At 42.9% G+C, this 288,358-nt stretch overlaps 1 protein-coding gene and 1 pseudogene across 1 annotated transcript; one reads left to right on the top strand and one right to left on the bottom strand.

Annotated features, from left to right (window-relative positions):
- The first annotated feature begins 21,154 nt into the window (after nucleotides 1–21,154).
- On the top strand, nucleotides 21,155–21,272 carry LOC126191828 (5S ribosomal RNA; annotated as a pseudogene).
- Nucleotides 21,273–34,917: 13,645 nt separating this feature from the next.
- LOC126262563 (arrestin domain-containing protein 17) lies at nucleotides 34,918–234,395 on the bottom strand. The gene is made up of 6 exons (XM_049959263.1): nucleotides 234,191–234,395; nucleotides 110,186–110,302; nucleotides 76,247–76,467; nucleotides 51,219–51,401; nucleotides 41,431–41,616; nucleotides 34,918–36,488 (listed from the first exon to the last, which is right to left on the bottom strand). Exons 1-6 carry the CDS (start codon nucleotides 234,309–234,311, stop codon nucleotides 36,315–36,317), a joined length of 1,002 nt encoding a protein of 333 aa, XP_049815220.1. The 5' UTR covers nucleotides 234,312–234,395; the 3' UTR covers nucleotides 34,918–36,314.
- Between the last annotated feature and the right edge of the window lie 53,963 nt (nucleotides 234,396–288,358).

A 288,358-nucleotide genomic window follows, 5' to 3' on the forward strand; every position in this document is an offset into this window, starting at 1 on the left:
GGTATGGACCATGGGAAGACAAAGGGTGGAATGACTGACCCAGGTCAGTGACATTTATACAATGCACTTTTAATACATACCATTTCATGTAATAGCATGTTTTGAAGCAAAATCATAGATAGCAAACAATTAGAAACAATCATTTTACAGGAAACAATGACCCACAGTTACAAAGCAGCATAACAGCAAAACAAATCTAAATTTCAATAACATGTGATGCTTATGTCATGTATTAGGCTGGGGTAAGAAGTGGGTACCATACTTGGAAATAACTTAACTTAGATTAAATTTGAAAAAAAAGGTGGCAAGTCTCTTAACAAAAAACCAGGGCAAGCTACACCGTACCAAAGTTTTATCTTCAAGTTATTTAATCTTCACGTTTCTTAAATCTGCTTTAGTTAAAAGATACAGTATCAGCCACTTGGCAGTTTAACCAAATTTAAAAAGTATATAACAGAACTGTAAACATTATTTCCCTCTCTCTGTACAGTCATATTTGATGTGACCCACCACCAATTTGTCTCCTGTGCCAAACTTTTCATCGCAGCATAGCACTTACAACCTATGTCCTCAATTATTTACTGGGTGTATTCCAATCTCTGTCTCCTGCTACAGTTTTTACTCTACATCTCCTTCTAATACCATGGAAGTTATTCCCTGATGTCTTAACACATTTTCAGTCATCCTGAGCCTCCTTCTTGTCAGTGTTTACCATATATTCCTTTCCTCACCTTTACTGTGCAGAACTTTCACATTCATTATCTTATCAGTCCACCTACTTTTCAACATTCTTCTTTAGGACAATATCTCAAATGCTTCAACTCTCTTCTGTTCTAGTTTTGTCACAATCCACGTTTCACTACCAAACAGTTCTCAGCTCATAACGCACAGTCACAAAAATTTCTTCCCCAAATTAAGGCCTTTGTTTGATACTAGGAGACTTCTCTTGGCCAGAAATGCCCTTTTTGCCTGTGTTAGTCTATTTTTTATATCCTCCATGTTCTGTCTATCATGGGTGATTTGGCTGCCTAGGTAGCAGAATTCCTTAAATTCATCTACTTCATGAACACCAGTTATGATAGGTTTCTTACTGTTCTCATTTCTGCTGCTTCTCATTACTTTTGCCTTCTTGGATTTACTCTGAATCCATATTCCATACTCATTAGACTGTTCACTCCATTCAGTCAATCCTGTAATTCTTTTTCACTTCCATTGAGGATTCCTATTTCATAAGCAAATCTTATCATTGATATTCTTTCTCTTAGAATTTTGATCTCACTCTTGAAGTTATTTCTGTCATTGCTTTTTTTTTATATATGACTGAATTCTAGGGGAAAGTGACTACATCCCTGCCCTACACCATTTTTAATCTGAGCACTCCATACCTTGTCTTCCACTCCTGTTGTTTTGTCTTGGTTGTCATAAATATTCCATATCACCTGTCTTTCCTTATAGTTTACCTCTATTTTTCTCAGAATTTCAAACATCTTGCACTTTTTTACTCTGTTGAAAGCTTTTATGAGGTCAACAAATCATGTGAACGTGTTTCAATACATATTATCAAATATCCAAGACAATTAGAAGCAGTCCCTTTCCTTATGTGTTAATTGGTTTGGGTCCCTGGTGACAAAAATGCGTGTATCATTTTTAGCAAAAACTGTGTAATATTGATGTTTAAAATCTTTAAATTACTTCTGTAACTCAAGTTAATTAATAATTCACACATGTTGTGGTTGGTAGGAGTCTTAGACTGTCATTGTCATTTAAATGACCTATTGTTTAATACTGTGGCTTTCATTAATGACCAAACTAAGTGAACTACAGCAGTGTACTTCTGTTTGGTGGATTACTACAAAACAGTACATAAAATGTGAAGTACTGAGTGAATGAGGACCTTGTTTCATGCCACACCTAATATTTTGTTAGTAACTTGTTATAACTACCAGTGATTATTGTGCTTCACTATCTTGTCTTTCAATAACCTTACAGTCTATGTGAGTAATTCCGCAACTGGTCTCTTGCTTACTGGTGAACACCAACCCATCCTAGGTGCTAAACAATTGTACAAAGTTGAAAAGCTGTTAACAGTCTGAACAATAAAACTTTGGCACTAATAAATGTTTGAGAAAGTGCAGACTAAATTGTGGCATTATGTACATTTCTTGAGCAAGCCTCACCAAACACTCAATAATATATACAGCTTCAAGGCAAAAGACTGCTGTGCTACTGAGGAAATGATGGAGACTACAGAAATCAGGTTGGTGTCCTTTACAATTTGGTGCCCTGTTGAGTGAGGAGTTGTCCCACCCTGTCACAATCAAAAAGAAGTCATGCATGGGAAGGACTGTTCCATCTTATCACAGTCAAAACAAACCTAGGCAGCACCAATTATAATCTGGTGGCCATGCTTTCGGAGCACTTCACAGTAGAAGCATTACGTATAAACATTCCAGTGACCATGGCAAAAATTATAAAATGATAGGCACTGAACTTAATATTAAAAGTAAACAGTTAGAGTTAACATTAAAAATAATTTGTGTGATACAAATGAAACAAGAATGTGAGTAGGACAGTGTATTTAATGTGAATGGCAAAAGTAAAATTAGTTAAGAGTCTGTGCAGTTAATAATAAATGGACATAGCATGGAGAGGATTTTACTCAATCTGGGAAAAGGCACCAATTTGGACTGAAAAGCAGTCAGTCAGAAGATGCAGCTTTGAATCCAGTAGTAAACACTAGACTGACACAGAAGTACAAACAAGCTGACATGGAAATTACTGGAGCAAATAAGCAGTCGACAAATATAGGGACAGTTTCAGGGAAAAATGTTTGTGTTATCAGGTGTTCATTAGAGACTGACAGAAAACATGAGGCAAGTTTGAAAGGAACCCATGACAGTCAGAAGAAAATTGTAATGTTTTAAATTCAGAAATGTACCATGTTTAACTGTTGTTGGTTCCTGTCAGTATGAGTTACCAGAAGAAGTTATGATCTTATAATGAGGGCAGTGGATTTATTTCTGACACAGAGCATGTAGATATTGATGATTTTTGGTATTGGCGAACATCAGCAAACTGTTAATGAAAATGTTGGTGGGTGTAATGGTGGTGAAGTAGTGTATGTTCAGTTGCTGAATGGTATTTCTGATAAAATGGAAAACAATGTCATTGAATGTCAATGTGCAAAAGAATGTGAAGTGTTAGTAGTTGATAGTGAGTTGGGTGATGTGCAAGCAACTGAATGTGGAATGAGTGAGTTTGAAACAACATGTGTACAGTAGTGAATGAAACTGTTGGTGAAATGGAGGATATTGTGAGGGACTGCAGTGTCAGTGCAGGATATGTCAATAATTAAAAATAATGTAAATAACCTGCAAATAATTGAATTGAAGAAAGCAAGATTGACCAATAATATACAGATTTATGTGAAACAGTGCATGAATATGATGTTAATATGAATGGTCTTGAAAGTAAGTGTGAAATTTCTGCAGTTAGTAAGAAAGTAAGTGTTCAGCAGTTAGTAAAAGTTAATGTAAATAGTGTCATAATGAAAGATATACATGTTGGAAAGACAAAGTTTGCTGAAACACAGAAGCCTTTTGCAAAGTTACCAGCAACTGCTATGTATGAATTATTAGAAGTTGACAAAGATGTAAACAGTGTGATGGGCATAAGTAAGTGTAATTTACTTACGGCATGGCCCCCAACTTGGAGGACCTAGTTTTGTATTAAGAGTTTGCTCCCCTAGGAAGGCTGGTTTCCCCATGCCTGAGAAGGCCTTCCTTCCCCACGGATGATATGATTAGAGAATGAAAATGAGACAGCCTCAAGCCTCGCAACTTGATAGCATCAGGGGTTGCCCCCGTGGGGTTCTACTCTCTTCTGGTCTCTCAATTATTTTTTGCAGAGTAAATTGGTTACACATTAGTGTGTTAGCATGTCAACCAAGTTTTACTGCTATATGATAATTATAGAGCACACTGGACTTCCATGAATGGCTGTACTTTAATTATAACCACCTAGCAGAAGTAATTACATAATTTATTGCAATATTGTAGCAAAAATTTCTTCTAATTGTTTTATTCCAGTTTTAGAAAAGACTGTACTATTTTTGTAATGTAAGCTATCTTGTGTATGCTTTTCAGTAACCAGTTCCCAAGCAAGAGTGCAACAACCCACACTGTCATTAGTGCATGAAGATGAATTCACCATTTGGAAGCTGTGAACTGAGATGTTAATGAAAGCGACAGGATTATGAGCAAGATTTGTAGTGAGTGATAGTTGTAAAAGTCCTGTTATTATTATCTATTATCTATTATCTATTATAATGAGAGCAGGGAGATGAGCATAAAATAATGACCCATGGAGTTGATTGATTGAGTATACAATACAAGATCCAATTTATTGGTCAAATTACACTATACCGACCCCAAGTATAAATAATTGATACAACTTAAGTTAATATAAGAATGACTAACAGGATAAAGCCTGTGGTGTCACCGCCAGACACCACACTTGCTAGGTGGTAGCCTTTAAATCGGCCACGGTTCGTTAGTATACGTCGGACCCGCGTGTCGCCACTATCAGTGATTGCATACCGAGTGCTGCCACACAGCAGATCTAGTCTAGACTCACTAGCACTTGCCCCAGTTGTACAGCCGACTTTGTTAGCGATGGTTCACAGTCTACATATGCTCTCATTTGCCGAGACGACAGTTTAGCATAGCCTTCAGCTACGTCATTTGCTACGACCTAGCAAGGCGCCATATTCTTCAAGAATGTATTCTGAACTGATAATATTGTGAATCATGTACCGTCAAGAGCGATGTTCATCATTAATGGACTAAAGTTAAGTATGAAACCAATTACGTCCGCTTTCTGAATACTCATTCCTTGTCATTTTCCAGACCTCACGTCAGTATAGTTCATCCCTCCTCACACCAGCCTGCGTGAGCTAAAATGTGTGCATTTCGGCCACCTCTAGTAACATGGTGTTGGCTCTTCTGCCAACACAAAAAAGCCATTAAAAATTGAATCGCTGCAGCAGTATCAGAAAACAGTATCCAACCATTATCTTCCGTAATATAGTTTCTGATAATTAAAGACTTAACAAGATCTTATTAAGGCAAGAATCTTTAAAAACAACAACTAAAAAGCCAAAATTATTACTTTTATAAAAGCAGAATACAGTCACCTTTATTTATCCCCTTTATCGAACAAACCATGATCATTGGACCCACTAGTCTTTTGATCCACATTACAACCCAGTATATGAACACCTTCTACAGCATCATGTACAGAAGTACAAAAATCTATAATGAATACAAAATGCTTCCCTTCAGTTGCAGCACCCCACAACAGCTGCCATTATCCTGTCCAGCAACCGAGCAGCATAGACTGTGTATATGGCATGTTTTCCTTTTACAGAAGCAACAATACATATATGGAGTTCATCAGCACAGACCGTGCCACCTCCTCCCCCCTCCCCCCCTCCCCCCTCCCCCCCCTCCACCCCTCCCCCCCCTCACCCCCCCTACACGCGCGCACACACACACACACACACACACACACACACACACACACACACACACACACACACACACACAGACTGGAAATGCCGGCCGGAGTGGCCGAGCAGTTCTAGGCGCTACAGTCAGGAACCGCGCGACCGCTATGGTTGCAGGTTTGAATCCTGCCTTGGGCATGGCTGTGTGTGATGTCAGGTTCATTAGGTTTAAGTAGTTCTAAGTTCTAGGTGACTGATGACCTCAGAAGTTAAGTCCCATAGTGCTCAGAGCCATTTTGAACACTGGAAACAACAACATTTCCCCAGCTTAACTAATAATATGCAAACACCCGTAATGCTTCAAAACTGTTAGAGAAACATGAGTCTATTACTCTGGTACCTTGTAAGGATGCCTTTAGTGTTCCTTTTAAAATACCATTGACACATTGCAAATGACTGACCACTATTAAATTCAGCATCCTGCCTCCAAACCACAAATAGTTGGTATTTCATAAGAGACAGACTATGACAACAATGTTGAACAGTTCTAAGAGGCTTCTTTCACAAACTCTCAGCAGAGACACAGTGCAACCATACCTTCATTCAAATGTCAGCTTCATCATGTTTGCATCACCACAAATGCAGTTATCACATTTTCTGATCGAACATTGATACTTTTGTAATAACACTGCTTGAGGGGGCCTGAGCACACAATTTGTTCCTGTCCAATACTCTTGGTCCACCAGCCACACCTTGCCACCACATTTCTGGCTTGCCTCACTCCAGTGAACAATGACCTCACGCGCAGCTAACTACTGCACCAAAGAACGAACAGTACTTCCTAGCCTGAAGAGAGAACAGTGCCCCTTGATGCAACTCTTGAAAAGTGTTGACATGGCACATACTCCCCACCCTCTATGCGGATTGTGGCTATCACTGCAGCACACATACTTGCCCTGAGGACCCAGTTTTATCTGAGAGAGGTAACCTCTAATTGTTCGCCAGTTCCAAGATCTGTTAAGTTCACCATAACAGTTGTAACAAATTCAGTGACCTCCAAGGATCCCTTGGAACACTGCAGAAATTTTTAGTGATCCTCTCTAATGCCATACTGACTCCTTTATAGGTCTTAATCAATGCACAGTTCTCAATTTGTTAAGTATTTAGCTGCCGCCTTTGATTATAGCATTTCTGTTCTCTTTCGCGGGCTTGCAAACTATTCCTTTTTGCTGGCCACCACTTTGCAGTCACCTGAGGAGAATCCATGTTCTCCAGTAACAAGTCCTCAGTGGACCACAAATTGCAGAGAGGGGTGGCTAATATATAACTCATCCTGAGATTGGCTAGAGCAGGCTTACAACTCTTGTGGCAAGCAGTATTGGAGGCCAGCATGAGCCATGGACATGAACAGTCCTGTCCACCTTGATTGGTACTATGGTAAGTTATTAACACAGATTTTAAATTGCAATTAAGTCCCTTTCTACACAAAGGGTTCGGTTAATAGGGGGTTTTATTAGGTGATGGATTTCCATACCAAGCCAAAATTGTTTGAACTTGGTCGACATAAAAGTGATGGCATTATCTGTCACCAACACTGGGGCAGGCCAAATGTTCCAAAAATGCCTTGTAAATTTGAATAACTATCTGGTTGTTAGCAATTTGGGTCATTAACAATGAAACAAATCACATAAATGCATCCACACACAATTTATTGCCACTAATTGACTGAGACAGAAGACCCACAGAGTCAATATAATATTTTTGTTGGAAAGATTTCTCCCCTACCTTGGACACCAAGAATCCCCCCTTAATATTCCAAGCTGACTTACTAAATGCACAGACATCACAGGCCTTGCAGATATTCTTATCCATGCCATTCCAGATAAACTGCTGCCTGATCTTTTCCTTGGTTTCCCAGATTCCCAAATTCCTGCCCACAGGTGCAATGGACACAGTTCCTTAGGAGCAACAACCCTCAATTTCTTTGAGCTGTGTCCTCTGCAACTCATGACTCTGCCCCTCACAGCATATGGTTTTACCACTTCACCCCTTTTCAACATTTCTTTAATCAGGCATAGATCGTGGTCCTGACCCTGAAACACTCTAATGTTCCTAAACAGAGACGGAATCTGAGTCAAAGTAGACATCAGAATAGGTCTCTCATTTCCATCTGCTGAACTCCATTCATTTGTTTGTTGTTTCTGTCTTTCAGCAAACATTTGGCTCAGGCCATCAGCAATCACGTTTGCCGACCCCTTAATATTATTCACATCAAATTTAAAACTCAAAATCCTAGTGGCCCACCTTGCAATGCATCCGGTTTTACAGGGCTTGCTAATACCCAACTGAGAACTTGGTTGCAGTTTCCAGCGAAAATTTATGATGTTCTAAATAGTTTTTAAACCTCTCAGTCCAAAATAACACCTCCAATGCCTCCAGTTCATAAAAAGAACATTGCTTCTTCAATTCATTCAATGCTGAGGAGGCACAGGTGATCTCTTTTCTACCCATTTCCTGCTCTTGCTACAAAACTGCCCCCAGCCCTAAAGCTGACACATCTGTTTGTAATACGTATAAACTCTATATTAAAATTGGGTAGTGCCATCAAAGGCAAAGTTTTTAAGTCTACCTTCACTGGCAAATACTGCCTGCTAATAGGGTCCCCAGCACAATTAGCACTGCAGTTTAAGAAGCTCACTCAGTGGCATAACCTTTCCAGCAAATCCACCAATGAATTTTCAAAAAAGAATTATTTTCCCGGGGAATTTCTCAATACCTCATATCCTTTTGGGATCAATACATAAACCTTCTCCCATTACAGTATGTCCTCAGAATTTCATAGGCAATCCAGCAAATACTATCTTTGTAGGATTGGTTGTTAACCAAGTCATTCTCAAACATTCAAATACCATACGTTCATGTTGAATATACTCTTTCATAAAACACCTGTAAATGACCAAGATCAAACAGATAATGGAACTTGTATTCAAACTTGATATCCAAAACTACCATCTCCATTAACTGGATAAGTACAGCTGCACCTGTTGCTAGGGTGAATGAGACTTGATGAAACTTGAATAAGTTCCAGTCAGTAACATAGGCTGTTACTGGCTTGGAAGTTTCATCCAATAGTATCTGATTATAGGCCTGGTTAAGGTAGAGCATGGTAAATATATGAGCTCTCACAAGGAATCCAAATGCCAAATGCAAGTCAGGAAGATGTACTGGCCATACATGACCTTTTTATTAAGCTACCAGTAGTCAACCATTGGCTACTGTTCACATTGGCATTTGCCACCAAAATATATGGGGAGCATAAGGTGATTTTGAGGAATGAATGACACCCTTCTGTAATATCTTATCCAGTTGCTACTTTAAATGCTTCATCCTAGGTGGAGATAATGCGTAATGTGGCTTCTTTACCAGTACTTGATGTGGTAATCCAATATGATACTCTAATAATCTGGCAATGCCTAATTCATCCATGAGAACATCCGAATACTTAGTGCACATTCCTTCAGTTTGTTCCCTTAATACCTCATCCATGTGAGCAAATTATTCTCCCAGTAGTTCAACCTCACTTCAACCCACATTTTCACCCTTCTGTGCCGTGGTAAACATGGTGGTCTTTTTCCATTGGGCAAAAGGAGAACATTCTTTTTGGATGTAATTTAATATAAAACTGGTCACTAGACCAATTATGAATTGATCCCACCCTAGCAAACCAATTGACTGCGAGGATACAACTGGCAGCTAAATTTTCTGTCACTGTCATATCCACCTTCACAGAAAATTCCCCAAAATTGGCTTTAATCTTAAACAACCCTTCTTAAATTTGTTTCAATTGACATCCAATACTCTCTGGATTCTGGACACAATTTCCTCATTTGCATATATGCATCTAGTCAACAAACCAAAATGACACTGCCTAAGTCTAGTGGCATGTACTCAGGCTCCTTGTTCAGCGCAGCACATATAAACAGCATCTGCTGACCCACCTTGTCATGAATTGCACTCATAATGCTTCCCTGACCATTAATTAATTACCATAATACTTGCATTCCTGAAGCACATTACTGTTATCTTGCAACTGCTGAAACTGAGTCTTATCTACCCTGGCCAAACCACTCATTCTGTGGTTGAAATGAGCCTGCAGCCTATCCATTTTATTGGCAATAATACCCCCTTGCCCCATAGAACTTCAATAATTGTTTCAAGTGCAGCAGAAATTGAGGGCCACTGAAAGTTACCACGTTGGTGTCAGAAATCTTACATAGAGGTGTGACTGTTTTGAAATAATCCTTCCATCACTTCCCTGACAGTACCTTCAACTTGAATATCCCTTCTTTGCAATTTATAGATGAGCTCATCCCACTGCAACCATACTGAAATAATAAAGGCAGATCAGCTGTCAACAACAAACAGTACAAGGAACAAATATATTACCGTAACTACACTAATTACACCTCGGTCAACCAATTATTCTCTGCTGCCAAAGTGTAATGGGAGCAGAGAGTTGTGCCTAAAATAATTACTTGTGGATTTGATTGATTGAGTATACAATATAAAGCTAAATTTATTGATCAAATTGCACAATAGTGGCCCCAAGTATAAATAGCATAATTAGTGCAATTTAAGTTAAGATAGGAATGACTAACAGGTTAAAGCTACTAAAAATTGAATTGTTGCAGCAATATCTTATCAGAAAACAGTTTCCAGCCTTTGACTTCCATAATATAGTTTCTGATGATTGAAGACTTAACAGGATGTTGTCTTCAAAAACAACAATTACAAATCTAAAATTGCTACTTTTATAAAACCATAATACAATCATCTTGATTTATCCCCATTATTGAACAAACCATAATCATGGGACCCAGTAGTCTTTTGATCCACGTTATAATCCAGTAGATGAGCACCTTTCACAGCATCATTTGCAGAAGTACAGAAATCTATAATGAATACAAAATAGTGCATCCCCTCTGTTGCAGCATACCTCAACAGCTGCTGTTTTCCTGTCTGGTAACTCAGCAGCATAGGATTTGTATATGGCATGTTTTCCTTTTACAGAAGCAACATTGCATAAAGTTCATCAGCACAGACTGTGCCCTCCTTTGTATGTAGACACACACAAACACACACACACACACACACACACACACACACACACACACACACACTGGAAACAACATTTCCCCAGCTTAACAAATAATATGCAAACACCTGTAATGAGGTCAGTACCATCAGACTGCTTCAAAAACTTTAGAGAAACACCAGTCTATTACTCCGGCACCTTACAAGGATGCCTTTAGTGTTCCTTTTAAAATTCCATTGACACCTTGCAAATAACAGACCACTATTTAACTTAGCGTCTTGTCTCCAAACCCCAAATAGTTGTTGGTACTTCACATGAGACAGACTGTGACAACAGCAGTGAACGATTGTAAGAGACTTCTTCCATAAACTTTCAGCAGAAGCACATACAACAATCCCTTAATTCAAATGTCAGCTTGATCATGCTTGCATCACTACAAATACAGTTGTCATATTTTCTGACTGAACACTGACACTTCTGCAATAACACTGCTCAAGCAGGGCACCGAGCACATCACTTGTTCCTGGCCAGTTCTTATGGCCAACCAGTTATACCTCACCCGCCATGCTTCCAGGTTGCTGCACTCCAGTGAACAACCACCTCACTCACAGCCTGTGGTACTTCCCAGCCTGAAGAGAGAACAGTACCCCTTGATGAGACTATCAATAAGTGCTGACATGACATGCTATTGCTGAAATTATGATTTTTTTTCTGTGTCTGTACCTATATAAAAGTAATGAAATATTCCTTGTGTATTTCTGTATGAAGGACAATGACCAGTAACAGTAACAGATTCCAGTTATACATTAATGTCTATTATTGTAAATTATGATTGTATGTAAATTTGATATTTGTCAAGATATTTGTATACAAATGCTGTACATTGGATTATGCAGACAGCTATTTATCAGTATCTGTCTGCATAATCCAATGTGGAGGTAATGTGACAAAGCAAGTGAGAACTATTCCATTTGTGATGATTGCACCCCAGAAGATTAATAATTTTTCTTCCCAGTAATTTTGCTATGAGGGTTGTTTGAAAAGTTCTCAGTATCACCATGCGAGGTCAGCACTAGCACAACGAGTTTTTCACATGTCAGGAATGACAACGAAATTGTGAGTCCCAATCAAAGACTGACTGTCCAAGAGATTGCAGAAGAATGTAACATTTCAGTTGGATCACATCATGAAATCCAGACACAGCTTCTTGGAATGCATCGTGTTGCTGCTGAGTTCATCCCACGGCTCATGAATCAGTACCAGAAAGGCCTCAACCTCACAGTCTGTGAAGAGCTCTTGGATTGTGCAAATGATAATGAGGTGTTTCTTAAGAGAATTGAAACTGGTGATGAGACTTGGGTCTATGGTTATGATGTTGAGACCAAGGTTCAATCTTCACAATGAGTCAGGAAAGGTTCTCCAAGACCAAAAAAAGCTCATCAGATCAGGTTAAATGTCAAAGCCATGCTGCAAGTTTTCTTTTACTTTGTAGGATTAGTTCATCGTGAATTCATGCCACAGGGACAAACTGTTAATCGCTGGTACTATCGGGACATGTTGCGACACCTGCAACAAAATGTGAGAAGCAAACTGCCTGAAATGTGGTGACACAATTCATGGTTCTTGCAACACAATAATGCACTTGCACATTCACCTCTCCTGGTGTGTGACTATTGCGCAAAAAACAAAATGCTCCATATTCTCCAAACCTGGGCCCAGCAGACTTTTTTATTTTCAAATTTTAAAACCACGTTGAAAGATTGAAAATTTGCAATGATAGGCAATATAAAAGAAAGTTCTGGCAAGAGGCATATAGAGACTGCTTCTGGAAGTGGAAACTGCAGTGGGAGTGGTGTATCAATTGTGAATGAGAGTATTTAGAAGGAGACCATGCACAATAAGTAAAAGGTAAGCATAGATTAATGTTGTGGATGAAGTTGCGGAATTTTTTGAACGGAACTTGTACACTTCACCGCAGGAGTAAACGATTTTATACACTCCTGTTGTGGCAAGCAGCAGGGATAGGCCCTTTGTTGTGTTTGAAATTTTGCGCACCTTTCTTATTGATTTAAACATGGAATCCGTACCATGTTTTCTGAGTGCTCCATTGAGGCAACCTGTGATAGTTTTCACAAATGGAAGGGAAACTTTCTCTTTAGTTGGGTCTTTTTCATTAGATGCCCTAGAGCTTTTAAGGTGTAGTGCCCTATTTATCACTTTGTCAGAACAGCTGTTTCTTCTGAAGGCAGTTCTCAAATGATTGAGATCGTCCTCCAAGTGCTGCAGTGCACAGACTCTTGTAGCCTTGTCCACCAATGTGTTTGATACTTTTCTGAACAATATAAATTCAGAAACAGAAGAAAATCAAAACATTTGAGAGGTGGTGCTACAGAAGAATGCGACAATTTGGTAGACTGATAAGGTAAGAAATGAGGAGGTTCTCTGCAGAATTGGTGAAGAAAGGAATGTATGGACAACATAGACAAGAAGAAGGGAAGGATGGTAGGACATGTGTTAAGGGATTAGGGAATAAATTCCATGGTATTGGAGGGAGTTGTAGAGGATAAAAGCAGTAGAGGAAGACAGATTGGAATACACACAACAAATGACACTGGTCCACAGTGAATTTTTGCAGAAACCAAAGTAGATGGTCTTTATAGATTTCGTTAAGCTGAACATGAATATCATGATTAAAACTGTCTCCTAGACAGATGGGACTTTATGTTTCATGTATATTGCTATCATAATCAAAAGGACATACATCAATTGAACTTACCTAGTTTATTCACTATGCTTTTTTGTCTTCCTCTTGTGGGTGATGTCTGGGCCATCACTCTGTAGCATCTAGCAGAAATCAGCCAACATAGCTGTCGTCCACCGTCCCGTGTACCATTGTTCCATGAGAGTAATGTCCTGGTGTAACCACTCATTGTGCTCATCACTGAATGCAACACAGTTCTCTGGGAATGCATCAAAGTGGGAGTAAAGGAAGTGTGTCTTCAGGGTCATGTTGGAGCGAGTGACCTCATAGGCATGAATGAGTTCATCCACAAAGCCCATGTAATTTTTGGCTCTCCTTTTCCCAAGAACCATGTTGTCACATTACAAAAACAATGCCACATGTACAGCTGATCAGCTGTTAGAGTGGACTCATACAGCTGGCTTAGCTGTGGACCAACAAAAATCCCCTCTGGAGATGGAAACTTCTTATGAGTTATGGAAACTTCTTACACAAACACTGAAATGTTGCTTCATTCATGTGCATAGCCTTAACAAATGCTGTCACAAGTTCCGACTTAATATGCAATGGTAGGAGAACAATTTTTTTTTAATTCACTGGAAGTTCTTCAGCAATATTTTTGACCCAGCCATCAGAGCAGCTCGTGGAGACCATTTTCTCTGTATGTGGTCCTTTTTTCTTCCTTGACTGTCTTCCTTGCAAACCTAAAAGCATCACAATGACTGCAATCTCCACATACCAGTCATTTATGATCACTGTAATTAACGCAGTTGAGAATTGTTTTCTACATGGTATAACGTTCTTTAGCTACGGCAGCTTAAGTAACAGGAATGGATGGACTTTCATTATTATTGTATAACAGTACTGCCTTCAGGCTCATATTTTAGCCATCTATAAAGGGTTCACACTCATCTGGTTTGTATGTAATGTTCAGGTCTTTCAACAAACTGTCAATGTCACTGCAGAATGTAATGTCACCTTCAGTACTGAAATGACACTTACATTTTCTCTGAAGCTCCTGGAACACATACACAGTTACTGTGTCAGTGAGAAGTCTCCATTGCTGCAGCCATGAGGCCAAAAGTTTGGCTTAGTGCCTTGGAGGATCTAAATCCGTAATTAGATAACTAAGGTCACACTGCCTAATGTTGTGTTGTTCTCCAGATTATGATGTCAGTGTAAATGTTGGGCCTGTGTCACTGGCAGATGAATTCAAGTTTTTGGCTGTATGCGTCAGTTCAGTATTATTGCTATCACTGCTCATTGGTGGTACATGTGGAGGAACAGGAACTGGCAATTCTTCACCATTAGCCGCAGGGCAGATGACAAATGGGATGTCAGGGTACTAAATATTCCTCTTCCTCTTGGTATTGACTCCTTTCCTCAAGGAAGGTACCATACAAAAATAACAATCCAATGGACAATTTGTGGGTTCATACCAAATAGCAGGTATGCAAAATGCTGTGGTGACATTTTTACAATGCATACAAGCATTCAGTGTAAATGAACACAAGGTGCAACACATGTGTGGAGCCCAAGATTTATCTTGGTTTCCAACATGACACCCAGAATACAAGACATATGCTTGTTTCGTTACTGTCGTAAATGGTTGCCTTCTTGAACCACAAATAACATGTGCTCGAATATATCAAAAGTTGTCAGGTTTGTTACTGCAAGTGTGGGGTACTTTTGTGAAAGCACACAAGTGCACACTAATACAATTCTTCAATTTCAACATTTCAGCTTACATACATTCACTGCCAACTGCCATGACACTTGTTTCAGTACCAAGAGAACTAACACAGCACAAGTGCATAAAGCTGTGACAGATGACAGTTAATATTGCGACTGGTTTCTACAATCAACAATGTTCATGTGACAGGATAGTGTGCACATGAGTCATGGTGTAAAGCAGTGTTGCCAAACTGTAATGGAAGCATCCACATCACTCAGTTACTACCCAGGAACCTTTGTCACAATGCCTTTGCATGTAGCTCTTATAATGTCCAGTAAGTGTGTCTGTGTAATGTAGGCACCTTATTTACCTGTAGCCCTGAGCTATAAGACAATTTTAACCTTGATATTCACGTTCAACAAGTCCAAATCTTCAAAGAACAGCTAATTTAATTTCTGCTAAAAATAAGTTCACTTCTGGAAAAGAGGTCAGATTTTATTCTGGGATGTACAGTTACCTAAAAAATCTGACAGAACATTAGGGCATAAAGTCTAAAGAAAATCTACTCGTGCACATAGATACCTTCACAGAAATTCCACCAACTAATGGTGGACAGGACTACAATAATCCATGAACCACAATACTTGGAGAATAAGCTTAATCATTTAAGAACTGTTTTCAGAAGAAATGACTGTGGATTCAGTGTTTAAACCAGCAAGAAAGTCGATGAATTTTGAATATTGCAGAGAACCTATTCCCGCCTCTTGCCACAGCAGGAGTACATACAGTCCCTTGCATTTGGAGTCAAGTGTACACAGAAACTACAAAAAGAAGCATTAACACCCACCTTAAGGAACACGAGAGCAATTTTTGCCTAGGCAAGATGGATATATCAGCAGTAGCAGATCAGGGAATCAATAAATTTGTTTCTCTGACACAGTGCTCTTATCAAGAACTAATCACTGCATGCAAGCTCTTCCCTATGACTGGCTGAATATAAGACTCTGATTATGGCTCAAGTGTACATGGATATTCCTGCCTTAAATTACTCTACTGGCCATTAAAATTGCTACACCAAGAAGAAATGCAGATGATAAACAGCTATTCATTGGACAAATACATTATACTAGAACTGACATATGATTACATTTTCACGCAACTTGGGTGCATAGATCCTGAAAAATCAGTACCCAGAACAACCACCTCTGGCCGTAATAACGGCCTTGATACGCCTGGGCATTCAGTCAAACAGAGCTTGGATGGCGTGTACAGGTACAGCTGCCCATGCAGCTTCAACATGATACCACAGTTCATCAAGAGTAGTGACTGGCATATTGTGACGAGCCAGTTGCTCGGCCACCATCGACCAGACGTTTTCAATTGGTGAGAGATCTGGAGAATGTGCTGCTGGCCAGGGCAGCAGTCGAACATTTTCTGTATCCAGAAAGGCCCGTACAGGACCTGCAACATGCGGCCGTGCATTATCCTGCTGAAATGTAGGGTTTCGCAGGGATCAAATTAAGGGTAGAGTCACGGATCGTAACACATCTGAAATGTAACGTCCACTGTTCAGAGTGCCATCAATGCGAACAAGAGGTGACCGAGATGTGTAACCAATGGCACCCCATACCATCATCCCGTGTGATATGCCAGTATGGCGTTGACGAATACACGCTTCCAATGTGCGTTCACCGCGATGTCGCCAAACACGGATGCGACTATCATGATGTAAACAGAACCTGGATTCATCCGAAAAAATGACGTTTTGCCATTCATGTACCCAGGTTCATCATTGAGTACACATTGCAGATGCTCCTGTCTGTGATGCAGTGTCAAGGGTAACCTAAGTCATGGTCTCCGAGCTAATAGTCCATGCTGCTGCAAATACCATTGAACTGTTCATGCAGATGGTTGGTGTCTTGCAAACGGCCCCATCTTGTGACTCAGGGATCGAGACATGGCTACACAATCCGTTACAGCCATGCGGATAAGATGCCTGTCATCTCGACTGCTAGTGATGCGACGCCACTGGGATCCAGCATGGCATTCCATATTACCCTACTGAACCCACCAATTCCATATTCTGCTAACAGTCATTGGATCTCGACAAATGCGAGCAGCACTGTCGCGATACGATAAACCACAATCAAGGTAGGCTACAATCCGACCTTTATCAAAGTCAGAAACGTGATGGTACGCATTTCTCCTCCTTACACGAGGCATCACAACAACATTTCACCAGGCAACGCCGGTCAACTGCTGTTTGTGTATGTCAGCACGTCAGCACGTTGTAGGTGTCGCCACCAGCGCCAACCTTAAGAGAATGCTCTGAAAAGCTAATCATTTGCATATCACAGCATCCTCTTCCTGTCGGTTACATTTCGTGTCTGTAGCACGTCATCTTCATGGTGTAGTAATTTTAATGGCCTGTAGTGTAAGAGGACTCTTTGCTGAATGTAGTCAAGAAATTCTGTTAGGTAAGAAGTGTCAGAAGATCTTACCAACAATGAAATAAACATGAGAATTGGCAAAGTGGTGATCAGGAAGCTTTGCACAAGAGTATGGCATAATAAAAACCTTACAGTGGCCACAAAAATGCTCATCCACCAAGAATGAGAGGAGAGCACCTTCTTGTATGATGCCGAGATCTAGACATCATATGCAAAACAATAATGTGAGCTCATCTATCATTTGTGGTGCTTACAAAACATTCATGGTGCAACATGGAGGGAACATGTGACAAGTGGGATCGTTCTGAATACAGCTAAGCTACTGAGCATTACTGCCACTCTCAGGGACCATCACATGTGTTGACTAGGACACCTACAACATATGGACCATTTCTGTCTTCCCAAATGTGCACTACTTAATGAGATAGCATTTTCCAAGAGACCCCCGGAACATCTGCATTGTATTTTAAAGATTGTATCAAGTGTGATATGAATGCATTTAATATTGACTGTGACAGGTGGGAGGAGCAGCATGCTGGACCTCCATAAATATGTAAGTACAGGATGCTTACATCTATTTGAAAAAGAAAGCACAGTTAGCCAAGGCATGTTGCAAGGATTATTTTAACGTAAGTGCTTGCAGTGCAGTGTGATATCTGTGTATGCGAAGGTGAGAATACGCAACATATCTAGGAATGCTGTAGCTATCAAGCATAGGGCTGAACTCCAGTGGATAAAGAGTGAAATAAGAGGAGTTTTTAATGAACAAGTTGTGGAAGCTGTAAACAATAAGTACAGAGACTTTTTTTTTTAAGTACAATAGTATAAGCAAGCATTTATGTGGAAAGAGTGCATTCAATAAAGATAATTCTATCACTCAGGTTACATCCCATTTGGAAATTGGATGCACTCAGCGATGTAAGTGACTTATGCTGTATCCTTAGTGGATAAGCAGAGCAAAAGTGTGGGTTCAATTTGAGGAAGCTTTCCAGGATGTGAGGATACGCAACACAAAGCAAACAATTAGTAATAACTTGTATTAAGAGAAATAAACAGATTACATAACTTCTGATATGTCGAGCAAAGCAAAGGTCAGGATACAGTGTTCATAGATAATTTGTTCTTCTCCACTGGCTAGCTGGTGTACGTCTGCTGTATGGCTCGTCGTCTTTTCAGCAGGAAGACTCAGTGCTCTTCTTCTATTGGCTGCCGTGTGGCGGGGCGCCCTCGTGGCGGCCCACAGCAACTTTGCTGCCAACCTGCGTTTCTTCTCGTGGCAGGCGCAGTATCACAGCTATCGATACTGCAACTTATAAATTATAGAGTGCAGCAATCGTTTATCCTTTTTAGATTTTATTACACAAATCCAGATTTCCGCTAGTAGCTAGCATTGAGAATGGCTAGCTACTAGCCGAAATCTGGATTTGTATAATAAAATCTAAGAAAGACGACTGATTGCTGCACTCTATAATTTGTAATTCTGTCAGTGTCAGAAAGGCCCATTCCTTTTCTGGTCAGATTGAAAAGTTGACCAACATATGCTTTACAAAGGAAGAGATGGCACTTCTAAACAAGGATTTTCTCCATATGCATCCCTTTCTGATGTTGGCATAGCTGAAGTCAAATCTAAGGTGAAGAAGTGTGTGCTTATGGCAAACTTAATAGTAGAGAGGAAGCAGAGGTAGTGAGTAAAGCACAGAAGCTTTTGTGTAGGGAACTGTTAAAAGAAGAGCAGAACAAGGATAAGAATGGTAAACTGCTGCTCATAGAGAGGATTAATTGTAAATTATGTAACCATAAGACAATGACAATTATGGCAAAGAAGGATAATGCCTCAGTGGTTATTTTTGAAATTGAATATAGGACCAAAGTGTTGCAGCATTTAGTGGATAACAATACAACATTCACAGATAAGGAAACACTACATTTTTTCAGGTAGCTCTCAAGAATAATGTGAAATGGACACATGTTTTGTTTTTCCCTTTTCAGAAAAGTAGTATGATCAGTATGAATCCTAGATTATCCCCTTTGATCACACAGATAAAACTGCATAAAGAAAACAAGAATATGTGTGTTATTGTGAATGGAAGAAATGCAGCCATGGTAGAATTGAATAAGTTACTTTTTAAAAAACTTAAAACATAAACATGTTTCAAACAGATTATTGTGTAGCGGACATCATAGTATTTGCCAGATTCAGCTCAATGAGGATATAGTACTTGATTTCATTTGATATTGTTAACCTTTACAAAAATATCCCTATTGAGGACATATTCAGGGTTAGTAAACAAAATCTAATATGTGACAACCACAGCTATTGGGGACGTAATTGTGTTCACGGACCTTCTGAAGTTCAGATTCGAACATAATTTCTTTGAACTAGACAAGAGTATTTGAACAGAAAGGGGGTTTGGCAATGGTCAGCTGCTTATTGGGTCTATTGGCAAATATTTTCAATAATGACTTGGTGTTGAAGATATTCATGAATAACACTTGGATAGCAGATAAAATCATTTTCATAGGTGCTACATTGATGATACCTTTCTTATAGTTAAGGGAGGGAATGGGCATGTAGCAGCCAATCACAACAAATACATACAGCAGCATATGAATATTAAATACACACTTGATAATGAGCTAGGTAATGAAATAAACTGTTTGGTTTAATGGTGACATAAAGTGGGAAGAGATAAGGTTTTTTCCATTTTTTGAAAGCCCACACACATGGATGTAATGATTCAAACTATCCTGTGCAACATAGGAAGGCCTTTTTTATGTGATGGTGATGTGCATTAACAGGCTCCCATTAGCCGAGAACCAGGTTCATAAAAAAACTTGACATACTTAGGCAAGTTGCAGTGACAAATGCCGGTAAGAGTAAATTAATCACATGGATGTATTAGAAACACAGATGGGTTAAGACTCCAAGTCCATAAAATAAAAAATTCTTGATAGTACAGTACCATGGACCAAAAACTATGAAACTGGAACAGCCTTTCCCAAAAGATTTCAGACGGCATTCCAGGCAGCATAGATCGAAACACTAATTGAGTAAGGAGGTACAACAGCATGGTACTGAGAAATTTGATGCATCTGCTATATATAAGTTAACATGCAATTTAAAATTTTAGAAAGCATTCTGTAATTGGAGCAAAGCAATGATTGGTATCAAATAAAAACAGTCTCAATCCTGTTTTTTGAAAGTCCCCCCCCCCCCCCCACACACACACAGAGATGAAATGATTCAAACTATCCTGTGTGACATAAAGGCCTTTTTCATTTGATGGTGATGTGCATTAACAGTCTCCCTTCAGATGAGAACCAGGCGCATGTAACAGGTAGTATACAGGAGATAATGCAAGTGCTACATGTCACCTCTAAAGACTTGCAGCTTGATATTTTAGAAGAACTAGAAATATATAAAAATAAAATCAAAGAACTGGATAAGGTACTCAATGAAAAAGTAGGCTTTAGTACAATGGGTTTTTTTGCCATGTTTAAGCAGGAACTTCAACTTGTCCAATACTTGGTCGATATGGATGCCAATCCCTTAGGTAGGTTGTTCATGCCAGGAGTACTAGTAAATGAGATAGCCTCATGGAAGTTTCACTCCAGGTACCAGTGATAGAATGTGTATATAAAGTTATGGAAGACATTATAATTTTATGACTGGCATAGTCTTCAGGGTGCCAACAGCATTGCCGCAGCGGTAACACCGGTTCCCGTCAGATCACCGAAGTTAAGTGCTGTTGGGATGGGCTAGCACTTGGATGGGTGACCATCCACTCTGCCGAGTGCTGTTGGCAAGTGGGGTGCACTCAGACCTTGTGAGGTAAACTGAGGAGCTACTTGATTGAGAAGTAGCAGCTCCGGTGACGTAAACTGACATAGGTCTGGGAGAGCAGTGTGCTGACCACCTGCCCCCCTATATCCACATCCAGTGACTCCTGTGGGCTGAGGATGACATGATGGCCGGTCGGTACCGTTGGGCCTTCGAAGGTCTGTTTGGACCATTTTGAATAGTCTTCAGGGCATGGAACTACTATATTATTAATCAAATATAATGCTGCAGTACAAGCCTGTAATTATATTCATATTTTTGGCATGTTGGTGTGTGCTTGCTATTGCTGTGATGGGCACACTGTATTTTTATACATTGGGACAGATGAAGTAGGCATGTTACACATGCCTCTTCTACATTTCTGTAATCACACATAGTTCTTGGCCATATAATGCCTACACCACTGTAAGAAGTTTTATTATCTGTAAATAAAGGCTCATTTTTGTACTTCTTAACCAAATTATATGTTATACCCCATTTGGATAATTTATAGATATTTCATCATTTTTAATAATAATATTTTATGTCATGATATTCTTTTATTAGATGACAAGAAATATACTGTCTGTAACTGTGGACATGTTTTTGTACAGTAGTTTGCTATGACTACATGTTATGCTGTCTATGATGCTGTAAGGTCTTTTATGAAAACTATGGAGATATTTGCATTTTATTTTTTATTCTGTACGGTAATTTTTTAAAATTGTACCTATAGACATGATTTTGTACAATATTTTATTAAGACTACATGTTACATCGTTTGTGATGCCATAGGGCCTTTTATGAATACTGTGGAGATTTATATTTTATTTGATTCTATATTGTAATTTTTAAAATTATTACTCTTGTTGGCAGTTTTCACTGTATCCTTGTTATGTAACTTGCAAATCACACCATATGTTGCATCATAATTTTACAAGGTTGTTATTATTTTAATGGTGTTTGAACCAATTAAGACCAAAATGTGGTTTTAATTTATTTCACTTCTCATTGTGTAATTTGTAATGTTATCATTACAATAGAACAACTGTTTGGATAATAATCAGTTTGGCCCTTTGTGCACAGCACTACTAGCAGCCTCTGGTTCTTTTACCTGGTAACTGGTGATGTTTTCGAACATCAGTGCCGTTAACCATAGTTTGTGTATTTTGTGCTGGACTATCTGTATTGCCATTCTGGACTATCTGCAGTGGCTGTCTCCAAGCATGCTTATTTGACTGTATTTTAATTATTTATGAAGACCATTTCTAACCTTTCATGTAACCTTGTACGTAACAGGAACTAATGCCTATAATCATACTTCAGTTGTATAATTATTGTTACATTTATTTGAACTTTGTTTTTGTAGGATACTTTGAAAATGGGCATAATGTCCAAAACTAGTCACCACCAATAAATAAAAGATAGATCTTACAGCAACTTTTAAAAGAATTCCAACCATTTATTTCAATAAAGGAAAGTTGCTGACCTAGGTCTGTAAAAACGGGAGGCACTTGCCAAAGACTGCAGTAGGTGGATGAAAGGGATGGCAGCAAATTCCATGACAGTGCCTGGCTCAACAACTTAGCTGAAAAACAAGCATGTAGACAAGCACTTAGGACAGACCACTCTTTTGGTGTGATACACGCTGCCCTACTTGTGGTTGCCAAGTGGGCTCTCACATTGGACTTCTGAGTCACTAACAAAAGATCCTGCACAATGCTAATCGAATCTTCCATTAGGAATTAGAGACCATGGACCTTGATGATGAGTCAGTACTATGTTATGATGTACAGAGAGACTGTAGAAAGTCAAAAAGCACAAAATCAGCTTTAACAGAAAATAAAAAGGGTTGGAATAACATATATTCAAAGATAAGTCGAGATCAGTATTGCCTCACATGCTTCTACTTTTCTCTGGAACCCAAACTTGCTATAAACCTGGATATGTGCCACATGTGTGGCTATTGGCACGGCAGACTCAAACAACCCCCATCAGCACCTGCACAGGCCAGCCACCAGAGGTTGCCGCAACTTGTGCACCCACCATGCCATCCACCAAAATTCTTCTCTGTAAAAGGACAGTGCAGCAAGTGCTCAACCTTGGTTGTTTTATACTATGCATTGTTCTGTTTCTGTGCTTGAGTGTACTTGTATGTGGATTAATAAACTCTGTTTGTGGCTACACTATTAACTGTGGATTACATTACAACACAGTTAGAGACAATTGTTGTTTTCCCTTCCATGTGTACGCCTATTTGGTTACTCCCCGAGTTCTTCCAGCCATGGAGACAGTGCTCAAACCTGTCCTTGGGAATCAGTGTTCTCTTACCATTGTTATCGTGAACTCATTGGCCACATTCACTACACCAGCTCCCACAACATAGGTGTACCGGCCGCCCTTTCCCCCTTACAATAACGCAGTTGAAGACTGGGAGGCTTTGACATGACTTCCTCACCTTTGCTGTCATTGATGTAGACCGGTGTAAGGCTTTGTTTCTTTCTTGGAAGTCTCCTCCAATCCACTAGTAGTTGTGTCAGTTAGCCCCACTCCAGGAACCCACGTCACATTCGTTCGACGACATGTGAAGGTTGTTGTCCAGTTATCACTGTAAATGCATGCATATCATTGCAGCACATGTTGAGTCCTGTCATTGTCATAAACTGCCCCACCAGTCCTATCAGGCTAGGGCAGCTGAACTCTACGGCCTCAGTTGGAAATTCAGTTAGTTATCAGAGCTCATTTCCGCACTGATGCTACGGTCCATGATGTCATCATTCAGTTGGCTCCTGACAAGGAGGTGGGTCAACGTGCACTACAGAGCAAAAATCCACATTTAGCTGAAGAGTTAAATATTGCCCATTCTTTCAAGGTGTCTTGTACTGTTGCTGATCAGATTGAGGCTCAGTGTACAGTCACCACAGTGGCCCCTGTTTCTGGTCGTTGGGGATCAGTTAGTTCTTAGGGGCAGGATGTTATGGCGATAGTACAAACACGGCCTCCATCCCACATTCGACAGTGACATGCCAAACAACAGCAACTACACAAGAGTGGCAGCACTTTGTGCTCACTGTGCTGCCCATGACCAACATGCTGGGTGACCTGCAACAGCTGCAGAAGAAAAGGACGTGTAGCATCTGTGTGTTATTCCTAGCCTTCTCCTGAAGTATGGACATGGATGTTAATTGTGTGTATCCAGTGCTTATGAATAATAACAAATTTTTATTGCAGTGTGACTGATGGACAATGTGCTCCATCTACAACTGGACGTTGGTGCACCTGAGACCTTGATAAAATCACAAACTTACGTAGACTTAGGATCTCTGGCATTTTTTCCTGTTATTTGATGGTTGGTGAGTTACAACAAGCAGCATATTCCAATTATAAGGCAATTTGCAGATCCTAGTGTGTATAAATTGGTGGTTCATTCCTTTACTTTTTCTGTAGTGGGTGATGCTGGCATGGATTGTTTGTTTGGTCTGGATGCTTTCAATGCTTTTGGTTTCTCTATTGTGTATGCAGTGCATCTCCTTTCTGACCAAGTCTCTTACCAAAAGTTACCATGGATTCTCTATGTTCAGAGTTCTTGTCTCTTTTTACAGATGGATTAGATTGTACCAATAATTTTATGGCCCACATTACTCTGAAACCTATGGCTTAGCCTATTTCTTCCATGCATGCTCTATTCCAGTGATCTTGGGTGATGAAGTGAAATCCAGATCGGACAGATTAATATTGTTGGGGTCATCCTGCCTATTACACAATGTGAGTGACCTCCCACCCTCATGATTGTTAAAAAAACTGAAAGATCAGCTTCACCTTTGTTTTGCTTATCTAAGCCTATATACAGGTTCCATTGGATGAGGATTTGAAAAGGCTCCTTCTGATTAACATGGGCTTCGGACTGTACCAACATCAGCACCTCCTGTTTGGTATGGCTAGAGCCCCTGCGATTTTCAAAGTTTCTTGGAACAATTGACAATGTCCGTTTTGGGGTGCACCAGCTACCTTGACGACATCGTCATGACAGGTGCATCCATGGATGCACACTTATGCAACTGACACTCATTTTTCAGTCTTTTAAACTGCTATGTTGAAGTGCAATGTGGTCAAGTCCACTTTTTCAGCCTTCAGCTGTGTATTTGGGGTTTGAAGTTTCTTGGGATGGTGTAACGCCTGTTCATCATCATGGGACAGCTGTCACAGCTCTGCCTCACCCTACAAAAGTCAAAGGACTCCAAGCACCTTTAGCAAAAATTGTTATCACAGATTTGTTACTGCTGCAGCAACACTGGCCTATCCTCTCCATGAGTTACATCACAAGGATGTTCTTTTCCAGTGACACTGGCCTGTGTGCACGAGTTCACACTTTTGGAATCTGAATTACATTCCACTCCTTGTTTGGCTACCTTCCATCCTGACCACCACCTGGTCTTGGCAATGGACACTTCCAGTATGGCCTGAGGGCCATTCTTGCAAATCACTATGAGGGTGGTTCCAAATGTCCAGTAGTTTATGTGTCAAATACACTTAACTCTGCTCAGGACTACTTGTAAGTTGAGAAGGAAGAGTTTCATGGTCTCTTGTGTGGGTGTAAATTCCACCTCATTATGGACCACAAACCTTTGGTTTTGTGGTTTAATCCTGCTTTTTTGCCTGACAAGGCATCACACATCTTCAGAGTTGGGCCTTGTTTATGTCTCACTAGAACTATGAAAAACATCTTCGGCCTAACACTTGCATGGATGCCGATGCTGAGGCACTGTCCAGGCTTCCAAGGGGGTCAGATCCCTGGTTTTGATCAGGATGAACTACTTTGTTTTCACTTATATGTGCGGCGCAGTGTACAGTGAAAGTGTTTTCTGTTACGGGCTCCAGGATCACAGCTGCTGTTGCTGATGATCCTGTTTTGCACCATGTTGTTCACTTTCTTCAGCATGATTGATCGGACAGGCCTCCAGGCAGGGCTTCTGACCCTTTACATAAGTATTTTGCTCTCCGTCACCCCTTTCAGTGTTTGAGGGTAGTGTTGTCTTAGCTACAGATCGGCTGTCACCCAGGGCTGTGATCCAAGCTGCATTGCAGCAGTATGTGCTTCAGCTCCTGCATCGAGGACACTGAGAAGTGCTGTGTGCCAAGTCATTGTGGCTCATTGGCACATGTTTAGTCCACCATCAGCAATGACATCAAGCATTTTGTTGCAGCTTTCTCTTCATGTGCCACACAGCAGGCAGCTGTGTCACTCACCCCATGGTCTACATTGCAGCATCCGTGGCAACGTGTCCATGCTGATTGTGCGGGACCCATCCTCACTTCATTGTTAATTATTAATGCCTTCTTTAAATTTCTATATGTTGTCCATTGTCCTGTGACATCATCCATGGCTACAGTTCAGACCCTTTATAAAAAATTTCTGTTGAAGAATTGCCATTTACATGTGTGAAAGGTGACAGTCTGCTGCGTGTGTCGCAGATCTTCCATGATTTCTGTGTCTGTCAAGGCATTCACCATGAAACAGCTTCTCCTATTCACCCCCAATCTAATGGTGAGGCAGAATGTCTCATTTGCATGTTTAAGGTTCAAATGAAGTAGTACCTAGAGGACTTTGCCACAGACAATGCACTGACACACTTCTTGAGTTCCTACAGGTTCACGCCAGTTGGGTATTGGAGTCCAGCTGAGGTGCTCCATGGTCGTCAACCCTACACCTTCATCCACCTGCTTATGCCATCTCACCAACATCCGCTGAAGTGGCCCTCGTCACGGTTCGCTCCCAGCTCAACAGTCTGGGTGTGGGAGTTTAGCTGCTGACCAAAATGGACTCCAACCACAGTCCACAGCTGTTACGGCCACTACCTCTTTATGGTGCATGGCAGTGATAGGCTAGTGGTGCACCATCATGATCAACTGTGTCTTAACACTGTGGTGAGTGCCATGTGCCCATTACCATTGCCATCACCTCTGCCTCCTCCCTCAGCAGGTCTCATTGGGCATTCCTGCAATGGGGGTGGACCTACCTTCCTTGTGAATATTTCCACCTCCTGCCACTCCTCTGGCGTCCAGCACCCTGATGCCTGCTGATGGCCCTACCCATGTGGCTGTGCTGCCGTCTGCACTTCCATTGCTGGCTGTGTTGGTGCCAGCAGGTCCCTCCATGATGGCATCCCTGGGGCATCCGCCCAAGCAGCCAGCATGTTTGCCATCAATACAGATCTGCTACATTGAGTTTCTGGATATCAAAATGCTTCCTGTGCCCTCATCATCCTCTCTTCTGGTATGTTGCAGGGGGCCAGCTGCCGCACATGTCCACAGCATGTCACTTCCACCCTTACTCACAAGTTCCAGCATGGAATGTCCTTCTGCCATCAGCGTCACCACCTGTGGTGCCCACCACAGATGACATGCATGTGTAAACAGTCATTCTGACATTTGCATCATAGGCGTGTCCTTTTCACAATGCAGAAGGGGTGCTATAACCCTGTGAATCATACGTGGATACACACTGCAGGCATGGCCACCAGCAAGCTAGATTCATACACTCTGCCATCAGCATCTGTGCTGGCTGGCCACCAGAGGCCATCTGTGACTTGTGTACATGATACTGCACCCGCCTCCCCATCTGTCGGCAGTCTTCCCTATATTAGGTGAGCACAGCAGGTGCTCCTCCTCAAATGCATTATACTATTCAATGTACCATTTTATGTGTGTGTGTAATTGTATGCAGATTAATAAACCCTTGTTCTTTGTGGCCACACTATTACCTGTGTCTTACATTACGACAAAACTGATCTTCCCTGAGGTTGGCCTCTACCAGTTTTTCTATTCTTGTGTAAATAATTCGCTGAAGTATTTTACAATCATGACTTATTTTAAACAGAGTTTGGTTATATTAATGTGTTATAAGTATTTTAATCCCCCCCATGAACCATGGACCTTGCCGTTGGTGGGGAGGCTTGCGTGCCTCAGCGATACAGATAGCCGTACCGTAGGTACAACCACAACGGAGGGGTATCTGTTGAGAGGCCAGACAAACGTGTGGTTCCTGAAGAGGGGCAGCAGCCTTTTCAGTAGTTGCAAGGGCAACAGTCTGGATGATTGACTGATCTGGCCTTGTAACAATAACCAAAACGGCCTTGCTGTGCTGGTACTGTGAACGGCTGAAAGCAAGGGGAAACTACAGCCGTAATTTTTCCCGAGGGCATGCACCTTTACTGTATGGTTAAATGATGATGGCGTTCTCTTGGGTAAAATATTCCGGAGGTAAAATAGTCCCCCATTCGGATCTCCGGGCGGGGACTACTCAAGAAGATGTCGTTATCAGGAGAAAGAAATCTGGCGTTCTACGGATCGGAGCGTGGAATGTCAGGTCAATTAATCGGGCAGGTAGGTTAGAAAATTTGAAAAGGGAAATGGATAGGTTAAAGTTAGATATAGTGGGAATTAGTGGAGTTCGGTGGCAGGAGGAACAAGACTTCTGGTCAGGTGACTACAGGGTTATAAACACAAAGTCAAATAGGGGTAATGCAGGAGTAGGTTTAATAATGAATAGGAAAATAGGAACGAGGGTAAGCTACTACAAACAGCTTAGTGAACGCATTATTGTGGCCAAGATAGATACCAAGCCCACACCTACTACAGTAGTACAAGTTTATATGCCAACTAGCTCTCCAGATGACGAAGAAATGGAAGAAATGTATAATGAAATAAAACAAATTATTCAGATAGTGAAGGGAGACGAAAATTTAATAGTCATGGGTGACTGGAATTCGAGTGTAGGAAAAGGGAGAGAAGGATATGTAGTAGGTGAATATGGACTGGGGCTAAGAAATGAAAGAGGAAGCCGCCTGGTACAATTTTGCACAGAGCACAACTTAATCATAGCTAACACTTGGTTTAAGAATCATGATAGAAGGTTGTATACATGGAAGAACCCTGGAGATACTAGAAGGTATCAGATAGATTATATAATGGTAAGACAGAGATTTAGGAACCAGGTTTTAAATTGTAAGACATTTCCAGGGGCAGATGTGGACTCTGACCACAATCTATTGGTTATGACCTGTAGATTAAAACTGAAGAAACTGCAAAAAGGTGGGAATTTAAGGAGATGGGACCTGGATAAACTGAAAGAACCAGAGGTTGTTCAGAGTTTCAGGGAGAGCATAAGGGAACAATTGACAGGAATGGGGGAAAGAAATACAGTAGAAGAAGAATGGGTAGCTTTGAGGGATGAAGTAGTGAAGGCAGCAGAGGATCAAGTAGGTAAAAAGACGAGGGCTAGTAGAAATCCTTGGGTAACAGAAGAAATATTGAATTTAATTGATGAAAGGAGAAAATATAAAAACTCAAAAATGAGATTGACAGGAAGTGCAAAATGGCTAAGCAGGGATGGATAGAGGACAAATGTAAGGATGTAGAGGCTTATCTCACTAGGGGTAAGATAGATACTGCCTACAGGGAAATTAAAGAGACCTTTGGAGATAAGAGAACCACTTGTATGAACATCAAGAGCTCAGATGGAAACCCAGTTCTAAGCAAAGAAGGGAAGGCAAAAAGGTGGAAGGAGTATATAGAGGGTCTATACAAGGGCGATGTACTTGAGGACAATATTATGGAAATGGAAGAGGATGTAGATGAAGATGAAATGGGAGATACGATACTGCGTGAAGAGTTTGACAGAGCACTGAAAGACCTGAGTCGAAACAAGGCCCCCGGAGTAGACAACATTCCATTGGAACTACTGACGGCCTTGGGAGAGCCAGTCCTGACAAAACTACCATCTGGTGAGCAAGATGTATGAAACAGGCGAAATACCCTCAGGCTTCAAGAAGACTATAATAATTCCAATCCCAAAGAAAGCAGATGTTGACAGATGTGAAAATTACCGAACTATCAGTTTAATAAGTCACAGCTGCAAAATACTAACACGAATTCTTTACAAACGAAAGGAAAAACTAGAAGCCGACCTCGGGGAAGATCAGTTTGGAATCCGTAGAAATGTTGGAACACTTGAGGCAATACTAACCTTACGACTTATCTTAGAAGAAAGATTAAGGAAAGGCAAACCTACGTTTCTAGCATTTGTAGACTTAGAGAAAATTTTGACAACGTTAACTGGAATACTCTCTTTCAAATTCTGAAGGTGGCAGGGGTAAAATACAGGGAGCGAAAGGCTATTTACAATTTGTACAGAAACCAGATGGCAGTTATAAGAGTCGAGGGACATGAAAGGGAAGCAGTGGTTGGGAAGGGAGTAAGACAGTGTTGTAGCCTCTCCCCGATGTTATTCAATCTGTATATTGAGCAAGCAGTAAAGGAAACAAAAGAAAAATTCGGAGTAGGTATTAAAATCCATGGAGAAGAAATAAAAACTTTGAGGTTCGCCGATGACATTGTAATTCTGTCAGAGACAACAAAGGACTTGGAAGAGCAGTTGAACGGAATGGATGGTGTCTTGAAGGGAGGATATAAGATGAACATCAACAAAAGCAAAACGAGGATAATGGAATGTAGTCGAATTAAGTCGGGTGATGTTGAGGGTATTAGATTAGGAAATGAGACACTTAAAGTAGTAAAGGAGTTTTGCTATTTGGGGAGCAAAATAACTGATGATGGTCGAAGTAGAGAGGATATAAAATGTAGACTGGCAATGGCAAGGAAAGCGTTTCTGAAGAAGAGAAATTTGTTAACATCGAGTATAGATTTAAGTGTCAGGAAGTCATTTCTGAAAGTATTTGTATGGAGTGTAGCCATGTATGGAAGTGAAACATGGACGGTAAATACTTTGAACAAGAAGAGAATAGAAGCTTTCGAAATGTGGTGCTACAGAAGAATGCTGAAGATTAGATGGGTAGATCACATAACTAATGAGGAGGTACTGAATAGGATTGGGGAGAAGAGGAGTTTGTGGCACAACTTGACCAGAAGAAGGGATCGGTTGGTAGGACATGTTCTGAGGCATCAAGGGATCACCAATTTAGTATTGGAGGGCAGCGTGGAGGGTAAAAATCGTAGGGGGAGACCAAGAGATGAATACACTAAGCAGATTCAGAAGGATGTAGGTTGCAGTAGGTACTGGGAGATGAAGAAGCTTGCACATGATAGAGTAGCATGGAGAGCTGCATCAAACCAGTCTCAGGACTGAAGACCACAACAACAACAACAAGTATTTTAATGAATAAAATAATTCTTCATTCCTTTAGCCAATGCTTCGAAAATGGCAGGTACTATTTGAGATATGGCTGGCTTTGAAATATGGATTAAATGTGCAAGCATTTGAAAGGAAGTGTAACAACTATTCTTTGTTTCACACTACTTTTCTAAAACTTCTATCTTTCTTTGAAACAAGTGGTTTTTTTATCTTTCCAAATTTGTTAAAATTTCAGAATCATACACAGTCTAGAAAAGTTATGAAAAACAGTGTTATTTTGCAAACTCAGCTGATGCACACAATGTGCATAATTCCTTGGGACCAAGCCGTGTAACAAGCTAACTTGGAGGTAATGTGTATCAGAACCAATGAACGAGTGTAGTTTAATGTACATTGCTCTCAGAATTTTTTCTCTCGGTGTTGACTTGAAGACCAGGGTGTTGGCCTACTTTATTTCTCCACACTCTTGACATGTTTCTTTTATCTTCTGTGACAAATCAGCTAAAGTAAACAGTAATTATTCAACAAATGTGTGTGGCATGAATACTGTGTGTAGTAGATAACATCACAACTTTGAGTATTTCCAAATATCCTATTGCAAATTAGCAATAGTTAATTAGTAATGCAGTTCCTAAAAAATGCTTCATTTTACTTTTCTGGTGTTCTTCTTCATGGCAGATTCTATGGAATGAGTTGAATTAATTTATCAATGTGTGATCTAATGATCAGGACTGCTGAAATATTAGTTCACACTAATGGTGATAGATTCTGAAAGACAAATAACTGACAAGATTAGATGAAAAGTAAAACAAAGGGAGTTATTAAGGAACATTATAATTTTTATTTAGAAATATTTCATAAAAATGTATTATCTACACACATATTTGGTAAAATCACAATGTCTTAACACTTTTTTAGTGATGTATTGCTCTTTAGATTATCATAGCCAAAAATTTATGTGGACTAGGTGTGTTCAGTATTGAACTGAACCACTTATTAGTGTTAACACATAGTGATGTGATGAGTGTGCACCTGTATAAACTTTCACAAGAAATAAGAAAAGCATTGTAGAACTTGGACTCTGCACCTATCACTTAAGCTACTGAAACATTAATTACATTGCACAAATTTTGGGATTAAAAATAGACATAGGTGACAGTGCTTATTGCAAGCATGCCTTCATTCATAAGGAGGGCCTACATTGACTAAACGCTAAACAGTACACACAGAAAAATAGTAGCTTTTCAAAGTAGTTGCTTTTATGCTAACCATATACATTTTCCATTAAAGTATTTTTTATTACAAGTCATTTGTAATCAGCTGAATAAAGAAACTTTATAAGTAACTTGTGGTGGCTGAATATGTACCTACAGCCTTTAATTTTCTCTTCCAAATTGGACCTACTGAATGAATTAATGGAACACTAGTACAAAGTTTCAGTTTGTCACTAATTCTTTTCTACAGTGACAAACTCCACTTTTAAAATACGAAAGACTTATTATTACATGGTCCTACACTAATATTTCTATATTTCTGTTATAGACGTAATATATGCTATCAATTGTTACTACATGTACATATTGATTATTCAAGAGAGTTACATTTCAGTACTGGTCATTTAAGAGCAAATCAAAGAAACAGTACAAAATCATTTTAATCCTGGTTAGAGTTGGGCTCACAAAGAAATGTAAGTTATTAAACTATTGGTACATTATATCTGGATTATACACTGGAACTTTATTTACACATATGAAATATTTATTTCATTATGCTGAGGGTAAAAGGAACAAATCATATAGCTGAGAGGAAAAAATTATTTTTACTAATACACTTACAAACTTCCATACTGAAAAACAATGAAGTCAGTCAGACAAAATGTGAAGTATGACTATTGCTGCCAATGAAGCTAAATTCAAATCAAATGAAACAAAAGCCACTATTTGCTGAGAAAGTGACTACTGTAGGAACTGGTTCTTGCCAAATAAAAGAAATGTGTGTATGTTTAAAAGTCTGAGTAATGTCCCTTCCTCTGATGGTAGAAAGGAAGACCCATGTGATATCCCATTTGCTCAGTTCATTACTTTTTATCTTGAAAGTCCTTGAAATTTTCATGAAAAAGCACCCTTAATATAATTAAATTACTTCTGATGATATTTCTGACTCCAGTTCACATACATTTGTTCTAAGAACAGTAAGTAAAAGTTGAACAATCACCGTATTATATGAAACATCTTCAGTTTTATCATCTCAACATTTTGAAAAAATTTGTTCTTTCTGACTGACTCACTCTACAGTTGCAGAAGGAGAGCAGAAAGACAGCAGGAAACATGTTGTAGGAACGTAAAGTCAGCACAGTACATACAGGGGAAAGTGAAATCTGCTTCGCTGACTGGTAAAGCTGTCCTTTTTCATCATCTGACAGAGTTCCATTCCCTCCAAAGCAAAGGCTTCCCGGTTCTCTCTTAATGCTCTTCTAAAATGAGCACTTTACAGCAATTCTAGGACTGCAGCTAACCTCTGCTTGTTGAAGCACCCATGTTATGACCACAAAATTTTGTGGTCTCTCTCTCTCTCTCATGAGTGAACTCACACGTTCAATTCATATTTTTCTTTTTTAGCATACACTATGGCTTTGTGGTTACCTCATTTGCCCCAGTCTCAGCCCCTCCCCAATTCATTTCTGTTAAGAAAATTTTAAGCAGTGTTGCTGGTGTTGCCAGACCAATTTTTGTAGTCAAAATATTTATAATTAATATATCAGCATTCACTGTCCTTTAACTTGTTTGTTGACTTCCCACACATTTTTCTGATATCTAATCAGAAATACTTTTCAGTTCAAGCTTTTCTTACTGCCATGACACCTCTTCTTTAATTTCTCGTAGTCAATATGCAGCTTTACTTTTTGATTATTTGTTAGCATCTCTTTTAATTCTGTGTCATTGTCAGTTCAAGAATAGTGCTAATATGTACACTCCTTCAAACCTCTTATGTACAAGACAAATCTCTGGATATTTTCCTGTAAAATTTACTCATTCCCCCATTTCTTGGAGAACAGAGGCACCAAATGCTCTCTAGTGATACTAATTCTCTCTCTGCTGTTGCATCCCATTTACAACTTCTTAGTTTACAACCTAAAATAAAATCCCATTTTTTACATATTCTACCTCAATTCATTTTTATCATGGCTTTTCCACCTGGATGTTGGTGCTCATAAAGCGTACTGTTTTTTAAGCAAGTACTTTTGTGGGTTCAATTTTGATTTACATGATGACATTTTCAAAATTCCTTTCTTTCTCCATGATTACGTTTTGCTTTTGATGGCATTCTTAGTACTCTAAGTAATACAGCTTTGCATCTCTGTCCCTTTCAGTTTATATACATTCATCATTGGTAATAACAAAAATGATAATGGTATACACAGAAATTTATCCCGGGCTGAGAAGGGTGTGTGTGTGTGGGGGGGGGGGGGGGGGGGGGAAGGACTCTAAAATTGTCATTTTGCATATAAATGATTTTGTCATTTCTAACATGTCACGTCACTAGAACTAAATCTTATAGGTGACACAAAAAAACTTATTATATCCCAGGGAATTGATGGTTATCCTCTCATCCAGCAGGGGGGAGTGGGACGGGAGGGGGGGGGGGTGGAGACAGTTCCCCCTCTTGTGGATGCCTGGGATAACCATAGTGGTTCATAGTTTTGTTCCTTGTTTGTGACTATTTCTGGATAAACAGACCACATAAACATTGTAATTCCTCCCACATACTCTTACTTACAAAATGAAAGTTACACATGGTTATGCCTTACAGTTGAAGAATCCCTTGGTAAATAATGGAAGAATTAAAGGTAACTACTCACGACACAGTTAAACTTTGGTGTTTTCAATTTGTCTGTGTACTTAATGACAGTTCAACACTTCAACTATACAGTAAGTGGCTACCTTCACTCCTCCTATTATTTATATTCCACTACAACTTTCTTTCACAGTTAGATTCCTTGATAATTCACAAAAATTTCTTTCAATATACATTTAATAATACTAATAATAATAATAATTTAGTAGCTGTAAAACAAATAGAATTAACTCTAGATATATTGATTCCTAACAATTGGCACATATGTACAGAAATATATAAAGTTTCTGAAACAATTTCTTTCCTGCCAGTTTTACATTTCTATCCACAATATTAGAATAAACACTTTCAACTGAAAAGTAGAATTCATGACTGAAGACTAGTTTATAAGTATTACAATGATATGATAGTTGTTACAGGTCAATATTACAGTTAATGACACTGTCCTATGATGCTAATAATATTGACAGATATACTAAATAAATGTGTCAAACTTTTTCCTTGATAAATGAATTGTTACTTTGTACAATAAATACTTTCACTTATTACATGTTTAGTTAGGATTAAGAACATAAATGTGGGTGTGTTTTTTTTAAGTATTAATTTACGGTGGTGTATTCACATGTACATGAGACAACAGACCTCACAAATGATAATGCTGTTCTGTTGGTATTGTTTTTAAAGCTAAACCACTAAATATTAGTTATTTATTTAAATAACTCTTGTTACATTGCTTAGTGTTTTTAACATTTGATGAATAATACTCAAACTGCCTTTGAAAAAACATTTCATGCACTCCAGTTGCTAATCAAAATGTGTCTAGTAAACTGATTACAAGAGATCATTTACTATGGGTAGAAACTTTCTAGCATTGCAAACAGTTAGTACAGTGACCTGCACTGTTTCAGACAGGCATATATCCTGGGTCTACATATCGGATCACAGCAATAAATGAAGGACTTCACAAGAAGTGCACTTGTTATTTATGACAAATTCGCAAGCACAGTCTTTACCAGTGCTATTTCAGTCAAATGTCTTCTCTTCAAGCCATGGTCGGAAAATGGGCAGTGTTGATGGATAGTGGGTGCCCTGTTTACGCTGCAGTGTGCCCTCTTGATTTCTAAATGGATATGTGGCAAGCATGATGGGTAGTTGCACCTTAATCTCCTTATCCAGGCTCTTTGGTTCTACGATGAACTGTAACAATTTAAGTATGTTAAATTGTAATTAAAAATACAGTTTCTACAAATTTGTATGAGAGCAGATCTGACAAATTAATATGGAAGACGATTTCACCCAATTAGAAGCCACAATGGCTGGAGTCTGAATAATATTTTATTTTCATGCACTCCAGTTGCTAATCAAAATCTGTCTAGTAAACTCATTACAAGAGATCATTTCCTACGGGTAGAAAGTGTCTAGCATTGCAAACAGTTAGTATAGTGACCTGCTCTGTTTCAGATGAACACATATCTTGGGTCTACGAATCAGATCACAGCAATAAATGAAGGACTTCACAAAAGATGATTTCAAACACACATCTGCATGTGTATGAATGCGTAAACAGTAAGTGTAAAGACTCATATTCCTAAAATCATACTAAAAAACTGGCTGTTATCTGTGGCTCATGCATGATTGCTTTAATAATCTAAGATCTTCTACCATATTGATATTATGGCTGCTGCACCTAAACTGAACAAATTATTTTTCTTAATTTAATATTAGGTGTAGTAATGGAATATCTTGGCTGGAAAACAAAACAACTGAACAAGTAAAGACAACTCACCGTAATCAAAAAGCATGGAGCACTCATGAGGAAGAAACAGAATACTTTAACTCACTTTTTGAACTTTCAACTTTTTGTATTTACATTCTTCTATAAAGTTAGACACATTCACGAATACGCACATGCATTTAAGTGCTTATTGGTTGTCATGGACAGAATGTGTCAAAATAACATGGAAAAAGGTAATGAGCAGGAAGAGTTACCGGTAGTGGTTACGGATATACAGGCAGAGATGACACAAACATGTCAAAAGAGGAAGCTCTCCTGGTTGCAGGTAAGGATTGTTGCATGTTGTGCATGGGGTTCAAACAAACAAACACACACACACACAGTGGGTATCTGCTCTTCTAAATGGGCAGTTCTTACTCATTCAGTGATTTAATAGAGAGTATTATAGTATATGTGTTGTATTGCATAAACAGACAATTCTCCTGCACCCCATATCCTAATTCTCCAATCACCACCACAAAGCAGCCACAAAGTAGGTCCCCACACACTACACATTATCAACTCAGAATGATGTAACCATAGCCTTTGCCACGATTTTGACCAGGTTTCATCATGTCCTGAAATGAAGAACATCCTTTCCATAATCCACAACAGTTGTCCACTTGAATGAGTGTATAATGTCAAACTATGGCTAAGAGCAATCTGTGCTCTCTCCCAATCCATTCACCCATTTCATCATGTGCCTCTCACAAGTTCCCCTGCCTGCACCAGGGTGGGCTCCCCAGTATCACATTCTGACCTCATTTCCTTGCTGCCTTTCCCTCTCAACCATCAGCCCCTCTTCACTCCACAGCTGTCTTCATTTTCCCACATCCTTGCTCCTCTAATCTGTTCACCTTATAAAACACTTCCTCCAAGGCCTTTTTCCTCTTTTATCACCAGTCAATTATTTGTTGGATATATTCCCATCTATGCTCTCATTATCCTGCAAGTAATTTTCCTTTATGTCCTAATACATGTCCTGTCATCCTACCCCTTTGTCTACTCACTGTTTTCCACATACACTTTTCCTCATTTTCTACCTTCTCAGTAGACTTAATTTTCAGCATTTTCTATAACATTTTCTCAAATACTTTGATTATCTTCTTTTCTGATTTTCCTACAGTCACTTTCACATGCTTACAATGCTGTATGCCAAACGTACATTCTCAGAAATTTCTTTCTCAAATTACGGCCTCTGTTTGATAGTAGACATCTTTTAGTGACACATGCTCTCTTTTGCTGTGGTTACCTGCATCTTATGCCTTCCTTACTTCATCTGTCATACACTACTACGCTTTCTTCACTTTGCCTACTACATGGTTCTCACTTTCAATGTTAAGTTTATTATTAGTCTCCTTTCTGCTATTTCTCATTACTTTCATCTGTCTTTGGTTTGCTCTCATACCATATTTTACTTTCATTTACTGTTCATTCCATTTAGAAGGCCCTGAAATTCTTCCTCACTTTCACTGAGGACAGCTACATCATCACACCCTTTCAAACTAAATTTTAATTTCACTTGAAGCTCTTTTTTTATTTCCATCACTGCTTCTTTGATGTATAGGTTGAAAAGTAGATGAGGAAGTCTGCATCTTAACCTTCCACCCTTTTTTGTCCAAGAACTTTGTTCTTGGTCTTCTTTTCTTATTTTTCCCTCTTGGTTGTTGTGTGCATTGTATATTACCACTCATTCCCAAAAGTTTATTTTTATTATCCTAAAAATTTCAAACATCATCTACCATTTGACATAATCAAAAACTTTTTCTAACACTATGAAAATGTTCTCATTTTTCCTAAGTCTAGCTTCCATTCTCAACATCCAAACAGTCTCTCTGATGCTTTTACCTGCCCTAATGCCAAACTAAATATCATCTAACAGAGCCTCAGTTTCCTTCTCCATCCTTCAGTATATTATACCTGTCTGCAGCTTGGATGCTTGAGATTTTAAGGTGATTGTGGGTTAATTCTCACTTTCAGGGCCATATCTGGGGGGGGGGGGGGGGGGGGGGAGGAGGAGAGTCAAACTTGACAACTATCCAACAAGTAGAAAGATTTATATGTTCAGTAAGCCAGATAAAGAAACAGTAGTGTCATGTCTCAATAAGGAACTTGAGAAACTTTTAGCTCTGGACAAGAGATTGTAGAAGAACTATGGCTGAAGTTTAAAAGAATATCCCGTAGTGCTCAGAGCCATTTGAACCATTTAAAAGAATAGTTGATTTTGCACTGGATAGAAATACATCCAGTAGAACAGTTCATGATGATACGGACCCTTGATGGTATGCGGCTGCTGTCAAGAAACTTCTAAGGGAATAGAGACTACTACATAACATATGTAAAACAAAGCATAGGGCTTCTGATGGAGAGATACTGAATGAAACACAGTTGACTGTCCTTGTGTGATGCCTACAATGACTACCATAGCAGATTACTGTTGAAAGGTCTTGCACAAAATCCAAAGAAATAGATGGATGACAACAGCAGTTGTGACACATCATATACTGGTTAGACTATCAGGACTGTGAAGAACAGGTGTATTGAGCATAAATGATAAACTAAGGTGCAACAGCCAAGCAAATATGCTATTGCAGAACATTGTCTTGACACCAGTCATCCTATGGAAATATAATAACACTGAGATTCTGGCATGCACTTCCAGCTATTGGGATAGTGTTACTAAGGAAGCAGTTGAAATTGAATTAGCATGTAACCTTGTAAGTAAAGATGGAGGTTTTTTGCTGTGCTTCTCAGGACCATGAAATGAATGGCATATGCCAGCAGACTAAGGCAAGACCCCACATTGCAATGCGCACCACAGATGCCTTTAGGGACATGCGGGTCCTGGACTAGTCTCCCAGGTCTCTTGATCTGTCACACACTGAGCACGTACAGGATGTGATGGAAAGACATATAATCCAACCAGCAATCTTTATAAGCTAACACAGGCATTGCAGTAAATTCCTCCAGATGTTATTTGCAGGCTATGAGTGTATTTGTGACCATGGATGTCAAACCTCATACTGATGTTGATAATGGGTACCAATGCTGAATGGAATCATTTAATTCTCATTATGTGACGAAAATTTCCATCACAGTGTAACAGTTTTCATGCCTCAGTGTACTTGCCATGTAGCTCACAGAACTTCCTTGCATTTGGGTAATTAGATCATTTGAAAAATGTATGGCTAATGAGGTATGTTTTTAATTTTCTTTGAATTGGGTTGGTTCCCCAAATTCTTCCTTTATATTACTATGGAAATTATTGAACACTTTTGTACTGGAGTCCATAAGTCCACTCTGAATAAGTAAATAGGTAAAGTTAACATGAACATTATATTGTATATTGATTGTGTAAAAAACAGCTCAGCTGAAACTTGCTTTTATTGTCCTCAACACAAATACATTCAAGAGTAAATATACTGGGAAGTGAGTTTGAGAATTATGAGATCCTTAAAGAGACCCATGCTATATGTGCATTTATTTACTTCATACATTATTCTCAGAAATTATTCAGCTCTATCCAGTACTTTAAGAGATTACTGCTGGCCAATAGCCATACAGTAAAAACCCATGAGAAAAGGACACAGACCTTCATTTTAAATAATTAGAAGAAATTATTAAGCCATCAAAGAGTGACTTAGAAGCAAATCAAAAAAGAATCAGAAAACCCTAAAAAGTATACATGCTCATATGGACACTCTACAATAAAACCCATCAACACAAAATTGAGACACTAAAACTCAGTGATACTTCCAGAAAGGCACAAAGAAATACACAACTGAAATAACACAAATTGGTGGACAATAGAAATTAGAGAAATAGGAGTATCAGGAACAGAAAAATCTTGAATAAAATTCAGACTAGTAAATAAAAAAAGACTCTGGATGAAGAGAGTAACATCAGAAGTATACAAACATAGAAACAAGAATAGAGATACATATAACAAAAGAAGAATCAAGTTTTACAGACACATTCACAAGATGAAAGAGAACAGAATAACAAAAAAATTCTCAAATTCATATATTCGGGCAAGGGAAAACTTAAGTGGATAAAGGAAGTTACGGATGGTCTCAAACAGCTACACGTGACAAAAGGCAACATGAAAGATCAAGAAAACTTCAGTAATACCATCAACATACAAGAACTAGAAACCACAAGACAAAAGAAGAACACAGGATCCAAGTCAACAAAAGAATGAAAACAAGAAATAACACTTGAAAAGAATTAGAGAAGAGAGAAAAAATAAAAAGAAATATTTATAAAAGTATTCCAGCACAGATACTCTAACAAATGATTTCTGAATAAACAATTATATGAGTAATATTACTGGGAAGAGTAAAGCACTGAGGAGAGACAACTCACATAGACATCATACTGGACGTTAATTAGGTGGCAACCACGCAGATTGGTGGGCGGCAGTGGCGGCACGTACAGCTGCTCCCCACGCCATTCGTCCGAGTCCCCGGGCCGCACCTTACCGCGACTCAGAGCTGCCAGCTCACGAGTTTCTGTCTGCACCACTTTATTGCGTGACACATACTGGATTGTCTGCGGGCAGCACACAAAGGCAATCAGGACACTGAAAGGATACAACTATTTGTTGTTGCAAGCTACATTATGAAGTGACTCAGCTTCCTCTTGTACGTAGGTACAACTTGTTTTGCATATTTCCACTACTTATTGTGTTGTTTTCTGATGTTAGGAGCAAATTTTTGACTGCACCAAAGCAAGCAGTGAGGATCATACGTTTGTTAACTGAGAGTCATCTCATGGGTGGATCATCAAAGAGCTAGGCATTATAACTACATCTTGAAAATCTACAGCTTACTTTCAGTACTAAAGTTCTTCATTAATAATTCATTGTAATTATAAAGAGGAAAAGCTATGTCCACAACTACAGCACTAGAAGGAAAATGAGCATTGTTACTTATTACCAAAGATATCAGTGTTCAGCAAAGATATCAGTATGCAACCACAGAAATGTCTGGTCATTTGTCCAATAACATAAAATATCTGGAAAGTATCAAAGCAAAATCTGATCTAAAATTACTTCTTCTGGGCAACCTCTACAATTTCATACTTCAATATTTAACTGAAGATGTGTAGTACATTAGTAAGTACCATTAATTTGTTGTTAAATCCATGTAAACATGCATACTTCTAATTCTCCCATCACCCCCATGAACAACATGCAAAGTGGCACATCCTTCATTGGCCAGTATTACCTCAAACAGTCACAGTTTAGCCACATCCTTTGCCAGGGCTTCAGCTACCTATCACCATGGCTAAGAATGAGGAACATCCTGCTCACAATCTTCCCACCTCTCCATACTTAACAATCATATACAACCATTCGCTCGATGAAAGAACCGTACCCAAAGACTGGAAAGTTGCACAGGTCACACCAATATTCAAGAAAGGTAGTAGGAGTAAACCACTAAATTACAGGCCCATATCATTAAAGTCGATATGCAGCAGGATTTTAGAACATATATTGTGTTCAAACATTATGAATTACCTCAAAGAAAACGGTCTATTGATATGCAGTCAACATGGGTTTAGAAAACATCTTTCCTGTGAAACACAGCTAGCTCTTTATTCACATGAAGTGTTGAGTGCTACTGACAAGGGATTTCAGATCAATTCCGTATTTCTGGATTTCCGGAAGGCTTTTGACACTCCACCACACAAGCGGCTCACAGTGAAACTGTGTGCTTATGGAATATCGTCTCAGTTATGTGACTGGTTTTGTGATTTCCTGTCAGAGAGGTCACAGTTCGTAGTAATTGACAGAAAGTCATCGAGTAAAACAGAAATGATTTCTGACGTTCCCCAAGGTAGTGTTATAGGCCCTTTGCTGTTCCTTATCTATATAAATGATTTTGGAGACAATCTGAGAAGTCGTCTTCGATTGTTTGTAGAAGACGCTGTTGTTTATGAACTAATAAAGTCATCAGAAGATCAAAACAAACTGCAAAATGATTTAGAAAAGATACATAAATGGTGCAAAAAGTGGCAGTTGACCCTAAATAACAAAAAGTGTGAGGTCATCCACATTAGTGCTAAAAGGAACTCGTTAAAACTTCGGTTACACAATAAATCAATCTAACTTAAAAGCTGTAAATTCAACTAAATACATAGGTATTACAATTACGGACAACTTAAATTGGAAGGAACACATAGAAACTGTTGTGGGGAAGGCTAACCAAAGACTGAGTTTTATTGGCAGGACACTTAGCAAATGTAACAGACTATGGAGACTGCCTACACTACGCTTGTAGGTGCTCTTTTAGAATACTGCTGCGCGGTGTGAGATCCTTACCAGGTGGGACTGACGGAGTACATAGAAAAAGTTCAAAGAAAGGCAGCATGTTTTGTATTATCATGAAATATGGGAGAGCGTGTCACAGAAATGATACAGGATTTGGGCTGGAAATCATTAAAAGAAAGGCATTTTTCGTTGCGTGGAATCTTCGCACGAAATTCCAATCACTAACTTTCTCCTCCAAATGTGAAAATATTTTGTTGGCACCGACCTACATTGGGAGGAATGATCACCATGATAAAATAAGGGAAATCAGAGCTCGTACAGAAAGATATAGGTGTTCATTCTTTCCGCTTGCTATACGAGACTGGGATAATAGATAATTGTGAAGGTGGTTCGATGAACCCTCTGCCAGGCACTTGAATGTGATTTGCAGAGTATACATATAGATGTAGATAGAACGTGGCACTGCATCACCCACGCCCATCCTTATGCAATACCTACTCCCATACCCTTGCCATATGGCTCGTATCCCAGTAGAAGACTTAAACTGAAGCCCTGCCCTATGCACCCTTCCAGCACATCCTATTTCAGTCCCGCCACAGGCGCATCCCACCCTATCCGAAACAAGGCCATCTGCGAATGCAGTCATGTTATATGACAGCTCTGTTATAACTGTTGCACAGCCTTTTACGTGAATATGAGCATCACGATATTAAAAGTAGAAAAAACTACTTCTAGCTTTTGGAACTGTTAGTTCCTTCATCAGGGAGGAAAGAGGGACCAGTTTGGAAACACTGGTAAAAGTCCCTATGAGGAATGAAGAACACAGTACAACATCCAGTCCCATTTTGTTACCAGTCCCAACTACTTGCAGTGATTTAGCTGTAAAACCAATGGTCAGTAGCTTATCTGACAATGATGACCAAATGTTAACAGCGCAATATACTGACCAGTTAGGTACAGATTACAGAGGAAAAGTATCACAGAATTGTAAAAAGTGACTTGATCATGGCATTTAGACAGAAATTTCAGGAAGAACACTGGGGAGCAACTTAACCTTTTCTCAAGCATACTCATGCACAACTTTGAGTCTTGTTTCCCCATACTACAAATATGGATAAAACTGCAAAGTAAAATACATCTAGAAAGCTGAAAGTAAACAAAGCATCTCTAATTACAAACCTTTTTCACTCTTCAAAAGCACATAAAGTTGCCCATAACAAAAAAACTGACTCATTTAACTGTGCAGAAATTGTTAACTGTTTCTCAGTTTCGCTTTCATAAGAGATTCTCCACAGAGAAAGCAATATGAGACTTCCCCAGTGAAGTCCTGCTAGAGCATTTTATCATGTGCATCACAAAAATCTACGTCACAAACTAAAGTGTTATGGCATTAATGGTCTCCCTCCTATGTGGACAGACTCTTACCTTCACATCAGAAAGCAGAGTGTCTTACTGACAGATTGTGTCACAGGTTTGCAACTAACCTCATAATGGGGGAACATAAGGTGGAGTACCGTAAGTACCAACTTGGCCTGCACTTGTTCTTAACCTATATATAAATGAGCTCCCAATCACTTTAAATGGTGTTTCAGAAAGAATGTTTGCTGATGACACAACAACAATAGCCTAGTTTATGACAGCTGAAGAGACCTATATGTGAAGCATGGGTAGCAGTTTAGGTCTTAATATAACAAAGCAAAACTGACCTTCTGGCACCAGAAGTTGGCATTAATGGTCACAGCTTATAAATTAAACAAACATATAGCAAGATAAAATGATGGGAGATGGACTTAACAGATTCTGTATTGGTTTTTCCCACAATAATGGAAGATAGCTAGATGACAAAAGGAAAAAGGAGGACAAACTTGGATGTGGAAATCTGAAGATTGTAATGTATGAATAATTTTGGAAGAAGCCTATTTCCAGCAGTAGATACTGAATGGCCATTGATTAGGATGATGATGGTGACTGACTCATTTCATATCTCTGAAGGTTCGTCTTCTTCATGGGACCTATGTAACACAATCAATGAATTAATTAATTACTTTGTATTTTAGATTTTTGATCATTTCTGCTTGTATCCTAAAGTTACAAACGAGGTCTGTTCAGAAAATTCTGTACCATTCACAATTTCGCACCGACGGTGTCTTGGAGCGAAATGCAGTTGGCGTGCCTGCGCACCCCTGTGTTTAATGTGTAACTGCTGGAAGTTTCATTTTTGTATATCTGTTAGTTATTGTTCAGTGCTGTATTGAGTAGAACAATGCACTGCACAATTCTCGAACTTCAAGATGGCAGAGTTAGAGGAGTAACGCGTCTGCATTAAATATTGCGTGAAACTCAAGAAACCCTCTACAGAGACTCACCAAATGTTGCAGGAAGCCTACGGCAATGGGTGCTTAAGCCGTACTCGGTGTTACAAATCAGCCAGATGGAAGTTAAAGATGATCCTTGGTCAGGACACTCTTCAGTGTTTACCGACAACGCTCACGTCAGGAACATCAATGAAAATGTGCGTGCCAATCAAAGACTGACAGTCTGAGAGATTGCAGAAGAATGTAATATTTCAGTTGGATCATATCATGAAATCCTGACACAGTAACTTGGAATGTATCATGTTGCTGCCAAGTTGGTCTCATGGCTCATGAGTCAACACCAGAATGACCTTCCCATCACAGTCTGTGAAGAGCTTTTGGATTGTGCAAATTAGAACAATATGCTCTGTCAGAGAATCATAACTGGTGATCAGAGGTGGGTCTACAGTTATGATGATAAGACACTGAAAGGACAAAAATTTTCAACGATAGATGAGATAAAGGAAAATTCAGAGATGGTGCTTCATGAGCGCGTGCGCACGCACGCGCACGCGCGTACACACACACACACACACACACACACACACACACACACACACACACACACAAAGAAAGAGCCACTGATATTGTCCTGTCTTTAATGCCTCTGTCTGCCACTATCAAGGGTTGTTTGATGATGTGATTGAAGAAGAAACAGGAGTCGACAGGGAACAGATAGGGCATCCATCACTAGATTCAGAATTTAAAAGAAGAGTGGATGAATTAAGATCAAATAAGGCAGAAAGGATAGATCAAAATGCCTGAGGGAAGTGACAACTAAATGATATGATGTATAGAATGTATGAGACTGGCAGCATACCATCAGACTTTCAGAAAAACATCATCCACACAATTCCAAAGATAGCAGGCACTGACAAGTGCGAGAATTATCACACAATCAGCTTAACAACTCATGCACCTAAGTTGCTGACAAGAATAATATAAATAAGAATGGACATGAAAAGTGAGAGTCTGTTAACTGACAATCAGTTTGGCTTTAGGAAAGGTAAAGGCTCCTCCAGGGAGGCAGTCCTGATGTGGTTGATAATGGAGGCAAGGATGAAGAAAAATCAACACTTATTCATAGGATATATTGACTTGGAAAAAGCATTTGAAACTGAAATCGTGCAAGAAGTTTGAAATTCTGAGAAAAATTTGGTTAAGTATAGGCAAAGGTGGGTAATATACAGTTCATACAACAACCAAAAAGAACGATAAGACTGGAAGACTAAGAATGAAGTCCTCACATTAAAAAGAGTGTAAGACAGGGATGTAGTCTTTTGACCCTATTGTTCAATCTGTACATTGAAGAAGCTATGACAGAAATAACAGGAAGTTTCAAGAGTGGGATTAAAATTCAAGGTGAAAGTATATCAATGATAAGATTTTCTGATTCTCAGTGAAAGTGAAGAATTTTTACAGGATCTGCTGAATGGAATGAACAGTCTAATGAATACAGAATATGAATTGACAGTAAATCGAAGAAAGACATAAGTAATGAGATGTAGCAGAAATGAGAACAGCGAGAAACTTAACGTCAGAACTGGGGATCACGACGCAGACAAAGTTTAGGAATTCTGCAACCTAGGCAGCAAAATAACATGTGATGGATAGAGCAAGGACATAAAAATCAGAGAAGCACTGACAATAATGTCATTTTTGTCCAAGAAACATAGGCCTTCATTTGAGGAAGAAATTTCTAACATTTGTAGCATAGCATTGTATGGTAGTGAAACATGGACTGTGTGAAAGCCAGAACAGAAAAAAATTGAAGCATTTACGAAGTGGTGTGAATGCTGAAAATTAGTTAAGTGATAAGGTAAGGAATGAGGAGGTTCTTCACAGAATCATTGTGGAAAGAACATATGGGAAACACTGACAAGATGAAGGAACAGGATGATAGCACGTATGCTGAGACATTAGGGAATAGCTTTCATGTTATTAACGGGAGTTGTAGAGTACTGCTGGGGCAGACAGAGATTGGAATACATACAGCAAATAATTGAAGACATAAGTTGCAGGTGCTACTCTGAAATGAAAATTTGAAACATGAATGAAACTCGTAATGGGTCACATCAAACCAGTCGGATGACTGATGACTCTCTGTGCAATTTACGGCACAAGGGACATGGTGATGAGAAGAGTGGTACTCAAGAACATACCCCAAAAAAACATGAAGTAAAGTTCTTACAATAAATATTCCATTTATGACATGGGTTAATGCATATTTGGGCAGTAATTTCTGAAATACTATGAACTATACAAAAAAACAACTTTGAAAAATATCACATTTTTATGTTGCACGGAGCTGAACTTTTAACATGATCAAGAAAACTACGAGGAAAAAGTATGCTATGGAATTTGTTTTTAAAAGTTGTTGGGATGAATGTGTCATCTTGTGCACAAACAATGTGAATTTATTACAACAAAACATAGCATTTAAAAAAATCAGAATTAAACCTGTCAGTGGTGAATATATTATACACATTACACTGTGAATAAATATCAAAGTGCACAAGGACTATCGTCAAACAAAAGTGTCAGTCAGTGTTTAATTGTTGTACTTTGCAAGACATTGGTGTACAGAAGTGTAGTGTGTGACAATATTCCACAGTTCTGATACCCTGGCCAGGTCTTCAATTTGCTTTGGTGAGTAATAGTCTCATTAACAGAAGACACCATATTACCAAAAAGAATGCAGGTGTACATTCATATGACACAAGAAATAAAGACCACACAGACAGAATTGTTTAAGCATATCTTCACTACTTAGACATACAACTATTAAAGCATCTGCTTGAGAATGTAACCAGTGGCTCAATAAAGTTTATGTATTTAACCAAAAAATTTGGTTTCAAGGTAAACTTCATGGAGTCACATAAGAAAATAAAAAATACATGAATCTGTACTGACAATATTTTAACAAATCATAAAGCTGATGACACAACGAAGACTTAGGATTTCAGACTGCTTTGCCTGTTTATTGAAATAATGCAAATGAACCAAGTACTATGAAAACTTATAGCAAACCACATTTTACCATTGAAAATTTAAAACTGTTCTGCTCTAAATTAGAAGATATGAAAGTGGCAAGCTGAAAATCATATTCCAATCTCTGTGAATTTTTACCTATTTTTAGAAAATGTGTTACATGTACTTAATGAATTTTTCCACTATTTTTTTCACAAATATTGGAGAGAGTTGTGGTAATGTAAATTAAAAAATTTATAGCCAAATCAAATATAATTTCAGATGATCAATATTGCTTTCAAACAGGCAAAAACACAATAAAGGCTATTAATGAGTTTGTGAAAAAAATCAGTTCTGCCTTAGACAAGTCAAGAAAAGTTTCAGGGTTATTCTGTGATGTCACAAAAGCATTTGATTGTATAAACCATCACTTGCTCCTGTATGAAATGGAAAGACATGGAACTGGGGGTTGTGCTTACTATTTAATGAAATTTTTCCACTTAGAGTATGCCACACAAAAGTGTCAAATAAGCTGAAATGGATCACTGCTAGAACAAATATCCAATGGGGGAAAAAAACAACTGCACAAACAACTTAAATATAATGAACACCCTGTTGCCATTAGTTATGTTAAATGGTATAAAATCTTCTTTAAGAGGGTAGTGAAATCAGTAAAGGATATGGCTTACAAAAACACGTCCTGGCCCATGGACACAAATCAGAGACTGCTTGGTTTGTCATAAAATCAGACCTGGGAATTAGAACTGACAGAAAAGATATTTCCAAAATTAAGGGGAGAAATAAAATTGAAACAAATGTTGGTCAGATATCAGAATAATTCAATAATTTTTTTAAAGAAAATGTATCAGATGTAGATGCTTATGCATAAAAAGTACATTTAGGCCAGCAGGCAGAAGAATACATCAATAAATTTGAGAAAACGTCAGCCAAAGATGTAGAGAATACTGCATTAAGCTAAAAAACAAAAATTCTGCTGGGAAGAGTGGCATACATATCAAAGCAGTTAAAGGAGCTGCCACGATAATAGCTCACCCCCTTTGCCTCTTTGCTCAATAATTAATAAATCACTTGAAGAAGGCCACTTTCCAGATGCCCTAAATTATGCAGGCATAAAACCTTTGCTTAAAAAATACTCACTAGAAGATCTGGGGAACTACTGCCCAGTCTCTATTCATCCAGTGTTTTCACAAATATTGGAGAGTGTGGTGCTTATGCATAGAAAAATTAAATACAATTTCGGATAATCAACATTGCTTGAGTTTGTGAAAAAAAAATCAGTTGCACCTTAGACAAGTCAAGAAAAGTAGCAGGATTATTCTGTGACCTCACAAAAGCATCTGACTGTGTAAACCAGCACTTGCTCCTGTATAAAGCAGAAAGACAGGTTACTGGGAGTTATGCTTTAGAATGGTTTATGTCATATCTCACGAACAGAAAACAATGGGTAGTTATGTCAACAAGCTAGGGAAATTCCTTCTCTGATCGGTTGATTATTTCATAAGGCCTTCCACAAGTTTCAATTCTGGGTCCAATTTTATTTCAACTTTATATAAAGACTTGCACCTAAACATAAATTCACACTCAGTTTTATTCGTTGATAATGCAATCCACATGTTTATTTATATATAAAAGCTGACTTAGGAATTTTCCCTTGTGCCAGACTGTGTGTACAAGATCGTGTGCTGATTTAAAGTTCTAGAGTAACATATTTTACTGTTCTCATCCCTTCTGCATGATCTGCATTGATTGTATCAATACTCATTTGTACTGTGAGATATTGTGATATTTTAACATTCGCAAGTGCTGCAGTAAATTCATACTGTTATCGTCAAGTTTTTGAGAACAATAGGACTGTCCTCGTTTAAAACAATCCTCCTTAATGATTATGTAGCCCAAAAGCAATATTACAATATAGAGCAGTATGTATGTAAATAATGGGGGATATTTTATTAATATTATGTATGTACTGTAGTTAGCTATGCGTGAAAATAATATTTATACCCAATTATAGAACACCAACCAAATGTAAATTATTGAAAGTATATATAATTTTTTGTGAGTTTGTACTGTAGCCATATGATTTCAAGATTATTTACATAACTTTAAGACATACATAGCCGGCCGGAGTGGCCGTGCGGTTAAAGGCGCTGCAGTCTGGAACCGCAAGACCGCTACGGTCGCAGGTTCGAATCCTGCCTCGGGCATGGTTGTTTGTGATGTCCTTAGGTTAGTTAGGTTTAACTAGTTCTAAGTTCTAGGGGACTAATGACCTCAGTAGTTGAGTCCCATAGTGCTCAGAGCCATTTGAACCATTTTGAAGACATACATATAAATACAAACGTAACTGAATGTACAAAATTAGTATGAAATTTGATAATTTTTTGCTTGAAGTGTAACATGTAGGTTAAATATTTTACGACGTTACATTTATCTGTCGTGTGCTATACGTAGTATGTATATAATGTCGTCAAATGGGACCAAACGGTAACCGGCCAGTGAACAGCTCAGCGGCTGTGCAGAGACGAGAAACGCACCTCGGTGAGGCAGGCCTTTGTGGAGCTGATGGTGACGCGGCTCCGGTTGTGCACGCTGGCCGAGATGCCGATGGTCTCGCCGGGCACGTAGCCGCCGCGGTCCAGCGAGACGCGGCAAACGACGGGCCCCGAGTTGAGGCAGCGCACGCCCAGCTGGTGCTCCACCTCGCACTGGAACGGCTCCTGCACACACACACACACAGCCGTCTCATTATCAAGCACCCACTAGGAACACTCAACAGGGCGTAATCACTGTATCCGATAAAACGCTTTTAGGAGAGCAACTTCATTGTCTGACATGACGACTCGCAACAAGCAGTTATACCACAGTCTAACGTAACAGTTGCGACACTTCGCCTCGATTTTGTTGCTTACCGCGCCAGCAGCGCCCCAAGCGGCCAATAGGTTAAATTGTGAGTTCGGCGCTATCGTGAGAGCGAGTAGTGGTTGTTTATTTTGATTTCTACAACTGTTTTTACAAGCGGGAGCGTTTGTAGCGCAATAAATTGCAGCAACAACAGGAAGAAGACACCACAGCCGTCTTTTTTTAGGTTTCCTAAGAATCCTGAGAGGTATATAACATCGAGTTATCGTCAGGATTCACTTACAAACTACATGTGTATTAATGTTTCGTTTTAGGAGCAGAAAATGAATAGTTAATAGCAGACGAGAAGGCCTTATGAAAAAAGACCCACTTTACCTGTATAATAATATTAGGTTTTGTTCGCTACATTTCGAATAAAACCAGTCCATGAACGAAGACAATAATAAACTCTTGTGGAATGCAGTACCCACACTGTTTGACATCCCAAATAAGCTACCTAAACTGACGATGAAGAGTAAATTGCCACAAAGATTCGACAATCCATCTAAAGCTATAAAACGGTCCTATGGCATAGAAGCAACCAGTTCAACTCTCCATGTATCAGTGCCAGATTCGTGTGAATCGTCAACACAGACCTGCTTTGGCGATGAAGTGGTTAGATCAAGTGTCTTACAAAATCGTATGAAGTGTCAGAATGTGCAGATCGCTAGACTTCGTGCAAAACTATTACAGGAAAGGGAAAGTGCCTACAGACAGCGACAGAAACTGTATCAGAAGGATCACATGAACAAGGACTAACGAATGTTGAAGTCTGTAGGTATGTATTTCATTCACGTCTGTTGTTAGTCACTTAATTTCCCTTGCTCCCTTCGTGTGATGACATTATTTTGCTAGCATTGTGTTCACTGGCAGATTGTTCGAAAATTATTCAAATATTTGGTTTTACGTGAAATGTAATGTTATCAGCTCATTATAAAGTTTTCAACATATTTCTCCCACTATTTGGCAGTTGCTTGTCCCACTTAGAATAATATAAATGTCGCACTTGTGGCAACAGGCGACAATGACAAACACAGTAGGCCTACAGAACGATAAATGAGCTGTCGATCGCTTTCGCATGTAGAAGTACATGTGTGAATCTGTGTGTTTATATTCTTTTGTTATCAACGAGGTAAGTCGCAATTCTATCCAACGTCACAAATATTTCTTCACGAATGTGTTGTAGCTTGTCACTCGATTAATGGTTTTAGTCCATACTTGTGCTTATTTTAGAATCTTTTTAGAAACATATATGCCTTCTGATACTACACAAACCGTTGGAGGCAAGAAAATAACTCAAATATTTCGTACATTACGTAGGAAATGGATGCAAAACAAACATTATGCTAACGACGCGTGTGACGTTCACCTTACACGCCGCTTAGAGCGCTAGTGTAGTTCCATCCATCAAACGGTAACAACTTTACAGCAATGAGTGTCGCGACTGTTATGTTGGACTGTGGTTATACTGCAGGCACCTGGCGTTTTATTCCTGTACTGAATCTTGCCTATCTCGAGTGGTCATTTTCGTTTATATGGTTCAAATGGCTCTGAGCACTATGCGACTTAACTTCTGAGGTTATCAGTCGCCTAGAACTTAGAACTAATTAAACCTAACTAACCTAAGGACATCACACACATCCATGCCCGAGGCAGGATTCGAACCTGCGACCGTAGCGGTCACGCGGTTCCAGACTGAAGCGCCTTTAACCGCACGGCCACACCGGCCGGCATTTTCGTTTATATGTCAGCGCTAAAATTGGGTGTGTTGTGAGAGCTGTCTGCTATGCAGGATGGTACTAGGAGTGTTGATATTTTTAAAAATATCGGGTATCCGATATACCAGTATTTAAAAGAACATTATTATCCACCCTCGACAGATCGAAAAAAGTATCCATATATCGATATACTGACGGTAAAGATATCGACGTAATGGGCTATAAAAATATCGGCTGCCCGTTCTAAATATACTGACAGTTTTAGAGTTATATGTATTTAAGTACTGATTTATTATTATACGAGGGGGGACCCGAAAGTAAGCGGAATCGTAATGCTGCACATCGTGTATTTGTAGTAGCAGGATGCGCCGTCAGAGGATTGTAGTAGGAGCTCTGCTGAGTCATTCTGCCACGCGGCGTCACCCAACAGTGAGAAGTGTTGTTTCTTTGACAGTTCTTTGAGTATGCGTACAGTGCAGACGTGACACAAGGAAATGGCTAGTTCTTACGAACAACGTGCGGCAGTGAAGTTTTGTTTCTTGCTCGGCAAGAACGCAGCAGAAACTGTTGCGATGATTCAGACAGCCTACAAAGACCATGCTCTTAATAAAAGACAAATGTATGAATGGTTTTCTCGGTTCAAAAAGGGAGAAATGTTGGTTGAAGATCAGCCCCGTTCCAGTCGACCTTCAACTGCTCGAAGCAAAGACAACATCGACAAAATGCGTGATCTCATCAGTGAAGATCGACGCAGGACAATCGACCAATTCAAGAACTTGTCTCGGTTATCCTGGAACTCAATTCAGCGCATCTTGACCATCGATTTTCGGATGCGAAGAGTGGCAGCAAAATTCGTGCCGAAGCTTCTTACCGGAGATCAAAGGGATCGTAGCGTTCAAGCTTGTCTCGAAATGAAGGACACATGCACAGATGATCCACATTTTTCCAACAAAATCATTACAGGTGATGAGTCATGGTGCTATGGGTACGATCCAGAAAGTAAACAACAGCCATCACAATGGAAGTCACCTGGTTCACCTTGACCAAAAAAAGCTCGACAAGTGAAACTGAATGTGAAAACGATGTTGATCAGTTTTTTTGACATCAAAGCGATTGTGCACTCTGAATTTGTCCCTGAAAACCAGACAGTAAACCAACAATTCTATTTGAAGGTTATGAAACAGCTTCGCAGAAGTTTGTCGCAAAAACGACCGGTTCTGTGGAATTCTGGCGTGGTTCCTGCATCACGGCAATGCTCCCGCACACACGGCTCTCAGCGTTCGAAAGTTTTTGGCATCAACAAAGACAACTACCTTGACCCACGCCCCTATTCGCCGGATTTAGCACCCTCAGACTTCTTCCTATTCCCGAGAATGAAAAGAGACTTGAGAGGGAAGCGTTTTGCGGATGTGGAAGATGTAAAACGCAATGTCATGTAAGTGCTAGCACGTATCAAAAAGGACGAATTTAAAAGGTGCTCCGAACAGTAGAATGAACGTTTGGACAAGTGTATTAATGCTAATGGAGCGTACTTCAAAGAAGATTAAGGTTGTATTTGAAAACAATAAAGTATATGCTTTCTAGAAAGAAAATCCAGTTATTTTTGGGTCCCCCCTAGTACAACCTCTGACAATAAATTTTGGTGAATGACATCAGAACAGTCGATTGGGCAGCACTGGCGACTTACAATGCTACACCTGCATAGTGGCCGGTGTTCACAACCTTCCCCCACCGTAGTTTCCTTGAGCATCGTGTGTATTCCGTGTTTGAGCTGTTGGGCGAAGTGCTTGTTATTGCGTTGATTCTGAACTCAGAACAGGACAATGAACGAGCAAAGGACCAATTTAAAGTTTTGTTTTAAGCTCGACAAGACACCGAAAGAAACGCATGCAATGCTGGTACGTGTTTATGGGGATCAAGCACTGTCCATGAAGTGTGTTTACGAGTGGTTCACCCATTTTTGAGGAGGTCGGGAAAGTGTATTTCTCACAATCCCCTGTAGCGGACGACCGGCGACCGCCGTCAGTGACGAAAACCTTGAAAAAGTGAGGACATTAATCACGAACGACCATCGATTAACTGTTGCACATGATAGCGGATGAACTCTAGATGAACCGTGAATCAGTGCGACAAATCCTTACCTAGGAGTTAGGGAAGAGTATAACGTGTTGATTTCTTGTGCCCCATCACTTGACTGACAATCAGAAGCAGGTACGTTTAGAGGCTTCACAGAATTATGTCCAAACCGTAGATGCGACACTCAATTTCTTGAATTGTATTGTCACTGAGGATGAAACCTGGTATCTGTGGTACGACCCTGAAACGAAACTGCAACGTGTGGAAAGGCGTTCTCCGACATCACCTCATCAGAGAAAGGTCAGAGCCGAAAAATCACGCAACAAAACGATGCTCAACATTTTTTCGGGGTATTATCCACAAGGAATTTCTACCTGAGGGAACGGCGTTGAAATTTTGAGCCGTTTCATGCAACGTCTACGAAGGGGACAACTGCAGTATGAACAACAAGGTTCCTGGTTTTTTTGTTCACGACATTGCACGCACACACAGCCAATATCTCAAACATTTCCTGGCAGAAAAGAGGATGGTGCAAATTGAACATCCACCATACTCGCCAGATCTCCACACATACCTTACATCCCGCCAACAGAGCATAATGATCGGAACAAAGAGGCCAGAATGGAACAATGTAGTATCATGGGTCCCACAAGGATCAGTACTGGACCCATTACTTTTCTCATTATACGTTAAACATGTGTCGAATCATCTCCCATTGCGAATCTCTTTTATGCGCTGACAATCTTCAGTTATACCTAAGTGCAAGCCCAACAAATGTGCGCACAACCATCCAGAACGTAAAAGCTGACGTACTTCCTTTGCTAGAATGTGTGCAGAACTTAATTTGAAACATAAACCATCTCTTCTTTTCTCTTTTACTAGTGCCTTGTCCCACAGTTTCGTATGGTAGGCACGGATTTGGCAAGGTTAGTTTTAAGGGGTGGACGGATGACCTTCCTGCTGCCACCCGTACCCCCGGGACATAATTAGTGTACCCCTGGTGTCTGCATCTAGTTTAATCCATGGAATACTGTGAACCTGTTCAGATGTCTGCGAGTCATGCAACTGAGGCGGAACGTGGGGACCAGCCGAGTATTCAGCTAGAGGGGTGTGGAAAACCGCCTAAAATCCACATCCAGGCTGGCCAGCACACCGGCCGACGTCGGTAATCTGCAAGGTGGATTCGATCCGGGGCCAGTGCGCCTACCCAAGTCCAGGAAGCAGTGGATTAGTGCTCTTGGCTAACCTGGCAGGTTGAAACATAATCCACCTAAAGCATAAGAAATCTTAGTCGCTCACAGAAGACTCCACACTCGGCAGTAGGCACAGTCATAGCCACCTAGGGTGGCTTTGGCACAGTCAACTAATTGCTTACGGCACCGACTGACTCACGATGAGGTTGATGGTTGATTACCTGTACGCACATGACGCGCACCCACAATGACTAATTGAGTTTGACCAGAGAGTCGTTCAAAAATGGCTCTGAGCACTATGGGACTTAACTGCTGAAGTCATCAATCCCCTAGAACATAGAACTACTTAAACCTATCTAACCTAAGGACATCACACACAGCCATGCCCGAGGCAGGATTCGAACCTGCGACCGTAGCGGTAGCGCGGTTCGAGAACCACTCAGCCACTCCGGCCGGCAGAGAGAGTCGTTCGTTTACAACGAAATGTACTGGTTCAAATCTGTAGTTGAGCTGGTAACGAAACAGCTTATGGTCGATTCGTACTTAAGGGATGGGAAAGGCAAAGCATCCCAAAAAAAGCATTTCAAATAACGACATTCATATAAGTCGTCAAAAATGATATTCATACAAGTCGTCAATGTTGACATTCACACAAGTCGGCAACGGAACGGGCTGTCAACGTCAAAGTCTCTTTACTATAAAGTTTTGACGATTACACTGTTTTTGAGGGGTGTCTAACAATGGCAGGGTAACCAACTCACGCCGCACTCACGTTTTAATAGTGGATTTCTTGCTTTTTTTCTTCTGATCCTCTATACATTTTGCTTTGTTTTCGTGACACTTGCACATGTTCCATGACGGCTTGCATAATTTTTCCATGAGTGTTCTTCCATAAGAGAGGCCAGATATCGGTAAGCGAAAAATGACCTATTTTTTACAATACCTGAAGAGAGGAAGATCTTATTCTATGCATAAATAAGAACATAAACGGTTGGAACAGTTTTCATCAAATAACCTATTTTTAAACAGTAGAAAAGTTGGCTATACTAAAGGGGATTCTTCCACCTAGGTTGTATTTATTTAGACTCATTCATTCCAAAGCTAGTTTTGGCGTTCTAGGCCATTATACAGTGAATAAGTACATGGCGAGTTCTTACTTCCTTTGTAATGCAATATACATTAACGCAGCGAAATAAGCACTTGTCTACATCTCACCTACGGAAGACTAAGTTATCGTACACTGTTTTTTTGTATATATATATATATATATATATATATATATATATATATATGTGTGTGTGTGTGTGTGTGTGTGTGTGTGTGTGTGTGTAACACCACAGCTCTAATGCTCTACTGATTTATTTTGCTTTTGTTTCATTTAATATTACATCATTAAGCTTCAGTAAATATTGTTTGATTGAACGAATACACAAAACTGTATACTCCTTTCTTTGTTAAAACTTTGATGTCATGATTTGATCCTATGCAATGTAGTATATCTGTCATTTAAATTCTTTATCCCATTTGGAATGAACAAAACTTACTCTATATAATTATAATTTCTGTGTGAATAATTTTTTGTAGAAATGTCAATATGTGCAAATGTTCTGTTTTATTGAATGAATTTGGTTGCTGTTATGTAAACTGCTGATCCTCACTTAGGGTTCTTAGTTAGTTTGTATGTAAAAGGTGTAGTGGTTCCCCTCGGGAACAGAACTGAGTAGCGCGCGCAAATTGTGGTTGGCCTAGGTAGAAAAGGTGGAACAAGAGTCAGTCGGGAACATGCACGAGTCGGTGACGAGCTACCAAACTGTGCACTGCCATGTAAAAGATGCATATTGTGCTGGTTCCGAGAGCGGCTTTTTCTGCTACTTTCCAATGCCTCGGATGGATGGATAAATAGCTGGAACTATTCTGGAATTTGTATCTATCATCGCCACCAAGAACTGACAGAGTCCAGCAATTCTACCTGCAATTCCATCCACCAACATGTAGATGCCACCACATTGCGCAATCATTGCATCGGAAAGCTACAATGATGTACAGTGAAGGATCAGCTTAATGGATGTGTTAGTGTGCCCAAATATAAGGTAATTTATATCTGAATTTATGTACCTACCTTGATTTTTCTCCTCATCATAACACCTCTCAGATTCCTCTCAGTTTGAACTAAAGTGATATCTGAGTGTCCTTACTGAAAGAACATTAGAGGCCAGTGTTTTGCTAATTGTTGCCTCTTGAACATAGTTAAAAGAAAGTTAAAGTTAATGTGGCAAGAGAGTGAGTTAAAGTTAATGATGCTTGATAAAAATAATTTTCCTAGTAAAACTGCTTATTAATGTGTTGTTGCCACTTCAAATTAAAAGTTCTTAAGACTGAGGCTTATAAAGTTTTGCTTAATAAATGATCACATTACTGCCTGTTGTAAATCGCAGGTGAGTCAGTTTCTTACATATATGTTAATTTTGTGCCGGCAGAAGTGGCCGTGCGGTTAAAGGCGCTGCAGTCTGGAACCGCAAGACCGCTACGGTCGCAGGTTCGAATCCTGCCTCGGGCATGGATGTTTGTGATGTCCTTGGGTTAGTTAGGTTTAACTAGTTCTAAGTTCTAGGGGACTAATGACCTCAGCAGTTGAGTCCCATAGTGCTCAGAGCCATTTAATTTTGTGTCTCACGGTAGTAAAAGTGGAAAACTGCAGTTGTGAAACGTTATATACTCATGTTTGCTAAGTGCTTGTCTCTCTTATGTATTAGAAGTGCATATTAATAGTATAACAGAATCCACAGTTTGTCTATTGTGTTAATGCTCGGTAACAAGTAACGGAAAGACCACTAATTAGGAAAACCATAATATCTTTATTCAAATGATAGTGAGAAGCAACCTGTTAGTGGATTCCAATTAACTTTCATTTTAAATAGTAAAGTATTTAACTGAGAGAGACTTAAACTATATCCAATTAATGATTCTGCATTGAATAGTAATAATAACGTTATAAAGACCATTCAGTTTGTATAAGCCCTGAAAGTAATAGTGTGTTTCGGTATCTGTTATAATTTTGCAAATAGTTTGTGCTGCTCTAACCGTTAGTTTCAACCTTACCGTAAACATATGTGTGTGTCAGAGTTCATTGCACTCGCGTGTGACAAAGTATAGGTTGTGTTTATCCGTTAAAATTACTAATAACTATTTTCTTGAACGATAATGTTAATCATTCTCTTGCCTAGTTAGGCTGGCGACCGTTTTCTTTATACGTTAAACAGTGCAGATAGAAAAAATTTTGTTTGCTACTGTTCAAATATTTACGTAATTCTGACTTTCATTTCCGATAAGCCACCTCCGTTAGGTACAACACGGTCAACATAACAAAATTCCTCTCAGAGGGTAACACTGCTCTGTTGCTTTATACCATAACTGCTTTAATAAGACAGTTTTATTTCACAACCTGCCTCCAGCTTCGAGGTTATGGTATAGCAGTAGCGGACAAGAGTGTTATATATATATATAGTGCGCTCACTCGAAGAGCAAGACGACTGCGGGAGGTGCTTTTTTGTCGGCTGAAGAACCGAAAGGTCGCCGCACTGAAATTGCTCGCATGTGCAACGCACGCGGAGCATTTGTTCAAGTGGGCCAATTGTGTACTTACTAGAGCGTGCCCTAACGGGTAAGATGAAGTCGACGTGACCTGCTGGTGACATGCTCCTTGTTGACAGTTCACTGTACTTCTCAGATGCCGAGCAGTGTTCTTCATTATATTTTGTGAATGTGTGAGGAGAAAAAATGTTATAAAGTACAGGAACAATAAAAAATTATTATTTGTCAGAATGTATCGTGGGCTCTCAAAGATTTTCAATACTGCATTAAAGTTAACACAGTATTTTGAATTTATTTTGTGCCCGACTTTTGTTAACTTGAATAGAATGTTCTTGGACCTGTCACCATATATATAGTCGTTTTATTAATCAGATGCACTGCCTGCAGGTAAATAACATTTATTGCTTATTCAGGGACCATGCTGATCAATTCGGATACTCTCTCTCTCTCTCTCTTTCTCTCTCTCTCTCTCTCTCTTTTTTCCAACGGAAACATCAGATTATTTTTGAACTCTCCGAACAATCGGTGTTGCAGTTCTGCGACAACTAACCAAAAAAACTGATTATTTCATGCACGACAATGCAAAAGCGCACACCCGATTGCGTCTGTGACACTATTACGACGTGTTTATGATGACAAAAACTATCCTAGACTGTGACAGACGCACCAGTAACTACCCACCCCTAATTCTTTAATGGATCTAATTCCACGCAAAAAAACAGCTTCAAACGTCTGATTACTTTACAAATGAGTCTATGTGTTCCACCTACCTTCAAGGCACTCATTATGAAACACTGGATGAGTAAAGTCTGGCTAATTCGCGTTCCGTTTTCAGAAAAGATTGTTTCTCACACATCTCGAAGTTTATGATGTCATATTTTATGAACTATTTCGTACAATGATATAATTTTGCAGGTACGTTCGTTGGTATATAAAACACTGTCACTACAAAATGCGTTACGAGAAGAGTTAGTAGTAAAGAAGTAATAAAGTAAATTTAAATATTTTCAACATTTTGCGGCCCTGTCAGCAACTGTATCAATATTAATTTTAATTTTAAAAATCAACAAAAAAATGGCTCTGAGCACTATGGGACTTAACATCTATGGTCATCAGTCCCCTAGAACTTAGAACTACTTAAACCTTACTAACCTAAGGACATCACACAACACCCAGTCATCACGAGGCAGAGAAAATCCCTGACCCCGCCGGAAATCGAACCCGGGAACCCGGGCGCAGGAAGCGAGAACGCTACCGCACGACCACGAGCTGCGGACTTAAAAATCAACAGAGACTGTTGATTTTTATAATTAAAATTAAGTAATAAAGTAAAACGTCATGCCAGATGCTGAGATTTTACTCCATGAAAAACTAAAATGTAGTGAGCGATAAGCTTAAATGGTTCAAATGGATCTGAGCACTATGGAACTTAACTTCTGAGGTCACCAGGCCCCTAGAACTTAGAACTACTTAAACCTAACTAACCTAAGGACGTCACACACATCATGCCCGAGGCAGGATTCGATAAGCTTATTTCCTTTCATTATTTCGTGGGATATTTCGACGACAGAAACTTCCGAAGAGATTCGAAATTACGTTGGAAGTCGCCTATGCGCTCACAATCTGAAATGCTGGATAAATATAGTGTGGGTAATTTGGGCGTCATTAATTAAGGTGCCTCATTATATATGACAGTTGCTGATTTTTTATACTTCGCTCACTATTTTAAATCTTTACCGCTAGATTATACTTCTTAATGAACAGATTATGAATGCATTTTAAGTTTTTAAATTCGGCCAGTAATAGTATGAAATAATGAAAATCAAGTTTGCGTTACCTCGGTAGGCGTTATATTCGCAACTTTCAGTATCTACTGACTGACGGTTAATATCGATTGGCAGTCTGTGCTTCGGCTGTGTCCCACACGAAATAACAGTAGGTACTTTCGCTGGTAGTTCCCTTTCTGGAAAAAAAGGTTGTAACTTAACTGTTCAGATACATATCAGAGGTTACGGTTTGGTGAAGAAAGTACGGTCCTCATTCGTGTTTCACTAATGGCACACCACAGTCTCGTTTTACATTATGTACAGGCTCTTTACGTAACTGACATGAGCGTCTGCAGAAATTTATCCGCGGGGAAGTGTATGTGTATATGTGTGTGTGTGTGTGTGTGTGTGTGTGTGTGTGTGTGTGTCTGTGTGCGCGTGTAGGGGAGGTGGAGGACGCGCAAGATTCAAATACACCCAAACGAATTTGCTGAACCACAGTATTATTTCGCTGCTATAGGCCAAGTAATACTACAAGTGGCTAAACGACATGTGTAGCAAAAGTCATGGGAAATCAGTTCAAGACTCTGTGCTCCAGATTCCAGGGAGGGAGGAGGCAGTTGCCCTCTCTTGACCCCCATCCACACCTCTGCAGTGACTGATGGGATTTTCATTACACTAACGTCGATAGATCTGCGAGTTCATGGACTCTGATAAACGCAGCAACGCTTCATCAAAGAAAAAACAATATCAGTTCTGGAGCACGTTGTCCTCAATGAACGGATTGCAATAAGCATCAGAGGCACTGACGTCGAGAAACGGTAACTGAATTGATCAGTTGACGCGCTGTCGTTAGTCCGTAACGTTTCAGTTTGAGTTTGTGCACAGTTCTTTTAGCTGATGCTACCGACACAACAGCCAGAAGCGCTAAATGCTGCAACGATTTTCCTGGGACTTCCTAGCAACGCTATTCACAATCCCCAAAAACCGATACACCACGTGCCAGAATCCGAGGAAAGGACCGTTCCCGCGAAATGCCGAACATTGGTTGCATCGTAAGAGAAATGAGTTATAAGCGAATGGCTGACGTAATTTAGCCTAAGAGAACTATAACAATGAACTGGAGGAGGGAGTTGTCACTAAACAAGCGTCCGCACAGTTCATGAGAAGAAGACGTCTCGGAGGGAGACTATATCTGGGTAAAGAATATTTCTCTGTACTCTAAATAAGTACCGTTTCGTTACTGCTTGAAACATTTCGTTACTTGCATGTCTCTTCCCCGCACGCAGTTCGTCGTACCGACTCGTTAGTTTCCGAATTCCTCCAATTTCTTATCAGCGTGCCGAGTCGGTAGTGACAAGGAGAACGAATACATTTTCTCATTCTTCATGTTTCCTTTCCCACCAACAGTTGCTTGTCGGGCTCGGACAAGGTCGCCAGAATTCGTAAACCTCCAATTCCTTACTGCCAGATACGTTTCGTTAGTCCCGTGAATACAAACGCATAAGATGGTGTGACTGAATTGTGCCGGAAACTGTGTATCTCGGACATCAATTACTTCGATCTACCCACGTTTCTTAAAAAGTTTTCAGTTCGATTGTACAACTTAAGTGTGATACGAGCTGAATTACGAGGTTAGTTCTATTTTACAACTCGTTATATAATTCATATAAGTTGGTTGTTGTTGTGGTCTTCAGTCCAGAGAGTGGTTTGATGCAGCTCTCCATGCTACTCTATCCTGTGCAAGCTTCTTCATCTCCCAGTACCTACTGCAACCTACATCCTTCTGAATCTGTTTAGTGTATTCATCTCTTTGTCTTCCTCTACGATTTTTACCCTCCACGCTGCCCTCCAAGACTAAATTGTTGATACCTTGATGCCTCAGAACATGTCCTACCAACCGGTCCCTTCTTCTAGTCAAGGTGTGCCACAACCTCCTCTTCTCCCTAATGCTATTCAATACCTCCTCATTAGTTATGTGATTTACCCATCTAATCTTCAGCATTCTTCTGTAGCACCACATTTCGAAAGCTTCTGTTCTCTTCTTGTCCAAACTATTTATCGTCCATGTTTCACTTCCATACATGGCTACACTCCATACAAATACTTTCAGAAACGACTTCCTGGCCCTTAAATCTATACTCGATGTTAACAAGTTTCTCTTCTCCAGAAACGCTTTCCTTGCCATTGCCAGTCTACATTTTTTATCCTCTCTACTTCAACCATCATCAGTTATTTTGCTCCCCAAATAGCAAACAAAGCTCCTTTACTACTTTAAGCCTCTCATTTCCTGATCTAATTCCCGCACCAACACCCGATTTAATTGGACTACACTCCATTATCCTCGTTTTGCTTCTGTTGATGTTCGTCTTATATCCTCCCTTCAAGACGCCATCCATTCCGTTCAACTGCTCTTCCAAGTCCTTTGCTGTCTCTGACAGAATTACAATGTCATCGGCGAACCTCAAAGTTTTTATTTCTGCTCCATGGATTTTAATTCCTGATTCGAATTTTTCTTTTGTTTGCTTTTCTGCTTGCTCAATATACAGATTGAATAACATCGGGGATATGCTACAATCCTGTCTCACTCCCTTCCCAACCACTGCTTCCCTTTCATGCCCCTCGACTCTTATAACTGCCATCTGGTTTCTGTACAAATTGTTAATTGCCTTTCGCTCCCTGTATTTTACCCCTGACACGGGTAGCAGGTTTATGCAGTGCTGCTCTTCTGGGGGAACGCTGGGAGATGCGTACCCCTAAACTTTTTCGTCGACAAAGTAATTTTTTTACGATGTTGAGAACTTGGAAGAGTGCCACAGATTTAATTCACGGACGTAAATTTTTTATTTCATTTTTTCGTGTTCGTAATTGCATAACGAACGATACGAGTGCTGTTTTTGGCGGGAAAATCGATGTCATTGGCTGTTTCAAGCATTTCGAAGCTGCGGCAACCGTTCCCGACAACTGAATCGCTGGCAGCCAGTTCGACACGCATGTAGTGCCTTCGCCCGCTAATAGTGGGCGATGGTAGTGCTAAACGGATATGCGTACACTTGTAAGTAGGCTGTTTAGGTTTTTTTATTGGTAACGCCATCTCTGTATGAAAATCACTGGCTGTGCTGTGTGCAGTCTGTGGCTGCTTTGCATTGTTGTAATACTCGCCATTGTAGTGTTAGGCAGCTGGCTGTGAACAGCGCGTAGCGTTGCGCAGTTGGAGGTGAGCCGCCAGCAGTGGTGGATGTGGGGAGAGAGATGGTGGAGTTTTGTAATTTGTCATGAACTGCTATATATATTATGACTATTAAGGTAAATACAGTGTTTGTTCTCTATTAATATCTTTCATTTGCTAACTATCCCTATCAGTAGTTAGTGCCTTCCATAGTTTGAATCTTTTATTTAGCTGGCAGTAGTGGCGCTTGCTGTATTGCAGTAGCTTGAGTAGCGAAGATTTTTGTGAGGTAAGTGATTTGTGAAAGGTATAGTTTAATGTTAGTCAGGGCCCATTCTTTTGCAGGGATTATTGAAAGTCAGATTGCGTTGCGCTAACAAAATATTGTGTGTCAGGTTAAGCACAGTCTTGTATAAATTTTTCTAAGGGGACATTTCATATGTCGACCCTTAGCCGAGGATACCTCACTGGAATCTTCTGATTTTTTTCTTGTAGTTTGTGTAATTAGTGTAACTATTGTTTATTGCTAGCGCGTAATTGTAGAGAGAATCTCCTTTGTAGTTGCAGTCTTTCATTGTTGTACAGTAAAACAGTTGTGGCATGCTTGTAGATTTGCAGCAAGTATTTCGCAGCTGCGCTTGCAATTAACTAGATATTATTTTCAGTGCTATGTTACTGTGTTCTCTTATTTTTGCTCTTCAAATTGTGCTTTTCTGTGTTATCGTGTGAAATATTGTGACAATAATGGCGTGTGAAAAACGTAACACTAGGCTCCAAAGTAAACTGAGAAATAATAGTGACGACGAGCGTAGCTTGCCAGCACCACTGTGTAATGAATTAACAGACATTCAAAGTAGTAATTTGGTAACTGTGCATAGGGAAATGGAGCGGGCGTCAAATAATGGCGTAGACAATGAAACAAGCAGTGAACAGGGAAGTATTATCGATCGATCGGTCGGCAATAGCTCGCCTCAGGAATCCGAAATGACACGACACGATCTCGCAAATACTGTAGATTCAAGTTTTGGATCCTCACCGTTTTCTCAAATAAGTCAAGACACATTTTCTGCTTGTCAAAATGTGAATGTTTCCGGTGCAAATTCACTGCCGAAAAGCACTGAGGAACATGTTCCAGACACCAGTGCATTGTTATTACAATTAATACAACAAATGGGACAAACACAACAAAAGCTTCAAAAGTTAGACACAATGGAACAAAATCTTCAAAAGTTAGACACAACGCTCGAACAAAATCAGAAACAAATGGGACAAAATCTTCAAAAGTTAGACACAATGGAACAACACCAGAGACAAACACAGCAACAGTTAGACGCAATGGAACAAAATCTTCAAAAGTTAGACTCATTGGAGCAAACTCTTGAACAAACACGTGAGGATTTAACTAATGAGTTACATCACATTGAATCGAAATGTCAAAAAGTCTGCAATGACGTAAAAACACAAATTTGTGAGCATTTTCAACCTATTTTTTCGCGGCATGAAAATGCATTACAGAATCACGAAGCAGCCATAAAAGAACTGCAAACCATTGTTCATGAAAATCATGAGACCTTGTGGGCTAAAATTGACTCAGTTGCATCTACCGATTCGGTTACGCAACTTGCAAAAACTCAGGAAAACTTGAAGGACACAGTAGATTCGATTTCAACACAAATGGACACTCTGAAACTTGGTTCAGAAAAACACACTGAGGAAATGTGTTCACTATCGGAGAAAGTAGCCGAACTTTCGGATCAGGTCACTAACTTATCTACAAAGGTAGATGATGATCTGAATGACACAAGACCTGTAGCCTTCACTGACACAGAAGAGTATGAACAAATTAGAAAATTCAAACAAAATCAAAATCAAATCAATACACAGTACAAAAGAGAAATCCGGGAAGTACAAGATCAGTTGACGCAGGTAATACAAGAATTACATATTTCAGAGGACACTCGCGCTCCAGTACGGGAAGAGGGACATAGAAATACGGAACAACCACAAAATAATAACACAGCGCATTTCGGAAATTATGAAAGAAATTGGCAAGGTGCACCGAATTTTGAAGTGGAACCGCCGAAACGACGTAACAATGACCGATATGCGACTCGCCGACATGATGACTTTATAAGCTGTTCATTACTACACGTAAATTCAAAACGTTTAAGAATTCTGCCAACGACATTCATCCACAAGCGTGGCTCCATCAATTCTCTCATTGTTTTCCTCCCAACTGGTCATTGGAGCACAGGTTAGAATTTATGTGTGGCTACTTGGAAAATGAACCAGCTGTAAGAATGCGATCGGTCATTCACGATTGTCACAATGAAGGAGATTTTTATCATGCCTTCCTCTCAGCGTATTGGTCTCAAGCTACACAAGACCGAGTAAAACATAGCATCATAATGATGAAACGTTTCGAACAATCTGAATTTTCCAGTCTTATGAAATATTTTGAAGACATGTTGCATAAGAATCAGTATCTTCCAAACCCATACAGCCCCTCAGAACTCATCCGCATTTGCTTAATCAAATTACCTGAACATTTACGACATATTATTTTAGCAGGACGTTGCAAAGAAGACATTGAGGCTTTTCAGGGACTGTTACAAGAACTGGAAATTGACACTGACAATCGCGGAACGCACGAGCACAACAATTACAGATCACATCCGTCGCAATTCCGTGATGACAGAAATAATAAATGGACACGACAAGGCTATTCTCACAACACAAATCGTGACCAAAACAGACACCACCCTTATGACAACCGTTGGCAGAGTAGTAATAATTACAGGGAAAGATCACCTCTCCGCGGTAATGACTATTACAGAGACAATCAGAGAAACAGACAATATGGGAACCAAAATAATTATTATTACGGGAGACAGAATAACTTTAGACGCAACGGTCCAGCGCGCAGTTACGATTCAGGGAGAAATTCTCCACCACTTAACCGACAAGAAAGAAACTACAGGAACTACCAACATGACGACAGACGATGTGATCGTAACGACAGACCTGAATTGCATCAGAACTGGCGGGATTTAAACAGGGCAGGGCCCTCTCGTCACGGTGAATTTGTAGAAGTTAGGTCTCCAAATCCCAATAATGGCGCGCTCCAACAAAGAGACAGACAATGACTCGCACAGCAGGCAGCTGCGTGCGCCAGCTGGCTCAGGGAAAAATAACATAGACGCTAACCTTGAGAAAAATTCCAGTATTCTTTACCGACGTATACCACATGATAATTGCGTTAAAGTTGAAACTCTGTGAACTAGGAAGAGCAAAGGTTTACACCACATTTCACATGTAAAACCATTTATTGAGAGATAATCTGCTTTTTAACTTAGTCTTTGCTATAAAATTTTTCACTTCACGTTACTAGTAGTCTTTTTCAATCTTAAGAAACTATTAACATGCAACAATGTTTGATGTTAAATATCCAGTCTAGAACCTAGGGAACATTTTTAAACAGAAATTACGAATGCATTGTTATAGTGAACAGACTACACAGTGTTGTATTTGTACATTCTTGCTTGTTAGTTGCACGATTACATAACGACTATCAGGCTTACATACTTAGGACACATACTGGTACTGCTAATGAGATTCTAATGCAACATTTTGGTTTACTTGAAAATACATTCTGGGTTTAAAGTACTTTCTGTGAGATGCCAGATGACACATAGGTTAGTTTATGTGACAGCTACACGACTTTATCACGACGCTACTAATGAGTGACAGTTTACAATGTTGCTTTTGCGCTGTTATCTGTTTTATATCTGCACAGTTTTTCTGTATTATTCTGAAAAGTAAAACATGTTTTAGTAGTAACTTTTGTGGTATAGCTACAATGAAACAGCCTTTTTCGTAGCACAACAATACGTTACATTATAGCACCTTCTTGATCACGGTAAGATACGTAATAACTACGATATCTATACTCGAAGCATTTCACTTTTGTTTATCATGAGGTAAGTACATTGACTTCTGCAGAACTTAGCTTTCGGAGGACGATAACTACGAGACTTCCACAGAGATTATCTTACAACATGACACACAGTTTAGCGCTACAGTACACGTATTTGAGTGATTAATTTCGCACTTAAAACATTTTTTTTTTAAAGATATATGAAGTGCAATGATACAAGGGTTTTCCGTGATACATTTCATTCCATTGCTGTAATCTGTAACACCTTGGGTATAATTACATTAATCCTCAGGGGGGTACACGCCTACTTTGTGTACCATGTGTTTGGCAAGCACAAGGAGCCCTAGCTAATATGGTATTTGCTTATACAACTTTACACATCGGTACCATATTTCTCTAACACACAAATTACACAGCTATCTGATCATTTAACTGAGAGACAAACATTTTTTTACTACGTCAGTGACAGATGTTTACGTAATTACACAGTTGGATAACTTCACACTTATGAAATTGTATTTTGTCTGTACTTTGTGAACTGTTCATATTTTTTTGGAACCATTGTGATGTATTTGGTATGACATTATGATTTTTAAAGTACGCTTGAGGTAGATGACACTATTGAAATGAGCAGAGAATTTGTTTAGGTATTGAAATTATTGGAGGAAGCTATGACGATTTTGAGAATTGACTGAGATGTTATGATATTATTACGAGGACGATGTATATTATGCTGTTGCGGTATGTTTATGATCAATAAGCTGATGCTATATGAGTTATTTGAGTATGCTATGTATCTGTTATCATAAAATATTGAAGAAGTGTCGACGAATAAGGTAAGGAATAATGAGTAGTGTTTAGGGACTCTGGTTTGTGAAAAAGGTTGTTGGAAACCAAGATTCGTACTTTAAGAGTTATGAAATGTGTGTATATGCATGAATGTATCACAATGCTGGCGAAAATTTTTTGGACGCTGTTATATTTACAGGATTTTGTTTCTACAGATTTGTAACACAAGTTCTCGATCTGTGAAATATTTTTATACGAGACTGCCACTGTAGCAGAAACTGTTGTCGTAAATATTTCAGTAAGAAAGGTAAGTGACCTTGACGTAATGCGTCTTGAGCGGCCACCTGTGCCAGCCGCCTGGAGAAAAAGCCATTAGGTGAAAAAAAAAGAGGCCATTAACCTCGCTTCTGACATTCCTTTGTAGAAAGCATCGCAAATACGACACGCTCATTACTTGGATACATATCGTACTTTGTGCTACTTACTGAAATGCTTATGAATTGATGGGAAATATTCTGACATCTGCAAACCTGATAATGACAAGTGTCTTTCTACGAGAGTTGAGAGCTACTGACTTACGAAATGCCACATAGCTATTGAATGATGTTTTTATGCTTTGGTTTGCGTAATTACTTATTTCATTTCATATCTGTTTTCCAGCTGTGTTGCAGCATTGGTTTTATAAAATAAACTTAAATGCATTTGCTAATGTAAAAACTTTCTGTCAACAGATCTATTAAATAATTATTTTATGATCCACATTCTTCGAGAAAAGGAGCTCTTGGAATGGAAAGAACAATAAGAAGGGACTAATAACAGTAACTGCATATATAATTTTCTTTTCAAGTACATGGTAATTTCTTTTGTAGAATAAATCGTGATGCATCACTCTAGTGTTAAGATGTGACATAGGTATTAGACATGGCCATTTTTAGTGTAATATTTTTTTCTGCTTGAGGTCTAAGTTTAAATTTTATTTGCTGCTGCTGTTTGCCAGGCATAGTGTTACTGAATTTAACTTTGTATTATTCTTTTAAGCCAGTTTTACTACTGATTTATTTTTCTTGTTTGCTGCTCATTGCCTTATATTAGTTGTAATTTATGCTGCTTGCTTTGCCTTTTGTATATTTTTGTCATTGCTATTTGTATTAATTGTTTTATGCTGCTGCATTGCCTCGTCCCTTAGTTTAGCATCTGAGCTCAGTAGATTTAAGTTAGCTTAAGAGGGGGTAGACTATAAGAGAATGAGTTGCGATGAATTTGAAGAAATGCACTGAGAGGCTATACGAGAAAAGTACAGAAAGCAGGTATAGATAGGACTTTTGGATATAATGAAGAACGAAGGGAGATCTCCGAGAAGTAAAGAAAGTTTTGTTTGCAAAATACTGCAGTAAAACAAACCCTGTCCTTTCCTTTTGTGTCATCCCTCTATGTGTTTGTGTACCCTTGTGTATTTGTGTTTTTCCTGTCTTTATGTGTTTAGCTAATAAGATTTATGTTGTAGAATTTTTCTAATACTATGTTATTTACTTTGTAAAAATGTTTAGACATTATTTATTCTGTTTTGTTGCTCATATGTGGAGGTGATGTTTCAAAAGTTATTCTGATCTTTATGTATGTACTTATGTCATTATTTTTGTAACACTGATGTATATGTTTATTTCTATTCTTTTGTAAAGCCTGTATTACTACAAATGTTATCTGTATTGTTATGTTCTTTAATGATGTATTTTGTACCTTTGTAATTGTATTCTTATGTTATAAAATTGTAATTGTCACCAGTTCATCATATTATTAACTTGTAAGTTACATTTCACTGCACACGTTTCTGTTGGTCATAGTATATGGACAATATGTGAGAAGTAGGGACTGATAGTGTTTGGACGTGTTTTAATAATTCAGCAAGGGACTCGTTAACAGCATTGCTGGTTCTAAGGACAATTAGAAAAAAACTTTGTGAGTGCACAAGTGGTGGTTTATGGACTTGCTATATTCTCCGCAAGACTCTTTGATGGTGATTGTGCACCTGCACAGTCGCAACAGATGGCTGCTGGCCGTCTCTACAAGGACTACAGTGGGTCTGCGTCTTTGATGGCCCACCAATACCATTATTTCTACAAGGACTGCAGTGGGTCTGCACCTCTGGTGGCCCACCAGTACCGTAATCTCTACCAGGACTACAGTGGGTCTGCTCTGTGATGACCTACCTACCAATATTCTTCAAAACGTCGACTGACTCTGCTGTGGGTTTACTCTGTTGTGGCCCATTACCTGTCTGCATGTCGAGTCAGCACTGTCTTTCCGTTGGAAGGACAACACTACTTCTTCAAGACTGCATGGAAATCCACTACTTCTGTGTGCAATTTCTTTTACTAATGAGACTTTGTGAAAAAAAACTGTAATTACTATTACGATGAATGATCAGGACTATCTTTATGGACTGTGAGAAAATTTTAGCTCTTGACCAACATTGTATCAATAAGTGTGTGCATTTGATTTCTTTGTTATTGTAATTGTGAAAAAAATTTTAACAAATATGTATTGGCCAGTGCCCAAAAAAATTTGTAAAATTTTTTGTGGGGACTATGGGGGCTATGTAAGTAGGCTGTTTAGGTTTTTTTATTGGTAACGCCATCTCTGTATGAAAATCACTGGCTGTGCTGTGTGCAGTCTGTGGCTGCTTTGCATTGTTGTAATACTCGCCATTGTAGTGTTAGGCAGCTGGCTGTGAACAGCGCGTAGCGTTGCGCAGTTGGAGGTGAGCCGCCAGCAGTGGTGGATGTGGGGAGAGAGATGGCGGAGTTTTGTAATTTGTCATGAACTGCTATATATATTATGACTATTAAGGTAAATACAGTGTTTGTTCTCTATTAATATCTTTCATTTGCTAACTATCCCTATCAGTAGTTAGTGCCTTCCATAGTTTGAATCTTTTATTTAGCTGGCAGTAGTGGCGCTTGCTGTATTGCAGTAGCTTGAGTAGCGAAGATTTTTGTGAGGTAAGTGATTTGTGAAAGGTATAGTTTAATGTTAGTCAGGGCCCATTCTTTTGTAGGGATTATTGAAAGTCAGATTGCGTTGCGCTAACAAAATATTGTGTGTCAGTTTAAGCACAGTCCTGTATAAATTGTTCAATGGGGACGTTTCACACTCAAATCGCATGCTTCATTTGAGGTGATGTAAACTGAAGTATTCGATACTACTTTCTCTTGTATGTTTGTGTGCTTCTCGGTATCGTCTGCTTCATTTGAGTCGTAAAGTCAACTGAAGAGTCCGATACCATTTTTTTTTAGTTCGGCATGTTGATGACGTCATGGCTAAAAGCAGATGGGTGGTATCCCATGCTTCAGTTGTAACTAAATTTCGCTGCATTGTATCCCATGTCGGAGTACCCTCAAACTTTTTTTTAGGAAAAAAGCACTGGGCCTATGTTCTTGTAAAAAAATAGGAGACCTTACTTTTGGGATTACCCTCGTAGAAGAAAACTGTGACCTTCGAACCGTGAATTTGCTTTAAAAAAATTTTTTTCTTAAAGAATTTATTTACTAGCGATTCATCAAAAACATTAACACATTTAATCACACTAGGTGACCGTGGAAGTAGTTGCCAGGAAGTAACTGGTGGAAAATGAAATTACTTTTAACAAATGTGAATTTTATTCCTAAAAGCCTTTTCAAAACAGATTTAAAATTATAAGCAGAAAAGCACCCTTGAAATATCAAGTTACAATTTTATTTAGATGCAGAAAGAATAATATTAACAGCATGAGCCTTCGGGCTGAGAAGCTTGCCTGCACCCTTTCAATACGGCCGTAGTCATGACCGCTCGCAACAACCTCTGAAAGAGTACAGTGGTGCAAACGTGCAACACACCAGATTACTTTAAACCAAAAAAAATTTTAACAATTCACACAAACACGTAAACTATGCACCGCGTAAGAGGGATGGAAATGGTACAACTCTCAAATTATTTGCAATTGGCTTTTTTTTTTTTGAGGACTCCTACGGTGGAAGGGTTGCAACTTTATAACCTAAAATGACTATTTAAATAAAACCCATAAAATGGGGACTTACATAAAATGTACAACATGCTGTAAATTACACATATACCACTTCGCAAGATAATAGGCAAGATAAAAACATGTTTCAAGAATTCGGCCTTTAAGCAATAAATTCGTTAACACCGAATCCGACAAACATGAGAGAGGCAGCTATTAACGTACGACAGACGGACCGACAGACAGACACTAACTGCAGAACAAATGCGGACGAGATACAGACGATAAAGCTGGGGACGAGAAACTGACCAAGAACACAAGTAGAATTTAACAAGTAAATGACACAACATATCACGAATCACTTAACTTCTAATAAACTGCGATTCCTGGCGAAGACCTGGCGCAGCACCCCCAAAACGCTCGCCCGAACCGTCCGCTGCCAGCCGCTTCAACGGACGCAGGAAGGCGCGCCGATCTCCCGCCTCACGGCGTCGCAGCTCGCCCCGGCCAGACCGATGTCGTGGGATGACTCCTGTTGCTCTCGTGTCGACCGCGAAGCCACTACCCCTGGCTATACGGCGCGGCCACTGGACTCACGTGGCGACCTCACATGCGCCGACGTTCCAGGCGGACAAGTCACCTTGTGTCCCAGTGCGCGACCGACCAATCGATCGATCCAACTGCCAATGCCCATTGCCTGAGCAAACTCGAGCAGACTGGCGGCCTAACACATACTAGCACTCCGGACGACCGACAGACACTAACCGCCTCACCAATGCGGACGAGAGACAGACCCAGACTAACTTGGCTGACCAACAGACCAGACTGGGCTAGACTGACAAACTGCCCTGGTAGACCAACTGCCTCCGACTCGCCGAGACTGACAGACTCACACTCACCCCTCTGCCGAGCTCATAGCGCCCCTTAAACGCACGTGAACAGGCAACTTTTCCCCATTCCCACCAGAGGGAGACACCAAAGCTGCGATTGCCACAGCGGCGCCACCGCCAGAAACGGAAGGCGACTGCTTTACACTAGGAGCTGCGGCGCGCTCTTCAAAAAAAATTTTTTTCCCCGGCTCAACCTTTTTTCCCTGAGAGGAGGTAATAAATAAAGTGATTTGTATCGATAATCGTGTACAGTCAGAGTACGGTAAACAACAAGTTTCAAAAAATCATTTTATGTAGTGACATGCAGTAACGAATAACTAAAGTGCGTGTCATTTACGACGGCGGCCGAGTTTAGGTTAGTTCTGCGCATCTGACGTCACAAAACACAGTCAGCCGATGAACAGAGAACGACGTTGCCAGAGCTTGACTGTAGTGCAGAGCACGGACGAGTGTCTACAGTTTTAGAAACGTTCAGTCATAAATAAAGTAATTGAACAAAAGCAATGTCTTGATAGCAGACTTTCTATAAAAGAAAGTTTGCAAAAAGCATTCTTTATACCAATTGCTTCATATAAACCAAACAAGCAATAAGCCTCCTAATTCAGGCGATAGCAAGGAAATTCATTCTCACTAACCGCTTTTTCGCAATAAAGAACAGCGGTAATTGTTTATTTCCTATTGTACTTCGACGAAACGTGAGTAATTCATAGTCATACCAACAGTGTTTGTCGGTATTTTGTGTGACTCTTTAAAATCCTCCAGGAATCCTATAGAATGACGAGCTGCGTTAGCGTAATGGTTAAGGTGTTTGGCTGCTAAGCAAAAGATTCTGAATTCAAACCTTGTTTGATGCTTAGTATTCTCTATTTAAAAATAATATCGAAGTGTCTTACTTCATGAATTTTATTCGTTTGAATGTAATTTTTTGAAATTTCTAGTGGCAACTAAAATCGACCATACGGAAAGTATACGCTGTGGACTTTTACCTCTGCAAACTCTTCAAAATTTCGTGCAATGGTTTACTACATTTAATGTTGCACAATAACTGCGTTGAACATCGAAAAGTCATTTATGGGGGGAAGGTATCAGTCAAGAAGATGTGTAAAAATCAAATTTTTGGACCAAATAGATTTTGTGAAATCGAATGATAAGTGTGTCAAAGCAGTCGGAACATCATGTGTCTGCACAGGCGAGCAGTGCAGTGATGACAAAATCGCGCACAGCGCGGAATGAGGGGAGCACGTCTCTGTAGCAGCGAAAGGGTTAATGCGGCCGTGGTTGCTTTACTTCATATACTGTGCGCTGCCCCCTAAACGTAGGTTTGCGAACTATACTATACTATGGCGCTGCTTCTCTTGGCGCGTGCAACTCGCAACGCAGCAATCTCCCGCGTCTGGGCGGGCACGCGCGAGACGCCAAGATAAAAGAATTGAACTATAATGTTTTGTAACAGGTATGCGCCTCGACAATACCGAGTACATACGGTACAAGATGCAGTCGTTACTTTTACAGCAGCTGCGTACAGTAGTGGTACTCACGGCGAGTGCGGCGGGCTCGAGGTTGAGGTCTATGGGGTTCATGACGATGAAGACCTGCTGGTTCTTGTGCGTGAGGCCGGAGGGCTGGCGCAGCGCCGCCTTGCAGAAGTACTGCACCCAGCCGTGCTGGCCCAGGAACGTCGAGGGCAGCCCCAGCGGCAGGCCCAGCTTGAACGGGAAGCTGTGGATGCCCGCAGACAGCATCACGGCGCCGCGCTGGCCTGCCCAACACAAACGCCAGACTCACAGAGCTGCAGCGACGCCCAAACTACACTCGTGCTCATAAATTAAGGATAATGCTGATCCATGGTGAAACAAGGCTCTGGTGGGCAGTTTGCGGGTTTAAATCACCTCGGGGTATCACCATGCGGTGCATTTGACCTGAGGTCGTCGCACGGTGGCGCTGGCAGCAGTCCGCATACGCAGAGGTGTGTTGGTGCATGTCACAGTACGGTGCAGGGAGTAAGGTTGCAGATGTTTTCAGACGTGCTAATGGTGGCGGTGTGTTGAAAATGGCTCAAAGAACACATATTGATGACGTTATGAGGGGTAGAATACTAGGGCGACTGGAGGCTGGTCAAACACAGCAGGTCGTAGCACGGGCCCTCCGTGTGCCACAAAGTGTGATCTCAAGATTATGACAACGATTCAAGCAGACAGGAAACGTGTCCAGGCGCTACAGTATGGGACGTCCACAGTGTAGAACATAACAAGAAGACCGAAATCTCACCATGAGTGCACGCAGACTGCCACGGAGTTACTGCAGGTAGCCTTGCTCGGGATCTTACCGCAGCCACTTGAACAGTTCTCTCCAGACACACAGTCTACAGACGGCTGAACAGACATGGAGAGCTGCAAGGTGCATTCCACTGACCTCTGGTCACAGGAGAGCCCGTAAAGCCTGGTGTCAAGAACACTGTACACTCTTTGACATAAAACTTGACCGGCGGCTGGCCGCTTCAGAGGCTAAGTCCGCGCCGATCGCGACATGGGACAAAAAAACTGGCCAACTCGCTAATTCTCTAAGTCCGGTTATCTGCACAATCTGGCACTTCCTGGAGGAAAACTTGTCCCATGATAGAGAAACTCTAGGCTGATTACGCCTGTGGTCTAGCGGTAGCGTGCGTTCTTTCTATTCATAATGTCAGTGGATCGAAAGCAGCTGGCATAAAATATTTTTATAGCCTCTTCTGTCTGAATGCTGAAGACGTGAATGTAATGGTAGCGCAGATTCAATCTATTTCGCTTTGTGACACACCGATATCAAAATTTTATCCAGTAACGATTTTGCGGCAGATTTCCTGCAGACTGTCCTCCTCTGGACGCCGTATGCGGCAAAGCTCCGGGATCCATTAGCTGGCTACTGGCAGCGGCCGTGGCGACAGCAGCGGCGCTGCACTCCCCCGTTCTTTATCGAAAGCGCCTGCTACCGCTCATCGCTTTTGATTATTTAAAACGCTTTATTATTAAATGTTGCTCCACAGAAAATTTCTACAATTTCCATTCACGCTCAAAAGCAACGGAGACAGACGCCCTGATTAGTAGGCGGGTATTATATTACATTAATCGGCAAGAGCTGAGTATGGCCCGAAATTAATTTTATAGACTGGGACGAAATTAAACCACCTCACTACATTCGATTAATTTATAAATGCTTCATACCTCGTTTCTTTTCCTTTCAAACTCAATTATTTGTGCAACTTTTGGTCAATGTTTGGATGTTTTCGTCAAGCCAGAGTGAGCGTCTGTGGTGTAAAGTGTATTACAGTTCTTGTTTCATTCCTTATGGTAAGTCTATGCGATGAACTGTGTGAATACCTTGCAATGCATGCTCTGTAGCAGTGCAGGAACACTGCACATTTGGAGTTCCATGTATGGGTTCATGAAGTATTTATTGTTGATCGGAAGTGATAGTTAAGGTCATCAGATTTAAACCAGAAAAATTTGTCGTTTTGAAGGTTTCAGAGAACGGAAAGGAATTGCTAACGCCGGTGTTAGAAAACGTCTACAGTTAAATGCTATTCCAAAAATTTAGAAGAAGGGAACTATATTAATGAACATGCGCACTTCATAAACAACCTTCTGACATGTTAGACCTATATGACGAACAAAGCTCAAATTTATATCGTTGACAGTCGGTTTGAATCTTTTCAGGGTATATTTTACAGTGAAGCACCTTGGAATTTGCAAAGCAGAAATCCATGATATTAACTTAATTTACTAAGTCGAAATCGGACGAAGATTGATGTTTAAAGGCATTCTTCAGACTTCGCATAAGAAATTTTTACTAGCAGTTTGCAACTCCATTAATTAAAATGGAAAATAAAAGGTTGTAGTCAGCGTCTTCTACCGTGATTCGAACTGCTATGTCTTATAGTACAAGCACTGCAACGCACAAGGGAACCTCTGAGCTAACGACACACCGGCGGCCAGAGGCGGAATATAGTCACTGCGATGTTGCCTGAGCCTCAAAACGCAACCTTAAACACACGAACAGAGGAGGTGGAGATTACTGTTTTAACGTCCCGTCGACAACGATGTCATTAGAGACGGAGCACAAGCTCGGATTAGGGAAGGATGGGGAAGGAAATCGGCCGTGCCCTTCGTAAGGAACCATCCCGGCATTTGCCTGAAGCGATTTAGTGAAATCATTGAAAACCTAAATCAGGATGGCCGGGCGCGGGATTGCACCGTCGTCCTCCCGAATGCACACACAAACAGGTGTTACTTATGTGAAGAACGCCGTTCTTGGAGTCCAGAAATTAAATATACTTTCTAATTGTGTCATCTTGCAGTGGATTATATCGTACGAGTCTACGATGTGGAAAACGAATGTCAAGTGAATTTAGCGAGGTAACGCTGACCTACACCCGGAAGTAAATGCACTATCAGAGTGTTGACAAATACCTGCTACGACGCTGCCATTTCTAGGCTCTCTGACGAGGCAGCTCTTCAGCGAAATGCTTGCCGTGATTCTCCGATACGGTTCTTCAGAGTGGAGACGCGCGCGCACGTTTGGTTTTTATGCGGCGTTCTCCCCTGATGGTTTCTGACGTCGCCTTGTGGGCTATGTATACATATGAGACATTCAATTATCATTAATCCAGAATCATACAAGTTTCAGCTTCCGACGTGGAAGAAGGCTGTTGACGCCGACATTATATCATTTCAACGTAGGGAAAGCAAAACGGATCATTCAATATTTCTCATTCAACATAAAGCATGTGAGATAATTTTCCGTAACGTTCATAATCATCTAAAAATACAAACGAAGTAAAAATACACCGGAAGCTTATTCGAATTGAATATAACGCTTTGCACCTCGATGTCGAATTTGTCCACTTGCAATCTTTTGCAGCATACACATAGAATGTCATGATTACCACGAGAATGAAGAAATATGTTGGTAAGGATGGAAGCAAGAAGAGACGCAGTCAACAAATATTCTATTCCTCATGGCATTCATTTCATTTGACACGTAAGAAGAGGTAAAGCGGGAATTTACTTTCGTTAACACGAAAGATATGCCGCACATATTGATAACGAGGAAGTCTGCGTCTTCATACGTTTCCTCCTTGAAATCTGTATGCTCTATTATATACTAAGTAGCCCGATCATTGTTTCAGTAATGTTACCCTCTTGTTTGACCCCGTAACGATGAACAGATTCCAAATGCATGTCTCCCTTCCTGGGTTGTTTTTTGTGTTTTATTGCTTGGAATTCCTGAAGCAGACCACTGTGCCTTCCCCCCTCGTGGGTTGGTCTCAAAACTAAACCGCTTTGTATCCAATGGCATAATTTATTCAGACAGCATCAGCATAAGACTATCAAACAAAGCCTTCCATTTACAGTTGCAGCACTCTAACCAGCACTGACCAAAGTGTAATCCACGGTCATGGTCCTAAATTACCAGCTGTCTGCTACTGTGGCAAAGTCCGTACTACACTTTCGATTCCGCAGCACCATTTTATCTGGTAACACTGTGTAGTTGCACAGTTGTGCTACCAGGTCTGTCCTCACACTGTCAACTTTATGTATCTCACTTCTCCTGTAGCGTAGATCACGAGGAGCCGAAGTAAATGAGTGTATTCTGCATGACGTAACATTCAGTATTCCCTTCTTTCATAGCCACTCTTCATGTGCATCGATACCAAATAGGAATGCGAAAACTCTTGCGAGTGAGAGAATGACAATAACAATCGTAACAAGAACAAGCAAATAATGAATTATGTTTATTCCAACGCAGAACGAGAATGGCTTTAAATATAAAAATCTGTATCTATATCTATATCCATATCTATTGATCTTTGAGTTGGCACAATGCAAATATATTCTTAGCATTTAGTTACTGAATTTAGTTCTGGATGTTTGCAGAGAAAAGGAAAAGTCGGTACTTCTCGCTAGTGTAATATAATGTGAACCAGCAACTACCCTTTCCTTAGAACACGACTCAAGCAGGTCCTCAAGTAGGTAGCAAGGCACTGCTGCATTCTGTTCCCTGACATTGCTCTGATGACGGTTAATGCAGATAGTTCCGATTATGAAATACAAAACGTATTGCAGGTTAGTTCCTAGGATAGTAACATTAAATTTGCGTTGTAGACGGCACATGAACGTGACGACTATCCATATTACTCATCAATATAAAAAGACAATATTTTGGGAATTTAGCAGGATTACTCAAAATGAACTCTGAAATTGGGTGACTGACTGCACAGGTGCTAAACGTCGTCAAGAGTATACGATGTCCTAATCGCATTAGGAATATGAAGATAGTCTTCGACAGCTCGCAACCTTCACATTGCTATCTCCACCCTACTCCAGACAGCCCTCGGTGGAGTTGCACTACGTTGCCGATGTTATGGAAGGCCTTCAAACCGACAACAGACCACATATTGAAAAATACAAGCGAATTCTCTTGCAGCGTAAGGTTATTGTAACTAATCTAAAAATTATTGGAGAGGAACATTGTCCTATTCAAAAAAAGTAAAATGTTACACACTGTTGACGTCAAACGGACATTATCTATGTCCTGTCTTGTGTCCTACTCATCTATAATATCAAGTGTACTATGAAAATGATTATATATAATGGATGATAGGGTAATGCATTGATACCAGATGGCGGGGGCCGGCCGGTGTGGCCGTGCGGTTCTAGGCGCTTCAGTCTGGAACCGCGTGACCGCTACGGTCGCAGGTTCGAATCCTGCCTCGGGCATGGATGTGAGTGATGTTCTTAGGTTAGTTAGGTTTAAGTAGTTCTAAGTTCTAGGGGACTGATGACCTTAGAAGTTAAGTCCCATAGTGCTCAGAGCCATTTGAACCATTTGAACTATTTAACACAAAATGACATTAAAAATTAAAGTTATTCACGAGCAGCTAGTTGAGAATATGTATGAACATTAAATGACACGACGAACTGAAATAATATGACGAAGAGTTCAGCGCTCACTGGGAATAGAGCCCCACACATATCGTTGTTGACTACACACAAAGAGACGTCAGCTACCGAATTTTTATCCACCAGCTGCTCAGAATAGCATCTTGAACTTACAATCATCTCGCAAATAGTTCAGTGTCTCACTGGGAGTTAAAAACGTCAGATATCGTTAGTGTTGACAACGAATGAAAATACATTAAAAATCAAAATTATTATCCACCAGCAGATAGGTGTTCTCATGATAGAGCTTGATAATATATAATTAAATCTTTAGTGCCGGGCCAGGATTCGATCCCATTCACGCGTAATATGTGAAGGTGTTGAGGAATCTGCAGTTTTGAACAAACAACAAATTGTAGCCGAGCTGTATTGCCACGAAGGGATCAAATTCCGCGTTAAGGGCGGTCTGAGTTGCATTCCCAGTTTAGAACCAATTTTATCGACATACAGAAGCTCAAATAAAAGATGGAATAAGTGTCCTGTGACCATACATAGCGTTTGTGTCGTCACTTGAAATAAATAACTAGTATAAGAAAGGTTACTGGTGATAGAGTTTCTACATGTCGCCACTCCAGACTTTATTGTGGTTCAACCTACCGTCTACTTGGTAAAGAAGGAATATCATCTTTAATGTGAATTTTCAGACCACGCAGCCATTATATCTCCTTCACTTGGTGTAGCCAGGAGAGAATGGAATCTGTCTCTCCCTATCTAAAATCATTGACGGAAGTGGGAATCGAACCCAGACCATATGTATAACAACCTACCATCCGTCCAACAGCCCACGAAATCCTCTTCTCTGCGAGTCATTTTTCTATCGTAACGCAGTTGCGCCACACTGGATGAGAATTCTGACACACAGGCTCCCTGTAGTAATTTGCAGCATGTTCAGTAAATTCATTTACTTGTTTGACCGAATCACCATGAACTAGCTGCCTCGGCTACCCAGTGCATACATTCGACTATTTTGTAATCACAGAAATAAAATCACGTAACTGCCACCTACACACAACTGCCAACAGTGTAGGATGCAGAAGTTTAAATAGGAAGTGTTCCTTTCCACTTGAGCTACTCTATTGCGCTATCTGTTACTAGAAAACGTCGTTCAGTCCAAAAGAAAAGCTGTAACTGTTTGTCTCTCAGAAGTCAAGACCTGGCCATATGCATAATCTCACAGTGCTGTGGAATCCAAAAGTTCTGGAGGAATAGTTGCCGAGCTCTGGAGCTGCTGTAGCTACGTGTCAGCTTGTAGCATAGATAAGATGTCGCAAGTTCGAATACATTCAGTGCTACATTTTTTAAAACGCAATTCTGCTCTCTGCTGAAGGTATCAATCTAATGGAACTTTGAACATAATTCCCTTCACTTCTCAACCCAAAGTAGTCGCATGTGGAAAAAGGGCTAACTACTGTGACATTTTGTTCTATTCAGGTTTAACAGACAGCAGGCAGCAGATGCATCTCGAAGATGTGCAGGGAGAGCGCATCGTGCCATAATATGTCAGAAAAGTATTTTCTACATTAGCCGTCGTGTGGTAGTGATATTTTATTCTTCTTCAAACTTTGTTTGACAGCTTTAACTCAGAACAAGTTTTCTACATGCATGTAATCAATAAACTGCATGTGCATTGTCAGACTGTCATAGGTAACATCAGAGAATTCGCATATATCGTTGATGTTTAATTTCTCTCTCATGTTTACTATTGTTTTAACAACACTAAAGGAAACCTTACGAAAATTGTGCACTGTATTATAAGAAATGAAATAAAGCTAACCATGATAACCTTACGACGAAAGTATCTGTACACAAGCATGCCTCTATCGACACGAATTAGTAAAATACTACTCACTTAGATTTTGATTGGGTCTGTGTTTAATTGGTATGCTGTGTCATACTCAAGAGGTATACAAATGTGGCATTTCATAAATATAGTTACGTATTCCTAGAAACCCAAAATTCGCTTGGCAGCAGCGGAAAGAGGCCTTACCTGTTGTGCAGCATTGTAAGTTTTTCAACATTGCACTATGAGCTGAAAGCATTTTCTTGCGATTTCCTTATTGATGTTTGATCTGACTGCTTGTAGCTCTTTCACAGAAGGGATAAAAACGTTACAGTCAGGGAGACTGGAACTGCGAACCGTAACAGACGCTTTTTCACAGGTCAGCACATTACCACAGAGCTGGCGAGGAGGCATGGGTCTTAGCTTCCTATTACGAGGGCAATAGTAACTAGAACTCGTAAACCGCTATTTGAAGGTCGAGATTAGTTGCGGTTTCCACCTGCAACGACTTTCCTGGGCTGAAAACCGTAAATTTTCAATCTTTTGTTACCCTTCAAGCGATAATAACTCAGATTATTCAATGGAAATGACAGGTAAAATCAAGTGAACTTTGAGGCTTAATTCCGTGCACACCAGGAAGTAACTCGTCGATCACAGAGTTGCCAAACATACGTTGCCTTGTTGCCAAATCTCAGTTACAGTACCAGCAGGAAGAAGACGAACCGATGTGATCCTACAGCGGTCTGGGAAGTGACCATAGCTGGTGTCTCCAAGTCGCGGCTGCTACGGCCTGGAATACGTAATGCGTCTGATTCGCTTTCTGTAACTAGGTTTAGGGACTGGAGCGTAGTTACTAATAATACTCAGAACTGACTGCAAACCGAGCATCATAAATCAGTAACTCTCATTGTTGTTTTTATATTTCTTTCGTAAGTGTACTCAAAACTAAGAAAGTCATTCACATGCGTTTTCGTGCCTCGCCGATAGTCGAGCACAACATACAAATAAAAATAAAAAAGAATGTGTGTGTGTGTGTGTGTGAGAGAGAGAGAGAGAGAGAGAGAGAGAGAGAGAGAGAGAGAGAGAGACAGAGAGAGAGAGAGAGAGAGAGAGAAATAAAAAGCAATGAGAGAGAGTGTAAAAAATTGTTGTAAAGAAATTGAATCATGGTATTTAAAGAAATCTTTCATTAAAATGACACGTTCCACATCATTACGAAATGTCGTATTCATGATCTATGGAACAAGAGTTAATCTAATGTAATCTAATCTAATCTAATCACATCATATTGATGATTAGCCATGAAGAGTCATGAATTACCGAAATTTTGGCCAATACCAGTAACCAAATCTAAACTTGAAAATAAAAGACGACAATTTTTGTAATAAACCGTGACTCCTATCAAGACCCTTTCGTCCCTGTTATCTAACCACGAAAGATGTCTGATATACCTCCATTCTGAAGTAACAAAGTGTGCATGCATTTAAAGATGAAGTGCATGATGTGAAGTTCTGTGATGGAGATACGAACCCAACACGTAATCCGATTGTTAACTAAGAAAAATCAAATGTTAGGTATCGGTTTTTCTTACGAGCGGCTAGGTGTCTGAATCTAAAATAAGGATACAAACTTTTGTGCCTAAGCGACAATCGAACTGCACACCTACCGTGCATCCACGAATATAGCTTAAGTATCAGTTGCTTACTCATGAACAGTAAGATGTGTGCGTGTTTGACCAGAAATAACGACACCTGTTGCGATTGTTGGAAACACATGAACAGACATTGAAATTGCGCGTTAATTTTCACTAGCAGGTGGGTGTGCACTTGATAAAGCTAGAAATGAAATTATGAATATTTTTGTACTGGATCAGGTTTCAGACCCACATACTTACCTTTGGAGGAGACCTAGAGAAGATTGCAGTCTTGGGAAAAGGAACGAAATGACTGAGCTATACTGTTCCGAGAGATTCAGATCCTCGAAAGAGGAGATACGAATTCGAATCACAGTCCAGCACCAAATTTTTAAACGTCTCTAGTTCAATCAAGTACAAGTAAAATAAGAGCCCTGTCCCTTTAAATGGCTATCGGTTCATCAAATAAAATAAAATTTCCTAATGTAAGTAAGCTTACTGGCGACTGTATTTCTGTTTACCATGACTTCCGCTGTGTCATTTCCCAACGTAAACCGGCTCTGCCCAGTTGGTAATGAAGGAACGTGATGTTTAATGCGGATTCTGGATTATAACGTCTTTCTCTTGAGGTTACCAGAGGTAAAATAAATCTGTTTGTGCCTCTTAAAAGTAAATGCCTGAACCCACGCATTGCACCTGTGATAGCTCGTTCCACCATACCATTGTGGCCACATTACCCAGCCCCAAGAGTGTGCTGTAACGGATGATGTGCTTAGCTTACAAAATTAGTCACGGTGGAAAAAATGCGAGTCTATTAAATGGTCAAGTAGAAGCAAGCTTCTGACGCAGAGATTATGCTATTCTCATGTCAGCAGGATGTAAAGACTCTTCTAGGCATCATAGGCTGAATGTGAAGCCATTTTGATTTTTCACAAATTCAGCAAATTTCTTAGTTCGAGAAAATCCACTGTGAAGTGTGAAGTTGCCGGATAATTCGATTATTACTGTTATTATTACTATCATTTTATTCATACCGCTGCTGGAACACGACCGTAGTCTTCAGGTAAAACGCGAGACCAGCTAATATGACGTCTGGCGACCGAGAGCACATATCGACAAAATTTTTATCGCCCCTTTCCTCTCGGTGCTGAAGCTATGAGCGTAATTCAAGCGAATCTACAATATCATATTAGCTGGTCTCGCGTTTTACCTCAAGACTACGGTCGTAGTCAAGAGTAATGTACTAAGACTGGAGTCAAGACTTCCTCTGGAAGGCAAAAGCTTACTGACAAATTTCACACCGAAATTACTGTTACAGTGTACTTATGGAGCCAAATGAGTGAATTGCGTATTTTCCGGTGAGAAAGAGCACTGGCAAACAGTCTTCGCTACATTAGGTTATTTAAACTGGTGTCACTCTGAGCTAGAATGTATGGTCAGCGACTAAGTATTAGTTCAAATTTAATATTCGCTTCTATAATGTAGGAAAGTATTTCACAGTCGCAAAACTCGCATCGCTGACCATATATTCTAGCTCAGAGTGACACCAGTTTAAATAACCTAATGTAGCGAAGACTGTTTGCCAGTGCTCTTTCTCACCGGAAAATACGCAATTCACTCATTTGGCTCCATAAGTACACTGTAACAGTAATTTCGGTGTGAAATTTGTCAGTAAGCTTTTGCCTTCCAGAGGAAGTCTTGACTCCAGTCTTAGTACATTACTCTTGACTACGACCGTAGTCTTGAGGTAAAACGCGAGACCAGCTAATATGATATTGTAGATTCGCTTGAATTACACTCATAGCTTCAGCACCGAGAGGAAAGGGGCGATAAAAATTTTGTCGATATGTGCTTTCGGTCGCCAGACGTCATATTAGCTGGTCTCGCGTTTTACCTGAAGACTACGGTCGTGTTCCAGCATCGGTATGAATAAAATGATAGTAATAATAACAGTAATAATCGAATTATCCGGCAACTTCACACTTCACAGTGGATTTTCTCGAACTAAGAAATTTGCTGAATTTGTGAAAAATCAAAATGGCTTCACATTCAGCCTATGATGCCTAGAAGAGTCTTTACATCCTGCTGACATGAGAATAGCATAATCTCTGCGTCAGAAGCTTGCTTCTACTTGACCATTTAATAGACTCGCATTTTTTCCACCGTGACTAATTTTGTAAGCTAAGCACATCATCCGTTACAGCACACTCTTGGGGCTGGGTAATGTGGCCACAATGGTATGGTGGAACGAGCTATCACAGGTGCAATGCGTGGGTTCAGGCATTTACTTTTAAGAGGCACAAACAGATTTATTTTACCTCTGGTAACCTCAAGAGAAAGACGTTATAATCCAGAATCCGCATTAAACATCACGTTCCTTCATTACCAACTGGGCAGAGCCGGTTTACGTTGGGAAATGACACAGCGGAAGTCATGGTAAACAGAAATACAGTCGCCAGTAAGCTTACTTACATTAGGAAATTTTATTTTATTTGATGAACCGATAGCCATTTAAAGGGACAGGGCTCTTATTTTACTTGTACTTGATTGAACTAGAGACGTTTAAAAATTTGGTGCTGGACTGTGATTCGAATTCGTATCTCCTCTTTCGAGGATCTGAATCTCTCGGAACAGTATAGCTCAGTCATTTCGTTCCTTTTCCCAAGACTGCAATCTTCTCTAGGTCTCCTCCAAAGGTAAGTATGTGGGTCTGAAACCTGATCCAGTACAAAAATATTCATAATTTCATTTCTAGCTTTATCAAGTGCACACCCACCTGCTAGTGAAAATTAACGCGCAATTTCAATGTCTGTTCATGTGTTTCCAACAATCGCAACAGGTGTCGTTATTTCTGGTCAAACACGCACACATCTTACTGTTCATGAGTAAGCAACTGATACTTAAGCTATATTCGTGGATGCACGGTAGGTGTGCAGTTCGATTGTCGCTTAGGCACAAAAGTTTGTATCCTTATTTTAGATTCAGACACCTAGCCGCTCGTAAGAAAAACCGATACCTAACATTTGATTTTTCTTAGTTAACAATCGGATTACGTGTTGGGTTCGTATCTCCATCACAGAACTTCACATCATGCACTTCATCTTTAAATGCATGCACACTTTGTTACTTCAGAATGGAGGTATATCAGACATCTTTCGTGGTTAGATAACAGGGACGAAAGGGTCTTGATAGGAGTCACGGTTTATTACAAAAATTGTCGTCTTTTATTTTCAAGTTTAGATTTGGTTACTGGTATTGGCCAAAATTTCGGTAATTCATGACTCTTCATGGCTAATCATCAATATGATGTGATTAGATTAGATTAGATTACATTAGATTAACTCTTGTTCCATAGATCATGAATACGACATTTCGTAATGATGTGGAACGTGTCATTTTAATGAAAGATTTCTTTAAATACCATGATTCAATTTCTTTACAACAATTTTTTACACTCTCTCTCATTGCTTTTTATTTATCTCTCTCTCTCTCTCTCTCTCTGTCTCTCTCTCTCTCTCTCTCTCTCACACACACACACACACACATTCTTTTTTATTTTTATTTGTATGTTGTGCTCGACTATCGGCGAGGCACGAAAACGCATGTGAATGACTTTCTTAGTTTTGAGTACACTTACGAAAGAAATATAAAAACAACAATGAGAGTTACTGATTTATGATGCTCGGTTTGCAGTCAGTTCTGAGTATTATTAGTAACTACGCTCCAGTCCCTAAACCTAGTTACAGAAAGCGAATCAGACGCATTACGTATTCCAGGCCGTAGCAGCCGCGACTTGGAGACACCAGCTATGGTCACTTCCCAGACCGCTGTAGGATCACATCGGTTCGTCTTCTTCCTGCTGGTACTGTAACTGAGATTTGGCAACAAGGCAACGTATGTTTGGCAACTCTGTGATCGACGAGTTACTTCCTGGTGTGCACGGAATTAAGCCTCAAAGTTCACTTGATTTTACCTGTCATTTCCATTGAATAATCTGAGTTATTATCGCTTGAAGGGTAACAAAAGATTGAAAATTTACGGTTTTCAGCCCAGGAAAGTCGTTGCAGGTGGAAACCGCAACTAATCTCGACCTTCAAATAGCGGTTTACGAGTTCTAGTTACTATTGCCCTCGTAATAGGAAGCTAAGACCCATGCCTCCTCGCCAGCTCTGTGGTAACGTGCTGACCTGTGAAAAAGCGTCTGTTACGGTTCGCAGTTCCAGTCTCCCTGACTGTAACGTTTTTATCCCTTCTGTGAAAGAGCTACAAGCAGTCAGATCAAACATCAATAAGGAAATCGCAAGAAAATGCTTTCAGCTCATAGTGCAATGTTGAAAAACTTACAATGCTGCACAACAGGTAAGGCCTCTTTCCGCTGCTGCCAAGCGAATTTTGGGTTTCTAGGAATACGTAACTATATTTATGAAATGCCACATTTGTATACCTCTTGAGTATGACACAGCATACCAATTAAACACAGACCCAATCAAAATCTAAGTGAGTAGTATTTTACTAATTCGTGTCGATAGAGGCATGCTTGTGTACAGATACTTTCGTCGTAAGGTTATCATGGTTAGCTTTATTTCATTTCTTATAATACAGTGCACAATTTTCGTAAGGTTTCCTTTAGTGTTGTTAAAACAATAGTAAACATGAGAGAGAAATTAAACATCAACGATATATGCGAATTCTCTGATGTTACCTATGACAGTCTGACAATGCACATGCAGTTTATTGATTACATGCATGTAGAAAACTTGTTCTGAGTTAAAGCTGTCAAACAAAGTTTGAAGAAGAATAAAATATCACTACCACACGACGGCTAATGTAGAAAATACTTTTCTGACATATTATGGCACGATGCGCTCTCCCTGCACATCTTCGAGATGCATCTGCTGCCTGCTGTCTGTTAAACCTGAATAGAACAAAATGTCACAGTAGTTAGCCCTTTTTCCACATGCGACTACTTTGGGTTGAGAAGTGAAGGGAATTATGTTCAAAGTTCCATTAGATTGATACCTTCAGCAGAGAGCAGAATTGCGTTTTAAAAAATGTAGCACTGAATGTATTCGAACTTGCGACATCTTATCTATGCTACAAGCTGACACGTAGCTACAGCAGCTCCAGAGCTCGGCAACTATTCCTCCAGAACTTTTGGATTCCACAGCACTGTGAGATTATGCATATGGCCAGGTCTTGACTTCTGAGAGACAAACAGTTACAGCTTTTCTTTTGGACTGAACGACGTTTTCTAGTAACAGATAGCGCAATAGAGTAGCTCAAGTGGAAAGGAACACTTCCTATTTAAACTTCTGCATCCTACACTGTTGGCAGTTGTGTGTAGGTGGCAGTTACGTGATTTTATTTCTGTGATTACAAAATAGTCGAATGTATGCACTGGGTAGCCGAGGCAGCTAGTTCATGGTGATTCGGTCAAACAAGTAAATGAATTTACTGAACATGCTGCAAATTACTACAGGGAGCCTGTGTGTCAGAATTCTCATCCAGTGTGGCGCAACTGCGTTACGATAGAAAAATGACTCGCAGAGAAGAGGATTTCGTGGGCTGTTGGACGGATGGTAGGTTGTTATACATATGGTCTGGGTTCGATTCCCACTTCCGTCAATGATTTTAGATAGGGAGAGACAGATTCCATTCTCTCCTGGCTACACCAAGTGAAGGAGATATAATGGCTGCGTGGTCTGAAAATTCACATTAAAGATGATATTCCTTCTTTACCAAGTAGACGGTAGGTTGAACCACAATAAAGTCTGGAGTGGCGACATGTAGAAACTCTATCACCAGTAACCTTTCTTATACTAGTTATTTATTTCAAGTGACGACACAAACGCTATGTATGGTCACAGGACACTTATTCCATCTTTTATTTGAGCTTCTGTATGTCGATAAAATTGGTTCTAAACTGGGAATGCAACTCAGACCGCCCTTAACGCGGAATTTGATCCCTTCGTGGCAATACAGCTCGGCTACAATTTGTTGTTTGTTCAAAACTGCAGATTCCTCAACACCTTCACATATTACGCGTGAATGGGATCGAATCCTGGCCCGGCACTAAAGATTTAATTATATATTATCAAGCTCTATCATGAGAACACCTATCTGCTGGTGGATAATAATTTTGATTTTTAATGTATTTTCATTCGTTGTCAACACTAACGATATCTGACGTTTTTAACTCCCAGTGAGACACTGAACTATTTGCGAGATGATTGTAAGTTCAAGATGCTATTCTGAGCAGCTGGTGGATAAAAATTCGGTAGCTGACGTCTCTTTGTGTGTAGTCAACAACGATATGTGTGGGGCTCTATTCCCAGTGAGCGCTGAACTCTTCGTCATATTATTTCAGTTCGTCGTGTCATTTAATGTTCATACATATTCTCAACTAGCTGCTCGTGAATAACTTTAATTTTTAATGTCATTTTGTGTTAAATAGTTCAAATGGTTCAAATGGCTCTGAGCACTATGGGACTTAACTTCTAAGGTCATCAGTCCCCTAGAACTTAGAACTACTTAAACCTAACTAACCTAAGAACATCACTCACATCCATGCCCGAGGCAGGATTCGAACCTGCGACCGTAGCGGTCACGCGGTTCCAGACTGAAGCGCCTAGAACCGCACGGCCACACCGGCCGGCCCCCGCCATCTGGTATCAATGCATTACCCTATCATCCATTATATATAATCATTTTCATAGTACACTTGATATTATAGATGAGTAGGACACAAGACAGGACATAGATAATGTCCGTTTGACGTCAACAGTGTGTAACATTTTACTTTTTTTGAATAGGACAATGTTCCTCTCCAATAATTTTTAGATTAGTTACAATAACCTTACGCTGCAAGAGAATTCGCTTGTATTTTTCAATATGTGGTCTGTTGTCGGTTTGAAGGCCTTCCATAACATCGGCAACGTAGTGCAACTCCACCGAGGGCTGTCTGGAGTAGGGTGGAGATAGCAATGTGAAGGTTGCGAGCTGTCGAAGACTATCTTCATATTCCTAATGCGATTAGGACATCGTATACTCTTGACGACGTTTAGCACCTGTGCAGTCAGTCACCCAATTTCAGAGTTCATTTTGAGTAATCCTGCTAAATTCCCAAAATATTGTCTTTTTATATTGATGAGTAATATGGATAGTCGTCACGTTCATGTGCCGTCTACAACGCAAATTTAATGTTACTATCCTAGGAACTAACCTGCAATACGTTTTGTATTTCATAATCGGAACTATCTGCATTAACCGTCATCAGAGCAATGTCAGGGAACAGAATGCAGCAGTGCCTTGCTACCTACTTGAGGACCTGCTTGAGTCGTGTTCTAAGGAAAGGGTAGTTGCTGGTTCACATTATATTACACTAGCGAGAAGTACCGACTTTTCCTTTTCTCTGCAAACATCCAGAACTAAATTCAGTAACTAAATGCTAAGAATATATTTGCATTGTGCCAACTCAAAGATCAATAGATATGGATATAGATATAGATACAGATTTTTATATTTAAAGCCATTCTCGTTCTGCGTTGGAATAAACATAATTCATTATTTGCTTGTTCTTGTTACGATTGTTATTGTCATTCTCTCACTCGCAAGAGTTTTCGCATTCCTATTTGGTATCGATGCACATGAAGAGTGGCTATGAAAGAAGGGAATACTGAATGTTACGTCATGCAGAATACACTCATTTACTTCGGCTCCTCGTGATCTACGCTACAGGAGAAGTGAGATACATAAAGTTGACAGTGTGAGGACAGACCTGGTAGCACAACTGTGCAACTACACAGTGTTACCAGATAAAATGGTGCTGCGGAATCGAAAGTGTAGTACGGACTTTGCCACAGTAGCAGACAGCTGGTAATTTAGGACCATGACCGTGGATTACACTTTGGTCAGTGCTGGTTAGAGTGCTGCAACTGTAAATGGAAGGCTTTGTTTGATAGTCTTATGCTGATGCTGTCTGAATAAATTATGCCATTGGATACAAAGCGGTTTAGTTTTGAGACCAACCCACGAGGGGGGAAGGCACAGTGGTCTGCTTCAGGAATTCCAAGCAATAAAACACAAAAAACAACCCAGGAAGGGAGACATGCATTTGGAATCTGTTCATCGTTACGGGGTCAAACAAGAGGGTAACATTACTGAAACAATGATCGGGCTACTTAGTATATAATAGAGCATACAGATTTCAAGGAGGAAACGTATGAAGACGCAGACTTCCTCGTTATCAATATGTGCGGCATATCTTTCGTGTTAACGAAAGTAAATTCCCGCTTTACCTCTTCTTACGTGTCAAATGAAATGAATGCCATGAGGAATAGAATATTTGTTGACTGCGTCTCTTCTTGCTTCCATCCTTACCAACATATTTCTTCATTCTCGTGGTAATCATGACATTCTATGTGTATGCTGCAAAAGATTGCAAGTGGACAAATTCGACATCGAGGTGCAAAGCGTTATATTCAATTCGAATAAGCTTCCGGTGTATTTTTACTTCGTTTGTATTTTTAGATGATTATGAACGTTACGGAAAATTATCTCACATGCTTTATGTTGAATGAGAAATATTGAATGATCCGTTTTGCTTTCCCTACGTTGAAATGATATAATGTCGGCGTCAACAGCCTTCTTCCACGTCGGAAGCTGAAACTTGTATGATTCTGGATTAATGATAATTGAATGTCTCATATGTATACATAGCCCACAAGGCGACGTCAGAAACCATCAGGGGAGAACGCCGCATAAAAACCAAACGTGCGCGCGCGTCTCCACTCTGAAGAACCGTATCGGAGAATCACGGCAAGCATTTCGCTGAAGAGCTGCCTCGTCAGAGAGCCTAGAAATGGCAGCGTCGTAGCAAGTATTTGTCAACACTCTGATAGTGCATTTACTTCCGGGTGTAGGTCAGCGTTACCTCGCTAAATTCACTTGACATTCGTTTTCCACATCGTAGACTCGTACGATATAATCCACTGCAAGATGACACAATTAGAAAGTATATTTAATTTCTGGACTCCAAGAACGGCGTTCTTCACATAAGTAACACCTGTTTGTGTGTGCATTCGGGAGGACGACGGTGCAATCCCGCGCCCGGCCATCCTGATTTAGGTTTTCAATGATTTCACTAAATCGCTTCAGGCAAATGCCGGGATGGTTCCTTACGAAGGGCACGGCCGATTTCCTTCCCCATCCTTCCCTAATCCGAGCTTGTGCTCCGTCTCTAATGACATCGTTGTCGACGGGACGTTAAAACAGTAATCTCCACCTCCTCTGTTCGTGTGTTTAAGGTTGCGTTTTGAGGCTCAGGCAACATCGCAGTGACTATATTCCGCCTCTGGCCGCCGGTGTGTCGTTAGCTCAGAGGTTCCCTTGTGCGTTGCAGTGCTTGTACTATAAGACATAGCAGTTCGAATCACGGTAGAAGACGCTGACTACAACCTTTTATTTTCCATTTTAATTAATGGAGTTGCAAACTGCTAGTAAAAATTTCTTATGCGAAGTCTGAAGAATGCCTTTAAACATCAATCTTCGTCCGATTTCGACTTAGTAAATTAAGTTAATATCATGGATTTCTGCTTTGCAAATTCCAAGGTGCTTCACTGTAAAATATACCCTGAAAAGATTCAAACCGACTGTCAACGATATAAATTTGAGCTTTGTTCGTCATATAGGTCTAACATGTCAGAAGGTTGTTTATGAAGTGCGCATGTTCATTAATATAGTTCCCTTCTTCTAAATTTTTGGAATAGCATTTAACTGTAGACGTTTTCTAACACCGGCGTTAGCAATTCCTTTCCGTTCTCTGAAACCTTCAAAACGACAAATTTTTCTGGTTTAAATCTGATGACCTTAACTATCACTTCCGATCAACAATAAATACTTCATGAACCCATACATGGAACTCCAAATGTGCAGTGTTCCTGCACTGCTACAGAGCATGCATTGCAAGGTATTCACACAGTTCATCGCATAGACTTACCATAAGGAATGAAACAAGAACTGTAATACACTTTACACCACAGACGCTCACTCTGGCTTGACGAAAACATCCAAACATTGACCAAAAGTTGCACAAATAATTGAGTTTGAAAGGAAAAGAAACGAGGTATGAAGCATTTATAAATTAATCGAATGTAGTGAGGTGGTTTAATTTCGTCCCAGTCTATAAAATTAATTTCGGGCCATACTCAGCTCTTGCCGATTAATGTAATATAATACCCGCCTACTAATCAGGGCGTCTGTCTCCGTTGCTTTTGAGCGTGAATGGAAATTGTAGAAATTTTCTGTGGAGCAACATTTAATAATAAAGCGTTTTAAATAATCAAAAGCGATGAGCGGTAGCAGGCGCTTTCGATAAAGAACGGGGGAGTGCAGCGCCGCTGCTGTCGCCACGGCCGCTGCCAGTAGCCAGCTAATGGATCCCGGAGCTTTGCCGCATACGGCGTCCAGAGGAGGACAGTCTGCAGGAAATCTGCCGCAAAATCGTTACTGGATAAAATTTTGATATCGGTGTGTCACAAAGCGAAATAGATTGAATCTGCGCTACCATTACATTCACGTCTTCAGCATTCAGACAGAAGAGGCTATAAAAATATTTTATGCCAGCTGCTTTCGATCCACTGACATTATGAATAGAAAGAACGCACGCTACCGCTAGACCACAGGCGTAATCAGCCTAGAGTTTCTCTATCATGGGACAAGTTTTCCTCCAGGAAGTGCCGCAGTCTACAGTGTTGCCAGATTGTGCAGATAACCGGACTTAGAGAATTAGCGAGTTGGCCAGTTTTTTTGTCCCATGTCGCGATCGGCGCGGACTTAGCCTCTGAAGCGGCCGGCCGCCGGTCAAGTTTTATGTCAAAGAGTGTACATAGTCATTCGAACAGTGGTCCCAGGTCATGTTCACGGAAGAGTCCAGGTAAGGTCTGAACAGTGATTCTTGCCGAGTTTTCATCTGGCGTGAACCAGGAACCACATACCAACCCCTTAATGCCCTTGCCCGCATCTCGTGGTCGTGCGGTAGCGTTCTCGCTTCCCACGCCCGGGTTCCCGGATTCGATTCCCGGCGGAGTCAGGGATTTTCTCTGCCTCGTGATGGCTGGGTGTTGTGTGCTGTCCTTAGGTTAGTTAGGTTTAAGTAGTTCTAAGTTCTAGGGGACTGATGACCATAGATGTTAAGTCTCATAGTGCTCAGAGCCTTAATGCCCTTGAAAGGGACCTGTGTGGAGGTCGTAGTTTGATGGTGTGGGGTGGGATTATGATTGGTGCACGTACACCCCGGCATGTCTTTGACAGTGGAACTGTAACAGGTCAGGTGTATCGGGACGTCATTTTGCACCAGTATGTCCGCCTTTTCAGAGGTGCAGTGGGTCCCAACTTCCTCCTGATGTATGATAAGGCGCTGCCCCAGTGAGCTGCCATCATGGAGGAGTACCTTGAAACAGAAGATAGGTGAATGGAGTGGCCTGCCTGTTCTCCAGACCTAAACCCCATCGAGCACGTCTGGGATGCTCTCGGTCGACGCATCGCTGCACATCTTCAAACCCCTGTGACACTTCAGGAGCTCCGACAGGCACTGGTGCAATAATGGGAGGCTATACCCCAGCAGCTGCTCGACCACCTGATCCAGAGTATGTCAACCAGTTGTGCGGCCTGTGTACGTGTGCAAGGTGATCATATCCCATACTGATGTCGGGGTACATGCGCAGGAAACAGTGGCGTTTTGTAGCACATGTGTTTCGGGACGGTTTTCTCAACTTATCACCAATACTGTGGACTTACAAATCTGTGTCGTGTGTGTTCCCTATGTGCCTATGCTATTAGCGCCAGTTTTGTGTAGTGCCAAGTTTTGTGGCATCACATTCTGCAATTATCCTTAATTTATGAGCATGAGTGTAGTTCAGTGCGAATACAAGAAAGCCACTGAGAATGAAGTCTCTTGAATGCTGGACTCTGTACGAAGGGGTACCCAAAGAAATCGGAATCATTTTTAAAAGCTATATATTTTCAAATTGTTTACGAAACAACTTTATCCCCTTCCAAATACTCTCCATTCCAACTAATACATTTGTCCCACTGGTGCTTCCACAGTTCGAAACATTTTTTGTGGTTATCTTTAGAAATGACTGACAGTTCCTCCCTCGTTTTTTTCTTGACTTCTTGAATGTTATCAAATCGGTGTCCATTCATGCCCCTTTTCATGCGTGAAAATACGAAACAGTCGCACGGAACCAGGTCAGGCGAGTAAGGTGTATGTGGGGCAGCGGAACCATGCCATTTTTAGCCAAAAACTGTCTAATAGAGATGGCTGTGTGTGCAGGTGCGTTGTTATGGTGGAAGAACCAGTCTCCTATCTGCCACAAATTGGGTCTTTTTTGACGGACACTATTGCGCAATCTTCTTAAAACTTCCAAATAAAAGGTTTGATTGACGGTCTGACCTGGGGGAACAAACTCTGAATGAACTACGCCCTTTGCATCAAAACAGTAAATCAGCATTGTATTGATGTTTAATTTGACTGGACCACTTTTTTTTGGACGGAGTGACTATGACGTCTTCCATTGGCTTGACTGTTGCTATGTTTTTATGTCGATTTGACAGAAAATCTGGAACAGTTACAAGCTGCTGTTTCAAAACACGACGTTACTTCTGACAGTCAGTCAGAACCCGAGGAACAAACTTGGCGACAACCTTTTTCATTCCCAAATTTTCCGTTAAAATTCGCTGAACCGAGCTCCAAGATAACTCACTAATCTCTAACAGCTCTCGAATTTTTTCAACATTTTCGTCGATTCGGGCAGTTGATGGACGTCCAGAACGAGGATTGTCATCAGTCGACACGTCGACATTTTTAAACCGAGGAAACCACTCGTACACTTGAGTTATTCCCATAGCGTCATCTTGGTAAGCTGTTTTCAACCTTAAAACAGTTTCAGCAGCATTTTTGCCGAGTAGAAAACAAAATTTAACTGCTGCACGTTGTTCAGTTAAACTTTCCATCATAAAAAGGAAAGGAGAACGAAACAGCGCTAGCGAAAACGACCGCTGCAGATGAACAGAGCAAGCCAAGTCGACGACACAGGCGGCACTCAACTGTCAATGGGTTGCGCTATACACGCCTCGCGGCAGAAATGCGTACTACACAAGTTCCGCGCACGGCAGTGTTATTCTATTTTCTTTCTTTTTTTTTTTTTTTTTTTTTTTGGTAGCCTCGCGTACAGGGTGGCCTACAGGAAGTAGTACATTTTTGTTTATTATGACGTTTAGCGTATATTTAAGCTGAATTTCCAAATGCAACGGAATTGAGGCCACAGCAAGTCGGTTGTCGGTCGATACGCCAAAAAATGGCTCCGTGTGCTGCTGTTTCCACACGATCCAGCCAAAATCCTAATTGCACGGGTTTCAGTGTGGCGTCAACTGAGGTTATTCGGACGGTCACTGGTGTTTTCATGTATGTTATGATGTTAGTTTTGAGTCGAGACTCCAACAGAACGAGCAGAAAGCATAAATGGATTTAGGTGTGGTTTTTACGCAGCAATAACACAGAGGCATCAAACACTTTTAAACGAAGCAGCGCTCGTAAATGAAAACCCATTCGTGAACCACTTTCGCACGTTGTTGTGGTCTTCAGTCCAGAGACTGGTTTGACGCTGCTCTCCATGCTACTCTATCTTATGCAAGCTTCTTCATCTCCCAGTACCTACTGCAACCTACATCCTTCTGAATCTGTTTAGTGTATTCATATCTTGGTCTCACTCTACGATTTTTACCCTCCACGCTGCCCTCCAATACTAAATTGGAGATCTTTGATGCCTCCGAACATGTCCTACCAACCGATCCCTTCTTCTAGTCAAGTTATGCCACAAACTTCTCTTCTCCCTAGTGCTATTCAGTACCTCCTCATTAGTTATGTTATTTACCCCTCTAATCTTCAGCATTCTGTAACACCACATTTCGAAAGTCTCTATTCTCTTCTTTTCTAAACTATTTACTGTTCACGTTTCACTTCCATACACGGCTACACTCCATACAAATACTTTCAGAAACGACTTCCTAACAAATCTACACTTGATGTTAACAAGTTTCTCTTCTTCAGAAATGCTTTCCTGCCATTGCCAGTCTACATTTTATATCCTCTCTACTTCGACCACCATCAGTTACTTTGCTCCCCAAATAGCAAAACTCATTTACTACTTTAAGGTCTCATTTCCTAATCTAATACCCTCAGCATTATCCGATTTAATTCGACTATATTCCATTATCCTCGTTTTGCTTTTGTTGATGTTCATCTTATATCCTCCTTTCAAGACACTGTCCATTCCGTTCAGCTGCTCTTCCAGGTCCTTTGCTCTGTCTGACAGAATTACAATGTCATCGGCGAACCTCAAAGTTTTTATTTCTTCTCCATGGATTTTAATTCCCACTCCGAATTTTTCTTTTGTTTCCTTTACTGCTTACTCAATATACAGATTCAATAACATCAGGGATAGGCTACAACCCTGTCTCACTCCCTTCCCAACCACTGTTTCCCTTTCATGTCCCTCGACTCTTATAACTGCCATCTGGTTTCTGTACATGTTGTAAATATCCTTTCGCTCCCTGTATTTTACCCTGCCACCTTCAGAATTTGAAAGAGAGTATTCCAGTCAACATTGTCAAAAGATTTCTCTAAGTCTACAAATGCTAGAAACGTAGGTTTGCCTTTTCTTAATCTATTTTCTAAGATAAGTCGTAGGGTCAGTATTGCTTCACGTGTTCCAACATTTCTACGGAATCCAAACTGATCTTCCCCGAGGTCGGCTTCTACCAGTTTTTCCATTTGTCTGTAAAGGATTCGTGTTAGTATTTTGCAGCCGTGGCTTATTAAACTGATAGTTCGGTAATTTTCACATCTGTCAACGCCTGCTTTCTTTGGGATTGGGATTATTATATTCTTCTTGAAATCCGAGGGTATTTCGCTGTCTCATACACCTTGCTCACCAGATGGTAGAGTTTTGTTAGGCCTGGCTCTCCCAATTCTGTCAGTAGTTCTAATGGAATGTTGTCTACTCCCGGGGCCTTGTTCCGGCTTAGGTCTTTCAGTGCTCTGCCAAACTCGTCACGCCGTATTGTATCTCCTATTTCATCTTCTTCTACATTTTCTTCCATTTCTGTATTGTCCTCAAGAACATCGCCATTGTATAGACTCCTTTCTGCTTTCCCGTCTTTGCATAACAAAAGTAAATTACGAATGCTTGTTCAGCTGCGTATCGATCCCTGGTAGAAAATCAGATACTCACATTAGGTATGCACTACTTGCTCGAGTGAAACTGTAAGTGACATTTCGATGTTTGACATCTCTCCAATGCAATGAGGTGACAGAAGTCATGGGACGATTCCTAATATCTCGTCGAAACTCCTTTTGCCTAGCGTACTGCAGCAGCTCGACGTGGCGTGGGCTCAACAAGTCGATGGAAGTCCCAAGCAGAAATCCTGAGCCATGCTGTCTCTACAGCAGTCCAGTAATGCGAAAGTGTTGCTGTGTCAGAATTTTGTCCACTTACGGATCTCTCGATCATCTTCCATAAAAGCCGGCCTCCGGCCGGGATGGCCGAGCGGTTCTAGGCGCTACAGTCTGGAACCGCGCGACCACTACGGTCGCAGGTTCGAATCCTGCCTCGGGCATGGATATTTGTGATGTCCTGAGGTTAGTTAGGTTTAAGTAGTTATAAGTTGTAGGGGACTGATGACCTCAGAAGTTAATTCCCATAGTGCTCAGTGCCATTTGAACAATTTTGAAAAGCCGGCCGCTGTGGCGGAGCGCTTCTAGGCGCTTCAATCCGGAACCACGCTGCTGCTACGGTCGCAGGTTCGAATCCCGCCTCGGGCATGGATGTGTGTGATATCCTTATGTTAGGTTTAAGTAGTTATAAGTTCTAGGAGACTGATGACGTCAGATGTTAAGTCCCATAGTGCTCAGAGCCATTTGAACCTTTTGAATCTTCCATAAATGTTCGATTGGATTAATGTCAGGCCATCTGGATGGCTAAATCATTCGCTAAAATTATCCAGAATGTTCAAACAGTTGTGGCCTGGTGCCGTGGTGCATTGTCTTTGCGAACATGAAAGTCCATGAATGGCTGTAAATGGTTTTCAAGTAGCTCTATATAACCATTTCCAGTCAATGATCGGTTTAGTTGGATTAGAGCATCCAGCTCACTGCATGTTAACACTTGACGCAGCACTATGGACTCACCACCATCTTGCACAGTGTCTTGGGCTTCGTGCGGTCCTCGCTACACTCGAACCCTACCATCACCTGTTAGCAACCAAAATCTGGACTCATCTGACCAGGCCACGGTTTTCCAGCCGTCTAGGGTCCAACCAATATGGTCACGAGCCCAGGAGAAGCGCTGCAGGCGATGTGGCACTGTTGGCAAAGGCAGTCGCGTCGGTCATCTTCTGCCATAGCGCATTATCGCCAAATTTCGCCGAACTGCCCCAACGGATACGTTCGTCGTGCATCCCACATTGATTTCTGCAGTTATTTCACGCAGTGTTGCTGTTAGCACTGCAGATTCAAAAAATAACCCCAAAAAAATTTGGTAGTACGTAAAATCTAAGAACGCTACAAATAATTCAATACCTTCTCTTGAGCACGGGTAATGTAACTGATGATGATAAACAGAAGGCCGAAATTCTAAACCTAGCTTTCAAAACCTCGTTTACGGTCGAGGACTGCAGCGCCATTCCCCCTTTCAATTATCGAACAAACGCAAGGATGGCTGACAAAGTGTTTAGTGTATCTAGGATTGTAAAATAGTTAAGATCTTTAGACGCCAGGAAGGCGTCTGGCCCAGACGGTATCCCCGTAAGATTTTATGCTGACTATGCTACAAATATACCATAATTCTTATCCATCATCTATCAGAGATCATTGGAGCAGCGGAAAGTTCCACGGGACTGGAAGAAGGCCCAGGTCATAGCAATCTATAAAAAGGGTAGAAAATCGGATGCACATAATTACCGGCCAATTGCACTAACGTCGATTTGTTGTAGAATCATGGAACATATTTTGTGTTCAGACAAAATGACCTTTCTAGACTCTGAGAAGCTCACCTGCAGAAACCAGCACGGTTTTAGGAAACAGCGGTCATGCATGTGCATGATATACAACAGGTTCTAGATACCGGCTCCCAGGTTGATGCCACATTTCTCGTCTTTCAAAAGGCGTTCGACTCAGTTCAGCAATGTCACTTGGTCCAAAAAAAATGCGCGCTTACGTTCTATCCGATGACATATGCGGTTGGATAGATAGTTTTCTAATAGACAGGGAGCAGTATGTCGTCCTGAACGGGTTGACTTCAACAGAAACAAGCGTAACTGCAGGTGTGCCCCAGGCAGTGTAATAGGTCCGCTGATTTTTATGATTTACGTAAACGACCCGGTTGATGGTATTGACGGCGACATTAGACTGTTTGCCAATGATGCTGTAGTCTACAGAAAAGTACTGTCACACGAAAGTTGTGAAGAACTCAATGAGGATTTGCAAAAAATAAATGCGTGGTGTAATGACTGGCAGTTATCTCTCAATATTAGTAAGTGTAACCTACTGCATATAACAACGCGAAAATCCCCATTAATGTACGAGTACAGAATAAATGGCCAGTCTTTGGAAGCGGTAACATCCGTCAAGTATCTTGGTGTGAGTATTCGAAATGATCTCAAATGGAATGATCAGATTACACAAGTAACGGGTAAGGCGAAATGTAGATTGCAGTTTATTGGTACAATCTTGAAGTGATGCAGTCCTTCAACAAAGGAAATAGCTTACAATATGTTAGTTCGTCGAGAATATTGTTCGTCTGTATGGGACCCTTACCAGTTGGGTCTGATTCAAGAGATTGAGAAGGTGCAAATAAGAGCGGCAAGATTCGTGACTGGTGCATTTAGCCATCGTGAGAGCGTTACAACTCTCATAGAAAGTTTGAAGTGGGACACACTTGCAGATAGACGGCGCGCTAAACAGAAGGGGCTGCTCACTAAATTCCGAAATCCGATCTTCACCGAGGATGTAGAGCATATATAATGACCACCAACTTTCAAATCGCGCAACGATCACCATTCAAAGATAAGGGAAATTAGAGCTCGTACTGAGGCGTTCAGACAGTCGCTTTTCCCTCGCACGATCCGCGAGTGGAACAGACGGGGGGAAATATGACTTTGGCGCGAATTGTGCCCTCCGCCACAGACCGCTTGGTGGCTAGCGGAGTAAATATGTAGATGTAGACAACAGTACGCAAATGTCGCTGCTCCCGGTCGTTAAGTGTAAAGGCCATCGGACACTGCGTAGTTCGTGGTGATAGGTAAGTAATGCGTGAAATTTGGTAATTTCGGCACACTGTAGATCTCGTAATACTGAATTTTTTAACGAGTTCCGAAATTCCCGTTGTGCGGACATAATCACGTCGGAAACCTTTTCACATGAATCAACTGGGTACAAATGACAGCTCTGCTATTGAACTGCCCTTTTATACCTTGTGTATGCGATGCTACCGCCATCTATAAATGTACAGGGTGATTCAAAAAGAATACCACAACTTTAAAAATGTGTATTTAATGAAAGAAACATAATATAACCTTCTGTTATACATCATTACAAAGAGTATTTAAAAAGGTTTTTTTTCACTCAAAAACAAGTTCAGAGATGTTCAATATGGCCCCCTCCAGACACTCGAGCAATATCAACCCGATACTCCAACTCGTTCCACACTCTCTGTAGCATATCAGGCGTAACAGTTTGGATAGCTGCTGTTATTTCTCGTTTCAAATCATCAATGGTGGCTGGGAGAGGTGGCCGAAACACCATATCCTTAACATACCCCCATAAGAAAAAATCGCAGGGGGTAACATCAGGGCTTCTTGGAGGCCAGTGATGAAGCGCTCTGTCACGGGCTGCCTTTTCCCTTTGCACAAACACCCATTCTCTGTAAATTGTTTATACCAACATTTAATACACCACCTATCAGGAGGTTTAACACCATACTTCGTTCGAAATGCACGCTGAACAACTGTCGTCGATTCACTTCTGCCATACTCAATAACACAAAAAGCTTTCTGTTGAGTGGTCGCCATCTTAGCATCAACTGACGCTGACGCCTAGTCAACAGCGCCTCAAGCGAACAAATGTACAACTAAATGAAACTTTATAGCTCCCTTAATTCGCCGACAGATAGTGCTTAGCTCTGCCTTTTGTTGTTGCAGAGTTTTAAATTCCTAAAGTTGTGGTATTCTTTTTGAATCACCCTGTATATATCGCTATCCCATGACTTGTCACCTCACAGTAAGTACCACGTTCCCAGAAGTACAGTTAGAGCTTTCTTGTCTGATGCGTTTAATGCTGAGCCCTGAACCCCCATTTCGAAGCTAATTCGAGGGTGAGTCAAATGAAAACCTTAAGTATTTTTTTAAATATTATTTATTGTGCAGAAGTGGTACAAAGCTGTATCACTTTTCAACATAATCTCCTCAACTCTCAATGCAAGTTCTTCAGCGCTTACAAAATGAAAAAATTCCTTTAGAAAAAAATTATTTTCGTAGTTCGCGCAACCAGTCATGCACAGTGTGTCGTACCTCTTCATCAGAACGGAACTTCTTTCCTCCTATTGCGTCTTTGAGTGGTCCAAACATGTAGAAATCACTTGGGGCAAGGTCTGGTGAATATGGTGGATGAGGAAGACGCTCAAAATGCAGGTCTGTGATTGTTGCAACTGTTGTACGGGCAGTGTGGGGCCTTGCATTGTCGTGTTGCAAAAGGACACCTGTTGACAGCAATCCACGTCGCTTTGATTTGATTGCAGGCAGCAGATGATTTTTAGGAGGTCTGTGTATGATGCACTGGTGACAGTGGTCCCTCTAGGCATGTAATGCTCCAAAATGACGCCTGTTTCGTCCCAAAAGAGAGTCATCATAACCTTCCCTGCTGATGGTTCTGTTCGAAACTTCTTTGGTTTTGGTGATGAGGAATGGCGCCATTCCTTGCTCGCTCTCTTCGTTTCCGGTTGGTGGAAGTTAACCCAGGTTTCGTCCCCAGTAACGATTCTTGCAAGGAAACCATCACCTTCTTGCTCAAAGCGCCGAAGAAGTTCTTCACAAGCATCAACACGTCGTCTTCTCATTTCAGGAGTCAGCTGCCGTGGTACCCATCTTGCAGACACTTTGTGAAACCGGAGCACACCATGCACAATGTGGTGTGCTGACCCATGACTAGTCTTTAAACATGCTGCAATGTCATTCAGTGTCACTCGGCGGCTTTCCTTCACTATGGCTTCAGCTGCTGCAGTGTTCTGTGGAGTCACAACTCGTTGTGCCTGACCTGGACGAGGAGCATCTTCCACTGAAGTCACACCATTTGCGAACTTCCTACTCCATTCGTAGATTTGCTGCTGTGACAAACATGCATCACCGTACTGAACCTTCATTCGTCGATGTATTTCAATAGGTTTCACACCTTCACTACGCAAAAACTGAATAACAGAACGGTGTTCTTCCTTGGTGCAAGTCGCGGCCATCTTTATACGGATACTACGACAGTATGTGTGCATCTGCACTATGCTGCCACCTACAGGCCATTCTGCACGCTGTTTGTAGAACGCTTACCAACTTACAGGATAACGGCGCGAAATTTCTATTTGTTATTACAAATTTAAGGTTTTCATTTGACTCACTCTCGTATATTCAGTCCTGCATCCCACATAGTTAAATATGACGAAATATTAAAGCTGTTCGATACTGAATTTTCGAATTATGTTTCTTGCAAGTGCACTAAAAGACACTGTAATATAGTTGGTGTTGATATTCATGTTTCTTTATTAAAAACTACAGTCACGCTAAAATTATACTGCCACCAGAAATCTTGTTACTTTCTTTCTCAAATTTACTAAACAGGTGTGCATTTGTTGTCAGTAATGGAACCCGAATATACTGACAGTATTCCACTAATTTTCGTCATTTGTATACTTCCGTGAGTTACTATGAAACTTCATATCATCTTTCACTAATTACTCAACAGTATTTTTTACTCATACGCAAATAATATCCACATATCAGATAACAAAAATAAAAGCACGAAACCTTTAACTACCAGCAACCTTGAAAGCTGATATTACATTCCTGTTAAAACACACATCATGTTGTTGTGGATCTGGGCAAAAATCATATAGAATAAAAACAGACAGTTCATGTTGTCGGCACTTACTATGCAGAATGAAATCTTACGCCACATCATTTTGTCATTAGCTGTGTGCTTTCCATACTGCAAGAAACTTTTTTATATTGACCAAGAACAGTAGCAAAATTATTTGCATGCACCTTTCATAAACTCACTTGTATTTAAATTAAGTGTAGCAGTTTTTTTCTAACGTACATTAAAGAAAGTGAATTGCTGTTTAGTACAATTTATTTTGTCTATGACTATACTTTTGCTACATTATTTTGAAAAATCATTTTTTTTTCGTGCCAGATGGACCTGCGGACGCACTACCCTTATAACTTTTTAATGTGTTGTCATATTCACTGATGTGGGCATTGTAAATGCTTATTTTAGCTTTGCAGTAATTACATCACAACACCTACGATTCATAATGTCAAGTAATATTCAAATTATTTTATTAATAACATTCATTTTTGTGTTTCCATAAAAAACTTTTTCCAACAACCAATTCTCAGACATTTTTAACAACTACGAAACACACACAAGGTAAAATTATTCACACGGAAAAAAAACCGCGATGGTGCTTTGAAATTCAGTCACGAGATGGCAGTCGGAAGACGCTAATCGGTGGTGGGGGAAGAAAACTGGCGTCGCAAAGCTAAAGCTAAAGTAACTCTAACTTTTGTGGCATGAGTAAAAGTGGCATCACTCGAATGTGGCCACACGCAACTTCAGTGACGCCACTCGAGTGGTAGCTAAGTCCCGCCACTTTTGTTGCATGTTCAAACCAGTCTTTACACCAGTATAATTTATAGATAACTTCTACACTGACTGCCATTACTGAAAAGCCAAACACAAGTTTATTTCTCAAAAAAGTAAATCACACAAATGGCTTCCATCACTGGCGAAGCATTACAGAAGATCTCTGTTGGTCCATCATGGCCAGAGGACATCGGCGTGGTAGCAACCTATCACGTCTTCGAATTAAGCAATTGTATAACGATTGAATTCACAATATCCAGTGATTTATTGCGTTATGCGACAAGTTCGTTTATTTGGATAAATGTGAATGGGGCCTGAAGATGGCATAATGAAATGCCGAAACTGGTAGGCTTCAGAATAAAATAAAATAATTTCTTAAAGTCCATTTCTGTTGGTGAATTTTATTGACATTGACATTACAGAAGACCTCTGCGGAAATTCCTCATTATGTTCTTCATCATTTCTTGAGGAATCGCCAGGGCCAGTTAGACCCAAGCGACTCAAGCTGCCGCTTGGGGGTACCAAGCTGAGACTTCACCAGAGACGACCCAACTGTTAAGATTTCTACACAGAAATCACAATTAGCAGCGCCCACTTGGGGCAATTAGCGAAGAAGGTCGTCCACGTACCAAGTGCAAGATCTGTATCACCATTAGTAGAGAAACTGAAGAGGGACAAGTGTACAATGAGAGAGGGTGAAAGGGGGGGGGGGGGCGTCAATTAATTAATCCCTTGTGTGGAAAAATATTCATGAACCATCCTCATCTCTTCCCGGATTGCGGTTATCATCTCATATGCTTCGACATCTACATCCCGGAAGCCACCTTACGGTGTGTGGCGGAGGGTACTTCGTGTACAAGTGTAACTTCCTCCTCTTTCCTGTTCCCGTTGCATATGCTTCACGGGAAGAACGACTGCTGGTAAGCATCCGTGTGGGCTCGAATCTAATTTCATCTTCATGGGCATTCCGCGAGATATACGCAGGAGGGAGCAATGTATTGGCTGACTCTTCCACGAACGTATGCTGTAAGAACTTTGAAAACAGACCATACCATTTTCTTTTATTTCACGTCTTTGGTCACAAACTTGTAGGTCTCCAGACTTCCAGTTCCGGTCAGCAATGACCATCTTCAGATCTGCAGCAAAATTTGGGAAAAACACAAGATACAACTAGCAGATTATCTACAGATTAAAACAATAAATAGACCACGATGAAAAGTATTACCGACATACATGTGAATTTGTGCACTTTAAATATGATGAGGTATACCTGTCATTTATTCGTTTCCAACTTGGTAAAACAAGTGGCATGTTAGAACCCCGAAAACAACTTTTTTACCTTTCCAGCTTCTTCTCTCAAAATTACTTTCAACGGACTTTCATTTTTAATTCTCAGCGCTCTATGTGTACCATTATTACAGTTATTATGTACTGATCATGTATTACACATATTGTAAAATTAATTTACTGTAGATTGGCTGGTTAGATTTAATAGTGAACCTGAAGACTTTAATTTTTGCATGTGAAATGAATGCACAAGTAAATATACACTCCTGGAAATGGAAAAAAGAACACATTGACACCGGTGTGTCAGACCCACCATACTTGCTCCGGACACTGCGAGAGGGCTGTACAAGCAATGATCACACGCACGGCACAGCGGACACACAAGGAACCGCGGTGTTGGCTGTCGAATGGCGCTAGCTGCGCAGCATTTGTGCACCGCCGCCGTCAGTGTAAGCCAGTTTGCCGTGGCATACGGAGCTCCATCGCAGTCTTTAACACTGGTAGCATGCCGCGACAGCGTGGACGTGAACCGTATGTGCAGTTGACGGACTTTGAGCGAGGGCGTATAGTGGGCATGCGGGAGGGCGGGTGGACGTACCGCCGAATTGCTCAACACGTGGGGCGTGAGGTCTCCACAGTTCATCGATGTTGTCGCCAGTGGTCGGCGGAAGGTGCACGTGCCCGTCGACCTGGGACCGGACCGCAGCGACGCACGGATGCACGCCAAGACCGTAGGATCCTACGCAGTGCCGTAGGGGACCGCACCGCCACTTCCCAGCACATCAGGGACACTGTTGCTCCTGGGGTATCGGCGAGGACCATTCGCAACCGTCTCCATGAAGCTGGGCTACGGTCCCGCACACCGTTAGGCCGTCTTCCGCTCACGCCCCAACATCGTGCAGCCCGCCTCCAGTGGTGTCGCGACAGGCGTGAATGGAGGGACGAATGGAGACGTGTCGTCTTCAGCGATGAGAGTCGCTTCTGCCTTGGTGCCAATGATGGTCGTATGCGTGTTTGGCGCCGTGCAGGTGAGCGCCACAATCAGGACTGCATACGACCGAGGCACACAGGGCCAACACCCGGCATCATGGTGTGGGGAGCGATCTCCTACACTGGCCGTACACCACTGGTGATCGTCGAGGGGACACTGAATAGTGCACGGTACATCCAAACCGTCATCGAACCCATCGTTCTACCATTCCTAGACCGGCAAGGGAACTTGCTGTTCCAACAGGACAATGCACGTCCGCATGTATCCCGTGCCACCCAACGTGCTCTAGAAGGTGTAAGTCAACTACCCTGGCCAGCAAGATCTCCGGATCTGTCCCCCATTGAGCATGTTTGGGACTGGATGAAGCGTCGTCTCACGCGGTCTGCACGTCCAGCACGAACGCTGGTCCAACTGAGGCGCCAGGTGGAAATGGCATGGCAAGCCGTTCCACAGGACTACATCCAGCATCTCTGCGATCGTCTCCATGGGAGAATAGCAGCCTGCATTGCTGCGAAAGGTGGATATACACTGTACTAGTGCCGACATTGTGCATGCTCTGTTGCCTGTGTCTATGTGCCTGTGGTTCTGTCAGTGTGATCATGTGATGTATCTGACCCCAGGAATGTGTCAATAAAGTTTCCCCTTCCTGGGACAATGAATTCACGGTGTTCTTATTTCAATTTCCAGGAGTGTAGATTTAACCTGTTATTTTTGGACCTCAGCTGCGCATCGAAACCTCATAAATTTTTCCCTCATTCTCCATCATCCGCCAAAGTCCATGTTATCATCACGAAGCGCCCGCGTACGTGTGGAGGAGAGCAGCTTGTGTAGGGGAGACGTACCTGGTTCGCCCAGCAGGCGCATGCGGAAGTCTATGTAGCTCTCCCTCTCGTAGATGCGTGCAGCGCGCGCTCCCTTCAGCCGCACCACGCCCTCGCCCACCACGTGGAAGTGCAGACCTGCAACACGCCAAGGCAGGCGTCACATCATCCACTGTCATCTGCCACAAGGCGTTTCTGAGTACCAACAACTATATAATGAAGGTGAGGGCGACATGAACGTCAACTGCAAAAAATTCTGACTGGCCGTTGGTGCGTTTTGAGATGTCATTTGGGTATATGGTACACAAGGTTGGTACAAGTATCGAGCCCTGGGGATTGTTACGGCGATTTGGTTTAACTTGCAACAGAACGCCTGCGGTCATTATACGCTGAAACTGGTACACCTGCGTAATATGGTGCAGGGCCCCCGCGAGCACGCAGAAGTGCCGCAGCAGGGCGTGGCTTGGACTCGACTAATGTCTGAAGCAGTGCTGGAGGAACTGATACAATCAATCCTGCAGGACTGTCCTTAAATCCGTAAGAGCACGAGAGGATGCAGATCTCTTCTGAACAGCACGTTGCAAGGCATCCCTGATATGCTCACAAGGGAACCTCCCCATCGCACCCCCCTCAGATTTAGTTATAAGTTGGCACAGTGGATAGACCTTGAAAAACTGAAAACAGATCAACTGAGAAAACAGGAAGAAGTTGTGTGCAACTGTGAAAAAATAAGCAAAATATACAAACTGAGTAGTTCATGGGAAGATATGCAATGTCAAGGAGACTGAGAACGCAGGAGCGCCGTGGTCTCGTGGTAACGTGAGCAGCTGCGGAACGAAAGGTCCTAGGTTCAAGTCTACAGTCGAGTGAAAACTTTAATTTTTTATTTTCAGTTTATGTGACAAACTCTTATGTTTTCATCACTTTTTTGGGAGTGATTATCGCATCCACAAGAAAACCTAAATCGGGCAAGGTAGAAGAATCTTTTTACCCCTTCGCCAAGTGTACAAGTTAGGTGGGTCGACAACATATTCCTGTCATGTGACGCACATGCCGTCACCAGTGTCGTACAGAATATATCAGATGTGTTTTCCTGTGGAGGAATCGGTTGACCTATGACCTTGCGATCAAATGTTTTCGGTTCCCATTGGATAGGCACGTCCTTTCGTCTACTAATCGCACGGTTTTGCGATGCGGTCGCAAAACACAGACACTAAACTTATTACAGTGAACAAAGACGTCAGTGAACGAACGGACAGATAATAACCATGCAAAAATATAGAAAAGAAAATTTTCACTCGAGGGAAGCCTTGAACCAAGGACCTCTCGTTCCGCAGCTGCTCACGCTACCAAGGGACCACGACGCTCCTGAGCTCATTTTGTCCATGATGTTGCCTATAAACCCCGTGGACTACTCAGTTTGTATATTTTGCTTATTTTTTCACAGTTCCACACAACTTCTTACTGTTTTCTCAATTGATCTGTGTTCAGTTTTTCAAGGCCTATCCACTGTGCCAACTTATAACTAAATCTGAGGGGGGTGCTATGGGGAGGTTCCCTTGTCAGTAATGTTCAAGTACGGGGAGTTTGCATCATTATAGAGCCGCCACCAACTTGAACAGTCCCCTGCTGACATGCAGGGTCCATGGATTCGTGAGTTTGTTCAAAATGTTCAAATGTGTATGAAATCGTATGGGACTTAACTGCTAAGGTCATCAGTCCCTAAGCTTACACACTACTTAACCTAAATTATCCTAAGGACAAACACATACACCCATGCCCGAGGGAGGACTCGAAACTCCGCCGGGACCAGCCGCACAGCGTGTTTGTCTCCATACCCGTACACACTATTTAAAACGAGACTCGTCCGAGCAGGCAACATGTTTCCAGTCGTCAATAGTCCAATGTCGGTGCTGACGGTCCCAGGCGAGGCGTAAAGCTTTGTGTTGCGCAGTCATCAAGGCTACACGAGTGGACCTTCTGCTCCGAAAGCCCATATCGATGATGTTTCGTTGAGTGGTTCTCACGCTGACACTTATTCATAGCCCAGCATTGAAAACTGCAGCCGGCCGGAGTGGCCGAGCGGTTCTAGGCGCTTCAGTCTGGAACGGCGCGACCGCTACGTTCGCAGGTTCGAATCCTGCCTCGAGCATGGATGTGTGTGATGTCCTTAGGTTACTTAGGTTTAAGTAGTTGTAAGTTCTAGGGGACTGATGACCTCAGAAGTTAAGTCCCATGGTGCTCAGAGCCATTTGAATCATTTTTGAAAACTGCAGCAATTTGCAGAAGGCTTGCAAATCTGTCACGTTGAACGATTCTCTTCTGTCGTCGCTGGTCCCGTTCTTGTGGGATCTTTTTCCGGTCGCAGCGATGTCGGAGATTTGATGTTTTACCCGATTCCTGATATTCACGGTACACTCGTGAAATGGGCGTATGGAAAAATACCCACTCGATTGCTCCCTCAGAGATGCTGTGTCCTATCACTCGTGTGCCGACTATAACACCGCGTTCAAACTCACCTAAATCTTGATAAACTGCCATTTCAGCAGCAGTAACCGATGTAACAACTCCGCCAGACACTGATTGTCTTATATAGGCGTTGCGACCGCAGGGCCAGTATACATATCTGTGTATTTGAATACGCGTGCCTGTACCAGTTTCCTTGGCGCTTCAGTATATGAATAACTGAACTCCTGGCTGTCGCTTTAGGCCGCTAATAACAAGAGTCCACTTATTACCAAATCCTTTTTTTTTAATTTATGCAGTAGCGAACCTTGAGGGCATCTTACTTCGATTCAGCTTAACTTACAAGGGGAGGCCGCCAATTGTGAAATTCAGATTCGATTCATACTGCGCATAATAAAAGCTCATGGCCAGAGGTGTAATGTGGCAAAGCACCAAGATGCACTTCTCAGCCGTTGTCGAGAAAATCTAGTTAAAAGAAACCGTTGGGGTGAAATACTCTCTACGATTTATAGTTTACTACATCGTCGTGGCGCAGCGGTAAGCGCTCGGGTTCGTAACCCGAAGGTCGCCGGATCGAATCTCGCGCCATGCAACCTTTTTTTTTAATATTTGTTTTTTGTAATTCATATATATATATATATATATATATATATATATATATATATATATATATATATATCGTGGGGTCTCTACTCTAATTCGAACGTTTGACTTACACTATACGTATTCGTTTCGGAATATCGTTTCTAAGTCTTCCGTTAACTACACGTGTAAACATTATGAAGACAATTAATAACATTTGAGAAATACAACTTTGTTTGCGGAAAACATAATCATGTTCGAAGTCGCCAGTTTTTCCACGTATATACACACATTCCCGGCAATCAGTTGCAACAATTATGCATATAATAAGTTGTTGAAAGTCGTTTGTCGTGGAAAAACTGGCGACTTATATATATATATATATATATATATATATGAATTACAAAAAAATACTAAAAAAAATTTGCATTGCGCGAGATTCGATCCGGCGACCTTCGGATTACGAACCCGAGCGCTTACCACTGCGCCAGGACGCTGTTGGAAAATATAAATCATAGAGAGTAGTTCACGGCAACTGTTTCTTTTCACTGTCGATTTTCTCGACAACGGCTGAGAAGTGCATCTTGGTGCTTTGCCACATTACACCTCTGGCCATGAGCTTTTATTATGCGCAGTATGAATCGAATCTGAATTTCAGAATTGGCGGCCTCCCCTTGTTAGTCTAATTTTTCTCTGATATTCTCGTGAAGTGCCATTCCGAAAGTGTGTTAATAAAAAATGTTTCAACAACAAGCTGAAAAATATCTCATGACATACATATATTATTTTTTAGTTTTTAAATTCTTACAATGAAATAATTAATATGCAAGAGAATCATGTCATAATATTTGTATATCACGTCGAAGAATAGAGAATGAATATCGGTTGCAATTCAAAGATAGTGTATACAAGAAATGTTGAAGAAAATCTGTAAACTTCATTCATTTCTTTATAAAACAAAAGAGTTTCCTCGGTTTATTTATTTTTCTCACTTTCCTATGTGCCAGGAAGGAAGCTAACACTAAAAAGTTGTAAGTGATCTTACGGTCACGCTAAGTTATTCTTACCCTGATGTCTTTAAGATCACTCTTACAGGGGGAATAGGCAAGCTCGAAAGGCTGAGACGTGCAGTGATCTATCTCACTCACCAAACTCATTGATCGTCTCATCTTGCGAGTGTTCTAACAGCTTCTCGCTTCCCACTTTTTCCGATCATGCCACTCAGTCCTTCTTGTAGTTCTCTGGCATCCATCGCGTCCCGGACCTCTCGACTTCAGCTCCTCCAACATCTTCCTCGCTTTCTTCTTTCCGCTGGAGTCCACTGCCACACGTTCTTTGGCCATCGGCTATCATCCGCACTTTCTACATGTCCATAACATTTTAGGCGATTAACTTCTATGGTGTGTATTATTAAATTATACACGCCCATAGCCTTTCTTGTTTGGGTGCTTGGTATACGGCCCAGCCTGGAGATGCCACAACTTCGTCTACAAAAGTCCATCTCCAGTCCAAGTAAGCTGTTTCTCTGGCGCGTGTTTGTTACCAACGTGTCTGCTCCGTACGTAGCGATGTTTACAACAGCTGAAGGATGTGTCGCCTGTTTGCTCGTTTTTGTTATTCCAAAGGGCAGAGTTCAGTCGAAATACGGCCCTCCTGCCGTGTACTTTTTCCATTTGATCATAACCCCAGTTACTTAAGGCACTTGCAACCGCTGATCTTACTGACTTCAAACTTCAGATCCACTGATTCACCATTTTTAAGTTGGGTACTGAAGTCAGTACAGTAAGTACAGTAGGAGCAAAATTGATAGTGGAGCATATCATTAATGTCTACACTATTTAGTATCAGATTGATTGGGGTTAACCCGCAGCATAATCCGACCATTGGATCGGCAGATATTTGAATTTTAATTGAGCGCCGGCGTCGACAACCAAAAACAACGATTGTAGTGCGGTGGTGCCGTTAACATGCAAGTCACCCAGGCGAGCCGGAGTGAGGTGTTAGCAACAAGCCAGGGAGAGGAAAAGTAGTCCACCCATAAATACACATTTTTACGAGATTAGCATGCACGAAAAATTGTTTCAAGAAGTGTTTTCAGGAGTTTCCCCTGGAGAAAAAAAAAAGGGTTCAAATGTATGTGAAATCTTATGGGACTTAACTGCTAAGGTCATCAATCCCTAAGCTTACACACTACTTAACCTAAATCATCCTAAGGACAAACACACACACCCATGCCCGAGGGAGAACTCGAACCTCCGCCAGGATCAGCCGCTCAGTCCGTGATTGCAGCGCCTAAGACCGCTCGGCTAATCGTGCGCGGCTTCCACTGGAGAAAGCATTTCACGACAAGATATCGACAATATTATAAATATTAGGAAAAGAACTTGTATAACGTCACAATAGGTGGAATAGAGGTCACAGACCATTGTGCAGAGTAGAACATGTCACATGCTGGCTGAGGTATGACCGGTTTCTCATGGCAATTCCCCCTCGCTAATACAATAAAGCTTTGTAACTGTTTATTTCATGCTGACAAAGTCTGAGTATGAATAGTTTCGTAGGCAGTAGCTCTAATTGGTATATTGAAAGTATATTTTTGGTTGCGACAATATCTACAGACTTAGAGGTTGGTAACGTAAAAGGACAAACGTTAAGGCACGTCATTGCGAAATCTCACATCATGCTGTCGATGAGTTGGATGATGCTTATTATCTGGTTGTGAAATCTCCAGTGTTGTATTAAATGGTCGCTAATGATGTTTTGGTCACCACTGTCCTTTTATTGTCCTTGAGAATATCTTGCGTCCTTTTGGTAAGCAGATTGGGGTGTCGTCGTCCAAGTGCAGTGCGGCAGCAGCAGTATTTCTGAAATCTTTAATTTAAAGTGTTTCTCGGACAATTAGACTTAGCGTCTACTGTAGAGGTTCCATGAATTCTGATGTGCAGCAATAATATCTTTGCATTTCTCTTGTGACGAATGCACACCAAAGTAACAGAAGGACATGGGGCATCAACAAGTAGTGTGTTTTAGCAGATCATCGTGTTATTTCTGCCATGGTGTACGAACCTATTCCTGAGATGTGTTGTCTTATGGAAAAGATTAATTATGTCACCACAGATGTGTCGCAGCTTTGGAAACTCCGCGGACCAGGAACACACATAACCAGGAAACTCGGTCTCAGCTATCACTCTACCACGACCTCCATGTTCGGCTGCTGGCAGAATGTTTCAACATAATGTTGTAGGCGTAATTTTCTGCATCTGCCTCCCATCTGACTAAATCGATGTACTAATTCTTCATGGGCCAATAGTCTAAGAGGTTTCTGAGGAGTGCAGTACATAGTATTGAAACATCAACGGAGAGAGGGAAGAATGTTACAAGGCTAAAGTCAAATAAAAACTATTTCAAAATTAATGAGATATGATTGAAACACAATGGATTGCGGCAAAGATCTGAATAACGTGATCACTGTGACGCTGGAAACAGTAACATGTAAAAGGGGCGAACAAAAAGATTCCGTTCGAAGGCCGTACAGTCCAGAACAGGTATGCCAGTCACGCAAAATCGCCGTGAGCATTGATCAAATCGTCCCACCAACGCAACAGGTTGAAGACACCCGTTCTGTGAAACACCATGTCCTGCTGCGTGAAGAGATGCGTAACTGCCTGCTGCAAATCCGCGTCCGACAAAATCGTCCATCCTTCAACACCTTTTCTATAGGACCGAAGGAGTGATAACCGCGTGGGGAGAGATCAGGAAGATAGGACGTAAACTCCGGTGTCTCCCACTTGAATTGGTGTAACTTCTACGTTACTACATTTGTGATATATGGACGTGCGCTATCAAGAAACAGCAAACCTTTTCGTTGCTTTTCGACAGTAATCCTGCCTCATACACATTCTTCATTCCCTGATGGGTGTCTACCCGTGTTTGTACTTCGACAGCCAAAAAAATGTTCAATTGGCTCTAAGCACTATGGGACTTAACATATGGGGTCATCAGTCCCCTAGAACTTAGAACTACTTAAACCTAACTAACCTAAGGACATCATACACATCCATGGCCGAGGCAGGATTCGAACCTGCGACCGTAACGGCAGCGCGGTTCCGGACTGAAGCGCCTAGAACCGCACGGCCACAACGGCCGGCCTTCGACAGTCAAGGAAAGAATAACAGCACGTCGATCCTGTTTCGACGCATTTGGTAATAACGTCGTCATACGAGGGTAATCCCAAAAGTAAGGTCTCCTATTTTTTTTATAAGTACATAGACATGTTTATTTCTACAATGGTTCACATCAGTTTACAGCTTGAACATTTAGCTATTTTTCGTCATAATCACCATTTCTGTCGATGTATTTTTGTATACGCTGTGGCAGCTTTTGTATGCCCATGTCATACCAGCTCGCCGCCATGCTGTTCATAAAGTTATGAACCTCTTCTTTTCCGATAAAACTGTGAGCGGTGCTTCGGGAAACCTCAGGAACCAACGTGCAGAGGTCATCCAGGGTGATCCGCCGATCTTCACGCATGCTTTGCTCAACCTTCAACATTGTCTCCTCAGAAACTGACGGTCTCCCGCTCCTTTGTTCGTCGTGTATTTCAGTCTAAGCAGCTGCAAACTCTCTACACCACTTACGAACATTTTTGACATCCGTGCACGACTCACCATACACTTCCGTCAATTGGCGATGGATTTCAATCGGCGCAGTGCCCTTTGCGTTCAAAAACCGAATAGCTGCGCGCAATTCGCACTTGGTGGTAACATCCAACGGGAGCTGCATTCTCAACGGCTGCCAAGCCAAGACTGAGCGCCTCAGCGCGGCGTGCGCATGTTTACACACAGAGCGTGAAGCACTCTTCACACAAACAGAGTTCTGTACCTAAAAAAAAAAAAAAAAAAAGCAGGTGGGAAAGACACGACTGCCACGTTAATGCCTTGCCTACATGTTAATGCTTATTCACTGATGAACCAAAAGATTACGACCGCCTGCTCGATAGCTTCTTGGGGGATTTCTCTGGCGCAATATATCAACGATTCTGCGTATCATCGATTTTACAGTTCGTTGGTAGATTTGTGAAGCTATGAGGTGCCAGGTGCCTACGTACAAGTCATGTGATTCCCGTGAATAATTGGCCGTTGATTTCGGTCCGCGGTGATGGCGCTCGATACCGACCCAGATGGGAGCGACCCCATTCACATCACGCGAATTTAGTGGCCAAGGCACGGACGTGATTTGACTATCATGCTCGTCGAACAACTGTAGCGCGATTCTGGTTGCGAGACGTCGACAGTTATACGCCTGAAAGACGACATCGTCGTCAGGGTAGGCATAAAATACAAAGGGATGCAGTTGGTGCCCAGCTGATATCGTTCCTTCGATTACGACAACAGATCGTATGCAAGTGCACATGAATGCCTGTTGTTGTTGTGGTCTTCAGTCCAGAGACTGGTATGATGCAGCTGTCCATGCTACTCTCTCCTGTGCAAGCTTCTTCATCTCCCAGTACCTACTGCAACCTACATCCTTCTGAATCTGCTTAGTGTATTCATCTCTTCGTCTCCCTCTGCGATTTTTACCCTCCACGCTGCCCTCCAATACTAAATTGGTGATCCCTTGATGCCTCAGAACATGTCCTACCAACCGAACCCTTCTTCTTGTCAAGGTGTGCCACAAGCTCCTCTTCTCCCCAATTCTATTCAATACCTCCTCATTAGTTATGTGATCTACCCATCTAATCTTCAGCATTCTTCTGTAGCACTACATTTCGAAAGCTTCTATTCTCTTCTTGTCCAAACTATTTATCGTCCACGTTTCATTTGCATACATGGCCACATTCCATACAAATACTTTCAGAAACGACTTCCTGACACTTATATCTATACTCGATGTTAAATTTCTCTTCTTCAGAAACGCTTTCCTTGCCATTGCCAGTCTACATTTTATATCCTCTCTACTTCGACCACCATCAGTTATTTTGCTCCCCAAATAGCAAAACTCCTTTACTACTTTAAGTGTCTCATTTCCTAATCTAATTCCATCAGCATCACCCGACTTAATTCGACTACATTCCATTATCCTCGTTTTGCTTTTGTTGATGTTCATCTTATATCCTCCTTTCAAGACACTGTCCATTCCATTCAACTGCTCTTCCAAGTCCTTTGCTGTCTCTGACAGAATTACGTCATCGACGAACCTCCAGGTTTTTATTTCTTCTCCATGGATTTTACTTCCTACTCCGAATTTTTCTTTTGTTTCCTTTAGTGCTTTCTCAATATACAGATTGAATAACATCGGGGATAGGCTACAACCCTGTCTTACTCCCTTCCCAATCACTGCTTCCCTTTCATGCCCCTCGACTCTTATAACTGCCATCTGGTTCCTGTACAAATTGCAAATAGCTCCCTGTATTTTACCACTGACACCTTCAGAATTTGAAAGAAAGTATTCCAGTTAACGTTGTCAAAAGCTTTCTCTAAGTCTACAAATGCTAGAAATGTAGGTTTGCCTTTCCTTAATCTATTTCCTAAGATAAATCGCAGCGTCAGTATTGCCTCACGTGTTCCAACATTTCTACGGAATCCAAACTGATCTTCCCCGAAGTTGGCTTCTAACAGTTTTTCCATTCGTCTGTAAAGAATTCGTGTTAGTATTTTGCAGCCGTGGCTTATTAAACCGATAGTTCGGTAATTTTCACATCTGTCAACACCTGCTTTCTTTGGGATTGGAATTATTATGCTCTTCTTGAAGTCTGAGGGTATTTCGCCTGTCTCATACACCTTGCTCACCAGATGGTAGAGTTTTGTCAGGGTTGGCTATCAGTAGTTTTAATGGAATGTTGTCTACTCCCGGGGGAATGCCTATAGTATAATACTGCTGGCATAAGTCTGCGTCCGTAGCGTATTGCACATTTCGAGCAGCCGTTCGCCTGGATGACTGCTTTTGTGGAAACGACCGTGTACCTGGTGCAGCAAAAACCTGATTAATCGAAGCCAGAAGTTTCCAGTGATACACGATCCAATCTCGATAATCCCATTACAGTCCTAACTGACGAAGTCGTTGGGCCAACTGTAAGACGTCATGTTCTCCTGACCTACATTGCTTACATATTCCGCCCTCACAATCATATTCCACACATCAAGACGCTTCATTCGAACCCAAACTCGATAAGATAAAGAATTCATGTAAACAATGTGCAAATAACTATTAAATCGCAAGTGCACACCGAGATTGAAATACTAGAGGCTGGCATACACACACACATTCAAGACACGACGGCCATAAAAGCTTTTAGTTCGGGAGGGGCAAGCTGCACACCAGGAGGCTGGTCCCTTCAGAGGACAACTCAGCCTATCTATGTCGACCGGTGACCGCCCATAGAGCAGACAGCGTTTGTCCGAGTGAAAGGAAGAACGACCCCGCGTTCGGCTTAAAAGCAAATTCCGCTACATTGTGTGGGAGCGCCCAGCCTACGCATTCTTTACAAATGTAGCACGCAGTTTCAGAGGTTTTCACAGGGAGACAGCAAACACCAAACGCCGATGCTACAGATTTCCGGATTGGTTGCCTTAAACAAAACGTCATTCTCCCGTTTTAGAAGAGCAATGCTGATTGGCAGATGATAATCCTGACGCCTTGAGCTGAAGGAGTAATGGAAGAGACCGAAAGATATACCCCTTCAGGTCTGGCATGGAGAGGGGCTGTTCCGTTGTCGCTCTTGGAGCGAGAACGCGTAACAAAAGCGTGCGCGCTCGTACGTGTACTCAAAGAGCGAGGAACATGTCTCTCCTCAGTACTTCTCTGGGAGAGCACCTCTGTCGAGAGCGAATCAGAGTGTGACTCTATATTGAGTCCTTGCGATTAAAGTGTTGTTCACTGTGTTGGCCGCCACACTTATTGTGCGGTGTGAATGGACAGAGTTATAGTTAAACGCCTGCGATCGAATTTTTGAGTGGCATCACGGTGGACTGGTTATCTGATCGGTGTACCACGCCAATAGTTAGACTAGGGGCGAATAGGCGCCCTTGACTTCATCAAGGTGTAGGGAGAGTTTGATTGGCAAAGGTCAATCCAGATAGAACGAGAGTTATCTTATTTGTCAGCAGCGAGTGGCGCAGACAGCAGTCATCGCAGCTTACGGTATTGTGCGCTACAGCTCTTGCGAGCCCCATATTTCCTCCACAACAGCACACTTCACTGCATTTCACACGCAACAGCCTCGACCGTGCCTAGCAACATTCTAACGGATAATTATTCAAGTTGAGTAGGTGTGGCTCTCAGCCATTCTGCCAAGTCAACAACAATCTTAAACTTTGTATAGAAATTTCATTAGCGAATCCTATCCTTAAGAGGTAACTTCACATTCCGAACAGAACCCGGAAATAACTTGTTCAGTTCATAACTAAAAGTGCCATTGTGATTTCTCAGAATTTTTGCAAAATAAATAATAATTTTCGTTAGTTTCATGTTTTTCTTACACTAGCTAGCACTACTCCAGTACCCAAGTATCCCACTAGTTACGTAAGAAATTTAGTGAATTTTTGTGTCATTTCGTTACAGCGGACGACTCCAGAAGATATTTATTGCTGAAAGTTTTTCAGGCATTTCTCTTTAGAACGTTAGGAGCGTCTGTCTGACTTCTGTAGTAGTGTGGGGGTGGAAATTGCATCTTGCAGGAGTCACAGCGTAAAGGGTACATCTCAGATTAATCCGTTGCGCAGAATGACAGAATAGCACCCACACGCTCACACAACGCGCGAACATGAAGGAGTCCTCTGCTGCAGAGCCCCTTGTTGAACGATGTGCGTTGAATGGTGTGCTCCAAAACACATGTGCCTCCACCGGCACTGTGTTCTTTCGCCATAAGTGCCAGAAATGGGCATCTATCCTACTTTACAGACCAGAAAAGCCTCCAAATCCCAGATTCTGTGAAGAGTCGTGTATTATGTCCGACCAGTTAGCTCCTAGTGATAGTTTCACTGTCCTATCACTTTACGTAGAGGCTCACGACAGCTGCAAGTGGACATTCGACCAGCCGGCCGTAGTGGCCGAGCGGTTCTAGGCGTTTCAGCCCGGAACCGCGCTGCTGCCACGGTCGCAGGTTCGAAACCTGCCTCGGGCATGGATGTGTGTGATCTCCTTAGGTTAGTTAGATTTAAGTAGTTCTAAGTCTAGGGGACTTATGACCTCGGATGTTAGGTCCCATAGTGCTTAGAGCCATTTGAACCATTCGACCAGCTTCGCCGTGTTCGAGATACTCGTTCGCTGCGTAATAATAATATGCCCTTTGGTAAAGTCTCTTATGTCAGTGGATTTCTCCATTACCAGCGCATATTTTCGCTAGGGTAGTTCCCGATCCGTCTCTGCTCGGCTACCATACTTTTCTTACTGTGGCACGTGACCGCAAAGCCACCAGGAGGCGTCCAACCTTGCAGTGGACAATGTGTAAGCAGGCTGTTTAGGTTTTTATGTTGGTACCGCCACGTAGCGCTCTGTATAAAATCACTGACTGTGCTGTGTGCAGTCTGTGGCTGGTTTGCGATGTTGGAATATTTGCTATTTTAGTGTTGGCCAGTTGGATGTGAACAGCGGGTAGCGTTGCGCAGTTGGAGGTGAGCCGCCTGCAGTGGTGGATGTGGGGAGAGGGATGGCACAGTTTTGAGAGCGGACAATCTGGACGTGTGTCCGTCAGATAAACGAAATTTGTAAGACCGGATGTCATGAACTGATATACATATTACGACTTCTGAACACTATTACCGGCCGGCCGGTGTGACCGAGCGGTTCTAGGCGCTTCAGTCTGGAACCGCGGGACCGCTACGGTCGCAGGTTCGAATCCTGCCTCGGGCATGGATGTGTGTGATGTCCTTAGGTTAGTTAGGTTTAAGTAGTTCTAAGTTCTTGGGGACTGATGACCTCAGATGTTGTCCCATAGTGCTCAGAGCCATTTGAACCAACACTGTTAAGGTAAATAAATTGTTTGTTCTCCATCAAAATCTTTCATTTTTTAACTATGCCTATCAGTAGTTAGTATCTTAAGTAGTTAGAATCTTTTAATTAGCTGGCAGTATTGGCGCGCACTGTATTGCAGTGGTTTGAGTAACGAAGATTTTTGTGAGGTAAGTGATTCATGAAAGGTATAGGTTATTGTTAGTCAGTGTCATCCTTTCGTAGGGATTATTGAAAGTCAGAATGCGTTGCGCTAAAAAATTTTAAAAAAATGTGTCGGTTTACTGTTGATCAGAATAAGTAAAGAGATAAATGTCTGAGTACGTTCAGTTTTGCTCAGCTGTTTGAAAATCAAATAACGTAAGATATTTACCAGCATTGTCGTTCTTAATTTTTCTAAGGGAATGTTTCAAATGTTTTGGCTCATCATTGGCGCATTGGAGTCGCGCTACGCTGTATATACGCTGCACCAACGCCCTCAGAAGGAAACTTTTCGATCGCTCCTTACAATATGTTCATATATTTCCCTTGTAAGGTTTGCATACTGTTCCAATCCATTTTCATCACAACTTAGCGTCTTCTATTTTTGGGGAATGTGGTTCTATAATCACTGAATGTATTAACATACAGGTTCGTTACAATTATAGTTTCGCTACTTAAACTAGTGTAGATGGAAAAATACACAGGTGAGAAGAGTCATGGAATAGCCACACATACACATACAGATGGCGTTAGTATCGCGTACACGAGGTATAAAAGGGAAGTGAATTGACACAGCTGTCATTGGTACTCAGGTGATTCATGTGAAATGGGTTCCGGCGTGATTATGGCAGCACGACGGGAATTAAAAGACTTTGAATGTGGAATGGTAGTTGCAGCAAGGCTCATGGGACATTCCATTTTGGAAATTGTTATGGAATTCAATGTTTACAGACGGACAGTGTCAAGAATGTGCTGAGAATCCAAATTTCAGTTATTACCTCTCATCACCGACAAAGCAGTGGTCGACGGCCTTCACTTAACGACCGAGGGCAGCGGCGTTTGTCAAGCTGTCAGTGCTAACAGACACGCAACAATGCGCGAAATAACAGCAGAAGTCAATGTGAGACGTACGATGAACGTATCTGTTAGCACAGTGCGGCGAAATTTGGCGTTATTGTGGTATGGCAGCAGACGACCGACGCGAGTGCCTTTGCTGACAGCACGACATCGCCCGCAGCGCCTCCTGGGCTCGTGGCCATATCGGTTGGGCCCCAAGACGACTGGCAAACCGTGGCCTCGTCAGATGGGTCCCCATTTCAGTTGGTAAGAGCTGATGTTGGGCTCGAGTGTGGCGCAGACCCCACGAAGCCATGCGTTGAAGCTGCCAACAAGGTACTGTGCAAGCTGGTGGTGGCTCCATGGAATGTACTGGGTCACTGAATGGAAATGGTTATGTCCGGCTACTTGGAGACCATTTTCAGCAATTCGCCGGCGGGAGTGGCCGAGCGGTGCTCGACGCTACAGTCTGGAGCTGCGCGACCGCTACGGTCGCAGGTTCCAATCCTGCCTCGGGCGTGGATGTGTGTGATGTCCTTAGGTTAGTTAGGTTTAAGTAGTTCTAAGTTCTAGGGGACTGATGACCTCAGCAGTTAAGTCCCATAGTGCTCAGAGCCATTTGAACCATTTTTTTCACCAACTCACTGACTTCATTTTCACAAAGAACGACGGAATTTTTATGGATGACAGTGTGCCATGTCACCGGGCCACAATTGTTTGCGATTGATTTGAAGAACATTCTGGGCAATTCGAAGGAATGTTTTGGCCAACCAGATTGCCCAATATGAATGCCAAATGAATCGAGAGGTCAATTCGTCACGAAATACTGCACTGGCAATGTTTTCGCAATTATGGAAGGCTATAGAGGCAGCATGGCTCAATATTTAGGCAGGGAACTTCAGACGACTTGTGGAGTGCATGCTACGTCCAGTTATGTCTTGTGCAAAAGGAGGTCCGATACGCTATTATGAAGTATTCATGAGTTTTGTCGCCTCGGTGTATTTACCATATTGGTACCCGTTTATACAAATGATGTCCAAAGTGCGTACTGCAGGATTTGCGTTGCTAGTAGTGTTGGTGTTTTGACTTGCCATTAGACGCCGCTAATGGTAAGGCGGCATAGAGTTGAAACACAAGCATCGATGTACTCTACTGTTGCAGAAAGTCAACATGGGTCTGGACAAGGTGAGCAGCGCTTTAATCGTAAAGCCGTTTTATCAGAACAACAGTATTACTGCTGCTACTCTTCGCGAGTACCGACGTCTTAAAGGAATGCGGACAGGTCCTGTTTCCGTGACAAGAGTTGAAGAACACGATTCGGAAGTTCGAATTAATTGGCTATTTGGGAATTGCTCCTGGGAGAGGCCAATGGTCAATTGCGCCAAAAATTGTTGAAGAAGTTACTGTTGCCACGGCTGAGAATGGTGCACTTAATTTGCGACCTACAGCAGTGCACGAGCTGCGTCACGACGGCTGAACATTCCATGAGAAGGACTGAGAATTATCTTGAAATGGTATTTCTAGTGCCATTCCATGCTGTCGTGGATGCCGATGGTCGTGACATAGCTGCCTCCGCGGTAACATGCAACGGCCGCCCGGTGTGCCCACGTCAAACAGCTGTACAACGGAACCGCACCAACTACTCTATCCCGCGATACTGTAGATCTATCGACTGCGGGCATATTCGTTCCTACACCAGTCGAGCTTTGAACCACAGAGCACGTCACTCCCGGCAGTCTCATCCTGGACTTCACTACCGCTCATACCACGATGGCACACTATTACATCTTAGTTGATACGGGGGCGACATACGCGGGATATTTAAGAGAAACTGTGCTTTTTCTAGCTTTTTTCGGCGAGTGTCAATTTTAAGGACGCATAAAATTCAGATCGTAATGAGGAGAAACATTTTCTTTGCACAGTTCAAAGATATAACCTTGTTCTGTCTGCCCCCGGTAGCTGAATGGTCAGCCTGACGGATTGTCAATCCTCTGGGCGCGAGTTCGATTCCCGGCTGGGTCGGGGAATTTTCTCCGCCCAGGGACTTGGAGTTGTGCTGTCCTCATCATCAGCCTATCATCATCATCGACTGCAGGTCGCCGAAGTGGCGTCAAATTGAAAGACCGGCACCCGGCGAACGGTCTGCCGGACTGGGGGCCCTAGCCATACGAAAAAATAAAAATAAAAACTTGTTCTACATTAAAGCGTCAAAGAAACGGGTACAAAGATGCCTGTTCAAATACAAAGATGTGTAAATAGGCATAATACGGCGCTGCATAAGACAACAAGTGTCTGACACAGTTGTCAGATCGGTTACTGATGCTACAATGGCAAGTTATCAAGATTGAAGTGAATTTGAACATAGCATCTGCGAGGTAGCCATCAGGTAGGTATTTTTCCGTATGACTATTTCACAAGTGTACCGCAAATATCAGGAATCCGGTAAAACATCAAATCTCCGACATCGCTGCGACCGGAAAAAGGTCCTGCAAGAATTAGACCAACGACGACTGAGGAGAATCGTTCAACGTGACAGAGGTGCAACCCTTCCGCAAATTGCCGCAGATTTCAATGTTGGGCTATCAACAAGTGTCAGCGTACGAACCACTCAACGAAACGTCATCGATATGGGCTTTCGGAGCCGAAGGCCCACTCGTGTACCCTTCATGACTGCACGACACAAAGCTTTACGCCTCGCCTGGACCCGTCAACACCGACAATGGACTGATGACGACTGGAAACATATTGCCTGGTCGGACGAGTCTCGCTTCAAATTGTATCGAGGAGATGGATGTGCACGGGTATGAGGACCACTTCACGAATCCTGGACCCTGCATGTCAGCTCTGTTGGAGTGATATGGGACCCCTGTTACGTGTAGATATGACTCTGACAGGTGACACGTACGTAAACATCCTGTCTGGTCACCTGCATCCATTCACGTCCATTGTGCATTCCGACGGACTTGGGCGTTTCCAGCAGGGCAATGCGACACCCCGCATGTGCAGAATTGCTACACAGTGGCTCCAGGAACACTCTTATGAATTTAAACACTTCCGCTCCCCACCAAACTCTCCATACATAAACATTACTGAGCATATCTGGGATGCCTTGCGACGTGCTGTTGAGAAGAGATCTCCACCCCCTCGTACTCTTACGAATTTACTGGTAGTCCTGCAGTATTCATGGTGTCAATTCCCTCCAGCCCTGCTTCAGACATTAGTCGAGTCCATGCCACGTCGTATTGCGGCACTTCTGCGTGCTCGCGGGGGCCCTACACGATATTAGGCAGGTGTACCAGTTTCTTTGGCTCTTCAGTGTATTTTCGTTATTTTCTGATTACTATTATATCAAAAGCGAGACGCTGCGATTGAGCTTACAATTGTAGCTATTGCGAGGGAGAAGGCACTGGTGTTAAGCTTGAACTTTTGTTTGTTAGATCATATGTCTTTACTGATGAACACTCCTCGTGTTTGTTAGTTAAGAGTTTGTGAAGCAATTGTGTTAGTAACTATAATATATACTAGGCTATGGTGGAGTATATTTGTCACACCGGCGCGCCGCCAGCGTCGCAACGCACCATAAGCGCCCATTCATCAGCGAAGAACGGCAGCTTAGTAGTCGCTTTCCAGTACAGCATTGATGCGTTTAGTTTTTGTTGCGAGTAGAGATGAATTGCAAATAAATGCTCGATATGCAAGCAGCTCACATTAAATGAACATTTGTATAGCACATTTCAACAGGACGTGGAAAAGTCTGTTAACTCGAATAAATTTTTCAGTAAAGACGGATAACTGAAACAAAAACTAACTTAATCGCTTTCGCCGTTGGCTGAGATCTCGCTGCTGCTATTGCAGTCGTCTGCTTGGATCATCAACGGTTCTATTGCTGTGTCAAGACAGTGGGCTCTTTCTGCATAACTGTCTTCAAGTTTCAGAACATAACTCACTGAATTCCTCCAGACACTTTGGGGAACGCTATCCAGAGGGAGTGACAACTGTAAAGTATCATTTACTTTAAAATTCTTGTTCTCCTTCGTTACCGTGTTCTTGAAAAATGCCAAAATAAGTTCAATGGTTCTCAATTCGCAGTGAGCTAGAGGCAACCACAGAAGTTTAATTTCCTTGCCCACTGATCGCAATATACTTTCCGAAAGGTATTCCTGTACCCTTAAGTGCAGCCGCGCGTGTTCCAGTTAGCCAACTTTACGAAATTTCTCATATACTGTGGCATTAGATGGAAGCTCTACGTTATTGCTTTCAATCGAATCAATGACAGAATGGCTTCTCCATTTCGTAGATGGATTTCGTGATACTGGATTTATCATCGTACGATATGGAGCCTGATCTAAAACAGTCGCATATCTGTTTGGTAATTTTTCGAGAACGCTCCTAAACCACTCTTCGTAGGGGCATTCATTTCAGATTGATAATATGCACCTCCTTTTTGCCCAGTAAAACAAAAGCCAGCGTTTTGCAAGAGCCCATCTTCGTTATCAGTGTAACATATTATAATGCTTTTTCCAGAACCAGACGGTGTTTGAATTCCTTCTTCCAGCCATTCCAATCTCGAACACTTCCTCTGTGATAATCGTATACATTTTCTGATGCACAAGGCATTTTTTTCCTGCCAACCAAACTTTCTGGAATGATTTGCACCACACCAAATGTCATTAGTGTAATAAATAGTCCATCCGGTGTTGCGCAAGTGTATTGTTTCCCGCAAGAACACGTCTCTTTTTTCCTGCTACCTGGTTATTTTCCATCAGCACAGGTTTTTTGTTGAACTTCTTGTATTGAAGCTCAAGGGTGTTTCACTAATATCAGGAAAATCCTCCACTTTAGCCTTCAACTTTTCCAACACGGCTGCCATTATTGGAAACTGCTTTTCCACTTAGAAGTCGTGGTTGGTTGGTTGTTTGGGGAAGGAGACCAGACAGCGTGGTCATCGGTCTCATCGGATGAGGGAAGGATGGGGAAGTAAGTCGGCCGTGCCCTTTCAGAGGAACCATCCCGGCATTTGCCTGGAGTGATTTAGGGAAATCACGGAAAACCTAAATCAGGATGGCCGGACGCGGGATTGAACCGTCGTCCTCCCGAATGCGAGTCCAGTGTCTAACCACTGCGCCACCTCGCTCGGTTAGAAGTCGTGGATTTTTCTTCTTGTGATTCCCAGGGTAAACTATCCCAATACAAACTTCTATGGCCTACCAGAAATTTTTCTTGGTGATACAAGACATGAAGTTTCTCTATATTCTCGCGAAATTCGCTTCACTGTACTTTCACTAATACCGAGACATTCAGAAGTTCTCTGTATTGCTTGTGATAAAGGAACTGCTCAGCCCTGTTGTTTTCCGGCCTCATAGCAAGCTTTGTAGGCGCGCAGTCCGGAACTGTGCGACTGCTACGGTCGCAGGTTCGAATCCTGCCTCGGGCATGGATGTGTGTGATGTCCTTAGGTTAGTTAGGTTTAAGTAGTTCTAAGTTCTAGGGGACTGATGACCACAGCTGTTATGTCCCATAGTGCTCAGAGCCATTTGAACCATTTGAACCTCAAAGCAAGCAAACGCACTGATCGCTATAGACATTTCACAACTCTGTAAATGATGCATGGTTTCACATAAGTACAAGTCAACTAATTATGTTACAGGCACTGTCTCACGCGAATGGGATTACGATTGTTTCCTGCCTGAAAGCCGCGATGTAAACACTGCAACAATGAAGTGGAAATGCCATTCAGAGATCCGCCACATAACACAAGCGAGCACACGCCGCATAGAACAGCAAAATCAAATAAATTAAAGGTGTGATATTAGCGTTTTGTGTACATTTACGTGCACAAAAACATAACAGCTGTGAAAGGCAACAACAGAGCTTGAATTTACACTTTTCGTCTTGTTAATATGTATCACCATTAAACGAATTTCAGGGATCTACGCCCACCGATATCAGGACAAAACAACTAGCTGCAAAACAACGACAGTTCATCAGGAAATTGAGTATGGTTGTATCTTTAAACTGTGAAATGCAAATTTTTCTCCTAATTGCGTTCTGACTTCTATGACTTCTCTGACATTTACGTGCACAAAAACATAACAGCTGTGAAAAGCAACAACAGAGCTTGCATTTACACTTTTCGTCTTGTTAATATGTATCACCATTAAACGAATTTCAGCGATCTATGCCCACCGATATCAGGACAAAACGACTAACTGCAAAGCAACGACAATTCATCAGGAAATTTAGTATGGTTGTATCTTTAAACTGTGAAACGCAAATTTTTCTCCTAATTGCGTTCTGACTTCTATGACTTCTCAAACTTGACGCTCGTCAAAAAATGGTCGAAAAAGCACGCTTTCTCTTAAATATTACGACGTATGCCGCCCCCTTTTCAACTAAAATTTAATATTCACACAGCAAATAAATTTAGACAATTGCATTATTCCGGCGAGGCGTCACACATGGATGTTCGTCACGCAATGTTAGTTGAAAGTCAGGAGTCAATAATTATGAAATGGATAGTATTAGGAATTCTGATTCATGGCGCTCCAACCTCGGTGTCAATCACGGACTCTGCTGATCACCGTCCAAGTGGCTGCTCTAGCCCATTCATTATAGTGTTGCACTATTCTGTTTCCGGCTTTTCGCTCGTTGTAGTATAAACTCATAGTCGACTCATGTCTCCTGTTATTTGTTGTTTCCCATTCACGGAGACAACAATTTCCCCATTGAAAAAGAAAAAAACACCAGTATGGGCTTGAACTGAAAACTACGAAATCGAATATGGAGTTCCCAAGTTCTGCTTGAGACCTAGAAACCGATCTCGCATGCCACTGGGCACGTTCCCCTCCACGAGGCAAGTATGCGATTTGTCTTATTCAATCTTTCACCTTACGGGATGCTGTGGAACGTGAAATTCCACGTTGTGGCGCCACAAAACTCGGCGAGCTCCTCGTAGGCGAACGTTTTCTCGTCCCTTACGAGTATGGGATTCTGGTTGCGGGGAAACTCCGACCAGAAAAGAAAGTAACGTTTCAAGAGAATGAAATCGTTGTGGGCCAGACATGCATCCAGTCAGAAAGATGGAAGATAGACCAGAGAATCAAATTGTTAGATTCCAAGAGGTAAGAAAATACCTTGACTCCGATATAGAGGAGGGTTGGAAAGTGACTATAGTTACCGTGGAGCGGCACCACGGACGAGTGCGGCTCAATACAGCACCGCGAAAGAAAGTCGAAAAATGTGGTTCGTTATTTCCCGTTCCACTGCCGTATTTCACGGCAGTCACACTGGGGAGAAACCTGAGGCGTGAGGTGAGTTGTCGGCCCCCGGTATCTGGGAGAGGAATCGCAACCCAGCCAGCTAGCAGCTCCTAGCCGTTGCTTTCTCACGCCTGCGCGCCTTTCCTCCGACACTCGCTTCCTCACTGCTAGCGGGCGTTAACTGTCACGTCTGCATCGATGAAACGCAGCCTGAGACCGCTACACGTACTGTGAGAAACACTGGCATTACCCACTCTTATATCCAATCTGCATAACGTCCCAAGTAATGTAATATTGGTCCAATGAGATAGTAAACAGCGGATTCAGGCATTGCGGAATAGTCAAGCAACAGGGGGTGCCCGCCATTTCTCCCCTGTCAGGTGCTGCTGCCTCGTGGTAATATCGTACACTACTTCTGAGGGCTCCCTTGATGAAAAATAGCTAGAGTTGTAAAACTACCACAGACTACCATTAGTAAGCGTAGACTACCGTAGGTTTCCTAGAAACTTTGGCCAATTAGGGTCGTATCTGCAATACCTGTATGTTAGGTGTGTTGCATACCTATCGGGCGTTACCTCATAACGATCGATTTCTTTACGTATGCGATCAGTGTCTTACAAAATTCCCCCTAGAAATCGGAAACGGTGAACTTGAAAGGTGGCTGTCCTGTTTGCCATGACGGTTTTCAGGTAGTTTTGACCATGAATGTGAATGAAGTTGGAAATTTGATAAATGTACTCAATCTCCGTAATATCGATATCATCATATTCTTTGTAAGACTGTGTTTGAGACCTGAGCTGTTGGTGGAGGCAGCATTATATAAAAAGGATTTTGTAATAATATGTTTTGAGGAAATATATTGAGCAAATGAGATTATATTAAGGAACAATGGTAAAACCAACTTTTACGGTAATCCAGTTCTTTATAAACACATCAAAAAAACTTTTGTATCACCCCAGTTCCCAGAACTCCTGAAGACAGAGACGTTGACTGTGGATATTGTATAACAGTCTCTTTGAATGTTCAGAGACGTCACTAAACCCGCCCAAAGATGTAAACAACCATGCATGAGCAGTGCCTATTAGACAGAGGGGGTCCGACAGCCGATCAGTTCCAGTCATTTCACCAGGAAGGAGGTACACGGCTTGTGTTGTCTATAGTTCAACCATGCCTAGACGGTCAATACCGCTGTTCGATCGCGTCCGAATTGTTACTTTCCGCCAGGAAGAGATCTCAACAAGGGAGTGAACCAAAGTGATGTTATTCGGACATGGAGGAGATACACAGAGACAGGAATTGTCGATGACATGCCTCGCTCAGGCTACCCAAGGGCTGCTACTGCAGTGGATGACCGCTTCCTACGGATTATGGCTCGGAGGAACACTGACAGCAACGACACCATGTTCAATAATGCTTTTCGTGCAGCCACAGGACGTCGTGTTACGACTCAAAGTGTGCGCAATAGGCTGCATGATGCACAACTTCACTCCCGACGTCCATGGGTAGGTCCATCTTTACAACCACGACACCATGCAGTGCGGTACAGATGGGCCCAATAACTTGCTAAATGGACAGCTCAAGATTGGCATCACGTTCTCTTCACAGAGGTCAGATATGCCTTTAACCAGACATTCGTCGGAAACGTATTTGGAGGCAACCTGGTCAGGCTGAACGCCTTAGACACACTGCCCAGCGAGTGCAGCAAGGTTTTGGGGAGGCTTTATGTGCGGCCGACATTCGCCGCTGGGGGCCATGGAAGGCGCCTTCCTCCGACCGATATTGCAACCCTATCGGCATCATATTAGCGAGACATTGGTCTTCATGGACGACAATTACCGCCCCCATCATGCACATGTTATGAATTACTTCCTTCAGGATAACGACATCGCTCGGCTAGAGTGGTCAGCATGTTCTCTGGGTAGTATGCCACGACGAATACAGGCATGCATCAGTGCAAGAGGACGTACTACTTGGTATTAGAGGTACCGGCATGTACAGCAGTCTGAACCACCACCTCTGAAAGTCTCGCTGTATGAGTGGTACAACATGCAATGTGTGGTTTTCATGAACAATCAAACGGGCGGAAATGATGTTTACGTTGATCTCTATTCCAATTTTCTGTACAGGTTCCGGAACTCTCGGAACCAAGGTGATGCAATTGTTTGTTATGTGTGTATTTGTAACTATGTAGCTTCTCATTGTTAGAACATCGCATATGAACTGTTCACAGTAACACACTCTGTTCCCTATCTTCCTGTTCATAACGAATCCTACTCCCGTTATACCATTTTCTGCTGCTGTTGATATTAGCCTATACTCATCTGACCAGAAATCCTTGTCTTCTTTCCACTTCATTTCACTGACCCCCACTAAACCCAGATTGAGCCTTTGCATTTCCCTTTTCAGATTTTCTAGTTTCCACACCACGCTCAAGCTTCTGACATTTACGCCCCGATTCGTAGAACCTTATCCTTTCGTTGATTGTTCAATCTTTTGCTCCTCCCCCCTGGCAGTCCCCTCCCGAAGGAGATCCGAATGGGGGACTATTGCGGAATCTTTTGCCAATGGAGAGATCATCATGACACTTCTTCAATTACAGGCCACATGTCCAGTGGATACACGTTATGCGTCTTTAATGCAGTGGTATCCACTGCCTTCTGCATCCTCATGTCGTTGATCATTGCTGATTCTTCCGCCTTTAGGGGCAGTTTCCCACCCCTAGGACAAGAGAGTGCCCTGAACCTCTATCCGCTCCTCCGCCCTCTTCGACAAGGCCGTTGGCAGAATGAGGCTGACTTATAGTTATGCTACTACGGACAGGGGACCTACAGTTGACCGAGGAATCGTTCGTGGCGGCTTCTCACATCGTTGAGAGGTGAAGGCTACGTTAAACGCAGACTGAAAATGTCCATGGTCCGACCAGTATTCGATCCCACGACCTCTCGGTTGCCACGCACGCGCTTTGCCGCTAGACCACCTTGACCGACAGTAAAATAGGCTCAGTCGCCTTACTATACTCAAAAACTATATTCCGAAAACGTATTACACATATGGTGTTTTCTATGTCTCATTACATCTTGTTTTGTGCCAAACGTAGTTTTATTTTCTCTGTTTTCAAAATGGTTAAAATGGCTCTGAGCACTATGGGACTTAACATCTGAGGTCATCATTCCCCTAGACTTAGAACTACTTAAACCTAACTAACCTAAGGACATCACACACATCCATGACCGAAGCAGGACTCGAACCTGCGACCGTAGCAGCAGCGCGGTTCCGGATTGAAGCGCCTAGAACCGCTCGCTCACAACGGCCGGCGGCTGCATCATGACTTGACACCGGTCATCGTACGGAATACAACACGGAGATTCTGGCTTGCACGTCCAGCTATTAGCATAGTGTTATTAAGGAAGCTGTTGAAATCAAACTATCAAGCAACCTTATAAACAGAGATGGTGGATTTTGTTTAAATGCTGCTTGGAATCCGGATCTGTCTCTCGTCAAAAAACAGAGGGACAGAATTAGTGCTACTTCACCTGTTGATTAATTGTCACTATCGATATTTCTGATGTTGGTTATATTTGTTAGTGTTGACTCTGCGGTTACTTGTTCTGTGTGTGGTATCTTCCTTTGTTTCTCCTCTGTGAACCGAGGTATTAAATTCCCTTGCACATTGCTTCCTCCTTGCAGTTGTGCCTTGAGAATGGCAGATTGTGCTCCTGTCGAAATATCGGCGGTGGTCGATGACGTCACCCGGCAGCAAACCCGTAAGTTATTGGCTATACTCTGTTTATCATAAGAATAAACCTGATGTAAACAAACGCAAACGCGATGATTGGTCAGAAGCTGTAGCACAGGTACACTGGTGTTGTTACGCTCTTGGAAGTAGGTCTTATTTACGTATTTCATTTATCATTAATAAGTTACGTTAAATGAAATTGTATTAACAGGCATAAACGTTTTTCTGAACAACGCTTTAGTTATGTAGTTTTTTACTTCAATAACCATGTGCAGTCACAATCTCTGTACTGTTGTGTTCTGACTGTTGCGCTGTTAATACACGGTATGAAAATGTCTGAGACTGCGTTCTGTTCCGTAGTGTAACACGCGTGTCGAACACGGCTAAACAGTGGCGAGTTATAGGTCGTTGTTAATGTTTTTCATAAATTTTCAGAAAAAATCGGGTTTCAAGTTTTTCGAGGGACTGTATTTGATGCAGTTGCGGCACAAACACACGTTAGATGTATAGCGGAATCCGTAGCATAATATCGTGATAAACGCTGAGCAATTTATGGATCGCTGGTTCAAGTCTCACCATATTCATCTTTTTTTCGTTCAATTTGAAAAATTCTTTCATCATTTTTATTAATAATGCACGTCTTCTTGTTTCTAATTACATATTGCACGCGAAATTCCTGTTTTCATTTCACATATATACATTCTTAATTATCGAAATTTTATCACAGAGTGTTAATCAAGGTTGCTTAAACTAAGAAAACGTAACAGATTAATTTTTAAGGGCAAAAACGAAAATACTCTATTTGGACTATGTCCACTACAAATGTAGTCTCAGACGAACGAGAGCGGTAAGCGTCGTAGAAACATGAAAAACAACCATTTTCACAGCATCGGACACACCATACAAATGCTGCATTTTTACCTTTGCCATTGTACCATTACAATATGAACCCAATAGAACTGATCTGAATTCAAATTAAGGGATTTGGCCCCAGAAATAACAAGACTGTTAAGCTGCCCGTCGTACTGGAACTAAGGCAAGCAACTTTCTCACGTGTCACTTCCGAATGCTGGCGGATTTAGCCTACAAAGGCACGTCAATAAAGGAGAAAATGCGCCTGCGTGGCTTCGTGGATGCTGTTATTGATAGACTCGTTATCAACGTAGCAGATGACAGTTCTAGAACTGAAATGTATTTCTCGGATTCGGATAAGGAAGGAGCTAAGAGATTCCAGACGATTGACTGTAATTAATCCCTTCAGTGGCTGCGGTAATCAACAATACGGTGAAATCCCTGCAGTATGCTTTCGTATCACACACAGCTCGGTCAGAAAAATTACCCGCTGTTTAAGATAGAAATTTTCATCTCTCTTGTCTGTAATTAGAATACTATGTTAGGTGAGAACGAGAGCATGTTATGCTTTCCGTCTGGTCACCTAAGATGCGTGCGGTAGTGCTGGAGTTTTGCCAAATATTATTTCATTCTCTTTAAACGACATTCGAAGTTATAGTGTTGCTTTGTTCGTCATTTTTACGTCTGAACTGCACCTGCTCACATCATTGTAGATTATTTGGAACGGATGGCGGGCCAGTGCTGTCCAAGTTTAAATGCGCCGGTGAAGCTATTGTCCTGCTTTATCGCTCAGTCTATGTGCTTGTAATACAACATATAACGTATCCTTATAGTCCTGCTTGACTCTACTAGACACAGCTCGGCTTCAGGTCCACGTGACACGAAATCCAATGAGATTCAATCAAACGCGGAAGAATACAGGGTTATTACAAATGATTGAAGCGATTTCACAGCTCTACAATAACTTTATTATTTGAGATATTTTCACTATGCTTTGCACACACATACAAAAACTCAAAAAGTTTTTTTAGGCATTCACAAATGTTCGATATGTGCCCCTTTAGTGATTCGGCAGACATCAAGCCGATAATCAAGTTCCTCCCACACTCGGCGCAGCACGTCCCCATCAATGAGTTGGAAAGCATCGTTGATGCGAGCTCGCAGTTCTGGCACGTTTCTTGGTAGAGGAGGTTTAAACACTGAATCTTTCACATAACCCCAGAGAAAGAAATCGCATGGGGTTAAGTCGGGAGAGCGTGGAGGCCATGACATGAATTGCTGATCATGATCTCCACCACGACCGATCCATCAGTTTTCCAATCTCCTGTTTAAGAAATGCCGAACATCATGATGGAAGTGCGGTGGAGCACCATCCTGTTGAAAGATGAAGTCGGCGCTGTCGGTCTCCAGTTGTGACATGAGCCAATTTTCCAGCATGTCCAGATACACGTGTCCTGTAACGTTTTTTTTTTTCGCAGAAGAAAAAGGGGCCGTAAACTTTAAACCCTGAGATTGCACAAAACACGTTAACTTTTGGTGAATTGCGAATTTGCTGCACGAATACGTGAGGATTCTCTACCGCCCAGATTCGCACATTGTGTCTGTTCACTTCACCATTAAGAAAAAATGTTGCTTCATCACTGAAAACAAGTTTCGCACTGAACGCATCCTCTTCCATGAGCTGTTGCAACCGCGTCGAAAATTCAAAGCGTTTGACTTTGTCATCGGGTGTCAGGGCTTGTAGCAATTGTAAACGGTAAGGCTTCTGCTTTAGCCTTTTCCGTAAGATTTTCCAAACCGTCGGCTGTGGTACGATTAGCTCCCTGCTTGCTTTATTCGTCGACTTCCGCGGGCTGCGCGTGAAACTTGCCCGCACGCGTTTAACCGTTTCTTCGCTCACTGCAGGCCGACCCGTTGATTTCCCCTTACAGAGGCATCCAGAAGCTTTAAACTGCGCATACCATCACCGAATGGAGTTAGCAGTTGGTGGATCTTTGTTGAACTTCGTCCTGAAGTGTCGTTGCACTGTTATGACTGACTGATGTGAGTGCATTTCAAGCACGACATACGCTTTCTCGGCTCCTGTCGCCATTTTGTCTCACTGCGCTCTCGAGCGCTCTGGCGGCAGAAACCTGAAGTGCGGCTTCAGCCGAACAAAACTTCATGAGTTTTTCTACGTATCTATAGTGTGTCGTGACCATATGTCAATGAATGGAGCTACAGTGAATTTATGAAATCGCTTCAATCATTTGTAATAGCCCTGTACATGGCGTAATGTTTACGTCAGGTTTACTCTTATCAGAAGCGTATACATGCGGCGAGCACAGGGACGTGTAAGCAGTGAACGGTCCCGCGTTGCATACAGAAATGGAACGAGAAGCAATTTACGTTGTTCAGTGTGAAGTAGACTGTGACATGCTCTTCTCAGTGGTTTGTGGATAATGGATAGGAGGTGGACCGTGGTTTCAAGGAAAAGCTTCCTCAGTTGCTACCAGTGGGGACAAATTCTCCAGTGCCCGAGAGTACTGTAGATTTTTTGTTCCCTTCAGTTGCATCTCGTAACAGTCCTGTGTATCGCGACACGTTGCGAAAGCCGTGTAAATGCACATTAAATAATGAAGAGAAACTTGGAAATAACGCACTTTATCGAGCAAACGCCGTTAGCAAACAAGGAACTCGATAAGAAATGAAAGTTACAACACGTTTGTCGCACTTCACCTAATCGTTCGGGAATGACTCGCTTGATGGCGACACGTTACCGTTCTCTGGTGTACTCTAGGGAGACATTTACGAACTTAGCATGCCTTTACCGCAGTGAAAGAATTGCGAGTGCCAGAAACAAGTACAGTTACTGGTGCGTTTACGCGGATCATATTTTACGGCAGTATTTGGCCGCAGTAGCATTGCCGTCAACTGCTATAATGTGGCTGCAATACGCGGCAATTTTGCGGTATGGCTGGGCAACCTTACCGATATGCACGCTTTTGCAGATAGTTGCCGACAGTTGGATGAGGGGGTGCCAGTATTGTCCATCAAGAGTGGAGAGCATTTCATGATGCAGGGCTGCATCTATCTCTGTAAATGGTTCCGCATCACTCTCTTCTTTGTTTCCCATTTGTCTCACCAACAGCGCTGCAGCCACGTGTCTGAGCGAAAACAATATCGTCGTGCTTTTGTTCGATCGTTGGGATGCGTACATATTGTCACATGTTTTGTTGTTTATTGTAGTGACTTAGTTGTGTGCAGCAATGAAAAAGTTGACAAAGAAGACAATTATGAATTTCATAGATGCGATTCATCTACGACCAGTGGTACGGGACGTGCTTGATAAGCATCAAAAATTTTTGAAGCCATCGAATCTCTACCAAAAGCGAGGCAAAAAATGTTGCGTAGAGATACGGGACGTTACTTGGTTTTCATTTGATGCCCCGAGTTTCGTACTATCTCGACACATACCTGAAGCAGGTATTGATAATGTAAACAGTGACGTGTGCTGATGAACAAAAATAAAATACAGGTAAAAGTTGTATTCTTATTTAAGACTTCCTTAACGCTCGTAAAATGTACGTTTACAGTGGGTTATAAGACAGGACATTTCGTACTTGTGTAATAATTGTAATTATCTAATGTATAAAGTATAAATTATGACTTCCTTTCAATAAAACATGGAGTTGCAACTTTTACGATTGTTTAGTAGCAATGTAACATCCCCCCGTCCCTTTGGTGTTCTAGGGTTAATTATATCCTTCAGTTCTTCTGCGAATGTGTTGCGCACTTCTGGTATCGTGAGGCTTGTTGATGGTTAGTAAACTTATAAAAGCCGGCCGCGGTAGCCGAGCGGTTCTAGGCGCTTCAGTCCGGAACCGCGCGACTGCTACGGTCGCAGGTTCGAATCATGCCTCGGGCATGGATGTGTGTGATGGCCTTAGGTTAGTTAGATTTAAGTAGTTCTAAGTTCTAAGGGGCTCATGACCTCAGGCGTTAAGTCCCATAGTGCTCAGAGCCATTTGAACCATTTGAAACTTTTAAACCAGTGCATTATACTTCTCTACGATACACCAAGAGCTAAAAATGGTTATCCCCAATCGGGTTTTAACTGGTACACACTCTTTTACATTCGTATCTGTTTCAGCAGTTCTCAGACAACTTGTTTGTACTAGATAGTCGAAATCGTGTTTCGACATTCTGGTAAAATTCTGCAACAAGTATGTATCACGTTAGATTTTCTGAAGCATTCCGCCTACAAAAGAAATACCGCGTCCACGAAGCCCGATTTCTCCTCTCTTTCTAACTTTGTTCCTTATACACTCCTGGAAATGGAAAAAAGAACACATTGACACCGGTGTGTCAGACCCACCATACTTGCTCCGGACACTGCGAGAGGGCTGTACAAGCAATGATCACACGCACGGCACAGCGGACACACCAGGAACCGCGGTGTTGGCCGTCGAATGGCGCTAGCTGCGCAGCATTTGTGCACCGCCGTCGTCAGTGTCAGCCAGTTTGCCGTGGCATACGGAGCTCCATCGCAGTCTTTAACACTGGTAGCATGCCGCGACAGCGTGGACGTGAACCGTATGTGCAGTTGACGGACTTTGAGCGAGGGCGTATAGTGGGCATGCGGGAGGCCGGGTGGACGTACCGCCGAATTGCTCAACACTTGGGGCGTGAGGTCTCCACAGTACATCGATGTTGTCGCCACTGGTCGGCGGAAGGTGCACGTGCCCGTCGACCTGGGACCGGACCGCAGCGACGCACGGATGCACGCCAAGACCGTAGGATCCTACGCAGTGCCGTAGGGGACCGCACCGCCACTTCCCAGCAAATTAGGGACACTGTTGCTCCTGGGGTATCGGCGAGGACCATTCGCAACCGTCTCCATGAAGCTGGGCTACGGTCCCGCACACCGTTAGGCTGTCTTCCGCTCACGCCCCAACATCGTGCAGCCCGCCTCCAGTGGTGTCGCGACAGGCGTGAATGGAGGGACGAATGGAGACGTGTCGTCTTCAGCGATGAGAGTCGCTTCTGCCTTGGTGCCAATGATGGTCGTATGCGTGTTTGGCACCGTGCAGGTGAGCGCCACAATCAGGACTGCATACGACCAAGGCACACAGGGCCAACACCCGGCATCATGGTGTGGGGAGCGATCTCCTGCACTGGCCGTACACCACTGGTGATCGTCGAGGGGACACTGAATAGTGCACGGTACATCCAAACCGTCATCGAACCCATCGTTCTACCATTCCTAGACCGGCAAGGGAACTTGCTGTTCCAACAGGACAGTGCACGTCCGCATGTATCCCGTGCCACCCAACGTGCTCTAGAAGGTGTAAGTCAACTACCCTGGCCAGCAAGATCTCCGGATCTGTCCCCCATTGAGCATGTTTGGGACTGGATGAAGCGTCGTCTCACGCGGTCTGCACGTCCAGCACGAACGCTGGTCCAACTGAGGCGCCAGGTGGAAATGGCATGGCAAGCCGTTCCACAGGACTACATCCAGCATCTCTACGATCGTGTCCATGGGAGAATAGCAGCCTGCATTGCTGCGAAAGGTGGATATACACTGTACTAGTGCCGACATTGTGCATGCTCTGTTGCCTGTGTCTATGTGCCTGTGGTTCTGTCAGTGTGATCATGTGATGTATCTGACCCCAGGAATGTGTCAATAAAGTTTCCCCTTCCTGGGACAATGAATTCACGGTGTTCTTATTTCAATTTCCAGGAGTGTATTCTGTAAACGCAGGAGAACAGTACTCACTTCCACTAGCTCGCGTTCGTCCATATTGTGACGATAGGACTGCTGATATTTTTAAAAACATTGGAAATCTAATATATCTATATTTTAAAAAAATATTATCGACCACCGATATGTCGATAAGAAGAATCGGAATATCGATGGAACACATATCGAAGTACTGGCCTACAAAAATATCGGCTGACATTGTAAATGTACCGTCGGTTTTAGAGCTGTGTATTTAACTATTGATTTATTATGAGATATTCTTCTGTCCGCCCCCGGTAGCTGAGTGATACGACAAATGCAATAAATAGAGAAGTAAGGAAAGAAAAGAGCCGGCACGGTAGCTCAGCGTGTTTGGTCAGAGGGTTAGCTGCCCTCTGTAATTAAAAAAACTGGATTAATGGATCAACGATCGACCTGAACAAGCGTTATGGGACGTCCAACCCGAAGAAATACAACAAACAATATCGAACAAAATGAGATTAAAAAAAAGCGGTCAGCGCGACAGAATGTCAGTCCTAAGGTCCCGGGTGCGTTGGAGATTTTTCTCCGCTCAGGGACTGGGTGTTGTGTTGTCCTAATCATCATCATTTCATGCCCATCGACGAGCAAGTCGCCGAAGTGGCGTCAAATCGAAAGACTTGTACCCGGCGAACGGTCTACCCGACAGGAAACCCTAGTCACACAGCATTTACATTTATTTATTAGATATTCCGTACATAAACAAGCTAGCACCCTGCTTATGCCCCTTACAGCAAGAACTGAAAGGAAAACGATGCATGTTCACGCTTGGCGATAACCACTTTCCTAGCAATGGTAACTGCACGTAAGTGACACAACAAAAGGTGTCCGATGGGTTTGTCGTTCGGTTTCGCACATACCGGCTTTGTCCGGAACACTTGTGTCAACTTCTGCTTTTTCATTGCTGGAAACGCCAGCGACCTAGCAACCGCAGTGTCAAAATTGCGTGGTAATGTTAAACGTCGCATTTTCTGTTGGTAGCGCCCCTCGCACGTCTCCGCCCGCCTCAAAGCTAAAGCTTTTCATTTAGATTTTTTTTCATTATTTTCAGTGAGAAGAAAGCTGATGTGAAGAAATCACATCGTAAGTTTTGTTATTCCATTCACACCGTCACCCCCCCCCCCCCCCACCACCACCGCCAAATTGGAATCTGATCTCCTTTGTGTCACCTATACTTGTTTCACACGGTCAAAAAGAAAGACTGGACGTGATGAAAGCTCAAAAATTTCTGAGACTCCTTCACATAGTGAAAGTAAAATTATGTTCTACTACAATTTCAGAACAACAATTTCAAATATATGCCGAAAATTGTGAAAAAAATAAAAAATAAAAAATATCGGTACCCGATATTGCATTTTCGATATCGATATGTCCGTGAAAACATATCGTCAATGCCTCTCGATATTATTAGGAAGTAGTATCATCATGTCGATATATCAACAGCCCTAGTTTGGCCCCGTATAAACATTTCTGGCCCACAAAAGTATGGCGGCACACATTGCCGGGTAACAATAGTGGCCAGTGTTCAGCGAAGGCGGAAAAAAAACACAAGAAAGGAAGGTTGTTGAAGAATTAACCGGGAGAGCTGCTACGGCCTACGACAAGTAGCCTTTACCTCGGCCCGCCACATCTCACGTGTACTGCTGTCACAGCGTCAGTTGTACAGTTTCACTTCGTCCAAGTAGAACTATAAAGAAGCGAGCGGTACCGACCGTATGTCTGACGCTGACGTGGTTTGTGTGGCAACACTGCGATTGATTCACACAGCTGCCGCCTACGCATCTCGCCCATATTGAGCAATGGTGTTCTTCTTGCTGCCACTTCGCTACGGTATTGTAGGAACTCGAAAGACCGGCGACTGGGCTATGAAGCAAATATCCTGTTTTAATGAAGGCTTCAGGCTCTTTCGATTTCTGCCGACTGAGGATAAGAGCGAGACGGTTTGAGTTAGTGTGCGCCAAAGTATTTGATATACTAATAGATCTCACAAATATTACATAGTTTCATACGATTTTGACTACGTGTCATGGGCAGCCTTAAATGACAACCTCTGAGACATTGAGACTGTGGAGTTAGTTAACGAAAATTTATTACTGAAGTGATAATTTTCTATACACTCTCCGTGTAACGTATATCTACTATTTTCTCCCGATTAGCAAGGTTTGTTGACATGACTACTGCCGTGTTTCAACATACGCAATAAACCAAAACTGGTAAATTTTCGAAGCAATTTAAATCGCATTAGCACCCAGTCTAGCCTGACACTGATGACAATTCTTAAATGACCATCTAAATTAGTACGTAATAAACGCATAATGTGAACTGAAGGAACACGCAATTCGCAAACTTAAGTGTTACTAAAAGTAATTGCCTAATTAAGGATTTGCGCCTTATCAGGAAGCTTAAGTGACGGAACATCCGGTACATATTTCATATTTTGTAAATGTGTCGTAGTCCGAAACTTCAAAAACGCAACTGATTTTGTATTCTTGTTAACATCAAAATTCTATTCAGATTTTTACACCATTTAATTAATGGACAACACGTTAAGTCACAATCTGAAGAAAACTAACTTTAAAATGTATATTTGTCGAACGAGTTTTCAAAACACTTTTTAATTAAATTAACTGTACTGGAAACTGAACCAATATATTTCTATAATTAATAGCCACTACAACAGTATGAAATTTATCAAAGATAATAATTAATATCTGATTCATTTTTAGCGCTTATATTGTTTTTATTAATTACCTGAGTAAGGAGGTCATACTGAAATTGGTAAGCTGATACTAGCCGTATTTCTACGGTCTTCGATGCTTTGACACTCTCTGCTTGGTAGGGCTGAGTTTGAAAACGACTCGAACTGTTCGAACAATTTACGTCACAGTTCGGGAAATCTCGGGCCCTGTCGATCTTCTGATCGGCCTGCGATCTAGTGACTTTTGTTGGTACTGTAACAACGACCGGTCTTGTAATTTATTCTCGCGATAAAAATTAGTCACTTTATTACGACACATTTCGTTTGTTCAGCTTTTAATTCTTTATTAGTTGTCTTGAGTGTTTCATTTGAATGTTGCCGTCTTGTTTTCAAACTGATTAAAATCTGGTAAAGTTTTTATCTGTTATTTTAATTTCTGCACAGAGATGTAATTGCTCACTTGCAACCACTTGGTTAATCATTACCGTCCTCTCATAATGAAATAAAATATTATTCTGGGTTCATTCAAGCAATATTTTTTGGAGGGCAACATTTTCGACTTTGTCTGTTACCTTTACTTAAAAATCGGCATAAATGTTTACATATACATAGATACTGTTTGAGACCTCTTATTGTAAATTTAACACAATAGCAGCTATGCAGAGTCATGTTTATTGTTGTGGCGAGTTCGTAGTTTCTTGCGTATCCCTTGCATTCATACCGCGTAAGTCAAATGTCACGTGATAGTTCGAACAAGCTCGATACCATATCGGACGCTGCGGTGTATTGGGAAATCTCTATCGCGTTCGAACGCGTGTATGGTTTATTCCTGCTGCTTCAATGTATCAGTGAACAAACGTGATTGTCCAGGATTCTACACTCCTGGAAATGGAAAAAAGAACACATTGACACCGGTGTGTCAGACCCACCATACTTGCTCCGGACACTGCGAGAGGGCTGTACAAGCAATGATCACACGCACGGCACAGCGGACACACCAGGAACCGCGGTGTTGGCCGTCGAATGGCGCTAGCTGCGCAGCATTTGTGCACCGCCGCCGTCAGTGTCAGCCAGTTTGCCGTGGCATACGGAGCTCCATCGCAGTCTTTAACACTGGTAGCATGCCGCGACAGCGTGGACGTGAACCGTATGTGCAGTTGACGGACTTTGAGCGAGGGCGTATAGTGGGCATGCGGGAGGCCGGGTGGACGTACCGCCGAATTGCTCAACACGTGGGGCGTGAGGTCTCCACAGTACATCGATGTTGTCGCCAGTGGTCGGCGGAAGGTGCACGTGTCCGTCGACCTGGGACCGGACCGCAGCGACGCACGGATGCACGCCAAGACCGTAGGATCCTACGCAGTGCCGTAGGGGACCGCACCGCCACTTCCCAGCAAATTAGCGACACTGTTGCTCCTGGGGTATCGGCGAGGACCATTCGCAACCGTCTCCATGAAGCTGGGCTACGGTCCCGCACACCGTTAGGCCGTCTTCCGCTCACGCCCCAACATCGTGCAGCCCGCCTCCAGTGGTGTCGCGACAGGCGTGAATGGAGGGACGAATGGAGACGTGTCGTCTTCAGCGATGAGAGTCGCTTCTGCCTTGGTGCCAATGATGGTCGTATGCGTGTTTGGCGCCGTGCAGGTGAGCGCCACAATCAGGACTGCATACGACCGAGGCACACAGGGCCAACACCCGGCATCATGGTGTGGGGAGTGATCTCCTACACTGGCCGTACACCACTGGTGATCGTCGAGGGGACACTGAATAGTGCACGGTACATCCAAACCGTCATCGAACCCATCGTTCTACCATTCCTAGACCGGCAAGGGAACTTGCTGTTCCAACAGGACAATGCACGTCCGCATGTATCCCGTGCCACCCAACGTGCTCTAGAAGGTGTAAGTCAACTACCCTGGCCAGCAAGATCTCCGGATCTGTCCCCCATTGAGCATGTTTGGGACTGGATGAAGCGTCGTCTCACGCGGTCTGCACGTCCAGCACGAACGCTGGTCCAACTGAGGCGCCAGGTGGAAATGGCATGGCAAGCCGTTCCACAGGACTACATCCAGCATCTCTACGATCGTCTCCATGGGAGAATAGCAGCCTGCATTGCTGCGAAAGGTGGATATACACTGTACTAGTGCCGACATTGTGCATGCTCTGTTGCCTGTGTCTATGTGCCTGTGGTTCTGTCAGTGTGATCATGTGATGTATCTGACCCCAGGAATGTGTCAATAAAGTTTCCCCTTCCTGGGACAATGAATTCACGGTGTTCTTATTTCAATTTCCAGGAGTGTATATATGGAAATGTAGCGCAACATTATTATGAAACGTGCAATGGACGATAACACAGGCTGGAAGTTAATCTACCAGTGAACAAACGAAAATCTGTTACAAATTTTATGGCCAATGTTGTCATTTAAAATTCAACATGGTGTATTAAACATTTTCTATACAGTATTTCCGAGGAACCTGGGAACTACACAACGCAGCTTCAAGAAGATCAACAAGACACAAGACAAGTGAAACTTTATTTTGGGCCCTTTGATCATCCTCGTAGTTTCAGACATAGCCGTGCTAACCTCACGTACAATGTGGAGAGCACGTGAAGACTATTGGCGAGACTGTCGAAGGCCGCTGCAAGGCAATGGAGCTCATGAAGAGAACTGCACGGTTTTCCACTTGGATACTCTGAAGTTTTTGCTCAATGTATGGGTTATGAGGCACTTATCCAAACAGCGAAATAGCTTTGAGGATATGACATTGCCAGCGACTGCAACATCTTGACAGTAGAGTGTGGAGGAAAGTAGATTGTGAATCTAAGCTATCTTGTCAATAGGACATGACACAGCTGATAAACTTAAGCTCATTAACATAATCAATGAATTCTTCTTTGCACAATGCAAGGAAATGCAAAGTAAAAATATAAAAAAAATGCAAATAATTTTTCAGCTCTTAGTAGCACCGTTTTCATTTTGAAATGATAATTTATGTGCAATTAATAATTTATGAGAGCAGAATAAAATCTCTTCTTATAATACATCACACTAAAGCCAATGTACAATATCTGTAATAAACAATAAGTTACAGCTTTTAATAACATGATTATCATGAATAATAGCCAGCTACACAGCTATGTAAATTGTTTATATTTTATCTCATTCACGATGATCCCATTTCAGCGAATTGCCATCGTCAGGTGCTCTGTAAATACATAAATAAGCGATGGTCTTAATGTAATGGTCTTGTAACTATGATCGGAAAAGCTATAATACATCATTAGGTGTTTTACCTTACATGTAACATCGTTACTGTCATTTCCTATATGTTTTAGAATTATTATTTTCTCCCAGGTGTGCACTGGAGATGTATATTGGATATTACTTGTTTTCCATATATGCTACTTTTCTGACAGCTTGGATGACAATTTGTCAACGATATTACAGGTTTACATAGTTACCATTATAAATGAGTGACGTGTGAAATTCAGATATTTCTTTATGTTTTTAACTTTTTTCGTAATAATTGTTTTGTCTATGATTTACGTTAGTGTTCTGTCTCTGTTTTATACTATTCATGTTGTTATCGCTGTTACCATAGATATGTGTTGTTTAGAATCTCTGCTTTTATTATTTTACGCCTTTCCCGATTTATAATGCGAATAAAGTTTTCTATATACTTTTTGTGTTTTAGATTGATTTGCTCGTTCAGTAAATTTGTTGGGTTGCTCTATGCATGTGAATATATCTCTATTTCCTCAAGAATGTTCCCTTCTGCGTAATATGGAGGATTTATAGTGCTTCGTTTATGGGTTTTACGTCGTGTTTCTCTGCTTGTAAATGTTCAAAAATGTGGATGGATTGTTTTCACATTCTCTGGTGTGCTCTTTATATCTAATTTTGAAGTTTCTACCATGTCAATAAAAGACATATTCTGCGGGCCCCAAAGAATAAAAGTTAAAAAATTAGATATAGAGTTGGCTTTACTTAAATTTGTAATTAATTCGTTACAATGAAGTATTTAATTTGTTACATGCAATATTTGTCATCAATTTAGTTCATTTAAAAAATATTTTTCAATAACGTTCCATTGGTTTTTAAAATTTGCTACATCTGTGTGGGAAAAATTGCGAAAAGATAGTTGCACGGGGGGAGAATTTGGCATTTCTGCCAGGTGCCCACAACCACCTCTGTACGGCACTGTCGACCAATGACGTGTCACAGAGCACAACAGAAAGATGCAAGGACAGGGATTCGAGAGTCATTGTGTCGACTCGCCTCAGCTGCGAGTACCGGGAGGTGAAAGTCATTTGTAGGTTGGTACGACTCCATTAGGCTCAGGTTTTTGAAGCTTCTGGACGTTCATAAAGAGCAGTACTTCGCAACAATCTAGCCCTCAAACCTCTGATTCATTCTGCTAACCGACGTTTTAAAGAGCAGCCTAAACTCTCTGTTCGAAAAACATCCCTCAATTCCGACAGCTCTGAAGACGCTGACTGCCATAATGAAAACCCGAGTGGAAAATATTAATAATACTTCCTGATAATTTAAAGTCTGTAACTCATTATCGAAAAATGTATTAAAATACATCTTACCGGGCGACTGAGCCTCAAAGAGCCGCCCCAGGTACGGGTGGAGGAGTAAATGTGGTATCGTCTTGCTTCCCTGCAGTGTTTTCCGTGCAGTACCAGTGCTCCTTTGCTCAAATCCAGACCAGGGTGCGATTTGTGCTTCTACCAGTGGGGGGGATGTCTTACGGGGTTAGTAGAATTATACAGGGTGTTTCAAAAATGACCGGTATATTTGAAACGGCAATACAAACTAAACGAGCAGCGATAGAAATACACCGTTTGTTGCAATATGCTTGGGACAACAGTACATTTTCAGGCAGACAAACTTCCGAAATTAAGTAGTTACAATTGTCAACAACAGATGGCGCTGCGGTCTGGGAAACTCTATAGTACGATATTTTCCACATATCCACCATGCGTAGCAATAATATGGCGTAGTCTCTGAATGAAATTACCCGAAACCTTTGACAACGTGTCTGGCGGAATGGCTTCACATGCAGATGAGATGTACTGCTTCAGCTGTTCAATTGTTTCTGGATTCTGGCAGTACACCTGGTCTTTCAAGTGTCCCCACAGAAAGAAGTCACAGGGGTTCATGTCTGGCGAATAGGGAGGCCAATCCACGCCGCCTCCTGTATGTTTCGGATAGCCCAAAGCAATCACACGATCATCGAAATATTCATTCAGGAAATTAAAGACGTCGGCCGTGCGATGTGGCCGGGCAGCATCTTGCATAAACCACGAGGTGTTCGCAGTGTCGTCTAAGGCAGTTTGTACCGCCACAAATTCACGAAGAATGTCCAGATAGCGTGATGCAGTAATCGTTTCGGATCTGAAAAATGGGCCAATGATTCCTTTGGAAGAAATGGCGGCCCAGACCAGTACTTTTTGAGGATGCAGGGACGATGGCACTGCAACATGGGGCTTTTCGGTTCCCCATATGCGCCAGTTCTGTTTATTGACGAAGCCGTCCAGGTAAAAGTAAGCTTCGTCAGTAAACCAAATGCTGCCCACATGCATATCGCCGTCATCAATCCTGTGCACTATATCGTTAGCGAATGTCTCTCGTGCAGCAATGGTAGCGGCGCTGAGGGGTTGCCGCGTTTGAATTTTGTATGGATAGAGGTGTAAACTCTGGCGCATGAGACGATACGTGGACGTTGGCGTCATTTGGACCGCAGCTGCAACACGGTGAACGGAAACCCGAGACCGCTGTTGGATCACCTGCTGCACTAGCTGCGCGTTGCCCTCTGTGGTTGCCGTACGCGGTCGCCCTACCTTTCCAGCACGTTCATCCGTCACGTTCCCAGTCCGTTGAAATTTTGCAAACAGATCCTTTATTGTATCGCTTTTCGGTCCTTTGGTTACATTAAACCTCCGTTGAAAACTTCGACTTGTTGCAACAACACTGTGTTCTAGGCGGTGGAATTCCAACACCAGAAAAATCCTCTGTTCTAAGGAATAGACCATGTTGTCCACAGCACACTTGCACGTTGTAAACAGCACACGCTTACAGCAGAAAGACGACGTACAGAATGGCGCACCCACAGACTGCGTTGTCGTCTATATCTTTCACATCACTTGCAGCGCCATCTGTTGTTGAAAATTGTAGCTACTGTAATTTCGAAAGTTTGTCCGCCTGAAAATGTACTGTTGTCCCAAGCATATTGCAACAAACGGTGTATTTCTATCGCTGCTCGTTTAGTTTTTATTGCCGTTTCAAATATACCGGTCATTTTTGAAACACCCTGTATATGTTACTAGCTTGGACCGTGGTGTTACGCATGGTTAAACAGCTATTTATAAATAGATGTTAATGCCGAAACTCACTATTGACACGTATGCATTATCAGAAAAGCCATCCCTTGTTATATCTTTAAAAGTACATTATAGGTAAATCTTATTTACAAAATAATCTACATGTGGGTACAGATATACGAGGGGAATTCAAAACGTAGAAGCACATTTGTGAACAGATGTACTTATTCTGATGATAGAAAACTGAAACATATTAATAGTGTTAATAGTAAGACTTATTAAAAACTTTCAGTGTTCGGCTCCACAGATTTACATTATATGTAAAGTTTTACTCCAGTGCGTGGGAAATAAACATCCCAGGTTGGGATACATAAACTAAAACCAGAGGAGGGGATGGTCTGATGCAGAGGGGGGGGAATCCCCCCCATCCCCCCCTGCAAATCGCACACTGATCGAGACTTATGTGCAGTGGTGTTTCCTTCACGCACCTCCGGCGTCCAAAGCGGGCCCCCTGACTCCGCCTTGACTGTGGCAGTGACGCAACAGGGAAAGTGGGCCACGGCTTTGCCACACAGCACGCGCAGCTGCCGGACGGAAACGGCAAAAGCACGAGGGGTCAGTCAGTACTCGGTACTTGCTCTCGCCCGTATGCGCCTCGCGGAGTCGTATTTAGGCCGGTATTACACTATCAAATTTCTTTGTCCAATATATTTGATAGTGTAATAGGGACTTTGTCAAATGTCGTCCAATATTTGATCAAATCTAGGGCCTCGTTGTATATTTGATCAAAGAAACCGCTTGTATTCTGTTCACTGCGATGTGACATGTTACCACATGGAGCGCTAGCATCGCTGCAGCGTTCTGTCATCTGTAGTGTTTTTATAACCATTGCTGGTAAATACAATTGGTGTCTGCCGACAAGTACAAAATTAATAGAGATGTCTGAAGCTGATGAGGCGCTTTACAACGTGAGGCACCCTGAATACAAAAATAGATTAAGAAGATTGGAGACCTAACCTAACCTAACCTAACCTAACATAACATAACCCTCTCCTGTAGCAAGGAATCGGAGTGTTACAGTGAGCCTGTCTTCTGAAGATGTAGCAGTTCTTAAGTGAATATTGTGCTTTGTGATATGAGGATACACTTCATTGAGCACATACAGAAATGTATGCTCATCCATTCTTAAGTAATTGATGTACGACTTGACGTCTTCCACTGTAAGCTCACGTAACAAGTTTTGTTGAATGCTTTTATCGTGTCGTCGTAAAACCCACGGCTTCACCCAGATTAGATTAGTTTATCGTTCCATAGATCCGTGCTGAGGAGATCCTCGTGGATGTGGAACATGTCGATTTTTTTTTAAGCTGAAATAACAATACTAATAGTCTGAATAAATACAATACATCATTTGTTTCTATTAAAAATTTCGCCAATGGAGTAGAAGGAGTTGGCCAGTAGTAAGTCTTTCAGGCTCCTTTTAAACAGATAAACTGATCTTTATTTCTAACTAAATTTTTTATGTTTCCTGGCAAATTATTGAAGATGAGTGTTCCTGAGTAGTGGACCCCTTTTTGAACTAAAGTAAGTGCTTTTAAGTCCTTGTGCAGATCATTTTTGTTCCTGGTATTGTATGTATGAACTGAGTTGTTTGTTGGAAAAAGAGATATATTATTTACGACGAATTTCATTGAGAAGTAAATATACTGAGAGGCAGTAGTTAGTATACCCAGTTCTTTGAAGAGGTTTCTGCAGGACGTCCGTGAATTTACTCCACAAATAATACGTATTACACGCGTTTGGACTCTGAAAACTTTTGTTTGACTTCAAGATTTACCCCAAAATATTATCCCATACGACATTATGGAATGAAAGTAGGCAAAGTATGCAAGCTTTTTCATTTTTATGTTGCCTATGTCTGCTAACACTCGAATTGCAAATACAGATTTGTTAAGGCCTTTCTGCAGTTCTGTCGTGTGCTCCTCCCAACTGAATTTATTATCAAGTTGTAATCCCAGGACTTTTAAGACTGTCAACCTCGTATGTGTGGTTCCATTTTTTCCCCCACTTCTTTTCCGCATGTGCACACAATGCAATTGGAGTACCTACAACTGCTGCGTTTAATAACAAGTTGTTGTCAGCCATCTTTGACGAAAAATTTGATGACAGTGTAATACCCCTTCTAGCGCTACGTCAAAGATCTTTGTCAAATATATTGGACGGAATATTGGATCACATCTTTGATCAAATCTTTGACAAAGAAATTTGATAGTGTAATACCGGCCTTAGGAATCTACGCGGAGATTCAAAGGGCTGCGCACAAGTTAAAGGAGTTGGTAGACGAGTCGAACTGTCTTGGAATAGGGACATGTATTGGAAGTAATCCCGAGGCAGTGAAAACCTTGTGCTGTCGGGAGCAACTTGGGCATTGAATGCACACGCGCCTCTATCAGCTAAACTCTCATAACCGATAGGAGAGCACTGCTCGACGTGCTTTTCGACACCATTGAAAACCATTATGAAGTAATCGAAGTATCACAGTCGATACAGATAATCTGTTTCATGATTACGCACAAAGAGATGTCCTATACAAAGTTATTAAAAGAGCGTGTGAAAACTTTGAAAGAATATTAATGCTATGGCGACTTTAAAGCACAAAAATCGAGGAGCGTGATACATTAAGTGATCAAAAGTATCCGGACACCCCCAAAAACATACGTTTTTCATATTAGGTGCATTGTGCTGCCAGCTACTGCCAGGTACTCCATATCAGCGACCTCAGTAGTCATTAGACACTGTGAGAGAACGGAATGGGGCGCTCCGCAGAACCCACGGACTTCGAACGTGGTCAAGTGATGCATGGGGGCTTAATTAAAATATAATGAAAATAATTTTAATTTTTTTGGTTTAGTAGCTGTCTGTTCGGTTACGAAGTCTCGTAACGGTTGGCCCTGACTAGTATTATTACGCTATCTGACAACATAGAACAATAACAAAGAATGAAATGGAAATTTTCATTAACACAATTAATTAATTAAGTCCCCAGCAACTATAAAACCTACGAAACCAAAGCACAAGTATAACTGTTCTGTGTGTGGAAGTATGACTCAACGTAGGCATCTGGCATGGTTCTTCTTCAACAACACAAGAAATTTTAAATATCATTTATACTGAATTAATTAAAGAAAATAGAAATACTACAATTGCGCAAGAAAACCAGGATTACACTCTAATCCCAGAACACAAGCCAGATGCTTTGTTGACTGAACCTGTAATGAAGCATTATTTACGACATTAAATAATGAAAAATAAATCAAGTTTCGTTACCTTCATATATTGACCAAAATCACTCTAATCATTACAATATATCTCCACACCGACTCGCTATTACCACATCTCAACAAGAACTTTTCAGTATCACATCTCAGCAAGCACTCTCTACTAGCACATCTCAACAAACACTCTCTGCTACGAGTTCTTAACAAACACTGACTACCACGAGCTCTCCCCAAGCACTGCCCACTACGACATCTCAATAATCACTGCCAGTGGAGGCGGCGGAACAATGCTCTCTAGCGCGATCTCTGGCGCTGTGGCTCAGTGTAGCCACCTTTCAGTGATTGGGTGTCATGCGTCTGTGAGCGAGATTTCCACATTCCTAAACATCACAAGATCCACTGTTTCCAATGTGATAGTGAAGTGGAAACGTGAAGGGACACATACAGCACAAAAGCTGCTTGTACCTCTGGAATGCTGATCCTCGGTTCAGTACTGGAAAATCTATTCCAAGTACCTATGCAGGGGCACCACGTGCAGGAATCAGCTTCACCATAACAGGCGTATCTTTTGTTGACATTTCGGCGGCCTTGGACACCGTAAGCCACAAAGTGTTACTGCACAAAATCTACAACCTGACTAACGACTACGCGCTGACGAGGATAACTGCAGCACTCCTACAGAATCGACGTATTTTCGTGGACTTCCAAGGAAAACAGCCGATGGTGAACTGAAAAGAACGGTCTCCCTCACAGAAGTGTACTGTCACCTATTGTATTTAATGTGTACACAAACGATCAACCACAGCCTCAAGGATGCAAAAGTTTCATGTATGCTAATGACTTTGCTCTTCCTGCCCAGGGTAATCGGTTTGAAGATGTAGAGATAGTGCTTACACACGGTCTACAACAGCTTGGTACTTACCATGAAAAAAAAAATCAACTCGCACCCAATCCTAAGAAAACTCAAGTGTGTTGATTCCATCTGAAACATAAACAAGCTGACAGGAAACTTGACATAGTATGGAATGGAGTTGCACTAGAATATTGTACCCACCCCAGGTATTTGGGTGTCACTCTAGACCGTACACTAACCTACAAGAAACAGTGTCTGAAGCTGAAGCAGAAAGTATCCTCCAGAAACTGCCTTCTTCGGAAACTGTCGCGATCGAACTGGGGTGCAACAACAGCTCTTGCCTTATGCTATTCTGCAGGAGAGTATCCTAGCCCAATGTGGTACAATTCAGTACATGCAAAGCAGGTAGATGTAGCCTTAAATGATAGCTGTAGGATTGTTACAGGCTGCGTAAGGCCAACCCCCATGGACAAAGTTCAATGTCTCGCTGGGATTGCTCCATGTGACATCAGAAGAGAGATCGCCGCTAACATCGAGAGGCATAAATCAAATACAGTGACCTCACATCCTCTCTTTGGACATCAACCTGCCAAGCCAATACTAAGTCCAGGAAGAGCTTCCTAACAACTTCACAGCCCTTAGAAGGATCAGCTGCGGCAACCCGACTCACCAAGTGGAAAGAAAGATGCCAACATTTGTCAAACTGGATGAAACCACAAGAATCCCTTCCGCCTGGACACATGGAGAAGTGGATCACCTGGAAGTCCTTGAACAGACTACGGACCGAAGTCGCAAGATCGAGAGACAATCTCCTTAAATAGAACTTCCAAATGCCAACACAACAGTGTACGAATGCGGTGAATTGCAGACAACCCGGCATCTCTTCAAATGTAACTTATGCCCAACTAGCTGTAACATGAAGGACTTAACGTCTGCAGCACCCAATGCTATCAAAGTTGCCCAATTCTGGGTGAATACTGTATAGTTTTCTTTGTATGTATTGCACATGTGTTCATTTTAGTGTACCTCTGACACGAATAAAGAAGAATGCACAAAAGCGTAAAGGCCGACCTCGTCTGTTTCCTCCACTGTTTCCGATGTGATAGTGAAGTGGAAACGTGTATGGGCACATACAGAACAAAAGCGTACAGGCCGACCTCGTCTGTTGACTGACAGAGAACGCCGACAGTTGAAGAGGGTCGCAATGCGTAATAGGCAGACATCTATCCAGAACATCACACAGGAATTCCAATCTGCATCAGAATACACTGCAAGTACTATGACAGTTAGGCTGGAGGTGAGAAAACTTGGATTTCATGGTCGAGGGGCTGCTCATAAACCACATGTCACGCCGGTAAATGCCAAACGACGCCTCGCTTCGTCTAAGGCGCATAAACTTTGGACGATTGAACAGTGGAAAAATGTTGTGTGGAGTGACGAATCACGGTACACAAGATGGAGATCCGATGGAAGGGTGTGGGTATGGCGAATGCCCGGTGATCATCTGCCAGCGTGTGTAGTGCCAACAGTAAAATTCGGAGGCGCTAATGAGAAGAGTCCTACATTGATGTTTTAAGCACCTTCTTGCTTCCCACGTGGAATGGCGGTTCCATCTTTCAACACGGTCAAGCACCTGTTCATAAAGCACGGCCTGTGGCGGAGTGGTTACACGACAATAACATCCCTGTAATGGACTGACCTGCACAGAGTCCTGACCTGAATCGTATAAAACACCTTTGGGATGTTTTGGAACGCCGACTCCGTGCCTGACCTTACCGACCGACATCGATACCTCTCCTTAGAGCAGGACTCAGTGCAGAACGGGCTGCCATTCCCCAAGAAACCTTCCAGCACCTGATTGAATGTATACTTGTGAGAGTGGAAGCTGTCATCAAGGCTAAGGGTGGGCCAACACCATATTGAATTCCAGCATTACTGATGGAGGGTGCCACGAACTTCTAAGTCATTTTCACCCAGGTGTCCGGATACTTTTGATCGCATAGTGTATCTAAACAATTGAAAAATACGGCACAGGTGCAGCCTCTCAGCAAATTACTTGAAATTGAAATGAAGGACATCGAGAAGGCTGATACAAATATTAAAGACATGATGTGCTGCTTCTATGTACGTACATACGCTACTATGGACCTGTATTATCGGCGATCACGTGACCGAACTGTACCTCCTGCCACCTCGTTCGAATGAAACTCTTCCGTAACTGTCAGAGGATGCACCACTTAACATGCGTTGTCAGACGTGGATTCAACTGGACACAGCACGTGCGCTAATTTTCAGTGCAAGTACGCGTACCGTTGTCGGTGCCACGTACCCCTGTTGTTGGATGGGTAGGTGTGGTCCAGTTGCACGGCTGCCTTGCTGCCCTTATCTGATGCGTCTTCATTTTATTTTATTTTTTCGTGGGGGCATTTCAAGGGCCTCGTGTACGTGATAGCAGTTCGCAACGACGAAACATCTTCCGTAAGGATACTATAGCATGAGGTTCGTGCGATATCTGCTCTACTTGGTTGAGTGCGCCTGAACTTTCTAAGATGATGTGATGCCCCTACTGAACTTGGTGGTCGCCATGTTGAATACCTCACGTAATGTACAATACTGCTGCGTAAACAGTACACCATCTTGCCTGAACTCAGCGTAGATGTGCGCTGGTTGTCCTTGTCGTTCTCTTAGTTCCACAGCTTCTACTGGCTCAGGATTGCCTCCAACACAGTGAGTTCCCACTCCATAGCTGTTGTGCCGGCCGCGGTGGCCGAGCGGTTCTAGGCGCTCAGTCCGGAACCGCGCGACTGCTACGGTCGCAGGTTCGAATCCTGCCTCGGGCATGGATGTGTGTGATGTCCTTAGGTTAGTTAGGTTTACGTAGTTCTAACTTCTAGAGGACTGATGACCACAGATGTTAAGTCCCATAGTGCTCAGAGCCATTTGAACCATTTGAACCATAGCTGTTGTACACTCCTGGAAATTGAAATAAGAACACCGTGAATTCATTGTCCCAGGAAGGGGAAACTTTATTGACACATTCCTGGGGTCAGATACATCACATGATCACACTGACAGAACCACAGGCACATAGACACAGGCAACAGAGCATGCACAATGTCGGCACTAGTACAGTGTACATCCACCTTTCGCAGCAATGCAGGCTGCTATTCTCCCATGGAGACGATCGTAGAGATGCTGGATGTGGTCCTGTGGAACGGCTTGCCATGCCATTTCCACCTGGCGCCTCAGTTGGACCAGCGTTCGTGCTTGACGTGCAGACCGCGTGAGACGACGCTTCATCCAGTCCCAAACATGCTCAATGGGGGACAGATCCGGAGATCTTGCTGGCCAGGGTAGTTGACTTACACCTTCTAGAGCACGTTGGGTGGCACGGGATACATGCGGACGTGCATTGTCCTGTTGGAACAGCAAGTTCCCTTGCCGGTCTAGGAATGGTAGAACGATGGGTTCGATGACGGTTTGGATGTACCGTGCACTATTCAGTGTCCCCTCGACGATTACCAGTGGTGTACGGCCAGTGTAGGAGATCGCTCCCCACACCATGATGCCGGGTGTTGGCCCTGTGTGCCTCGGTCGTATGCAGTCCTGATTGTGGCGCTCACCTGCACGGCGCCAAACACGCATACGACCATCATTGGCACCAAGGCAGAAGCGACTCTCGTCGCTGAAGACCACACGTCTCCATTCGTCCCTCCATTCACGCCTGTCGCGACACCACTGGAGGCGGGCTGCACGATGTTGGGGCGTGAGCGAAAGACGGCCTAACGGTGTGCGGGACCGTAGCCCAGCTTCATGGAGACGGTTGCGAATGGTCCTCGCCGATACCCCAGGATCAACAGTGTCCCTAATTTGCTGGGAAGTGGCGGTGCGGTCCCCTACGGCACTGCGTAGGATCCTACGGTCTTGGCGTGCATCCGTGCGTCGCTGCGGTCCGGTCCCAGGTCGACGGGCACGTGCACCTTCCGCCGACCACTGGCGACAACATCGATGTACTGTGGAGACCTCACGCCCCACGTGTTGAGCAATTCGGCGGTACGTCCACCCGGCCTCCCGCATGCCCACTATACGCCCTCGCTCAAAGTCCGAGTCCGTCAACTGCACATACGGTTCACGTCCACGCTGTCGCGGCATGCTACCAGTGTTAAAGACTGCGATGGAGCTCCGTATGCCACGGCAAACTGGCTGACACTGACGGCGGCGGTGCACAAATGCTGCGCAGCTAGCGCCATTCGACGGCCAACACCGCGGTTCCTGGTGTGTCCGCTGTGCCGTGCGTGTGATCATTGCTTGTACAGCCCTCTCGCAGTGTCCGGAGCAAGTATGGTGGGTCTGACACACCGGTGTCAATGTGTTCTTTTTTCCATTTCCAGGAGTGTATTTCGACTCTTCCGTCAGCTCTTTCAATTTGTGGAGATTCTTTTGAATCCCTCGGTACGCACCCCTAGACTAAACATGTGGTGCGGAATATTGTGATAACCAACCCGGAAAAACAGCATTTCTGATCAGTTTTCGAATGTAAATGTCGTGTGACTAGGGCCTCCCGTCAGTTATACCGTTCGCCATGTGCAAGTCTTTCGATTTGACGCCACTTCGGCGACTTCTGCGTCGATGGGGATGAAATGATGATGATCAGGACAACACAACACCCAGTCCCTGGGTGGAGAAATTCTCCGACTCAGCCGGGAATCGAACCCGGGCGCTTAGGATTGACATTCTGTCGCACTGACCACTCAGCTACCGGGGGCGGACGTTTTCGAATTAAAAGTCTATAATGAAAGTTTTCGTATGTAATGAAATGAAAATTTTTGTCTATAACTGTATGGCTTAAAAAGCAGCAAAAGGATGAGATTCAGCTCCAAGCAATAACCAGTTTTTTAATTTTAAAAATGAGAATTTGTAGCCATATACGGATCAGAATAAAGTGATCTGAACGCTATGATCTGAACAATATGGGTCCGCTAGCAACCGCTGTGCGGTTCCGTATTGAGTATGCGTTACCCGTTACGGTGAGTATTGTGTTCGCTTTCTTTTGTCTTAGCTTTCACAGTTAGCTTTACACGCTCCGGTAAAAAGTCACCGCGCAGAGGAACAGAGCATATAAAAGACATCACAACAATCGTGTTACAGATCGCAGCTGTGGATGCCAGGTTCTGAAATAGAATAGCCGGACTCGGTTTGCTTATAAATACCAGTTACGATTCTCTTTTATTTATGTTTTACACGATGCGTTTCGGAAAATGATTCCCACTTTCTAGTGTATATTTCTTGGTGTTATGCCATTGTTTCTAATGTTGTCGATGTGTAAAGTATTATATAACATTATATTATGTACTATTATGTCGCGGTAGCGTTCTGGCTTTCCGAGCACGGGTCCCCGGGGTCGAATCCCGGCAGGGTCAGGGATTTTCACCTGCCTCGAGATGACTGGGTGTTGTTGTGTCGTCTTCATCATCATCATCATTTATCCCCATTACGGTCGAAGGAAGGCAATGGCAAACCAGGACCTTGCCTAGTACAGCGGTGCGGGTCTCCCGCATCGTCCCCTACGCTCTGTTACGGAGTATGATACTTCATCATCACGTATTATTATATCATATATTATTTATGGTACACCTCCTTATTCCTCCTTACTCTTATTCCCATCAGCTCGGAACGGGCCTTAGATGTGTGTCCTCTACTTCATCGCTAAAAAGCTTAGCAAAGGCCGGACATGCAGTACTTGTAAATACACTCCTTGAAATGGAAAAAAGAACACATTGACACCGGTGTGTCAGACCCACCATACTTGCTCCGGACACTGCGAGAGGGCTGTACAAGCAATGATCACACGCACGGCACAGCGGACACACCAGGACCCGCGGTGTTGGCCGTCGAATGGCGCTAGCTGCGCAGCATTTGTGCACCGCCGCCGTCAGTGTCAGCCAGTTTGCCGTGGCATACGAAGCTCCATCGCAGTCTTTAACACTGGTAGCATACCGCGACAGCGTGGACGTGAACCGTATGTGCAGTTGACGGACTTTGAGCGAGGGCGTATAGTGGGCATGCGGGAGGCCGGGTGGACTTACCGCCGAATTGCTCAACACGTGGGGCGTGAGGTCTCCACAGTACATCGATGTTGTCGCCAGTGGTCGGCGGAAGGTGCACGTGCCCGTCGACCTGGGACCGGACCGCAGCGACGCACGGATGCACGCCAAGACCGTAGGATCCTACGCAGTGCCGTAGGGGACCGCACCGCCACTTCCCAGCAAATTAGGGACACTGTTGCTCCTTGGGTATCGGCGAGGACCATTCGCAACCGTCTCCATGAAGCTGGGCTACGGTCCCGCACACCGTTAGGGCGTCTTCCGCTCACGCCCCAACATCGTGCAGCCCGCCTCCAGTGGTGTCGCGACAGGCGTGAATGGAGGGACGAATGGAGACGTGTCGTCTTCAGCGATGAGAGTCGCTTCTGCCTTGGTGCCAATGATGGTCGTATGCGTGTTTGGCGCCGTGCAGGTGAGCGCCACAATCAGGACTGCATACGACCGAGGCACACAGGGCCAACACCCGGCATCATGGTGCGGGGAGCGATCTCCTACACTGGCCGTACACCACTGGTGATCGTCGAGGGGACACTGAATAGTGCACGGTACATCCAAACCGTCATCGAACCCATCGTTCTACCATTCCTAGACCGGCAAGGGAACTTGCTGTTCCAACAGGACAATGCACGTCCGCATGTATCCCGTGCCACCCAACGTGCTCTAGAAGGTGTAAGTCAACTACCCTGGCCAGCAAGATCTCCGGATCTGTCCCCCATTGAGCATGTTTGGGACTGGATGAAGCGTCGTCTCACGCGGTCTGCACGTCCAGCACGAACGCTGGTCCAACTGAGGCGCCAGGTGGAAATGGCATGGCAAGCCGTTCCAGCATCTCTACGATCGTCTCCATGGGAGAATAGCAGCCTGCATTGCTGCGAAAGGTGGATATACACTGTACTAGTGCCGACATTGTGCATGCTCTGTTGCCTGTGTCTATGTGCCTGTGGTTCTGTCAGTGTGATCATGTGATGTATCTGACCCCAGGAATGTGTCAATAAAGTTTCCCCTTCCTGGGACAATGAATTCACGGTGTTCTTATTTCAATTTCTAGGAGTGTATTTCGCCGAACAAAAACGTAGAAAGTCGGACATGAACGGCTATACCCCATCAGGAACTCACGTATCGAACAGCTGAGGTAGCTGAGCGGTAAGACAGTTGTTCACTAGGCAGAAGCTGTGACCCAAATCTTGCTCTGGTTGTTGCTATGGTAACTCTCTTACAAACAAGTAGCTGTTAGTCACTTTGTTATTCGAATCCAAATGTACAAGCAACTGATAGAGTATAATTACTACACCAAAATATAAATTTTGGCCGGCCGAAGTGGCCGAGCGGTTCTCGGCGCTTCAGTCTGGAACCGCGCGACCGCTACGGTCGCAGGTTCGAATCCTGCCTCGGGCATGGATGTGTGTGATGTCCTTAGGTTAGTTAGGTTTAAGTAGTTCTAAGTTCTAGGGGACTGATGACCTCAGAAGTCCCATAGTGCTCAGAGCCATTTGAACCATTTTTTATAATTTTTATAAACATTTATTCCCATTTTAAAAAAAAGCACTTCCTTATTAGAGTTTTGAATTCCTCCGCTCAAAGGATCTTGGTGTTCGCTCTGACCCCACGGGTCTGTAAGCTATCTGTCGCACGCTATCGATCTTAACAAATTTCGTTGACGAATAAAGGTACCTCAAAATGTTTTTGCCTAGCTTCAAGAGTTGACCAACCCACGTGCGGCGGTACGAAGTAAGAAATCTTACGGGTCCTCCTTTGGATAAAAATAAGGTATGGAAGGAATCAGATTTCTACCAAATCGATCTCACTTCAAAACTGTCGAAAGACCATTAACCATTCCTTTAAAAGTCTTGGCAGTTTTGCCAATTGGTGCTACGTGGTTGCTCGGACGGCACTCGGAATTTGACGCAACGGAGCAGAAGGTCTTGAAAGGTGAATGCTGACTTAGTTCAATCGAATAAGCCTGTAGAAAATAATTATGCCTTTTGTATTATACAGAACCCGTAGCACAGTATTCAAATACAATTTTTATTTTATATTATTTCTTAGAGACTGCTTGAAAAGAAAAGCCATTGCGTATCAAAAACTAAATTCTCGCGTAATAAAAGCTGACTCTGGTGCAATTTAACAGACACTTTTGACCACTGCACAACATTCCTTGAAATTATCCGCCCCTTTTCCGTATCGATATTTTTTTTATTTGCACGAGTTTTTAATTTTGTGTGATTCAAGTTTTCGTATTTGTTTTCCCTTTTTAGAAATTATCCCCAGCTTTGCTAACATGTACTGGAAGTCAGAACCATCTGTTATGTGCAGTTTCGTAACAGGTTTCGTGGAGGCTACCCACCATCACCTAATAATGCATAACCTGATACGAGAGCGCTGCTCGACCTACTTTTCGACACCTTCTTTGAAAACTATTATGAAGTAATCGAAGCGTCGCAGTCGTACAAGTTCGAAATACCTTGATACAAATGATCTGCTTCATGATTACAAACAAAAACAAGCCTTATACAAATTTATTAAAAGTGCATGTGAAAACTTTGAATGAACATTCATGCTATGGCGAGTTTATTGCATTAAAAAATTGTGGAGCGTGATGTCTGAACAACTGAAAAAGGTGGCACAGGTGAAGCTCCTCAACAAATTACTAGAAACTGTTTTGTTTTGTTTTGTTTTAGGGAGGAAAAACAAATAGGGTCATACGCGCCCATGTCAAAACTACAGAACACGAAGACAGAGAGGAGTTAAAGAATGACTACACGTCAATCCCAATTGACGTAAGAGGAGACATAAAAACAGGGACGTGGAGAAAGGTCTACAAAATACGCCATAGAGAAACAGAGGTCCAGAAATAAAACTAAATGGCCTTCGCCATATTTCTACGACGGAGAAAAAGTAAAACGCAGTCGAGAGCCCAAACGTCGTTCGCTAAAACTACCGGTAACTCAGACGGCAAAACCAAGCGGGAACGTAAACGGTTAAAAAATGGGTATTCAGTCAGGAAATGGCGGACAGTTAAAACTTGGGCCCAGTGATCACAAAGTGGTGGGGGAGCGCCACTTAACAAATGGCGGTGGCTAAGAAGGCAGTGCCCAACACGGAACCTAGGTAAAATGACATCCTCGCGGCGGGAGGGCCAAGAGCAGGTCGTCCAAGTCACTGGGAGAGGCTTAATAACCTGGAGCTTATTCCCGTGAAGGGAAGACCAGTGGTGATGTCAAAGTGACACCACCTGCAGACACACGGCAGCACAGACATCATCGGAGGGAATGGAAGAACTTGTGAGCTCAGGTACGAGGACTGCACCCTTTGTACCAGCGTCAGCAGCCCCGTTCCCTGGCCGACCAACATGACCGGAAACCCACATAAACATCACGTTCGTTTCCATCAAGAGTGCCAGTTTTCCTAAGGGATGGGCGGTGTACAGCGCGCTGGAAATTGGAATAAGGACATCGAGGAGGCTGCTACAAATTTTAGAAAACACGAGCTCCATTGTAATGGATACTGCGATGTATTTCCGGAATTGTCGAGTCCGAGTTAATCTGTCTTACTGGAGCGAAGTTCTGTAAACAATTTTTTTTGTATGAAATAGAATACAAACGATGTTATGAAACCCAGCTAACCTTCACATAATCACTGATCAACTTTTACGCAATCATCAAAACACTTCTCAACTATTTCGCAGTTTCAGAAATAATAGCTAAAATTGTTTTGAAATGAGAAATAACGAGACTGGTCTGCAAACCTTAAGGGCGGGATAGGTAAATTACCGCATCATATTAACTACTTGTTGGAAACGAATGAAAGTGCGGAAGGTTGTTGCCAGATGTCCTCCTATCTGTGGTATCGATAACTACGATGCCACGGCGTAGGTGCAAGTTCTTAGATTGGCACTGCGACACCGACTCGCTTTATTTGTTCATGAGACCCAGAAAATGTTAGATACAGGCTCCCAGGTAGATGCCATTTTCCTTGACTTTCGGAAGGCGTTCGATACAGTTCCGCACTGTCGCCTGATAAATAAAATAGGAGCCTACGGAGTATCAGACCAGCTGTGTGGCTGGATTGAACAGTTTTTAGCAAACAGAACGCAGCATGTTGTTCTCAATGGAGAGACGTCTACAGACGTTAAAGTAACCTCTGGCGTGCCACAGGGGAGTGTTGCAGCATTAGAAAATTGCAGCGAAATGCAGGAAGATCTGCAGCGGATAGGCACTTGGGAGTGGCAACTGACCCTTAACATAGACAAATGTAATTTATTGCGAATACATAGAAAGAAGGATCCTTTATTGTACGATTATATTATAGCGGAACAAACACTGGTAGCAGTTACTTCTGTAAAATATCTGGCAGTATGCGTGCGGAACGATTTGAAGTGGAATGATCATATAAAATTAATTGTTGATAAGGCAGGTGCCAGGTTGAGATTCATTGGGAGAATCCTTAGAAAATGTAGTCCATCAACAAAGGAGGTGGACCGAGCGAGGTGGCGCAGTGGTTAGACACTGGACTCGCATTCGGGAGGAAGACGGTTCAATCCCGCGTCCGGCCATTTCCGTGATTTCCCTCAATCGCTCCAGGCAAATGCCGGGATGGTTCCTTTCAAAGGGCACGGCCGACTTCCTTCTCCGTCCTTCCCTAATCCAATGAGACCGATGACATCGCTGTCTGATCTCCTTCCCCAGAAACAACCAACCAACCTTAGACCGTTGGGTGGCTTGCGGAGTATAAATGTAGATGTAGATCTAGACGACAGCGCCTTCTAGCCGGCGCAGTGCAGATCTACGAGCTCCGCTCCAGATGCAGCACATTTGCTTCCGGGGAGACGACCTAGCAACATTGTTTCTATTTCACAGTGGGCGAACCACTACTTGTAACTTAGTAAGTTGATGTACGGCCTAGCACCTACGTGCTCACCTCAGTGCAAAGTTATGTATTCATCTTCTTGCTAAAGTAAAGGTGATTTTAGTTCACTCTGCAGTGCCGAGAGTTCTACCTCACCTGCTCCTCCTAGTTTCCTACATTCGGCCTAGCCTCCTGTTTTCAGGAGCAGACCCACGCGCCGCCTTCCAGGTGGGATATAAAACTATCGTCACATGGCGTGAGGGACGACCACGTGAAAGACAGGCCGCGGCACGTGACACTGCAAGTCTTACGAGTGCTAGCAGCTGTCTCCGGCAGGGAGCGAGTAACTATTTCAGACGAGTTTAATAATTCTTCAAAAAATGGTTCAAATGGCTCTGATCACTATGGGACTTAACATCTATGGTCATCAGTCCCCTAGAACTTAGAACTACTTAAACCTAACTAACCTAAGGACATCACACAACACCCAGCCATCACGAGGCAGAGAAAATCCCTGACCCCGCCGGGAATCGAACCCGGGCGTGAGAAGCGAGAACGCTTCCGCACGACCACGAGATGCGGGCAAATAATTCTTAAATGCGTGTTTAAATGCACGGAAGTTCTCGATAGCACACGACAAAATTAAGACCTGTTAGTGGGTATCTTTTCAGTTAAATATTGAAATCCAGTGGACCCTGAACGGAGTCGAGTATTCACGAAGTGTGGTGGAGAAGCCGGCTAGTGTGACGTCACAAGTTCGTTGCAACGCCCCCTGTACCTCGCTGGCCCCGGCATGAGGTCAGCGTGACTGTAGCGCCAAGCAGAGCCAGCCATGCAACACGACGACGCAGCTGAAGGAACGGGAAAGGAAAGTGTGTGTGCTAATCAGTCCGCCCCCGGTAGCTGAGTGGTCAGCGCGACAGAATGCCAATCCTAAGGGCCCGGGTTCCAGAAGATACTAAGTACTGCGAAATCCACAGTAATAATCAATAGTTGGAAAACAAAACAGATAAAACTGGACACATCCGTGAGGCAAGGCTGTCCATTGTCAATGGCTCTATTCGCCACAGCACTGGACCCGCTGCTGCGGGAACTCACAAATGACATCAGAGGATTCTCCGTAGGAGACAAAGCAATAGCATGTATAGCCTACGCTGACGACCTACGCATCTTTATTGAAGATCGGGAAGACATTGGGAGAGTAAATCAACGACTCAAACCAGACAGGCAGTGGTACAAAATAGCAGAAAACCATAAAGTTCTTGGAATATTTATACAGTCTTGTCCACTTAGAATGGCCGCATACAACTGGAGAGACGTGCTACACACCATACGAGGTCTCTCCAGACAGCACGCGAACCGGAAACTAACAATCCACCAGAAAATAGACCTGATAAACACGACGATCCTGTCGAACGCATGGTACCTGGCGCAAATCTTAAGCATCCCGACCCAAATTGCGCGAGCACTTACGAGCGCAGTGTACTACCTGTTGTGGCGTCGAAATATATTCAAAGTGGGGCAAGCAACGTGCACGCTGCCAACGAAAGGAGGGGGACTAGGTGTAGTTGATAAAAAGACCAAATGTGCAGCCCTTCTACTAAAACGAACGTTCGCCATCCAGGACAAAAACCCTGACAGCGTCACAGCTAAGATAATTGCAGGATACAAGTCCCCATCAGAAGAAGCGCCGGTCGACACGGGGCACATTCCCTTCAGAATGCGACACGTCAGGCTGCACAACGCCAACAAAAGTTACGTTCTAGACACCGTGGCGAACCCCAGCCACAGCACAGCCAAGAGAATATACTGGGCCCTCAGGGGGAAGCCGGCAAAAAGAAAATTGAACACAAACTCCCGCAATAGAAATGGAAACAAATATGGTGAAACGTCTCGGAAAACGTGTTGCCTAAACATGCGATGGAGACATGGTACAAAATAGTCAACAGAACGGTACCAACCAACCAAAGACTGGCGGAGATAAAGCTCGTCGCAAGTGACAAGTGCGACGCATGTGCCATGACCGACACCCTCGAGCACCGATTCACCTGCGGGAATGCCATCAACATCTGGGAAGCGTGCCAGCAGATGGTGGCCCACATCAGCAGAACGGCGCCGGGAAGCATCACAGTGGAAGCAATCACCGCCCCAGACTGCAACCCATTTCCACGACCCGAGCGACTGGCGACTCTCTGGATCCTCGCCATGACGGCACACGCCATCGTAGCGCGGAGGAAGACCGACCAGCTGGCCTTCCTGATGGACCTCTGGGAGGAGAACAAGACGGCCCAGCAGCACAGGCGATACCACGAGAACTTCAGAAACTTCCTGCAGATTCCACTGCAGACAGCGATCGCCAGAGTTCTCCCCAGCCTGTGACCCTCAGCACCGCCATCAGCCACCTCACCACACTCACCACAAGAATAAAGTGTGCAGTGATAGTGAACAAGTGCCACAGAAAAGATAAAGTGCTTTCTCCTCTAGCCTCAAATAGTATAAAGTGTTTCTTCTTAGTGAAATCAGTGATACAAAGTGCTTCTCACCGAACATCTGTCAGTGTCAAAAGTATGCCGAGTAGTACTATCAGTGTTATTTTACTGTATTGTCTAGGATACAAGCATTACTTAGTAGAAAGTGCCAACCACTCATAATTTTTTCTTAAATGATTTCCTTTACTACATGCCATATAAAATTTATATTGTTTACTCACACTTTCCTCTCTGCTTCTCTTATATAATATGACATAATTTCTCTCTTCTTCAATTTATGTATAATCTGTAGTAAATGTAAAAAAGTTTCTTCCACTTCTGCTCCATCTATCATGCTAATGTTTCCCTCATACTGTCCCACCTAACAGTGCAAACTAGAGGAAGAGATCGAACCAGAGCGCACAATGTGCCTGTGGCATCACAAGTGCATGACATACAGAAACATGAGCTCAAAATCAATGTGTCGATGCTACATATAAATTGTTATGCCTGTCCTGCAATGTTTTACCCAAAAAAAAAAAAAAAGCCATGTAAAAGGGTTCAGGGGGAACAACAATAAGAGAAAAACGAAAAAGAAAATAATATACAAAAGAAAACCTATAAAATGACAGTAACGTTAACCAACACTAGTAATATAATAGGGTAATAGAATAAAATGTTTTTAATGTATCGTTGTTAATATATTTAAATAAATATCTATGGTTACAAAAAAAGTTCGATTCCCGGCTGGGTCGGAGATTTTCTCCGCTCAGGGACTGGGTGTTGTGTTGTCCTAATCATCATCATTTCATCCCCATCGACGCGCAGGTCGCCGAAGTGGCGTCAACTCGAAAGACCTGCATCCGGCGAGCGGTCTACCCCACGGGAGGCCCTAGCCACACGACATTTACATTTTAGCGAGCAGTTACGGTGCCCGTGGTCCGGAGATAACATTTAGATGACTTCACACGGGGAACCTGGGAGAAGGACGAAGTGCGACGAGTATAGCGCAGGAGTTTGGTTTCGCTCACAACACTGTGTCACGTTCGTGGGTAGCGTTCCGAACCACAGAAACAGCTGTCCGATGGAGAGGAGGAGGTGGTCAACCACGCTCAACTACAGCGGCAGATGACCCCTGCACTGTGAGACAGGCACAAGGACCTACAGGGGATAGGCAAAATAATGTGAACAGTGACAGTAATGGGATGGTTGTGTTTGAAGGTCAACAACGCAGGTAAGGCACGTGTCGCGCTGGACAGTGCGTGCTCAGTACGGACCAGGCATCAGTGCAGGTTGTTTAAGAGTAGTGCACGTTTCGTGTTTGCATTCAGAGGCCGAGGTCGACATGCAATGAAAGACCTCACAGAGTTCCAAAGAGGGCAGATTGTGGGGGCCCGATTAGATGCAGCATCAGTACAGGTAGTCGTACGCTAACACGAATTGTGTCAATACGACACAAAACTACGCTGGCTAAAGTGACTGCAGAGATCAGTAGCCATCCTCGAGACCCCGTATCTATCGACACTGTCCGCCGAGCATTCCATAAAGCGAATACTCGTGGACGATCTGCTATACCGAAACTATTAGTGACGACAACCAACGCAAAGAAGCGTAAAACATGCTGTCAGGAGCATAAATCCTGAACAGCTGATTAGTGAAAACACGTCATATGGTCCGATGAGTCAACGTTTTCGTTATTTCCAACACCGGGCCGCGTTTACGTTTAGAGAACGCCAAAAGAAGCCTACAGTCCTGAGTGCTTGATTCCAACGGTTAAGCAGTTAAGCATGGAAGCGTGATGGCTTGGGCAGCCACATCATGGTATTCTGCTGGTCCCATCATCACTCTAAAAGGCCGTGTTACAGCCAACGATTGTGTGAACACTTTAGGTGATCAGGTGCACCCCATGATTCAAATGTTGTTTCCCAACAATGATGCCATATTTCAGGACGGTAATGCACCCTTTGACACAGCCAGGACAGTACTATCGCGGTATGAGGAGCACGCAACTGAACAGCAGCGTCTTCCCTCGCCAACACAGTCTCCGAACAGCCGGCCGTTGTGGCCGAGTGGTTGTAGGCGCTTCAGTCTGGAACCGCGTGACTGCTGCGGTGGCAGGTTCGAATCCTGCGTCGGGCATGGATATGTGTGATGTCCTTAGGTTAGTTAGGTTCACGTAGCTCTAAGTTCTAGGGGACTGATGACCTCAGATGTTAAGTCCCATAGTGCCCAGAGCCATTTGAACCATCTGACTTACACATTATCGAACTTTTGTGCGTGGTATTGGAGCGCAGACTCCAGAGCAGATTTCCGCCTCCCTCGTCACTACAGGAGTTAGAATAGGTTCTGACCGAAGAGTGGCGTAATATTCCACTGGAGACTACACAATCATTATATGCCAGTATTCCAAGATGAATCGCAGCTGTATTACGGACAAATGGGAGTCCAAACCCCTATTATAAACCATTCCCAAGTGAATTATTTTGCCTATCCCCTGTACGTCCAACAGCGAATGCAATTGCAACCACATTCAACAGAATTACAAGGGACACAATACCACACTCCACAGTGGCACGGCGACTGCATGGGGGGTGGTCTCTTTGCCCGACGACCAGCACGTTCTGTTCCGTTGACACATGCTGATCGGCGGCACCAAAAATGGCTCCGAGCACTATGGGACTTAACATCTGAGGTCATCAGTCCCCTAGAACTTAGAACAACTTAAACCTACGGACATCACACACAACCATGCCCGAGGCAGGATTCGAATCTGGGACCGTAGCAGCAGCGCGGTTCCGGACTGAAGCGCCTAGAACCGCTCGGCCATACCGACCGTCTCACTTTCTACTTCTCGCAATATGGTACCCCTTTTATTTAGATACCGTTTTATTCACTGTCGCCATCGTGTTGTCTTTTTCTGTCGCCTTTCCTAACAAGAAACACATCACAAACTACCCAGCGTAGAAGTGGACGCAGAAGAGACGAGAGCGCTCTTGCATGCGGTACGTTCTTTACGCTAATTTTTGTACAGGTGCTTTTGTTCCCATGAGTCTACGCATGCGCACGAGGAAAGAGGCATCGCGCGGACGTGCCTGGAGAGTCGCGGCATCCGCCGCCGCAGGCTTTTTCCCTGGACAGGGCCCGTGCAGCCGGCACCGCTCCAGTGACGCATTCTGCACGGCCCCCAAGGCCGCCACCCACGCCCCCGCAGCGCGCTGACTCAGCGGCCTGCAGACTGCTGTCTCTGGTGTCTGGCAGTGTGGCCTCAACCGCTGCACCAGCTCACCAACATTTATCTCCGAGCACAGCTCTTTACGTACAGACCTACTGACGAGGCTCATGGTGAAGTAAGCAAAATGGCATACGAATAGAAGATTTTAAGTGTCTCGATACGTACATACAGGGTGACAATTATTGAATTACACGAAAAAAATGTAAATTAGTTCAAATTTGGGCGTGCACAGACTTTATTCAACATGAAAACGTCACTACAGATATTCGGATTCAGGTTATATGTTCGATATGCCGGCCATCATTGGCGATGATGTGGCGCAGACGAATAGCGAAATTCTGCACGACCCACTGTCGTGTCGGCACATCGATGCTGTCGACGGCCTCCTGAATGGCTAATTTCAGCTCAGCAGTGGTTTTTCGGTTATGTCCGTACACCTTGTCTTTTATGTAGCCCCATGAAAAGGAGTCGCATGTGTTCACGTCCGGAAAAGACGGCGGCCAATCGAGGCCCATGCCAGTGCCCTCTGGGTACCCCAGAACCAGACTGCGGTCCCCAAAGTGCTCCTCCACGACATCACTCTTCTGCTTCGATGGGGTCGAGCTCCGTCTTGGATGAACCACATCTTGTCGAAGTCAGGGTCACTTTGGGTAATGGGGATGAAATCATCTTCCGAAACCTTCACGTACCGTTCGGTAGTCAACGTGCCATCAAGGAATGATGATTAAGGAATACGGTGCCGATTATTCCGTGACTCGACACCGCACATCATACAGTCACCCGTTGAGGGTCAACAGACTTCTCGCCCGCATCTCGTGGTCGTGCGGTAGCGTTCTCGCTTCCCACGCCCGGGTTCCCGGGTTCGATTCCCGGCGGGGTCAGGGATTTTCTCTGCCTCGTGATGGCTGGGTGTTGTGTGCTGTCCTTAGGTTAGTTAGGTTTAAGTAGTTCTAAGTTCTAGGGGACTTATGACCACAGCAGTTGAGTCCCATAGTGCTCAGAGCCATTTGAACCAGCCAGACTTCTCGATCGCAAAATGCGGAGTCTCGGTCCCCCAAATGCGCCAGTTTTGCTTAATGACGAACCCATCCAAATGAAAGTGCGCTTCGTCGCTAAACCATCATGCATCGCGGCCAACAATGCAATTCGAACGTCCTAACGCAAACAGTTCAGACTTCATGATGATTTTATTTCATATAGTTCAATAATGGTTGCTCTCTAAGTGGTAAATGCATTGAGGTAGTGTACTTAACACTCAATTGGAGCTACAGCTTTCCTTTGCATCATTGCAAAGCTTTCAGCGTATGTCGGTTGAAGCTCTTCACTTACCTTCCATCGCAACTGAGGAGGGACTTTAAAAGTATAGCACCAAATACGACGACCAGCATAACCTGAATGAAGGCTAGCTTTTATACACTGGTTATTAGCAACTGGAGACATCTGCGTTACTGACACTTCCGCATTTCAGTAGCTGCTATACTCATAGGCGTCCGAAAAAGCGGCGCTTGGATGCCCGCCCCTGGCCTGTGGAATTTGGAGTACGAAGATTTTATCCATTACAGAATTCTCACATACTTCTGAAACTAATATCCCGTCATTCTCTTTACCTTCTCGTTTAGCCAATTGTAGCATTACACGGCTGATTCCAGTGAGAAAACACTAAGGCTTTAGCAATTGCTGTATAAATTATGTTTCGACTGTAATTTTTTGAAGAAAATATGAATTCTTTACGCACACAAACTGTCAGTCGTATCTAACATAAATGGAAGTTTCACCTCAGAACAAACTTTCAGTTGTATCTGTTTTAATATACTGTTAAATAATTTCCAAATTCTTTTAAGTAAGTGCTTTTCCTTTGCCCGTCAAGACATTTCTCTACTTTCAACCGGTTCTCTCCACAAGACGATAAAAGGACAGAACTCCATACAGCAAAAATCCTGTTTGCCGACGATCACACAACACTTCCAAATTCTGAAAATACACTACAACAAGCTCTATATGAACTTAATAATCAGCAAATGTACTCTTCCTGCTTGTACACTGTCACCCTTGAAGAACTCGATATTGGAAATAAAATTCAAAAAATTGATGGAATATGTTCTACAATATGTAGAGCGCTAAGAAACGAAGTAAGGAAGGAAACAAAATCTACATGAGTAAGGAGGATCTATAAAGTTTATAAGGGGACGAAGCGAAAGTCCTCACCAGCACGAACAAAAGTCGAGTTGTTGTTGTTTTTTTTACAAAACAGACAGATCGTAATGTGATAAACACGTCGATGTTTCATACGTGAAGTGACAGTACAACAACTAATCTATGACCAGATGAGAGGAAACACAGATGTCAGCTGGAAAAACGAATAATTTTGGCCGGCCGGAGTGGCCGAGTGGTTCTAGGCGCTACAGTCTGGAACCGCGCGACCGCTACGGTCGCAGGTTCGAATCCTGCCTCGAGCGTGGATGTGTGTGATGTCCTTAGGTTGGTTAGGTTTAAGTAGTTCTAAGTTCTAGGGGACTGATGACCTCAGATGTTAAGTTCCATAGTGCTCAGAGCCATTTGAACCATTTTTTGAGATGGCTCCATAACCAGAAATGCAGGAGCCGATCCCTCGACCAGGGAAGATACGACTGAGATGCGTCCGGACGTTAACGGCGAATTGGGCTGGAGAACCATCATGTCCGGCTACTTGGAGACCATTTTGAGCAATTCGCCGGCCGAAGTGACCGAGCGGCTCTCGGCGCTACAGTCTTGAGCTGCGCGACCGCTACGGTCGCAGGTTCGAATCCTGCCTCGGGCATAGATGTGTATGATGTCCTTAGTTTAATTAGGTTTAAGTAGTTGTAAGTTCTAGGAGACTGATGACCTCAGAAGTTAAGTCTCATTGTGCTCTGAGCCATTTGAACCATTTTTTTGAATAATTTTGAGTATTATTTTAATACTGTAATAATAACGACGTGACCTTTTTTGTAAAGTATCGCATATAAACATTTTTTTTTACTCCAGATTAAATTCTCTGAAGATACCTTAATGAAAAAGGCCAAACGCGTCTGTATCATGAATAAACATTAATTGCAGCAAGAAAAGGGTGTTTCAATTTATAAAACGAAGACATATTTTAAGAGAATAGTGTCGCTATTTATCACTAGCTAAAAGTCGCTTGTAGAAACTTAACAGGCGCCCCTGATATTCATCCTCTCCACAGGGAGCTACTCCTCCACGAAGCCCGGCCTTGGCTGGAGACTTCGATGCACGGTTGCCACACGAACTCCGGCGCGGCTGGCCCCAGCGCACCGGCTCGGCAGCGCCGCCGACGGCTCACGCCTCTTCATTTCCCGCACCGTTGCGTCGCCTGTCGCGCAGCTTAGCACTTGCGCAATGGGCCCGGCACAAGGCCGCGACAGCTGCCTAACTGTTCTGCGCTGCGCTTTCGCCGATGGCGAACACGATTTAAGGACGAGAAGCAGTTTCATTTCAAGGATTTGTGTGGCAAAACTTATTGCCAAACGATCTCACCCGAGTAAATAACAGTTACGTTCCAAACGCACTGTTATACATTAAGAAACGTCTATTGCTCCTCCTCGTAATCAGAGATGAATTACATTCAGACCATGAGCTCTATTACGTGCTGAAACTCAGCAAAGCAGTAGGAATCTCAATGCATCGCAGCAGCCCTGTCCAGTCCAGACACGTTGTGCCTGGCCAGAAAATACACCTGTACCGCCTAGTGGATGGGCGTAGAAAGCGAGATGGCACTGACCACCTACAGCAGTGGTTTTCAGCCTTTCTTAGACCATTACCCCTGAGCGCAACCAGTCATTTGCTAGCAGCCACGACTCTCCCCCCCCCCCCCCCCCCCCCCGCCCCACCGCCTTCACCACATTATCACCAACTTTAGCACCTAACTAAACAGTAGAACGAAAGACTTTTCTTGGAACACTTATTTTTTAAATGATGTAAGATAAATTATATTTAGTTTGTTGGTGTGTGTGTTAGAATCAATGACAGAGGAATCCGTGGTGCATCACCAACTTTATCACCTAACTAAACTGTAGAACGAAAGACATTTCTTGGAACATTTTTATTTTTAAAATGATGTCAGATAAATGATATTTAGTTTGTTGGTGTGTGTGTTAGAATCAATGACGGAGGAATCCGTGGTGCTACCCACAACTCCTCCTCTGAAAAGAAGACAAACTATCCACAGTGAGCCGGCCGTGGTAGCCGTGCAGTTCTAGGCGCTACAGTCTGGAACTGCGTAACCGCTACGGTCGCAGGTTCGAATGCTGCCTCGGGCATGGATGTGTGTGATGTCCTTAGGTTAGTTAGGTTTAAGTAGTTCTAAGTTCTAGGGGACTGATGACCTTAGAAGTTAAGTCCCATAGTGCTCAGAGCCATTTATCCACAGTGAGGGTACACACTTGTTACACAACATGCTCCCCCTGCGTCATTACCCCTCTCCTTTGCGCCGGTCGGTATGGCCGAGCGGTTCTAGGCGCTACAGTCTGGAACCGCGCGACCGCTACGGTTAGTTAGGTTTAAGTAGTTCTAAGTTCTAGGGGACTGATTACCTCAGAAGTTAAGTCCCATAGTGCTCAGAGCCACTTGAACCATTTTTGAACCTCTCCTCTGCGGCACTTACTTGACCTGCACAATGCAGCCACATTTAAAATCAAACAAGTTCAGATGTGTGCACTATACTTGCTGTTCGTAAACCACTTCGTTGGTGCACTCCTTACTTCTGAACTTCCAGAAACTAGACGACTTTAGGCTGTTAATGCTTTGTGTCTAACCAATCTAATAGTAATAATGAACTGTGTATAGCACTATAGTAGCCATTATGTAGTTACTGTTGTCTCATGCTGTCAATTAATTCATTTATCTGTTTCGAAGCGAATAATGAAGCAATTTCTGGACCACTTCAGGTACTACCCACAGCTTGGAGAAGATATTTGCTTGAGATATTTAGTATTTGTTACGTATATGTATCACTTTTGTCATCAGCGATGTACTGGACAAAGCACTACATATGTGTGTAGTGAGTGGACTATGTGAGGAACCTGTAACCTCCACTCCATTAGCTCTACTAATTGAGAAAAAGTAGGTATTGATAACTTATATAATCTATATTAGTCTTACAAAACTGTGATAATGGTAATGTAGTTTCGTGACTGGAACAGGATGGAATCGTTTAGTTTTTACCTCTTAGGGGGTAATTATTACCAGGTCGGGAACCACTGAGCAACAGCCAGCAAGTAACAAATCGCTGATTCCCTATCAAGAAGCACATCTACTGGCACCGCCGGCCCATAATTCAAAGTAAGCCGATAAAGCTGTCACACAAACAGTCCCGTTTGCCGCACTGAGAGGCAAGTTCAGTAATCAAACTGGTCCCTCTAATAACGACTCTGGCTTGTTACAGGAACGACTTAGGTCGCGGGAGTCAGCCAAGGACACATCACAGCAGCTAAAGACTACGCTAATTCATCGATAAACCAACTACTAACCTATCCTCGGCATAGTGGAACTACAAGATGCAGAAATGACTTTTTTGTGAGTCATCAGTCTTCTGACTGGTTTGATGCGGCCCGCCACGTATTCCTCTCCTGTGGCAAACTCTTTAACTCCGAGCTGTATTTGCAACCTACTTCCTCAATTATTTGCTGGATGTATTCCAATTTCTCTCTTCCTTTACAGTTTTTACCCTCTACAGCTTCCTTTAGTACCATGGAACTTATTTTTCCTGATGTCTTAAAAGATGTGCTATGATCCTGTCCCTTCTTCTTGTCAGTGTTTTCTACACGTTTTTTGCTCGTCGATTCTGCGGAGAACCTCCTCATTTCTTACCTTCCCAGTCCACACACTTTTCAACACACCTCAAATGCTTCTATTCTCTTCTGTTCCAGTTTTCCCACAGAAAGAGCATATCTATCGAAATTTAAATTTTCATTCGTTTACATCACCCAGTAGCTGGAGTGGAACTCTATGCACTGTGCAGAGAGATCGCGCGTATAACCCCTGAACATGATTTCCCTGGCTGTTGATTATCATGAAAGATGCAGAATGGACATATCCAGCGCAGTTATTCCCTTTCTTCAATGTAAGTCTGTCCTAGCTGAATTTTGTAGTTAAGTTCATAGCAGACTCGCTGCTCGTATGTCACAAAACTGGAAACGGTTTGTTGTGGAGAACCACAAGCAAAACGTCTCTCCTTCAAAGTGATGAATTCAATGACATTCCGACTTTCAAGAAATGGTGGCCGAGGGACTATAAAGATGATGTATCTGTGAGACAGCAAGAAGAGGTATTCCTAAGGAAAATAAAATTACTTTTTAGTTGACCAAGCTGAAGCGTATTGTATATAAATCAGATATGAAAGGGAAGATTGTTGCTTTTCAGTATATTGATCGACAAGTCAAGTACAGATTTTCACTTAAATGCTACAATATCCTTCCGAGTCTACCTCATGAGAGAGCACACATCACTGGTAGTGTTCTAAAATGAAAAAATAGTGAAGGATCTACAAAAACTTGCGCAACATGTTCCTGACAGGCAGTGAATTTTATGACAGTTTCAAATGGCCCACAGCATACACAGAAAAAGTAAACAATGAAAAGAAAAACTGCCCGTAATTACTCTAGTCACATGTTTTGTGAAGATTTTTAATGATTTTTCTCACTTTCTACATTTATCATGTAAAGTTACATTATAAAAATTTTCTTTATGACATTTCATTGTCTATTCCAATGAAAAATTTTAAACTCCCGTTATTGTAAAATTCAAACTTCGCAAAAAAGACAAATATACAATATATACAATGTACAATAATTGCCTGATATGTCGGAGTAGTTTTCGTTTCACTGCTTTGACGAAACATGATTGCAAAGCTGCCGAAAAGTTTCATGTGCAACCTTCATGTTTCAGCTATCGATGGAGTTTTTTTGTCTACTGAAAATTTGCTATTTTGTTAGATGTGTCCGTTCTGCAACTTGTACTACAGTCTCTCCCATCATTAATTAAATACAGCTGAAATTTAGATTAGTTTGCACAAAAATCTACGCAAGTACCATCTCTAAGATTCGCTGGATAAGCGAAACTATCATCAGAACATTAATGGTCAGGATACTGAAAGTAAAACTACTTTTAGGTTTAGAAGCTGTAATGAATTTAATGAACGGTGTATAACGTAAACGTCTTCCTCCATAGCTGTCGCCCAGCCTGACTGCTACACGGAAGGCCGCGTACTGCAGAAAAGAACAATCGTTATGGAATCATTACTTCAGAAAAAAACGACAATCTCTGTGGAATCATATTGCAGAGGAATATATGAGCAAAAATAAACAACAAATGACCCCTATGAAAGTATACTGAACAAATGAAAAACCAGTTTTATTGACCTATGCTGGGGTAGTCACTTGTGTTTATGACCAGGATTGTCACTGGAACATTCACTATGCAACTGCTTTCTTTATTAATGTGACAACGTTGTATTAGCTTGTCGAAGTAGACAGCAGTGTGGAAAAAGGTTTCTAGTTCTAAAAGTATGTCATAATTATGCGGTTAGTAGTAAGAGATCTGTGTACTGTTTGTTAGTGTCAACAAATTATCACAAAAACAAAAACAATGTAGGGCACATACAATTGTTTCACAGGTTTCCATAACAGTTTAGCTAATTGTTAAATGAAACAACAAATTTACTGTTACCAGTCACTGTTTAATCTCCACGACGCGTTTCAAAAGTTTAAACCTCCATCATCACGTGCATTTACATTTGTTAATGTGATATTTGTGTGTGTGTTGTGTAACGATTTTTTGGAGGAACGTGTGTCACTGTCTAATGGAGAAAAAGAAAACACTGTTTCAGAACATGGTTTTGGGTTTCTTTTGACAAAAAATTAATCATGTATCTAACGGTAAACATAAAATAAGTAAAATAAAGTACCTCCAGTGGTCACAGGTTCCTTTCACTGTCGTAACACATCACATGCATACTGTCATATTTTGTAAAGAAATATGGCGTCGGAAAATATTGGGTACATGGATCGTATAGCAGACGAGAAAACATTGTCACAAAGTACAAAGAATGTACGTAAGAGAAAGTGAGAGGGTGGAAAGAGTGTTTGTATGAGAGCAAACTTTACAAGGCAAGAGGTCTTAAGATTATATCTGTTACATGTATAGTCTGTCGGTAAACTGAAGAGCGAGCGAGCGAGTCCCCACTCTGCCTACCCAGCTACGTCACGAGGCGCTTCTACAGGCTGTTTCACAACTTAGTACCGGTCCTGCCGCGGCGCGCGTTTTAAATCTTTGTCGACGCCGTGTACAGATTCGTCCTGGCAGCGTTTATTCTTAGACAAATGCGTTAAGACCATAATGAATCCAAAAGACGATAGCTTCTTCCGAAACACAACATTATAGAGTAAGTAATATTGACGTAGGAACGGAAGTCAGGATTCTGCTACAAATACAGAACCGAATGCCTGTTCATGTGAATGTATGTACCCTCTACTGCTATTCGTAAAACGAACCCCGTACGGTGCAATCAATCTGTAGAATTTAAGCCTTGTTCTTACTTTATGTTTCTATTAAAAGGTAGAAATTTCCAGGTAAATCCCATTTTACGCTGTGTCTTACGTAAAACATCTTTCTGCCAAAGAAAACAGATTTTTTTTTTTGACGGCAGTGAGTAATGTCCATAATGTCGTTATTATTTTTTGGTTTATGTGAAAGTCCTCCATCGTTTGACGAATGACCGATTTTGTAAAACAGCCTATAACGAAGAGTTTCCTCCCAAAATTATCAGTTTTCCTTCGTGGCGGTTCCAGTAAACCACGCAGTTTATTTTCGCGTTTCTTCCTTGTGGCGTTGTGGCGAGGCTGACGTTTGCATAAATTGCAGCCCTCTGATTGGGACTGGTAATATTAGCCCATAGTTCTTTTGTGCCGCCTCTTTAACACACGATGTTGTAACATTACAGACAATCGAACGCTCGTTACTCCATAAATACCTCCTCTTCTCCATATTCTGCACATTTTCTTGCAATGCAGGACAATTATCCATCACTTCCGGATACCGAAGTATATCAGTAAGCATACAAAATTAACTGTCTGACACTGGCAATTAAGATCCCACGAACAGAACGACGTGTATCTCTGCTCGCTGATCTACTCCGCTAGGCAGGTAACGGGCAACTGATTTTGGGTGCCCCTGTAGGCCAGTAGCAGGGTTCTTCTGGGAAAGGCCGCTTCCCCCACCAAAAGCACTGCTCGCTCTTGAGTTTACAGACAAATATGCAGATAGATGTGCAATTTGTGCCATTTTTTTAAACATTAACCAACGTATTACCGCAACCTTTAGGCAGTTATTACATCTAACAGATATAATCTTAAGACCCCTTGCCTTGTAAAGTTTGCTCTCATACAATAACTCTTTCCACCCTCTCTCCCTGTCACTTTCTCTTTCTCCTCCTCCCCCTCAGGCTCCAGCCTCTCATATCTATCTATGAATCCCAACCAAAATTGTTATTTGTGTATAATTTTACCACTGTAGCCAATATGATTATTGTACTTGAAGTTTGTAACACTTCACCTGATTATATAATGAGTATGAAGTTTAAGCTATTTTAACTTGTCAAAATCGGATTTATATACCATCTGAAGTATTTATTACAAAGAATGTATTCAACACCTCAAACAACATCTCCAAATACCTTAAAAATTTATTCTGTAATAATGTTGTTAGGAGGTATATTCTTTGTACTCACAAATTTGTTCGGTATAACAACAATCCGTTCTTGGTTTGTCTCTGCGTTAATGTTAAAGTAAAATGTTGTAGGCTGTATCATAAGAATTGTTATTCCGCCAATATGTTCCACATCACAACGCTTTCGTGCATATGAGGTATGGAACAAGTAACTAACGAACTGCACTACCAACATTAATAATTTGTCGTACCACGCGGGATCCATTCAAAATACGCGGTGTTTATACTTACACTTCCATTACTTGAGGCAGTGTAGACGGAAAACCACATACCGTATGGATACGTAACTTTATAGAAATGATGTTCAGACGATGCGCTCCGGGATTTGCGTTGTTAGCAATCACAGCGTCATGGTTCAAAAAATGGCTCTGAACACTATGGGACTTAACATCTGAGGTCATCAGTCCCCTAGAACTTAGAACTACTTAAACTTCACTAACCTAAGGACATCACACACATCCATGCCCGAGACAGGATTCGAACCTGCGACCGTAGCGGGTGCGTGGTTACAGACTGAAGCGCCTAGAACCGCTCGGCCTTATCGGCCGGCTCACAGCGTCATGACTTGCCGTTAGGCGCCGTAATGGTCTGGCGACGTAGGGTTGAAACACAAGGACCAGAATGCATTACAGTTACAGACGGTCAACATGAGTCTAAACAAAGTGAGCAAGGCTTCTTTTGGAGCTGTTTTATCGAAACAAGGACAGTAGTGCTGGTGCTTCACGCGAGTATCGAGGCGTCAAATGAATACGGGAAGGTGCGCTCTCCCCACACCGGAGCTGAAAAATATGATTCGGATGTTCGAATTAACTGGATATTTGGAATTGCTACTGGAAGAGTCCGACTGCAAACTTCGCCACAAACTGTAGAAGAAGCTACTGTTGCCATATCTACGAATGCTGGACGCAATGTGTGGTCTTCAAGTATTGTACGAGCTGTGTCACGGCAGCGGGACGTTCCATGGTCGACCGTTCGAAAAGTGCTGCAAACAACTGTGAAATGATATTCGTACAAACTTCACATTACTGACCAAGCCGGTCGTTGTGGCCGAGCTGTTCTAGGCGCTTCAATCCGGAACCGCGCGACCGCTACGGTCGCAGGTTCGAATCCTGCCTCGGGCATGGATGTGTGTGATGTCCTTAGGTTAGTTAGGTTTACGTAGTTCTAAGTTCTAGGGGACTGACGACCTCAGATGTTAAGTCCCATAGTGCTAAGAGCCATTTGAACCATTTTTGAACTGACCAACTTTTGCCACGTAACGCAATTATTCGAGTAGACTTTGTTCTCACGTTTCTTCCAAGGGTTGAAGTTGACGACATGTGGTCTTGGAACATGTTATGGAGCGACTAAAGCATCTTCAGGCTCAGAGAGGTAGTGAACACTCACAACTGTCGCATTTGGGTACGTCAACGCGGGCAAATGTTCATCAAGTCTCTCTGCATAGTGAACGCGTCATTGTGCGGGCCGGCTTCACTGCACAATTCGAGACTGGCCCGTTTTTCTTTGACGAACTCGGATCCCAAGATGCGAGGACATGCAGCGTGAACGGCACACGGTATTGTGACCTCCTTCGCCAACGTGTGATCCCTGCTCTACGGGAGACAGGTGCTTTGGACGCTTTGACGCACGATGAAGCTCCACCTCACACTGCTCGTGAGGTCACTCGGTTGACATACAGAGAAAACCGATCATTGGCCAATCGTTCCAAACTGCGTGGCCAACCAGATCACCAGATTTCAATTAGTGTGATTTTTGACCGTGGGATTACTTTAAGTACAGGGGTTTATCAGCGGCACACGAACACACGAAGGAGGCCAAAGATCAGCGTAGCGAGGGAGGCAGCCAACATCCCACCTGAGATGTTGCGGGCAACAGTAGATCAGTCTTTATTGTGGTTCCAGGCCGTCGTGTATGCAGATAGTCGTCACACTGAGCAACGTTTGTAACCTGGAACGTAAACATGGTACGCAATTAACAAATGTTACCCTCTCATGTGGAAATTAAATTGTATTTCTTTCAATGGTTTAATCGTTATTTCTCTCCCTCATGTCCTTGCAAATGTTTCCACAAAGTTTAATTGTCCTACGACGATTCGTGTTTGATGAGGGCTCTCTAAAGTAGGAAAAGTTTAATTATAACCGCCGGCCGCAGTGGCCTAGCGGTTCTAGGCGCTTGAGTCTGGAACCGCGCGACCGCTACGGTAGCAGGTTCGAATCCTGTTTCGCGCGTTGATGTGTGTGATGTCCTTAGGTTAGTTAGGTGTAAGTAGTTCTAAGCTCTAGGGGACTGATGACCTCCGATGTTGTCCCATAGTCCTCAGAGCCATTTGAACCAATTATAACCTCCTTGTAATTTATGAAATCTTTCAGGTGCATGGTTCTGATTTCTACCAGTAAATTAACATGCGCCAAGTCACTTCTTTCTTTCAGTCATTCTCAAACGTACTTCCTTATTTTTTTCAGTTTAGCTAATATAACGGCGGAAACGCTCTCATTTGGATGTTCAACATTTTAACCTTGCGAAATCCCGTTGCCAACTGATAATACGAGGTTGAGTCAAATGAAAACCTTAAATTTGTAATAACAAATCGAAATTTCGTGCCGTTATCCTGTAAGTTGGTAAGCGTGCTACAAACAGCCTGCAGAATGCATGTAGGTGGCAGCATAGTGCAGATGCACACATACCGTCGCAGTATCAGTATAAAGATGGCCGCTCCACTTGCGACATGCACCAGGGAAGAACAGCGTTCTGTTATTCGGTTTTTGCGTAGTGAAGGTGTGAAACCTATTGAAATTCATCGTCGAATGAAGGTTCAGTACGGTGGTGCATGTTTGTCACAGCAACAAGTCTACGAATGGAGTAGGAAGTTCGCAAATGGTGTGACTTCAGTGGAAGATGCTCCTCGTCCAGGTCAGGTACAACGAGTTGTGACTCCACAGAACATTGCAGCAGTTGAAGCCATAGTGAAGAAAAACCGCCGAGTGACACTGAATGACATTGCAGCATGTTTAAAGACTAGTCATGGGTCAGCACACCACATTGTGCATGATGTGCTCCAGTTTCACAAACTGTCTGCAAGATGGGTGCCACAGCAGCTGACTCCTGAAATGAGAGAACGACATGTTGATGCTTGTGAAGAACATCTTCGGTGCTTTGAACGAGAAGGTGATCGCTTCCTTGCAAGAATCATTACTGGGGAGGAAACCTGGGTTCACTTCCACCAATCGGAAATGAAGAGAGCGAGCAAGGAATGGTGCCATTCCTCATCACCAAAACCAAAGAAGTTTCGAACAGAACCATCAGCAGGGAAGGTTATGATGACTCTCTTTTGGGACGAAACAGGCGTCATTTTGGAGCATTACATGCCTAGAGGGACCACTGTCACCAGTGCATCATACACAGATCTCCGAAAAAATCATCTGCTGCCTGCAATCAAATCAAAGCGACGTGGATTGCTGTCAGCAGGTGTCCTTGTGCACCATGACAATGCAAGGCCCCACACTGCCCGTACAACAGTTGCAACAATCACATACCTGCATTTTGAGTGTCTTCCTCATCCACCATACTAATCAGCCCTTGCCCCAAGTGATTTACATGTGTTTGGACCACTCAAAGACGCAATGGGAGGAAAGAAGTTCCGTTCTGATGAAGAGATACGCCACGCGGTGCATGAGTGGTTGCGCGGACTACCAAAAGAATTTTTTTCTAAAGGAATTTATGCACTTTGTAAGCGCTGGAGGACATTCATTGAGCGTGGGGGAGATTATGTTGAAAAGTGATACAGCGTTGTACCACTTCTGCACAATAAGTGATATTTAAAAAATATTTAAGGTTTTCATTTGACTCACCCTCGTATCTACATTGTTACTGATGGTGTGCGGGTCGCATCAATATGTTGAAGGTTTGACAAACAAGTGCTGTCAGTAAATACTGAACGTGGGATTATGTATGCACGGTCGAGGTGGCGGCGCCGACCCGAGCTGCTGCGGAGACCGGTTCCGGCTGACGTAACGCCTACGTCACACGCCGGAAGGCCGCGCCGACAAAGCACTCCGCCGCGTCAGTGGCCGACGACCCAGCAGAGAAAGCTGCCCGTAAGCGGCAGCGGACCCCCTCTGCTCCCTCTCGTGATCTACCAGCAGCAGTGCAGCCCGTATCAGCCGGTCAAAGCACTTCGTCCAGTGTTGCCCATTCTTTGGACTGTCAAAATGGTTCAAATGGCTCTGAGCACTATGGGACTTTACATCTGAGGTCATCAGTCCTTTAGAACTTACAACTACTTGAACCTAATTAACCTGAGGGCATCACACACATCCATTCCCGAGGCAGGATTCGAACCTGCTGAAGCGCCTAGAACCGCACGGCCACACCGGCCGGCCTTTTGTACTGTCCCTTGTAAAATTGTCCTCATAGAGCGTCCAACATTAGCAAGCAATGCTTCTGCGAAAGTCACCTCCCACTGTTTTACAATATGCTACAAACCATGGATGAAGGGCAACAGGCGGATTCCATATTCCTACACTTCCGGGAAGCGTTTGACACAGTGGCACACTGCAGACTGTTATCGAAGGTTCGAACATACATAATAGGTTCTCTTCTTTGAGAGAGGGTCGAAGACTTTCGACGTCGTCGAATCCTGGACGGCGAGTGTTCTTCAGATGTGTAGTGTCCCACGAAAGTGTCACAAAACCGCTCTTGATCTGTATACGCGGTGTCCCAGGTGGAATGGTAATTATTCACAGATATGACACGGAAGATCAGTCAAAGCAAAAAAGTCTAGTAATTCTATGCTCCAAAGAGCTGTGAGCACTGCTTAATCTTCAATACTGTGAAAGATATCTCATCCACTCCAAGCTCATTGCTTTCCATATTTTGGGAGGAGATAGCATGGGCTAAAAAATTAAAAAGTTGCCCAGTAAACATTAGCTCTAAAATGCATACCTTAAGAACTATAAGAATTTTTTCAGCAGAACAAGTGTCTTTCGGGTAAGCGAAATTGAACAAGCGCTCGTAGATCTTAAAGGTTGTAAGCAGGCAGTTTAGGTTTTTATGTTGGTGACGCCACGTAGCGCTCTGTGTGAAAATCGCTGACTGTGCTGTGAGCAGTCTGTGGCTGGTTGGACTCATTGTTGGAATATTCGCTTGTGTAATGTTGGGCAGTTGGTTGTGAACAGAGTACGCGTTGGGCAGGTGGAGGTGAGACGCCAGCAGTGGTGGATATGGAGAGAGAGATGCCAGAGTTTTGAGAGGATATAAGTATAAGCGGACGATCTGGACGCGTGTCCGCCAGAAAAAGGAAATTTGTGAAGATGGATGGCCAGCAAGATCTCCGGATCTGTCCCCCATTGAGCATGTTTGGGACTGGATGAAGCGTCGTCTCACGCGGTCTGCACGTCCAGCACGAACGCTGGTCCAACTGAGGCGCCAGGTGGAAATGGCATGGCAAGCCGTTCCACAGGACTACATCCAGCATCTCTACGATCGTCTCCATAGGAGAATAGCAGCCTGCATTGCTGCGAAAGGTGGATATACACTGTACTAGTGCCGACATTGTGCATGCTCTGTTGCCTGTGTCTATGTGCCTGTGGTTCTGTCAGTGTGATCATGTGATGTATCTGACCCCAGGAATGTGTCAATAAAGTTTCCCCTTCCTGGGACAATGAATTCACGGTGTTCTTATTTCAATTTCCAGGAGTGTACATTGTTTGTTCTCTATCAGAATCTTTCATTTGCTAACTATTCCTATCAGTAGTTAGTGCCTTCAGTAGTTAGAATCTTTTATTTAGCTGTATTGCAGTACTTCGAGTAACGAAAATTTTTGTGGGGTAAGTGATTCATGAAAGGTATAGGTTATTGTTAGCCAGGGCCATTCTTTTGTAGGGATTATTCAAAGTCAGATTACGTTGCGCTAAAAATATTGTGTGTCAGTTTAGTGATGATCAGAATAAGTAAAGAGATAACTGTCGGAGTACGTTCAGTTTTGCTCAATTGTTTGAAAATCAAATAACGTAAGAGTTTTACTAGCACCGTCATTCAGAATTTTTCAAAGGGGAAGTTTCAAGGTGCGCACTTTAGAGATCATATTTGCTGGACATTTTGTTCTCGTGTTGATTCACATTTAGAGATCATATTTGCTGGACATTTTGTTCTCGTGTTGATCCACACAACCACCTCTCAAAATGTCCAAGGCAAAGAATTTGAAGTAGAAGAGATTACTTCTACAGTATCGACGATGAGCAAGCAGTCACAGCTCTGACGATATGCAACTTACAAGGGAACCTCCCAATCGCACCCCCCTCAGATTTAGTTATAAGTTGGCACAGTGAATAGGCCTTGAAAAACCGAACACAGATCAATCGAGAAAACAGGAAGAAGTTGTGCGGAACTATGAAAAAATAAGCAAAATATACAAACTGAGTAGTCCATTCGCAACATAGGCAACTACAAGTAAAAAGAAATCTCGTGGTTACCGTGGTCCCGTGGTTAGCGTGAGCAGCTGCGGAACGAGAGGTCCTTGGTTCAAGCCTTCCCTCGGGTGAAAAGATTAACTTTTTAACTTTCAGTTTATGTGACAAACGCTTATGTTTTCATCATGTGACAAACGCTTATGTTATCACTTTTTTGGGAGTGATTATCACATCCACAAGAAAACCTAAATCGGGCAAGGTAGAAGAATCTTTTTACTCATTCGCCAAGTGTACAAGTTAGGTGAGTCGACAACATATTCCTGTCATATGACGCACATGCCGTCGCCAGTGTCGTATAGAATATATCAGACGTGTTTTCCTGTGGAGGAATCGGTTGACCTATGACCTTGCGATCAAATGTTTTCGGTTCCCATTGGAGAGGCACGTCCTTTCGTCTACTAATCGCACGGTTTTGCGGTGCAGTCGCAAAACACAGACACTAAACTTATTACAGTGAACAGAGACGTCCATGAACGAACGGACAGATCATAACTTTGCGAAAATAAAGAGAGTAATAATTTTCAACCGAGAGTAGACTTAAACCAAGGACCTCTCATTCCGCAGCTGCTCACGCTAACCACGAGACCACGGTGCTCCTGAGCTCGCACTACCCTTGATGTTGCTTATGCTGCACATGGACTACTCAGTTTGTATATTTTGCTTATTTTTTCATAGTTCCACACAACTTCTTCCTGTTTTCTCGATTGATCTGTGTTTAGTTTTTCAAGGCCTATCAAATGTGCCAACCTATAACTAAATCTGAGGGGGGTGCGATGGGGAGGTTCCCTTGTTAGATCCCATGTTTACTAGCCTTTTACGTTTCAAATGATCCTTCTCGTCACATCCGTGAATACTGACCATCCCTAATGGGACACCCTGAAAATACAGCCTGATTTCTTCCACCGTGTACAAATTCTTGGGATTGATCGATGACAGGATACGGAACAAAAGAGGTCTAATGAACTTATGTCCGGAAATGCATGGATTCCACGTTCGACACCATTTATTCAATCATACTTTGCTACAGAGACTGCGGTCTAGAACGCGCTGTACCATGCAGTCACAGTCACAGTATGCATGGTTTCCTCCTAGAGGGTTATACAGAATGGTTACGTATTTGAATCGAGAGCTTGCTGACATGGTATTTACTTACGGGAGGGCAAATGGCAACGGGCGGCGGGCAGCGAGGTTTCACCAGGAGACCTATCCCCACCGACAACAACCACAGCATTCAATGTTTGCAACAGTGCTTCGCCGTTTGAGACAGCGTCGTTTCAGGGAACGGCGACCGCCTTGTCAGTACCAGGCAGGTAGCCCACCAGTACAAGGTAAACCAGACGACCATGTGCAACATCCATGACAAGTGTTACGACCCTTATCACTTACAGCGTGTGTTGGGCTTACTAGCGACAGTCTTTCCACATCGGGAGCAGTTTTGTCAATGGTTTCTTCAACAGGCAACAACGATTCCGTGACCTATGTCATCCTTCATATTACGGATGAGGCCACCTTTACGTGGAGTGGTATCTTGAACTTTCATAACAGTCATCTGTGGGATAGTATGCAGAATCCCTATGGTATGGTGACAGCGAATCATCAGCATCGTTGTAGGCGGAATGTGTGTACCGAAATAACTGGCTACCGTATTTTAGGACCATTCTTCGTTCCACGTCGCCTAACAGGCCGGAACTATGGTGCTTCTTGCGGGTGGGTTTGCTTGCCCTACTGGAAAAAGTCCCATTAACGATTCGAAGGGCTGTGTGACTGCTACATGATGGTGCTCCAGCCCACTTCGCCGTTAACGTTCGGTCACATCTCAATCGTATCTTCCCTGGTCGATGGATCGGACGAGGGTGTCCAGTTGCATGTTCTGCACGTTCACCCGATCTCAACCCGTGCGATCTCTGGTATTGGGGCCATCTCAAAAGTATCGTGTACGCAGAGCCCATTCCAGATCTGAGACGCTGGAGCAGCGTATTCATGCTGCCTCTGATACAGTTCGGATGCAGCCTGGCCAATGTGAACGTTTGAGACAGAACATGATACGGCGCGTACACGCATGCATTGAGGCATATGGAAATCATTTTCATCAAATAATGTAACTGTCGGTGCACGGTACAGCGCGTATTAGACAGCAGTCTTTGTAACAACGTGTGATTGAATAAATGGTTTCCAACACGGAAACCATGCATTTCCGGACAAAAGTTCATTACACCTTTTTTGTCCCGTATCTTCACATCGATCAATCCCTAGAGTTTGTACATGGTAGAAAAAAAATCACCCTGTGTAAACGATCTGACAGGTAAGATGAGCAGCAATCACCGACTGTTTGCTGATGACGTTATAGTGTACGGGAAAGCATGGTCGTCGAGGGACTGTCGGAGGTTACAGGATTACTTGCGCACAACTTTTGTATGGAATGATGAATGGCAGCTTGATCCAAACGTGAAAAAATTTAAGTCAATGTAGACGAGAAGGAAAAAGAATCCTGTAATAATCGAAACCAATATGAGTGATTGGTTGGCACACTTAGTCGTAACGTTGCAAAGCGACACGAAATGAAACGACTCCGTAAAGTCGCTCGTAGGGAAGGCTAATTATTGACTTCGGCATACTGGGAGGATTCTCATAAAAAAAAAACGAAAAAAAGTCTGTCTGGTCTATTAAGGAGACTGCTCGAGAGTTTGGGATCGGCAGCAGGTCGGATTAAAGGAAGACATCGAAAAAATTCAGAGAGTGTGGTTAGATTTGTTACAGGTATATTCGATCCACACGCAAGTGTTACGGAAGTGCTTCCTCAGCTGAAATGGAAACCCTTGGAGAGAGCAAAATGTCCTTTTCGTGAAACACTATTGATAGACAGATCTTTGGTGTGACGTCATAAGCGCGTGACTGCGTGTGAGATCGCTCTCTAAGTTTTCATCTATTTTTAGGTTTCAGATATATATTTTAACTGTTTTTGTGATAATATTTACTATATAAGTGACTTATTAGTGGTTTCTTCATTCACCTCTGCATTTCTTGTGTTGTGGCCTGATATTTGTGAGTGTTTCGTATCGAGCAACTTAACCTCTTACCCGTGTTTACATTCCGCGCTGACCAGTTGCAGCTGTAGCGGCGCATCGAAAGCTAAGTACTAATTAATCGTTTGTATATAGTAGTTTATTTAGGAACTTTAGTAGTCTTCAACCGGTGTTCTTGGTGTTTTCCGCTGAAATAACTTCAGAAGAAATTTTTGCGAACTGCTTTCAGTTTCGTTACTGTCATTAGACGTTTGATTCTTTTCTGTGTTGGTATTTTGTTATATTCTCATTTGTTGTTGATTAATACTGTCAATAATAGTAGTTACTTCCCTTGTAGAGCAAGTTTGTGATTATTGTAGTCAGTTTTTAACATCTTCTTATTGTAGTAGCGGAACTTAGATAAAGTTGTTTTCTTGTTTCAATAATTGTAAAATTTTACCATGAGTGAGAAGTGTGGGCTTTGCCGTAGGTTCGTGAGTAGTGGATTGCGGTGTGAGACTTGTTCGAAGTATTTTCACTGGGGGGAATGCAGTGGGGAAGCCAGTGGGCATTCTGGTGAGATCCTCTCCTGGAACTGCAGGTTATGTAGCAAGAGTAAGTTGATAGAGGAGCAGGAGCGTAAGATCTGTGCCCTTCAGGTGCAGTTGAAAAACGCACAGGAGGAGCTAGATAGGATGAGGAGGGAGAAGGGGGTTGGAGAATGGGAGCTGGCTGTTGGCAAGAGATCTGCTAGGAGAAGGAGATTTTCAGATAGTTTTACTATTGGTGTTTGTAATAGATATGACCAACTGTCAGAGTCTAGTGGAGAGGAATCTCTAGTAGCTGTAGATGTAGGAAGTATGCAGCAGACCTCAGCAGTTACGGTGGCTAGGACAGTTGCAAAGTCTAAGAGAAAGAAGACGGTTCTGCTGTTAGGTAGTTCTCATGGTAGAGGTGTAGGCCAGCAGTTGCAGGAAGTTTTGGGGAGTGAGTACCAGGTCACCAGCATTGTGAAGCCTAATGCAGGATTGGCTCAGGTGACTTTTAACATAGGGGGCTTATGTAGGGATTTTACTAAAGAGGACCAGGTAGTGATTGTGGGTGGGGCTGGTAATAGTATTGATAGGGATGGGAAGTATGACATAGATGGTGACCTGGAAAAGATAGCCACTCAGACTGGCAACACGAATGTGCATTTCGTGGAACTGTTTCAGCGTCACGATCGGCCTCATCTTAATACAGCCGTCAGGCGTAATAACATGAGACTTGGGGGTGCGCTGATGACAGAAGGCATGAGTCACATTTCAGTGGTGTCGGTGGAGTCTATCAGCAGGACGGGTTTCACTAGACATGGCCTGCACCTCAACAGGTATGGGAAGGGGAGGTTGGCAAAACTTATAGGTGACAGCATAGGTGGGGGTGGTGGGATCACTCATGGGAAAATTCCGGTAGTTGTGGGTGTTAGAGCTGTACCTTTTTTAGATTGAAGTCAGCTGATAGGTATTCCTGCTTAAGGGAAGTCTCTCTAACAAAGAAACCACTTTCTACAAAGCTTGAGTATCCGATTAATGAGGGAATTAGTATATTTCATCAAAATATACAAGGTATTAGATATAAAGTTAGTGAACTGCTTATAGATGTTGACTCTGAAATTATTGGTATATCTGAACACTTCTTAAATAAGGAGACAATTCAGAGGCTTCCTTTACCGGGATACGGGTTGGCTGGCAGCTTTTCTAGGAGCTCTTTGCGGTGTGGGGGAGTAGCCATGTATGTGAAAAACGGTATCCCATTTGAGTCAATTGATGTTTCAAAGTACTGCACTGAAAAGGTGTTTGAATGTTGTACAGGTGTGGTTAAATTTAGTGGAGCTAAACTTCTTACTGTTGTTATTTATAGATCCCCAGACTCTGATTTCACAACATTTTTGCTAAAGCTAGAGGAGGTTCTTGGTTCACTTTATAGGAAATACAAAAAGTTAGTTATATGTGGTGACTTAAATATTAATTGTATAAGTGATTGTGCAAGGAAAAGGATGCTGGTAGACCTCCTTAATTCATATAATCTTATGCAAACCGTATTCTTTCCAACGAGAGTGCAAGGGAACAGTAGAACAACCATAGACAATATTTTTGTTCATTCGTCATTATTAGAAGGGCATTCTGTTAGCAAAAAGGTGAATGGCCTTTCAGATCATGATGCACAAATTTTAAGTCTAAAAGATTTTTGTGCTGCAACACATGTTAAATATAGTTACCAACTTTTTAGGAAAGCTGATCCAGTTGCTGTACAGACTTTTGTAAACCTTATCAAGGAACAAGAGTGGCAAGATGTTTATAGTGCTGATACAGTAGACGATAAATATAATGCTTTCCTCAAGACTTTTCTCGTGCTCTTTGAAAGTTGCTTTCCGTTAGAACGTTCAAAACAGGGTACTAGCACAAACAGGCAGCCTGGGTGGCTGACTAAAGGGATAAGAATATCTTGTAGAACAAAGTGGCAATTATATCAAAACGTTAGAAACAGTCACAATCTAAATGCAGCAGCCCATTACAAACAGTATTGTAAGGTGCTTAAAAAAGTTATTAGGAAGGCAAAAAGTATGTGGTATGCAGATAGAATAGCTAAGTCTCAGGATAAAATTAAAACCATATGGTCAGTCGTAAAGGAAGTGGCTGGTCTGCAGAGACAGGTCGAGAATATAGAATCAGTGCGTAGTGGGGATGTCCGTGTTACTGATAAGTCGCATATATGTACAGTACTTAATAATCACTTTCTGAATATAGCAGGTGAACTAAATAGAAACCTAGTCCCAACAGGGAATCATATAGCGCTCTTAGAAAAAAGTGTTCCGAGACTGTTACCTGAAATGCTCCTCCATGATACTGACAAGAGGGAGATTGAGTTAATAATTAAATCACTAAAGACGAAGAACTCTCATGGATATGACGGGGTATCTAGCAGAATACTGAAGTATTGTTCCACGTATGTTAGCTCAGTACTTAGCCATATCTGTAACTTTTCCTTTAGGAGTGGTCGGTTTCCAGACGGATTGAAGTACTCGGTAGTGAAGCCACTTTATAAAAAGGGAGACAGGGATAATGTTGACAATTATAGACCTATTTCTATGCCATCGGTGTTTGCTAAAGTTATCCAGAGGGTTGTATATACAAGGTTACTGCAGCATTTAAATTCACATAATTTGCTGTCAAATTTACAGTTTGGTTTTAGAAATGGCTTAACAACTGAAAATGCTATAGTCTCTTTTCTCTGTGAGGTTTTGGACGGATTAAATAAAAGGTTGCGAACGTTAGGTGTTTTCTTTGATTTAACGAAGGCTTTTGACTGTGTTGACCACAAAATATTACTGCAGAAGTTGGAACATTATGGAGTAAGGGGAGTAGCTTACAATTGGTTCGCCTCCTACTTTAAGAACAGAAAGCAGAAGGTAATCCTCCGCAATATTGAGAGTGGTAATGATGTTCATTCCCAATGGGGCACTGTTAAATGGGGCGTTCCCCAAGGGTCGGTGCTGGGGCCACTGCTGTTTCTTATTTATATAAATGATATGCCTTCTAGTATTACAGGTGATTCAAAAATATTTCTGTTTGCTGATGACACCACCTTGGTAGTGAAGGATCTTGTGTGTAATATTGAAACATTATCAAATAACGTAGTTCATGATATAAGTTCGTGGCTTGTGGAAAATAATTTGATGCTAAATCACAGTAAGACTCAGTTTTTACAGTTTCTAACTCACAATTCAACAAGAACTGACATTTTAATCAGACAGAATGGGCATGTTATAAGCGAGACTGAACAGTTCAAGTTCCTAGGCGTACGGATAGATAGTAAGCTGTTGTGGAAAGCCCATGTTCAGGATCTTGTTCAGAAACTAAATGCCGCTTTATTTACCATTAGAACAGTATCTGAAATAACTGACATTTCAACACGAAAAGTAGTATACTTCGCATATTTTCATACGCTTATGTCATATGGTATTATATTTTGGGGTAATTCTTCTGATTGAAAAAGGGTATTTGTGGCTCAAAAACGGGCTGTTCGAGCTATGTATGGTGTAAGTTCGAAAACCTCTTGTCGACCCCTATTCAATAGTCTGGGAATTTTGACATTGCCCTCACAGTATGTATTTTCTTTAATGTCGTTTGTTGTTAGCAATATTAGCTTATTCCCAAGAGTTAGCAGCTTTCACTCAGCTAATACTAGGCAGAAATCAAATCTGCATGTGGAATGCACTTCCTTGACTCTTGTGCAGAAAGGAGTGAAGTATTCTGCTGCATCCATTTTCAATAAGCTACCACAAGAACTCAAAAATCTTAGCAGTAGCCCAAACACTTTTAAGTCTAAACTGAAGAGTTTCCTCATGGCTCACTCCTTCTATTCTGTCGAGGAGCTCGTGGAAGAGCTAAAAAATTAAGCAAGTTCCAGTGTTACATTCTTGATTTTCTTTATTTAAACTAACGACTTGTCGCCTGAATATGTTTCTTATATTTCATTTCATCTGTTTCTACAATCGTGTTATAATTTCATGTATTGACTCGTTCCATGACCATGGAGACTTCTCCTAAATGTAGTCCCACGGAACAATAAATAAATAAATAAAAAATAAATAAATAGAATTTAGACAATCGGTATTTGCGACAGACTGCAGAATGATTCTACGGCCATCAACGAACGTCTCGCTAGAGGACCGCCAGAACATATACGAGGAATCAGGGCTCGTTCGGAGCCATATGGTAGTCGTTTTTCTCTCGCCCCACTTGCGAGTGGTACAGAAAAGGAAATGATTGCTGGTATAAAGCATCCGCCAGCATGCTGGCGAAGGAAGAATTATTTAGATATAGATATGTAGTTTTTCACTTTCACCTGAAAGTTTATACGACTCTCAACGCAAATGTGAATCACCAAGAAAAGACGGTCTTGATTCACTGTTTTCCTCTTCGGAGGGTTTAAATGAATCAGAGGTCTATGTAAATGAAATGGCTCAAATGGCTCTGAGCACTATGGGACTCAATGTCTGAGGTCATCAGTCCCCTAAACTTAGAACTAATTAAGCCTAACTAACCTAAGGACAGCACACACATCCATGCCCGAGGTAGGATTCGAACCTGCGACCGTAGCAGCAGCGCGGTTCCGGACTGAAGCGCTTAGAACCGCTCGGTCACATCGGCCGACTATTTAAATGAATTATGATAATTTTATGAGATATGGCCAAATTAGTTTAGTTCTTCGTAAAATGTGACTTTGTAGCTAAATGTAACAGTCCTCAAGTCCGGAGTTCAATCCCCGAGGAATCGTGGAATATTTTATCTTCGAAGAGTGCATGGAAAGCAGTAGTTGTGTAGGAAGTCATATAGGGTTGTAGCCTATCCCAAAAGTTGTTCAATCTGTACACTGGGCAAGCAATAAAGAACACCAAGGAGAAATATAAGTTAAATGGCGATATTTGTGGTTCTCGATTTCTAGTCGAATGGCGGTATTCCAGATATAATCTGGACGCAGTCGTACCGGTATTGGTGATTGTTCAGTTGTGTCGCTTTATTTCGCTAATACACTCCTGGAAATTGAAATAAGAACACCGTGAATTCATTGTCCCAGGAAGGGGAAACTTTATTGACACGTTCCTGGGGTCAGATACATCACATGATCACACTGACAGAACCACAGGCACATAGACACAGGCAACAGAGCATGCACAATGTCGGCACTAGTACAATGTATATCCACCTTTCGCAGCAATGCAGGCTGCTATTCTCCCATGGAGACGATCGTAGAGATGCTGGATGTAGTCCTGTGGAACGGCTTGCCATGCCATTTCCACCTGGCGCCTCAGTTGGACCAGCGTTCGTGCTGGACGTGCAGACCGCGTGAGACGACGCTTCATCCAGTCCCAAACATGCTCAATGGGGGACAGATCCGGAGATCTTGCTGGCCAGGGTAGTTGACTTACACCTTCTAGAGCACGTTGGGTGGCACGGGATACATGCGGACGTGCATTGTCCTGTTGGAACAGCAAGTTCCCTTGCCGGTCTAGGAATGGTAGAACGATGGGTTCGATGACGGTTTGGATGTACCGTGCACTATTCAGTGTCCCCTCGACGATCACCAGTGGTGTACGGCCAGTGTAGGAGATCGCTCCCCACACCATGATGCCGGGTGTTGGCCCTGTGTGCCTCGGTCGTATGCAGTCTTGATTGTGGCGCTCACCTGCACGGCGCCAAACACGCATACGACCATCATTGGCACCAAGGCAGAAGCGACTCTCATCGCTGAAGACGACACGTCTCCATTCGTCCCTCCATTCACGCCTGTCGCGACACCACTGGAGGCGGGCTGCACGATGTTGGGGCGTGAGCGGAAGACGGCCTAACGGTGTGCGGGACCGTAGCCCAGCTTCATGGAGACGGTTGCGAATGGTCCTCGCCGATACCCCAGGAGCAACAGTGTCCCTAATTTGCTGGGAAGTGGCGGTGCGGTCCCCTACGGCACTGCGTAGGATCCTACGGTCTTGGCGTGCATCCGTGCGTCGCTGCGGTCCGGTCCCAGGTCGACGGGCGCGTGCACCTTCCGCCGACCACTGGCGACAACATCGATGTACTGTGGAGACCTCACGCCTCACGTGTTGAGCAATTCGGCGGTACGTCCACCCGGCCTCCCGCATGCCCACTATACGCCCTCGCTCAAAGTCCGTCAACTGCACATACGGTTCACGTCCACGCTGTCGCGGCATGCTACCAGTGTTAAAGACTGCGATGGAGCTCCGTATGCCACGGCAAACTGGCTGATACTGACGGCGGCGGTGCACAAATGCTGCGCAGCTAGCGCCATTCGACGGCCAACACCGCGGTTCCTGGTGTGTCCGCTGTGCCGTGCGTGTGATCATTGCTTGTACAGCCCTCTCGCAGTGTCCGGAGCAAGTATGGTGGGTCTGACACACCGGTGTCAATGTGTTCTTTTTTCCATTTCCAGGAGTGTAACAGCAAGGCTGGCGACCTTAGTCATTGACTACTTCCCTTGGTAGCGTGGCACGCAGAGAGTAAACTACTTCCCTAGCGAGGCCGTGCGGTCTAACGCACGGCTTTCCGGGCGGGAAGGAGCGCCGAACCCCGGCACGAGTCCGCCCGGCGGATTTGTGTCGAGGTCCGATGAGCCGGCCAGTCTGTGGATGGTTTTTAAGCGGTTTTCCATCCGCCTAGGCGAATGCGGGCTGATTCCCCTTATTCTTCCTCAGTTACACTATGTCGGCGCAAACAAGTTCTCCACGTACGCGTACGCCACCATTACTCTACTACGCAAACATAGGGGATACACTCGTCTGGTGTGACACGTTCGCCGGCCACTGTGGCCGAGCGGTTCTAGGTGCTTCAGTCCGGAACCGCGCGACTGCTACGGTCGCAGGTTCCAATCCTGCCTCGGGCATGGATGTGTGAGATGTCCTTAGGTTAGTTAGGTTTAAGTAGTTCTAAGTTCTAGGGGACTGATGACCTAAGATGTAAAAGTCCCATAGTTCTCAGAGCCATTTGAACCATTTTGACACGTTCCCGGGGGGGGGGGGGTCCAGCGGGGGCCGAACCGCACAATAACCCTGGGTTCGGCGTGGGGCAGCGGAGGGGTGAAGTGGACTGCAGTAGTCGTCGTGGGGTTGCGGACCACTGCTGCTGCGGCGGGGACGGAGCCTCTCCGTCGTTTGTAGGTCCGTGGTTAACATAACTTCCCTAGCGAGCGTGACATGCAGAGAGTGAGTCCGTCTCGAGTCTATCGGCTCAACAGTGGGAGCCGTGAGATCGCGTAGCGGGGTCCCTTGCTGTCCCCGGAACTTCTCGCGGCATGCCTCTGTTACGGCGAGAGGGCGCGCACGGGACTATGCAATGCGGAAGCGGGAAAGTTCGCGACTGCGCGGGAGCTAGCGCTGTTAGCTGGTGCTTACATACTCAGCCAAAGGAGTTGTTTCTGAGTTATTTTCCTATGGCGTGAAAAAGACAAAAAGAAAAACAAATAGACAATCCTTTAGCAAACATTTTGATTTGCGGAACGTGGAGTCTGCTAAGTTATTGTCAGAAGACTCGGACAAGCTGTGTGTCTGTAACAACGTAAATGCACAGAAACAAAGGTGTGCGCGATGATGCCCTCTCTCCCTCTTTTTATCCCTGCTATCAATGATCCTCACCTCCACCTCCTTTTTCTCTATCCTTTCCCCAGACTCCCTCCCCCCCCTTCCATCCTATTTTTCCCTGCCTACCCTCCCTTTCCCCCCCCCAGTCCTTTTGCATTCTCCTCCTCTGCCTTTTCCCACTCCTCTCGCATCTGCCCAGCCCCCCCCCCCCCCTCTCTTAAGAGTCCTTGTCCTTCGTCGGCTCCTTCCTCCCCTCCCCTCCCACTTCGTTTTTCCTCTCCTTCCACCTTTTCTCTCCCATTATCTGACCAGGTTCCCCCCATCTGCCCTCGGCTGTGGTGTGTCATATTTGTGCCAACTTTTTAGTGCAGTGTTGAAGTGAGTGTTTAGTGCTGTGTGTCTTTTCCAAAGTGTTGCGAACAGAAATCACGCTGTCACTCGGTGTGATTTTTATATCTCTTGCAAACAGAAACCAGACTGTCGCCGTATTTTTTAATTGTCTGTCTATTATTTTACCTGTCTGCTTCCTGTGTATTTTATTAGCATCGCCAAGCCTTTGTTTTATATTTTAAGTTCCACAATTTTCCGCCGTTTTACGATTTAAGTCACCGATTTTATCGCCTGCTTTTATTATGTATTATCTTCATTTTTCTAAAAAAAATTCTGTAGGCTGAAGAGCGGCGTACTTAGCTGCTGCCAAGGAAAAAAAATAGGTGTACGCCATAGGGAAAGATGGGTAATATACAAAATGTACAAGAACCTTGAGGATAAAATAGAACAGAACAAGAACGAAAGGTCGGATTAGAAATGGACTTAGTGTTTTGTCCATACTGTTCAGTCTACGAGGGCGTGTCGAAAAGTAATGCCTCCCAGATTTTTATATGAAAACTCTTAAAGCTTTTTAAATAAGACAAATGTTATTACCATTCTATAATTTTAATTTTCTTGTCTACATATTTACAGTCCTCTACCGCTAGAGGGCCCTGAATAGTAACGTAATTATGTCGGTTTGTGTGAAACAGCGTGCTTTAATTGAGCTTCGAATTCCAACAGTTCGTCCACACATGGAGAGCCCTCTTTTTCAGCATGATAATGGCAGATTCGATCACACAGTCCCACCTTAGCCCCAATCGATTTTCATCTGTTTCCAAAAGTTAAATAACACCCTCTAGGACTTTACTTTGATAGTGAGGAAACGGTGCAAGCAGAGGTGAGGTAGTGGCTTCGTCAACGAAGTGAAACATTCTAAGTGACGGCGTCAGTACATTGGTCTCTCGTTGGGAAAAGTGCGTTCGTCGCCAGAGTTACCATGTTGAGAAATAAATATGAAGACATGAAGAATAAAGATGCAGAATGTTAATAACGTATCCTGTATCTAAAAACCCTTAAGAGTTTTCATTTATTCGGAGGCATTACTTTTCAGCACATCCTCGTACATAGATAAGAAGTAATGACAGAAAAAAAAGAATTATTCGAGAAGGGGATTAAAATTCTGCGTCAAAGGATATCAATGATAAGATTCCTTGATGACATTCCTGTCCTCAGTGAAAGTGAAAGAGAATTACAGGACCTGTTAACTAGGGTCAGTGGTCTAATGAGTAGAAAATATGCATGAGAGTAAACCGAAGAAAGACGAAAGTAATGAGGAGTATCAGAAGTATGATTCATGATAAACTTAACACAAGAACTGGTGACCATGAAGTAGACGAAGCCAAGAATTCTGCTACCTCGGAAGAAAAATAACACGACGGACGACGCAAGGAAGACATAAAAAGCAGACCAGCAGAGGCGAAGAGGGCAAATCTGCTCAAAAGAAGTCTACAGGTATCAAACATCAGTCTTAATTTGAAGAAGAAATTTGTGAGAATGTTCGTTTGGAGAACAGAATTGTATGGGAGTCAAATGGGAAAACCAGAGCAAAAGAGAATTAAAGCGTTTTAGATGTAGTGCTATAGAAAGACGCTTAAAATGGGGTGGACTGGCAAGGTAAGAAATGAGGAGCTTCTCCGCAGAACCGGTGAAGAAACAAACGTATGGAGAATACCAACAAGAAGAAAGACCAGGATGGTACGACATGTGTCCGGACATCAGAGAATAACCTGCATGGTACTAGAGGGAGCTGTAGAGGGAAAAAACTGTAGAGGAAGACAGAGATTGGAATATATCCAACAAATAATTGAGAACGTAAGTTGCAAGTGCTACTCTGACAAGGGGACCCTCCATACTTTAAATCACGGATTTTGATGCGCTTCAAATATGTTGTAGAGGCACTTATCCTGAGTACCTGGCTATTTCGTTTTTTAGCGACGGGCCTTGGTTTTAGAGAAAATCGCAGCAGTGAAGGTTCACGGGTACCGCACTGGAAATAACGTCTTCGAATATTGCTCGTGTACTTTCGGTTTTTTTTTTTCAAAATCGATCGAATTTTTCAATTTTATTTCAAAGAATATCAACAAACCGTGTAAGGTGTGCGAAATTATAAAGATATATTCAGTTATTAATTTTTTCTGTCATACTATATTACAAAATGTTATTTTTCATCGTCCACACTGCTTGATGTGCCAGAACAGTATTGTGTGTTATACTTATCGCAGAAACAACCGAAGGACAAATTTTCGCAGCACCACGCGCATTTTATGAAAGCAACCGTATTGCTGGCGCACGGTTTCTTCATAAGCGATACCGATAAACACAATTCTTTTCCATTCAAAAAGATTTCTTTTTCATCCGCTAATTTCGATGCGAACCATGCGTATCTAATCATGCTTTCAAAATTAGGTGCGCTGAATTGATGTGGGATTAGCAAATGTAATTTTATCGAATCTTCCCTAGAAGCGATCTCTCTATTGCCTTTCATCAAGTCGGGAGCATTCTGAATATTTTTGGTGAAGATTTTGACCTGTCGGGGAAAAAAAAACATCGCAGTGCTGGCAATTAGGAGAGCACTTTGGTGGAACCACTTTTAGGATGCAGGTGCTCGTTTTCCTTTTATCAGTCAATAGATGATCGTATAAAGCTGAATCGGTTTGCCCTCCCACGAATCGATAACGTACAAAAAAAATTTCTGTCCCACGTACGGAAGAATTACAGAACGCAAAAATTCTTCGTACACCAGTTTCGTGAACTTCCCGGATTTCGTGCAGGACACGACTTCATTTCTGTATTTCCCAGTTAATTCGTCTACTCGTTTTTGAACGTTCGGACCAAATTTTCCGGACGGTTCTTGCATACATAAAAAAACATATAGTAGCAGGATTCGAACACGGTACCTCCAGCGCGGTAGCCGTGAATCTTTACCGCTCCGCTACGCTGACTCGCTCGCAATATATGTAATGTTACGGGTATACGAATCGGGCAATGAACTTCGATTTTCTCAAAAACCAAGGCCAGTCGCTAAAAAACCGGATAGCCAGGTACTCAGGCCGGCCGGAGTGGCCGAGCGGTTCTAGGAGCTTCAGTCTGGAACCGCGCGACCGCTATGGTCGCATGTTCGAATCCTGCCTCGGGCATGGATGTGTGTGATGTCCTTAGGTTGGTTAGGTTTAAGTAGTTCTAACAAGGGAACCTCCCCATCGCACCCCCCTCAGATTTAGTTATAGGTTGGCACATTCGATAGGCCTTGAAAAACTAAACACAGATCAATCGAGAAAACAGGAAGAAGTTGTGTGGAACTATGAAAAAATAAGTAAAATATACGAAGTGAGTAGTCCATGTGCAGCATAAGCAACATCAAGGGTAGTGCGAGCGCAGGAGCGCCGTGGTCTCGTGGTTAGCGTGAGCAGCTGCGGAATGAGAGGTCCTTGGTTCAAGTAAACCCTCGGATGAAAATTTTTACTCTCTTTATTTTCGCAAAGTTATGATCTGTCCGTTCGTTCATGGACGTCTCTGTTCACTGTAATAAGTTTAGTGTCTGTGTTTTGCGACTGCACCGCAAAACCGTGCGATTAGTAGACGAAAGGACGTGCCTCTCCAATGGGAACCGAAAACATTTGATCGCAAGGTCATAGGTCAACCGATTCCTCCACAGGAAAACACGTCTGATATATTCTATACGACACTGGCGACGGCATGTGCGTCATATGACAGGAATATGTTGTCGACTCACCTAACTTGTACACTTGGCGAATGGGTAAAAAGATTCTTCTACCTTGCCCGATTTAGGTTTTCTTGTGGATGTGATAATCACTCCCAAAAAAGTGATGACAACATAAGCGTTTGTCACATGATGAAAACATAAGCGTTTGTCACATGATAAAAACATAAGCGTTTGTCACATAAACTGAAAGTTAAAAAGTTAATCTTTTAACCCGAGGGAAGGCTTGAACCAAGGACCTCTCGTTCCGCAGCTGCTCACGCTAACCACGGGACCACGGTAACCACGAGATTTCTTTTTACTTGTAGTTATTTTTTCATAGTTCCGCACAACTTCTTCCTGTTTTCTCGATTGATCTGTGTTCGGTTTTTCAAGGCCTATCCACTGTGCCAACTTATAACTAAATCTGAGTGGGGTGCGATTGGGAGGTTCCCTTGTAAGCTCTAGGGGACTGATGACCATAGATGTTAAGTCCCATAGTGCTCAGAGCCATTTGAACCATTTTGAACCAAAAGTAAGGTCTCCTATTTTTTATAAGTACAGAACTCTGTTTGTGTGGCAGTTGGTCACACGGTTATGAAGAGTGCTTCACGTGCTATGTGTAAACATGAGCACGCCGCGCTGAGGAGCTCAGTCTTGGCTTGGCAGCCCTTGAGAATGGAGTTCCCGTTGGATGTTACCGCCAAGTGCGAATTGCGCGCATTTATTCGGTTTTTGAACGCAAAGGGCACTGCGCCGATTGAAATCCATCGCCAATTGACAGAAGTGTATGGTGAGTCGTGCATGGATGTCAAAAGTGTTCGTAAGTGGTGTAGAGAGTTTGCATCTGGTCGGACCGAAATTCACGACGAACAAAGAAACGGGAGTCCGTTAATTTCTGAGGAGACAGTGTTGAAGGTTGAGCAAAGCATGTGTGAAGATCGGCGGATCACCCTGGATGATCTCTGCACGTTGCTTTGAGGTTTCCCCGATGTACCGCTCACAAAATGTCAACGGAAACATTGAACTACCGGAAGATGTGCGCAAGATGGGTGTCACGCATGCTTACTGAGCACCACATGCGGTAACGAGTTGATGCTTCCCGCGCATTTCTTCACCGCCTTGCTGCCGAACAGGACAACTTTCTGGATTCAATTGTCACAGGTGACGAAACCTGGGCATACCACTTTACACGTGAGACGAAGCAACAATCACGCCAATGGCGGTATCCTTCATCGCAGCATGGCGGCGAGCTGGTATGACATGGGTATGCAAAAACTTCCACAGGGTCTACAAAAATGCATCGACAGAAATGGTGATTAAGTCGAAAAATAGCCAAATGTTCAAGCTGTAAACTGATGCAAAGCATTGTAGAAACAAACAGGTGTATGTACTTATGAGAAAATAGGAGACCTTACTTTTGAGACCACCCTCGTACATCAACATCTATACTCCGCAAGCCAACTTAGGCTACGGCGTGTGGCGGAGGGCACTTTGCGCACCGCTGTTATTCCCCCTACCCCTTTTCCGGTTCCAGCCGCGAAGAGCTTGCGGGAAGAACCATTGTTGGTAAGACTCCGTATGAACTTCAGTCTCCCTAAATTTTACCTTCTTGGTCTTTTCGTAATATGCACGTAGCCAGAAGCAGTATATTGGTTGATTCTTCAAGGAGATATGCAAAGTTCTTTTACTGTTTTGTAAGACGCAACTGGAAAGGAGCTTTACTGAAATAACCGTAAAAAGATCTTCGGCAAATATGTCTGTTCTCAACGCATACACCAAAAAACTTCCCAAAGCAGCAGCAAAACCTCAGACTTAATATGCGAGAAGCAGATGATTACATGGAAATATCTGTAGTATTGGAGCAGTGTTTTGAGCCTACTGCCTGAATCAGATACAGATGATGATAATGATGATGATGATGTTTGGTTTGTGGGGCGCTCAACTGCGCGGTTATCAGCTTCCATACAAATTCCCAACCTTTGCTCAACCCAATCTCGCCACTTTCATAAATGATGATGAAATGATGAGGACAAGACAAACACCCAGTCATCTGGAGGCAGGCAAAAATCCCTGACCTCGCGGGGAATCGAACCCGGGACCCCGTGCTCGGGAAGCGAGAACGCGACCGCGAGACCACGAGCTGCCGACCGAATCAGATACAGAAGAGTATATCCATGTAGGTTACAGACTTCCGTCGATTGGATTGTTTGTATCGCGTTTTATTGTAGATTTAACTTTGGTTTGTAATTTCTCTTGTTTATTTTGAAGCAATGTAATCGGAATTGACATTCGGTATCTCTCATTTAACTTTAGCACGTAATGGAAAATTCGGAACGTCTCGGTAATTCCAGAACAACGAATCTGCAATTACAACATCCCCTCCTCCTCGATATCAAGAAGGAGGTATTATTATGAATCTTATATCCTAACAGTGAGGTAACAATAAGTCAGAAGCAAGTCGATTTGTTAAGGTACCATAGTCAACTTTTACGACTGTGTCAAAATTTTAAACATGGCTGAAGCAGCAATTGTTGAAAATCTTCACGGTAAATAATAACAGCCAAACAGTTGTAGGATAAAGATTTATTGAAATCCTTGACCACGATTTCGGTATATCTAAACATACCTTCATCAGAAGCAAAAATACACATGAACAGGAAGACACCTTTATTAACAAAAAACTTAGCACCATAACCGAGATAGAAGAAAAAAAAACACTTGTAGCTTTAAATAACCGTGAAAATTACCGCAGTATTAAGAGCAAAAAACTTTTAGTCACTAAAATCACATCCTGCAGTGGAAATACATAAAACAATCGTGCCAAAGCCGCCGTAAGTAGTTAAAATTAAAATATCACCTCCATCTGTACAGCATAATCATGAAGAGAAAGTCAATGCGAACACAGCATATTATCAGTACTTAGCCTGTGAACTAGCGTGAAGAGGGTGTGGAAGCACTAGGGCAGACAGTTTCACTGAGAGAGGGCACGTATTGTATGCGCGAGACGCAGGGATACAACATACTCATGCCCATCAATATTTAAAGGTTGTGCTAATTGAAATCCTCTGTCTTAATAAATAAAACATATCAGAACCATTTAAAACACCTACATACAATAGAAAATCTGAAACAACTTTGCCTGTGTCCTAGTGTCAAGCAGGTGAAGCGTGCGCTAAGGAACACATCTAACGAGAGATGACACTAGTGTTATACGCGAGACTCTCGCGCAACTTAAAGACTAGGATACGTACTAGCGAAAACGAACAAAATGTTGTAGTAAATTGAAACCATCTACTGTCGTGAATGAAAAACATAACAGAATCATTTAAACCAATACACACATCGAAAACCGCTAACAATAAACATCAAAACTAGGAAAATCTGATGAAGGTATATTTAGACACACCGAAAACGTGGTCAAGGATTTCAATAAATCTTCATTCTGCAACTGTTTGGCGCCGGACTTGGGGGTTGCACCCCTCTACCATCCTCCACACCTACAAATCCTTAATCCGTCCCATCCTCTGTTATGCCAGTCCCACCTGGATATCTGCCCCCCCCCCCAAATTCCATTAGTCCCTCCAGATCCTCGAGCGCCATGCACTCCGCCTCGCCTTCCGTATACGCCTCCCGTCCCCCACGCGGATGACCTGATTCCTTTCCCCATCTGCTCCTATTCCTCGAAAATCCTCGAACATATCCGCATCCTCTACACCTCCCGCCGCCTTGATCCCCCTCACCACTGGTTGCTCCTCTCCTCTCCAACCCCCGCCCTCTGCCGCGCCTTCACTGTTTTGCCCCCCCTACCCTCCATCTCTACACCCTTCATCTCCTTTCCCAAGGTGGCTTCCATCAACTCCCCCTCCCGGATGATGCCCTCTCTCCCTCCATTTATCCCTCCTATCAAGTCTGATCCTCACCCCCCTCCTTTCCTCCATCCTTTCCTGGGCTCCCTCCCCCCCCCTTCCATCCTCTTTTTTTCACCACCTACCCTCTCTCTGCCCCCCCCTTCTCTCCCACGAGTCCTTTTGCATTTCCCTCCTCTGCCTTTTCCCATTCCCTCTCGCGTCTGCCTTGCCCCTCCCCCACCCCCTTATGAGTCCTCTCCCTCCTTTAGTTCCCCCCCTTTCGTTTTTCCTCTCCTCCCTCCTTTTCCCCCCCATCTGTTCAGCCACCCCGCCTCTGCCCTTGGCTATGGTGTGTCATCTTTGTGCCAACATTTTGGTGCAGTGTTCACAGGGCGTGTTCAGTGCTGTGTCTTTTTAAAGTGTTGCGAACGGACATCATTCTGTCGCTGGGTGTGATTTTTATATCTCTTGCGAACACAAACCAGACTGTCGCCATGTTTTTTAATTGATGTCTACTATGTTACCTGTCTGCTTCCTGTGTTTTTTATTAACTTTGCCAACACTTTGCTGTATGTTTTAAGTTTCCTCAATTTTCCGCCGTTTTACAGTTTAATGGCGATAAAACGGTGGTTTTATCGCCATTTTTATTGTTTCTTATCTTCTTCTTACGTTTTAAAACGTCTGTAGGCTGCAGAGCAGCGTAATACGCTGCTGCCAGCCCGCCCCCTTCGGGGGGAATCGAAATTCAATAAATGAAAAAAAAAAAACTGTTTGGCTGTTATCATTTACCATTTTAAGACTGTGTTGCAGTCAATCGCCCGTATCTCAAAACTGGTATAACGCACATTCGTTGTTTTGACATAATGGGTTCGATATGTTCTCTGATGTAATTCGCCATAAATAATCCATCGCAATTTGATAACAGCGTCGATATCCATACCTGTGGCACTAGAGGAAAAAATAGACCTTTACTATTCATCGTTAAAGCTGTCAGTTGATCATAAATATGTGTAATATGGATAAATATAGGTTTTTGACCATTTTTAGTAACATGAATGTCTGACAGGTAGTGAAACAAGTTTTAAATTTAACTTAAAAACATTTCTTCTGCATAACTGCTAACCCGTAGACGAATTTCATTAAAAAACTAGTAGCCTATAAAAAAATAAATAATGTGTTCATTAACGTTACATTTAGGCCAGTCTGCAATTTAGGAACTTTTAGATACCCAGCATGTAGCCATCTACCGAAACTAATCATCTACGCAACACACTTACACCCATGGCCTCAGGTTTCCAAACAGCAGAGAGACGGGCGCCTGGTCTTCCAGTAACTGATCCAAAAAGGAGGTCGAGGTTGGAGGTTTTTTTGTGGGAAAAGAAAACAGCTGAGCTTGGCGGCCGAGCCGAATGCAGCCGTATGGATCGCTTAATAACGCGCCCAAATGTGGCCAGCGCCGGCAAACACAGTCAACCCGCGGCGGCTCGCTGAGAATTCAGCAACTGTTGAGGGAGACGGCAACCAATCGGAAGTGTTGTGGAAATGATTTTATTTTGTTACAGGTTTCGGGCAGCTACGCCACCGTCATGCGACATTTTTTTGCCAAGGTCTCGAGGGACATGACACACGCTCCTGCGATATCTGGGCAATATTTGTGTTGTAAAGAAAAGTGAAGTGTTAGTGAGCGATTTTGAAAACGATGCAGTGCGTGTTCTTAAACCTAGCGTTTCGTTTCGCAAAGATAAATGAGTTACTGAAAGTTGCAGACGAGTTTTGCTGTTTGAGGAGGAAAATACACTGTCCAGACAGTCTTATGTGGCCACGTGTCAGACGTCTGAATAACCACCTTTTGCAGCGCGGAAAGCTGCGAGAAGTGCAGGAAGAGAGTCAGTGAGGTTCTGGAAGGTATCAACAGGGATCTAAGGCCCATGCCGACTCCAGGGACCCTATTCTGTATCGTTCGTAACGATCGGTGTTGTAAGTTAGTCTCGGTAGTGACGTCATTTTCGGTTCTTTATCGAAATATCCTATTCAATAAGCTTCTGAGGCCTGTTACCGATCGGTCCTCCCACCAATTTTACGACAATTGTACCGAGAGGTTTTGGATTTCGGTGTGGCCCTGCCGATCGGTGAGCTGTGATTTATGTACACCTATAACTTCTTATTTTAAACATATTTAGCGGTTTTGGATTTAGATTTAGTGATTGTGTTACTAAGCAATCACCAGAGGACGCATCCGGTTGGAAAGTGAGTTCATAATAGACTATTTTCCTTTATTAGAAATATAGTTAGGTTAGGTGGGTAGATCACGTAACTAATGAGGAGGTATTGAATAGGATTGGGGAGAAGAGAAGTTTGTGCCACAACCTGACTAGAAGAAGGGATCGGTTGGTAGGACATGTTTTGAGGCATCAAGGGATCACATATTTAGCATTGGAGGGCAGCGTGGAGGGTAAAAATCGTAGAGGGAGACCAAGAGATCAATACACTAAGCGGATTCAGAAGGATGTAGGTTGCAGTAGGTACTGGGAGATGAAGAAGCTTGCACAGGATAGAGTAGCATGGAGAGCTGCATCAAACCAGTCTCAGGACTGAAGACCACAACAACAACAACAACAACATGTTGTTACTGTGAATGATTATATAAAAAAAAACGTTTTCGGTCAATATTCTCTCAAAATACGTGTAATTATTATGCAAATAAGAGTTTAAAGATCATTAAATATCAAGACATCGGCTCTGCTTACGTGTATTACATGAGTGTGAACTGACGTTACTAGTGACTTTGAGTACTTTTTCCCACAAATGGTTTAGTTAGTAACTATCGAACCGTGTTTACAACTTTCAAGTAAGAATGGAAAGCAATTATGTGAAGCATGATATAGGAAACTTTCCAAACTAACATTTACACTCCTGGAAATGGAAAAAAGAACACATTGACACCGGTGTGTCAGACCCACCATACTTGCTCCGGACACTGCGAGAGGGCTGTACAAGCAATGATCACACGCACGGCACAGCGGACACACCAGGAACCGCGGTGTTGGCCGTCGAATGGCGCTAGCTGCGCAGCATTTGTGCACCGCCGCCGTCAGTGTCAGCCAGTTTGCCGTGGCATACGGAGCTCCATCGCAGTCTTTAACACTGGTAGCATGCCGCGACAGCGTGGACGTGAACCGTATGTGCAGTTGACGGACTTTGAGCGAGGGCGTATAGTGGGCATGCGGGAGGCCGGGTGGACGTACCGCCGAATTGCTCAACACGTGGGGCGTGAGGTCTCCACAGTACATCGATGTTGTCGCCAGTGGTCGACGGAAGGTGCACGTGCCCGTCGACCTGGGACCGGACCGCAGCGACGCACGGATGCACGCCAAGACCGTAGGATCCTACGCAGTGCCGTAGGGGACCGCACCGCCACCTCCCAGCTAATTAGGGACACTGTTGCTCCTGGGGTATCGGCGAGGACCATTCGCAACCGTCTCCATGAAGCTGGGCTACGGTCCCGCAGAGGCCGTCTTCCGCTCACGCCCCAACATCGTGCAGCCCGCCTCCAGTGGTGTCGCGACAGGCGTGAACGGAGGGACGAATGGAGACGTGTCGTCTTCAGCGATGAGAGTCGCTTCTGCCTTGGTGCCAATGATGGTCGTATGCGTGTTTGGCGCCGTGCAGGTGAGCGCCACAATCAGGACTGCATACGACCGAGGCACACAGGGCCAACACCCGGCATCATGGTGTGGGGAGCGATCTCCTACACTGGCCGTACACCACTGGTGATCGTCGAGGGGACACTGAATAGTGCACGGTACATCCAAACCGTCATCGAACCCATCGTTCTACCATTCCTAGACCGGCAAGGGAACTTGCTGTTCCAACAGGACAATGCACGGCCGCATGTATCCCGTGCCACCCAACGTGCTCTAGAAGGTGCAAGTCAACTACCCTGGCCAGCAAGATCTCCGGATCTGTCCCCCATTGAGCATGTTTGGGACTGGATGAAGCGTCGTCTCACGCGGTCTGCACGTCCAGCACGAACGCTGGTCCAACTGAGGCGCCAGGTGGAAATGGCATGGCAAGCCGTTCCACAGGACTACATCCAGCATCTCTACGATCGTCTCCATGGGAGAATAGCAGCCTGCATTGCTGCGAAAGGTGGATATACACTGTACTAGTGCCGACATTGTGCATGCTCTGTTGCCTGTGTCTATGTGCCTGTGGTTCTGTCAGTGTGATCATGTGATGTATCTGACCCCAGGAATGTGTCAATAAAGTTTCCCCTTCCTGGGACAATGAATTCACGGTGTTCTTATTTCAATTTCCAGGAGTGTATGTCTTAGGCTGCAGTGTTGGCAACGAAGTCAGCCTACGTTCTTCTACACAATAGTACAAGAATTGAGCACTATCTTTCTGTTGTTTGGCGTGGCCAATTAGTGCCTGCACGGTAGCTCAGTGTGTTTGGTCAGAGGGTTAGCTGTCTTCTGTAATAAAAAAACTAAGTGCACGGATCAACGAACAACCTGAACGAGTGTCATCGGACGTCCGCCACAAACAAATTCAACGAACAGTATAGAACTGTGGATTTTCCTGTATTGTCGTTAGAATGACTCCCTGTTCGTATCTGCTCCGCTTGTATATCTTCCATAACACGTCAGATGCCTGTAACGGTACCAAGTGTTACTCAATGTCGAGTGATGATGTTTCGTCTCATCAGTGCATTTTGTTGGTATTGCAAATTCATTTTCCATATGTTGCAATGCATCACATGTATAGGACAAACTCCTGGTTTCTAATCAATTAAGTGACAGAAGCCGCATAAATAGACTGCGGTGACAAAAGTCATGCGACGTCGATATGCACGTATACGGATGGTGCTAGTATCGCCTAGACAAGTTATAGAAGGGCAGTGTATTGGCGGAACCGTCATTAATACTCGAGTGATTCTTGTGAAAAGGATTCCGACGTCATTATGGCCGCACAACGGGAATCAGCCGACTTTGAACGTAGAATCATAGTTGTAGCTACGCGCATGGTGAATTATATTTCGGAAATTGTTATGGAATTCAATATTCCGAGACCCATGGTGCAAAGAGTGTGCCGAGAACAGCAGATTTCGGGTATTACCTCTCACCACGGACGACGCAGTGACCGACCTCCTTCATTTAATGTCCAAGTGCGGCTGCGTTTGCGTAGAGTCTCTGGTATGATTTTTTTTTAGTAATTTAATTGAAAGCTTTGTTGCTTTGGTAAAAATAAAATTGGTTCTTTTTGTCGTGACAGAATAAATTACTATTAATCACACCAGATTTGTCGGAGAACAGCAGCAACATGTGTAATTGATCCAGCTTTAAGAAATTCTATTACCTTTTAGCGGAAAATTCGTGCGGTACTCTCCGACGTTAGAAAAGTCGTGGTGTTCCGTTCGGAGCAGGAGGCGGCTGTCTTTTCTCATTCGCGATATCGAAAATTACTAAAAAATGAAACAGAAATTTTTTTTCGGAGGAAGATCGCGCGGAGAAAACAGACGGAAGTCACATGAAAGGAACCTAAGGGACCAACTAATTGGATTTGTACGAACATATAAACGGAACTGAAAGAACTTGGAATAAATACTATAACGATGTCGTCACGACAGCCTCCTGTTCCGACAGAACACACGTTGGATCATAAGCTGCATAAATCTTTTAAACAGGAAAGATTATCACAAGTATAATTAATGAAAATAAGGTTGAGAGATTTTCTTTGAAATTAAATAAACTTCAAGGCTTCTAGTATTATACTATGAAACGGAAACTTACATTAACATGGCCACCCAATGTGGCGGTGGAGTGAATTTTCATGATACACATTCTCGCTTGTTTGTGGCTACATATATTTTTAATCACTTAAACTCTTAAATTTACAATAAAATGATTATATCAGTATGGAGCACAATACTTTTGCGTCCGACTCGCAACACATTCACAGAAGAACAGCTAGAGAGCGGCGCGGCTCCCTGCAGAAGTAAGAATTGGCAATTGTTATTTTGAAACATAGGTGCATCGTTTTTTTTTTTTTTTTTTTTTACTGATCGATAGCAGCGAATAACAGTTTATAGCTATCGTGATATTCTGCGCTTTTCAGGAGCGCGGCAAAGATATCTGGTTACAACATTCATTGGTATATGTTAAAAGTTCGCACATACTGACGCGAATACAAAAAAAAATTTTTACATGTTAAAAATCGCAGTGATAAAGGCTGTAATGTTACAAGTCGTCAGTGCTAACAGACAAGCAACCCTGCTTGAAATAACCACAGAAATCAATGTGAGATGTAGACAAACGTATACGTTAAGGCATAGCCGCGCGGGATTAGTCGAGCGGTCTCAGGCGCTGCAGTCATGGACTGTGCGGCTGGTCCTGGCGGAGGTTCGAGTCCTCCCTCGGGCATGGGTGTGTGTGTTTGTCTTTAGGATAATTTAGGTTAAGTAGTGTGTAAGCTTAGGGTCTGATGACCTTAGCAGTTACGTCCCACAAGATTTCACACACATTTCGACTTGACCTGATTAGATGAGTCCCGATTTGAGGTGGTAAGAGCTGATGGTAGGGTTCGAGTGTAGCGCAGACCCCATCGACCCAAGTTGTCAACAAGGCACTGTGCAGGATGGTGGTGGCTTCATAAAGGTGTGGGCTGTGTTCACATGCAATGGACTAGGTCGTCTCGTCCAACTGAACTGATCACTGACTGGAAATGGTTATGTTCGTCTACTTGGAGACCATTTTCAGCCATTCATGGACTTCAATGTTCCCAAACAAAAATGGAATTGTTAAAGAGACGTCCTAGCAGATTAAAACTGTGTGCCATACCGAAACTCGAACTCGGGAACTTTGCCTTTCGCGGGCAAGTGCTCTACCAACTGAGCTACCCAAGCACGACGCACGCCCCGTCCTCGCAGCTTCACTTCTGCCAGTACCTCGTCTCCTACCTTCCAAACTTTACAGAAGCTCTCCTGCGAACCTTGCAGAACTAGAAGCTGTGAAGACGCGGCGTGAGTCGTGCTTGGGTAGCTCAGTTGGTACAGCACTTGCCCGCGAAAGGCAAAGGTCCCGAGTTCGAGTCTCGGACCGGCACACAGTTTTAATCTGTCAGGAAGTTTCATATCAGCGCACACTGCGCTGCAGAGTGAAAATCTCATTCTGGAATATAATTGTCATGGGCGACAAAGAACCATGTCACCGGGCCACAGTTGTTCGAGACTGGTTTAAAGAACATTCTCAACAATTCGAGAGAATGATTTGGCAGCCCACATCGCCCGACGCCAATCCCGTCAAACACCCATGAAATATGATCGAGAGCTCAGTTCGTGTACAAAATCCTGCACTGGAAACACTTTCGGAATTGTGGATGGCTATGAAGGCAGTGCAGGCGACTTCCAATGACTTCTTGAGGCCATGAAACATCGAGCTGCTGCAGTAGTCCGGGCAAAAGGAGGTTCGACGCGATATTGGGAGATATCCCATGGTCTCAGTGTATTTCCCACCCACCGCAGCCGCGGATATCTGCCCGAAATGTGTAGCGCAATTAAACGAAAGTTTTTCCAAAGCATTTCAGGCTACCTGCGATCCCCCTTGGCATTTTTGAAAGCCCCTATGTCTTTTCTGAGACAGTGTTCTCCGTCTGGAAAAATTCAACTCATTATTCCACATTCCCCGCCTATAGTAATGACGCTGTCCAACAGGAACTGAACTGGGTACGAGGTGGAGTTGAGTGCTAAATTTTCACTCGCTTTCTTTGGCCACCTCTGGGGAGAGTCGCTGGCTATTGACGCAAAAGATCCCGCGTTCGATTCCCAGTGAGCGCGACGAATTTTTTTCATACAGAAATTTCAGACAAAGTAACCAGTCAGCCTAGTGCGCGCCATATGGGAAGCTGCTTGATTGGAGTGGCAGCGAAACCGAGACAAAAGCTTCCGACTAGCTAAAAACTCCCATAGGCTTCGACTAGACTGGGAGCAGCATAACACTTTTTTATATTATAGTCGTTTATCCCACTAATAGCAATATCATCTGTAGTAAATGATAAACGAGGAAATCTATCATTACGCATGAAATAACCAACAGATGGAATGAATATTCTGAAGAAATTTACAATCGAAAAGATATCATCATAGAAGAAGAAGTCAAAGAAATTCAAGGACGCGAGTAGATGAAGTGAGTCTCTCAGTTATGAAAATGGAATGTGTAGCAGCATTGAAAAAATTGTGAGCAAAAAATCCTTCAGGTTGTGAAAGACTCCCAGCTAAGCTCTGGTACAATTGCGAAGAAAAGAGCGATAGATATACTTTTTGATATTAGAAACTGTTGTCATAATTACCAATGTCTTCCAGATAACATCGTAGAATGTAAAACAATGCTGGTTCATAAAAAAAAGAGGATACAGCAGATTGTTCGATTATCGAACGATAAACCTAATTTCACATGCAGCAAATCATTCACACGCATAGTAAAAAACAGAATAAAATGCGAGAGTGAACTAGAATAGGATCAGTTTGGTTTCAGACAAAAATCTGAACGAGAGATGAGACCATAGCATTCAAGGGCCTGCTAGGGAGAAAGTGAATTTAAATCGAGATGCTTACACAGACTTCATTGATCCTGAAAATGCATTTACCAGAATTACGTGGAAAAAAGCTCTTCAAGAATATGAAAGAATTCCCATTCACTGCATAAGATTTGCATATGATATTGACTTAATAGCTGGTAGCTAAAAAATGTGCTTTCTAAATTCTTTGCAACTACGAAACAGTTTGAACCAAAATTAAGATAGCAAGCAAATCAAAAATGAGGAAGACCCCTGATGTAAACGGGTAAAGAAATAAAATAGAAATAGACGATCAATTTTATTGTTTAGGCACCTGCTTCACAGAAGAAAACATACGCAGTGTGAAATCAGGAAAAGAATTGCATCAGCTCAACATGCTTTCAGCCAAATAAGACAACTACTAGTAAACAAGTCATTAGTCGCTTAGTAAGCGGGGAAAAAGTCAAGATGTTCATTTGGAATGTGGTCGTGTCTTCGCTGGCGGAGGGGGGGGGGGGGAATTGGGGGGGGGGGTGGGGGGGTGGGGGGGGGGTGTACACCTGCGAAAGCAGAACAATGTTGAAAACGGGATGGAACTGTGGCTCCAGAGCACATTAATGAGGACCAGTTGGTTGGTTGGTTGGTTGATTGATTTGTGGGAGAGATGGCTCAAATGGTTCAAATTGCTCTGAGCACTATGGGACAACTGCTGTGGTCATCAGTCCCCTAGAACTACTTAAACCTAACTAACCCAAGGACATCACACACATCCATGCCCGAGGCAGGATTCGAACCTGCGACCGTAGCGGTCGCGCGGTTCCGGACTGTAGCGCCTAGAACCGCTCGGCCACTCCGCCCGGCTGTGGGAAAGACCAGTGAGGTCATCAGTGCCATCGATTTAGGGAAGGAAGTCGGCCGTGCCGTTTCATACGAACCATGACGGTGTTTACCCAAAGCGGTTGAAGGAAATCACGGAAAACCTAAATCAGGATGGCCGGACGCGGGTTTGAACCTTCGTCCTCCTGAATGCGAAACCAGTGTGCTAACCACTGCGCCACCTCGCTCAGTTACCATCTGGTAATAAAGAAGCTCCATTGAAGATGTTTTGGTTTGGGATCAAGAGCAAAGAAAGCTCATAGCAACTATGAAGAAAAAGAAAACAACTTAAGTCCTTGGGAGTCCTTGCAGGCACGTCTCTGTCTCTCATATATATATATATATATATATATATATATATATATATACAGGGTGTTTCAAAAATGACCGGTATATTTGAAACGGCAATAAAAACTAAACGAGCAGCGATAGAAATACACCGTTTGTTGCAATATGCTTGAGACAACAGTACATTTTCAGGCGGACAAACTTTCGAAATTACAGTAGTTACAATTTTCAACAACAGATGGCGCTGCAAGTGATGTGAAAGATATAGAAGACAACGCAGTCTGTGGGTGCGCCATTCTGTACGTCGTCTTTCTGCTGTAAGCGTGTGTTGTTCACAACGTGCAAGTGTGCTGTAGACAACATATTTTATTCCTTAGAACAGAGGATTTTTCTGGTGTTGGAATTCCACCGCCTAGAACACAGTGTTGTTGCAACAAGACGAAGTTTTCAACGGAGGTTTAGTGTTGTTGCAACAAGACGAAGTTTTCAACGGAGGTTTAATGTAACCAAAGGACCGAAAAGCGATACAATAAAGGATCTGTTTGAAATTTTCAACGGACTGGGAACGTGACGGATGAACGTGCTGGAAAGGTAGGGCGACCGCGTACGGCAACCACAGAGGGCAACGCGCAGCTAGTGCAGCAGGTGATCCAAATGACGCCAACGTCCACGTATCGCCTCATGCGCCAGAGTTTACACCTCTATCCATACAAAATTCAAACGCGGCAACCCCTCAGCGCCGCTACCATTGCTGCACGAGAGACATTCGCTAACGATATAGTGCACAGGATTGATGACGGCGATATGCATGTGGGCAGCATTTGGTTTACTGACGAAGCTTATTTTTACCTGGACGGCTTCGTCAATAAACAGAACTGGCGCATATGGGGAACTGAAAAGCCCCATGTTGCAGTCCCATCTTCCCTGCATCGTCAAAAAGTACTGGTCTGGGCCGCCATTTCTTCCAAACGAATCATTGGCCCATTTTTCAGATCCGAAACGAATACTGCATCACGCTATCTGGACATTCTTCGTGAATTTGTGGCGGTACAAACTGCCTTAGACGACACTGCGAACACCTCGTGGTTTATGCAAGATGGTGCCCGGACACATCGCACGGCCGACGTCTTTAATTTCCTGAATGAATATTTCGATGATCGTGTAATTGCTTTGGGCTATCCGAAACATACAGGAGGCGGCGTGGATTGGCCTCCCCATTCGCCAGACATGAACCCCTGTGACTTCTTTCTGTGGGGACACTTGAAAGACCAGGTGTACCGCCAGAATCCAGAAACAATTGAACAGCTGAAGCAGTACATCTCATCTGCATGTGAAGCCATTCCGCCAGACACGTTGTCAAAGGTTTCGGGTAATTTCATTCAGAGACTACGCCATATTATTGCTACGCACGGTGGATATGTGGAAAATATCGTACTATAGAGTTTCCCAGACCGCAGCGCCATCTGTTGTTGAAAATTGTAACTACTGTAATTTCGAAAGTTTGGCTGCCTGAAAATGTACTGTTGTCCCAAGCATATTGCAACAAACGGTGTATTTCTATCGCTGCTCGTTTAGTTTTTATTGCCGTTTCAAATATACCGGTCATTTTAGAAACACCCTATATATATATATATATATATGCACTGGAAGGAAAAATTGTTAGGAAAGGAAACCAAAGGGACGTGAAAAAGAAGTCGAAGATCTGTTGGAGCTAAAACAGGAAGAAGATGATAATGCTCGCTCAAATGGAAACTCGTGCAGTCGACTGACGTGTGCTGGTATCAGCTGGCAGTCGCACGCGCAGTGCTTCTTTAGTCCGGAGCTGAGCAGTAAACAGGTGCGGCAGCGTCGCCGTATTTGGTGGGCACGCAACAGGCGGCGGCGGCAAGTATGGCGGCTGGAGTGACGTCAGCTGTTGTTACCGTACAGCAGGCGGACGTTAATAGCGGATCGGCAGCTGTTTCCTGAAGGAAAACAAGTTCCTCTCATAGAAACAGGACGGACTCAGAAAAAAAACATCGGGTTAAAAACAACTCGCTGTGTTCACATACGACACTTGCTAACTATGCACTCTAATAGTGTTTCCTTACACTTTCGTGAGGCGTGCTACATCGTCGACTACAAAAGATACGATGTACGGAGTGTCACACTAAATGTGTGACTGGCTCGATGAGTGTTTGACAAATAGAATCCAGTACGTTACACTGGACGGCGAATGTTGCACAGAAACGAAAGTAGCACCGTGTGCGCGCTAAGGAAGCGAAAAATGACCTCGTTTTCCGTGTACCTAAATGGTTTCTCAGAAATCATCAAAAGCACTATACGATTATTGGATGACGATCCACTTTTATACGGGAAAGTAACATTGTTGGACGACAATTAGGACTTGCAAAGGGACTTGAACAAAATACCCACTAGGTGTAAGGATTGGCAGCTTTCTCTAAATGTGAATCTAATGTAAGATACTGCCTCTAACAAAGAGAAAGAACTGTGAAGTATTTGATTAAAAGATTAGTGAACAACATCTTCGCACCATAAGAAGTATTTGGGGGCAATACTAAGAAGTGATATGAAATGGGACGATAACGTGAGATCAATACCTTAAGCACTGATAAGCCAAACCAGTTCCAAGCGCCGTGAGGTTTCCTGAGAAAGGCCTTGCAGAAAGACATCGCTGTAATCTGAATTTGGAAGTATATGTGTTTGTACGAGCTTTTCATATTTTTGTAGGGCGTGGAGACATGCTGATCCCATCTTGCACACTGCAGTTACGTACTCAGCCCAATTTAGATTTTTATCTATTATTACTCCTAGACTATATACTGAGGGTGAGAGGTTGATATTTGTCCCAATTACGGTAAAAGATGGCTGGGATTCCTGCTGTTTAGGACTAATAAGACTAGAATAACCAATGAGCACCGCTTGTGTGTTTGATAGGTTGAGCTTTTATTACATATCCTGCGGCTATTTTGACAGCACAACACAGGTCGCTATTGCGATTCTCGATAGCTACCTTCAGGTTTGTTGGCTTTGCAGTTGGATAGAACTGGAGGTCATCAGCATACGGTACATGGGGCATTTGAAGTAGGACAAAACTGATGACACATGACGTACGTACAACGAAAAGAGTGTGAGATCCCTTACGCTGCCACCAGCGTAGATTTCGCGTAGTGATAATGAGGAAATGATTGAAGATATTAGTGAGCACGGAGATATTTTCGCTTGTTGATTATGAGAATGGAATAGGAAAGAAAATCGACAGTAAGGGTACGACGTATCCTTCGCCATGCACTGAACATTGGCTTCCGGAATATTTACGTTGCTTTAGGGGTATATTTCCAAAGTCGAGCCCACGGTGATTTAGTCCAAGCTGGTATTGCTATTCGGCGGTAGTTTTCGTGACAGATCAGGGAGTTCCTGCTACAAAAATTGTGTTCGAGGTTTACCGAAGAGGGAATAAATCGTGTTATTTCCGGAAATAATCCGAAGCATTCCCCTTTGGTCGGAATTTTTACCTTCACGTCTATGAACAGTTGACTGGAGAGACTTTTTCTTCGCCGCAGTTGAAAGTTGTATACTTCCGGTTCAGCAGTCAGATATTTCGAAGCGATCTGAGTGAAACTGGATTGCAACAGACCAGCGATGAGTGGTCTAATTGTAAGAGTAGTAACTTTTTTTAACCTTGCCTCTCGTTGTACAAGTTCTCTATCTTTACATATGTTTAAATGCACTTTCCGTCTAGATCACAATTTCTGTGTATTGCGTGTTTTGGCTTATTTTCTGATGCAAGCATTTTAATTCAGACATGAATGTTACCGTCAGTGTGAAATGAATGACTATGCACATAGTTAACAAGAACTGACGTTGTACATCATAAATCATTTGACTCCGGCTCTATAACTGAGTTTTTTTTTTTCAGCTATCAGAAAATAACACGACCCGAAACACGCAACTAACAGTAATAAATCTACTCTGAGATCTGTACGGTAAGTTATTGAGGCCTTCAGTGCAAAACCTAGTTTGTTGTAGCTCTTCACGTCTATCTATCCTGAGCATAACTACTGCATCCCACATCCATTCCCCCCAGCAACTAAACTGGCGATTTCTTGAGGCCTCAAAAATGTGCCACGTCAATCGATCCCTTATTTTAATTAAGTTGTGCTATCGAGGGCGTGCTGAAAAGTAATGTCTCCAGTTTTTTGTGAAAACTCTTAAAGCTTTTTAAATAAAACAAACGTTAACGATATTTTACATTCATGTCTACATACTTTCACCCATATACCGCAAGAGGACTCCGAATTATAGTGTGTAACGAAACTATGTCGATGCGTGAAAAACAGCGTGTTGTAATCAAGTTTCGACAAATATTTTCAGAAAAGACCTCCTAACACATTTATATTCAGTGTTAAGAAACTTCTCTTTTGCCGAAAAGCATCTGTCGCTATTCCCAGTCTGCATTTTCTATCCTTTCTACTTCTGCCATCCACAGCTATTTTGCTGCCCACATAGTAAAGCTTATCTATTATCTTTACTCCCTCATTTTCTAATCTAATTCCCTTAGTATCGTCTGGTTTTATTCGACGATAACCCATTACTCTTGTTTCACTTTTACTGTTGTCAGTCTTATAACATTGGTTATATACATTATACATTCCATTCAAGTTACCAAGTCATCTGCCGTCTCTCATAGAATTGCAATGTCATTGGCAAACCTCAAAGTTTCAATTTATTCTCCTTAATCTTTAACTCCATTTTCAAATTTGTCTCTGATTTCCTTTACTGCCTGCACAATGTACGAAGTGAATAACGGGTGGAATAGGCTACAAAGGTTTCAATTCTGTACAAGGCTACACTCCAGACGAATACTTTCAGACACGACTTCTTAACCCTTGAATTTATGTTAGAAGTTAAAATATGTATCTTTTTTTTTAGAAATGCTTTCTTGTTATTGCAGATTTGCATTTATCATCATCAGCTATTTTGCTCCCCAAACAGCAAAACTCATATACTTCGTCCATGTTCTCATTTACTAATTTCCTCAGCGCAATTTGATTTTGATCCGTTACATTCCACTAGTACACTTGAAAGTAACGAGTCTAGGAGACCTTCTTAAAAGGATTTAACGGTGCAGGGAGTTGATCCGTGAGCCGTAATTACGAGGCCCTTCGCCAACGGTGGTGCTTTTATTACATCGTGTAATGGGTCAGCGTGTGTCGCGCACGCAGGTTCTTGGTGCTTTGTTCATACATTTTCATAGTGGACAGAAAAACAAGCACAAAGGCCTATTTAAGATAGGCTGCTCAGCGAAGGTCAAGGTTAACTTGAAGAAACTAAGAAAAATCGACAACAAATGGACACTGTGTAAGACAGGATAAGAAATCGCGCAGCGTTTGGAACAATAGGCTACTAACGAAGAGCAGACAACAGAGGAAACTTAAAAACTCTCAGAAACGGCCAGAAGACACACAAACAATACAATGAATGACAATGAACAGATTTTGGAGAGGTGAAAGTGAAAACCCATCAGCCCAATTAGCGAGTTTAACGTTCTCTTTGAATGGAGAGAAACATGAAGAGGAACTGGGTTAATATAAAGATCAGTTTAGAAAGGAAAGACCCTGGTCTGAAGACATTTTCAACCAGAAATCGGTAATTAGTCAAAGACATAGTTGTAACATTCTTTGCTTTTAAAAAAAACCTTTGGACAATGTTGATAGGGAAATCCTATATGTCGTTGGTTCAAATGGCTCTGAGCACTATGGGACTCAACATCTTAGGTCATAAGTCCCCTAGAACTTAGAACTACTTAAACCTAACTAACCTAAGGACATCACACACACCCATGCCCGAGGCAGGATTCGAACCTGCGACCGTAGCAGTCCCGCGGTTCCGGACTGCAGCGCCAGAACCGCTAGACCACCGCGGCCGGCTATATGTCGTAATCCGGTGAATTTGGAGTTGAAACAAAGTTGGCTAACCTAATCCCAGAAACTCTGACAGATGCAATCTCAAAAGCAAACTTTACGGGTGAGGTATCTGGATCTTTCAAAATAAATACAGAGTCAGACAAGGGACGGGTTATCTACGTTTCTCTTCAACTGTGTCATGGAAAAAGTTGTAACAAAACTGAGAGACTTCAAAATATCGCTACTCGTGCTCGCGATAAAGAACAAAGGTGTTGCAATAAATTGCCCAGCATTTGCGGATGATTTTGCCATACTTTCTGAAATTCTGATACAGCGGCGCAAGTCAGTCTTCTGGAAGAGACAGCCAACATGACAGGCTTGAGAGCCTCTGCAGAGAAAACGAAATTTATGACAAATATAAAAAGTGCTCCAAAATATTTAACAACAAATATTGGGCAAATAGAAAAGTTAACAAAATCAAGTATTTGCGGGAGATAATTGAAGAAAAAAGGTTAGAAAAATATGCTTGAGAGGAAAGGATATACAGGGTGGAAAACGGTGTATGGGATGACTAAACTATCTACAACAAAAAGTGCTTATTTAATATACTTAAAATAAAGTACTCCAACACAATGGTTAAACCAGAATGGCCGCGCCTGGTAGACGCGCGGTCTTGGGCGCGTTGCCACGGTTCGCGCGGCTCACCCCGTCGTCAGTCTAGTCCTCCCTCGAGCATGTGTGTGTGTGTGTGTGTGTGTGTGTGTGTGTGTGTGTGTGTTGCCCTTAGCGTAAGTTAGTTTAAGTTACATTAAGTAGCCTAGGGACCGATGACCTCAGCTGTTGGTCCCACAGGAACTTCCCACAATTTTTTTTTTTTTTAAAGAGAAGAAAAACAGAATGCTCGTATACTAGCGAATGACTAGTATTACAAGCCTGATAAATTTCAAATGGCTCTGAGCACTATGGGACTTAACATCTGAGGTCATCAGTCCCCTAGAACTTGGAACTACTTAAACCTAATTAATGTAAGGACATCACACACATCCATGCCCGAGGCAGGATTCGAACCTGCGACCGTAGCAGTCGCGCGGTTCCGAACTGAAGCGCCTAGATAAATTTCAGATGTTAGAAAGCAGTTTATTCTGAAAATGTTAGCTTCTCATTTTGGAAAGTTAAGAACTAACGATGAATTTATAGAAACATATCAGAAACAATAAAGGAGACGAGATTATTATATATTGGACATATTTATGGATTAGATAACGATAGACTCAGCAAGCACAGGGAAAGGAAATTAACAAGCACCTGCATTGAAGAGGTTAGGAAAGACTTGGAAAGGAATAACGTAAGAGAAGCAGAAGTATTTGAGAGAGAGACATTTAGGGAAAAATGTTCAAAACTGGAAGGATTCCAAGACAGGAAGGAAAAGAAGACTGGCGCAAAATGGTCTGCAGACGGCAAAAGGAAACAAAGTGAGTGAATGACGGAATGAAGAAAAGAACAACAAAAGATTAAGGACTGAAATAGGAGCGTGGTTCTAGACGGTAAAAGGAAGAAGAAAAGAACTGATTTCGTTTCATAAGACGAAAATTGGAAGTGGGTGAGCGCAATGGATTAGGTAACTGAGGCCTTCAGACCAGTTGTCCACGGCATCTGGAAGCGGGAGTGGATGACGTGTTGCTGTCAAGGTGGAGGGGGAGGTGTCGAAACACAGCGCTATTACATATGGAGGGCACCACCATCAGTTGTCCTCAACAACCGCGCACAGCTACGGTTTCCGAAACATCCGTGAAGAGGAGTTGGATGTGAATAGATGATAGATTCATCCAGTACTTTCAGAGTGCATTACTCTTCACGTACAACGCTCAGGAGGCTGCGGTTTTACGCCAACACTGAATGACAATGGGTAAAGCAGTGTTAGAAATTGTATTTATTTATCTATAAAAGTTTAATTATTACAACAATTTGTCTACGAGTTGAATTTTGAATGCGTACTTAATTTTCGGCACCACTATCTGGGGCGTCATTCGCCTAGTAGCAATCAAACTGTGCTAGGCTTAAAGAAAATTATCATTACACAAAACAGTTTTTGTTGTTTCCTCAGATATACTGCAAACTATAAGATGTGAAGCAGAAGACGATTCTATGAATGTTGGAAGAAGCCTGGCACAATATGAATGATATCAGACGCATGATGCCCCGCTTATGGTACTGAAAACTAAACGTACATTCAAAATTCATCTCGCAAACGAATTGTTATAGAAATCACACACTTTCGTAGAGAAACAAATGCAATTTCTAGTTACGCTCTAGGCAATGTCATCCAGTGTTGAAACAAAACCGTTACAGATAGAGAATAATGCAATGTGAAAGTATAGCAAGTCCAATTCGTTTTCGCCAGAGGATATTTTCTATTATTTCGTACGATAATACTGGAATGAATATACGTACTGCTATGAGGGTAGAAAATGAGAAATCTATCATATTAAAGAGATGCCGAGGAGTAAGACAGGCCTGTATTTTCTCGCCACTGCTTTTTAATGTTTATTCGGACTATATCTTCAAAGAAGTTCCAGAAAATGTCGAGGTACGAATAGTCCGGAATGTGGAGAAAGTGAACAATGTAGGCTACTCTGATGATAATGCAATATTTAACTGACAGCTTGAATAGTCTTCAACATCATGTATCCCGAATAACGAAAGTAATGAGCGTTATGGCCTAAAAACCTACATGAGAAAACAAAAGTAAAAGTCATCAGCAAGAAAGATTTACCGAACTGTCATCTAAACATTGATGATACTGAACAAGTACACAGATACGCACTTCTGTAAACTAACAACGAATGGGACAACTCATAGGAAATTCGTATTGAGAAAGCTAGAGCTGCGTTTTGTGAATCGGCTAATGTGTTCAGGACCCTTGCCCTCCAAAACAAAATTAAGATTTCTCGTTTCTACACATTCCCTATCCTTTTCTACGGAGCTGAGATCTCGATTTTGACCGAGACGACAGGCAAATGACTTGAGGCATTTGAGATATGGATGTACTAGAGATGGCTAAAGAGTGTTATGGGCAGATAAAATTACTAATAACGATATTCTCCTCAAAATAGAGAGAGTAAAAGAACTCCTAAATACAGTAAACTGCAGTATCTTGGGCACGAAATTAAGAATGGAAATAGGTATAAACTGCTTCGGAACGTTCTTCAGGGAAAGATATCTGGTAAAATACGACGATGAAGATCATTTTAGAGCACAAAGCAACTTGACTTCACACACGAGCCAGTAACCTTCTGGAAGAAGCAGAGGTGATATAGCTATTGGTGGTCACCAACATCTGGAACGGACAGGCTCTAGAAGAAGAAATGTTAATGATTCTTCCTGTACCATCGACACGTGCCTATTCCTGCTGTCACCTGTCCATTTTTAAACGATTGAAAGATGCCTTTGGAGAAAAGAGAACCACTTGTATGAATATCAAGAACTCAGATGGAAACCCAGTTCTAAGCAAAGAAGGGAAAGCAGAAAGGTGGAAGGAGTATTTAGAGGGTCTATACAAGGGCGATGTACTTGAGGACAATATTATGGAAATGGAAGAGGAGGTAGATGAAGATGAAATGGGAGATACGATACTGCGTGAAGAGTTTGACAGAGCACTAAAAGACCTGAGTCGAAACAAGGCCCCGGGAGTAGACAACATTCTATTAGAACTACTGACGGCTTGGGAGAGCCAGTCCTGACAAAACTCTACCATGTAGTGAGCAAGATGTACGAGACAGGTGAAATACCCTCAGACTTCAAGAAGAATGTAATAATTCCAATCCCAAAGAAAACAGGTGTAGACAGATGTGAAAATTACTGAACTATCAGTTTAATAAGTCACAGCTGCAAAATACTAACACGAGTTCTTTACAGACGAATGGAAAAACTGGTAGAAGCCGACCTCGGGGAAGATCAGTCTGGATTCCGTAGAAATATTGGAACACGTGAGGCAATACAGACCTTACGACTTATCTTAGTAGAAAGAATAAGGAAAGGCAAACCTACGTTTCTAGCATTTGTAGACTTAGAGAAAGCTTTTGACAATGTTGACTGGAATACACTCTTTCAAATTCTAAAGGTGGCAGGGGTAAAATACAGGGAGCGAAAGGCTATTTACAATTTGTACAGAAACCAGATGGCAGTTATAAGAGTCGAAGGGGAATGAAAGGGAAGCAGTGGTTGGGAAGGGAGTGAGACAGGGTTGTAGCCTCTCCCCGATGTTATTCAATCTGTATATTGAGCAAGCAGTAAAGGAAGCAAAAGAAAAATTCGGAGTTGGTATTAAACTCCATGGAGAAGAAATAAAAACTTTGAGGTTCGCCGATGACATTGTAATTCTGTAAGAGACAGCAAAGGACTTGGAAGAGCAGATGAACGGAATGGACAGTGTCTTGAAAGGGGGATATAAGATAAAATCAACAAAAGCAAAACGAGGATAATGGAATGTTGTCAAATTAAATCGGGAGATGCAGAGGGTATTAGATTAGGAAATGAGACACTTAAAGTAGTAAAGGAGTTTTGGTATTTGGGGAGCAAAGTAACTAATGATGGTCGAAGTAGAGAGAATATAAAATGTAGACTGGCAATGGCAAGGAAAGCGTTTCTGAGGAAGAGAAATTTGTTAACATCGAATATATATTTAAGTGTCAGGAAGTCGTTTCTGAAAGTATTTGTATGGAGTGTAGCCATGTATGGAAGTGAAACATGGACGATAAACAGTTTGGACAAGAAGAGAATAGAAGCTTTCGAAATGTGGTGCTACAGAAGAATGCTGAAGATTAGGTGGGTAGATCACATAACTAATGAGGAGGTATTGAATAGAATTGGGGAGGAGTTTGTGGCACAACTTGACAAGTAGAAGGGTCCGGTTGGTAGGACATATTCTGAGGCATCAAGGGATTACAAATTTAGCATTGGAGGGCAGCGTGGAGGGTAAAAATCGCAGAGGGAGACCAAGAGATCAATACACTAAGCAGATTCAGAAGGATGTAGGCTGCAGTAGGTACTGGGAGATGAAGAAGCTTGCACACGATAGAGTAGCATGGAGAGCTGCATCAAACCAGTCTCAGGACTTAAGACCACAACAACAACAGTGTGATAGGAAGCACTCTGAAATAATATGTAAGACTTCACGCTTTCGTGGCCGCTGTTAAAATCTTCTGGGTTGTTAGGCCGCGTCATATTTCCTCTAAAATAATCGTTGATTCTACCCCTCTGCTGGGATCTTTAATAAAATAATGTTCACATGTTTCGTCCTGGAAAAAGCTTACTTTCAAATGGCTCTGAGCACTATGGGACTCAACTGCTGAGGTTATTAGTCCCCTAGAACTTAGAACTAGTTAAACCTAACTAACCTAAGGACATCACACAAATCCATGCCCGAGGCAGGATTCGAACCTGCGACCGTAGCGGTCTCGCGGTTCCAGACTGCAGCGCCAGAACCGCGCGGCCACTTCGGCCGGCGCTTACTTTCAGTTTTATGACAAGGGAAGTACCGCAGCTCCAACTGAACAAAAATTATTTTAAAATACGGAGATGTGTCTGCTTTGCCAACGATAAAGTGATTTATCCGTAAAACTCTGCATCGATATTTGAGTGTTAGTGGAACTAAAGACTACAGAAGCAAAATCTGAATGGAACATTATGCACGCTTGACAAGGGCAACGTGTACACGCGGTACTGGGACAGCATTAGTCCACCACCAGAAGCCACAGTAATCGCACTGTACAGTTCTGAGCACCCTGCTGGTCCGTGGTTGGTTCGTTGATTTGGGGGAGGGGACCGAACAGCGAGGTCATCGGCCCCAGCACATTGGGGAAGGATGGGTAAGGAAGTCGGCCGTGCCCTTTCAAAGAAACCATCCCGGCATTTCCGTTAAGCGATTTAGGGAAATCACGGAAAACCTAAATCAGCATGGCCGGGCTCAGGGTTTGAACCGTCGTCCTCCCGAATGCGAGTCCCGTGTGGTGATCAGAGCGCCACCTCTCTCGGTGCTGGTCCGTGCTGCTGTACTTTAATCACTTCATTGAAACTGCACATTTGCTCTTCGATGACGAATAAGGGAAGAACACAGAACACATTAACCTCTAGTTTGGGATGTAGATGGGGCAGTAAAATGAAAACAAATCGGATGGAAAAAAAATAAGTAAACTCTTTATTATTTGAAAAGTAATGGCCTTAACTGCTGGTACATTTATCCCACTATGAGACAGGACGGTCAATGCGTTCGTGGGAGAATGTTTGCAGGTGCCTACGGGAACCGGGATAGTGTGCCCGCCCACACGTTGCCAAAATTGTTTCGACTACGCTGCAGTAGTTTTGATGGGAAGCCCTTACACATCCTCCGTACAGTTCCTATCTCTCCCCCATGAGATTTCCACATTTTTGGGGCCATGAAGAAAGACATCCGTGGCCCTCGATTTGCTTCAGAAGAAGACGCGCACGCCTAGCTATAATCGTGGTTTCATTGGCAAACGCAAACATTTTTCCGTGAAGGCACCGACTGTCTTGTCTCACAGTGAGATAAATGTATTAACAGTGACGGCGATCGCTTTTGACATAATAAACAGTTAACTTACATTTTTTTCCATCTGCCTCGTTTTCATTTCACTGGCCCTTATATTACAAGCACTGTATGTGTTGATACATATTGCTATAAGCAGATGTTTAGAATTTCCCCGGAAATAATACGTCATTTATGATTGTGAATCTGCTGGTCATAGCTCACTGTTACCCGGTGTTGCTTCCACAGCGTTAGACTCAGTTCCGCACAGTCGCTTGCTGCAAAAAGTGCGCGCTTACGGTCTATCCGATGACATATGCGGTTGGATAGAAAGTTTTCTAACAGACAGGGAGCAGTATGTCGTCCTGAACGGGGCGACTTCAACAGACACAAGCGTAACTTCAGGTGTGCCCCAGGGCAGCGTAATAGGTCATCTGCTTTTTACGATTTACATAAACGATCTGGTTGGTGGTATTGACAGCAGCCTGAGACTGTTTGCCGATGATGCTACAGGAAAGTAGTATCACACGAAAGCTGTGAACAAATCAATGAGGATTTGCAGAAAATAAATGCGTGGTGTAATGACTGGCAGTTATCTCTCAATATTAGTAACTGTAACCTACTGCATATAACAAGGCAAAAATCCCCATTAATGTACGAGTACAGAATAAATGGCCAGTCTTTGGAAGCGGTAACATCCGTCAAGTATATTGGTGTGAGTATTCGAAATGATCTCAAATGGAATGATCAGATTACACAAGTAACGGATAAGGCGAAATGTAGATTGCAGTTTATTGGTACAATCTTGAAGTGATGCAGTCCTTCAACAAAGGAAATAGCTTACAATATGTTAGTTCGTCGAGAATATTGTTCGTCTGTATGGGACCCTTACCAGTTGGGTCTGATTCAAGAGATTGAGAAGGTGCAAAGAAGAGCGGCAAGATTCGTGACTGGTGCATTTAGCCATCGTGAGAGCGTTACAACTCTCATAGAAAGTTTGAAGTGGGACACACTTGCAGATAGACGGCGCGCTAAACAGAAGGGGCTGCTCACTAAATTCCGAAATCCGATCTTCGCCGAGGATGTAGAGCATATATTAATACTACCAACTTTCAAATCGCGCAATGATCACCATTCAAAGATAAGGGAAATAAGAAACCGTACTGAGGCGTTAAGACAGTCGTTTTTCCCTCACGCGGTCCGCAAGTGGAACAGAAGAGGGGAAATATGACTTTGGCGAGAATTGTGCCCTCCACCACACACCGCTTGGTGGCTAGCGGAGTATATATGTAGATGTAGATACCCAGACCACACACCGACTGTACACAAACGCATTTTTTTTTTACAGATAACTGACCTTAACAGACGGTACAAATGACATCTAAGTATTTTAAAACAATTTTTATTAGTTTTACTTCCTGGGGTCTGGTTACTTCCCATGTACGAAAGTTTGAGCGCAGCACTGGGCGTCTTTGTTCGAATGTCTACCATTAAAGAGTAACACTTTGCTCCATTTATGTCATTTTCGCCGCGACTGAAGCAAGCGTGTTTATATGTACTTCTCTCTCTGTGTACGCTCCAAGACTTCAACCTAACAGGCATCCCACACACTCGAGTAATATTCCTCTCTGAATCACGCGACTTGCTTATAACCAGTGTTCCTTACACGAAATGCGTTTTCCTTGTATGCCACCAGTGAACCAAAAATCTGCCATCCCCTTTTATTCCCGACTGAACTTATGGACCGTTCCGCTTCACGTTCATTCTCCTTTAAATGACGTCACGCCCACTTTCAGCCGTAACTGTTTTCTTTGCGTTACTGAAGTCTCTGCTTTTGTGCCACTTTCAAGCATCTACAAACAAGTTAAACGACACTAATTTTTTTTCTTCCAGGTTTCCGTACGGCGTTACCAATACCAGATTTATGCCATCGGAAGTGCGTTAAAAGTCTATTTCTCTTCTATTCGGTACTGTGCGAGGCATTTTTCTGCGTTGCGTGCCCACTACCGATCACGTTCCATCTTCGAGACACTTCCTCGCACGAGGTAATATTGTAAACCTCCCGTCCTCTTCTACAGTTCGGTAACGCGACACAACAGAACTAGCGACAGAGCTATCTACAAAAAACTTGTATCTGACAATCGTCGTAGCAGCCTGCCAACAATGGACAAAATATTAACCTCGTCGAAATGCTTGCATTATCACTATGCATACAGAAATAATAAGTTCACGAAACGTAACAATGCAATAGCCTCCGACTCTGTAGGATCACAGCATCACAACCGGAGTCTTCACGTCATGCCATCACCTGACGATAGGAATGTCTGGCAACACCAGGTGAAGCTATCACGTACACCCATTGCAGCGAGTGTCTGGCTTGATAGAATTCTGTGAAATAGTAGGTTTCAAAACACTTGGAGATCCCGTGACGCAAGCCTCTTCACGTACATGGACAACATACCAGGCCGATGTCGAGGAAGGGCGGTACGAATGGTGACTATCTTGTTTGAGTGACTTAGAGACTGACAGAATCGCCTATCTGGCCGACAGTCGATAAAAGATAGCTAACTTTCCTAATAAAATTCCGATAATTAATGTAAGAATGTCTTTCAGGCCCGCTTGATGTCGCGCCAAAAGAGGCAGTGGAGGTTATTTTATACTAATAACATGTCGCTCAGAAGAGTATAAATAATCTTTCTTCCCATGTCAAATCCGTGGATGGATAGTGAAGAAACCTTAATATGTGCCGGCCGCGGTGGCCGAGCGGTTCTAGGCGCTTCAGTCTGGAACCGCGCGACTGCTACGGTCACAGGTTCAAATCCTGCCTGGGGCATGGATGTTTGTGATGTCCTTAGGTTAGTTAGGTTTAAGTAGTTCTAAGTTCTAGGGGACTGATGACCTCAGATGTTAAGTCCCATAGTGCTCAGAGCCAGAGCCGAGCCTTAATATGTGGCAGGATAGAAAGCACCTCTGCCAGGCAGTTTATAGTAATTTCCAGTGTACTGATGGGAACATAGACGTTGTCTTCTGACAATAGCTGTCGTCAGTTGCCCAGTGTCCGCGTGGCGAAGTAGTGCGAGCACCCCAATGCACCCCTTTCCGGTGGGATTGGTGGCAGCCCTAGGCTATATATAGATGCATGATGACCACGCACGTCCTCACCTCCGTCGTGCTAAGGCTTGAAATCACCCTCTAAGTCACTTAGCGGGCGGCAAAATGTCGAATTTCTGTCGTTATGCACTAAGCGAAGTGGAGCTACCAGTCCCAGTTTTCTTCATTTACGCCTGAAAACAAGCATTCATTGAACGACTTATTAGTATTAGACATATAGCAGTAGAGTTAGCCTAATTTCTCCGAAATTGCCAATATTAACGTGATGGCCATTGTCTTTGCATTTAGACAGGTAAAAGGGTAACGAACAGTTGGAAACATTGTATTGACAGTTCTTTCTTTTTACAAACGACAGTATTACAGTTCTTGGGCGAATTCCTGTCTTTCTTGCAGTGTGAGTCATTCAGTTCGTTGCTTCAGAGTAGTAGAAGACGAAATATCACCTTTTCGAAGGAAGCATTTACTGTTTCTGACGATTCCCGAACGATACGCGTGAAATGCGTGAAATGTTTTATTATGGTTTTATAAGAAAGCACATCAATTTCCATTTATAATGTCCGATTTTTGTGCTGAATATGCGTTTACGTTTCATGGGTTTTGATTAATCCACATCAAGATAAGAAGCACCATAAATTAGAAAACGTTGGTTAAAGAGAAAATTCTAGTAGCGAATTACATATTAACACTGTATTGGAAAGGAATTACGCTTCATGCAAGACACCTTTGTGGTTTTGTTTCACCCAGGCATGTTTCAGCACTCTTTGTGCTACCTGCAGCGGCTTTGTTTATTTTCTTCTGCAAAATTGTTGCATGTTAATCTTTAAAGTAAACTTTTGGTACACAATATTTACATTTGTAAAATGGGCGATTATTGTCAAATAAACCACAAAAAAAAATACACAAACCCACTGAAGATAGCACAAAAAGTGCTGAAACGTGTCTGCGTGAAATAAAACCACAAAGATCTCCTACATCCGACGGAATTCCTCTCCAATTTTCTTAGCAAGCACGGAAATAAGAAGAACTGCGACATTCACAAGATGATTAACAGCGTATCGTCTTAAAATCTTCGTCATTCATCGAGTTTCAGACGTGAGAACCAACATCATCTTAACTTTCAAACAATGTGTTCGTCAATTTTGTTTCGTATTTTTAAAACAGCTGTACCTATGGAACGAAACATTACTCCGTTTCACATATACTTCGGTGCAACCAAAAGCTGCACAGTATTTCACTACTGCAGAAAAGAAACCTTTACAGAAAATATCTAGATAAATCTTAGTATTCCAAACTGCCTAATGGCTTCTGTCTCGGGTTCTTTGGCCGACGTTCGTCTGATGACTTTACTGGCGTTTCGCCAGCACGACTGGCTTGCATTGTCAAAGCTTCACCCTCCATTGCCAGTGGTGAACTGGCCAGCCACTCGTGCTGGCGAAATGTCAGTAAAATCATCAGACGAACGTCGGCCGAAGAACCCGAGACAGAAGACAATAGGACTGCTACGGTCGCAGGTTCGAATCCTTCCTCGGGCATGGATGTTTGTGATGTCCTTAGGTTAGTTAGGTTTAAGTAGTTCTAAGTTCTAGGGGACTGATGACCACAGATGTTAAGTCCCATAGTGCTCAGAGCCAACAGAAGACAATAGGCAGTTTGTCAACAAGTGGCCACGAAAGCCTTAAGAGTTTTGTAGTATTCCAAAATTGTCTGCAAATGGATGCCTGCACTAGTTAGCTGAACGAGATGCTCGTTCCAACGTAACGACGTCGTGTGAGGCAGTGTATCATCTACGCGTCTCTTCAGGTCCCAGCACGGCTGACGACTGCCGAGCTAGTACCTTTCGTGCAGTAAACAGGCCGGCACTGGGCGCGGTGACCGATGGGAGGGACCATAAACGGCAGAATCCCTTACGGCCGCTCCCGTCACCCACCGAGCCCAGTGCCGGCTTGGACCGTGCAGTGGTACATTGGAGCGGAGTAGGCAGCCGCTTGTGGCTTGAGTACTTTAAGACTCACCCAGAGCAGGTGTCTCATCTTCCAGTTCCATGAGCACGCGCCCCGACAGGAACTGCCCGGGGAAGTAGAGTAGGTTCGTGTTGTCGAACAGGATGAGGAACTTTAGCAGCTTCCGCGACATGGCGGCGCCGCGCTCTCACCCACACCGCAAGGCAAACTGTTCCGATCCGCGCTGCACGACCTACGGCTGCAGACTGAAGCTGCGGCCGGCGCGACACGAGCGCGCCCTTGCGCCACCTAGCGGCGCGCTCTCGAACTAAGGCGACCACCACCTCCTCCTCCTCCTCCTCCTCCTCCTCCTCCTCCTCCCCCCACCCTCCCTCTCTCTTGTTCTCTGTGTGTGTGTGTGTGTGTGTCATCACTTTTTACTCTGCTGGCGTGTCTTTATGTTACACTCACAGGCGCAGTGTTGGAAAAGTCACAAGTGTGAATCTGCATTGAGGTGACGAAAGTCATTCCATACCTCCTAACATGGTGTCGGACGTGCTTTTGCCCGGCGTAGTTTAGCAACTCGTCGTGCCATAGACTCAACAACTCGCCGGAAGTCCACTGCAGAAGTATTGAGCCATTACTGCCCCTGCAGCCGTCCGTAATTGTGAAAGTGTTGCTGGTGCAGGATTTTGTGCACGAACTGATCTCGTGATTATGTCCCATAAATATTCGATGGGATGCATGCCACGCGATCTGCGTGTCCGAATCATTCGCTCGAACTGTCCAGAATGTTATTCAAACTGTTGCGTTTGACCATCAGCTGCTTTTATTTTAAACCCCAATATAGATCGGTTTCAGTCATGGACCATCTTCACGGTTAAGGGTTAAAATTGTTTAAGTGACAATATTAGCCGCGCGGTCTAGGGCGCCTTGTCACGGCCCGAGCGGCTCTTCCCATCGGAGATTCGGGTCTTCCCTCGGGCATGGGTGTGTGTGTTGTCCTTAGCGTAAGTTAGTTTAGGTTACATTAAGTAGTGCGTAAGCTTAGGGACCGATCAGCAGTTTGGTCCCATAAGACCTTACCACAATTTTCCAAATTTTCCACATTACATTTCTCATTCGTTAAAAAATGTGTAGAGCACGTCATGAACATCAATATACGACACGGGACTTCTAGAAGGAAACATACTAATACCAAGTGTACATACAGGGTGAAAAGTATTTAAACCGACAAACTCTGGGAGGTTGTAGGGGACATCAAAACAAATATTTTTACGTAATGTCATTTTTTCCTATGAGGATTATTTAAACCGGTGGAGGCCGTATTACGCTCTTCAGTTGTTAGAGGTCGTATTACGATCTTCAGTTGTTAGAGGGCGTATTACGCTCTTCAGTTGTAGGCAACTGCTGTCCACCAGTGTAGTAGTGCATTGTCTCTGTTTACTAGTGGAGCGATACACCTGGAGTGAGTACACTGATATGGTTGGTGCGTACTACGTAGCGCACCACAACGGACGAGCTGCACAGCGGGTTTATCAACAACAATATCCTAATCGCCGTATCCCGCATCATACGACCTTTGCTGCTGTGTACCAACGTCTGCGTGAGATCGGGCCATTTAGCAGATTACCTGCACAGAGACGCCGTCGCACGGCAAGAACGCTGCAATTTGAGGAAGCTGCCTTGCAACATGTGCAGCGGGAGCCTTCAATCAGCATTCGTAAAATTTCACGCAACATGGGGACGAATCAGACGAATGTAAGAACAGTCCTTCGAGAGCACTTGTTACGTCCATTTCACTTACAGCATGCCCACAACCTGGAACCAGTTGATTATCCACCCAGAGCACAGCTTTCGCAGTGGTACCTGGAACAGTGTGAAATGCATTTTACATTTCCATCCTCTGTGTTGTTTACCGATGAAGCAACGTTCGGGCGTGATAGTCTTCAACATTCACAATTCGCATGTTTGGAGTTACTAGCGCTCATCAAGTGCGGTTCTTCGTTAATGTGTGGGTCGGTGTTCTTGAGGACTGTTTAACTGGGCCGTATCTGCTACCTAGGTCATTAAATGGCAGGCACTATTACAGTTTCCTCGCCAGAGCATTGCCAAAATTACTGGAAGACGTCCCGCTCCCTACAAGACAACGCATGTTGTTCCAACATGACGGGGCGCTGCCACATTTCAGCAGTCGTGTGCGTCGATTCCTGGACCGACGGTTCCCAGAAACGTGGATTGGCAGAGGTGGTCCTGTACCATGGTTTGCTCGATCCCCAGATATGTCCCCTCTGGACTTTTTTGCGTGGGGTGAGATGCGCAACCTTGTTTCTGCAACTCCTGTTGCATCAGAAGAGGATCTGGTTGCCCGGATAGTAGCAGCAGCAGGAACAGTTCAGGATACTCCTGGAGTTTTGGCAGTGTCAGACAGAACATGATCCGACGATGGAACCTTTGTTTACGTGTCAACGGAGACATTTTTGAAAATCTACTGTAATTGAAACTGGGCTGTGTTAATCTGTTGTCTCTTGGTCATAAAAAAAATGGAAAAGTGTTTGTTGGTTTAATTGATTTGCCGCCAGAGAAATCTCCCTCTACTGGTTTAAATACTCCTCATAGGAAAAAAAGACATTAGGGAAAAATATTTGTTCTGATGTCCCCTACAACCTCCCAGAGTTTGTCGGTTTAAATACTTTTCACCCTGTAGAGCAGTACTGAAGAGAAGAACATTGAGCAAAATGTTGAGGAGTTGGTCAAAGATTTTTAGAAAAATTCAAACCAGTAGGGAACAATTGTGACTGAGTGACACGGTGCATTGTTGCGCATCACATCAGGTCCACGAGCGGCCGAAAATGGTCTTCAAGTAGGCGAACATAACTATTTCCAGTCAATGATCGGTTCAAAAATGGTTCAAATGGCTCTGAGCACTATGGGACTTAACATCTATGGTCGTCAGTCACTTAGAACTACTTAAACCTAACTAACCTAAGGACATAACACAACACCCAGTCATCACGAGGCAGAGAAAATCGCTGACCCCGCCGGGAATCGAACGCTGGAACCCGGGCGCGGGAAGCGAGAACGCTACCGCACGACCACGAGCTGCAGGCGGTTCAGTTGGACCTCAGGACGCAGTCCACGTAAAAACACTCCACTAGCCAGTGGTTCGTTGACAGCTTGGGTCCACGGCTTCGTGGGGTGTGCGCCAAACTCGAACCCTACCATCAGCTCTTACCACCTGGAATCGGGACTCATCTAACCAGGCGACATTTTTCAGTCGTCTAGCGTCCGACCGATATGGTCAAGAGCCCAGGAGAGGCGCTGCAGGTGATGATGTATTCTTAGGGTCGACAGAAGCGTCCGATCCCACGCGTCGGCTTTGACCCGTGACGTAAGGGTGTTGTCGTGTGTGACGTCATGACGGCGCGGAGTTTGGTTTGAGTGTGGCTGTCTCCAGTTCTGTTTTATCTTATGTTATTTACATTTCTGATCTGTTCGTTCTATCTCGTGAGATTTTTTTTAAAATTTAAAAACACTTATTACTTATTTTAATTATCTGTTTCCTCCAATTTCTGTTTTAGTTTATTATATTTATCTTCCTGATCTGTTCGTTCTATCCCGTGAGATTTTTTTTTAAGACAAAAAACACTAATCAGCTACTGAAGCATCTTTATCTTCTATGGGTTGCAGGGGTTACGACCCCTGGGGAGGTGGGTGGGTATTCATGCAAGGCTGTCTTCACTTACGTTGTAGCTACGCAAGGCGTCTAAATTTGTTTAAATTTAGTTTGCCCCCCACCCAAAACAGCCCATTTCCCGGGCTTGTCCCGTTAGTGTCATTAGGCTTCTTGTGGAAAGTGTGTGTGTTTGTTTTTGTTTCCGCCATATTTGTGACGTCATGGGTCAAAGCAGACGGGTGGGATCGGACGCTTCCGTATTTCCGTATTCTTAGCAAAGGCACTCGCGTCGGTCGTCTGCTGCCATTGCCCACTAACGGCAAATTTCGCCGCACTGTCCTAACAGATATGTACGTCGTACGTTCCACATTGATTACAGCGGTTACTTCACGCAGTATTGCTTGTCTGTTAGCAGTGACAGCTCTACGCAAACGCCGTCGGCCACTGCGCTGTCCGTGATGAGAGGCAATGGCTGCAATTTGATATCCTCAGCACACTCTCGACACTGTGGACCTCGGAATATTGAAGTCTCTAACGATTTCCGAAATGGGATGTTCCATGCTTGTGGCTCCAACTGCAATTTCGCGTTCAAAATCCGTTCATTCCCGCCTTGCAACCGTGACACGTCGGTAACCTTATCATACAGGGTGTTTCAAAACTGACCGGTATATTTGAAACGGCAATAAAAACTAAACGAGCAGCGATAGAAATACACCGTTTGTTGCAATATGCTTGGGACAAGAGTACATTTTCAGGCAGACAAACTTTCGAAATTACAGTAGTTACAATTTTCAACAACAGACGGCGCTGCGGTCTGGGAAACTCTATAGTACGATATTTTCCACATATCCACCATGCGTAGCAATAATATGGCGTAGTCTCTGAATGAAATTACCCGAAACCTTTGACAACGTGTCTGGCGGAATGGCTTCACATGCAGATGAGATGTACTGCTTCAGCTGTTCAATTGTTACTGGATTCTGGCAGTACACCTGGTCTTTCAAGTGTCCCCACAGAAAGAAGTCACAGGGGTTCATGTCTGGCGAATAGGGAGGCCAATCCACGCCGCCTCCTGTATGTTTCGGATAGCCCAAAGCAATCACACGATCATCGAAATATTCATTCAGGAAATTAAAGACGTCGGCCGTGCGATGTGGCCGGGCACCATCTTGCATAAACCACGAGTGTTCGCAGTGTCGTCTAAGGCAGTTTGTACCGCCACAAATTCACGAAGAATGTCCAGATAGCGTGATGCAGTAATCGTTTCGGATCTGAAAAATGGGCCAATGATTCCTTTGGAAGACATGGCGGCCCAGACCAGTACTTTTTGAGGATGCAGGGACGATGGGACTGCAACATGGGGCTTTTCGGTTCCCCATATGCGCCAGTTCTGTTTATTGACGAAGCTGTCCAGGTAAAAATAAGCTTCGTCAGTAAACCAAATGCTGCCCACATGCATATCGCCGTCATCAATCCTGTGCACTATATCGTTAGCGAATGTCTCTCGTGCAGCAATGGTAGCGGCGCTGAGGGGTTGCCGCGTTTGAATTTTGTATGGATAGAGGTGTAAACTCTGGCGCATGAGACGATACGTGGACATTGGCGTCATTTGGACCGCAGCTGCAACACGGCGAACGGAAACCCGAGGCCGCTGTTGGATCACCTGCTGCACTAGCTGCGCGTTGCCCTCTGTGGTTGCCGTACGCGGTCGCCCTACCTTTCCAGCACGTTCATCCGTCACGTTCCCAGTCCGTTGAAATTTTTCAAACAGATCCTTTATTGTGTCGCTTTTCGGTCCTTTGGTTACATTAAACCTCCGTTGAAAACTTCGTCTTGTTGCAACAACACTGTGTTCTAGGCGGTGGAATTCCAACACCAGAAAAATCCTCTGTTCTAAGGAATAAACCATGTTGTCTACAGCACACTTGCACGTTGTGAACAGCACACGCTTACAGCAGAAAGACGACGTACAGAATGGCGCACCCTCAGACTGCGTTGTCTTCTATATCTTTCACATCACTTGCAGCGCCATCTGTTGTTGAAAATTGTAACTACTGTAATTTCGAAAGTTTGTCCGCCTGAAATGTACTGTTGTCCCAAGCATATTGCAACAAACGGTGTATTTCTATCGCTGCTCGTTTAGTTTTTATTGCCGTTTCAAATATACCGGTCATTTTTGAAACACCCTGTATGAATCACATGAGTAAAAATGACAGTTTCGCCAATGCACTGCCCTTTTATACCTTGTGTACGCAATACTATCCCCATCTGTATGCGTGCATATGGATAATAACTTTTGTCACCTTAGTACATGTTTCGATTCCGCGAAGGGATACTTTAACTTTCCGTCAAAATATCTTATTATTCTTATTGTAAGATTTGCGAATAAATCCATTAGGACTAGTGAGAATACTTAAGACGTGGCATCTGCCTTTGCCGGCCTGGGTGGCCGAGCGGTTCTAGGGTCGCAGGTTCCAATACTGCCTCGGGCATGGATGTGTGTGATGTCCTTAGGTTAGTTAGGTTTAAGTAGTTCTAAGTTCTAGGGGACTGATGACCTCAGAGCCATTTGAACCTTCTGCCTTTGTAACCATAATTCTATTATTCTTTTCCTGTGGGCTTTGCTTCTCTCTCCAAACCATGTTCTTTGCTTCTCTCTCCAAACCATGTTCTTTCAGTTTACTTCTCTAGGTTTTGCTCTTAGTTAACAAGATGTTTGTAAATTCTGGACCTGAAGATTTCGAGGTTTTGGACATCTTCTAGAGTAATTCATGGCAATTTCAGATTAGTTTTGATCTCACCAATCCATTTCATCGTGTCGATTTTGGCTATACTGCTGCTGCCAAAGAATTCGAATATTCGTTTTGTAAGTCCTCTTTGGTCCATTCTGTTAATGTTTTCATAAAACCTTAACCAGTGTTTTCTGACGTGTATTGTTTGGCTCAAATGGTTCAAATGGCTCTGAGCACTATGGGACTCAACTGCTGAGGTCATAAGTCCCCTAGAACTTAGAACTACTTAAACCTAACCAACCTAAGGACAACACACACATCCATGCCCGAGGCAGGATTCGAACCTACGACCGTAGCGGTCGCGCGGTTCCAGACTGTAGCGCCAGAACCGCTCGGCCACCAGCGGCCGGCCTGTATTGTTTGATTTCCTGTTATCCACTCAGTCGGTAATGTTCGTCTACAAGTTTTGGGCAATGAATTTTCGTTTATGATTTTGCTTTTCTTTTTCTCAATGTTTTCAGACGTCTCATTTCCTGTTGAAAATTAATGTTTCTAAAACAACGAGACATTCAGGTATAATTACTGTATTGAAATATCTTACTTTGGTGTGCTTTAGCAGAAATTTCGTGTTATAGGTATTTAGAGTAAATCGTTATGTTTACATGTTTTGACATCGAATTTCGTTTGCTTTTGTATGGGGTTCTATTTTCGAGAATTGTTTCATATTGTGGAACTCGCTTAATACGAGGGTTGGAACTTTAATAATGGCAACTATTTATTTACGACTCGTACAAAATAGATACGTGTTTCCAAGTTTTACTGACCTTCAGAGTAGTCACCAGCATTGTGTATAACCCGTTGCCAGCGATGTGGAAGTCGTAGGATACTCTTAGCAGTGCCAGTTGTGTTGACAGTTCGAGCGGCGCGGTCAACTGCCCGACGAATTTGAAGCAGATCTGAAGCGAATGCCGTGAAGTGTTTCCTTCAGTTTAGAAATCGAGTTGAACTCACGAGAGCTTAAGTCAGGGGAGTGCAGTATGTAGTATAGCACTTGGCAGACCCATCAGTCAAACAAATCAGTAACAGCTCGAACTGTCAACACAACTGGCACTGCTAAGAGTATCCTACGACTTCCACATCGCTGGCAACTGGTTATACACAATGCTGGTGACTACTCTGAAGGTCAGTAAAACTTTGAAACACGTATCTACTTTGTACGCGCTGTAAATAAATAGTTGCTACTATTAAAGAGCCGGCCGCTTCCAACCCTCGTATGTTGCTACTTTATAATTTTTTTACATATTTTAGTTACATCAGTGCTTACTACCTCGCTTTAGCATAACGTCCAAGAAATTACAATTCAGATAAAACCATCATTTGAAGAGCATATGTTCTATGTGATCGCCGTAATGCTTATTGACACCAGTGCTTACTAATTTAAGTTATATATTACAGCACTGAAGATGGTCACGAAGTGACCGAAAATCGATTTTGCGATAATAAACAAAAATATACGACCAATGCTGTCTCTCCTTCCAAGTATTCCATATATGTCCAAAAGTTTGAGAACTAACTGTGTCACTCATTTGTTTTGAGAAGTATTATAGCACACCTTTGACAACTTCGTAATTTATACGGTGTAAAATCGAAGTATGCACTCACCATTATTCGTCAGTATTTCACTTACAGGGGAACTACGCCTATACGTCATTACCGATCTCGTTCAGATTTATGCTGTGTGCATGGCTTAGCAAGAAATTAAAGTTGGAGCTCCAGAGAAAAAAATAGCGGTTTTGGCGCAGGTCTGGCGAGGAATGAGCCATCTATTTATAATATTAAAATATTTATTAATATTTTAAGACATGGTAAGGAAATGCCAAGGAGAATTTGTGACTGCAAATGAATTTCCAAGAAAGCATTGTACTTACAGCGTTCACGAGGACTCTGCAAATAACTTTCGAAGAAAGGTTTTTAATTAATGCCACCAACCAAATTGATCGAAGTATATTACCAGTCAAAATTTATTGCGCATCGGTGATAAACACTAGCACTGGAGTGTTTGTGGAAAGGAATAAAGAGAAAACTTTATAACGACATTAAGGTACTTGCAGTTGGTGTCACTATCTAGGTGTTTAACCTTAAAGCACGTGGAATTTTGATTCTAGGTCTCGTTACAGAAATGACTGAAATACTATAAATGCGTAAGCTTCCGAGATCAGAGTCAGTCGACATAAAAATTTCCTGAGTATCGTACCGCGGCATAATGTAAAAAACGTTACTTTGTCAGTAGACGCAGAAAAAGGCCACTACAATCGGGGCCGAAGCGTTGATTTCTCCAGTACAGTCTTTTTTTTTCATTATAACGCGTTACGATACTTAGAAAACTTTTACATCGACTGAAGTAATAGGTATTAATTTTCTCATATCCACTTTTTACTTGTTCTTCTACCAGTTCAGCAGACATTTCAAAAACATTTTTCACGACAAATTAAGTCACAGTTTGCATTACAAAACTTTGTGCGTAGTTGTTCATAACATTAACATCTAAGATATTTGTGAACTGTACTCAAGCATGGTCCAAAAACTAGTGATTCCTTTTGGCGCCAAAATTACGTAGTATATCCATGACATATTGTTCTACAAGCATCCAGAACATTCGATGATTCAATTTCGCATTTCCGATTTTAAAAGTTAATATAAATCCAAGTACATTGACGTGTCGTTTTTCCCACACGAAAGTATTTAAAAAATATTATACAAATAAAAGATATTTACGAAAGTAACAAAACAGATTAGTTGTCTCTGAAAAATATAGATGTCCAGCCATGTCATAAAATCAGCATAATATATGTTCTTAAATTAAGCAAAAATTAAGTGCTATTTTTTCCTAAGTGACATAATTTTCAGTGCGATAGGGTCTGTAGATGCGATGAATTTTTTGAATGATTTCTTGATGCCTTCAGCTGTCATTCTCTTTGTTTCATGTACGATTGTAGAATTTAGGCCTTAGGCCATTTTCAGGCTCTCTAAAACGGAAGCACTATACGTAGAATACATAAGTGACAATAGTGGTTTTGACATAGGAAGAAGTCATATCTGTTGATATACTAGACGCATTGTAACTTACTGCATGGATGATGTTTTTGCTAGTGTATATTGCCATGTACGTCCTTGATCCTACGACTGCATGTTATGCTCATAAAATAAATTAGAGAGGTTTTTCGCTGGTTTGGGAGCACGTTAATTTCGAGCAGTTGTTTAAAGCCTTTAGATACAAGGTCCTTTTTTTAAAAATTGAGAACAAAAGCGTATGTAGGTTAATAAACAAATTTCTGTAAAACAATTATAATCTTCCTAGTATTAAGTTCGTGCAAATATGGACCTTATTTGTAAGAGCAGTAACCGATCTAACACTTGTCTTATATAGACGATGCTGACTACAGCGCCTTATTGTGCCTGTTTACACATCTCTGTATTTGAAAACGCAGGCCTATATCTGTTTCTTTGGCCCTTCAGTGTATGTTTAATTTATCTCATTAACAGTCTATCATGTTGTGTAACTCTCTCACTGTCCCATTGTTATTAAATGAAGTTCTCAATTAGGCTACGAAACCCCTGCCGAGAGACAGAGTCCAAGGCGTTTACGGTCCAGGAACAGCTGTTCAGCAGGTGAGTGTAACTTTCCGTCTGACAGGCAGCAGAACACCACACCGCCACAGTTACACTGGACTATCCGAAAACGAGACCACCTACAGTAGGAGACCAAGTGCTATCGGTCAGAGTTTAGCAGAGCTTCGGAAGACTGTCGATCGAATAAGGAAGAAAAGACAGATAACACTCCTCCGGAATTCATGACATCATTGGGAGAAGTGGCAAACAAGCCACTATTCAGGTTGGTGTGTAGAATTTATGAGACTGGAGATATACCACCACACTTTCGGTAAAATGTCCACTACACAATACCGAACACAGCAAATGCAGAGAAGTGCGAGGTCTTTCGCAGAATCAGCTTAACACCTCATGCAACCATGTTTCTGACTTGTAGTGGACTGACAAGGAAGCCAGTCCACAGTGAGAAGTAGCCGGAAGGGCACGCGTCAACTCACGCCGTCTTGCGTGAGGTCTGAAACAGGATACGTGATGAAAGCTATAAAGAAAAGAACGGAGCTTAGGTTTACTTAACTTTAATTTCCTTGTGGTACATATCTCTTGATAATACAAGTGAGACTCTCTCCAGATATGGTTAATGGCGCCTTGCTAGGTCGTAGCCATGGTCTTAGCTGAAGGCTATTCTAACTGTCTCTCGGCAAATGAGAGAAAGGCTTCGTACGTGTAGTCGCTAGCAATGTCGTCCGTACAACTGGGGCGAGAGCTAGTCAGTCTCTCGAGACCTGCCGTGTGGTGGCGCTCGGTCTACGATCACACAGTGGCGACACGCGGGTCCGACATGTACTAATGGACCACGGCCGATTTAAGCTACCACCTAGCAAGTGTGGTGTCTGGCGGTGACACCACATGACTAGTACACGGAAGAATTAAAAAGGAACTTGACGATTTGTTAGATGGAGATCTGTTTAGATTTCGGAAACGTAAGTGCAACTGGTCTGGGTTTGGGATTGATAATGAAAGCGAGACTTTAGAAAAATCAAAACATATCGATATGATTCTCGACCTGGAAAAATCTACAACTTAAAACGGTACAAGATTTTCGAAATTTGAGAAAAATAGGTTATCAAGATTTAAGTGAGTTTGAACGTGGTACTATAGTCGGCGCACTAGCGAAGGGACGCAGCATCTCCGAGGCAACGATGAAGTGGAAATTTTCCCGTACGACCATTTCACGAGTATACTGTGAATATCAGGAATCCGGTAAAACGTCAAATCTCCGACATAGCCGGAAAAAGATCCTGCAAGCATAGTACTAAGACGACTGAAGAGAATCGTTGAACGTGACACAAGCGCAACGCTTTCGCAAATTGCTGCAGATTTGAATACTAGGCCATTAAGAAGTGTCATCGTGCGCACCACTCAACGAAACATGATCGATTAGGGCTTTGGGAGCGGAAAACCCACTCGTGTACCCTTGATGACTGCACGACACAAAGCTTTACGCATCACCTGGCCCCGTCAACACCGACATTGGACTGTTGATGACTGGAAACATGTTGCCTGGTCGGACGAGTCTCGTTTCAGATTGTAAAGAGCGGATGGACGTATACGGGTATGGAGACAACCTCGTGAATCCATGGACCATGCATGTCAGCAGGGCCTGTTCAAGCTGGTAGAGGCTGGTAAGGAGCGTGTGCAGTTGGAGTGATATGGGACCCCAGATATTTCCAGATACGCCTGTGACAGGTGACACGTACACAAGCATCCTGTCTCATCAGCTGCATCCATTCATGTCGATTGTGCATTCTGACAGACTTGGGCAATTCCATCAGGACAATGCGACACTTCACAGGTGCAGAATTGCTACAGAGTGGCTACAGTAACACTCTTCTGAGTTTGAACACCTCCACTGGCCACCAGTCTCCCCAGACATGAACATTATTATCTGGGATGCCTTACAACGTGCTGTTCAGAGGAGATCTCCACTCCCCCGTACTATTTCGGATTTATGGTCAGCCCTGCAGGATTCATGGTGTTAATTCCCTCCAGCACTACTTCAGACATTAGCGATGCCACATCGTGTTGCGGCATTTCTGCGTGCTCGCGGGGGCCCTACACGACATTAAGCAGGAGTACTACTTTCTTTGGCTTTTCAGTGTACATTTTGCAGTTAAGTCATACGAATGGGAGGTAACCCTGTTACAAGTTTTCTAACATGTACTCCCTAATCTGAGAGATTTGCCACGAAGTCACCTTGTTGTAGAACCGGGAATAATACATGAAAGCACATTAAAAAAGCTTCTTATGGTACATGGTAATAGGTCCAGACCCGAGATAGAACGAGGGACAGTTGAACGAGAGAATCATAAGATGCCAGCTATGAGATCCGAATTACGTAAACAGGCGAAGGGGCCAAACGAAAAAGCTTACCTAGTTATATGTCGTGAGGTCGCGATTCACGGTGCACGCGGTGCAAACGGTGTAATGGCGCGCTAGCAACGAACGTGAATGCTACAAGGTTTCGAACGCGAAACATACTACCCTACACGAACGGCCTTAACACAGACTGCTCACAAGGTAATATATCACAAAATGGCGGCAACTTCCGCTGGTCTACTGTCCGTGATGTGACTAGGGTGACAAGACGTCCGGATACATCCGGACATGTCCTCCTTTTTATATCTTTGTCTGGGCTCCGTGCAGATTTCTACATTGTCCTCCTTTTTCGCAAAGTTGACGGTAATAAAATTATATTTGCAATTATTCCCCTTCTATTGCTCTTTTCTGAAATACACTCCTGGAAATTGAAATAAGAACACCGTGAATTCATTGTCCCAGGAAGGCGAAACTTTATTGACACATTCCTGGGGTCAGATACATCACATGATCACACTGACAGAACCACAGGCACATAGACACAGGCAACAGAGCATGCACAATGTCGGCACTAGTACAGTGTATATCCACCTTTCGCAGCAATGCAGGCTGCTATTCTCCCATGGAGACGATCGTAGAGATGCTGGATGTAGTCCTGTGGAACGGCTTGCCATGCCATTTCCACCTGGCGCCTCAGTTGGACCAGCGTTCGTGCTGGACGTGCAGACCGCGTGAGACGACGCTTCATCCAGTTCCAAACATGCTCAATGGGGGACAGATCCGGAGATCTTGCTGGCCAGGGTAGTTGACTTACACCTTCTAGAGCACGTTGGGTGGCACGGGATACATGCGGACTGCATTGTCCTGTTGGAACAGCAAGGTCCCTTGCCGGTCTAGGAATGGTAGAACGATGGGTTCGATGACGGTTTGGATGTACCGTGCACTATTCAGTGTCCCCTCGACGATCACCAGTGGTGTACGGCCAGTGTAGGAGACCGCTCCCCACACCATGATGCCGGGTGTTGGCCCTGTGTGCCTCGGTCGTATGCAGTCCTGATTGTGGCGCTCACCTGCACGGCGCCAAACACGCATACGACCATCATTGGCACCAAGGCAGAAGCGACTCTCATCGCTGAAGACGACACTTCTCCATTCGTCCCTCCATTCACGCCTGTCGCGACACCACTGGAGGCGGGCTGCACGATGTTGGGGCGTGAGCGGAAGACGGCCTAACGGTGTGCGGGACCGTAGCCCAGCTTCATGGAGACGGTTGCGAATGGTCCTCGCCGATACCCCAGGAGCAACAGTGTCCCTAATTTGCTGGGAAGTGGCGGTGCGGTCCCCTACGGCACTGCGTAGGATCCTACGGTCTTGGCGTGCATCCGTGCGTCGCTGCGGTCCGGTCCCAGGTCGACGGGCACGTGCACCTTCCGCCGACCACTGGCGACAACATCGATGTACTGTGGAGACCTCACGCCCCACGTGTTGAGCAATTCGGAGGTACGTCCACCCGGCCTCCCGCATGCCCACTATACGCCCTCGCTCAAAGTCCGTCAACTGCACATACGGTTCACGTCCACGCTGTAGCGGCATGCTACCAGTGTTAAAGACTGCGATGGAGCTCCGTATGCCACGGCAAACTGGCTGACACTGACGGCGGCGGTGCACAAATGCTGCGCAGCTAGCGCCATTCGACGGCCAACACCGCGGTTCCTGGTGTGTCCGCTGTGCCGTGCGTGTGATCATTGCTTGTACAGCCCTGTCGCAGTGTCCGGAGCAAGTATGGTGGGTCTGACACAACGGTGTCAATGTGTTCTTTTTTCCATTTCCAGGAGTGTATATCTTATCTACAGATGGCAGCAGAATCATCGATTTTATCAATTTTTCACTGCCGATAATGGATCCATATCGATTATTTAAATTTCCGTTCCGTATTTTCAGTTCCTGATTCACACTGTCTTGGCTAAGCATTATAGGTTTCAACCCATGCACTCAATAGTCATGTGTGAGTGTGATTTGCTGTTTATTGTAACCGAGTGAGTTTTGTAAAATGTCTGCGAAGCAAGCCTATACTTCTACAGAAAACTGGATCTCCACAGAAGTGGCCGGCCAGAGTGGCCGAGCGGTTCTAGGCGTTACAGGTTGGAACCGCGCGACCGCTACGGCCGCAGCTTCGAATCCTGCCTCGGGCATGGATGTGTGTGATGTCCTTAGTTAGGTTTAAGTAGTTCTAAGTTCTAGGGTACTGATGACCTCAGCAGTTAAGTCCCATAGTGCTCAGAACCATTTGAACCATTGAACCACAGAAGTAACAATAAAAGTTAAGGAATGCGTGTTATGTGTATTAATTAATTCGTTTATTAAATTTGAACGTATGCTTGCGTGTGTTCTCTTTTTTTCTAACTTTATCCTCCTTTTTGAAGCTGTTTGTACTCCTTTTTGTACGTTACCTCTGGTCACCCTAGATGTGAACGCGGCTGAGACCAGAACCGAAAGACCCCGGAATGTGGCTGGTGGTCCTGTTTGTAAACCCCTGCACCGAACCGTACTGACATCCCGCAGCCAACGTGACAGGGGGAGGAAACGAACGGGAGGTGCAGTTTCGCCACCGTGGCCCGCCGGGTCTATTCCTTTCTCAGGTTGGGATACCTGTTTGAGCGTAAATTCTCCGACCTAGGGAGTAATGGTAATCCTACGCCACCGGGTGGCTTCAGCTGATATTCTAATGCAACGGCCAAGAACTGTACGGGAAATTCGCCATTTTGAGCATTTCGCCGGCCGCTGTGACCGAACGGTATTATGTGCTTCAGTCCGGAACCGCGCTGCTGCTATGGTCGCAGGTTCGAATCCTACCTCGGGCATGGATGTGTGTGATGTCCTTAGGTTAGTTAGGTTTAAGTAGTTCTAAGTTCTAGGGGACTGATGACCTCAGATGTTAAGTTCCGTAATGCTTAGAGCCATTTGAACCATTTTTTTGAGAATTTTCTACATTAAACAAATGGAGAATGTGAAAATTACACTGCCCCTTCACTTGATAATCATTTATGTAGGTAATCCGTCCGTGATGCTTACTGGCCAGGGAAAATTAATCTAACGGAATTGTTTGTTAATAAACTGAACGGTCTCAGAGTATTATCAGTGACTTCAGAAATTTGTAAGCAGCTCGAATCTGTGGCTGAAATTATAAAAAAAAATTTATATTTATTTAATGTTGAATAACTCTGTATTATAATTTTTTTTAATTTTGTACATGTTTGTGACTTAATAGACCGTCTTCAGGAAACAACTGAAGAAGCGTCTTAGGTAACCAAACATTATTGGCGAAGATACAATTACTTGCAGAGGGTATTGTACATCAAACTTTTTTCTTAGCGCTGAAATTACACTTTAAACAATGGACAATGTTAAGCATAAAAATAATTAAACCACACAATACTACTCTTTAAATGATTATAAATCTTTTTTTGTCTAGTGATTTGCTGAGAAACTGTTGAACTGAGTACTCTTCAGTTATGTTGAGCACAAACATGTTGTTCACATTGTAAACTAAACTTTAGGTAATGGACAATATGATACACAATAATTAGAATACGTAGTCTTACATTATTATAGGTTATATCGTTATGATGTCATAGTTTGTGAGGTTGTGACATTGGTTGAGAACCATCGAACTGAGAACCAGTAACTTATGTCGAGCAACAAACAAGTTTTACAGTGTAAATAACATTTTTATGCAGTGGACAATATTAAGCATAGTGTACGATTGAAATATAGAATACTAAAATATTACAAGTTACATTGTTGAAGTTTGTGGGATAAGGAGTTGGAAATTCTATTATGTTTCAATTTTGTGTTGCAATATGTGTCATTGTGGCGGTTTGTGGGTATGTGACTGGTTGTTGGCATCATTTGAATTTAAAAGCGGAGTGGCGGTCTGCTGTAATTGATCATTTAGAACCAGCTGTGGCTTTTGAGCTAAATATCTGTTTACCTCAAGTGCTTCTAATAAGCTTAGTTTTCTTCCTTTGTTGACTATATGTAGTTTGCAATTGTAGGTTGAATAGACCTAATTAACAAAATTAGAGTCCTCCCTATTGTACCTTCAGAGGTTAACAGCTTATTTACAAACATACCAGTCAAAGAATGCCTCGATATTTTGACAGAACTACTGTAGAGAGCAAGTGTCAACACTGTACAAGGAGAAGACATGAAACTGACTACCCAGACATACTCACAACAAAATTATTTTCAGTTTTAAGGTACTCTACACCAACAGATAGATGACTTGGGAATGGGGTCTCCCATGAGTTCTCTTTTGGTAGAAATCTTCATGGGCCATTTCGAAATACAGTTACTACATAATGAGCCTCTCGGTGATAATATCAAATATTGGTAACGATATGTAGATGATGTTCTGTGTCTTCGTTCTGGAACCAAAAGACAACTGAACACATTCCTTGAACATCTAGATTCACAACTCAAAAACATAAAGGTCACCATGGAGATTGATGAAAATCCCTTAACGTCTTAGATCTCAACAACCATATAATTAAATCTACAAATAGTTTCAAAATTTACAGGAAACCTACCACAACAGATGTTCACAACATCCAATATCACACAAGCATACTTCCTTCGATGTAACATCGTTTTACATCCATACTAATGTCGAAACAGAATTTTCCAACATAATTAGATACCATTACATGTATTTCATCAAAGAATGGCTATACCCTTCAATTAATTTACAACATTTTACACAAAAAGCAAAGAAGGAAACTGTTACCCCATGTATGTGTCTCCTCTGCAGCAACAGTCGTATCTGAAACCAACTTGTGTACTATCCCATATTTAGGAAAGATAGCTAAAGAATTAACCAAAATCCTCAAATCTTCATTTTATGTAAGAGGGACTACATCCCACATCCTATTCAACAGAAGGACAAGACAGATTTATTAAGCAACATTGGTGTTCAGAGAATCACTAGCAACGACTGCAACAACCTTTATATTGGTCAGACAGGCGGGGTCCTAGCAACTACGCTGACTAAACACGAATGCAGCTGGAGATGCACCTTTGCCGAACATGTGCTGCAGGAAGGAGACAAATACCAAGTACTACATATACCCTACAAGAAAAGAAATCTAAGCCTGAAACTTCCTGGCAGGTTAAAACTGTGTGCCTGACCGAAACTCGAACTCGGGACCTTTGCCTGTCGCGGGCAAGTGCTCTACTGTCTGAACTACCCAAGCATGACTTACGACCCGTCCTCACAGGTTTAATTCTGCCAGTACCTCATCACCTACCTTCCAAACTTCACAGAAGCTCTTCTGTGAACCTTGCACAACTGGTACTCCTGGAAGAAAGGATATTGCGGAGTTATGGCTCTTCTGTGAGGACGGGTCGTGAGTCATGCTTGGGTAGCTCAAACAGTAGAGCACTTGTCCGCGAAAGGCAGAGGTCCCGAGTTCGAGTCCTCACAGCTTTAATTCTGCCAGTACCTCGACTCCTACCTGCCAAACTTCACAGAAGCTCTTCTGTGAGTACGGGTCGTGAGTCGTGCTTGGGTAGCTCAGACAGTAGAGCACTTGCCCGAGAAAGGCAAAGGTTCCGAGTTCGAGTCTCGGTCCGGCACACAGTTTTAATCTGCCAGGAAGTTTCATATCAGCGCACACTCCGCTGCAGAGTGAAAATCTCATTCTGGAAACATCCCCCAGGCTGTGGCTAAGCCGTCTCCGCAATATCCTTTCTTCCAGGGATGCCAGTTCTGCAAGGTTCACAGAAGAGCTTATGTGAAGCTTGGAAGGTAGTTCTAACTAATCAATTACAGCTGAGCACATCCCCAGTTTTAAGCTTCACATGATGTTATCAACCAGTCACATACCCACAAACCCGCACAATGACACATATTGCTACACAAAATTGAAACATAATAGAATTTCCAACTCCTTGCCCCACAAACTTCAACAATATAACTTGTAATATTTTAATATTCTGTATTTCAATCGTGCGCTATGCTTAATATTGCCCACTGCATAAAATTATTTAGAGTGTAAAACTTGTTTGTTGCTCGACGTAAGGTACTGGTCCTCAGATAGTTCTCAACCAATGTCACAACCTCACAAACTATGCAATCATAACCATATAGCCTGTAATACTGTAAGTCTATGTATTCTAATTATTGTGTATGATAGTATCCATTGCCTAAAGTTTAGTTTACAATGTGGAAAAAAACCTGTTTGTTGCACAACATAAATAAGAGTACTCAGTTTAATAGTTTCTCAGCCTATGTGAAGACAAATAAAGCATTATAATCATTAAACTTGAAATGCTGTGTAGTTTAATTATTTGTTGTGCTTAACATTGTCCATTGTGTAAAGCGTAATTTCAGCGCTAAGAAACAAACACTGTGTGCAAGTGATTTCATCTTCGACTATAATGTTCGGTTACTTAATAATCAGTGTCCCCTCCAGACGCTAGTTAGTTATTTCCTGAAGATGGCCTAATAAGACGAAAACTAGTTTGAAATACACAAAAAGCAATAGACAAAAACAGTTTATTTGTTATTCAACCTTTAATATGGAATTGTTCTGCCAAGAAGTAACAGAAGAATCCACAAATAATTTTGTTTTGCTACCTTTGTTTGTGATGTGGACTGGCTGGTACAGATGTTGTGGGCGCGCCATGTGCGATGTATGTCCTCAAAAAGTCTGCATTACGCTTTATCAGAGACATTGACTCTATTTCTTCCTCAGTCACATCAGACAAGTCAGTCGCATCGCAGAGGCCTTTAATGTAATCTTATCACCTATCTGTCCTCTCCTCTGTGCTTAATAGTGGAATTCCTTTACGTTCTTAATGTTTACGCTCTTGCTTTTAATTTCAGCGAAGGTCCTTCCGATGACCATTTCTTTTTCGATTTCTTCTTATCTTTCCTAAATCCATGTCCCAATGGCTTCCCTGTACTTCCTCTTTATTTCTTTCTGAAGTGACTTATATTGATGTATTCCTGTTTTTCCGTGAACATTTTGGTACTTCCTTTTTCGTCGATCATGCGTGATATTTTTTTCTGTTTTCCAAGGTTTGTTCGCAGTTACCTTCCTTGTATCTACATTTGTCTGTCAAACTTCCGTGGTGTCCACTCCTCTTCAACTGTACAGCCTACTGTCGTATTCAGTATGGATAGGCTCAGAGAGCTTCAGACGCATTTCATTTCCTTGCGTACTGCTTCTTCCGGAGTAGACTCACCTACAACGTGATTTTCTCCACCGTGCACAAACTCTAGGAACTGATTGATGAGAGCCGGCCTCGGTGGCCGAGCGGTTCTAGGCGCTGCAGTCCGTAACCGCGCGACAGTTACGGTCACAGGTTCGAATCCTGGCTCGGGCATGGATGTGTGTGATGTCCTTAGGTTAGTCCTAGGGATGTTAAGTGCCATAGTGCTCAGAGCCATTTGAACCATTTTGAATTTGATGAGAGGATACGGAACAAAAAAGGTCTAATGATCTTATGTCCGGAAATTCAGTGTTTCCATGCTAGAGACCATTTGTTCAATCATACATTGCTGGAGAGACTGCGATCTAATACGCGCTGCACAGTATAAGTGGTTTCCAGGTGCCTCAACGCATGTTGCGTGCTGTAGCATTTTCTGTCCCACACGTTCACATCGGTCAGGCTGCATCCGAAACAGCGTCAAAGGCAGCATGAATACGCTGCTCCAGTGTCTCCACATCTGAAATGGGCTCTGCATACACGATAATTTTGAGATGGCCTCATAACCAGAAATCGCATGGGTTGAGATCTGGTGAACGAGCAGACCATGCAACTGGACTCCCTTGTTCGATCCTTCGACCAGGGAAGACACTATTGAGCACCACTTCTTCTAGCAGGGGATGCAAAATCACCCGCAAGAAACGCCGATAGTTCCGGCCTGTTAGGCGGCGTGGAAGGGAGGCTGGCCCCAAAATACGGCCCACATATGCCGGTTGCACCGATGCTGATGATTCGCTGTCACCATACCATGGTGCATACTATCCCACAGATGAGGATGGATGACACAAATGCCGGAATAAATCATGGTTGCCTGGTGAAGGAACCAGTGAAAAGTGCAGCCGCTGTGAAAAGTCTGTCGCTAGTAAGCCTTGCACACGCTTACAAGGATAGTAACAATCGTCACGGAGAATGTTTCACGCGGTCGTCTGGCTTACCCTGTGCTGACGGGCCAACTGCCTGGTACTGACGGGGCGGTACCTTCCACAGCGTTATCACATTTTTCTCCAAGACTGGTGTACGAACATTTCGGGTACGTCCTTCATGATTTCCTGCTTCCTGAAACGATCCTGTCGCAGACAAACGGCGAAACACTGTTGCGAACATTGAATGCTGTGGCTGTGCTGTTATCGGCGGGGATAGGTCTCTTAATACCTTGCTGCACGCTGCTCGTTGGCATTTGCCTTGGCTTAAGTAAACGCCATGTCGGCAAACAGTCCATTCGGATACGGAACCATTGTGTACAACGCTGTTTCACATCCCCTAGAAGGTGACTCAGCAAGGGAAGTGAATCGGACACGACATTACCAGTTACTGTGGCAATGAGGAAAAATACCACCATCTAGGAGGAACCCGTGGATACTATAACTGTGGCTGCGTGGTACAGTGCTTATTAGACCCTAATCTCAGTAGCGAAGTATGATTGAATAAATGGTCTCTAGCATGGAAACGATGCATTTGTGGACATAAGTTCATTAGACCGAGTTTGTTCCGTATCCTCTCATCGATCAATCCCTAGAGTGGAGAAAGTCACCCTGTATATACGAATGACTCTTTCTGTATAGATCTACGTATTTCCAAGTGTCCCTCAGTTGGTTGATGACAAAAAAAACGTGTTCTTATTGTCACATATGCTCGCATACATTATACGCAACAAATTTCACAGGCCGGCAAAAACGGTAGTATCGACGTGCAAGCGATCGGTCGAGGAGTTCGTAATGTAACATTTTTCATTTACGTCAGTGTAATTCTAGGGAACTGGCCTGGGTTCCGATGCAAATGAATAAAGCATAATAGGCCTTGGCAGTAGCGTTTGTAAGTAGACTGTTTAGGTTTTTATGCCTGCGACGCCACATAGCGCTCTGTATTAAACTCGCTGACTGCGCTGTGTGCAGTATGTGGCTGGTTGGACTCATTGTTGGATTATTCGTTAGTGTAGTGTTGGGCAGTTGGATGTGAACAGCGCGTAGCGTTGGGCAGCAGGAGGTGAGCCGCCAGCAGTGGTGGATGTGGGGAAGTGAGATGCCAGAGTTTTGAGGGGTTACTATAAGCGGACGATCTGGACGTATGTCCGTCGGAAATTTCTTAAACTGGATGTTACGAATATATAATGACTTTTGAATATTATTAAGGTAAATACATAGATTGTTCTCTATCAAAATCTTTCATTTGATAACTATATGCCTATCAGTAGTTAGTGCCTGCAGTACACTCCTGGAAATTGAAATAAGAACACCGTGAATTCATTGTCCCAGGAAGGGGAAACTTTATTGACACATTCCTGGGGTCAGATACATCACATGATCACACTGACAGAACCACAGGCACATAGACACAGGCAACAGAGCATGCACAATGTCGGCACTAGTACAGTGTATATCCACCTTTCGCAGCAATGCAGGCTGCTATTCTCCCATGGAGACGATCGTAGAGATGCTGGATGTAGTCCTGTGGAACGGCTTGCCATGCCATTTCCACCTGGCGCCTCAGTTGGACCAGCGTTCGTGCTGGACGTGCAGACCGCGTGAGGCGACGCTTCATCCAGTCCCAAACATGCTCAATGGGGGACAGATCCGGAGATCTTGCTGGCCAGGGTAGCTGACTTACACCTTCTAGAGCACGTTGGGTGGCACGGGATACATGCGGACGTGCATTGTCCTGTTGGAACAGCAAGTTCCCTTGCCGGTCTAGGAATGGTAGAACGATGGGTTCGATGACGGTTTGGATGTACCGTGCACTATTCAGTGTCCCCTCGACGATCACCAGTGGTGTACGGCCAGTGTAGGAGATCGCTCCCCACACCATGATGCCGGGTGTTGGCCCTGTGTGCCTCGGTCGTATGCAGTCCTGATTGTGGCGCTCACCTGCACGGCGCCAAACACGCATACGACCATCATTGGCACCAAGGCAGAAGCGACTCTCATCGCTGAAGACGACACGTCTCCATTCGTCCCTCCATTCACGCCTGTCGCGACACCACTGGAGGCAGGCTGCACGATGTTGGGGCGTGAGCGGAAGACGGCCTAACGGTGTGCGGGACCGTAGCCCAGCTTCATGGAGACGGTTGCGAATGGTCCTCGCCGATACCCCAGGAGCAACAGTGTCCCTAATTTGCTGGGAAGTGGCGGTGCGGTCCCCTACGGCACTGCGTAGGATCCTACGGTCTTGGCGTGCATCCGTGCGTCGCTGCGGTCCGGTCCCAGGTCGACGGGCACGTGCACCTTCCGCCGACCACTGGAGACAACATCGATGTACTGTGGAGACCTCACGCCCCACGTGTTGAGCAATTCGGCGGTACGTCCACCCGGCCTCCCGCATGCCCACTATACGCCCTCGCTCAAAGTCCGTCAATTGCACATACGGTTCACGTCCACGCTGTCGCGGCATGCTACCAGTGTTAAAGACTGCGATGGTGCTCCGTATGCCACGGCAAACTGGCTGACACTGACGGCGTCGGTGCGCAAATGCTGCGCAGCTAGCGCCATTCGACGGCCAACACCGCGGTTCCTGGTGTGTCCGCTGTGCCGTGCGTATGATCATTGCTTGTACAGCCCTCTCGCAGTGTCCGGAGCAAGTATGGTGGGTCTGACACACCGGTGTCAATGTGTTCTTTTTTCCATTTCCAGGAGTGTAGTTAGAATCTTTTATTTCGCTGGCAGTATTGGCGCTCGCTGTATTGCAGTAGTTCGAGTAACGAAGATTTTTGTGAGGTAAGTAATTCATGAAGGGTACAGGTTATTGTTAGTGAGGGCTATTCTTTTGTAGAGATTATTAGAAGTCGGCTTGCGTTGCGCTAAAATGTTGTGTGTCAGTTTAGAAATGATCAGAATAAGTAAAGAGAAAACTGAGTACGTTCAATTTTACTCAGCTGTTTCTGTATCAAATAACGTAGAAGTTTACCAGCACAGTCATTCTTTACATTCAAAGGGGAAGTTTCACGTTGTTCCTTCTTCCGCCGTGCTTTACACAAACACAACCTGCACAATCCTTTCCGTTGTGATGGAAAGCTTTCCATTCGATTATTAGCTCAGTTATCCTCTGTTTATTGCAATCTAGTGTTATTAAAAATACTCTAAAAGATTTTTTGAATGATGAATTTTTAGACAGCAATTCATCAAGTTTAATGAATGAGAAAAATGGCACACACACCTTCCTTCGGAGGCATCTTCTACAGCAAGTGAATGGCAGTTGCTGCAGTCCACGTCTTAATTGGTACTGTACGAATCCTGAAGGTTCAGCTGAAGTTCATATTTGAAGATCTAGTTGTTTTCAAAACACACATCGTTTTGTGATCGCATAGATGGCGCGTGTAAGTATTCGTTGCGGGCTGCATTATTGCCGCGAGCCACGAGTATTGACGCTCAGTCTCAGAGACGTTGAAATGGCTGCGTACACGATTAATCAAACCACTGGCCATGGCAGGGCCGTCTGTAGGCCGGGCCGACAGGGCCTAGCTTACAATTGTTTTGGGATAATCGTCCCTGTTCATCACAAGGCTCCAGACAATCGTGACGTTCTAATCTTCCACATATAAGGATCCATATCTAACAGGGCCTTCACTACAATCCACAAAATAGAACTGAGCGGTAGAATTTCTCCCTCTGCCCGGAGACTGGGTGTTTGTGTCGTCCTTATCATATCATAATCGTCATCTTTCTTGACTGTCGCTAGAGTGCACTGCGTAAAACTTGGATTGTGTAAAAACTGGGACAGTACGGACGCTGATGACCGCGCAGTTGAGCGCCCCACAGACCAAACATCAGTACAATTTCTACACATCATCATCCACTGGGTTGCTCATACTCTAAGAAATACATCCCCTGATATGTCTGCGCAAGCAGAAGAAACTAATGATGAAAGTCTGAAACAGTTTGTTGGACTGTTCAATTAACCAAAACAAATTCTCCAAGTATAACACCAACACAAAACAGTGATCCGTCTTCGAATCACAACTACATACAAGAATAAGACAGAAAACAACTCAAATAATTTCCTACTAGTCTCCGCCAGAGACTTCTCCGATATGCCAAGCCTAAACCAGAGATGAGCGAGAACATCCAAGCCGGGGGCGGCAGCTATCCACGTCTGCTGGCGGTCGATGAACTTCCGAGGTGCGACCGAGCGCCGGCCTTTATAGCGCTTCGGCAGATGAGTACCTCGGAACTATTTTCCATCACGTGGTTTGACGTGGGAAAATAGTTCAGGGATCTGCAGCGACCTCTTCCTTATGTTTATGTGGGCCGGTAGTGGCCCCTGGTGGCCGCTTGTGTCTTTGCTCTGGTGTTGTTGTTGTGGTTGTTGTTGTGGTTGTTGCTGTGGCCGTTCATCTTTATTGCCTGTCGGTTGTGTAGTGCTTCGGTGTGCCTGCAACCCGCGGCTCCAGGTTGTCAGATTGGTTGCCGATACTCTAGGCGCCGTGATGTCTGGTGGAGAAGGCCACAGCATCCCCCACGCGACCATTTGGTAAGTTAATACGAGGACCTGCAGAAAAGTAATTACTCCGAAGTTTTATGTGAAAACTCTTAAAGATTTTAAAATAAAATAAATCTTATTAACATCCTATATCTTTATTCTTCATGTCTGCATATTTTCAGTCTTTTGCCGCAAGAGGGCTCTGAATTGTAGAGGGTAACATGGCGGTGTGTATCGAAACCATATCGATGCGTGAAAAACAGCGTGCTGCAATTTAGATGCGAATTCGAAGAGTTCGTCCGCACACGAAGGACTCTTTCATTCACGATGACAATGCCAGATAACACACGAGCGCTGCACAGTCTGACGCCCTGGTTTCACTGTCTTCGATCGTACTCCATACAGTCCCGGCTTGGACCCATGCAATTTTCATGTGATTTCAAAACGTAAAGAACACTTTCGAGGATTTGAATGTGATAGTGATGAAGCGGTGCAAGGAGAGGGTGAGGTTGTGGTTCCGTCAACGAAGTCAAATATTCTACAGTGACGGTATCAACAAACTGGTCATTCATTGGGAGAAATGTGTTCGTCGCCAAGGTAACTGTGTTGAGAAATAAATATGAAGACATGAAGAACAGAAATGAGTAATGTTAATACCGTTTGTTTTATTTAAAATAGCTTTAAGAGTTTTCACATAAAACATTCAGGGGCATTAGTTTTCAGCACTGCCTCATAGTTTCCTAATTCAGAGAGCTGACAGTACCTGACGCATCTGACTATTACACAGCTTTTGGAATGTGAGAGTGGTCCTTCGTCCTTGTTTTTGTTGTTGCTGTCGTCTTGATCGGTTTGATACAACTCTCCTTGCCAGTCTGTTCTGTGTAAGCCTCTTCATCTCCGTATGGTTGTCGCAGACTACATTCATTTGAAGCTGCCTACTGTAATGTGGCCTTTGTCACCATCTACCCCTCCCTCCCCCCCCCCCCTACACAGACACACACACACACACACACACACACACACACACACACACACACACACATACGTATAGCCGGCCGCTGTGGCCGAGCGCTTATAGGCGCTTCAGTCTAGAACCGCGCTGCTGCTACGGTCGCAGGTTCGAATCCTGCCTCAGGCATGGATGTGTGTGATGTCCTTAGGTTGATTAGGTTTAAGTAGTTCTAAATCTAGGGGACCTCAGATATTAAGACCCATAGTGCTTAGAGCTATTTTGAACACATACATACACACTTCCTTCCATTACCAAACTGACAAGTGAAGGGCTGAGAATAATGTACTCCAAAGCCGCACTTGCCTCAAAGTATGTTTTTTGTGCTAGTTCAAATTCTATTCAACAGGGGCGGCTACTACAAAAATATTTTAATTTTCACTCACTAGGTGGCAGAGCGGTTCACACTTGTTTTTCACATACTGTCCGGAACTTGTCTTTTAAGTGTGTGAAACAACCCAAAGCCACAGTAACATGGCACTTGCAAAGAAGAGGTTATTTCCATGAGTAACTGGAAAAGAAGATTCTGAGAAAGAAATTTCTAGATCTGATCAAGATTTTTCATCCAGTGAAAGCAGTTATTGTCCCTCTGATGCATACTCATCCGAAAATGATGTGGTAAGTCGAAAATACTTAATTTTTTAAAGTACAAAAACACTGAGGCTTAGGTTTGTATCAAACTACAATGTAATTTCGTGATTCTGACTATTATTTACAGACTTATTAAAATATGTATGTGCGAATCATAAACAAATTGCACTTCTCCTATTAATTACTGCATTATTGGTAATACATTTTAATATTATAAGACTATTTGTATAATATACGGGGTGATCAAAAAGTCAGTATAAATTTGAAAACTTAATAAACCACGGAATAATGTAGATAGAGAGGTAAAAATTGACACACATGCTTGGAATGACATGGGGATTTTTTAGAACCGCCCCATATTGCTGGACGCGTGGAAGATCTCTTGCGCGCGTCGTTTGGTGTTGATCGTGTGCTCAGCCGCCACTTTCGTCAAGCTTGGCCTCCCAGGTGCCCAGACCTCAGTCCGTGCGATAATTGGCTTTGGGGTTACCTGAAGTCGCAAGTGTATCGTGATCGACCGACATCTCTAGGGATGCTGAAAGACAACATCCAATGCCATTGCCTCACCATAACTCCGGACATGCTGTACAGTGCTGTTTACAACATTATTCCTCGACTACAGCTATTGTTGAGGAATGATGGTGGATATATTGAGCATTTCCTGTAAAGCACATCATCTTTGCTTTGTCTTACTTTCTTACGCTAATTATTGCTATTCTGATCAGATGAAGCGCCATCTGTCGGACATTTTTTGAACGTTTGTATTTTTTTGGTTCTAATAAAACCCCATGTCATTCCAAGCATGTGTGCCAATTTGCACCTCTCTATCTACATTATTCCGTGATTTATTCAGTTTTCAAATTTATACTGACTTTTTGATCACCCGGTATTAATGTATGTTGTATATGTTTAAGTGGCTGTTGTGGCTGTTGTCTTTCTCATTAGGAATATTTCGTTTGAGTTAGGATGCTGGCAACGTAAAAAGTCTCCAAAGGTATCACCTGCTAAAAAAGAAAAAAAACCTGAACAATTGGAAAAGGATAAAACGTAAAAGGCGTAAAAATTCTAGCAGATAGTACGTATCTGATGAAACAATACAAACTATTGGTGCTAAAATTGTTGATCATGGATGTACGTGTAAAAACGAATGTTCATCGGTGTATAGAACAGGTATTCCAGTCTTTCTCTGTAATGGGTGATTCCACTTGTCGAAATAATTACCTTGTGAGTAATACTAAAATGGAACAAGTGCAAAAGAGGTAGTTGTGATTAATGAAAATCAGAAATTAGATTTTTATATTACATACTTTTTTATAGACAAAATAATTATTTTGATTAATACAGATATTTTATTTATCTGGTACCTAAAGAAAAGGAAAAGCGCAGTTACGCGGGAAATATTTACTTTTCTGTACCAGGTGAAGGATAGTGGCTGTGATATTTTGGTGTGCAGAGAGGCATTTTTAAGAGTGCACGGATTCCAGAACGATCAAGAACGTCTTAAGAATAAGAGAATTGCCTGCGTAATGGTCACTGTACTTGTCCAAAAGATGGAAGTGGTACCTAAACATTAAATTAATATTGCCTCCCGTAAAATCCATAACTATGTTGTATACTGTTTATTTATGTTGTTTTTTCTTGAAGTGTCATATTCAATTAAAGATTCATTAAATTTCTCTGATTTGGGCATCTAACTTTAAAATGAACCCATCAAAGAAAATTTCACCAGAAGCAGTTCAAACAGTTCAAGACTTCATAAGTAATATACCTAAGTATGCCAGTTGTTACAACCGCTCACAGACCCATAATAATGTGTACTTCGACCACGACATGTCGATATCTTCATTATATCAAGAACATTATTTGAAATATTCTGAAGAAAACGATGCACAGCAAGTAACAGTTCCAAAATTTCGAGATATTTTCAACCAAGATTTTACTATTGGTTTTAAATTGCCTCGTTTAGACACATGTCATGCATGTGATGAATTTCAAATTCAAATTGAAGATGCACAATTGACCTACTCGGAAGATATGTTCAGCATATTGAAAGGGAACCATATCACGCCAAAGCATCTGCAGGACAAAATATCATTACACAGCCCTCCAAGACAGCTAGAGAAAATTCTGACGAACATCTTACGAAAATTACAGTCTCAAGCTACCACTCTTCACATCATTAGTGCTAACTGCAGAGGCCAAGGTAAAAAGTGGGCAATTGTGGCACTAGAGAGATTAGTAGTGCAGTCGGGAAAATTTAAGGCCGTTACAAATTGATTTCCACAAGTTGGACACACACGACTGCCTGTGACCGATATTTCGATCGAATTGAGAGGTATGTTAAGAACAGAAACCCCACAGTGTACGCCACTGATGACTGGGTTACAGCCAGTAACGATTCCTGCAAAAAGAAGCCATTTTCAGTCGTTAAAATGAAGCAAGCAGGCTTTGTAGATCTGACACTTTTGCAGATCAATTTTGCAAACAAGGACAAAAATGACGATGAATCTCAGTTCCAATTTTCGGAAGCGACAGATTTTCGACGAAGAAATGCCATCACATTCAGATGTGGAGTGTCAATACACTGATTTCTAAGTATCCAGAACTGCAGGAATCACTAGAAAAGGATTAGCACATCCGCAGCTTAATCATTCCAGCTATCAAGGAAATACTTAAACCCATTCCAATTTGCTGGGAAAAACTGAAAGGTGTTATGTCAGTAACGCCGTATATACCAGATGTTTCGAAGGGATACTTCAAGATTCTGTGTGGAACAAAGGAAGAAAATGACACAGAGGTAATAGATATTGGTTACATTGGTTGAAATATTGTAGTCACTATTGTTGAAAGTTATTTTATATATCGATGTCCAGAATTTTGTAAACCTCCTCTTCTTTTTGTATGAGAGAGGCCAAAGCCCAATATTATGTCACACAGATGTAAAATATTCTTTTTATTAATAATGTGTAGCTTTGTTCACAAAATAATTACGCTCACACGTATATTAAGACAATGGAGAAATAAATAATATGTGTTGGATACACAGAAAAAATTATATGTGCTTTATAGATTTATTCCAGCTTTTAAAACTCTCTCCTGACAAATTTACATTTCGTGGTTTTCGAGATTATATCATTCTCACCCTTGCAGTTACCTGATGCCTCAGGACGTACCTATCAACCGATCTCTTCTTTTAGTCACGTTGTGCCATAACTTTCTATTTTCTCCAATTCGATTGAGTGCGTCCTTATTTGTTATTCCATCTACCTGTCTAATCTCCGGCGTTCTTCCGTAGCACCACGTGTTGAAAGCTTCTTTCTCTTCTTGTCTGAACTGCTTATCGTCCGTGTTTCACTTCCATACAAGGCGACACTCTAAATACCTTCAGAAAAGACTTCCTCACATTTAAATTTCTATCCTATGTTAACAAATTCCTCTTTACACAAATGCTTTTCTTGCTATTGCCAATCTGCAGTTTATAACCTCTCTATTTTGACTATTATTAGTTGTTTTGCTGCCCAAATAGCAAAACTCATCTACTACTTTTAGTGTCTCATTTCCTAATCTAATTTTTCTCACCATCTCCAGATTTATTTCGGTTACATTCCATTATCCTTGTTTTACTTTGTTAATGTTATAATCTGCTTCGAAGATGCTATCCATTCAGTTCAACTGCTCTTTCACGTACTTTGCTGCGTCTGTGTAAAATTACAATGTCATAGGCAAAACTCAAAACTTTAATTTTTGTCCCTGAACTTTTTTTTAAATTTTTTATTGGTTTATTACTGGTTTCCTTCATGGCTTGCCTTGTGTACAGACTGAATAGCACCGGGGACACGTTACAAGTCTGTCTCACTCCTTCTCAGCTAAGACATTCCTTTCATGTCCTTCAACTTTAATAGCTTCATTGCGGCTTCTGTCCAAGTTGGGTTCCCCATTACAACCTCAATACCAGATTCTGTCTCAGGAACTTCGAACTGGATCACATCCTTGCCGTGATTCGTGGACTACATTTCAATTTTGTATCGCACTTGGTCAGATTTAAAATCTATCCTACAAAGACAACCCGTCATAGATCGCTCTCTGACATAATTGAAACTTGTCAGGGTAAAAAAAGGGTGAAAGAAGGAGGACACCTATTTTGGCTATCAACACTCAGTAGTTTCCGAGAAAATAACAGTCAAAGCAGACGATACATCCATGCTTCATGGCGTTTGGCGTCGTTCGCCGCGCTGGTTTATACGGAGACCGACGATTATTTTAGGTCTGTCAGCCTGCAAGAAGATTTTTACTCCGGCCTCTGTTTTTAAATCGATGTTTTACAGAATTTTAGCCGAGCGCTGTGACTGTGTGGTCGTTTACACTGATGTTCACAAGCATGATAATTCTGTTGGCTGTACTGTGTTATGCAGGCCGCGGTGGTCTCGCGGTTCTAGGCGCGCAGTCCGGAACCGTGCGACTGCTACGGTCGCAGGTTCGAGTCCTGCCTCGGGCATGGATGTGTGTGATGTCCTTAGGTTAGTTAGGTTTAAGTAGTTCTAAGTTCTAGGGGACTAATGACCACAGCAGTTGAGTCCCATAGTGCTCAGAGCCATTTTGTACTGTGTTATTTCCAGGCTGTGTCGTCAACGCCTGTTTTTCCAAAACAACGTTTTTTCAAGTTGGTGGGACCTTTATCACATGAATTATACAATTACATGCAGTTACGTTATACCTTTGAGTAACTTTTGGGACGGCATTTGTTTCTACAATGGTACAGCGACATTTTTGTCGAAAACATTGACATTATTTCAGAGTGCCGCCATTTTGTTAAAAACAATTTTTTAAAAAATATTCCTACATACTGAGTTAGACAATGTCTTCAATTTCAAAGCAGTTCTCGAAATTTATTTCTAGGTTGAAAATTGAGGCGTCCAGTGTTCCGATCAACCGCCCTCGCAGTCTGCGAAGGCCTTTCGCCGATGTCGCGAAGTGTCCTCTGAGTGCAGGCTTTTTACTTAAAAAATACGTAATATAATCTTATGGGTGTACAATAAAGGTCCCAGGTCAGTTTTGTACTTTGCTAGTTCACTGAAAACATCAGAAATATCGAGTCCAAAATCGAGCGTCACCCTGTCTACATCTTAAAGAGCCTATAACTTTCTAAAATTTAAGTAGTAGCTGTGTTTGAAATCGTGACCCAGAACATTTTGATCACTAGCCAAAGATGCTAGCCCTAGACCATGTGCTCGCCTATCCACTATGCTCGCAACTCACACGAATAGACGCTGCTTTGCGGGTGCCGAAACTTTGACTGTCATTTTTTCGGAAACTACCAGCTGTACAAGTATGGAATGTGTATCTTTTCTAAAAACATGTTAAATTCAGAAGAATGATAAATAGGGCTTCATTCAAAGTATGCTCCATCGTTTGTTATACTTTCTCCCCATCTTTCGGGCAATTTGTGAACACCATGCCAGTAAAAAGTTTCCCCTTTTGGTGCGAACCAGTCATCGATCCTCTTTTTCACATCCTCGTACGAACCAAAGCGTTGCTCAGCAAGTGCGTGACCCATCGATGCCAACAAGAGGCAATCGGAAGGAGCCAAGTCTGGCGAGTAAGCCGCATTGGGTAGAGCTACCCAACCGAGTGATTCCAACGTGTCGCGAACCGGTTTTGCCGTATGTGAAGGAGCACTGTCACGAAGAAAAATGACTGTGTCGCCTCTTTCGGTGTTGTGGCCTTGTTTCAAGCAGCGAACGGTTCAAATCGGTCAATTGTTGTTGGTAATATTTAGTATTAGCCAGTTCCCCAGGATTTAACAGCTCAAAATACACCACACCCCTCTTGTGCCACTAACACAGAGCGCCGGCTTTCTGCCAAAGCGATTCGGTCTTGGGGTCGATGTGGATAGTGTGCCTCGGTCTATCTATGACTTTTAGCAGTTGGGATTTTCTAAATAAATCCACTTTTCATCCCTTGTAACTATACGATGCGAAAATGACTTCCTTCCGTACCGAACGGTCCGCTCCGATAGCTGAGTGGTTGCCGGCACGGTAACTCAGCGTGTTCGGTCAGAGGGTTAGCTGCCCTCTGTAATAAAAAAACTGAGTTAATGGATCAACGACGAACTGAAACGGGTGTCTTGCGACGACCGCCCCGAGCAGATACAACGATAAAAAAACGAACAAAATGAGATTTAAAAAAAGTGGTCAGCGCGGTGTTCTGTCACGCCCGGGTTGAATTCCCGGCTGGGTCGGAGATTTTTCTCCGCTCAGGGACTGGGTGTTGTGTTGTCCTCATTATTATTTTATCATCATCAGTGAAAGGCAACGGAAAACCACCAATGGAATCACTTCCCTAGACGCTCATGCGGTGGACCTGCCTGACGAGGCTTCTCCCATGACAAGACCTGCCGAAAGGCAGAACACAAAGCAAGTTTGTACCGAACGAGTAAAATGTCACACGTGCACTTTTCCATTTGGCTGTCGTTGGACTAATATGGTATTCATCCACCGGTCTTCTGAATCTTTCCCATCTCTCGTAGCCGATTGGAAACAGCTTGTTGACTAACGCCCAATTGCTCGGCGAGCTGCTTTTTTTTGTGTTTGAGAATCATCCTCGTTCAACAACGCTTCCAGTTCCACATCTTCGTATTTTTTAGTGGTTTGCCACGTTCCTTGTGTGCAAAATCGAAGTCACCATTTCTGAAACGCCGAAGCCATCGTTCCCACATATCTTGCGATGGAGCATATTCACCATAAGCTTCTCGAAGTAATCGGTATGATTCAGCAGCAGTTTTCTTCAAATGAAAGCAAAAAAATTAATGTTGTCCGCAAATGCTCTTTGTTCGATATAAATTTCGATGTATTGACGACAACAACACAGCACTATGCACACACTTTTTCAATTTATCACTCGTGCGCCTCTGACAATTGTTGATGACACAGCAAAATGGTGCAGTGTCAAATCTTTATAGCACAGACTGCATTGGTGCGACATCTGTTGTCTCAAATCCGAATTTCATTCTTTTACACTTCGTATTCAGTGTAGGCACCTGTCAAGTAGATTACAGTGCGTAATAATTGACGGAAAGGCGTCGAGTGAAACAGAAGTGATTTCAGGCGTTCCCCAAGGTAGTGTTATAGGCCCTTTGCTGTTCCTTATCTATATAAAAGATTTGGGAGACAATCTGAGCAGCCGTCTTTGGTTGTTTGCAGATGATGCTGTCGTTTATCAACTAATAAAGTCATCAGAAGATCAAAACAAACTGCAAAACGATTTAGAAAAAATATCTGAATGGTGCGAAAAGTGGCAGTTGACACTAATTAACGAAAAGTGTGAGGTCATCCACATGAGTGCTAAAAGGAACTCGTTAACTTCGATTACACGATAAATCAGTCTAATCTGAAAGCTGTAAATTCAACTAAATACCTAGGTATTACAATTACGAACAACTTAAATTGGAAAGAACACACAGCAAATGTTGCGGGGAAGGCTAACCAAAGGCGGCGTTTTATTGGCACGCCACTTAGAAAATGTAACAGACCTACTACGGAGACTGCCTGCACTACGCCTTGTCCGTCCTCTTTTAGAATACTGCTGCGCGATGTGGGATGCTTACCAGGTAGGACTGACGGAGTACATCGAAAAAGTTCAAAGAAATGCAGCACGTTTTGTATTATAGCGATATATGGGAGAGAGTGTCACAGAAATGATACAGGCTTTTGGCTGGAAACCATTAAAATAAAGGCGTTTCTCGTTGCGACGGAATCTTCTCACGAAATTCCAATCACCAACTTTCTCCTCCGAATACGAAAATATTTTGTTGACACCGACCTACATACAGTGGAACGATCACCACGATAAAATAAGGGAAATCAGAGCCCGTACGGAAAGATATAGGTGTTCGTTCTTTCCGCGCGCTGTACGAGATTGGAATGATAGAGAATTGTGAAGGTGGTTCGAAGAATCCTCTGCCAGGCACTTAAATGTGATTTGCAGAGTATCCATCTAGATGTAGATGTAGAAGCCAAAATATCTGTCCCTTTATTTTCAGCCTCCTTCCAAACTGCCAAGCGACCTACGGCTGGCTCCCCTTGTTAGTCCACATGTCACCTTATTCTGCCTCGAGTAGCTCGGTTCGATGCAGGACTCTTCATCTTGCACTTCTCTGTTTGAGCAGCTACGTTCTCTCGCCAGGGCCGAACTAGAGGCGTGGCGGACAGGCTTCCGCCAAGGGCGCAGGCGCAGAGGGGCGCAAAAACTGGCAGGGGAAAACCGAGAAAGAAAGGCGGATTAATAAGAGAGGGGGGTAGGCGGCCTCTCCTGTCCTTCATGAACCTGTATTCTGCCTACAAAAATAAACCTTTCTGCTGTACACTCACGCTGCTGGCACAGCGTCATGTCGCACAAATAGCGCCATGAATAAACTATTACTACCGAACAGGCATTGTGTTGTTTCTAATATTTATGTCGTGTTCCGTTCTGTACGTCAGTGGTGTGCTTCAGCTGTCTGTACATGTACAGTTCATTAAATTGTGTGGTGTGTAGGCACATATACGTACGAGTATACTTACACATCAAATGACGCAACACACACTGAAGCGACAACACTACTTATGACAGGCAAATTACAGTCTTTTTTACGGAGATATTGTTTGGAGGCTTAATGCCCGCGGTATGAAACACATAGAGTTATGTCGAGCACCGTACTATAATCCGTTCACCATTAGAATAAACCTGATGTAAACATTGCATTATGTATTCTTGCGCGTTTGCTGGAACCTCATAGGATTTCCGTTTGAAGTGGGACTGCAGCCAAGCTGTCTCGAGTACTGTCAAGAGCGATAATAAGGCTACGTTTTGTGTTCTGCTTTACTCGCACGTCGACTTACCGATAATACGAAACAACAGTTTTACCGGCGCATTTCACTTCGACAGCACTGGCCTTTCAGCTGGTACCGCTAGGCCGCAGTGACGTGGCCAGCTGCAGTTCACACGTAAAAAGAGACGAGCGGAGGAGCAATACAGTTTTCAATGTCATTTAATTTTTAAGCAGAATGAAATAATACACTGCAATTCTTCCGCAATCCGCTCCTTATACGTCTAGACGAAAACCGCGAGACGTTATCGTTTTTAGATCACGTACTATTGTAATTAAAAACAAGAATGATGAAATTTCCTGAGCCGGCCGGTGTGGCCGTGCGGTTCTAGGCGTTTCAGTCTGGAACCGCGTGACCGCTACGGTCGCAGGTTCGAATCCTGCCTCGGGTATGGATGTGTGTGATGTCCTTAGATTAGTTAGGTTTAAGTAGTTCTAGGTTCTAGGGGACTGATGACCAGAGATGTTAAGTCCCATAGCGCTCAGAGCCATTTGAACCATTTGAACCAATATTCCTGACTTAGCCACAGGGTAATTTTTCTGCATAAGCTGTGTGTAACGTAAGAGAGTATAGAAGGATTTCACCGTATAGTTAAATACTGAAACCACTGAAAGTATTACTTACAGTCAGTCGTGTGGTAATCTCTTAGCTCCTTACTTATCCGAAACAGAGAAATACATTTCAGTTCTGGAAGTGTCACCTGATACATTGTTAACGAGCCTATCAACAACAGAACCTACGAAGCCAACCAGGCACAACATTTTCTCTTCTTCTTTTATGATGAGCCGTTCTCTATCACGCCAGCGTTCGGCAGTGACGTGTGAAAAAGCTGCGTGCGTTAGTTCCAGTACGTCTGGCAGCGTAACAGTCTTGTTACTTCTCGGGCCAAATCCCGCAGCTTGGCTCCAGATCGGTTCTGTTGGGTTCATATTGTAATGGTACAGTAGCAAATGTAAAAATGCAGCATTTGTACGATGTGTTCGATGCTATGAAAATGATTGTTTTTCATGTTTCTACGATACGTATCTACTGTAAGTAGGCTGTTTAGGTTTTTATGGTAGTTCAAGTGGCTCTGAGCACTATGGGACTTAACTTCTGAGGTCATCAGTCCGCTAGAACTTAGAACTAGTTAAACCTAACTAACCTTAGGACATCAGACACATCCATGTGATGTGTCGGCAGCTGGGCCAACACCTTGTAGATAGAGGTGGCTTAAAGGGCACGCGAGACTAACGCAGACGGGCGTGAAGTACTGGAACAGGATACGTAATTAATGCTATGAAGAAAAGAACGGAGCTTCTCATATACTTATCTTTAATGTCTTCTTGTACATCTCTATGGAGAACACAAGTGAGACTCTAATTACAATCACTGTAGGCTAATGGCGCCTTGCTAGTTCGTAGCCATTAACTTAGCTGAAGGCTATTCTGTCTCTCGGCTAATGAGAGAGAAAGGCTTCGTACGTCTAGTCGCTAGCTCTGTCGTCCGTACAACTGGGCTGAGTTCGAGTCAGTCTCTCTAGACCTGCCTTGTGGTGGCGCTAGGTTTGCGATCACACAGTGGCGACACGCGGGTCCGACATGTACTACAGGACCGCGGCCGATTTAAGCTACCACCTAGCACGTGTGGTGTCTGGCTGTGACACCACATTCCTCCCCCGCAAATCGGCGAACGGTCGTGAGATAAGGCTTCCGCCCGCCGTGGGGAGGACCCCATGTTGACGTATGCGATGAGGTGGGGAGCCTAACAACAGGCGAGGCTGTGCCACCCGCACCCGGCCATTCGGTCCGAGGGGAGCTAGGAAACGCCTGAAAACCTAGTCCAGAGTGCACGTCAACATGCGGTGTATGCGCCCGTAAAGAGACAGGAGGGGCCGAAGGCTCGACCTCCATGTGGTCGGAGAATCCGACGCGCGATGACGACATCTGGTCCGGAGCGGGCAAGAGTTCCATGGCGGAGGACAGCTGGTCACGGGAAGCGATCGGCGGCGCGTGACCCAGGGAGGCGCGTGGCGGCTGCAGCGAAGCGTCCACTGCGGGCGGCGCCGGAGGCGGCTGCGGCGGCTGCGGCGGCTGCGGCGGCGGCGCGACGCCATGAGGCAAAATGGAAGGCAGCGTCGGTAACACCTGGGGATGAGGCGAGCCAGTAGATGGGTCCCCAGGGTGCTGACCTGACGGCTCCGTCGCTGAAAGCAGACGGGGAGCGGCAGAACCTGGGCGACGACAGAGGCGCAGCTGATTGAGACGCCGACGCACCTCACCAGAGGCCCCCAAAACCAAATACATCGCGCGGCCGAGGCAGCGAAGAATGCGCCCTGCGAGCCAACGCCGTGAACCGCGATAGGTGCGATAGAAGACAACGTCGCCAGGGGCAAAAGCAGGAGTCTGCCGCTGCACAGGAACCTGATGCGGCGGATGCAGCAAAGACATCAAGGTTCGATGAGAACGACCATGGAGCAACTCAGCCGGCGAGCGACCATCGCGGGGCTGAGAGCGATACAAGGACAAAAAGAGCAATAACGCGTCCTCCCGAGAATGCGACTCTTTCAATTTCAACATCTGTGACTTGAAAGTCCGGACCAATCGTTCTGCGGCACCGTTTGACTGAGGCGAAAACGGCGCGGACGTCAGATGTTGAATACCAGTGGCCTTGCAGAAGGACTGAAATTCTGCGGACATGAATTGTGGGCCATTGTCGGAAACAATAGTCTGCGGAAGACCTTCAATGCAAAAGATAGCAGACAAGGCTTGGATTGTGGCAGAAGACGTCGTGGAAGACATCCGGACAACAAAAGGAAAATTACTGAAAGCATCGACCACAACCAACCAACGAGCATTCCAGAATGGACCAGCAAAATCGATGTGCAAGCGTTGCCAAGGGGAAGTGGCTTTCGGCCATGCAAAGAATTTCCGCGGCGGTGCGGATTGGTGTTCGGCATACGCCACGCAAGAGGAGCACATATTCGTAATCGCAGCATCGATTCCGAACCAAGTACAGTGCTGACGAGCAAGTTGTTTCGTACGCACTATACCCCAATGTCCGTGGTGAAGAAGCCGTAAGACAGAGGACTGTAACGAACATGGGACCACGACTCGGGACTGATCATTATCAGAACGCAACAACAAAACACCACGTCGTACAAAAAGTCTCTCCTTGTGAGCAAAAAATCGGCGAACCAGCGGATCCTCGATCCGTGACTTGGACAAGGGCCATTGCGTAGCAACAAAACGCAAAACGGGAGCAAGGACAGGGTCAGCAGCCGTGGCTGTAGCGACACGACGAAAATCAATCGGAAACGATGCGACCACGTCATCGGTTTCCGCATCAATGAACATGCAAGCAAGTTCGGAAGAATCGAATGCTTTATCCTCAGCAACAGGCAAACGGGACAACGCATCAGCGTTTCCGTGCTTAGCAGTTACTAGTTGTGGATTCACAGTTGCTTTGAAGTCCACACAAAGTCTCAATTTTCCGGAAGGCTTTGGCAAAATTACTAAGGGTGAGGCCCAGAGAGAAGTCTGCACACGTTCAATGACACCTTGAAATTCTAAATCGTGTAATGTTCTGGCGACCTCATCACGCAATGCGTGGGGAACATTGCGCACTCTGAAAAACTTCGGTTGCGCGTTTGCTTTCAGTTCCAAATGTGCTCCATAGTTCTTAGCGCAACCAAGGCCCGGTGCAAAAATGTCTGCAAATTCTTCACATAGACTAGAAACACTGGCGGAAGGCACAGTCTGATGCACTGATAGGACCTGATTTACTATAGACAAATTAAACAACTGAAATAAATCTAAACCAAACAAGTTCACTGCAGTAGAAGAACGAAGAACGTAAAATGACACAAGTTTTGTTTGTCCCTTGTATGTTGCAAGAAGGCTGCACTGTCCTAACACTGGTATTTTCTGGCCTGAGTAACTATTGAGCTGAACATTTGCGGCACGCAACGGAGGTTTGCCCAGTTGGTTGTACGTGTCGTGATTGAGCAAGGAAACTGCAGCTCCAGTATCGAGCTGGAATGGTATCACTTTGCCTGCAAAGTCTAAGTCTACAAAAAGTTTATTGTCCTGCTGACGACAAAAGCGACTGTGTTGTGCAACTGGAACAGACACTGGGACAGAATCACGTGCGACGTGACGGGACGTCCGTCGACGTCGACGCACATGTTTTGTGGAATGAACACTGTCACCGGACGGGGTGGAATGAACTACATGAATATCCATGGGCGAAGGTTCACGAGCCTGAGTTTCCTTGGTTCGATTCCGGCGCGAAGCAAAGGGCCTGGAATTGTTGTGATTGTCCGATCTGAGCTTTTTCTGGCAAACACTTTGGACATGTCCTTTCTTATGACAGTAAAAGCAAATAGCTTGGCGTGACGGGCAATTATCACGCGAATGTCTAGTTGCACACCGCGGGCATGATTTCACTGCATTAGCTTGCTTACGCGGCGCACGTGTTTGCGAGCTAGGCTGCCGCTGCGCTGACGGGCGCGAGGGCCGCTGAGTGTCCCGTGCAGCGGGCCCGGCGGGCCGGTTAATGTGACTCACTGCCGGCGAAGTTTCAAACGAGTCCTGAGCAAAGTCAAGTGTGTCTTGCCTGTCCAATATGTCGATCACTTGTTGAAGGGAGGGATTAACTAGTTTCAAAATCTGTTCCCGTATGCGAACATCAGAAACGTTCTGTGCTATTGCATCACGCACCATAGTATCTGAATAAGGAAGTCCACATTCGCATTCAAACGCACACTCCCTAGTAAGTCCTTGCAATGTTGCAACCCACTCCCTATTAGTCTGACCGGCCGTACGTTTTGTACGAAAGAACGTATACCTTTTTGCAACGACATTTACTGTTTCCTTGAAATAGGCATCTAAAGCAGACAAAAGTTCTTCGTAGGACAGAGTTGCTACGTCGCGCCGGGGAAACAACTTCACTATCACTCGGTAGGTGGACACACCGACACAAGAAAGCAAAAACGGCTGCCGCTCATTACCTTGAATTCTGTAGGCTGCTAGCTGGAAGTCGAACTGACGGGACCACTCGTGCCATGACTCGTGGGTTGAATCAAAGGGTCTGAATTGAGGTGCAACAGCATGTTGTGGCTGCGGTAGCGATGAAGCGGCGGCGGCCGCATCGGTGTGCAGCGCACGTTGACCCTGGACGAGCTGTCCAAGAGCATCCAATAACGCCTGCGTCTGCTGATTCTGCAAGCGATAAAATTCGGACAGTACATCTGGAGATTGTGGCGAAGCCATGACACAAAGAAATTAGGGCAAAGTAAAACACAAGATCCTTTGTAGACTCGTCGCCATGTGATGTGTCGGCAGCTGGGCCAACACCTTGTAGATAGAGGTGGCTTAAAGAGCACGCGAGACTAACGCAGATGGGCGTGAAGTACTGGAACAGGATACGTAATTAATGCTATGAAGAAAAGAACGGAGCTTCTCATATACTTATCTTTAATGTCTTGTTGTACATCTCTATGGTGAACACAAGTGAGACTCTAATTACAATCACTGTAAGGCTAATGGCGCCTTGCTAGTTCGTAGCCATTAACTTAGCTGAAGGCTATTCTGTCTCTCGGCTAATGAGAGAGAAAGGCTTCGTACGTCTAGTCGCTAGCTCTGTCGTCCATACAACTGGGCTGAGTTCGAGTCAGTCTCTCTAGACCTGCCTTGTGGTGGCGCTAGGTTTGCGATCACACAGTGGCGACACGCGGGTCCGACATGTACTACAGGACCGCGGCCGATTTAAGCTACCACCTAGCACGTGTGGTGTCTGGCTGTGACACCACACCATGCCCGAGGCAGGATTCGAACCTGGGACCATAGCGGTCTTGCGGTTCCGAACTGCAGCGCCTAGAACCGCTCGGCCACTCCGGCCGGCTAGGTTTTTATGTTGGTAACGCCACGTAGCACACTGTATGAGAATCACTGACGGTGCTGTGCACTCTGTGCTGGTTGGACTCATTGTTGGAATATTCGCCTGTGTAGTGTCAGGCAGCTGGATGTGAACAGCACGTAGGGTTGGGCAGTTGGAGGTGAGCCGCCAGCAGTGGCGAGAGAGATGTCGGAGTTTTGAGAGATTACTATGTGAGCACGATCTAGACGTGTGTCCGTCAGAAAAAGGAAATTTGTTTAATTGGATGTCACAAAATTATATATATATATAATGACTTTTGAACATTATTAAGGTAAATACATTGTTTGTTCTCTATCAAAATCTTTCTTTTGGTAACTAAGCCTATCAGTAGTTAGTGCCTTCAGTAGTTAGAATCTTTTATTTAGCTTGCAGTATTGCCGCTCGGCCGGCCGGGGTGGCCGAGCGGTTCTAGGCGCTACAGTCTGGAACCGCGCTGTCATTAGGTTAGTTAGGTTTAATTAGTTCTAAGTTTTAGGGGATTGATGACCTCAGAAGTTAAGTCCCATAGTGCTCAGAGCCATTTGAACCTTTTTATTCCGACATCATCATCCCAGCTGATTCCACCCATCCTCAGTCCCATAAAATGGCCTTCTTTCACTCGAGTATCCATCGAGCCCTTTCCATTCTGCTTTCGCCAGTCAATTTACAGAACGAATTAAAGGTCCTCAAAAAACCGCTCCGAATAATGGATATAATACCAGTATAGTGAGACAGTTATTTCACAAAAAAACACAAAAGAAGGGTACCACCCTTTCCAGTTCACGTACTCGCAATCAAGACCAGGCAACAAAATAGATATCAGTTCCCTTTATAGGTAACGTATCCTACAAGGTAGGTTGTTTACTAAAAAGTCTAGGGTGTAAAGTTTCATACTCTACCACCAACAACCTTAAAAACAATTTAGTCCATTCTCTTGACAAAGGTACTGATAAATCAATAAGATCACTTGTGCTGAATGTCCGTGTTGTTACAGTGGCCAGACAGGAAGGGCCCAGTCTGTCAGGTTTAAAGAGCATCTGCCGAATAAAAGCGGTGATGGAACACGAGGATCTACATTTGCTGAACGTTTTGTCCAAATGGCCCATGCTCCCAAGCCTCTAAAAGATGCAGAAATTTTGCATAATGAAGTCAAAGGGCCTAAATTAGACACCCGTGAAGAACTGAAAATTTTTAAACATCTTATTATTGATAGAGAAAATTTACTTAATGATCAGCTGCAACTAAAAAGTAGACATTATTTCGAAGGATTTCAACCTTTACTCCAGTGGAGTTGACCTACAAAAAAATCAAATGGCTCTGAGCACTATGGGACTCAACTGCTGTGGTCATTAGTCCCCTAGAACTTAGAACTACTTAAACCTAACTAACCTAAGGACATCACACACATCCATGCCCGAGGCAGGATTCGAACCTGCGACCGTAGCAGTCGCACGGTTGCGGACTGCGCGCCTAGAACCGCGAGACCGCCGCGGCCGGCAGTTGACCTACAGTCTGCTTCGAATGGCCGATGCTGTTTCCTACTGCTTTGTCCCTTTATTATAGTGCGATTGTACATTGTGTCTCTATGTATTTTGTATTATACTGGTAATGACACCTAGTTGCTAAGGTGTTTCTTAATTTGCCTGTTTTATGTTCAAGATATTTTATGCTTCGCTAGCTTGTGTTTCCCATACTAATTTATTAATTACTGTAGTAGAGCTTCGACCTCTTATTATAATATTTGAATGTAAATTTTCATGCCCTGAGTTTGTAGCTGGTTCTCAGGTAAATTGCTTAATGTACTGTACCAATAGGTAGGTATGTCCATTTGTAGGACTGCTTCCCGCCACAACTTGTTTATAATTTACGTTTGCTCCAAGTAATTTTGAGACAGCTTGTCTGTAGCGCTTGCTCGCGACGCCTGGTTTCCTTGTTGCTTACGTGTGACCCTTATTCATGGCCCGGCGTAGCTCCATCAAGTTTGTTTTAACGTTTTTAGTTTTGACAGACATAATCTTATGACTATCGCCTTTATTTTGTTTTAATTTAATTCTGTGACATGCCCCCCCCCCTCCCCCCAGGCAAAGTGGTGGTTTCATTGACATCCTTTCTGCCCTGACGACTTTCCGTGTCGATTCGGAGCGACGGTGTGTCTTAAATGTTTCCCTCCACCCATAAAGGCCCCCGTAGACGATCAAACGTGTTGGCAAAATTGTTCTTATGTAGCCACGGATTGACCAAGGAACCCCGCACATGTTCAAACAACGTTTGTCAGTTTAACCTTACTCTGAAGCAGGCGCTGTCCGTCTTCGTGAGTGTTTTGACAGTAGTGATAACGGCCATAAATGCAGACGAACCAGATCTGGCATTGACTCTGTCACTGTGTTTGAAGAAGAAGAACAACAAGAAAACACGGCTCTGGTGCGGGAATTGCTTCAAATGAGACATTTGCCCATGAACATCTGCTAAACGAGGTATCACCCTCAGAACCCGATGATTTCATCAACTTTTTTCGAAGGATAAAGAATTTTTTTAAAAGTTGTATGTCGGTTTTACTATTTTTACTATTATCTATGTGTCAAACAACTCCATACACGTACCAATAAAGCTTGGCAATTTAAACAGATAAAGCACTCTTCGGGCTGAAGATCACTAAAACAACATCAATGTCTCCGGCTCTGTGTTTAAAAAAGAAGAAGAAAACAAGACGCTGTTCCAGGGAAAACTTTAAATTAGAGAGAAATATACAACTGATGATTACATCAACATCTAGGGATGAACAGTGAAACGTTCAATAACTTGTTTAGCGTTACTTCGCCCTCAGACTGAAAAAGAAGACACAAGTATGTGAAAACATATTCTCTTCTACTTATTTCTCTAAGACAGTTCGTCCGTGGAAGAACCAGAAAACTTCGATTTCTTTTATTTCATTCCAGTTCCGCTTGTATGTGACTGCATGCGTAAAATTTTGATTTTCTTCATAACTTTTCGTGCGTAATATGTGGCTGGCAAGATGCTGTACCTCTACGATTTTGGTAACTGTCCATGCTGTTTTTTATACTTGACCACAGTTTCCATGGTTGTGGAAACTCACGATATAATGAGATAAATTGTAATAAAACAGTTTTTCACTAAACATATGTGGCGAAACATCGTCACAAATAACGTCCGCCATATTGTCAAACTTTCTGTCTATCAAAATTTCTGCCAAACATGTCAAACACGATCTGTGCTTGATAGACATGTCAAACACCACCTTACAGGGTCAAATATTTGGCAGGTATAGTTTGACAAAATGCTTGATCGTTTAGGGGGGCCTTAAGAAAACCACGTTCTGATTTCCATCGCAGAGACGTCAAGAGAAGGGGTGAAATGTGTGTAGGAGGGGTGTGGAGACCTTCTCATTGCGCGGGACGTCTATGGTGGCGTTGGGCAGAATTTTGGTGAAATATGGTGCCAATATGACATCATTAACCCGCCTTGCAGCTCACATGAGCTTCTGAGCTCTGGCCTTTTTTCCGCGCTTGTCAGTATCCTACTGTTTGCAGCGTCGCCGTGCCCGACGGTGACCTAACAGGGCACCATGTTTTTGTAGCATTACAGAGGAAGGTTGTACGTATCTTTGACCCAAATTTCAAACTTATGCGTCATGATGGGAGACTATTACGGGGTTTCGGAAAGTGATCCTTTAATTTAGTTACGCAGTGTAAAAATGATGCTATTTCACCGAAAGCTTCCGATTTCTTCGACTGAGAGGACGAAGCAAGCATAAAAAGTGGAAGGGATGTGTAACTGACCTATCCCTCCAGCCATTACTTGATTCATCACCATCATCATCATCAGTGTTCTGCCTTAGGGAAGGTCTTCATATGTAGCTCTCCATCCAGTCCTATCATTTTCTACCCTCTTCACTCTCTCATAACTGTTTCTCCCACTATCAGGTATCTTCTGTGTCCTCTTCTTCGTCTTCAATTCATCGTTCCTTCCCTAGCATCCATCAGTAAACAATCTTTTCTGATCCTATGTCCAAGCCAATTGTGTTTCTGTTTCTCGATTACCTCCTCATTTCTCTCTCTTCCGCCACTCTTCTCAACACCTCCTAATTTCTCACTTCATCTACCCATCCTTCTGCAGACCCACATCTTTGCTTCTTTTCTTCCTCTTTCCTCGATGTTCAAGTCTCAGCTCTGTATAATGCCACGCTCCATACAAACCACTTCACCAGTGTCTTCCTCAGGTCCCTGCCCATGGAAGCCTCCTCTCCTTATTAAATGCTTTCTTGGCAATTGCTATACGTGTTTTCGCCTCCTTATTACATCTCATGTCGCCGTGATAATGTTTCCCGGATATTTGAAAGCACTAACTTTATAGCTGTTCTCATTTTCCTTACACTCATCACCAAACGTTTAGTCTTTTTCTTATTAAATCTCATTCCGAATTCCTCACAAGTATTCTTTAATTCCTTTAACATTTCAGTCATAGTTCTTTTGCGCTCTGATAGTAACACCAAGTCATCCACAGATCGAATACATTCTATCCTACCACCAAACCGCACTCCTCTATTTCGTTTCAAACATTTCCGTGTAATATGTCATTTAATTCCCAATTTGTATTCGTATTTTCTGTCAGTTATGCCGGCCGAAGTGGCCGTGCGGTTAAAGGCGCTGCAGTCTGGAACCGCAAGACCGCTACGGTCGCAGGTTCGAATCCTGCCTCGGGCATGGATGTGTGTGATGTCCTTAGGTTAGTTAGGTTTAACTAGTTCTAAGTTCTAGGGGACTAATGACCTCAGCAGTTGAGTCCTATAGTGCTCAGAGCCATTTTGAACCATTTCTGTCAGTTATGGTTTTTTAATCAGCCTTCTATCCCACCAGTCGACACCATTCTTCCTTAGAAGTTCATTAATTTATTACACTGTACTCTATCAAAGGCTTTCTATAATTCAATAAGAACAGTATAAACTTCTCTTACTCTTTCAATGTATCTCTCACCGATAACACTCAGCAGTTCAATTGCAATTTCCCTCTTCTACATCCATACTGTTCCTCTGCAATACTTTTTTCCAGTGTTCCGTGAAGACTTATATTTATCACTCTTAATAAAATTTTTGATGCATAAGAAATCGGACTCATAGTTCTAAAATCCTAAAATTTCTTGGCATTCCTTTTCTTCTTAATTGGTATCATTACTGCCGAGAGAAAGTCCTCTGACCAATCATCTTTTTCATACATCGTATTACATACATATGTTAAGTCTTTCACACCAATACTTTCAAGGCACTTAAACAACTCTGCTGGTAAACAATTATTTCGAGTTGCTTTATGATTCTCCATTCTCTTGAAGTCATTTATGCTTCTCCTTCCAAGATGCGGCATCCTTTGTCCTTCTTCTATAACTTTCGTCCACTCTTCTAATTCAATATCGTTCGGTTTTTGATCAGCCTCATATAGGTACTCTGCATATTCTGTCACCTTCCCAACACTTCCTCCGGTTTATGAACCATTGTATCATCACTTCTTTCTATTCATATGCTTGTCATGCTTTTTTTTTTTTTGCTTCAAAGACCAAGTTAGCAGCTAATCTATTCATCATTTCTATTTTCCTTCCTTTTATATTTTCTCTAATTCTCAACATCTCTCTATCAACCATGTCTTCTTTGCGTGTTCTGTTTCTAGCCTTTCTGTTTCTCTCCTTGATTCATTACTCAACTTTCTGCACATTCTTATTCCTTACTCAGTCAATACTATCTTCCATTTCCTACTTTCTTCCATCATACCCAGCACTGTCTTCGTTATCCACTCTTTCCCGCTCCTTTCGAACTTCCTCACACCTGCAACTTCTTCTGCAGATTCCTTAAGGTTTTGTCCCACCCCTTTCACTTATCTTTTGCACTCTCTGAACTGTCCCCCCCTCCCATTTTGACATAAATGTGCTCTCCAACTCAGCATTCTTACCTTTTTCCTTTAATGCCTCTAGGTCAAAGTTCTCTCTTGGTTTTCTTCCTCTCACTATCTTCAGCTTTATTTGCAAGTCCACCATCATCAAGCTGTTGTCTGCCCATGTCTGCTGTAGGGTGTGCTCTAGCATTCTTTAGGCAGTTGTTGTACCTTTTCTGAATTGTGATAAAATGTGTTTGTTATCTGTCATTATTCAACCTAGATATCCACGGATATCTTCGTCTTCTGTGTTGTTCAAACAACGTGTTTCGAATCAAAAGAGAATTACATCGCTGTGCAGCCTTCGCTGGAGAACGTCTACTGAGTGCACTAAATTTAATTGGTCAAGGAACATGGTGTTTACAGTGATGTTGATCTTAAAATGTGTAGGTATTATCGTCTGTCTTTCACGAATGACAACAGTATAAAGTGGAGACCCATATCTAAGGCTGTGGGTTATGCAGTATTCTCGCAGTGGTTTCCTCGCGATCTCTTTATATGGAACAGTAGGTTATTTAATCTTCTTGTCGAAGGTATCTTGCGTAGCTGGGTTGCAAAACTAAAGTCTGCTACTTCCTTTCCGAGGATTGTGGCTAACCATATATAATTCAAAGGATTGGTAACACCATCATTTAGACACGTTCTTTACTGCTCCAGCAGTCGAATTGTGTGCACTGAATAGTATTTATACTTCAAAAAGTTTCTTCAAAATGTAATTGCCGGCCAGAATGTCCGAGCGGCTCTAGGCGCTACAGTCTGGAACCGCGTGACCGCTACGGTCGCAGGTTCGAATCCCGCCTCGGGCATGGATGTGTGTGATGTCCTTACGTAGCTGGGTTGCAAAACTAAAGTCTGCTACTTCCTTTCCGAGGATTGTGGCTAACCATATATAATTCAAAGGATTGGTAACACCATCATTTAGACACGTTCTTTACTGCTCCAGCAGTCGAATTGTGTGCACTGAATAGTATTTATACTTCAAAAAGTTTCTTCAAAATGTAATTGCCGGCCAGAATGTCCGAGCGGCTCTAGGCGCTACAGTCTGGAACCGCGTGACCGCTACGGTCGCAGGTTCGAATCCCGCCTCGGGCATGGATGTGTGTGATGTCCTTACGTAGCTGGGTTGCAAAACTAAAGTCTGCTACTTCCTTTCCGAGGATTGTGGCTAACCATATATAATTCAAAGGATTGGTAACACCATCATTTAGACACGTTCTTTACTGCTCCAGCAGTCGAATTGTGTGCACTGAATAGTATTTATACTTCAAAAAGTTTCTTCAAAATGTAATTGCCGGCCAGAATGTCCGAGCGGCTCTAGGCGCTACAGTCTGGAACCGCGTGACCGCTACGGTCGCAGGTTCGAATCCCGCCTCGGGCATGGATGTGTGTGATGTCCTTACGTAGCTGGGTTGCAAAACTAAAGTCTGCTACTTCCTTTCCGAGGATTGTGGCTAACCATATATAATTCAAAGGATTGGTAACACCATCATTTAGACACGTTCTTTACTGCTCCAGCAGTCGAATTGTGTGCACTGAATAGTATTTATACTTCAAAAAGTTTCTTCAAAATGTAATTGCCGGCCAGAATGTCCGAGCGGCTCTAGGCGCTACAGTCTGGAACCGCGTGACCGCTACGGTCGCAGGTTCGAATCCCGCCTCGGGCATGGATGTGTGTGATGTCCTTACGTAGCTGGGTTGCAAAACTAAAGTCTGCTACTTCCTTTCCGAGGATTGTGGCTAACCATATATAATTCAAAGGATTGGTAACACCATCATTTAGACACGTTCTTTACTGCTCCAGCAGTCGAATTGTGTGCACTGAATAGTATTTATACTTCAAAAAGTTTCTTCAAAATGTAATTGCCGGCCAGAGTGGCCGAGCGGTTCTAGGCGCTACAGTCTGGAACCGCGTGACCGCTACGGTCGCAGGTTCGAATCCTGCCTCGGGCATGGATGTGTGTGATGTCCTTAGGTTAGTTAGGTTTAAGTAGTTCTAAGTTCTAGGGGACTGATGACCTCAGAAGTTAAGTCCCATAGTGCTCAGAGCCATTTTCAAAATGCAATTATTTAACTTGATTTAGCGATTCCCTCTATCCGTTTGACTTCTGTTACTATGCCAACCAGGTATCACCGTTAAACCCAATATCAGCGAGTGCAATTATCTCTGGCTAGTGTGTTGATGATTTTCAAATACAGTAAATTATTATTTCCATAATTTTTGATCACTTTGGTCACTTTCCGGCAAAGCAAACTAACATTTTTTATTGATAAGCTCTATCATGTCCCTATGCTTTCAAAATATTTCGATATTTAGTTTGTGTAATTTCTGTGAGATATCGCTGTTATGGCGTAACAAGCTCGCTACGCCACACTGAGAAGGAAGCCGAAAGGCACGCGTACACACACGCCGACTGGCGTCAAGTCTGGAACAAGATACGTTATGACTGCTATAAAGAAAATACGTAGCTTTGGAATATATTTAACTTTTAATGCTTCCTTTGGTACATCTCTCTTGACTATACAAATGAGACTCGTAAGATACAGGCACTGATACAATTGGCGCCTTGCTAAGTCGTAGCCATTAACTTAGCTGAAGGCTATTCTAACTGTCTCTCGGCAAATGAGAGCAAAGGCTTCGTCAGTATAGTCGCTAGCAACGTCGTCGTACAACTGGGGCGAGTGCTAGTACGTCTCTCGAGACCTGCCGTGTGGTGGCGCTCGGTCTACGATCACACAGTGGCGACACGCGGGTCCGACATGTACTAATGGACCGCGGCCGATTTAAGCTACCACCTAGCAAGTGTGGTGTCTGGCAGTGACACCACAATCGCCACGTCAGAAACTAACCAGTTACTTCTTTTTGCTTCGTAATAGATTTTAAATTTTCATTCATTCATTAAAATCGCTCCTACTCATGAACTTTAAAGATACCTTTGGGCAAATATTTGGATTCAGTATCTTCCAAATAATTAATCATATGAACACTTGTAACTTCTTTTTAGAAGAAACAAACTATAATATTACAGAGCACTATGTATACATAACTGTCACGAAGAGTTCTCTCTACATGTGTTAACAAACGCTGCTCTTTCTGAACTCAATATACATCAAATTATTTAACATTCTGGGACACCCATAGAATCTAAGGAGAGCTTCTGGCATCTTCTTTGTGCGCACAGCCGTCGGCTCTTTGAAGTCTACGTCTGGCGACGACAACATGTCGTACAAGATTGAAGGCACCTTGGTCCAGCTAAGCTGCTGTGCCCCTCATGAAACATAAAAAAGCAAACAAATACATACATCTGATGTTCTAAAAAAATCATCATCATATACATTACCCATACTAATATTATAAATGGGAAATGTAACACTGTCTGTTTCGCTAACACAACTAAATCGCTGAACGGATTTTTATAAAATTTGCTATGGTGATAGCTTGAACGATGGGGAAGAACATAGGCTACTTTAGAAAGTGTTTATAACATGATATTTATTTATTTGAAGAATATGATGCAAATTAAGAAAAATATTTACTGTTTGAAAAAGCTCTTCACTCTTTCACTTTTGAACTTTGCAATATTCGTGGAAATGCATTTATTGGTTGATATATTCGACGTAATACGAATCAGCGAAATCAATACAATGTTTATTCAATTCTCAACGTGTTTAATCGATACTTCCATATTAACAGCAGTATTATTAAATGCTAATGTAACTCCTTCTGTTACGTTTACCCGACTCTACTGCCGAACCGATTCCAACTGCATTTGTTATGGAGATAGCTTGAACCCTGAGGAAGACCATAGGCTACTTCGTATCTTTATAAGTATTACTAACATTTTTAAATATAGTATATGTGAGTGGCATGCGGGCGAGGTGGTCGGCAATGTCTACAGATTACACCGAGACAGTGCAAGTCCATTGTTGTACGTGTGGTTTAGGACGTTGAGTTCCTGCAACACCTGGCATAGCTGGAAAATTTTGGTGGAGATACAACAATAAAATCGGACGATAAGCCCGATAACCATATTTCAAACTGTTACCATAATCCTCGCATGCGTAATTCTGATTTACCGCATTGTTCTAAGAGAGTCCAAGCTGCGAAATTTACTCAAGTCCAACAAACCTCAGAGCAGTCTCAGGTCCGCCGGAACTTGAATACAGAACATCAGGCAGCCTTCAGAGCTGCACTCACAAGCCGGTCGCATTTTAGACGCAATGCATCACATCTCTTACAGCTTCAAAGGCACTTGAACACTCACAACGATAGTGTCACTTAAAAGCTTTACATGCGGAACATGGAAGGCTTTTGGTGAGGCTGCATTATATTATGATTTCTTTGCTATGTTAATCATAAATCAGTCATCATAGGGGGATGGATCAAATATGTAGGCATCATAATGCATTAAAATGGAAGTTCAGATACATTTGGTACTTGTTGCTCTGGTGGAAAAATCTCACATTCAGTACTAGATGAGCCAGAGAAACTCTTAAAAACTCTCCTTCTGCAATCTCATTATTATATTTATTATATATATTATTTATAATATATATAATTTATTATCATATATAAAAATTATTAAAGTAGGGTGGATACTTATCATATATAGACAGGGTGGTCCATTGATAGAGATTGGGCCAAATATTTGCGAAATAAGCATCAAACGAAATAACTACAAAGAACGAAACTCGTCTAGCTTGAAGGAGGAAACCAGATGGCGCTATGGTTGCCCCGCTAGATGGCGCTGCCATAGGTCAAACAAATATCAACTGCGTTTTTAAATAGGATTCCCCATTTTTTATTACATATTCGTGTAATACGTAAATAAATATGAATGTTTTAGTTGGAACACTTCTTTTGCGTTGCGATAGATGGCGCAGTAATAGTCACAAACATATGGCTCACAATTTTAGACGAACAGTTCGTAACAGGTAGGTTTTTAAAATTAAAATACAGAAAGTAGGTACGTTTGAACATTTTATTTCGGTTGTTCCAGTGTGATACATGTACCTTTGTGAACTTATCATTTCTGAGAACGCATGCTGTTACAGCGTGATTACCTGTAAATACCACATTAATCCAATAAATGCTCAAAATGCTGTTCCCCAACCTTCCGTAATGTTCGCACATGCATTGACAATGCGCTGACGCATGTTGTCAGGCGTTGTCGGTGGATCACGATGGCAAATTTCCTTCAACTTTTACCACAGACAGAAATCCGGGGAAGTCAGATCCGGTGAACGTGCGGCCCATGGTATGGTGCTTCGACGACCAATCCAACTGTCATGAAAGATGCAGTTCAACACCGCTTCAACCGCACGCGAGCTATGTGCCGGACATCCATCATGTTGGAAGTACATCGCCATTCTGTCATGCAGTGAAACATCTTGTAATAACATCGGTAGAACATTATGTAGTAAATCAGCATACATTGGACCATTTCGATTGCCATCGATAAAATGGGGGCCAATTATCCTTCCTCCCACAATGCCGCACCATACATTAACCCGCCAAGGTCGCTGATGTTCCACTTGTCGTAGCCATCGTGGAATTTCCGTTGCCCAATAGTGCATATTATGCCGGTTTACGTAACCGCTGTTGGTGAATGACGCTTCGTCGCTAAATAGAACGCCTGCAAAAAATCTGTCATCGTCCCGTAATTTCTCTTGTGCCCTGTGGCAGAACTGTACACGACGTTCAAAGTCGTCGCCATACAATTCCTGGTGCATAGAAATATGGTACGGCTGCAGTCAGTGTTGATGTAGCTTTCTCAACACCGACGTTTTTGAGAATCCCGATTTCCGCGCAATTTGTCTGCTACTGATGTGCGGATTAGCCGCGACAGCAGCTAAAACACCTACTTGGGCATCATCATTTGTTGCATATCGTGGTTGACGTTTCACATGTGGCTGAACACTTCCTCTTTCCTTAAATTACGTAACTATCCTGCGAACGGTCCGGACACTTGGACGATGTCGTCCAGGATACCGAGCAGCATACGTAGCACACGCCCGTTGGGCATTTTGATCACAATAGCCATTCATCAACACGATATCAACCTTTTCCGCAATTGGTAAACGGTCTATTTTGACACGGGTAATGTATCACGAAGCAAATACCGTCCGCACTGGCGGAATGTTACTCCAACTAAAACATTCCTATTTCTTTACGTACTACACTAATATGTAATAAAAATGGAGGTTCCTGTTTAAAAAAAACGCAGTTGATATCCGTTTGACCTATGACAGCTCCATCTAGCGGGCCAACAATAGCGCCATCTGGTTTCCCCCTTCAAGCTAGACGAGTTTCGTTCTTTGTAGTTTTTTCGTTTGACGCTTATTTCGTGAGATATTTGGCCCAGTCACTATCAATGACCACCCTGTATATTTTAAGTACTAAGCAAAAAATTTTATATATATATATATATATATATATATATATATATATATATGCAATTGTTACAATTAATAAGCTAGGACGGGTACTTACCATATGTCATTGCTGCAACAACTGATAGAGAAAATTGTCCTCTATCATAGTATTTTGCTTCTGTGGTATCGTCTAGAATTTTGACACTCATTTTCTCATACATGCTTTCCATTATTCTTACTAGATGTTGTGGGAGACCCTTGTTTACTAAGACTAGTAGTAGCTTTACTCTTTTTACACTCTCTAATGCTTTTTCACAATCAATAAAAACGATATACGTTGGTAAGTTGTTTTATCTGTGTTTTCTATTAGCTGTGCCTTAGTGAATAAATAGTCTGTGCACGATCTGTCTGGACAAAAGCCTTTCTGAGCATACTTTTTGAGAGCATTGACTTACCTTAGAATGAAACAACAAGAATTAAACATTTACCTTAAATA

The sequence above is a fragment of the Schistocerca nitens genome, chromosome 6 (assembly GCF_023898315.1).
Source record: "Schistocerca nitens isolate TAMUIC-IGC-003100 chromosome 6, iqSchNite1.1, whole genome shotgun sequence".
Classification (NCBI taxonomy): domain Eukaryota; kingdom Metazoa; phylum Arthropoda; class Insecta; order Orthoptera; family Acrididae; genus Schistocerca; species Schistocerca nitens.

Coding starts and splice junctions, on each gene's coding strand:
- LOC126262563 (XM_049959263.1), bottom strand. CDS start 234,311: ATGTCGCGGAAGCTGCTAAAGTTCCTCATCCTGTTCGACAACACGAAC. Junction 76,468..110,185: donor GCGCCTGCTGGGCGAACCAG/GTACGTCTCCCC, acceptor TGTGTTGGGCAG/GCCAGCGCGGCGCCGTGATG. Junction 51,402..76,246: donor TCGAGCCCGCCGCACTCGCC/GTGAGTACCACT, acceptor GTGTGTGTGCAG/GAGCCGTTCCAGTGCGAGGT.